This window comes from Passer domesticus, chromosome 9 (genome assembly GCF_036417665.1).
Source record: "Passer domesticus isolate bPasDom1 chromosome 9, bPasDom1.hap1, whole genome shotgun sequence".
In the NCBI taxonomy this organism is placed as follows: Eukaryota; Metazoa; Chordata; class Aves; order Passeriformes; family Passeridae; genus Passer; species Passer domesticus.
The window spans coordinates 37,211,353-37,424,055 of NC_087482.1; the positions used below are offsets into that span (position 1 = coordinate 37,211,353).

At 47.9% G+C, this 212,703-nt stretch overlaps 6 protein-coding genes and 2 long non-coding RNA genes across 31 annotated transcripts; 5 read left to right on the forward strand and 3 right to left on the reverse strand.

Annotated features, from left to right (window-relative positions):
* The first annotated feature begins 2,950 nt into the window (after window positions 1–2,950).
* Window positions 2,951–80,027, forward strand: PLXNB1 (plexin B1). Of its 4 annotated transcripts, XM_064432770.1 has the most exons (38): window positions 2,951–3,035; window positions 24,378–24,649; window positions 40,708–41,851; window positions 46,363–46,545; window positions 46,960–47,088; window positions 48,846–48,946; window positions 49,618–49,750; window positions 50,436–50,592; window positions 53,392–53,500; window positions 53,599–53,707; window positions 54,306–55,166; window positions 55,309–55,434; window positions 56,486–56,608; window positions 57,557–57,650; window positions 57,896–58,062; window positions 59,088–59,239; window positions 61,081–61,186; window positions 62,506–62,642; window positions 63,260–63,436; window positions 63,622–63,790; window positions 64,907–65,149; window positions 66,398–66,574; window positions 66,906–67,054; window positions 67,429–67,529; window positions 68,295–68,512; window positions 68,698–68,876; window positions 69,377–69,443; window positions 70,000–70,146; window positions 70,618–70,795; window positions 71,616–71,719; window positions 72,374–72,458; window positions 73,184–73,350; window positions 73,693–73,853; window positions 74,095–74,242; window positions 74,962–75,026; window positions 75,108–75,183; window positions 75,533–75,607; window positions 76,145–80,027. In XM_064432770.1, the coding sequence occupies exons 3-38, from the start codon at window positions 40,718–40,720 to the stop codon at window positions 76,247–76,249; spliced, it is 6,612 nt and encodes a 2,203-aa protein (XP_064288840.1). In that variant the 5' UTR covers window positions 2,951–3,035; window positions 24,378–24,649; window positions 40,708–40,717; the 3' UTR covers window positions 76,250–80,027. The 4 variants fall into 4 exon arrangements, with proteins under 4 accessions (XP_064288840.1, XP_064288841.1, XP_064288842.1 ...); XM_064432771.1 differs by lacking the exon at window positions 2,951–3,035 and having other exon boundaries at window positions 24,169–24,628; XM_064432772.1 differs by lacking the exon at window positions 2,951–3,035 and having other exon boundaries at window positions 24,169–24,439.
* LOC135308076 (uncharacterized) lies at window positions 77,834–93,228 on the reverse strand. 2 transcript variants are annotated; one of them, XR_010368613.1, is made up of 3 exons: window positions 90,323–93,228; window positions 80,968–87,096; window positions 77,834–80,420 (listed from the first exon to the last, which is right to left on the reverse strand). It is a non-coding gene; the product is annotated as an uncharacterized LOC135308076 (long non-coding RNA). The 2 variants fall into 2 exon arrangements; XR_010368612.1 differs by having other exon boundaries at window positions 80,968–88,288.
* On the forward strand, window positions 82,322–93,432 carry LOC135308068 (SRSF protein kinase 3-like). The gene is made up of 12 exons (XM_064432803.1): window positions 82,322–82,455; window positions 83,963–84,089; window positions 84,248–84,356; window positions 84,837–84,924; window positions 87,073–87,159; window positions 87,381–87,488; window positions 89,381–89,543; window positions 90,739–90,824; window positions 91,262–91,369; window positions 91,781–91,850; window positions 91,934–92,026; window positions 93,235–93,432. Exons 2-12 carry the CDS (start codon window positions 84,044–84,046, stop codon window positions 93,420–93,422), a joined length of 1,146 nt encoding a protein of 381 aa, XP_064288873.1. The 5' UTR covers window positions 82,322–82,455; window positions 83,963–84,043; the 3' UTR covers window positions 93,423–93,432.
* A 1,023-nt stretch (window positions 93,433–94,455) lies between these two features.
* On the forward strand, window positions 94,456–159,515 carry SETD5 (SET domain containing 5). Of its 6 annotated transcripts, none has more exons than XM_064432777.1 (24): window positions 94,456–94,611; window positions 120,313–120,487; window positions 124,197–124,302; window positions 125,184–125,395; window positions 125,554–125,774; window positions 126,179–126,366; window positions 127,405–127,443; window positions 128,968–129,210; window positions 134,188–134,336; window positions 134,655–134,772; window positions 135,204–135,313; window positions 135,599–135,845; window positions 136,040–136,120; window positions 138,534–138,833; window positions 139,659–139,976; window positions 140,433–140,675; window positions 144,024–144,153; window positions 145,307–145,560; window positions 146,934–146,990; window positions 148,362–148,829; window positions 150,468–150,760; window positions 153,455–153,588; window positions 156,982–157,055; window positions 157,234–159,515. In XM_064432777.1, the coding sequence occupies exons 5-24, from the start codon at window positions 125,720–125,722 to the stop codon at window positions 157,831–157,833; spliced, it is 4,101 nt and encodes a 1,366-aa protein (XP_064288847.1). In that variant the 5' UTR covers window positions 94,456–94,611; window positions 120,313–120,487; window positions 124,197–124,302; window positions 125,184–125,395; window positions 125,554–125,719; the 3' UTR covers window positions 157,834–159,515. The 6 variants fall into 6 exon arrangements, with proteins under 6 accessions (XP_064288847.1, XP_064288844.1, XP_064288848.1 ...); XM_064432774.1 differs by having other exon boundaries at window positions 94,461–94,611; window positions 125,716–125,774; XM_064432778.1 differs by lacking the exons at window positions 94,456–94,611; window positions 120,313–120,487 and adding an exon at window positions 120,892–120,910 and having other exon boundaries at window positions 125,716–125,774.
* LOC135308077 (uncharacterized) lies at window positions 134,685–148,366 on the reverse strand. Its single transcript, XR_010368614.1, has 2 exons — window positions 147,412–148,366; window positions 134,685–136,952 (listed from the first exon to the last, which is right to left on the reverse strand). It is a non-coding gene; the product is annotated as an uncharacterized LOC135308077 (long non-coding RNA).
* A 1,185-nt stretch (window positions 159,516–160,700) lies between the features above and the next one.
* On the reverse strand, window positions 160,701–172,518 carry LHFPL4 (LHFPL tetraspan subfamily member 4). The gene is made up of 4 exons (XM_064432804.1): window positions 172,113–172,518; window positions 162,985–163,221; window positions 162,786–162,802; window positions 160,701–162,450 (listed from the first exon to the last, which is right to left on the reverse strand). Exons 1-4 carry the CDS (start codon window positions 172,516–172,518, stop codon window positions 162,442–162,444), a joined length of 669 nt encoding a protein of 222 aa, XP_064288874.1. The 3' UTR covers window positions 160,701–162,441.
* Window positions 172,246–205,345, forward strand: MTMR14 (myotubularin related protein 14). Of its 9 annotated transcripts, none has more exons than XM_064432782.1 (19): window positions 172,246–173,235; window positions 174,350–174,495; window positions 178,801–178,909; window positions 179,946–180,021; window positions 180,724–180,784; window positions 181,298–181,420; window positions 181,946–182,019; window positions 184,767–184,837; window positions 185,428–185,502; window positions 187,789–187,855; window positions 188,852–188,940; window positions 189,165–189,241; window positions 189,484–189,520; window positions 190,989–191,059; window positions 191,683–191,732; window positions 191,938–192,076; window positions 194,791–194,967; window positions 201,633–201,788; window positions 204,986–205,345. In XM_064432782.1, exons 1-19 carry the CDS (start codon window positions 172,483–172,485, stop codon window positions 205,161–205,163), a joined length of 2,529 nt encoding a protein of 842 aa, XP_064288852.1. In that variant the 5' UTR covers window positions 172,246–172,482; the 3' UTR covers window positions 205,164–205,345. The 9 variants fall into 9 exon arrangements, 8 of the variants coding, with proteins under 8 accessions (XP_064288852.1, XP_064288854.1, XP_064288855.1 ...); XM_064432783.1 differs by having other exon boundaries at window positions 173,069–173,235; window positions 188,855–188,940; XM_064432787.1 differs by lacking the exon at window positions 172,246–173,235 and adding an exon at window positions 174,075–174,274.
* Window positions 205,346–205,454: 109 nt separating this feature from the next.
* Window positions 205,455–212,421, forward strand: CPNE9 (copine family member 9). Of its 7 annotated transcripts, XM_064432797.1 has the most exons (20): window positions 205,455–205,810; window positions 207,260–207,300; window positions 207,380–207,426; window positions 207,608–207,711; window positions 207,895–207,934; window positions 208,547–208,623; window positions 208,813–208,876; window positions 208,990–209,093; window positions 209,174–209,278; window positions 209,650–209,691; window positions 209,784–209,859; window positions 209,930–209,983; window positions 210,097–210,158; window positions 210,438–210,484; window positions 210,566–210,747; window positions 210,943–211,070; window positions 211,186–211,288; window positions 211,365–211,422; window positions 211,567–211,640; window positions 211,757–212,408. In XM_064432797.1, exons 1-20 carry the CDS (start codon window positions 205,734–205,736, stop codon window positions 211,907–211,909), a joined length of 1,638 nt encoding a protein of 545 aa, XP_064288867.1. In that variant the 5' UTR covers window positions 205,455–205,733; the 3' UTR covers window positions 211,910–212,408. The 7 variants fall into 7 exon arrangements, 6 of the variants coding, with proteins under 6 accessions (XP_064288867.1, XP_064288864.1, XP_064288866.1 ...); XM_064432794.1 differs by having other exon boundaries at window positions 210,566–211,070; window positions 211,757–212,413; XM_064432796.1 differs by having other exon boundaries at window positions 210,438–210,747; window positions 211,757–212,410.
* Window positions 212,422–212,703: the final 282 nt, after the last annotated feature.

A 212,703-nucleotide genomic window follows, 5' to 3' on the forward strand; every position in this document is an offset into this window, starting at 1 on the left:
ACTCAAAATCAGATCCTTAAACATCAACAGACTGCTGCCAGCAGATCTCTAGGTGCCCAAATGTCCATAACAAATACCTTAATGCTGTTTCTGAATATTCTGACAACTGAAAGCTTGAAAGGAATGGAGTCAGATATGAAGTAGGGCAGATGTAGTTAACCTTCAGCTGGTCCCTGAATTACTGCTCTAAATACACTTTATTCCCAGAAGCTATAGACAGTATTCACATATCCCTTGTGACTTTCTTAACTGGTCTCATCCCTGCTTGGAGGGGAGGAAGAGTAAGAAGGAAATCAAAAGGAGCATAAGCAGCTGCTTGCCTTGTGATTATCATAATAGTTACGTAAGAAACTTAGCTAACCTGCTTAGAACCAGACACTGACAAGGGTTTTTACAGAAAAGGATCCTTTAGGCATTTAAATATACTAAAAACAATACAACAAAACAAACCTTCTGAACAAATGGAAATCAAAAGTTGCTTTCATTTGTCCCTCAAAATGTTTGTTTTTTGTGTGACACCACTTTCAGTATAATGTTTGAAAATTAGCTTTTTCTCTAGGGCTTGATTGGTTTGTTTGGTTTTTTTTAAGAACTGCAAAATTGTTGTGCTGACTGATAAAAACTCTTCCCAGAAGGGGGAATGGTTAATCCCACAGTGGTTTTACAACACCCTTGTCACTGAGAAGGGCTGTAAGAGGGGTGGGAGGGGGCACTGTGACATCCCTAAAGTGCACAGAACTCTTCTTGCCCTGCTCCCAAGGCAGGCCCTACACCCAGTTCCCTGCACCAACCCTGCCATGTGCAGAAGGAAAAGCCTCTCCTTTCAAACGTGCTCTCATAGGGGTTTTTGCTGCTTTTTATGTGAATCTTGCAGATGTTTTTTACCAGACAGAAGGGGCTGCAGGTTGGGACTGGCTCTGGAGGAAAGGCACAAAGCGGATTAGTGTTTTGAGTCAGGAATGGGTTGGAGCAAAGAAAAGTGAGGGGATTTCTTTTTTTTAAATGCTCTTAGTCACCAAAACTGGATTTTGGCAGATGCAGTTTGAGTGCAGTTAAAATGTCTCTGATTAGTGAGGTGATAATTCAGTGAGCCCTAAGCTAAGGAGCGATTCAGCGAGTGGGGTGTGGTAACAGGATGGCTTTTTCTGTGTGGGGAGAAGGACAAGTAAGGGATCTTCTCCCCAGGGGAGCCCTCATGGGCTCTGCATCCAGCAGGCTCCAAGGACTCTTCAGCACAACGAAGGGCCAAGGAGCAAAGGTCCAGAGAGGCAGCCAGCAGTTGCCTCTGAAATAATCCTTCCTTTGGGAGACCATGGTCATACTGCCAGACCCTGGGGACTGTTCAGCATCTCTAAACTTCCAGACTTTTTTTTTTTTCCTTCATAAAACTTGGGGGCTGGGAATAAGAGAGACTGATGTATTGTAACGAAGACAGTAGATGTTTAATGACACTTCTGAACGTGGGATTTGTACCAACTATGTCCCTCTGAAATGCCAGAAATGAACGTGGGAGGAAAGCCCGATTCAGACTTGCAGAGCAGCATTATGCCTTCAGTGGAGATCTGTAGCTTAATCTGTAGCCAAAAAGGAGAAGTGATGGGCACCCCACTTCAGAGTAAGGCAAAATTCTGTACTTTGCATAACCCAGGCCAGTGCACTCTTCCTCAGTTTGCTTTTACCTACAGCTCCTGAATCACTTTTTTACATCCTCAGAGATGTTTTCTTTCCTCCACACAGAATTCGTGGCTGGGTGCTTAAGCCATAAGTCCATCTTTTGTCTGGGATTGCCAAACATCTGGCAGTCAGCTCAGCAGGCGAATGACCAGAACTTACAGTCAGTCACTGCATCTATAGCCAGTCAGTTGTTAGACTAACTGTATATTCACTGATCAACAACACAGCAGAGCACAGCACATCTGGGAAACACAGAAGTTACAGTGTGAGCGAGAAAAATGGCAGCATTAATCCTGCCCCTCCGTAGAACTGTCACTGACAGAACTCGCCCCTAATTCAGAGAGGATTTGATGCAGCCAGTTCTCAGTGGCAAGAAACGCCTTTGTCTCTCACAGAGAGCACCAGCCTCTGCTCTGCCCATAACTGGAGCTTCCAGCTTCACAGGAATAAAAATCACAAAACCAGGAGTTTACATTACACATATCACTCCAGGCGCTCCTGCTTTACGGTGCTTTTGTCTCCACCGACTTCCAGCTGGAATGGCACGTCCTTCCCTGTTCTGCAACCGCAGATAACCACGCTTTTGTCACATTCTCCAGTCTCGCTCGCGTGCCGGTTCCCACACAGGCTGCGCGCTGCCCTGGGCTGTGCCGGAGCCTGCCGGTGCCGCGTGTGCGGGGGGACGAAGCGGGTTTGTCTCAGCCCGGCTCTCCGGTGCCGCTCCCGGTGCGGCGGCAGCCTCCCGCCCGCGCACCGGCACCCCCGGGCTGCGAGCGCCGAGCACAAAGGCTTGCGAGCCCCGCTGCAAAGCTGCATTGCTACAGACGCAGAGCAGAGCGAAATGCCGCGATTTCTTCCAAAACACACGGCTTTATGCCCAGCTCTCATCAGCGGCGCCGCGGACCCCCCCGCGCGGCGCTGTGCACTCGGACCGGCCGGCAGCCGCCGCTGGTTTTGGCGGCAACATCCAGGAGGGTGTCGCTGGCCGGGGCTCGGCCGGTGGAGGCGGCGGCCGGCCGTGCGGAGCGGCGGAGCCGGGAGCGGCGGAGCCGGGCCCGCCAGCGCCGGCCCCGGGACGGGAGCCCCGCACGGCCCGAGGCGCGGAGGGGCCGCCGGCCACGCCCCCTCCCCGCGCCAGCCAATGGGATCTCGCCGCCGGCCGCGTGCCGGGAGGGGGCAGCCGGATCCTGTGGGGCGGGGCCGACTCGGGGGCGGGGCCTCGTGGGGAGCGGACGGCTGCTATTGGAGGAGCGCGGCCGGGGGGCGGGGCGGCCGGCGGGCAGCGGGGCGGGGCGGGCGCTCCGCGGCTCGGTGCGGGCAGCGCTCGGCGGCGGCGGCGGGAGCGGAGCGGCCCGAGGCAGGTGAGGGGCGGCGGGCACCGGGGCCGCGGGGAGCGGAGCGCGGGCTGCCGCCGCCGCCGCGCCCGGCCCGGGGCGGGGAGGCGCGGCCGGGGGTCAGCGGCCGGCGGCAGGTGCCGCCCGGGGGCCGCGCTTTGTCTCCGCGTGGGGGGATGGGCGCGGCCCCTCCGCAGCGGCGGCGCCTCCCGGGCGGGGCGAGGGGGCTCCGGTGGGCCGGGAGGGCCCCGCTCCGAGCTGCCCCCGCGGCTGGCTGTGCGGGAGGAGGGCGGGGGTCCCGCGGCTCCGCGCCCCGGAGGGGCGGCAGGAGCGGCGGCGGGGCTGGCGAGCCCCTCCGGCGGCGGGAGCGGCGGGACCGGGCGATTCCCCGCCGCCCGGGCACGGCTCGGGGGCGGTGGCACCCCGCCGGGGTCGGGAGGAGCTGCCCGGCCCCGGCCGCGCTGCTCGGGTGGTTCTGCCGGTCTGGGGTCTCGTTTCCCACCTTGAGCGCGCTCCTTTTGAAGGAGTTTGCGGCAAGTGTCCGGGCCCCCCCGAGCAGGTGTGTTTTGTGTTCCAGGAGCTGCAATTTGAGATCTTGATTTTCTTAAATCTAAACTTTCTGTGAGTGCTGCTTTATCTCAGGGCAGCAGTCTGGAGCAGGAGTACTCCTGGGAGAGTATCTGGAGTGCTGCTCTGGTTACAAAGAGGAAGGGGCTTACAGCCCTGAGTGTTGTAAAACAGCGGGGTCAGTATTTTACTTAAACAAGCGCTCTATTCTGTGTGAGGCTGAATGTGATCTGCTCATTGGTGAGCTCACTTTTTGAACGGGGATCACAGAAATGTTCTACCTTGTGTACGGATGCAGAAATCAATGACTTTATTAACGATGTGTCTGCGTGACGTCGGGGGCTGAGCCAGTGATGGAAGCGTTCACCCTGATTCAGGGGGAAGCTGATGCACTGAGCTGTTTTTCTACGTGGTTTTGCATTGTAATGGGGAAATTGGTGTTTCCCCTTGCTACAAATACGGCATGGAATTTCACAGGTTTTAACAGGGTCACTTTGAGAGGCCAGCAAAGCCCAGCAGAATCACAGGAGAAGGGAGCAAACAAGTTATGGATTGAGAAGAATTTGGCAGGGAAGGTTACTTGTAGGTAGTTTGGTGCTGAGCAGATTATTTCTATGCACATCCACACCTGTGTGCAGCTGAACCAGAATCTGCAAGCCAGGGACTTGCCCTGAACTGAGATTTGGCCAGAAAGCATTTACTATAGCGTGGTCACATATGGAATTTTCTCTTTAAATTTCTTCCTAACATGTGAAAAGAGTTAGGTTAGTAATACGATTAACAATATCTAATAAGATTAAAATCACCAGCATAACTCTTGAGAAAGGTGGGTGCAGACTGTCAGCAGCTGACACTTTTAATCTCTACTTTCTCCCATGTGAGTGCAGTAAAGAGTTCAGGCTCCGAGACTCTGCTTGCTTCTCAGAACAGAAAAATTCTGCCCTCGCCTGCTGACAGCTCAGGTATTGCCTTACCTTTCATGTCCACCAACAGCATCGTATTCCCAGCGGGGCCACGGGATGTTCCCATATAAGGGCAGAGGGAATAGCAGCCAGGGCTGCAGTGAGTGTGCAGAGCTGTTCCCTTCAGTGCCACTCTTTGTGTGGAGTGTTGCTGCTGCTGCTGGCACGCTTGGGCTTTCCTGGCACTGCCAGCACAGCCTGCAAGGACTGAACCAGTCTGAAAAGTATCTGCTGCTGCCCAAGGTGGCCCCGTGAGCCTGGAGGGAGGCTGCCTGCCAGATGAAGCAGTGCCAGTTGTGTGTTGGGTGTGCTCTGAAGGAAAAAGCACCCACCCAGGTTGCCTGTGTGGGGTGTGTGCTATCCAGCACTGTCCAACAGAAGACAAAAGTAATGGCATTTTCTGTCTGCCACTGTTGCTGTTTGCTTTATGGAGTGTTCCTTTAGGGAAGCATGATACCTTTTTCAGTGTAAATTTCAGTGTCAGCTGGAGAGGGAAGGCAACAGACGAGGACAACTTCAGAAGAAGATGAAGCAGCCACTCCCCGGAATGCTTGAGATTTTTTTTTCTGGTAAAAGCTTTACTGCTGAATTGGGTAGTTTGACGTTATTTCTCTTCTGTCATCTTCTTCTCTGTCTCAGTCTTTCCTGCTGCCTGTCAAAGCAAACTCACAAGGACATCAGTTTCTTCTCCTCACTGACAGCTTCTCCATCTGCTCTGGTTTTGTTTGTAACTGTTGTTTTTTTTTCTCCTGAAACTTCAAATTGTTTGTTGTAGCCAAGTTCTGAGCTGAGCCCTCCCAGTCTTGCATAAGGGCATCTTGGAGGAAGATGATAGGACTTTGATTCATCCCAGCTTGGAGGCTGTGCAGGGTGGTAGCAGTCAGAGGAGGCATGAGCCTGCCTGCTTCCTTGTAAGAATTAGCCCTCTAGATACAAGCTAGTTTCAGGAAGCAGGGCTTGGACTGGTGCCTTTTTTGCTCACCTGGATCTTCAGTGAAATGTCTTTGTGTTCTGCGTGCTGGGATCTGGTGCGTTCTACTGACTCTCCTTTGCATTCCCTATAATCTGTTAAAGCCCTGGATTTGATTTGCATTTATTTGTGGTTCTTGTGAGTATCTGATTGCAGGATTACTGTATCTGAAAGGATTCATCTTCTGCTGTTCATGGAAACCACAGGAGGGCTGCTTTTGCCTTTATGGGAATGTGCCAGCTGCTCTTTCATTGTGCTGGTATCATTTTTCCTGTCCTGTTACTGGAGGCGTCTTTGATGACCTGATGGTTGTGATGATGTCTTTGGAGAAGATTTATATTGATCATTATTTGAGCTTTGTCTGGTTTCGTCTCAGTGCTGGAAGACAGTTCCTATAAATTCTTGCATGTGTTTTTCAGAAACAAGTGACTGAGGCAGTGGGAGCACGTGCACAGTCTCGTGACACGATACTGCTGTTCTGGAAGGCAGAGTAGATGCTTAATTTGATTGGGAAACAGTAAACTCATGTGTTGCACTGTCTTTACTCCAGCACAGTGGTGAAAGCCAAAGGAACTTTCCTGGTGGCACACTGAATCTGGGAGACTCTCTGAACCAGCATGGAGGGGGTTTTGCTACCTGCATTTTTCTCTGGAGCCGTGAGGAATCAGCGTGCGTGCTGTGGTGTGCCGCAGTGATAACTGAGATGCTCCCCTGCTCAATAAACTGGCCGGGGCTGTAGCTGCTGGAGTTCAGACTTGCCAAAGGTGCAAAAACACGAAGGAGGATGTTCCAACCTGTACCAACACGCAGCCCTGACTAATGGGAGAACCACAGTGCTTTGGAATGAGCTCTCTAAGGCTCTGCCTCTTCTCCCCAACTGCTTAAGTAACAAATGCGGAGGACTTGTTTTCACTGCTAATAATTATTTTTCAGCCAAGTAGTAACTAAGACATCTGAGCTATTCTGAGGTTCCAGGAAACAATTTAGGTATTCTTTTTGTTAACTAGAAGTAAGTGCTGCCTCCCAATGCTTGTGAGGGAAAGAAAAAAGAAGAAACAAATGGTTTCAGTTTAGCTCAATTTTTTTGTTGTTAGTTTGTTTTGTTTTGGATTTTTTGCCCTCTTTTTTGTTTTTTAATTTTGTTTTGTTATGAATCAATTTTAAAATAGTTTCTAATATCTTGAATTTCATTTTAGACCTTCACTTTCAAGTCCTGCCTGCCAATCTCAAGAAAGAAAAAGAGGGGGAAAGGAAGTAGAAAAGAAATTTGTGGTAGCATGATCTGATTTTAGATGCTGATCAAAATGTGAAATGACTCTTCAAATTAAACAGATCCTAAGGAAATTTCCAGATGCCAGGCTTTAATTGAATGGGCACTTTAGTGATGTACTTGCAGTGTAAAAACTGCAAGTACTGTTAGAATCACTTCTGTGCCTGGTAAACGTGTGAGATTTTTGCTTTTGGCTCTGAAGTTTAACTGTGGAACAGCCTGGAACTGTTGAGTTTCCCCAGCCTCTGCTCTGCACCAGCACTGCTGCTCTCAAAATTCTTGCAACTTCATAGCTACTCCCTTTTAGAAAATGATAATTCATTTCCCTTCCTGAAGTATCTGAACGCTGTAATTTTATCTTGCTACTTGTATCTATTCCTGGTCTATCTCATGTGGGAAGTCTCTGGTCCCTGTGTCTCAGGCTGTAAGGAGATTGATCTTTGCTTCTGCTGGTGGCTTAGCTAGGCTGGCTCTGTACTGGGGACTGGAGTTTAGGAATTGTGTCACCACTTGCTCCAAATACCCACACAGAATCTGTGGTGAGCCATTGGGATGCACAGCTGTAAGGTATTGACTAAATGGTTTGCTGCTGCTTTGTATCTGCAGGTGCAGACAATTTCAAGTCATCACCATTCTCCCTCTCTTTGCACTTTTCCTTAATTCTGAAATTAAAGGCAGTGCTTCTGGGTTTCAGTGAAAAAAAACATGCGTGTCAGCTTATCTCAGCATAATGTGGTATTGAGTCTCAATGATGGGGTTCATCCTGCTGCTGAAGTTATTCCAAGGAGAATGCAGTGCTTGTGTCCTGCCCTTCCCTGCAGCTCTGCTGTGGCAGGAGGGTAGCTGTGCCTGGAACCGTGCAGGTGGAGGAAGCTGATTGTGTTCAGGCAGTTATGTTGATGGAACTTGTTTTCTGACTAAATTGCATGTCATTCTATAAATAGAATGGTTATGTTTGACATCTTACCCTGTTATAATAATTCTCAAAATTACTACATAGAAGTAGTGTTTTCAGCTGAGGGTTTCTGCCCATGTATGTAATTTCAAAATAATTTTTGTTTCAATCTCTGCTCTTTTAGATTTCCTGTACTGCACCATTTCACAATTTTGTTAAGTGGCTTCCCTGCTCTTTGTGTGGAGTTACATTAAGAATTGGATGCCACCTGTCTCCCCCACTCTGATCCTGAGTCCTGGAGGTTGTGTGCTCTTGAAATCTCTCTGTGCTTACCAGTGCCCATGCCCTCGTCCTCCTGTGTGAGACACTGCAGAATTTTTGGGTTCTCTAGTTTCCATAAAGAAATGCCAACCTCTGTGGACAGCTGGCCAAGCAAATGCTTGAGAAAATGCTCCTGGCATTGCCTGCTGAGTGTTCTGCTCAGCTGGAAGTCCTTCAGACAAAAAATATTTGAAGCAGAGGAGCCATGGCTTCAGAGATGGTCCTGCCAGACCAGGCTTTGTCAGAAATCATGTCCTCACTGAAGCTGTTGTAGGGTTTTGGACAGCTTGGAGTTAGTTAATGGTCCTGAAGCAACTCTCTCTTTAGTATTTTCAGCTTTGATCCCAGGATTTTTTTGCATTGAACCTTCTTAAAGTGCTGGAGAGAGCGATTGTGTTAGTGAATTACAAAATTATCATATGTGAGAGCATTAGTAACATGTGATGAGAATTTTGATCATCTGTTTGGTGTCTTCCACACACCAGAGTCATAAGCTCTTCTTACCTGTCTTCTACTGTCTCCTACTTCTAGTGTAGCCAGAAGTTGTGTGTGCTAGAGCTCTCAAGTGAAGAAGGAGTTCCTGGACTTCTGAATTACACTGACATCAATATTTTGATCTTTATTTGCTTTCTGCTTGACTTTTTGCATACAGATTGCAGTCTACTACTGAATGATTCTACCCCAGAGAATGGTAAAGCTGATCTGCAGCTGAATTAATTGCATGAGATCTGTGTGTGCCACTGTGGGAAATGGAGAAGTACTAACCAGGGGCTTGGTTTATTTGCCAGCTCTTTTCAGCATTTTGATAGAAATTGATGAAATGAGGCTGCAGAAAGGTTGAAATACCTGGGGAGACTACAGCATTTGTGAATTTATATTCTGATCCTTAGCTGAAACGTATTTTGAATTGCATTTCATGTCAACCTGAAACTTGAGAGAGATTTAAGACAAAGATTGCAAGGGCTTTTTGCTGTTGGTCCTGCGTGGCAGTGCAGTTTTCTCATGGCTGTGATGGAGAGGTGTGGTTCCCTTGTCTGACTGTGCCTTTTGAGGCACTGCTGTGGCTGTAACGGGTAACACTGACTCGTACTGTTTATTTCCTCCTTTGATCTAATTTTTTTCCTCCCTTTTGTGGATTTGTAACCAGAAACTGTTCTCCAGATGTGTGACAGCCAACAGAGGTGCATGTGCAATTTCAGAATGGCCCTGGGTGATTGCTACCAGCTTGTCCTCTTGGCAGCCCAGGCAGAGTTGGGGTTGGCAGGAAGGCAGAGCAGCCCCTGTGGCACTGCCATCCCCGAGTGACTCGATGTGCTGAGCTCCCTGGCCTCAGGAACAGGCAGCTGCAGCCCCAGAGCTGGAGTGTCTGCTTGTGCTTTGTGCCCAGCACGGCTGACATGATGCAGAGCTAAAGAAAAAGGAGTGGTGGGGTAGAGCAGCTGCCGTACAAATGCTGCTCTTGCTCTCTGTGCTGCCCAGAGGGCAGGTACCTGCAGGATGACCTCCCACAGCAGCACAGATGGGCAGTAGGGACTGTGCTGCTGGCAGCGTGGCCGTACAAGCAGCTGCACAGGACCAGATGAAAGAGCCATTTAGCCTGTTTTGCTTTCTCTGGGCTTGGGACAGTCAAGTCTCTGTCCTCACAGTGCCCAAGTCACCATGGCCCCTTCCTGCTGCACACTGAACTGGTCTGCAGGGGAGGTGAAAGCCTGTGTCAGTAGCCTCAGTAACAAGCTCAGCAGAGTGCCACAAATGTAAAGGCTTCTGACAATCACGCTTTCTTGCTAATTATATTTTTTAGTTATTCCTGTATGTTGTAGTGGCAGTACTGGTGTGGATACTTGAGCCTCTTAAATGCATTTTTAATTTTAAAATGCATTTTTAAATTTTAATTTTCTGGGCATAGAACACAGGCAGCCCCCAGCCATCGATGGTCTTGCAAGTAATTGTTCTGTTTCATTGTGGGTCTGATGCCTGTCTGTACAGGGTGGTGGCATCATGAAGCTTTCCTTGATGAACTATACTGATAATGGCCACTGTTCACAATGCTTAACTAGGCTTCACCACTGTGGAGAGCTGTCTCTGTTGAACTCTGTGAACAAGGATTGTGAAGAGTGGAAAGAGTAGGCAAGCTGATGGACACATCACATAACAGTGTTATTTGGGATCTGGCCATCCAAATGCATCTACAGCATCCCACCATCACAGGCCTGCTGTAGCAGAGCTCTTGCCATGGACCTGTGAATGCCAAACTCATTAGCTGCAGACAAATAACATCAGAATAGTGTTTACCCTCCAGTGGATGACAGGGATGGGTGTCCTGCTGGGAGGAACTTGTGTGCTGGTGCTGCTCACACAGTCCCAAGAACATTTCTGTTTAAGTACTTCTGCATTTCGGGTTTTCTTGCTGATCAAAGGTTTGTGTCTGTGCCTGGTGCAGTGTTTAGCATCCACATGCAAGTCCCAGGATGCTGCTGGGATGCTGCTGCACTGAGCAAAGCTGCTACAGGAGAATGACCTGCCCTCCCAGTTCTGTGGTTTCATCCTTTTCCTGACTGTTTGAAAGCCATTGGGCTGTGCATCTGTTTCCCTTCCTCCCAGTGCTGCCAGCACAGTGTGATCCTAACGGGTGCTGCAGTGACAATTACAGACACTGTGTGTTCTGCAGGCTGCCAGAGCCTGTTTGATCATCAGAACACAAATGACACCTGGCTGTTCAGCTCTAGGATTGTCATCCGCATCCCCAAGTGCACCATGTAGAAAGTACCAGAAGGCAGAGGGAACTTTGCCCAAAACACAATGTGTTTATTTTAAGCAGGTAGAAATTTTATGTATGCAGTGATTAACAAGGGAAATGGTCTCAACCAGTATAAACACATGGACCATCCTTGTTATTCCACTCAGTAATGAAAAATACATCTCAAAACCCTCTTTTCTGTATAGAGAAAAAATAAAACTTTTTGTGCTTGTAAAACTCTTATCTCTACTGGGAACTGTCCTCTGTGTTGCTGCTTCACAGACTGAAATAGAACTGTTAGCTGACAAAATAGTCCTGATGTCTTCACCACTTAGTGACCTATAGGAAGATTTGTGTTTGTCTTCAGGCTGCTTTTCTGTGTATGCTCTGAGAAGTCTTGTGCCTTTGGCCTGTTTTGGATAGAAAGGCGAAAAGCTCAAGTGGAGGAAGGAGAATTGATCTTTTGAGAGCTGCAAGAAAAAATAAAGTATTGCAGGACTTTCCCTCTCAGGGAGCAAAACACTCCCTTTTAAATGAAGACTGTTTACATCTGTTAATTCCCTTTGGTTTTTTGTGGGATGGAAAGGTCACTTTGTATCTATCTAAGCTATGAAAAAAATCAATTGTTTAATCAATTTCAAAGTAGATTTAGTGAAAATGACTACTGTGGTGTGGCTTGGGCTTTGATGTGTGGAGGTGTCCCAAAAAGCTGCTACAAAAGTCAATGCAGGGCATTGCTGGACATGAACTTAGAGAAATTGTAGGGGAATTTTCTGTCCCATTCAGTATGTCCACGGGGTGGTTTTTTTTCCTTGCCCAGTCCCAGCGTGGCTTCCTCCTGGTGTTCCTACTGAAAGAATGGATCTCTGCAAGCAGATCAACAGAAGCAGTCATGCAGTTCACTTGAGCGGTCATGCATAAATATGAGCAGATTTCTGCTGTTCAAACTGATGGGTAGCCTTCCCTGAAATCAGTTTTCCATAGGCTGCTTGTTCCTGCTGCTTGGAGCTGTCTTGGTGATCTTGTCCCTGACAGACAGCCAGGTATTGGTGTTCCCAGGTAGCTGGGCTGGGGGGGTTCACAATGGGAAATAAATTTCCTGCCTTGAAAATGCCAAGGTAAGGACTGGTAAAAGCCATATATTTCATTCTGCTATTGCCTTGGAATTATTTTCTTCCAAGTGGTGTAACAGGCAGAGCCCTTCCAGCCGTCACACTGACCCACAGCCAAAGCTGGCCCGTGCTCCTGCCTCTACACAGAGCATAAGCTCTCTGCCTTGTGCTCTTTGCAAACTTAGATGTGGGTTTATTGTATAACACCAAATGAGAAGTAACACAAAATGAGAAGTGCCACACTATGTGTTAGAAATGTGGTTAGAGGTGGAAGTTCAATGGGCCTGCTGCTAGAACAGAAGTAGAAGGCACCAGTCTTTGTGATATGGAGTGCCTGGTTAACATTTACAAGGGATTCATGCTTTTCATGCAGTCATCTTGAATAAGTCAGGTCTTTGGGGAGGTTTGAGTTATAATGTTGGTGTATACTTCAGAGGATATACACCTCTGAAGGGATGGATTGTGTTAATAGTGAGAAAGTGCTGCTGGAGAGAAACAGGGCAGCAGGTGACTGTTCATGTAATTGTTTCTTGGATGTTTGACTTGGAGTCATAGAATGGTATGAATAATTGATCTGTGCCAACACCAACAGCATACCTCATAATTATTTAATTAAAATAAAAGGCTGGTGCTTCTGAAATCATGGGTTACTGGGTACATTTCAGAAAGTGGTGTTCCTAGCAGGTGACTTCAGCAAGTGTCAGTAGTGTACTCTGCTGTTGAGTAGTTCATCAGTGTTCTGAAAATAAGTCTAAACCACTGCTAATGTTGATTCAGCAGAGAAGCAGGCCATGCTGAGGACAAATTCAAAACCATGGCTAGAAATGACAGGAATGTTGGGATTTTCTTGCTTGAATATTCTGAATAGTATGTAAGTCTTTGGCAGAATGGGGGAGGTGGTGAAGTTTACCTTAGAGGTTTTGGAGAAATGATTAAATGGTGATTAAGAAAGATACGAGCTCCTTACACTCAGTACAGTCAGATAATTGACTGTTAGTGAATTGATACAATCTTTGCAGCCTGATTTCTGTAGCTCCTCCCTTATGTAAAATGAGTCCAGTGAAGTTGCATCCATCTAATAAAGGCAGGTTTGGACTTCTGTGTGCCAGAGATGCTGATTTTTCACTGATTGTGCCTCACCAAAGCTGTGACCCTTTGTGAAGGGGGAAGAGCTTGGGGGAGGACAATCAAACTGATATTTAAAAACAAACAAACAACAAACAAAAAGTAAAAAGCTGTTCAAGGACTCAAGAAAAGATGTCTTGTACTGAGACACTGACAGGACCAATCTGTTGATTGCCAAAAAAGCTATTGAGAGGTGAGTTGGTTAAAACATGTGCATAATTGACTCTGAGGAGCTCCTCTTTAATCCAGCAGAGAAGGAATTAATGGCTCAAGGCAGAAGGCAAAGAAATAAGAAATTAGTCTGGCCTCACTGCCAGAAAGAATGATGGAGCCATTGTAGCAAACTACTAGCAGAGTAGTGAACTTAGGTTTTGACCTCCAAAGGCCTTTAGTCTGGATGCCATAAACCACTGCATTTCACAGAACCACTTAATGGGCTTTATGGAGGTGTGAGTGGATAAAATGGAACAGTGCCTGTGTGTTAGGCAGGAAATCAGAGCGGCTGTACCTTAAATTATGTGACTCTGACTAGTCCTGGTGTAATTGATTTCTGTTTTTCTGTGCTTTAGAAATAACCCCAAGACCAATTCAGTCATGTTCTTCATCTCTGTTTGTTCTTTTCCTTCCAAACTTTGTTTATGTCTAGATGTTTTATGCACCAGAAGTGGTACATCCTGGATGCAAAGAATATTGTTCATGACAGGAGTGTCAGCTTGAGGTTTGTACTTCAAATATCTCATGAAAATGAAATCTTCTTTATATTTTTTAGAAATATCAGTGTAATGGTGAAATAGTGTATCTCACCTGTCTTGCAGTATTTATTTTATTGATTAAACTTTCTAGGAGAGTAGAGTTTTATTAAGCAGTTAGTGTGTAAACCCATGTACTCTAAGGAATTATGTTAAATTCCAGTGGCATTTAAGTAAGTCAGTTTCATAATCTTCTCCTGCATTCAATGTGAAAATCCTATACAAGAAGTAAATCTGATGAAATTTAGCCTCTGATTGTTTTAGAATAACTTGTGATTGTTTACAGGCTGAAAATGAAAGAACTTTACAAGGCTGGGAAATCATTGAGCTCATTTAATTTGATGCTGTCTAAAGCAAGGCAGTGGCCTTTCTTGAATTTAAGCTAAACATTCAAGCTGAGACTGAATGTTAACAAAGAGAAGAGTTGCAAGTGATGGAGAGCTTGCCCTACTAAATACATTTCAAAATACCTTTGAGAAAAGAAGCTTGAAAAACAGACCTTGGTCTGCTCAGGCCAGAAATATGCAATTAGCAAATTATTAACCTTGTTGTGAATGGTTTAAGTAACGTGGTTCTTGTTCTGTTTCACTTCTGATTGACTATATAATAGCCACCATCAGCAGTCTCTGCTGTGTGCTGGATTGCAAAATCTGCTAATTAACACATTCGTTTCATATTGCTGCTGCCAATGTTTGCATTGAAGAACGTGGCTTTTTTTGGCCATATGGATGGGTGGGAATATCAAGATCGTGTTATGGCTCTGTGCTCATTCATGTGTGATGCTTTGTGCTCTGTTTTTCCCAAGACATCTAATCAGGCTTGGGGCTGAGCAGTGCCTTTTTGGAGAATCTTTAACTGAAAGGTCAAAATAAGCACAAGGCCCAGAGACAAGTCTTGCTGTCACTCTTCCCAGCTGCCCCCCCGCCCTCCTTTGTGTGTGTCTCTCCTCGTATACATATGTAGGAGTCCTTCACCCAGCACATTCAGCTGTTTTTTCTTTCCTGAGGCTCGGGGCTTTTGAGTGCCACTCTTCCCAAGCAGAGCACAGCTCTGGATCTCCCTCAGGCTGGGGGTGCACGATTCGTGGTGTGGGAGCTCCTGGCACTCACCTGCTGATGGGGCTGCTGGCTTTGCACCATTGCTGTGCCCTGTCAGCTGCCTGGCATCTCTGTGTCTCAATTAACCTCGTGTAGGTAGACCAGGGTTTACCCTAAAGGCAGTATTTGCCCATGGGCTGGTATCTGGTGCTTCTTCCAGGGAGTGGGAAGGAAAGTGTGCCTGCAGTGGTCTCAAAGTGGGGGCTCCAAATGATGCCGTGGAAGCTGAAGACTTGGATTTGCAGTCCAGATCAGGTCTGACATAAGTAAATTTGTTCACACTTACCCTCTGCTATCTCCCATCCGTGCACTGAAAGCGTTACCAGGAAACTCCCTGTGGGAGAGCATAACCATCAGGAGGGGGAGATGGTAAAATCTGGGTATTTATTCCAGCTCTCAGAGTGCATCTGAGGAAGATGTCTTTGTTTTATTGAATGAGAGATGTTTTATGGTATTGATGGGCTTGTGCCTGTTGTAAGAGCATTTGAGGCAGGCAGCTCTTTTGCTTTTGCAGTCACTATTTCAGCCCTGCTTGGTTTCTCCTTTCCCTTACTCGCCAAGTGCAACTGAAAATGAGGTACTGAGGCAGCCCATCTAGGTTTTTGTATACAATCTAGCAAATATTAGTGCTGGAAACTGGGCTCTTGCTGCTGTTTGTCTGGTAACATTACCCTCTGTTGTTTCCTTGTGCTGCTTTTGAAAAATGCTGGTTTGGTTTCTGTTTGAGAGGTGGTTGGCCCATAAATGTATTCCAACCCACCTAATAATTCTTCTCTCAAATCTTTCATCAGGTTTTTTCTGTTATGTAGTTTAAAAAGAAAAAAAGACCCAAATGCCTTTCCTTTACCCCTGGAAACAGGAGTAGTCTTGTTCTGCTGAGCTGAGTGCTGCTCATACTGATCACTGCTGTTCCCTTTGTCTTCGTTTATTTTAGAGTTAAGTTATAAGCTGTTTAAGACTGGGCTATTTTTGTTCCGTATTTTTGCAGGATCTTTTACATGGGTCTTCTAAACACTAAAATAAATGTTCTTAAAGGCAAAAGTACCATCTGTATCAGGGCAATATGGTCATTGCTCTAAAAAATGAAGTTTTGTGGGTTTATTCTGATAAACCATTTTGGCAAGCACATGCCTGCACAGAGAAATGCCTGTGTCAGGGCTGGGCTTGTGACCATCTTCTGTCTTTATGTTAGATTGCCCTTTGTCAGCCACATGCCTTATGATCCCACCTTCTGCCTGTCCCTCTTTTGACAGTAGCTGTGGTGCTCAGCAGGGGCTCCCAGGCTGTGTTTGCTTTAGCTGGAGAGGTGTTTGCCTTCACTGCAGAATTCCAGTTTCCAGCTGCCAGGAAACCTGGAGTGCTTTTGTTGATTTGTTAGGGCACAGTGCACCTCAGGAATGCCTTTGCTAAGGAGCTGGGAGTGATGGAGGGGATCCTGCCTGTTGCAGTGTGAAGCCTTGTTCCTCTCTACAGAAGCACCACGCAGGAATCCCCTAAAGCAAGGCTGGGAAGTGGCTCACTCAGCTGACTCCTTTGGAGGGTGTCAAAGTGAGACTCACTCAGGCTTCCCTGGCACAGAAGTAAGGCAGTGGATGATAGCTGCAATATTAAATGAGGTTTTGTCGGAGATGATACTGTGAATTGCCCTACCAGAGGGTTTGTATGCATTTGGTTGGTGTTAAGAGCTGGCATTCCTGAGTCACTGACTAGGGCTTTTTTCTGGAACTTGGCTTTGGGCCATCTAAATCTTTTGCACTTGGAAGAAGCAAGTTTCAACCACTTTGGATTTGCAAACTTCTAAACATTTTACAATACGGATGCAACAATGGATTTGGCTTTTAGGTTATCTTTGGAGACAGCAAAAGTCTTATGGACTACAAGTTTAAAAACCACTGATGTGAGCGTGTCTTCCTGTAGTGAGTTGAGCAGAAAACCTTCACCTCTCTCATGTGTGGCAGCCATCTGATGTGCACCCCCTTTCTTTGCTTGTATTGCATGCACACACAAATGCACATTTCTGGATTCTCATTTGAGATTTTGAAGGCTGTTGCCCCAGGTGATCTGAAAATGTTTGGTGTTTGTACAAGGTAGGGTGGTTGGTCAGCTGGTCACTTTGTTTTGATCAAGTATTTGGTAGCTGCAGAGTAGGTTGTGTTTATGGGGCATTGGTGCTGAGAAGGAATTTCCTTTCCTGGCTGAGGTAGAAAGGCTGTCCACGTACAGCTTTATTCCTTTGCTTTAGCATTCCTTGAGGTTGTTTCCCTATTTTACAAATGCATCTTTTGAGAACTGCCAGGAAAATGTCTCTCTCAAATGGAAATGGAAATTTCTGAGCTCACAGGAATGAAAACCTTTGGGTCTGTGCTCACTGAGTGAAAAGAGGATTACCAACCAGCCATTCTCCAGTGTGCAAAGCAGTGGAGCAAAGTCTGCAGAGACCTTCTGAAAGTTATTGGCTTTCCCAAGGAAGGGTGCTTGTGAATAGAATTGAATAGGGTTGCTTGCGTCCCTCTTGGCTTCCCTGCTGCAAGTACAGAAAGCAGTGAAACTTGGAACTCAGTATATGCCTGAATAAAATGGGAAATGGGTTTTTTTTTAAATAGATTCCTTGTGAACAGGTCTAGAGCCAGTGTTCCTGCATTACTGTAAGAGAATTAATGGCTTTGTGGCTGCATTTTGGCCTGAAAAAAAGCAGGGAGGCAATGCTGATTTTTCCAGAACTGCTTGAAGGGTTCAGAAATTAGAATGGTGTGCTGGAGCAGATGCAGATGGCTTATTTTCACTGGGGACTGTTAAACCTGCCAAAGTGTAAACTGCATCTTAACAGGAGAGATGTGAGACAAGGTCTGCACATCTCTCCCTCCTAATTACTACAGCTCAGCTGCTGCTGTCTCTTATGCTTACACATCTGAAAGGTGACAATGACAATGTCTTGAATGGCAAAGCAATAGCAAGAAGGGTATTTTTTTTCCTGTAGTCTGCAACAAAGAAGTTATTCAACCAATAGTCAAAAATATCCCTATGAAAAATCCTTCTCCCAGAAACTGCATTTATTATTTCAGAAGATATTCATGATTTCTGTAGATCTTGATGGCTTGTCTCCTGAGTGACTACAGGTAAAGCAGCAACCAACTTTCTCCTCTTTCCCACACTGACAGCTTCAGCAATGTTCATCACAGCAGTGGGACTTCCATTTTTGCTGTCCCTGCAGTTCTGCACTGGGTTGCCTCTGTACACATTATCTTTTCCAAGAAGTTGAAAAGCTCTTCTCACCTGTTCTGGCAAAAATCTCCTGACCTCCTCTTAGAGGAACAGGTCCTTCAGTGGGAAGGAGGGTACTGTGGTTGTGATGGCATTGCAGGGGTACAGCCAGAGTGGAGGCAGTGGCAGCTCCCAGCTGGGCTGCAAGTGATTGTTGGATTTGGTGTTTCTCCCTCAAAATCTGTTTTAGGTCAGGGTCTCTCCTGGCAGTCTTGCTGGTTAGCTACAAATGTGTTCAATCTTCCTCTGTTTCACTGTATCCCTGTAAATCTGGTTTAAGAAACAGCTTTGTGGAAGTTTGTCTTCCTGCCTCCCCAGCTGTTCTGTTTAGCTCAGGAGAACATGCTGCCAGGGCAGGATGGACTCTGGTCAGACACTGCATGGGCTGATGGGGATCCTCTTCACACAGCAGAAAAAAAGGCAAAGCAGTGCTAAAACCACAGATTTTTTTAGGGGAGAGGAGAACGTCCTTCTTCATAGCCAGTTCACAAATAGGGAATAAAAGTTGAAGCAAGGGGATGCCTGTCCATTTGTATTAGCCTGGGAAAAGCTGGATTTCTCTCTTGAGGCCTTTGCTTCAGGCATCTTGCCAAAAGGCATCTAGTCTATTCACTTCAAACACATACAGCTCCTAAGCCAAAAATGTGCAGAAAGCTCATGAACTGTGATCAGCTGAAGGCCAGAAAGCATGACCTGGTGCTTCATAAAAATCAATGAATTGAAGAGCTGTGACTTCTGGATGCTTTGGAAGTATGAGCAGCACCTGCTGTGCAATGTGAACCTAAAGAGCATCAAAGGGTAATCAGCTCAAACATGGATCTAACCCGTATTTATGGTAGGAAAGTATCCTGGAATCTGTGCTGAAAATTAGAATTTTCCTAAGTGAAGTGTTTTGGCAAACACATGCAATTACTTTCTTCGTGGATCCTGTGTATGGGATTTCTTTCTTCAGAGCACAAAGAATTCAAGACAAATTTTACTTTGGAGCTAAAAGGCATGTTTTTAGCAAAGGCAGTGCAAGCAGTGTTGGGACAGACTCCAGGTCTTTGGTGTTCCTGAAGAAACACAAACAACTGCAGAGGAGGGTATAGCTCAGATCCTTTTGCCAGCATGCTTAGCAGGCAGCCCTGTACCAGATCTGGTTCAGGCTTCGACAAGTGACCTCTGTCACTGAACAGGAACATAAAGAGCCTCAGTGAGCTTTGGCTGAACTAGGCTTTTGCCTGTCTGCTCTGGAGAGAGAGTAACCTCAGTGTTCCCTTCCCTCCCTCCCTCCGTGTGTCTGTGAAAATACTAACTTGATTTAGCTGCCAAAAAAAGACATTTGAAAAGTGTACATTGCTCTCCTGTGTCCCAACTTCTGTAAAATATGGGTTATGGTTGGTTCCTGTATATGGCACTCAGTAATTTTACAGAAGAGAAAACTGCACCACTGCAACTATCCACACAACACTTAATACAGTGAGGTCTTAGTCTGTGCTAGGACTCCAGAGTGCTATTCTGGGCATTATGAACCTGATTATATTACACAGAGAGCTCAGATGGCTCAGAGCCACACTCAGGATATTAACTGTTTCTATTAAGCTTTGCATTTAGAGATCCTTCTGTCAGAGGAGGGGGGCAATGCTGGACAAGTGGCGTTCCCACAGCAGAGCAGTGTGTGTGAGCATGGTTAGGGAGTATTTTGTGTTTCATTTGCACAGGGGGTAACCCAAGTTCCATAGCTTGCTAATTTATGGGTGCTCAGTGTAATAACCTTTTCAATGTACTCATTTTGTAGCTGCAGGTGTTGAGAAGGAGACACTTACTGCTGTAGATGTACAGGAGTGCAGGAGAAACCTTACAAAGTGCTATAAAAGTGTCGTAAGGGGAAATCCGTACATCGTGTGTCATCTGGCAGAGAATGTGATAAAGTGGCATTGACTGTGATTATTTGTGATTCTTGACAGCCTGTGCCCCTGAAAGAGTGTTTTAAAGACTTGTTTTAGTTTGTGATGAAGGTGGCTTTAGGAATAGTGAAGGTCCTTCCATTTCTCTTTAAAAAAAAAAGTTTATTTTCATGGTTTTGTTTTGCGCTGTTTCAGATTTTGTAAAAACAAACACCCCAAAAGCCCAAACAACAACAATAATAAAAGAAACCCTTTGTGGATCACCTCTGTGATCCAAACAAAGTTGATGAGTTTCTCACTGTTTGAATACACATTGTCTGGCAGGTGGGAGCTGTGCGGCTCTTCCTTCCCTCATCACCCTGCAAGTGCAGGAAGAGATAAGAGGAATTTATTTAATCCTGCCCTCACACTGGCTGAATTTGAAGCACACTACCAGACAGGTATGCTGAATTTGGAGCCTAAAAGGCTGCCTTGGGTAGGGAAGGAAGGCAGAGAGAATGGGTATGGATATGAGTAATATATCCTGTTAGGAATATGAGGCACTGGGATAGTGCTAGTGGGAGAAGAGGGATGCTGGACATGGTAGCACATGCTGTGGGGAAAGCAACCTCTCTTCTTGCCCTGCAGGTACTGAGAATTTGCTTTTGCAGGGCTTGGGGTTAAACCCTCTACCCAACAAAACTGCAGTTTGCAGCTCCTTTCTCTGTAGCGGGAGAGATGAGCTATTGAGCAGGGACTGGCTACTGTGCAGCCAAGTTATTCTTTGCAGGAGACAGAAACAAGTGGATGGAGGTATCCACGTGCCATGTGGATCCATGTGCCACTGTTCAGTTCATGCTTTGGCTGGTGGAGAGGGGCTGAGTTTGCATGTGTTTCACTGAAGAATATCCCCTTTCTCAGAAAGCAAACAGCTGACATCTTGACCTTGGAAAGGCTTGCACATCTTTACCTTTTGAAAGCATTGCTGTCCAAATGTGGGTCTATAGTGCAAGAAATGCATGTGATGACCTTGGTCTTCCTGTGCCTTCTTGGCTACACTTTTTGTCTGGGATGCCAGTGACCCTGAGATCTGGACATTTCCCTCTGCTGTTTTGTGTTAAAAATGAAGAACGAACTGTAATGTGTGTAAGCAGTTTGTGTGATGGAACCCATCAAAATAAACTTGAGGGGATGGTGGTGGTGGTTGAGAGAGCTTGGCTGAAACCTGGTAATTGGGCTGGGGATAGCGAGAAGGAAAAGGGCAGCCAGGAAGGGACTGAATGGAAATCAGTCCCCAAAATAAATATTGCATGAGTGGGGCATAAAGAGTCTCCTTCAAATCAGATTCTGTGCCTGAGCCTTCCTCCAGAATTTCCTGCAATTTAGACAAATGACCAACTTCAGATTTTTTAAGTGGTGTTTGTGCTGAACACTTGCAGCCGTGCGCTCCCATCCAGCTGCTGAGCAGAAATCCTCCTTCTTCAGCCTTGCTGGGAGCTGCTCTGCGCTTTTTTGTGGCAGCAGCTTTTTGCAATAGGAGCTCCCCCCCGGCCCAGGATGGCTTTTTCTGTGGAAGAAGGCAGCGCAGCCAGGCAGGCATTATCCCCTTGCCGGAAGGAGGGACCGGGGTCCCTGGGGAGGAGGGACGGGGAGCGAGTGATTCATTGCAGCTGGCTGCAGTTTGGCCTCCTCTCTCTCTTTGCCCTGGGTGCCAGGGAGTGACAGCTTGTGGGCAGCAGGCCAAGCTGTGAAAAGAGGAGTGTGTGAGGCCTTTAGCTTTCTCATGCTTTATCAAGCTGCAAAGAATAGCTCGATATTCAGCCAGCGTTGGTGCAGGTCAGGAGAATGGAAATGCGAACTTAACTCCTGACATGCTGGCTGATGGCTGACCGCAGGCTCCGCGCCCACGAGGGCGGCTTTGTACCGCGGCGTGTGGGCAAAAGGGAGGAAAAGTGCCTTGGTGACAGGGCAAAGATAACTTTTTGTTAAGTGGGGCAGCCTCCGGGACCTGCTGGGAGAGTGGAAACTTGAATAAAGGGCTTTCCTCTTGTGGCTTTGCTGGCTGCGTGCTGGTGGAGGATGGAAACACTGCAAAGCAGAGCTGCAGGAATGACGAGCGTCCTGGGAAAGTGAGAGGGACTGTGGTGGACGAGTGGCAGGTCTGTCCCTTCACTGCTGGCACAGCACTGGGGGCTGTGGGGCCAGTGCAGAGAGCAGGACGGGCCATTCCCGGCCTGTCCCCGTGTGCCGAGGGGCTGCCCGCCGGCGCGCAGGGAGTTAAGCTCCTCACCGCCCGGGGGTGAGCCTACATGGGGGTGTTGAGCTCCATTCCCACGGCTTTTCCTTTCTGAGGGCTGGGGGAGGGATCGCCTGGAACAAGTGAAATGCCTGGAGGCTGGAAAACAGCACCCCGGCCCCTCTGGCCTTGTGTTGGTCTGCGCTCCACGGCAGGCTGGGCAGGGGCTGCCAGCCAAGGCCGGGGTCTGTCGCTGCCGGGCAAGAGCCTGGGTTATTTCTCTCCTTTAGGCAAAGAGAGATGGCTTTGCAGGCAGCAGGGTGCCTGCCTAGGGACTGAAATAACAGAATTCTCAGCTGGAAGGACGTGAGGTAGAAATGAAGCCCGAGCAGTGCTATGGGCAGATCGCAGTGCAGGTTAACACACGGGTGTTGTGGCTGAGGGGGAGCAGCAGCGCTGGGTTCCCTGCTGCACATGCACGTTTCGCAAAGGCACAAGGCAGCAGAGTCCTTTCTTCCCGATGCTGACTCTGCCTTCTCCTCCTGCATCACTTTGAGCTGCTGAGTTGAGGTGTTTGAAGTCCTGAGGAGCAGGAAAGGGTCAGGTGAAAGTCTGAGGCTGGGTAAGGGAGTTAGGGAGTGCTCAGAGCTCAGCCTGAGGCTACCTGTGAGCTTAAATCCCACTCTTTCTCCATCAGCAGTGCAGGGGTGTGGGAGAGCAGGAGAGCTTTGCCACATCCCAGTTTGCTGTGGAGCTGTATCTGTGTGAGGTACGAATCCCGGCCAACACCTATCTCCCACCAGAGGGAGAAGGGAGTTTGTGTACCTGCTCAGCCCCTAGAAAGTCCCCGCTGAGGTCTAAGGTGTGCAGTCCCTATTCTCAACAGCTTTTGAATTCAAGGCAAGGTGAACTGATGTGAGCAAATGGGACCCAGTAGCAGCATAAAGCAGAGATGAGCTGTGGGCTCAGAGTGCAGTTACACAGTTTGATTCTGCTGGGCTGTGTTTGTGCTGTACAGACCGGGGTATGCCAAAAGCCCAGCAAAGGTGTGGTTAGAGACTGGATTTTTGCTTGTGCATTGGGTGTCTGGCTTTGCATCTGCCCCCGATCTTCTTTGCAAAGAGTGAAGTACTGTGATCCTCCCACTTGCTGTGCTGACTCCTGTGGCAGGAGGATCTGAAAGGGAGAGGGTTTGGGAAGCAGCATTGCCTGTGTGGGCAGAGGCTTTGTGTAGCTTGGGTTGGCAGCCAGATATACAGACCATAGTGATAAAACGACAGGGTGCAAATATTCTGCAAATACCAGACTCGTTGTGGATCCTGTTGGTTGTTAATGCCAAAATCCTAAGATTGGTAGGCAGGAGCCCTTGTTGTCTTTTCTGCAGCTAATAATGGTCGCCGAGCTGTGCTGTGAGTGTTCTGCAGCTCTTTGCTCTGTCCATTTATTCCCCCAGCACTGGGGAATGTGGCTGGAGTGGGAGCTGGGGTCCCAGGCGGATCTGAGCCCTGTGCAAGGCAGACCTGCAGCGGATGCACAAAGAGAAACTCTCGCTGGCTGCGAGGTAGCCTGGGACCCAGGTGCAGCGAAGGCACAGCGAGAGCTGGCTCCCTGCAGGGACCGGGGGTGTGTTCCCATTGTGCCTGTTCCGGTTTGCTCCTGTCTAGCCTCTTCTCATTATTCTCGCCTTGAGCTGTCTCAGGCCCAAAGGCAACGTGCTGCAGAAAGCTCTGTGGGCTTTCCCTTGAGAGATGTGGGGTCCTTGGAGAGTGGCTGTTCAAGGGAAGCGCTGCAGTGGGCTGAATTGAGGCTGTTTCAGGCTGCACAGTTCTGAGCTAATCTCCCAGAGGCAGAGACATTACTCACCAATCAGGAATGTGTCTGTATTTTTCCTAATGAGAACAAAACATTTTATCCCTGTTCATTAGCAGAGAGTTAGCGTGTGCAGTTGCTATGCCAACAGACTCTTCTCCTCCGCAGACGCACTGGGGGTGTCCTCCATGCCATGGTTAGAAGGGTGAACAGGAAGGCTGGTTCTGGCAAGAAAAAGATCCCATTGTTTTCCCAGGGCTGCCTGGACTTTGTGCAGCTGGGCAGACCATGCCTTCTCGGAGGAAGGGAACCACAGCGGGAGTCAAGTGCAACAGATTTAATTTATTGGAAAAATAGTCTTTGCATTTCATGCTCTGTTGTTTTTTCCAGCTTGAGGCACACTCCTCAATAAGAGAAATGAAGGTGTCTCAACGTTCCCAGGAGTCCAGATGGTAAGCAAAATGTGCCGGGAGCCAGCACTGGGATGCCCATGGACAGCTGCAGCCCGCTGGGCTCCTCCGTGCTCCTGATCATCTCCGTGTGTGCGGCCCCTGTCATGCTGGGCAGCCTCTGGATGCTGCTGCGTGACAAACCCACCTGACCAACTGCACCACCTGTGATCAGTTGGACGAGTTCTCCAGGCACGTGGTCTACTGGAAAGAGTGAGTGGCTGTCTGTGGCAGTGTTCACTTGTTCCCTTTGCAAAGAGAACGTTCTCTTTATGCAGGGAAATCCTGTGAAGGATAAAGAACATCTCTTCAACAGAAGCTCTGTTCTGTAGAGTTCTGCTGTAAGCACATGTATTTACTCCAGAGGCTGCCTATTTGCTTGTCATTTTTTCCTTTGTCACCCCAACTTTCTTGAGAGAGTGATTGGGAATTGTGGGTTGCAATGCTACCAAAGCCAGGCCACTGTACACCTTTTGCAAGTCTTCTTGGCACCTCTGGTGCTGCACTTGAAATATAAAAACTAACTTTTAAACTTTGAATTTTCTGTAGAAGGGAGTTAATTTAACCTACAGACAGAAACAAACCAAAAAAACCAAAACAAAACCGTGAGTTTCTGATGGTGATCTATAAGTAGAAATGGGCCAGTGAGTGTTGCCAAATCTGAAGACAGACTCCTGGAGCAGGAGTGATGTTCATCTCTGTCTGTCAATCACCATGCAGTGTGATGAGCTGGCTGAGCTTTGTGGTGTTGACAGCTATAGACCCTTGAAGAAATGTCTCCCTGAAACTGAATTCTTTCAGGCTGCTTCCTATTAAACAGGCTAGTTACAACTCTGCTGTCAGTTTGCCTGACGAAGCACTCTGTAGGTGAATACATGCAATTTGAATATGGGAATTTGAATATCAAATGTAGGGTGGTAGACCAGAGATCCCAGACTGAATGAATTGCTGGAGATCTGCAAATCTGCATGAACTTCTGTCTGGGAAGTGAAACCCTGGCACCTGGATATTAGGAGCTGATGTAGATGAGTCACTGACTTTTGCACTGGAGAGATGAGTATCACGTTAGAGCACTGGGAGTACGGGAGCCCTTCATCAGAAGGATGTCTGCCTGTTGGATTTGCTGCTCTAACATCAGGAGAAATGAAATCAGCAGAAATAAAAACAATGAACAGAATGAGACAGCAACCCTCAGCCCAGACCTCTCTGGGGTGCAACCTGAAAGTTTGGTAGTGGACCTGGATGGAACTCTTCGGTAATAAAGAGCAAGTTTTCAGAAAATCTATTTCAATCTGGGGCATCCAAGAATAAATCCTGAATACGTATAACAAATGTACAAACGTTGGAGAGTCTGGTTGCCTCAGCTTCGCATTGCTCTGGGTGTTTCCAGTAAAACCATTAAATCAAAGCAGTTTGAAATAGGGAGTGAGTAAGTACTTGAGATTACTTGAATTCAGGCCAGTCTCTTCTGGATCCATGCTTTCAGGGTACATAAAAAAAATACAAGATCGTAAGGAGGCCAGAGGTTTGTATGTTGTATTCTTTGAGATACTGAGGTGATTCTGTCCAGATCCTATTGAAAAAGTGCTCCAGCAGAAGTGCACTAGAGGACATGCTTTTTAGTACCTTGAAGTGTGAAAGATCATGTCTGAACAAACTAACTTCTGAAATGTGAGTTACGGTTATTATCTGAGTCGTGCTCCACTTCATTCCTGTGCAGCCGGAGTAGCGACTTGGTGTTACCTAGGAGAGTGTTATTTGTTCCCTCCTCTTCCCTCCCCTCCCTTTTAAGCAGTTCAGGGACTGATTTTCTGCCCTATTTTGTGTGTACCACTAGTTTTTAAGAGTAAAGATAAACGCACAACTGCTCTGCTGTGTGCAAGGCAAGAATTCTTCAGGAGAAACATTCACCTTTGCCTCTGAGAACATCTCAGGTGCTCATAGAACCCTAGGAGAAGGGTTCTTTGTTGATATCAGGATGAGTTATGGGCCATTTGTGGGGTGAGGTGTTCCTTCTAACCCTTAGAGTGTGGTTCAAAACTCTAAACTGTGGGGTAGGTTTATATTTTTAAGAAGCTGTTAGCACTGAGTATTGTAACTCTAGGTAATGTATTGTTCTGTTGGGTTTTAATGTCCTTCTTTATCTTTCTTAATTCCAGTTACACTTCTACATTTCTGCATCTTTAAAAAACACTTATTTGACTCTTAATAGTAAAACTGGCAAAGGACAGGGTAAAGCCAGGAAAGTTATTTCAGCCTGACAGGAAGGTTTAGGTTACTTAGTCAGCTAAGCATGTATTATTAACAAAGTTCTATATCTCATAAAGAATGTGGGAAGCAATTAGTGCATTTGTGAAAGAAATCACTCAGGATTTTTGGGAATCATGATACAAACAGTCTCCAAACCCAAATATTCTTATATGACTCTGCAGGAAAACAAGGTCTGGTAACAATATTGTTCTGTGTAGCATCAGGAAATCTATAAATACTCTGCCCATACTTGAGGAAAAACTGCTGGATTTAAATGTCCATGGAGAATGTATGACAGAGTAAAGCTCTCACATGATCTTGTGAGGGATCTACCCTTCATCAGGGCAGGCTGATTCACCCATAAGATAATTTGTAATTCAAAAGAACTAACAGGGAGATAAAGTTTTTTAAAAATGCACCCTGTTCTGGTAGAAGAAGGGTGCAGCTGAATGCTGTGGCTTGAAAGTAAACTTGCTTTGAACAAATTCAGTTTAAGGAGTTAGGCTGAATATTTTAAAAGTGAGCTACCAGCTGGGCAATTCACTGTAGAAGTGGGGAATCCCTGCTGTATTTGATAACCATCACAGTAGTTCCTCCAGTTCTTATGGAAGTTGAGTTTTCTACAGCTTTAGGTAAACCATTGCCATCTTGATAGAGGTATCTTCAGTTTTTAGAAATGGAACAGCAGCAGTAGTGAACAGAGGTAAGTGTTACCTTCCATACAAAGCACGACAGAATAAGTTTGGATTCTTCCACCTGAAAAACAATAAATGACAGTTATCTTCAGTTTCTGAATCAGCTGGAAAGTTTAGAGGGTGAGCAGCCTGTTTTTTTTTCCTTTTCCATTAGAAGTATGAACAGGTGTTGCATGGAGTAAGCTTAAAACCAAGGAACAACTTAGTCCTTGATGTGTGTAGTTAACCTGGGAAGCACAACCACAGGATGTTGTGAATGGCAAATATCTGAGTGTATGCGAGGCCATGGGGCAAGTCTGTAGAAGAAGGAGCTATTGAAGGTTACTAAATGCATAGAAACCACCTTTATCCCCAGAAGTCCCTGAGCTGCTCATTGTTGAAGCCTGGGAGAGTATTCAGAGAGGTGAAGTGCTACTGTGGGTTTGCTTCAGTCTGATGTTTCAGGCCAGAGCCAGACAAGTGCAGCCTGGTTTGTCAGCATGGGGTGGGAGGGGGATGCTAATAAAACCGGTAAAAAAAGAGACTGGCACAGCTTGTGTTCTAGGTTGGTTCTGTGCTGCTTGTGATGTACAGCATGCACCTCTTGCTTGCTGAAGGCACTGCCTTGGGCTGCTGGAGTCTGCAGGCTGTTGACTTGAATTTAGAGAGGTGGAGAGTGTATGTCTAGAAACTACACAGGCAGGAAAAGTGGTGTGAGGATAATATTGTAAGCTGAGAAGCTGACTTTCCCCTTTTCTCTGTGGCAAATGCTATTCCTGCTATTATGGAATAGTAGGTTTTAGTGAGATGCAGAGACTGCCTTACTGCTGATAGCCTACATCTTACTTCTGTTAATTTCCCTCCTTTGAAAGGGTGTTTCTTGCATCGTAATGGACTCCAACTTAATTTAAGCTAAAATGGTTGATAAGCTGATGCGTGAACAGTAAAACCTCTGTTCCAAAGCTTTTTCAAACTAAAAATGTCATGGCCTACGTGAGGTTCATACTCTTCAGAAGTACTCAAAACACTGGTCCTATTTTAGGTCCTGTCTAAACATTTAAAAATAACTCAGAAACAGGGCTCACTTCTAGATGCTTCACCCTTGAAAGCCAGCTCTTGCAGTTAGTTTTAGATGCTTACCCAAATGTGCAGAGGGCACAGTACAGAAAGCCCTAGTTGTTCCTTTGAACTTTTAATTTCAGAAGGAAAAGAACAACGTCAGGCTATCTGTTATTTTGTCTCTAGAGACATGGTCTCTGCTGTTTTGAGTTTTGGGGATGGGAGGTTTAAAACTTTTTGTTGACTATCTTTGCTGCTGTGATCCCTGGGGAGCAGCTATGCAGAGCTGAGCAGTAGCAGAACCACGGTGCTGTGTATTCTTGGAGGCAGGCTCTTAGGACTGAAAACTGAGTTGGTGTGTTTTGGGAAGCTGTAGCCTCTCTCCAAGGATACAGAAACAGTCTTGTGTGCATATCATGTTCTGGAGTGAGCATTACTCCATGGAGTGGCTGAGGAGTTGCATGCTCAGATTGCAGCTGTGGGGAATACAGACAGACCTGGGGCTGAGAGAGAATCCAGGTGCAGGGGACTGAAGTTCCTTTCCTGTTGATTGTTATCCCCCTTTATCTTGATTTAGTCAACTTTGATGCAGGAAGAAGTTTCTATCCCAAACACTGTCTCAGTCATGCAGAGTAGCAGTGTGCTCAGTTGTTACCCCATTTACAGAGTATCTTTCCTGATTTGTTCTCACATTCTCAATTATTGTTTTCATCAGGAGCTTGGCTAAAGCAGTGACTCTCAGCTTGCTCCTGTGTGTGCTGGACCTGTCTGCCATTCTCCAGATAGTCTGTCCAGATTAGTTTTAGTTTGAACCCATTTTTAGCCACTATGATCTTTTCTATTCCTAGCTGATCCATGATTTTAACTAGTTCATTTCCCACTAAGCCCTGAGAAGATTTAAACTAGAACTTTTTTTTGAGGCTGAATTTGTGTCAGCCCCACCATGGACTCCTGGGTTGACATTGGGTGGCTGATTGCTCAGTTTGGTCCATGTATAAGTCTGAAAAGTGCTGTCTGAGCCACACTTTTGTGGGGTTTTGATTAGTTATCTGTGCATGGCAGAGTAAACTGTTTCCTTTCCCAGAGGAAGGCACAGTCCCTGCCATGTCTGTGGAGTACACAGCTTAAAATGACAGAGGAGGACTGCCTGGAACTGGGACAGTCTGCAAACAGAACTGTGATGACCACAGGCTATGGTTTGTCCTTCTAGCACAGTGGGGCATACTTCTCCCTTGTTTCCTTACCAGTCTCTGTGGTCTGTCTAGCTGTCCCTTCTTGCAGAGGAGCAGCCACTCAGCTGTAGAACTCAGTGCTGTTCCTAACAAACTACTGTAAATCTGGTTTTCCTGTCTCCTGGGCACTTTTTTGCCCAGGGGTGACCCTGGCAGGCAGCATGGTCTTGAAATGCCAACAGTCAGCCAGTTATACTGGCTGAAATTCCTGCTCATAGCAGTTTGCATTTCAGATTGGCACAGCAGACCTGTTTAGTGCATCTCTGCAGCCCTAGGGTGAAGGTCTGGGCTTCTCTGAAAGGGGGAAGGATGAGCCAGTCAGTCCTGCTCAGCCAGTGACTGTCAGACTGTGCAGGTGGGAGGGTAGCAAACCAGATGAAGAACAGTCTCAACCAAAAAGTCTTTAAAATTCATAGCTCGCATGAGCAGGTAGCTGGTTCTGAACCTTTGTGCCTCTAGGACAGCACCAAAGAAGTTTTCTCAGCCCTGAACCAGGAGCTCAAATATTTTGCCAGAAAAAGTTAGGATCTCCTTAATCTGAGTGAACAGAAACACGTATTTGTAAAGCCACTTGAAGGTATAAAATTTCTTACTGGGAATTTTTTCTTGTTATACAATTCCTTGTTCTGGATAAGACATGACTAGATGTCTGCATGTTAACAAAATAACTGGAGAACTCTTTCTCCACACAGTTTATTTCTCCAAGTACAAAATTTTGCAGGGTCCCAGCTTCTTCTTCCTTTGCCACTTAATTTTACCATTGCTTATTTTCACTCCTCCAGGCTGTGGACCCACTGTGGTAGGAAGGGACAGCATTGCCTCGTGGCCTGTGCCCAGCAATAGTTCTCTCACCCCTCTCTATATACAGTCTGGTGCTCTAAATTTTATCCTCGAAACAAGAACTTCCAAGTGTGGGCAGTGTCTGGCATGATTGTGCAGGAGAAGAATAAGGCTGTATGGCTGCTGCCAGCCTGTGACACCTCAACCATGTGCACCTTGAGTGCCCTTCGTGGATGGTTCCTGGGCCACCATTCCTTGCTGGACTCCATCTGAAGGCACTGAATATCCAGCCTGCATGGAACAGTCTTTGTTCAGAGCTGTTGAGACTGGGGTGAAGTTGATCCTGGCTCTCAGGTCTGTACTCAGCCTGTTCAGGCTTCTGCACTAGTGTGGTGAGAGCTGTTCTTTCTTAGATGTGTTATGTAGGTGTGAAGCTTCCCAAGCTTGGGAAGGTCCCCAGGCTTTTTGAACAGAATGGTGTGTTGTTATCTGTTACTGGCTTTATGAAAGCCTTGGTGGAAGAAAATGTCTGGTCACCTCAGTTTGGATCATTATCTAACAGACCTGTGTAACCTAATTGCCAGACTATTTGAGCCTAGTAGTTCACAGCTGATGACTGAGAACCTTCCAGGCTGAGGCACTAATTCATGGCAGATAATTGATCAAAGCGTCATTTCTGATAATGCTTTAGCATAACTTGAGTAATACAAGGTAGAATATACCTCATCTTGGTTTGAAGGCAAACCACAAGCAGATTGTGGTAGTGATTTGGAGTTCTGTTTATTCTGCTGTCTCTTCTGGGTGGGAGGGGATAGGTACTACTCATGTGGCTGCATTGCATTAAATGAATTTGCATGTTACTGCCTGTATTCATGGCTGCAGCCAGAACTGCTGACACTCTTGGAGTGAGAGGGGAAGACTGTCAAATTGCTGTCAGGATGTATGGCTCTCCAGAAGATGAGAGGAGGGCAGAAAAGTGAGTTTTATTTGAAATTAAGGAAAACACCAAGAAGAATTCTTCCTGTCCACCCAGGGCACGTTAGTTCTTTATAGATCTATTGTGGTACTAAATCTGAGACTTAAGGGTGTCAAGAAAATATCTTTAACAGAACAGAGCACCCTGCACTGCTCAATGTCCGCAAAGCAAAATTATTTATTCAAGACAGGCTGCAGTGCTTAACATTTCTCATTTGCCCTTGACAACTGGATGGTGGAGCTCGGGATGTGGTCCTTGTGTGTCTGCCTGTGGTTTGTACCACTGCTGGCATGAACTCCTTCTGTGGTCAGCCTCTGTTCTCCCTTCCACTGTGCAAACCTGCAGGGCTGATGCTGGCATGGAGACCGTGGGGTTTCCTCTAGGAGTGAAAGTGTAGGACTGGTGCTGTTTCACAAGAGTTTCATAGGATGTTTGAAGCTTCTCTCCTCTCTTGCTGAGTTACTCCAAGGCCAGGCTGGATGCAAAAGAACTTGCCTTGGAGGTGTGGCCTTTGCCTCTGTGAGAGCTTGGTTAGGGGTCACAGTCCTGTCCTCTGGGAAGCATGTGCTGTTTGCAGAGATCTTCTCTCTCCTTTCTGCAGGGCATCCTGCCAAGGAAAATAGACTCTAAGGCAGAAGTGATTACATTGAGATCATGTGCTGTCCTGGCTGTTTCTGGATGAAGCAGCTGGGCATTTCTGTTTTATAAAAATTGGCACAAAACAGCTATGGCAGAGCAGGATTCTGGCTTTTGTAGCTGGTGGAGCCAAAGCTGAGAACAGGAGGATCCTGGCTGAGGCTGGGAGAGGTGCCCCTAATGACAGGGAGGGCAGTGTGGTTGGGAAGGTGTGCCTTGTTTGAGGTGGAGGCCGGTAAAATATGAATCACATCTGTTTGAAGTAGTGATGAAATCCCAGATGAAGGTTTTCTGTAATACCTGGCCAAACAGTCTGGTGTGCTCCAGCTTTCCTTTCTGCCTGGTTAGAACGGATGGTCCTGACCTACTTTTAGCACTCGTGGTTCTGCTGGGCGCTGCCCAAGGCTTGGCTGTTCCGACGGCACACACGGACCCGCTGTGTTCCCTCTGAGTGAGGAGTTTCCATCAAATGCTGGCAGAGAGGGAAGAGCTGTGCCTGAAAGAGGGACTGTGGGTGCACTTAACTCGGATTTGCCCCTTCTGTGCTCTGTGGCTCTGGCCCTGGGTTTGCTTTCCCATGGTGTGCATTAACTTTTGCGTTGCACTGTCAGGATTCAGTTAGATGGTATCTGAATGTTAACATGAGAGATAGTGCCTTCAGAAACAGCCAGGGAAGTTAGGCTTCCAGCCTTCTAAATATGTGATTAGGCAGGGCTGGAGTACATTCTTAATATTTAAAAATAAATAAAGTCTATAAATGTACCATAAAATAGAAGTTTAACTAGAATATCATCCTGGGGCAAATTGCAAAGCTCTGTGTAGCTCAGTGTCCTGCCTTTGACAAGATCCAGAAGGAGATGCTTAATGAGGATTGTAAGAAACAGGGCATGTATAACGTGGTTTGGTTTGTTTTAGGGTTTTTGGGGTTTTTTTCTATTCTCCCCCCCCCCCTCCATTTACCTCCCAGCTTATAACCATCATCAGTTTAGGGCCCTGCTTGGCATGAGGAGTTGTATCTCATCATGTGATCTTGACTGTATCTATTCTCCATTAATTTATATAATCCCTCTTCTCACTTGTTTATGTTTCTGGTCTCCATGACATCCTACAGCAGTGAGCTCTACAACTTAATTATGCATTTTAAGTGTTATTTGAAATATTCTACATCCAGTGACAATGTCCCTGAGCTGACTTAGGAAAGTTGTCTGTAACTTTGGTGAGTGCTCTCTTGTTTCTGCATTGTAAAATATGGTAGTGTGACTCCATCGATAATTCCATGTTTTTCATCTTGACACTGGCATGTTTCAGACCTCTTGACTTTTCCTTATCTACCCCGTGGTTGTTTCTTTGTCTGTCCAAAGTCCTGTTCTGCTCTCACTCCTTATATGGAAGCTGCTCCATGCTTTTGGTCATCTTTGTTGTCCCTTTTGTTATTGTCTCCTTTTTCAGATGTGGGAATCAGAACTGCCTTCAGCATTTGACAGCATAATGGGGATACGTGTTTTCTTTCCTAATTACCCCACAGGCTGTATTTGCCTTTTTGCTTGATATTCAATACTGAACTGTGAAGTTTTCAAAGTTTTTCTGACTGATAACAGCTAGTTTTGATCCTGTTGTGTTTATGTACTTAGAATATTTTTTGTTGGTTTTGGTATTTATTGACATTCTAAGATATTGTGTAGTTACTTTGCAGTGCATGAGTTCTCTTTTTACAGTCTTTTCTGAATTTGATTGTGATTACTATTTTTTAAATAATAAAATTTGCCAGTTATAGACAAATTCCTCTTCTCAGATCTTATGTGAACATACTGAACAGTGCAGATTGCAGAATAAGTTCTTGGCAGATCTCACTGATAACCCACATCTGACAGGAAAACACCTGTCTTTTAGCTACTTATTAAATCATGATAGGGGCTGTGACTTTAATTCTACAATAGCTTAACTATTTTTTTCAAAGCCTTAGCTGACAGTTCTTTTTAAATCAGTTTAGTTAATGTTAACCAGCTTAAAAATTGTCTCTTGGATCTCAATTAAGCAGAAATGGGAAATCTGTGCTTGGAATTTCCCGGGTGCTGAAGATGTTTCTCTGTGCTCCACGTATTCATCTGTATATTGGGCAACAATTGGCTTCTTGAACTCATGCAAGCAAATTTGTTTTTATGTAGAGTGATGGGCTTAGATTTATGTAGATTATCATAGAAACAGAGAATTTGCTCAGCAGAGCCAGTTGGATGGCTAACTTCAGTGAGCCCTGCTTTCCTAGCAGGGTTTTTATTACAGCTGTAAACCTGTCTAGGCTCTTTGGATATACTCTAAGAGACTGGGATATTTTTTCGTAACTAGGTTTTTTTTCCCTAATTGAAAGAACATTTAAGTCACTGATGCAAATGTAACTGTGGCAGCTGGAAGATCAAGGGATTCTTGTGGGTAAGTGGGGAACTGGTGGGTTCAGACTGGGTAAAATAACATTTGAGTGCAGTGTCAGCCAAAGGAGTGGCCTGTCCAGGTCAGGTCCTGTCAAAAGAGATGCTTATCCAGGTCAGGTGGCTAAAAAAGTAGGGTGTTGACAAATTGGGATGAGATCAGAGAGCTACTAGGAAAATTAAGTATTTCTGACTGAAGAAGCTCAGACCACTTAATGTATCCATCCAAAGGATTACACGTGGCTGCAATCTGTGATTTGGGAAAGCTCAAAGCTGGCACGATGTGTAAGGGAAGGATTGCAGTATGCTTGTCTGCCCTTCGTCTACTTCTTAGGCATCTATTATTGTCTGCTGCTGCAGCTAGGGTTTCTGTGTAGGTGGACCTCTATCAGACTTAGAATAGCTGTCTTTATCTTCTTGCCCAAGGAGGATTAAGAAGGAGGATTAGTTTCCAAACTGTTCATGCAAAAAGTGACTAGAAGCTTCTTGGAGTTGGAAGATTTTGTGACAAGCAAAGTTAGACAGTATGAGAAGGCATTTTTCTTGGGGTAGAGAACCCTCAGGCATCACTTTGCTGGATTAAGATGATAGTTTCTATAACTTAGGAGCCCTAAGAAAAAATCGTGGTATCATGAGGAGACTTTAGTCAGGAGCTCATGCTAGAAGGAATGTTTAGTGGTGTTCTGTGGTTTGATTACACAGAAAGTTGGAGCAGATCCTAAAGGACTTTAATCTTCAAATGTGTAACACTGGCAGAACGTTATCTTTTGGTTGTGTTAAGATGCTGTGAAACTAACAGCTGGCTTGATTTTCCCTTTTAAAAATGCACATGCAACACGGTCTTGAATTCACATTGAGTTAGTGTTTGAGAGGATGGTGAAGTGAAAAAGTCAACCCTTGATTTGCAACGATAGAGTATATATGAAGAAAGCTTCTTCAACAGTAAGCATCTTGTGGTTACTTTATAGTCCTTGTAAATGTTTGTGTAGTTGGTCTTGGTTTGTAAAAATTTCACATTGTATGTAACATTGTATTAATCATTAACACTTCATTAGCTAGTTGTACTGGAAGCTTAGTGTTTATAACACGTTTTCATCAGTGCAAGAATAAAGTTTGGTTGTGCTAGAACTGTTTAGAGGAAATACCTGTTCACTACCATCAGTTAATTCCAGTACGGCTGAAATTAATGTTTAAGTAGCCCCACGGATGTAGAAGCACTTACAGTTTTTCCAAAAATGCCATGAGCATTATTGAAGTATCACATAGTTGACAATATTTTGTGAAAGAGTCTTTCAGTAAAACTTTAATCACCATCCAGAAAGGTACCTTGTAATGTTCAGCAATAACTATCAAAGGTTTAGAAAACATAATTTTCCCAAGTATTTATCTAAGAATGCTGTTAATTCTGTAGTACAGAATTTCTGCACCTTGCCATTTCATATTTGATACTCTCTTTAAGGGTTTGGGGGTTTTTTATAAGTTATTTTGACCTCAGCTTTGGTGTTGTTCACATCTGGTATAACAGAGCTCTCTTGTCTGTGCCAGTCCTGCTCTGACAGGATTGCTTGAACTTAGGATTCTCCTTGGGGCCAATTTTACTTGGAAAACAGTGTTTTGTGTTCATCTTTGCCAAAGCTTTTTGGTGCAAGTCTTCTTAAACAACAGAGCAGGGAACTGGCCTGGTAGTAGTAAATAGGACTCAAAGGAGATGTATTTATTTAATGCGAATGCCATCTTTCACAGCAGAAAACAGCAAGTCTCTGTTGAGCATATGAAGCTTAGAAGGGGGCTATAATTCAGGGCTTTTGTGCAGAAAACAGAGCAGTGGTCGTCTTCCTGCTGCTGGCCCATTTGAATGTGCTGGAGCACAAGGGTCATCGTGCAGCTGGAAGAAGGGTGCTTTTAATTTTTAAATCTTTTAGTGCTCACACTGTGGGTTGGCTCTGCAAATGATAAGGTGGAAATTGCAGGTGCAGATTTCAGAGACCTATTTTTTTTCCAAGGCTAATTTTGCTGGGTTTGGTGGTGAGTATGAAATCCAGCTAGAAATTGGAACATTAACTGACCTCTCTGTGTTTGGAGGATAGAATGTGGTATTAGGGAAATAATCTGGGAGGATTGGAATAATCTCTATGTGTTGATACGCTGTTAAAATGTGCCCAGATGAGTTCTGGGTTTGTTTCTTTATTAAATAAGCAAAGTTTCTCAGAGGGATACGTGAGGTCAGGGAGGTAAAAATAGTGCTACAGAAAACACGGTCTTACTTCAAATTTTAAGTAACACAATAGTGCCATTGCTTTAATGTTACTGGTTGTTGTTACGTGGCTGTGATATAAATATTCTGTGGCAGAACTGACTAATCCTCCAGCCCTTCTGTTGTGATCCAGATTAAATAAATGAAACTCAGCAGTATTATTTGGATATTAATATTTTAGAGTGAGTTAGAGGCAATGTTCAGAGTATTGTCTGGAACATTTTCCTATTTAACGGGAATTCATCAAAAAAATGGAATGTTTAAAATGAATCTTTAAAGCTTGGCAATTGCACTCAGAATTAATTAAAGGCTACACACTTTTAGTGCAATCTGTCTGCAACAGCTGTGTTATACACTAGCAGTGAGCACAGGAAGCAGAACGGTTCAGTAAATCCATAAAGAGCTCTGTAGTGTAGCCTGTCATGAAACCATCAGATTTAAATGTAGGTTATCCTCCTCCTTCCTGTCCTCCCGGAGAGGTTGTCATGGGCTTAACTGAAAGGCAAGCATAAAAAAGGCAGTGATGCCTGTGCTTGAGAAACAACTTGGAAAATGGAATCAAAACACACTGCTGGCTTTTTTCCCCTCTCTATTCTCATGTATGGTGCAAATGCTTCTAGCTACTGATAGCTACACAATCATGCTCATTTCTAATGTATGTTTGCTCACCTAGCAATAAATACGAGTTCATTTGCTAATGGATCTGTAGCAAAGAGCAACAAAGAGCACTATATTCAGTGTTTATCCATTGTGCAGGGTGATTAGAACCAGCCTGCAGAACATGCTGTACTACCATTCTGTTTTGTTTTCTCTGTTCTCACAGAGTCATGAGGACTAGACAGTAGTTTCTTATCTGAATCACTTTTAAGGACTAGCTCCTCACAAAGTGACTTCAAGGGGGATATTAGTGACTGAAAGAAGAGTATCTATATGTTAGAGCCTTGACCACAGCAAGATCTGATTATGGTCTGCTGGAATGAAGGACTAATTGATTTTCCAACCTCTTTCCAGTAGAGTTGCTCCAATAGGTAAAATGCTTTCAGTGAAACATTTGGGGTAGGTTCAAATACAGATCAATGAGCTTGTAACAGGATCCATGTTGCTGGAGTAGTGTCATGTGAGTTGAAGTACTGGTTAGTTCTGCCCTGGTGGTTGCCAGTGGAGCTCTGTGGGACACAGAGCAGAGTTGTGCAGCTTGTAAGCATAACCTCTAGCCAGAAAGCCACTGTTTCAGAATCCATAAATCCTGGAGACACATGCCGATTTTACTTTGTAAGTGCTGGCAGAGGAAGGTTGCATTAGCTCAAAAGAAGATTACAGATTCCTCAGAGTGGTGTAGTTATAATGACGTCTTGTGATTCTCAGCTGCTTCCAGATCAAAGATTCTCTTCTCCATGTCATTGTTGCTGTTCACAACATAGTCAAGCTCCTGCTGTTGGATGGCCATCAGCCCATTGTTTTGTTTGCAGGCATTTTCAGCTTTGAAACTGAGGAGACTCCAGACAGTCGCACAACAAGCCATCATGACATCTGCGTGATGGCAGTGCAGAGGTACAGAGACAGTTGTGTGGTTAAGGGTTCCTTAAATCAAGTTCTCTCCAATAGAAATTATGAAAAAAGCATTAAAAATAACTGACATGTTGGAGTTGGAGCAAGATCTTTTCTGCTGATCTAAACCTGAGGGGATAGAGTCAAATTAGATCTCCTTCCTTCAGTCTGTATGTATCTCCTTGCTGGGTTTTCTCACATAACGTCTCCAAAACGATGAGGGTTTCTCAGGTGCCACAATGTACTCAGTTACCACTCTGGAAAAAGAGACTCCTAGGGTAGTTCAGGGCTGTTTGCCAGTCTGGGTGAAGCAGAGTGTGTTCATAGCTCTGAAGCAGAAAGCACTAAGTGTCCATTATCAGGGCAAACAAAAGCCCCAGTGTGCACGTAGCCTAAACACGGCGCTGGTGCGGTGTGAATCAGTGGCTGTGTGCTCTGGGGGAAAGCTGCCAGCCCAGAGCCAGCATTCCTGTGCCTGGGCATATCCTGACAGTGCTGCCTACTTACCTACAAGAACCGTGTGAAGTGGAACTTTTCCAGAGCTTCACAAAGCCTATATTTAATAAAGTGTTGTTTTTATAATACCTTCCATCCGCTGGATTTCACAAGTAAACTAATCCTCTCAACTGGTCTTTAGGTAGAGCAAAGATGCCAGTTTTACTGACAAAGGAGCCGGAAAGCAGACTTCTGTGGGGTTTTTTTGCCATAGCAGGGGAGCAGAAGATGGATCTAGAGTCTTACAGCTATTGTTCTCAGTATTGCTACTGTGTTTTCTGCACATTGTGTGCTGGGCATTGTATAGAATGAGTGTAAGACACAGTTTATGGGCTGAGAAGTTTGTGGCCTAAATGGGTTAAGTCCTGAAGTAAATGCTGGAGTAGTTTATTCTTTAAATGCTGCAGGTCTTTTTCTACCTCTATGCTTTAAGCACTTCTGAGCTAAAAGCACTTTGAGCTTACCAGGAAGACCCAAGGGGGCTGATGCCCTAGGAGGGAAGTGATGATAGTTTTCTTAACTTTAACTACAAAATTAATATCACCCCTGAGGAGCTGAGTTGCCAAAATGAGCAGAGCAGATTACAGGGCAGTTCTGGAGGAGATACTGTACTCATCAGCTCCACAGAGCCTCTGACCCAGCTTGGCAGCTGTGTAGCTCTGTGCAGCTTTGATACCCGGTCTGCAAGAGGGAGGGAGGGGTGGAAGGAAATAGATTCACAGCTGCATCACCATCTACTTCTCAATTTAAATGAGGTGGTACTCATAGTAAATTATTGAGTAGTTGCAGCTGTTTCCCTTTCTCCATGGGGAAAGTGTTAATCTAAATGTTGCAGGTACTTATTACCACATTTCCACCAGGCTGTGGGGTTCCCCATCTTGTCCAGAGCAGTTGTTGCCATCCATGGCATGGCTTGAGTGGATCTCAGTAGGTTTCAAAAGGAGCTGGTCTAAATATTCTCTGGAGAGGAGCTGAAAGGTCTGGTGGTTCCCTGGGTCTGCTCCAACATCCACCCTATGTGGACTTGCTTGCGCTTTGAGACATGGGAAGGAATGGAGCATTGTCCACACAACAGTCATGTTTGAATCACCTTTCACAGTACTGGGAGAAGTGCTGTGGAGAAATGAGTGCCAGTAAGAGACTTCTACCCCAGAGAGTGCAGTAACAGGTGAACAGGTAAAGGTGATCTCTCCCTCACCTGGTGTGCTGTGTAACTTCCCAAGAAGAGGGGGTCCCACAGGGTCTGGCTTGGCAGGACTGGGGGCAGACTGATAGCCCCAGAGAGGAGGCTAGGAGCTGATGTGACTGATATTCCAGAGGCTTAATCCTGGCACCCAGGTTCTGCTTGGGTGAGTGATGCTTAGTGGCAGAGATGACATGGGAAGGTTTCTTTTGAAGCACGAGTGGAACAGCTTTAGACCCACAAGAGACTGTTGATAGCCATAAGTGCTAACAAAGAGAGGGTTTAATTATGATATCTAGATCAAATACAGAGTGAAGGGCTTATAAGTTTGCTCCAGTTTGGATCTCAGCCACAGTTTATTTAAACAATGGTCCTGCAGGTTGTGTTTGTCTTAGACAGTGGTTTGTTTTACTGTGGTGTTGCTCATTAACACCATATGCAACATGCTGGCTCCTATGGAAATTTGGTGCTGTCCTGGAGAACTTCCAATACAGCATCGTAGCTCAGCTGTGCAGGAGTCAAGTTAAATGTGGATTTTTTTCTGATGTTACAAGAGTAGTGATCAGCTTCAGTGTTGCATTTACTTGCACTATTGCAGCTTCTCCTGAGGATGCTGTGCCTGTCATCTTGATGTGGAGCTGACTGAATTAAATCTCTGATTCTCCTGAAGGCCTCTTGCTGTGGGTGCTATTGAAGGATTTTTGAGTATAAATCTTTACTTCTGGCTCCAAGGAGTTATAACAGCCTTTCCTCTCTTGCAGAGTGTTTACCATGCCTCTGGGAACGTTCTTCCTTCCTGTTCTCTGTTTCTTGGGAGCATCAATTCCGTGGGGACTGCAGTATGTCACGTTCTCACACAATGCTACAAAATTCCTCCACCTGTCCATGGACTTGGAATCTGGGACCATTTACTTGGGGGCCACCAACTTTCTCTTTCAGCTGTCATCCGACCTGCTGCTGGAGAACATGGTTCAGACTGGGCCAGTTCTGGACAGTAAGGATTGCCTCCCACCGGTCTCAAAGCTGGAGTGCCCTCAGGCACACCACACTGACAATCACAACAAGCTGCTGCTGGTGAACACTGTGCAGAAGGAGCTCATCGTGTGTGGCAGTGTCCACCAGGGGATCTGTGAGAAGAGGAGCCTGGAGTCCATCGACCACGTCCTCTTCCGGCCGGAGAGCCCTGGTGACACTCAGTATGTGGCTGCCAACGATCCCAATATCACCACTGTGGGACTCATCGCCTACTCCAAGGATGAGGTGCCCTTGCTGTTTGTGGGACGAGGGTACACCAGCCGAGGAGTGGGAGGAGGAATTCCTCCCATCACAACCCGGAATCTCCGGGCCCACGGAGGGGATGTTCAAGCAACAGACTCTCACTCCATTTTCTCCTATGAAGAAACAGCAAAACTGGCTGTGGGCCGGCTGTCAGAGTACAACCACCATTTCATTAAATCCTTCACTTACCACTCCAGTGTCTATTTCCTCTTCTACCGGCGGGACCTCAAATCCCAGTCGCGTGAGTACAAGACCTACATCTCGCGCATCTGCCTGGATGACTCCCACTATTACTCGTACGTGGAGTTACCTCTGCTCTGCCAGAGCAAAGCCAACACATACAGCCTCCTGCAGGCAGCCTATGTCACCCGGCCGGGAAAGGAGCTGGCCCAGGGGCAGCTGGACACCGAGGGGGAAGTGCTGTTTGCAGCTTTCTCTGCCTGGCAGGCTTCCTCTGGGAAACTGAGCGAGGAGTCTGCGCTCTGTGTCTACACAATGGAGGAGGTGGATCGCCTGACCAACTGGACTAGGGATGTTTGCTACATGAGAGATGGGAAGTCAGAGGAAGGGACAGAAGTGGCATATATTGAATATGATGTCAGTTCCAACTGTGTCCAGCTGCCAGCGGTAAGTGGCTTTGTACTTTTGAGCAGTCTGCTGCGTGTTCTTGTGTTGCTCTGTGTTCCTGAAGTTGTCTTGCTTACACAGATGGATGTTGAAATCTGGGTTAAAAGCCTTTGGGCTCAGTCTGTTGTGCCCCACATGGGCAGGAGTCCTTGCAGAGGGAGAGGATCTGTATGTGGCAGTGGGAAGAGCATCTGGTGTGACCTGGCCCTGAGGCCTGTCTTGTGGCAATACCAGGCAAGAGCACTGAAGCTGCTGTTCAAGTCATTCTTTATCTGTGTCATCTCCTGGTCTGCACTGCAGGGAAGGAGAGGGGCATGTGTATGTGCTCCTGTGTGTTGGGAAGGGAATTTAAGGGGTGTGCTGGGTCCCTGTTGCTTATAGTGAAGTGCACCTCACAACAGATTCCTGCAAGAACACTCAGGAACAAAAAGGAACATTGTTAGCAAACCAAGTGTCAACAAAGAGATGTTGAAAACCCTCCTAGATGCACTCCTGTGTAACAGATTTTAAGTCACCCTGCTTTGGCAGAGGGGTTGGACTAGATGGTCTCCAGAGGTCCCTTCCAATCCTAATAATTCTGTGATTCTGTGAAAATCCCAGTTTCCTATAGGCTGCTTTAGTCGTGCAGACTTTGGGCACAAGAAAGACCTTCTCCTGAGCTGGCTTTTGTTCTCCAGAGCTGTAAGAGGTGATAGTCCTTTAAGTACAGTGACAAAAGCATGATGGGATGTTGCAGGATGAAAATGTGACCTAAAGTGGCTGTGACCCTGAATTCTCTCCATCTGGCAGCTACACTGGCTGCAAAATCAGGGACAGTGATTCAAACACAGGGCAGCAGTGCTCTCCTGGATGCAGTGTCCTAGCATGAGGCTCTGTGACTATGAGCAGCCTGTTTGCACCAGGGGTATTTCAGGTCCTTAGCAGAGCAGTAGGTTATCTTTTATCTTCTCTCTACAGAACAGAATGTCCAGAGAATTGCCTCTTCCCAGCCTGTTGCTACAAAGAGCAAAGTGTTACCACAGAGCTTTAGAAGTTTCTGGGGTTGGGTGTGTGGCTCAAAACCAGTCTTAAAATTATGGTTTTCCTTTCAGTAGTTAAAGCTGACTGTAGAGTACTTGTGGGACAAGGGAAGGGTAAAGAGCAGACTTGGAGCAGGATGAGTGTGAGGGTAGGAAGAGTTGGGAAGAAAGAGACTGCCCAGCTTGTTGTCTCGCTTTCACTGTATTTCTTAAGCATGTGCTGTGAGTCCTTTGAAAGGCCACATGGAATGACTTATTAGAAGTGATTTTTAGGGAAGCTTAAGGGAGTTAAATGTTGAACAGGTATGAGCAGATGAATTTTTCATTCAAAATTATGCAGAGTACCCTTACACCATTTGATCCAATGGAGAAGTGTATGCACAGGGTGGGAGGAAAAGGCAGTCTGTCTGTGATTCCTGGTGCGTGATCCCAGGGTCCCAGCTGGATGGTTTGGCTTGAGTGGGCTGACCAGAGTGTGATGTCTTATTAACAAGTGTGTCCAATGGTATGTAAATGTCCTAACGAACCTGGTCCTTCACCATTCAGCACACGGTAGCGGTTGTCGCTCAAATTGTATCTAACAGCATGTAAAGGTCTGTGCCAGCTCCAGCCTGCTCCACTCAGGGCTGCGTGGAAGTGGCTGTCAATAAACGTTTTATGCAGGAACAGTTTTAACTTGTTTTCAATGGTGGCAGCTTGTGCTGGATGTAAGGATAATGCTAATTAATTTCATATTTTTCTGCCTCCAAACCTACTAGTGCATAAGGTATGCCCTTTTCCTTAGTTAGTCCTGCCTCTGGATTTCAGCCTAAAAAGGGAGACTAAAATTGAGTTTTACAGTTCAATACAATCTCTTGAACTGGGGGAAAAAAAAAAACCCAGTTTGTTTTCATAAGAATTTCAGATCCAGTACATTTGTTCAGTTTGCTGGCGATTCATTGGTTACAAGATGCAGGAGGCTGCGTGGATGCTGTTTAGTGACTTGATAAATTGGAAGTGTGAAATGTTTCTACAAGGCTTGGGAAGGCTGCATGTCATCTGTGGGTGTAGTTTTCAAGGCATGTATCTTGTCCTTTTGTTTTTAGGCTCTTCATGCCTAGATATAGCTTGCCCTATTGTTTCCTACCTGTGCAGATAGGATACACACAGCAGAATTCACAGCAGCAGCTGCTGCATTTCATTAAGATACTGGATGATTCCTCAAGTGCATTTTCTGCAACGTTGCCAAGATGTTGTTCATTGCAAGCAATTCAAACAGCTTCCATGTAAATTTATATAAGTACTTTATACAGACAGCCCCTGTGAGGCCAGGGCTGGGCTGTGCCAGTGCTGGGAGAGCTTGCACAGGTCATGTTGGTTTATGGTAGATAAATGTTGTGTGTCAGGTGACTTGCCCTTGGCATCACATAAAGGCAACAGCAGTGCTGAGCACGACTGGCTTACAAATATTTCTGACTTGTATGTGGACATTTTTTAAGCAGTCTTTGAAAAATCAGCCAGTAGTAAGGCCATTAGTCTCCAGAATTTGTACAAAGGTTGCAAAAGATATTTAGAATCCCATTCAAAATAAGCACTTAATGCTTTGGAGCATGGAATTTTGGCGGTGGTCTGCTTCCTAATAAATCTTACAGGAATTGGATAGCTGGAGAAATAGGAATCTTTAAGTTGCAAGAACTCTATTGGAAGAAGCTTAAAAATCAAATGACAGGTGTTAAAAAAATGTATACCACTAAAAATGAATGATAGTTTAGAGGATGGTGAAAACTAGCAATCATTAAAAGCTATAACCTCCTCAGACTTTGTCAGAACCTTATACCAAGTGCGGAGAAAAATCATTGAATTAGTATTTGAAAGGAAAACAATAAGGCCCTGGAGTAAAGGCAGTGCTAGTCAAACTGGCATGGCTTGTTAATAGGACTGCTGTGTCAAGCCTTGCTTCCCTGCAAAGATAACAATGCATTTGAGAAGGGAACAGAGCTGAGCAAGTTAAATATATTTTCATGTGGGATTTCCACAGACCTTACCAAAAGCTGCCGATTGCTTCTGGTTTCTCCAGGAAGCAGTCAAGTATTTAAAAAACAAGCAAAGCCAACAACACAAACCACAAAAAAAGGAAGGAAAAAAAGGTAGAAATGGGAGGAGAGGGGAGAAATAGCCAGGTTTTCCCCGGGATCAGTGAGTGGAGATAAGCAGACAGCTCAGGAATGCCATGATGTGCTGTTATCATGGATCTCTGACGGGGGCAGCTCCGTTGCCTGGTGCCGGTTGGTACCGAGCAGCCTGAGCTGCCAAATGCAAAGCCACAGACATCAGACAGAAGGAATATGTAACTCTGCTCACAAGGAGTCTAAATTGAACCATGTTGCCTGAGGCAAGAGAGAGAGCTGGAGTCAGTATGGACTGCACAGTTAATGTGCTGCTCCACGCTCAGCTTTGTCAGAGTAATTAGTGAGGAGCTGGAGAGGAGAGTGAAAACGTTATCCATAAGGGATTTCGTGATGAAAATCTTGAATTTACACAAGCCACATTGTTTGAAGACAAGACACTGATCAATTAAAAAATGGTGGTTTAGATACTAATTGTTGGGTGAACAATCCTGCATTCAGTCTCCAAAAGGATACTGTAAAATTGAAATGGACATGGAACAAGGCACCAACAAAGATATAAAGCAACAGAGGAACTATCCTAGACAAGACTGAGTTTGTTACTTAGGAAAAAGATGAATCATAATGGGATATCTTTTCTCTGCACACAACAAATAGTAAATAAGTTTGCAGCTTTCGTTGTCCCTCTTTAGAATGCAGTAAGTGAAGGTTTGGTGGCACTGGGAGGGAATTAACTGGAACAGAAGAATGACTGTTTCTGCACAGAGCAGTGGAGTTAATGTTCAGAACTCTCACAAGACTTGGAAAGATTGAAGCTGTGTGCAATGATGTCTCTTGTATGTGCTCTCTGATTCCTAAGTGCAGTTAGTGAGCTCTTTGGAGCAGGTTGTGTCCCATCCTGTGTTTATGTGTGTCCTGATTCTACTTCAGTCTTAGAATTTAACTTGTAGGTGTTACAGCAAAACCGGGCAAATGGCTTGAGATGGAACTTGTCTCAAGGTGTCTTTGCACTGGAAACAGAAATTCTCTACTTTTTCCTTTGTTCAGAAAAACACAATCTTCCCCAAAGCAGTATCATGGCAGTGTGTAACAGAAATGGTTTTTTGAGAACTTGAGGGAGTTTCAATGCATTTCATTACTGATGCTGAATGAACTGGCTGAAATGTCTGCAGGATTCTGTGAGGGTGCAGACAGTCAACATACCTAAACTGATTATTAAAATATGGGTGGTTTTGCCCTCAATAAAAAAGCTTAGAGGGGTTAAAGCTGAATTCACTGCTGGAGAATTTGGGTAGAAGGGGGATGGTGGGAAGTGTTAAATGTCCTAACGTTATTTGTACCCATTTTTTTGTGCTGATTTCCCTGTTCTTTTCACTCCTCCAAAAAGGACACCCTGTATGCCTACCCCTGTGGCTCTGACCACACTCCCAGCCCTATGGCCAGCCGGGTGCCCCTGGAAGCAGCCCCTCTCCTGGAGAAAACTGATGCCCGTCTGACAGCTGTGGCAGTGAATGTGGAAGATGGCCACACCATTGCTTTTCTGGGGGACAGCAGAGGAAGGCTGCACAAGGTATGATCTGCACACAGCAAAAAGGATAAAACTAGCCAGGAATGCTCAGGTAGAAGAGGAAAAGGGCAGGTATTAATTTTCCTGGGAAAGTTGGGTTCCTACTAAAGATGGTTACTATCAGATGGTCTCTTCTCACCCTGTACTGTCTGTGAAAAATGTGAATGCCCCAAATGTGGTCACATTGTCTTTGGTTACATCTGCACTGAGCCAGCAGCAGGGCTGGTGCATCCTACGTGGTTTGCACAGGTATTTCTGGGCACGTGCTTCACATGGCTGAAGTCACTGCACAGAGTTCTGGTGGGAGGTTAAAACCCTTGCACACAGCAGCAGTTCCAGTTTGTTTCTGTTGTAGCACATGTGCCCCCAGCTCCTGTGGTGGTGCTTTGCCTGCTCATGACTGTGGCTCTCTTGCAGGTGTACTTGGGAGCCCAGGGAGAGGCACACACCTATGCTTCAGTATCTATCCAGGTGAACAGCAGGGTGAGTGGAGACCTGCTGTTCGACCAGTTTCAGGAGCACCTCTTTGTCATGACCCAGTCAATGGTAAGAGCAATACAATCCTTTCCACAGAGGAGCTGAAAACACTAGTTGTCCAGACAAACTGCTGACTGGAGCAGGGGAGGCAGGGAAACTGCACCTGGCTAAGCCTGTGCTGAGCAGCAGCTGCCTGCCAGTCTTCTTACAGGAATGGGGACTGACCTTTCCCAAAAGCTGGAGGAAGCATGCAGAAAGCTTTTTAGCCTAATCTGTGGCTTGTTTGTGTGTGCATTTTCTGAAGTCTGTCAGGCTGTATCAGCAGTGATGGAGGAATGTGAAATGCAATCTGTAAAAAGCTGCTCTGCTGGCATGAATACAAGGGACCACCAATTCCTGGATTCTGCTGTGTTGAGCAGGAGTTGTTTGGATTACAGTTTGCATCTCCATTTGAGCAGAAGAAAGCCTCTGGGTTCACATGTGACCCATCTTGGTTTTCAGGAGTTAAAAAAGAGAAAAGAGAGATTTTGTGTCATTAAAGTGTAGCTCTTCTGGTTTTAATCAGTTAAAAGATCAAGCTGTTCTTCTGTAACCTAGAAAAAGCAGAAATGTGTGGAAAATGTCTTCAGATAGCAGAGGTGTTCTCTGACCAGGGATATAATAATAGTCTTGCAGATGAAATCAGGCTGTAGAAGGACCCATGTAAAGCAACTTTCTCTTTACCCCTGATTTCTGTAATTCTCTTTGTGCCTAGAGGCAGGTGAAAGAGAAGAGGCATTGCAATGCCTCAGGCTTTTGGGATATTGGTGTCTGCTGAGTAGGAAATCCAGCTATGGATACTTTATTTGAGAGGATTTTTACCACCACTCATATCAGCTCCTTGAACTGGAAAAAAAAAGGATTCTCCTAGCAAAGGAAAAGCAGTCCTTGAGTTACTCTGAAGGAAAGAATAAACAAAAAATGAGAACCACTGCTTCCCTTTACTCCCCCAGTGCACTTTGAGATACTTGTAAAATTTGTAACACTTCAAAGCAGGAGTTGAAATCTGTGAGTGGAAGAAGATTAGGGAAATCTGAAATATATCCTTAACAGTAGTTGTTCTGCCAATTAAAATATGCAAATTACATCATGTACTTAGCAAAAGTAATAGGTCTGGGATTAGAAGTTGGTATTTCAAAGTAGCTGACAGTAGTAGCTGAAGTGTAGTAGCAGATTAAAGAGGGCAAGAGGCTGAAATCAGCAAGGATGGTAAGTTGAAGCAGAAGAATTTTGCAAGTAAAATTTACCCTGAGGTGGCAGAAAGTTTTTATTCCACACTGATCAAAGCTTCAAGGTCTATTTTCAGTCAAAATGATAGTTTTGCCAGGTAGAGCTGGGCAATAGTGCAGATGGAGTCAGAGGCCTCAGCTGTAGCTGCTGTCTCCAGCTTCAGTCACTTATGTGTCAGGACAGAGTCCAGAAAAGCAAAAGAGTGGATGATATTCAGTTGGCTATTCTATAATTCACTTTGTTAAAATGCAGTTTTATGACTAAATACAGTTTCCTGCTTGCAAAATGTGTTGCAGAATAACCAATGAATAGCAATACAGTTTGCTTTCCTCAGTGCTCCTCTACAGCTTGGTGTTTAGATGTCCTTCATCAATATGTGAAATTGCCATTCAAATGGGCTCTGGAAACTTGTTCCCATTTTGTTTGTCTTTAAGGGAGGATAAATTGAGGATCAAAAAGTTGTTTTGATGAGCATGAGGATGATGGGACTTGCTAATTAGCCAATGACCTGGGAGCTGTGTGCTGTGTTTTTCACTTTTCATTTTTTTCTCTGACAGGTAGTAAAGGTTCCCATAATGGAATGTTCCCTATACTTGGACTGTGAATCCTGTCTGGCACTGAAAGATCCCTACTGTGGCTGGTGTGTCCTTCAGGGAAGGTAAGATAGATCCCTCTTCACCTGTAAGGATTTTGGAGGGAGAGTGCCTAGGGATTGTCTCTGCTTACTCTCTTCCTTATATCTGTGTCTAGATTTTGTTTATTTTTAGTTCCTGTATGGGATATTTGCTCTAACTTGCCATTCCTCTCTCTGCTTCCCTCAAACACTGCCAGCAGCAATAGCAGTTGCACACGGGGGCATCTTTCCATTGCTTTTTGGGTCTTTGGCACCACTCACAATTCACATTGTTCATTAGATTCAGCCTGATTTTAGTCTGACTTCAGCTCAAACTACCACATTGCAAGTTTAGAGAAACTATCTTGTCTCTTCTTCTGGTGTCTTATTTAGCACTCTTTTACTACTTGTTCCCCTACTGATGTTGCTTAATGAGATGTGGTTTATTCCAGTGTCTGTGTCTGCCTGCTGGCTTTGCCTCCCTGTAGAAAGTCACAGGAATTAGTTCATGACCCTGAAGCCCAAGAAGTGCTTACCATCCATAATTTCACAACAGTTCATCCTGTTATTGAAGGTGGTGGGAGGCTGGGACTTCAGTGGCTTGTGCAGCAGCTTCCCCAAGACTCTAGCAAGGCTTGAGACAGCCAGTGTCTGCTTGGAAGCCAAACACAAACTGCTGCTCAGGTCTCACAGGGCTTCTTGCTGTTTCCCTGCAGGTGCAGCCGTCGCTCCGAGTGCTTGCGGTCCCGGCTGAGTGAGCAGTGGCTCTGGAGCTTTAACTCCACGCAGCAGTGTCTGTCTGTCCAGTCACTAACTCCAGCCAATATCAGCAGAGAGGAAAAGAGAAATGTGAGTGGGGGTGATCCTCTGATGGTGCTTAAGCTTATAGAAAGTCCTCTGCAAACTGAGGAGTCACAAGTCTTTCTGTTGCTTTCACTGGGGTGCTGAAACACTGAACCTTCAGGCACGTTGTCTGCCTCACATGAGGGACTTATCTCCTGGTACAGCCAAGCTGTTAATTCACTTGTTTGGTTGTTTCGTTGTTTTCTCTGAAACTAAATGTCCTTGCCTGCTAAATTCTGGAGTATGTGATGCCTGCTTGAATGGATATCCTCCTTGTTTTAGTATCTGTAAGGTGCCTGTGTCTGTGCTTTCAGTGTTTCTGTCACTTGCTGTCAGGAAGGCCTGAAAGGAGTGGCCCAAAATTACAGCTCCTGTCTGGCATGTGATAGCTGGCAGAAAAGCTAAGAAGGTGCTGGAGTGATTTGAAGTCTGTCATTGTGTCAGGAGGTGGCAAGAACCTGTCTTTTGCTAGAGGCTTGAGCAGTGGGGGAAGTTATCAGTTGCTGGAGGGATGCCAAGTTCAGTTCAGGAATGGCAAGAGATGATGAATGGAATAGTCAGTCCTAGGAGACATTATAGGAAAATGAGCATTTTTGTAGATAATTACTTTATGGGATTCTTGAAAAAAACAGAACCAACAAATTATATTAAATGAAAGCAAATTATTTACTGGCTATTATTGAACTGACAGATATTCTTGGCCATCTCGGACTTACCTTCTCTGCGTGAGGAAGAATTTTACTCATGTTATTTTGAAGATTACGAAAGCCCAGCGGTTCTGACAGAGTCAGGAATCATGTGCCCTTCTCCAGATCCCAGCCAAGCACCAGCTTTGCCAACAGGAACAGGTTAGTGAAATGCTTTAAATGGGCATAATAGCTCTGATAACATTGTTGGGAGAAAGTCTGTTGTAGGCCATCATATTGCCAGGATTAACAGCCATGAATGTATGTGGACTGTCAGCAGGTGTTCATTTCATTCCTCATAATATCTGTTTGCTTTCTACTTGTGTCACACACTTCCTGTGCTATTTTGGGCTGTTGCCAAATTCCAATGCCAAATTCTGATAGTTGGAAAAGAGATCCTGTTTGAAGGGGTGTATGCAAATCTGAATGTGATCTGAAATGCAGTCTAGAGAGATGGCTGGTTTGGCAGCTTTTTCCTAAATCTGGGGAGAAAACTCTCATAAATATTGCTTTATTGTTAAAACCAATCAAAATGCAACCTTCTCAAAATCCATGTAGTGGGAGAAGGAAATACATAAGGGAAGGCAAGAAGAGACCCATGGTCTTTAAAGAGATAAATAAATCTGCAATGCGGCATAACCTCAGGAAATACACAGTCAGCCTGTGAAGAGTAGCTGGCTGAGTACTGCTGATTGGCCACTCTAAAAACCTGGAAAGTTCTCAATTTGTTTTCTTTGCATTGGATTTTACCCAGCCTGTCAGTGTGAGCTTGGATGAGCTGATCTCTTGTTCATCTGAAGTAAAAGACAGGTGTCCACTGGGACACATTCCACACCATTCACCTAAATGGCTGAACAGATTTTTCTGTGCGAGTATGCAGCTGGCTAGTAGGTATGAAGCAATCTCCATGGACATAACATGACACCAGAACTCAGCTAACACACTCATTCAAACTCCTTCATTTTCAATATTATTTGCAATATTTTAATACCTGGCTTTCACGCTGCTTTAGTCTGGAGCAAACCCACCAGGTCTCCATTCAGGGTGGTCAGGCAGAGGGAAGAGGGCTTCATGCACTGCCACTGCAAGCAGAGTGGGCAGGATTTGCTTCTCTGTTTAGTTGTATGGGCCTGAATGTAAGCACAGTTGTGAAAAATCAGTGTAGATAAAGCCACAGTCTAGTTCTCATTATTCTAGGCTTCAGATATTCTTATCAGCTCCTTTGTAAGTCAGCCTTGCTTTTATTGCAAGATACCTTTCCTACATTGCTTTCATATTGTGTCTGAGACTTATCAAGTGGCTCCTGTTGTGTACCATAAGCTTGCTGGTGGATGGTTTCTGTCTGTTTGATCTATTTGTGTTGTCCTTTTGCTTCCGCGCTGCTTCTCCCACTCATTGAGCTATGGCCAGGCATTCCTAGCACAGAGATTTGCTGTTTAACTGTGCCAGCTTCTTCTTCATGTTCTCTTTTTTCTCAGACTTCCTCTCTCCTTCGCTGTATTGTTATTCCTTCTCTGCGTGGCTTCTGTACTCTGCTAAGATGAATTTGAAGCTGGTAACCAGATTCATACATTGTTTTCTAAATGAGATCTCATTAGGGCCTCAGATACCAATACTTTCCTATTCCTACTTATAATACTTTCCCCAGTTCACTAAAATATTTGCTGTTTTCCAGCTTTATTTTATAGGTTGCATACCAGCTCATCCATCATGTGTAGCTGTTGAGCTCCAAGTTAGTAGCACAAACTCTTGCTCTCAATCTGCAAGTGCTCGACCTCATCTTCTGTACTGTCAAACAGTATTATTGGCAGTCATGGGAAATAATGGCCTTTCTGGAGAAAGGAGTATTTATAAATATGGTGTCATAACCCTGAAATCCTGGGAGGTGTTAGCCCTTCCACCACTGCCAAATGCAATCACCTCAATGACAGTGATAGGAGTTGGCAGTATTGCAGTGACTCCAGCCTCCAGCTGCACAGGATATCCCTTATTTTCTGCACATCCTGGGTTTCAATACACCCTCCATCAATGCTTTGTTAGCATACTGCTTCCCTTGCCATCCTGTCAGGAACCCAGCTTAGATCTGACTGGTTCTTCACATGTTGATTGTTTTGCTGTGACTAGAGATTGCTTGCAAGAGGAGCTCTGAAATCTGATTCTGAGAGGAACAGTGCACAAGGTTCTTGTTACTTTTATTGCAAAGTGCCCTAGAGAAACAGCAGCTGCTGGGCTTGAGCAGAGAGTGCAGTATGCTCCCATTATTTGGAGAACTAATAACCAACTCTCAGGTTGAAGGCATTTGTCTGGGACAAGATTTATAAGCCGATTTAGTACTGTCTTATGCAAAATATCTCCTTCCAGCTGATGCTATCAGCTGCAGTAAGATTTGACCATCTCTGCAGCTGTTTGGTCTACAGAAAACAGTGACAGTCTCTTCTCAAAGAGAACAGGGCTATCCTGAGGGTTGTAATTGAAGTGAAACCTGGATTTTAAAGCAGATAAGCCTTCAGTTGTTGCAAATTAGATTACAAATCTTATAAACCTCTTCCCTGACACTTCTTAGTCTAGTCATAGAACAAAGCTCTCAAGGTAAAGGCAGCATGTGAAGGGCACATCAGTTCTAAGGTTTCATTTTCCTTTGGATGACAAAAGAAGGCAATCAGCTTTGAGCCTCAGTATTACTTCTTCCTGTAATACAGAGATGGCAGTGGAATTACAGAGATAAAGGTGGACAGATCTTCAGACTAGGCTTCTTTCCCATGGGCTGGCAAGAGCTGTCACAAACTACTCCTGATGAACTTGTCCAACCTGTTTTCAGTGTCCATAGGATAATCCAGTGAGGTGCTTAAAGCATGGAAGGGAATCTGCCTCAGTGTCTATCCTAAAGCATGCTGTGTCTCCTAACAGTATGGCAAACTTGTAGGGGCTCCATTTCTAAGAAATTTTTATTTTCATTTTCAGATCATGTCACCATAAAGCTTATAGTGCGTTTCCATGACATCTTCATTGCTTCTGTGGACTTCTCTTTCTATGACTGTGCTGCAGTGGCCCTGCTGTGGAAATCGGCACCGTGAGCACCTGCTTTTTCTCTTCTGTAGTTTTAGGGAGGGTGGCTGTCCCTTTCTGGGTTGTCCAGTCTTAGCAGCTGCTTTTCTGTCATTCCTCCAGGTGCCAGAAGTGTGTGAGCAGTCTCTGGGGATGTAACTGGTGTATCCAGCAGCACCTCTGCACCCACAAAGCAACCTGTGAGGAGGGAACCATTATCTACAATGAAAGGGTACGTCTCCTGCTCAGTCCTAGTCCTGTGTGCTCTCACAGCCTCAGTGAGACAGATCTCTTCTCAGGTAAAATAGCAGCTGTCAGTCACATCAAGCAAGGAGGTGAGCTGTTGGAGCAAAGAGGAGCTCTCCTTGGAGTGACACGAGGCTCTGCATCCCTGATAGATACTACAGCTTTCTGGGGAAGTGCAGTCAGATGAAGAAGGTCACTGTCCTGGGGGTATGCAGCCAGTGTTGTCACAGTGGAAGGAAAAGAGCAAACTGGCAGGGAGGTTGCAACGGGGAGGTGGAACACATGCCCAGTGTGTGGCTGCCACAGGTGGCCTTGCATTTTTGTGGAGGATGAAGACAACAGACCTCCCTCTGAGAGGAGACCAGTGCAGGCATCTGTGGGAAGAGGGAGTGTTGCTGGATCGTCTGCACTGTGAACATTCTCCAATCCCATCGCACAAGATGATACAAGATATGGCTCTCATTAAAATCCAGAGGGTGAAACAGCATCTTGTCTGTGGGAAGTCATACGGAGTGTTTTTCTGCTTGGCTTTTATTGTTTCATGTCTTTCCCTCTTCTCATCTCACCGTGTTCTTTCTTTCTAGGCTCAGATCCCAACTTTGAGCGTGTATCCCTCTTCAGCTGCTCCCCTCACCAAGTCCTCCACCCCAGCCGCCACCATGGCCACAAAGGCTGTCACCACCCCTGTGCACGTGGGCCCGAGCACTGTGCCCCACACGGAGCCCGTCTATGTCACCCCCTCCGCAGCCCCGGAGACCGCGACGGAGCCGGCGCGGAGCCCCGGCTACACCCAGCTGCCCCTCCCCACCGAAGCTGCCTCTCTGCAGGCTGCCACGGAGCCCCCGCTGCCACCGCCAGCAGACAAACCTGTCACCGTGCCAGAGACGACAACTCCTGCTGCATCTGTCCTCTCCAGCCCGTCTAAAAACATGGATCACATAGCCTTGCCCACTGAAGGGCCAGCCACAGCCCAGGAGGCCCGGCACACAGAGCCACCCACCACCCTCGGGGGTAGCCCTCTGCACACATCTGCACTGGCAGCTGTAACACCTTCCCCTCAAGTCACGAGTTTCAAGTGGCCTCCAAGTCCTTTTCCTACCACAGAGGCACTGACATCTGCCATCTCATCTCCCCAGACCCCCAGCCAGGTGCCAGGGAGCCCTGTTGTCTCTGATGATGCTCCTGGGTTGCCAGGAACTGAGCTCCCTGTTTCGGGGCTCCCAACATCAGCTCCCCCAGAGTGGCTGCTGGAGGAAGGCACAGAGCTCCAGGACACAGAGGACTGGATGGATTTGCTGCAGGCTGAGAATGACACATCTCTTTTCTCTGCTTCCACTCTTCTGTCGGGTGATGGCGATTCTTCAGAGAGGGATGTCCCTGACTTTCCCAGGATCCTTCACCCTGACCTCGATTATCAGTATGATGCCCCTGAGTTTTGGGAGGAGGTAAGTTACTGGCCTATTGTAATTCACAGTCTAAGTCTTTGAAGTAACTCTTCACAGCAGTGACTCTTTGAAGTTTTCTTACAGATTGCCAATCTAGTATTTCAGCACACAGGAGGGTTTGTGTCCTATGGTTTTTTTTCAGAGTGAAGAGCCCAGCTGGGGTCCAAATGCATGTCCCTGTGTGCAGGGAATCCAAGGATCTTCGTTGTTTCCAGTCAATGTGGCGAGGAAGATAACACTGCTGGGAAAGAACTTCCACCTCTACCAGGTAGTCAGCTCAATGCCATCACCATCAAGAAATTGCATTAATGCAGGGCACTGTTTGAACTGGCCGCTGGGCTGCTAAAAATATGTGTAAGATACAGGTGTGACTCTGCCTAGGTTTCTCCTAGAGGAATAACCTATTTCTGTACATGAAGAATTCCAGAGCTGGATGTATTCGTGTGTAGAAGGTCACCCAGAGAAAGGGAGAGTACAGGTGTACTTCTCTGCTGGAGAAGATCTGTATGTATTTGGATTAAATTGCACCTGTGCTGCACTGCAGGTGGTAGTTCTTGGAATAACTTTCTGCTGAATCCATCCTGTTTGTTTCTCCATAAGCTGAAGACAAGTCTTCTGTTCCCTTTCCTTTCTGGCATGCTCATGTTAATGTGGCTATTCCTGCCATACCTGAAACTTCAGCAGTGGGGAAAAGCATCCTTGACAGCTGTTTCTTGGGTGTGCCTCTGATAAAAATTCTCTTTGCTTCTCAAGACAGAAATGATTTAGTAACCTTTGACAAAAAAAAAAAATTTAGAACTGTGCAACCCACAGTCTAATTGTTGCTTTATACATTAAACCTGACATACTGCACTGCTCAGAGGAGCAGAGCTGGTTCCAGAGAGATGCATATCTAGCTTTTTTACAGGAAGTATCTAAGCAATTCAGTGGAAGGTTTACAGGAAAGAAACAGGGAGGAGAAATACACACTTACTGGTTTTGACATGCTCTGCCCTAATCTGTGTACTCTATTCTTCATCTCCAAGCTAGTGTTTCACAGGGATGTACTGACATAACTTCACAGTCCCACTGTTTGGGTTTTTTATTTCTCCCTCTGTGCTAGCTTCTCCACACAGTGACACACACACACTCCCTTCTAGGTGTTTTGTGTTGGTTTGCCCTTCCTACATGGAGGCAGTCACAGCACCCTTGAATATAGCATAGAGTTGGCATGGCTTGGTGGGCTGGGGAAAGGTGCTGAACTGGAGAGGCAGGATGACATCTGTGCAGCCCAAAGCTCTGTGTCACTGAGGAATGGTGCCATGTGTCTCCTCCTGCAGGACCAGCAGTGGGACTATGAGTGTGTCTTGAATTTGGAGGGGAGGACAGTGGTGATGGAAGCTTATGTGGAAGGAGAAGAAACAAACAAATCCCTCTGTTATATCACCTGCCAGATGAACCAGGTGAGTGCTGTGCCATTTCACAGTTCACACAGGTGCTGGTTTTCGTCAGCAAGAGAGTAGGACAGAAGGCAAGCTCTGGAGAAAAGAGCATATTTTTAAGTATTTGTAGAATATTTAGCACCCTGGGGCCCTCAGCTATGATGCTGCTGCCTGCCAGTACTGGTACCTTCAGCCTCAGGAAGATTGTGCAGCCTGAGCCACATGACCTCTTGCTGCACTAGGTGTAGCAGGGGGTGGTGCTGTCTCTGAACTGGCCAGCATGGTGCCACTCCTGCTTTAGCTTGAGGCACTGTTGTTTGCCATTCTCTGTATCATGGCTCCTATGATAATTGTTCTTTTGTGAGAAGAAAAATGCTGTTAGTACTGATTTTGTCCTTGGTGATAGAAGCAAGCCTGCGGATTGTAAAATTATCAGGGAAAACTAAAACAGACATGTACACTTATGGATGCTGTGTGAATTTTACTTAAGGCAAGATTTGCAAGCAGAGATGTAATTTTTAGTTTACAAACTCGTATAGTTAAGGGAGAAGAACAACACAGGCTCTTGTGCACGAGCCCTACAGACCAATTATGATCCTACATCGTTTGCTCTACTGAAATTACATAAATGCCAGCTTGAGCAGCTTTCTGAGCAGGTGGCTTGTAGAAAGGAATTGGCCACTTAGAAATGTAGTTAGGAAGTTAAACAAGTATTCTTGTGAGCACAGACTTGGTTTTCAGTGTTCATCTTAGTGAGCCAAAATCTGCTACTCTTTCTAGAGGAGAATTGTGATTGTGAACCATGAGGACAAGCCTGTGCTGCCACTGCCCCAACTAACACTGTCTACATGCATGGAAGTTCCTTGTTTGTGCTGTGCACTTTTCAGTATGGATGCTGGTGCTTCTTGCCTATTCAGCTGATTTGTTTTTGCCTCTGTTAAGTCCTCTTAATGATCTTTGTCTTTGCAGTACAGTTACACAGCACCTCAACTCGAGTTCAATGCTGTGGTGTTTGTACAGAGGCGACGACACCTTCGAGTGGACAGTGCTGCAGATCTTCATGGTAGGAGTGCAACACCTTCCCAGTAAAAACACAGCAGATGAGGTGGAAGGGAATTGAGAAATCCTCAAATGAGGCTTTTTATATTTGTGGTAGTCCTATCACAAAACTAAGGAAAACAGAGCTGCACTTCTGTCACTTGTCGCGGGGGCAGGAGGAGTGGGGTCTGTAAAAGACAGTAGGTTGCTGAGTTATGCTGTGCCCTGTGGGGATGTTTGCAGGTACCTCTGAATTTTTCTCCTTTGCAGTGACTTTTTACAACTGCTCTGTGGGACACTCTGACTGTAGCCGCTGCCAAACAGCTGACTCAAAGTACAACTGTGTGTGGTGTGGAGGTGACAACCCCAGCTGTATCTTCAGGGGCTCTTGCAAGGAAGAAATTGAAGACCTGTGTCCAGCACCTCTCATTCACTCTGTGAGTAATTTGCTCACTGGTGTACTGCACATAGGGCAAGGAGGGCTCCGTTCTGCAGTGGAAATCAAGGGCTGTGAACTCAGAGTGCAAACAGTGCAGCTCATTAATCTATTGACCTTCTGAAGAGCAAGTTCAATTGGAGTCCCTCAGTGTTGTGAGGATTCTAGACTGTTGTTGCTGGGCTTTCAGATTGCTAATAGAGAACAGTGGGGAATGATTCATTTGTATCTCAGCTGAAACTGGCACACCAGAATCATTCAGGAGCTGGGAAATGGTCCACAGGATGGATCCTCCAACTGTCCTGAGCCAGGCCCTGAAAGAGGTTGGCCCAACTAAGCCTGGGGCAGAGATGGGTAAAACCTAATGACAACAGCACAGCAATGATGGGAAAGGCACGACAGGTTACTGGAATTAATTATTTTTTGTCTGTTTATTTTAAATGTTTCCTGCTAACTGCCACATGACAAGTGTCTGTAGCCATGTGTCCCTTTGCTGTCAGCTTGTCCTCCCTTCAGTGGCACACAACATCCATGTGCTGCATCTTGTCTTAGTTTACCTTGGATGCTGCTCAGGGACAGAGCTTTGACATTTGTGCAGCATGCAATTCATTGTCGTCCTGATGCTGAGGGGGGAATGGTGCTTGCTGCTTCAATACTAGTAACATGTATTGGCTTGTGCATTCCCACTCTTCAGCAGAAATGCCCTGTGGAGTGGTCAGCATGTTGATGGGAAGGCAAAGTAGGGCAGTCTTTGCCTTCTAAATGGATTATCACCTCTGGGTGGGGACTGCTGGCATCAGCAAGGTACGGGAAAGAAGGCTCCAACTGTGATGTTCTTTATGGCCTTTCTTCTGATGAGGCTGCAACCTGGGACTAGTCCAAGCCAGTAAAAGGAGTCAACGGCAGTGACCTGAGGAGGCAGAGGTTGCACCAGGGCAGCTGAAGGGCCCTGTGCTGTAGATCAGTCACCAGACTGTGGAGGTCTGAGATACTGTGACATTTACACGTGCGCGGATGTCTTTGCAGGTGTACCCCCTGTCTGGACCAGTGGAAGGTGGCACTAGAATCACCATCACTGGCTCAAACCTCGGGCAGAAACATCAAGACATTGCAGAAACTGTCACTGTTGCAGGAATTCCCTGTGCCGTAGATGCTCAAGAGTATGAGATCTCTAGCAGGTAGAGTATCTGTGAAACCTCCTCCCAGAGGCAGGTGCTGGCTTTTCCCTTGGCTGCTGACCCAGCCTGAGATGTCTTTGCCTTTGCTGTAGAGGTGTTGAGCCCTGCCCATTCCCAGGAAGTGCCCTGAATAAGGTCACTGTGTGAGCACTTGCTCAGGCAGTGACCCTGGAGAGATAAGGGTGTGTACAAGGTGACAGCCAAACACTGATATTGTGTTCCTGCCACACTGCCCAGACAGCGTGGAGCTGTGGGCTCAGAACCCTGCAATTTCTGGGTGTCTCACTCAGCCACAGGAGATTTCAATAAAGCAAAAGACATGGCTTGTGCAAGTGTCAGTGATAGGGAAATAGCCTGACCGTGTTAACACAGGGTGAGGATGGAAACACATGTTTGAAGGCACACCCCTAGACTGTCAGTCTTCACTTGCTGGCAAAACTTTCCCCCAGGAACAAACTCAAAGAAAAGATCCTCTCTGTCAGGGACAGATGAGGAAGTCCTGGTGGGCCCAGTGCCACTGTTCTGGTGGCCAGGAATGCCTGACAGGTCACACAGTGCTTGTAAAAGTAGTGGCAAGGAGAAGGATGAGAAGCAGAAAGACCTATCCTCCTGAGTCTGGCTCGTATCAGTCATAGAGAATTGTGCAGCTGGTGTGTCTGGCCAGGGCAGAACAAAATAATAAAGCAGTAGTTCAGTGCTAAGAGGTATGAATGGGAGATAACCAGGAAGAAAAGAGAAAAGGACATTTGTGTAGTTGGCCTGTGGCAGGGCAGGTAGGTGGGAGCTTTGGACAAGGGAGGGAGAGTAGCCAACCAGCCAGCAGGAGAAGAGGAAGGCAATTGTGAGTAAACTCTTATCAGAGCTATCACAAACATGTTTTTCCATTCCATGGTAGCAGTAGTTGTAGCACCCTTCCCTCTAGGAGCCAGGTAAGATCCTGCTGGGAATGGCTTGCTGTGTTGAGCAGTGTTGTCCTGTCTGTGCAATTTGTTTGTCCTGGATCCATCTGCTTTCTGTTTTCATCCTAGAATTAGAGCTTAATCTTTCTGGGGTTAGCACTGTCTGTGTTCTGTATCTGTAAATCACCTGGCATCACAGGGTCTTGGTTTGGACTGCACTGCCTGAGTTCAAATTCCTCAGCCTCTTTAGTTGAGGGGATATAGCTGTGAACCTGGAACCCACTCCTGAGCAAGGCCCAGACAAAATTAATCTCCTGCTCTGCAGGGGGCTGGGAAGTCTCCCGCAGATTAGCTTTTCTGTTAGCAAATGAGTGCTGTAACATGGGACTCCTTGCTGCTCTGTGCTAAATACAGTTTGACTTTCCATCTTGTCAGCATCTCCCAAATTATGTCTGGAAGAAGGGCTGGGAGGAATGGCTAGTGCAGATCAGGGGATCTGGCTGGTTGCAGAGGCCGCTGGCTGAAGACCAGTGACAGCTAAACCCAGGTCTTGAATCTTCTCCTGATCAGACACAGCACTAATGTGTGGATTGACCACTGCTGGCCAGAGGTCCCTCCAGATGCAACTGATTTGGATCAACTCTGGAATATAGAAGAGTTCTTGGACTCTGTGTGTATCTGTGACACAGTGGGATTCATCCTGTCTCTCCCAGAAAGAATAATTTTAGATAGGATGGGCCTGTTTGGAACTGGTCCCTGCTTTTTTCTGCTGCACCTAACCCAGCTTTTTTAGAGGCATTTCTCTTTTGGTTGCATATTCTGAGCATCAGATAAGGCTGGAAGAAGAGAACTGTGGTTGCTAGATGTTTTTAGGACATGCTGCAGTGCTTGCAGCTCCCCTGCTCCCCCCGGGAGTGACTTTGATCTTGGATTGTCCTGCAGCATCGTGTGCGTCACCGGCGGCAGCTGGACTGAGAGGTTTGGGCATATCGTGGTGGAAGTGCCTGGAGGAGGTCGTGGGGTTTCTGGTCATGTTTTCACCTACCAGGTAACATAACTATAATATCTCCCCTGTTTTCCCAGTATCTCTGCTAAATGGCTGTTTATTGCATGAACTTACAGGACTCTACCAGGCACTTGCTGCTGGTATTTTTATCTGATTTTTCTGCTGCTTGTGTTGTGTGGTGTACTGGGATTTTTTGTTGTTTGGTTTGGTTTGTTTCTCCCTCACCCCCCTTTAGGTTATAAGAGCAGCTGTACTGGTGATGCTCAAGATCCTGTCGTCTAGTGATTTTATTTCTTTTGACAATGGTTAAATACTTGGAGATAGTCTGTATTTTTCCTCTGTTTCCAACTTGAAGATTTTTTTTTTACTGATGGCTTAACATCTTACAAAGACTTCTGACTTTTCTTTTGTTAATATGCAAATTGCTATTTGAACATGCTTTTGTCTTCTGACCTTCAGCAGCTGGTGGCAGTAAATCCAAAATTCCTGTGCATTGTGTGGAGAAATGTTTCCTATCATTTTAAACACATTTCTGATAACTTTTTGAGATCTTAAACCCAGCAACTATGAAATAATACATAGATAACTTTTAAATACAATTGCTTCTTTTTCTTGCTTTCTGTGCAATTTACAAGATTCTGACAGGTCTTAATTTCTTCCATTTTTGGCTTGATAAAACCATTTTATGTACTAGATTATGCTTGTTGCTCTTCTTTTGGTTATCACCTGGATGCTATTTAGAGACTAGCAATGGTGTACATGTTTGCTTTTTATCCTTTAGTCTTCTTCCTCCTTCTTACTTCGTGGATCTTGCTTTTTGTTTGTCAGCAGTGACTTATTTGTGCTACTCTGCCTGGTTTCTCTCAGTTTTGCTGCAGCTCCTCAGTGGTACTTTGGTTTTTTCTTGTTGCAGCACAGGTCTCAACAAAAATTCTTAGGGCTCCCTGCTGTTAATCTCCTCATCTGCTAGGCAAACAGGCAATTTATTTGCTACCTTGTTTTTCCTAACCTGAGTTATTAATCCAGTTACTGATCTGAGCAATCCCTTTGGACTGTAATCCTCGGGTTGTGTGTGAGGCTCACAGCTCTGCTGTTTGCAGCGTCCATATGCCTTTGGCACTGTGTGGAAAGGTCCCTGATTCGTGGTTCTTGCTGGTGTTATTGATCCTTCCTCTGCTCAGTAAAGTAGCTGCTGGAGTATAGCTGAGGCCTGCCTGTGGTTTGGATCTGTACTTTCTATTTTCAGAGCATTGTAGGCTACTGAACACATTCTGCTGTTTTCTTTCATTGTCTTGTCTTTTGAGGTCCTTGTCACTCACTTCCCTTTTCTTTTTTCTTTTTTTTTTCCTTCCCTCTTCTAGAATCCAGAGCTGAAATCCATTGTTCCAACTCAGGGTCCCAAAGCAGGAGGAACCTGCCTTACCCTTCTAGGCTCAAAGCTGCTGACTGGGCATCCTAATGAGATCAGTGTCCTGCTTGGAGACCTCCCTTGTCAAATGTAAGATCACAACTTGCCAGTATGCTAGCTGTGCAATGCCCTGAGTCCATCCTAGAGCCTCCCAGGGTGTGATGCTGCCTGGAGCAGCTGGAGCTCTGCTCTCCTCTGTATTTCAGGGGATCTTCCCTGTGAGGGTCATGGCAGCAACCTCAACCATCTTAGATTCTGGCCCACCTTCCCTGGATATGAGCAGGGCTGCACACTCTGTTCTGCTTGTCCCTTGACAGGACTGTAACCCCCCCCGACACTCTGCTTTTCCTGGTGGGGAGCTGCAGTTGGCTCCTGCAGCCTGATCCCAAGAGCTGCTTGTTTCCTTGCACCCTGGGACATGTAAACCAGCCTCACCTAGCTGCTGGTGAGAAGGTGCACATGCCTTGGTAGCATGTCCAGTCCCTTCAGTCTGAACTGTGACTGTACCTGCCTTTTGTCTGTGTGCTGCTCCCAACAGCTGCCCAGCAATTATTACATGCACAGATAAGACACAAGAGCTTTTAGCCTGAGATTTAGGAAAATAGCAGAAGAGGTTTGCATACTCTCTGCAAAGAGAAAGGCACAGTACTATAAAATCTGTCTCTGCAGTGGCTGTGTTAATCCCTTGTTTTTCTTGTCTCTCCAAGCCTCTCTGAGATGACAGAGGATCAGCTGGCATGCCAGACAAGTCCCAGCAATGTGTCCACAGAACTCCCAGTCACCATCAAATACGGGGAGCAGGAGCGGAGATTGGAAGGATCCCTCTTTAGATATACTCTGGATCCCAACATCACTTTTGCAGAACCACCAAAAAGCTTCCTCAGGTAAAAAGAATGAGTGTCCCTTCCCCTGGGCAGTGTGCTGGGGCTGCAGCACCAATGTCACCTCTCTTGAGTAGCACTTTGGGGTGAAGCCAGGCTTGTTAGAGCATAAACAGAACGATGGGAGCATGGACAAAATTGAGCTAATGAATAACAGGTGAGTCAGATCAGCTACTTTTGTCTTTCAGTGGAGGGAGAGTGCTCAGAGTTCATGGCTACAACTTGGATGTTGTACAGAAACCAAAGATCCGAGTCACGGTTTCTCCGTCTGAACGCCGGCGCCGAGGAGTGGCGCGATGGCGGAGGATCGTCCCAGACTCTGAGTGTCCTGAGGGCTCCCTGTGCAGCATCCAGCAGGTAGCACAGCACTCTGGGGGGGTGTGGGTGCACAAGGGTTGATGTTCCATCTCTGAAGAGGTGGACTTCCGTCCCTAGGGCTTTTTTCCTCCCACCACTTGCTGTTATCTGCTTGGATTGTACCAACAGTCTCGGCCCATGGAAGTGTTCTCTGCCAGGCTGAAAGGTTAAGCACTTCCACAAACATTTCCATGGGCTGGGTCTGCCTCTGCCTAGAGATGTGCAGGATTGTGATGTGGGACAGAAATAGCAATGCAGCAGTGTGGAGATAAAGGAATGTACATCTGAGCCAGAGAGCTTGTGTGGTTCAGTGTGTCTGTGCTTCAGATTCTTCCTTTTGCATATTTCAGTCTGTCCCTGTAGCTCCTGAGATGTCTTTCACTTGACATACAAAACCAGGCAGCAAAATTACCAGCACCACAATTATTTTCTGCTCTCCTGCTGCCAGTCTGCTAAGATGGGTCATTACAGAGGTATTGATGTTGTAACCAAGGTCACAGAGCACACAGCAGAATGTGCAGAGGAAGAGGGTGGTTTGGCAGCCAAAGTACAAGAACAATTTGCATTATTAGTGCAAGTGATGAAGGGCTTCCTGTACATAAAAGTGCTCCTGATGCACATGCATCAATAACAGCTGGTTTTATCAATGTTCTTAGGAAAGATTTGTGGCTGTAGGGCAGAAAAAAATAAAAACCCTAATACTTTGACCAAATGTATAAAACATATCCAACCGGGCATGGGAACACTTTCACAGAAGCATTCAGACTGGGAAAACAGCCTTGCATTGAAGATGTTTGGTCCTATTCTCTCAGAGCAGGGAAATCTAAAGCTGGTCTCTCTCCAGAATTTGCTGCCAGGGGAATGTCAGAGCTGATTCCCACTGCTGAGACCTTCCAACAAAACCAGTGCTATGAAAGCTTTTCTTTAGAGGAACATGGGGAATTCCTCAGATCTTGGATTTTTCCCCATTACAGTTAAGCAGGGTTCTTCTGGCATTTCTCCAGATTAGAAGAATGCAGACTGGCCCCAGATTGTTTGGGGTGGAAAGTGTTGCCAAGCTGCAGGAGAAGCATTGGTGTTCCATTACTGACACTTTTTTTTGCCTTTTCCACTTAGTTTGAAGAACCATGTCTCGTTAACTCTTCCTACCTGATCCTGTGCAAAACTCCAGCCATTAACCTGCTGTTGAGGAGTGCCCGTATCAAACTGGAATTTATTCTGGATAATCTGAGCTTTGATTTCAACTCACTGCATCCCATGCCTTTCTCTTATGAAGTCAACCCCATCCTAAAACCATTGAATGCTGAGGACCCTGCCAAACCATATCGTCACAAGCCAGGAAGTGTCATCTCTGTGGAGGTAAGACAAAAACCAGCTGGAATTAATGCTCCTTGTATGAAGTTTTAAGTTGGTGTCATGCAGCATCCAAGGTTTTTAAAGCATTTGACAAGTTACAATCTGTCACAGCACATCTGCTTTGACCTGTGAGAAACAGTACATAAGAGGAGGGAAAAGAGTGCATCAAAAAAGCCTCTTGAGTCCATAAATCATTGCTAGGACTTCATAGGGCTTATGGAAATTTCTGTGGCTTGTTTTTTGGATTTTATTTAATCCTAATAAACTGTTTGTATATGGGATGTTAGTACTACATTATCCCCACATCCTGTTCTCAGCTGCTGACCCTATCATAACTACTTCAGTTTCCTCTAGAAGTAACTTACGAGTAAAAGAATCCTGCCAGTGGGGAAGACCTGTTACTAAGTGAAGGCGGGAAAATCACTCATTAAAGATGATACAGTGACTCTAAAGAGCACAATGATTCTATTTTTACCATACATGAAAGAAAAAAAAAAAGTTGAGATATTTCATTTGTATGAAAAGGTACTTTTCAGTCCAGTACTCTTAAAGAAAGTAATGGCTGCAGCCGTAGGTGCAAATTCTCCACAAGCTCCCGTTCTGCATATGGGTAAAAAACTGTGTGGAGGTAAGAGCATAGAAATGCCTAGACCACTGCCATTGGAGTTGACTGCATCTTGGAGATGTAGGGCAGTTTGAGAAAACTGGAAGAGAACTTTAAAAGACAAAGGAGATTGATCTGTCAACCTGTTGGGATACCCTGACAGGGCTCTGGGCTTAGAAAGCATTAAAGCATAAAAATCTAATTAACATCAGTCAGCATGGTTTTATTAAAAAAAGAAAAAGTCTTAATCCTCCAAAATTAAAGCAAATAAGAGAAATAGCACAGATATGTTACACCTTTGAAAGGCATTGATTGACTTAGCTGAGTGTGCAGGTTAACTGACGTGAGATTACCTTTTTAAATACACAGAGTGAAGAGCTGAGCTTAGCTGGGTTTCACTGAAGAGCCTTAAGAGGACAGGCTATTTATAACTATACTTATGCAGCATGCTACAGGTCCTAAAGCTAAATCTGAATTTTTTAGCTTACAAACTTAACTCCTGTGGCCTATTCACATGTAAGCCTAATCCAAGAAGAAAAAAAGGCTGCTTTCATCTCATGGTATTGGTCTCCTCCATCTTCTCTGAAGCCATGGCAGTACATAGTTGTTTTTTCACTGATCTCATGTGCTGTCCAAATGTATTTCAGGGGGAAAATCTAGATCTGGCTATTTCCAAGGATGAAGTTATGGCTATGATTGGGGAAGGCATCTGTGTGGTGAAGACCCTGACAAGGAATCACCTCTACTGCGAGCCCCCGTCGGAGCAGCCGGCCCCGCGGCACCGCACCAAGCGGGAGGGCACAGACCTGCTGCCAGAGTTCACGGTAGGGAATCTGCAGCTCTGCCAGCAACCCTGCCTTTTCTTGAGGCATGTGCAAGAAGTGGGAGTGGGATGTGAAGATAGGAAAGGTACAAGCCCTGCTGAGGGACAGGGGAGGTAATAGGGTTGGCAGGGAACTGATCTTGTTGTCAAATTCTGCTCTTAAAGGCTAAAGTTGCCTGAAAGTAACCAGTGTGGCTGGGTTATGTGCTGTGGGACAGCTCTTCTGGGAGGCTGTGTGCCCCCTGTGCTCATTCTGGAGAAGCCTTGTGGCTTTCTATTTCATTCCTGCGCAGAGGAATGGAATCATCATGGCAAATGTTTTCTTCTTACAGGTTCAGATGGGAAACCTGAACTTCCTCCTGGGCCGAGTGCAGTATGACACGGAGAGCCAGCTCACCTTCCCGCTGGAGGCACAGATTGGTTTGGGTGTGGGTGCATCCTTTGTGGCACTGATTGTTCTGGTCATCGTCTTCATATACAGGTAACAACTTCTGGCATGGATGAGGCCTTTAAGTTCCTCTCAGTGTTTTTCATTGGGTGCCACCAAGTGTACATCTTGGGCCTCAACAAGGTTACAGTTTTCTTTATTTTGTGCCAAATTCTGAGCCCCTGGTGGTGTTGGCTGCAGGAGACACGTTGCTAATCACAGTCTGCACTGTGGTTCATTCAGAATCTAATGGATGCTTCAAGAGACACATCTAGTTTATGGAACACTGTGTGGTGTCCTGCAAAGATGATGCTCTGTAGAAATCGCCTCAGCACCAACTGCCCTCGAGTGTTTGGCAACAACACAGCAGTTGGCAAGGACAGTCCCTGAGCTAGTGCCACCAGGAACAATTTTGCTTCTTATTGCAGGAGGAAGAGCAAACAGGCTCTGAGGGACTACAAGAAAGTTCAAATCCAGCTGGAAAATCTGGAAACAAGTGTTCGGGACAGATGCAAAAAGGAATTCACAGGTCAGTCACTGAGCTCCTGGGTTTTTGTAGCTTCAGGGAAAATTGGAGAACCACTCTCAACCCTACCTCTCTTCCCATTCCTGTGTACTTGTCTGCATAGCTCAGAGCAGGCAATAATTTATCCTGTGCCAGTGCATAGAAACATAGACCCAAATTCTTCCTTTTTTAATTCTTTAATTCAGGGCACAGTGATTTATATAGACCTCTCTCATTCTCCACTTCATCTCCAGACTCAGGTGAAGAGCTAAAGTTGAGACAGCACACTTGGAGGGATTTTAAGGACAACCACTAGCCCAGTCTTTGTGTAGGGCAAGTTGAATTAGAGCCCATGTTCTAAGCTTACAAACTTTGTACTTCAGATCTTTACAACTGTGGGAGACCTGGGGCTCTGAAACTCTGCAGGTGACTGAGACTGTAGTCCCCAGTTAATGTGTGAAGGAGTGAGGAGTAGATCTCTAATACTCTGTCTTTGCTGTAGGTAATGCCTGTAACCACAGATGTGTGCTGAATAGTGGCTTCCTCTTAATAAAATTGGAAACCAGCTCCTGATTGGAACATTCCTCATGCTATTTCTCCTGCTGCCTAGTCTAGCTTTAAATGATCTAGCAATGAGATCCCAATATGCCTCTTCCTGAGAGGAAACATCCTTCCTCTTTCTCAGTCCCATGCTGCTGGCCCTGGTTCCTCCATTTACCTCATGCTCTGCACCACCAGTTGAGATCATGTCAGTTGTGTCATCCTCATGGGCATTTTCCTTTCCCTCAGACCTGATGACTGAGATGATGGACCTCACAAGTGACCTTGTGGGCACAGGGATCCCCTTCCTGGACTACAAGTCCTACGCAGAACGCATTTTCTTTCCGGGCCACCGAGAGTCCCCACTGCAAAGGGACCTTGACATCCCCGAGTGCCGACGGCAAACAGTGGAGCAGGGCTTGGTGCAGCTCTCCAACCTCCTCAACAGCAAACTCTTCCTCACAAAGGTAATGTCCCTCTCTCTGCTGGCAGCCTGCTGCAGGGTCAGAGCCACAGCACTGGCAGCAGGAGGTGGGCAGTGTCTGTTAAGGTTCATTCCTTAATAGTTCTCTGCACTTCTTCCAAGAGCCAGCAGCTGTGACTGCTTTTTTTCCAGCGGATTCACACACTGTTTTTTCTCTCTCCTCACCAGTTCATCCACACTCTGGAGATCCAGCGCACTTTCTCTCCGAGAGACCGGGCCTATGTGGCATCGCTGCTCACGGTGTCGCTGCATGGGAAGCTGGAGTACTTCACTGACATCCTCAAAACACTCCTGAATGACCTTGTGGAGCAGTATGTGGCCAAGAACCCCAAGCTGATGCTGCGGAGGTGAGTGAGCCATGGTCCCACTGGCAGCTACCTGAGGGTGGAGGGACAGAGCCTTTTTGCTTGGCTGGCCAGTGCTGAAAGGCTCTGCCAAGTGTTGTAATCCCACTTTGCTATTTAGAGGTCTCTGGGTTCACAGCCATGCCATGTTTGGAAGCTAAACTGAGATATATCCCCTGTTTAGATCCCCAGTAGTCTCTTATCTGGTGCATCCTTCTGATCTGAACACATTTCCCTTGTTTGAGACCTACCAGAGTCTTTCCACTGTTCCCTGCTTCTTGTCTCTCCAATTCTGTAATTTGGTGCCTCCTTCAGGCTGACAAGTGTTTCCAATAAGCAGTGTAAAAAGCATCAACTGCGCTGCTCTCAAAAGGCTTTTTTTTCCCCTCTCCATTCTGTATCATGACTTAGTGTGCCCTTCTTCCAAAGGGAATGATCTTTACCTCCAAATCTCCCCCGGTTCTGCACCACATTCCTGTGACCAACCTGATGCTCTCTTTCAGGACAGAAACAGTGGTAGAGAAGCTGTTGACCAACTGGATGTCCATCTGCCTGTATGCCTTTGTGAGGGTGAGCTCTTTGTCCTGTTGTAATGTAGAGGGGCCAAAGGAGGGGTGACAGGCACAGCTTTGCTTTGTGCCTCACTCATAGCTGAAATAGTGCCAGGGTCACCTTGTATTTCAGGGTGAGAAATAAGGGGTAGGCTGTTCACTGGGAACTGGGATTCTTAAATCAGTATCAATACCACTTGTTTCCAGGATGTGTCACTAGGTCGTGGAGGCCTCAGTGTAGCTCCTTTATCTTGAAATACACAGGACTCAGGCTGGTCTGTGCATGAGAGGACAGATGCTCTTCTAATTCCTTTTCTAGAGGGCTGGGGAGGTGGCAAGGATTCTCTCAGATTAGTGACACAGAGGCAGAACAAGGCCTTGGTGATGTGCATCTCTCTGGTAGCTCAGCAGTGCACTTTTCCTGTGCATGGAGCAGGAGCTGTTGTCACAAGCTCTGTCTTTGCCTACTCTGGCTCAGCTGGTGTATCCTCAGTCCTGCTTGATATCCTTGTTTCCATGCCTGGGGCTCTGCTGGGAGGAGCAAGCTGAATTTCTCTCCTTCCTTTCCGTGCCAGGATTCTGTTGGGGAGCCCCTTTACATGCTGTTTCGAGGAATCAAACACCAGGTGGACAAAGGGCCAGTTGACTGGGTGACAGGGAAAGCCAAATATACCCTGAATGACAACCGCCTTCTGAGAGAGGACCTGGAGTACCGCACTCTGGTAAGCACCAAATCTTCTGTCCTCTGTACAGCAGGGCTGAATGTCTCTGCTGCCATAACCAAAGCACAAGTGCAGCACAGCCTGCCCCTGTCTCCTGGGAGCCAGGTTTGTTCCAGCAGCACAAGTGCATAGATGGTGAAGAGCTCTGCTAAATCAGGCACTTTTGCCCCAGGCTGATGGGAGCCTGCACCACACTCATGTGATGTACATGCTGTGCTAAGTCTAGAAATAAAGGGGTGACGTTGCTGATGGCACATCGAAGCTCCTGCCCAATGCTCTTGAACTAGCTTCCAGCTCTTGACACAAGGCTAAGAACACAAGACTGAGGTGTTTAACATCAGTGATGTTTTCTTTTCTGAATCTCCCAGTGAAAGGACTAGCTGTTAACTTGCCTGAATGCCAGCCATCAAAGGTGTAAATGTGTCAGATGTAATCTTATCAGCTGAGTAGCTGTGACCTTTTCTTCCCCAGACCTTAAACGCTTTGACACAAGCAGGAGTTGGTGCAGGAGGGGCAGAAGAGTCTCAAGGGATTTCTGCAAAAGTGCTGGACTGTGACACCATAACGCAAGTGAAGGAGAAAATCCTAGATCAGATCTATAAAGGGACACCATACTGTCACCGGCCAGACCCAGACACCCTGGACCTCGGTGAGCAGACCTCTTTGGTGACAAAACCCAGTGAGGAAGTGAAGGAATGCTGGTTTGCTGTCTGTGCACAGCACCCTGCACGTGTGACATTTGTCATTCTGGGCTGAGTGTGCAGAATCACTGACCACTCTGACTGGACACAACAGGGTAACAGAGGCAGGGGTGGGAAAGAAGCAGTTGGGTTCACCTTCTTTCACTTCATGGTGTTCTTTGCCAGACTCAGACCACAGCAATGGCTTGGGCAAAGGGATATGGGAAAAGAGTATGGAAAATGTGTAGGAGGGGAGGAGGATTTGAGTGCAGTGCAAAGATGCTGTGGGCATAGACTGGCACTTCCTGCCAGTGAAGTCAATGGCAGCCTCTTAATAATATATGTTAGGGAGGATTTTGCCTATGGTAGTTAATGATTGGTAGAACTTACATTGGGAGAGAAAACACTCAGTTTTCCATCTTCTTAATGATGAATAATGGTGACATTTAGGGATGAGAAGGAAATAGTAGCTGATAAGAACTGTGGGTGCATGTTTGTGGTTTGAACTACCTGCTTGAAGAGTCACAATCTGACAGAATTTGTAGGAACATGACAGGTGGAACATGGGAGGCCATGATGCCTCCTGTCCCTGTGCTCAGAGGGGTCTGTCCTGTGACTGCAGGACTCAGCATCATGACAGGCACTTGCTCAGGTTATGTTGTCTGTGAAAGAGCACAGGTAAAAGCTGACGAGGACCAGAGGGTGTGTAATGAGGTCAGCCAGGTTGACGCAGATGATGCCTTGAGTGAGCAGTTAATCCTTTCCTTTTCTGTGTTTCAATGGCTGTAGAGTGGAGATCAGGGCTGGCAGGTCATCTGATACTGTCCGACGAGGATGTGACATCTGTTGTTCAAGGAACCTGGAAACGTCTGAACACTCTTCAGCATTACAAGGTCAGAACTCGGTCTGCCATTGCCTTATCTCCCCTCTCATCCTTCTACACACTGTCAGGCTCTCTTTGTAGCTCTGGCTCCTGGTGGACCACTGTCAAAAGGTTGGAGCTTTCTTGCAGCGCATATTCAAATCAAGTCAGTGCTGTGGCTGCAGCCTGACATCCTCAAACACAGCCCTGTCCTTATCCCACACCTGAGATGTGGGCGTGTGTAGGGCTTGGAAGGGTAGGCACAAGTTCATACTGCAGTGAAGGTGATGTGCTGGATCTGTTCCTGTTCCAGGCCAGATCAGTTAGGAGGTGATGACACACTGAGCTGCCAAGTACCTTCTAACAATGGAAAGAGGGATTTTTTTTAAATTACTTTGCACCAGTGTTGTATCTTGCAGTATGTTAGTACCTTGTTGCAACATGTTCTAGATCTGAATGACCTCAGTCCCTGAGTATTATCTTCGTTGTACTTTGAACATTTGTTCTTCAATTGGTACAGACAAGATTTTCTCACCCTCGGGAAAGACAGTGATGGTGCCTCCAAATCCTTGTTTCTGTCCCTATTTCTAGTGATGGTACAGCCTGTTATGTTCTACAAGCACTTGCCTATTATACTGATGAGAAACATGCCCTTTGCTTTGAATATTGTTTTGCTTCTGTGCAGGTGCCTGATGGAGCAACAGTAGCACTTGTCCCACGCCTGACCAAGCACATCCACAGGGAAAATCAGGATTACATCCCAGGAGAAAGTGAGTTTGATGTCTTGTTCTCATAAAACTACTTCAGAGCACTTGCCAGTTAGTGGGACAAGTCCCTTGCTGTAGCCCCAGCTTTATGCTGATATAGAAGGCTGACACATCCCTTGGACTCTCATAGGCTTGTCAGATATTTGAAAGCTTGGTCAGGTGAGGTCAGAGGAAGGCAAAAGTGTGAGAGCTGAGGAAGGCTGGGCTAGGTGTGAAAATGCAGAACAAGCACAGTTGTCTGACTCTCTAGGGCTGAACACAGTCTGCAACTTGCAGAAATCTTTATGTCTTCAGGTGCTGGGCATGGCCTGAGAGGGATGATGGGATGTCAGGCAGTGTCCTTACTGCCTGACAGAGTGTACAGCTCCATGGATACTCCTGTGGCATGAGGCATAATAGCTACAGGCTGCAGCTTAAGAGATTCAAATTGGATATGGAACAAAACTTCTTCAGCAAAAGGGTGGCTCAACCCTGAAACAGACCACTGGGGTCGTGGGGGATCTCTGTGTGGGTAGGTTTCCAAGACCTTGAAGGTTTTGGGTGAACAAAGGCAACCTTCTGTATAGTTGGCAATGGTAGTACTCTGCAGAAGGCTGGATAGAGGCCTCCAGAGATGCCTTCCCATTTGTGTTTCTGTTGTATTGGGAGATCTTGCTTTCTTGGCCTCACCTGGCCAAGGTCTACTGTGAGAGAGCCAACACTCATCTATAAACAATTGCTTGATTTAGAAACACCAATGCTGGAGGATGCAGATGAAGGTGGGATCAAGCTTTGGCACCTGGTAAAACCAACAGAAGAGCCAGAGCTTCCCAAGCATCGGCGTGGGAGCTTGAGAGATCGGGAGCGGGCCAAGGCAATCCCAGAGATCTATCTGACACGTCTGCTCTCCATGAAGGTGAGAGGAAGCACAGATTGTGTTGTGCTTGGGATCTTGCTTTCCTTCATATCCCCCAGCAGATTGCAGGGGTGTGTGTGAAGATGAAGCAGTACCTGCAGTGACTTTGAGTACATTTGAGTCTCCTCTACATTTTGCTTTGCTCACGAGGTTCTCCCTGGCCTCTGTTCCACACACCACCTTTCTCCTTTGTTGCTGCTCCCTTCAGTGGGGGTGGAGTACCCTTGGATGGGTGAGGGGCTGTCACTGAGAAGAAGAGTGTGACCTCTCATCTTCAGATGAGGCCCAGGGTCTCTACTCTCCTCTGTCTGTGCTGACCCTGTCCTGTTTGATTTTCCACAGGGCACTCTGCAGAAGTTTGTGGATGACTTGTTCCAGGTGATCCTCAGTACCAACCGCCCCGTTCCTCTGGCAGTCAAATACTTCTTTGACCTGTTAGATGAGCAGGCCATCCACTATGGGATCACAGACCCTGAGACCATCCATATCTGGAAGACAAACAGGTGGGGTGTTCCTGAGGGCCCTGGAGGAGGCACTGCTGGCTTGCTTAGAGCTTGCAAAGTGACAGCCACCTCTGCCTACTGAGGAGGAGCAAAATTCAAGTGCAGGGCAGCAGACTATAGGGTGAAGAGCTGGTTTTGCTGGGAGGGCAGAGCAGAGAGATGCAGTAACATATAGAATTTCTTTCAGCACTGTGGCTGCCACCTCTGCTGATGCCCTTTTGCCTTTCTGTCCTCTCTACAGCCTCCCCCTGAGGTTCTGGATCAACATCATCAAGAACCCTCAGTTTGTTTTTGATGTTCAGACGTCGGATAACGTGGACGCTGTGCTGCTGGTCATTGCACAGACCTTCATGGACTCCTGCACAATAGCTGACCATAAGTTAGGGCGGGTGAGTACAGAGGGAGAAGGGACCATGGCTGGCACAGGGAGTTGAGCAGTGCTGCCTTAGGGAGGCAAGAATGTTTACATAGCACCATGGGGACAGCAGGCTCGGCTCCCCCTGGTTTCCATGTGCAGCTGGAGAGGAATGGGGGCTCCTGGGAAGAGAGGAGAGAGGATTAGATTTTGTTTAGCAACAAGAAATTTTTGAGGAATGCTCTTTATTTAAAGCTTGCAGCTGTAAATAAAGCTACTTGGGGGACAGAGCTGAACTCCAGTTGACTGTGGCAGATAGTGGGAGTCACAGGATGCAACTTGGGACATTCTGGCCTCTAGAAAGGCTTTCCACCATCACTACTCACCCTGTGCTGAGGGTGGAACAGTCCTGCACAATTCACCAGAGATGGGGTGGGTGGATCTCTGGAGCACATCAGGCATCAGCTGTGCAAAGCCATAGCCAGTGTGATCTCATACTGGTGATCACCCAGCTCCAGGGGGAAGGCTGCACTAGGGATCCCAGGGTGCCTTCATCAGCACATCTCAGGGTGCCTCAGACTGCATTACTAGAAGAGAGCTTGCTGTTTGAAGTGCCTCTCCATGCAGAGGACAAAAAATTCCTGATCCCAAACAAATGGCAGATATTAGAGGTGATGGTGTTACCTGCTGAGGTTAGTCCACAGCACAATAAAAGGAGCTTTTCATAACCAATTCTGGTTTTGGATGTTCAAGGACTCTCCAATCAATAAGCTGCTTTATGCCCGGGACATTCCTCGCTACAAGCAGATGGTGGAAAGGTAAGTGATGGATGTGAGGAGCTGTGGTGTCAGCAGTGAGGAGGGGGGACCATGCACTAATTCCTGTGTGCCCCTGTCTAGGTACTACTCAGACATTCGTCAGACCATCTCTGCCAGTGACCAGGAGATGAACTCTGCCCTGGCTGAGCTGTCACGGGTAAATAAAAGTGTTTCAGAAGTCACCTGGCCCCTCACCTGTGTATCCAGGAGAGAGTTATTAATGCAAAGATGAGATATTCCAGCTGAGTGTGCAGTTCTGCTCAGACACACTGTGCCTAGTGGCTGCTCTGCACCACAGGGAGGGTGAGGGTCTGCCCAGCAAGCACTGGAGAGAAGAGGTGGTATCAAGGATTCAGGGCAAGAAATACATGTGATTTTTCCTTTGCTAGCAACTGTTGGTGAATTCTCTTTCCTGTTCTTTCTTAATGAGTTGTGAGGACACAGAATGTGACAGGACAATTGTTAGGTGTCTTACAGTTTTGTCCAATTTCTTCTCTTATAAACAGAATTACTCAGGTGACCTCAATTCCCTGGTGGCTCTACATGAATTGTACAAATACATCAATAAGTACTATGACCAGGTGAGTGTGTGTTTCCAGCAGCTATGAATATACCTTTCTTCTTCTACCACCCAAACAAAAAAACTACAAAAATTAACAATAAAGGGCCAGCCTATTCCAACACTGTGTATTTCATTGGCATGCATAACTCATGTCATGAGTTTGTTTTATTCTTATCAAAGAGCAAGGGAGGAGATGAGCAAAAAGAGCTTATCTCTAACTTGGAGGCTTTTGGCATTTCATGTGCACCTCTTCATTTTTACTCCAATATCCAAATACTCTACTTAAAGAAGAAATTAAGTTAGTTCAGATTAATGTACTAAAGACTTAATTTTGAGGTGAGAAGTTTAGCATTCTTTTTGCCCTGTGAAGTCTGTAAGTTACTACAATGAATCTAGAGTACTTCTTTTGTAGTTAATTTGAGATTAGTTACTACATACCCACTCTAGACTAGAGCATGCTGAATTCCAGCTTGATGTTCTCCATAATGCATGGAGTTCAGCTGGTTGGGTGTTGTGTGCTGGAGAAAGGCTGCCAGTGAGCTCTGTCTTGTTGCAGATCATTACTGCCTTGGAAGAAGACCCAACAGCACAGAAAATGCAGCTTGGATATAGACTGCAACAGATTGCAGCAGCTGTGGAGAATAAAGTCACAGATTTGTGACAGGCACAGACAGACTGCTCTCCCCTGGCTGAATGGGGACAGTGCTCATCCTCGTTGATAAACAGGGTGTCCTGCTGCCATTGGAACCAGACTCTCCAAGGAACCTGCGGGTGACGTGAGCAAGGGGATGGCCAAGGCAGTACAAAGTACAAGCGTCCTTGCATCTCAGAGAATATTTTTTTACAGGTTTTTTTTTCTTTTTAAAAGCAAAATGAAACAAACAAGAAAAAAGGACAAACTCTGTTTTTTCCCTGGTAGACTGCTGAGGGACCACAGAGGTCCTTCCTACAGATGTTATGTGAATGTGCCAAGTTTGCAAACCATGTTATTGAAGAGCCAGGTGACAACACTGAGCACGGTCTGTGGAGTCCTCAGCCTTGCACAGATGCCCTTTCCAGTGCTGGAACACTCCCTGCTGCAACCACTCACTTCCTTGGGATCAGGAAGCTTTTGATTGCTGTGCTGACCTCTGTTTCCAGCTAGCAAGCACTCCTGAGAAACTCCTTGCAGCAATGTCCCTGCTGGTCCCAGATGTTGGATGTGAAAAGGAGAGTGTCCAGTGGTGAAGGTCTCTTGCTCCCCAGTGCTCTGGTCTCTGACAGCTCGTGTGTGGCACCTGCTTGGCTGGAATGTGCTCACCAGCATGGGTGTTTGCCATGGGGCCCACTGTAAATGGACAGCACCCCCTCACCCTTTCCCTCAGGACAAATTCAGTGGGAGAGTCGCTGCCTGGCTCGCTTTGGTCTCCACTGACTCAGCTCGGATCTGTCTTCCTGGTTCCTTGTGGTCAGAGGTTGTCCTGCTCTTTGGAAAAGCACAAATGCCTTGTGCCACTCCCCCTTCCTCCAGTGTCCAGCTGTTCTGCTGCTCTGAACTGGACTTGTAAATACCCTCAAAGTTAATGTATTTAAATGCTAAAGGAGAATGTTTAACTTTGTGGCTTTGAGACAAAGCTTTTCTTGGAGAAGTATCTCTGTGCACTTCTACTGACAAACGTCTGTCAGCACTGGAGCAGTTTTCTCCACTGCTTTGTCTGCAGGGATAACTTGTAGGTGTCTCTGTCGTACCAGCAGCTCGCCTTTCCCCACAGCTCAGTCCCAGGCTCTCTCTGTGCTCTTCTCTTAGGCTTGCCTTACACCTAACTCTCAGCTCCACTGCTCAAACTCTGCTGTTGTGGCACATAGAAGGGTCACTTGGTGAGCTGTGAACTCCAAGGAGCTGTCAAGCACAACCACGATGTTCCCAAGGAGAGTCTGGTGTCCTGCAAAAAGGAATGATTTGTGCATGGAGGAGAGGCTGTGCAGCAGGCACAGGCACAGTTAGTTGGCAGCTGTCACTGGGCAGCTCCTCACTGCTCCCTCCTTAGTTCCTCTACCTTGTGAACAGCCCTCTGCCCCTCTAGGAGCTAATTTATAAGGGTGCTTTACTTGTTCTCTCTCCTGCTTGCCCCACCCCTGCCCCCCCAGCTGCTAATTCCACACTGGTGTCCTGTGTGCCTGGGGCAGGTAGACAGGTCTGACTCCTCTGCCACTACTCTGAGGTGGTGATTGTGTGGGCCAGGAGGGAGCAGAGCTAGACCAGGGCAGGATGACATCCCTACCTCTCTTTACATTGCAAATAGCAGTAATTCCAGGCCTGCTCCATCAGGCTTTGTGCAAGTGCTATGTAGGTGCAGAATTGTCCTTGCAGCAGGTTAATGCTGGCCTCTCTTCTCCTCTGTGACCCTCTCTCAGCAGTCTAGCAGTATTCCCAGGTACATGGTGTGCCCAGAGTATGAGCATCCCTGTGCAACCTTCTGCTCCTATCCTGCTGTACAGAGAGAGCAGCAGGGTGGCTGGCTGGCTGCTGCCAGGCAAAAATGGGGCTGCAGAGTTTGCCTCTTTCCCCACATGAGGACCAGTTAGGGTCTCACTCCTGCCTGACCACCCATTTCCACAAAACTTATGGGAACTCAGCATCTCTGAAACCTTTGTCTTGACTAAATCTGATTAAATTGGTCATCCCAAAAACCCGAGCAGAGTGCTGGATGGGAAAAAGCCAATACAATGCATGTTAGCAAAGCCCATTTCTTGAGAGACTGCAGGAGGAGATTCCTTGGTTTGAGGCAAGTGCAGGTGTAGTGGTGGAGTAGAATTGTCCCCTTGTGTGTTGGTGGATGGACTTTCTACCCTAGGAAACAAGGCCTGGTTTGTGGCCTCTCCAGCTTGCTCAGTGTCTGCCAGAAGCCACAGAAAATTCCCTGGATTTCTGGCTCTACAGACTGTCAGTGTCTACCCCTATTTTTGCAGAATTATCTCTGCACTTTCCCAGAACAGAGTGGCTTGAGGCTTAATTCTCATTCCACCTCCCACTGGTATCCACATTCTCCCTGCTTCTCAGTGCTGTTCCTGGATGTTGGAAATCGTCTGCTTTTTCCGAGTGTATCTGTGAAAGTCTGTTTTTGTTAGATTGATAATCAAGACTTAAAAATAGAGCTAAACAGAGGTTTATGACCTATTTAACATCTTCAGTTTGTCCTTGCTGGCTGCACAGGACACACTGCCCAGTGCAGGTGCAGTGAGGGTGGACAGCTGGTAGTGCCCATCTCCTCCCATCCATCTTCCTCGGTGTTCTGGATACCAGCATCCTCCTCCCTGTGGACACACACCGAGGCCCTCCTGGGATCAGCTTGGCTGTTTAGGCGTGGCCCCTCTTATCTCCGTCCGTGCCCCTCTCCTGTGGCAAAATCCGTTTCTGTGGCAGGCTTCTGTTGCATTTAAATTTGCACAAAACAGTTTTATTGTGAAATTCCCTTTTGCGGGGAAAACTTATTTATTTATTCCTCTTGATCCTTCCAAGTTTTTCCCAGTCTCTGCCTGATTCCACAACCAACCGGACATTCCTCGTCAAGGACAGAGAATCCTGTCTGCATGTTCCTGTTTGCTCACAGGTAGCAAGTTCAGTGGGCACCAGCAGAGAGAGCCCTGCTACCGCAGCCTGCTGTGGGACACGGGGATGTCACTGCTATGGTCAGAGGGAGGGACTTGCTTTCGCCGTGGTCTGGGTGAAAGGCTGAGGACTGATCAGTGTTAAGATAAATCTCCGTTAGTGTATTTGAATGTGTCTCCCTTTGGCACGATGAAGCACAGCTGGCACCCACGTGATGTAGATGTGAGAGCTCTTGCTTTCATCTGTCTGGTGGCAATTTTTTTTTGTTTTGGTAGAAATTATGGCTGGTTTTTTTTAATGAAAATAGAGAATAGAGGGTTCTTGGATGCTGCTGCCTTGGTGGAATGCCATCTTTTTCAGGGCGTGCCCTGGTTGCAGCAAGATGCTTTTTTTTGCTTTTTTTTTTCCTTTTTTTTTTTTTTTTTAATGTGTGCCTTTCTTGTGGGGATGGTTATTTTGGTTTCCAGAACACCCAGGGCATTTGCTCTTGTAGTCTTTTTCCTGGTCTGTGTCGTGGTGACTCTGCTCTCTCCCAGCCTTGTGACTTGGTGTCTGTCTGTCTGTTATGGTATGGCCTGACCTGCATTTATGCCCTGCCACACCTTAGGTTCTGCTCAGAGCACCCAAGGTACTGTCTTTCTCAAGTTTGAATTAATAATTAATATAAAAAGCTTGAAAAAAAAATCTGAATTTTGTTACATAGTGTAATAACTGTTTGTAGATACTGTTCTGAGATGTAGGAATCTATTGGTGATATAAGAGGTTTTGTCTGTAAATAATCAGTTTAGAGTCAAAATGATTTTAATAAAGAGAATTCTTACACAATAATTCAATAAATTTTAATATACAACCTCTGTGTCATGCTGGTATTGCATGATGATGCAATTACACAGAATGTATTTACTTCTTTTTCTTGCTAAGTGGAAAGTGTACTCCGAAGCACCAGGACCCCGAAGCTGTGTGAGGAGCGAGGCTTCTCCCTCCTCCCTAGGCTGTGTTTCTTCAAGATAACCTTGTGCCAGTTCCACCTGCATCCCTCTGCATTTCCAGAGCTCAAATACCATCCCTGCCCACGGGAGCAGGCAGCCTCCCTGCACAGACACTCGTCTTGGCTGGCACTGGGGCCCCGTGGTGCATGGCAGCTCTGGCTGTGGTCTCTCACTCTGGGTAAGGGTTGCTGAACCTTCACTCTTGTCATTGTTGGTCACTGTTGTCCAACAGCGTGAGGCAGAAACCAGTGCTCCTAATTTACCAAAACAATTCTTAAATGAATTTCACAGCTCTTCCCAGACAGCAATCTGGCTCCTGGCCCATCTGTCCTCTTTTCTTCCCTCCCCTTCCTTTACTAGCAGAGTTTTGTACAGTCTGCCTCTCCCCCTCTTTTAGTCCCTCCTCTCTGTACTCTGTGTGTTCTTGTTGCCCTTTAAGGGGTCACAAGCCACTTGTCCCCTGCACGCTGTCCTGCAGGGCTCAGCACCCGGCCTGGCGCAGCCTCTGCCCCCTCCCTTGGTATTTTTAGTGCAGGGAAGGCAGGTGAGAGCAGAGGGGCACAGGCAGGGGGAGAACCACTCTGGGAGGCCCTGGCCTGGGTTTGGCAGCCTGGAGCTGCAGCAGAGCTACTGCAGGCAGGGTTAACCCTTTGCTGCAGGGCTGGGGCCTGCTCTCTGCAGCCTCAGCCAGGAAACCCGAGCTGTGCGAGCCCAGGGCCCCAGCGAGGGGGAGGCCAGGCCATGCCCAGCTCCGGTGTGAGCCTGCAGCTCGTGGCAGTGGGGGGAAAATGTGATTCTTACTGTGTGTGGCCTTTTCCTCTCCTGTGTTGCGTGGTGCTGGGATGCTCGTGTCCCCCCAGGGCTGTGGGAGGATGCTGCTGTGCTTGCTCTCCAAGAGACAGGAACAGGGGCAGCATGGGCTCTGTGGCCACCAGCACCATGCTGTGGTGGTGTTGGACTGTGTGCAGGCGCTGCTGGAGAGGCTGGGGTTCCTCAGGTCTGGCAGTGTGGCACACGGGCTGGTCTGGGAACAGGGATGGCTCTGCCAGGCAGAAGATGGTGCCACAGGGCAGGTCCTGCTGACACTGCTGGGAGCAGGGGGAGAGTCAGGCAGCCCCACGGTTTCTGGGTCTGGAGAAGGCAGAGCAGAGGGGGAGGACTTCTCTGTTTCCATCACAGCAGAGCTGTGAATTTCCCGCTATAAATAGTTGCTGTGGAGACTGTGAATCTACTGCAGGCTGCCAGGCCTGCTGCCAGGGAGGCAGGGAGAGGCCAGCAGTAAAGTGAATCCACCGCAGCTGTCTGAGGTCTCCTGCTCTCCCAAAGCCAAGGTTGTTCCCAGAAGTGGTGCTGTGATCTGATACCCTGCCCTACTCCTCACCACGTCCATCCAGTGATGCAGAAGTTCGGTGGGCTCAAGGCCATCCCTCCTGGGACAGTGCAGACTAAAATCAGAGCAGGACCAGCTGGTATCTCACTTTGGGGAGCTCCAGAGCGAGCCAGATGACAGAGGGAATGGCCTGTCCTACCCGTGAGCTGCTGCATGGTGAGTCTGTGCTGGGCCCTGGGGCTCAGAGCCTCGCCGGGGCTGCTTGTCTGCTGTGTGCTGTGGCTTGCAGGGGTGCTGTGCTCAGCCTGGGCTTGTAGGTCTGTGGTGCAGGAGCTGAAAGTGTGTATTGGTCTGTTCTGCCACTCCAAAGGTCCAGGTGTCATAAGGCTCTGTACACTGTTCATGCAGGCTGGGTGGAGGACTCCAGGCCACATGTGAATCATCACTCCTCGTCCATGGCTCTCACAAACCAGGCAGGAGCAGTTCTTTGGCTGAAATTCTCTGAGCTAGTCCAGGCCTGCAGCAATTCAGTGGGTTCTGCACAAAATAGTTGGAATGACAAAAGAAAAATAAGTTGTATTTAATGTGAAAGTATCAAGAAATGAAGGATTTAAAGCACCAATTGTCCTTTATCACAAAGCTTAGAAAAGTGCATTTCACTTTCCTGTACCAAGTTGCATAGCAACACTCTTCATCTTTTGCCAGCGCTTCCATCCAGAGAGGGTGGATGGAGGTAAATCTTGCATGCCTAAGGATAGACTTGGCTTGCCTCTGCAGCAACAAGGCCACCAGGGCCTGAACTGCCCAAAAGCCCCATCCACCCTAGGGCTGAGTCTTACACTTTGGGTCTGCCTCTGGGTCCTATGTTCTCACTGAAGCCTCCTATCACCAGAACACCAAGGGAAGAAGCTGTTGAGCTCCCATCTCCACACACTGAGTTTTCCTTTGGCAGGTGAATGGTAAGCTGCATGACTAAAGCTTGCTTGCTCTCAGCTCAGGCCCTGCTGTCCTCATGATGTGGGTGAAGAAGGCTCAGGCAGATGCTGGTGGTGCAGGAGTGTGTGAGGGTACTGATAAGCTTAGTCTGTGCACAAATAAGGAAATTTTTTATTTCAGTTTTGTTTCATAGGTGGCATGTCAGGGTACATTTACTGTAAAGAGTGGCCATGCAGACATGCAGCATCCAGGGGGTTTATATCAAATAGACTGATTCTGAACAGCATAAATGCAAGGGTAAGAGGTGTAGAAATGTGTAGAGGGGGAGGCATTTTGAGCTCCTTTCAGACTTCTGTGCAGGCATGGGTGAACAGAGTAACATCATCTCTGGTACTTTGGGTTTTCCTTGACAGGGTGAAAGTCTTGAGTTCAGTCTGACCCTTGACTGGAACTGTGTTGGGAGCCTGCTGGGTGCCCAAAGGCAAGCTGTGCCTCTGGCTGCTGTGCTGGGAGAGGAACATCAGCGCATGGAAAGAAACTTCAATGTTTTGAGGAAGTCAAAACATTGAGTCAAAACAGGTTCTCTGTCTCAGCAGCTGGAAGATGTTACAGCTCCAGAACAACTCCCTGCCACCAGCACTGCCAGCCCTCTATAACTATTTCTGAAAATCTTCTGGTTCAGATGAGTTCTGAGCTTTAGTGACCTGATTTGGAGGATTTAAAGTTCAATATTTCTACCTGTGCTAATGCCCTTGGGCATTACTATCACCTGTCTCGAGCTCTGACAGTGTGTGTTAGCCTGAAGCTTCAGCTGTACTGCAAGTGACATTTGGAAATTATAAAAGGCTGGGTTGGGAGTGCCCCAGCTACTGTGGCTTCAATCTGTATTTCATTAGCAACAGGAGCTCTGGGCTGCTATTTCAGGTGACCAGTACTGAATCCAGTCCTACCTCAGTGCTGCAGCACTGGGGGACAGCAGTTGGATCAGTCTGTCTGGGCTGTCTTGGTGTTTATGCTTTGGACTGTCATAGTAACAAACCCCATGAGCAGCCCCTTGCCAGGATGTCCTGTGGCCTTGCTGGGATGTCACACGATTGTCAGTGACAAACCCGTGCTCCAGCCCCAGGGCTGGACTGTGGGAGAGGAGCAGCACTGTAGTGTTTAGAATGCAGGTTCTGTTTCACACCCCTCTGGAGCAGGAGCCTTCTCCTGCCAGCCAAAGCCCAAATTCCCTCCTCAGCCAGGATGGGGGTAGGGAGGAGGTGCTTCCCCTGGCTGTGGGAGGGGATCCCACAGACCCCGCTAAGCCCCTGAAAATACACACTAGGAAACCTGAGACTCCCACCTGGCCCTGGCCTGGGACCAGCCTGCCAGCTTTCCTCTTCTGAACTCTTAAAATAATCCCTGTCTCCCTGAAGTGCTAAAAGTGTAACAGCCTGACTCCAAGAGCTGCAGAAGGGAATGGGAAGGAAAGGGGTGAGGGTACAGCAGAGGCATGGCCACCCTGCAGCTCTCCATCTCTCTTGAAAGGAATGAAGTGCTGAAGCTCCCACAGCTCGGTGTCCCACTGCCTCCATCCCCTTGTGCCAGGATCTGCCATGCTCCGGGGCCATGGAGGAGCAGGTGCAGCAGGAGATGCCATCAGCCCAGCACACAGGTCAGTCCTTGGCCATGAGGCTCCAGAGATGAGATCATGCCAGGCTCTTCCCAGGCTAGAGGAGGCCACTGGGACCTGTCAGGCTGTCCTCAGCTGCTCGTTCAGTCTGAGAGCATTTAGAGATGTCATTAATATCTCTTGGTGATGGTTTTCCACAGGAGGCCACCAGCCCGTGCAGGAGGGAGAGGTGCTCAACACGCGATACCAGGTGCTGCACAAGCTGGGATGTGGCACCTTTGCCACTGTCTGGCTGTGCCAGGACATGAGGTGAGGGGCTGAGTGCCATTCAGGGAGGTGGGAAGGGGTGGCTGATGTCCTGGCAGGGCTGGCCCCTCTTGCAGGAACAGCAGAGCACAGTCTGGGAGCATGCCAGGCACCCCTGAACACAGGGAAAACCTGACAGCAAGATCAGTGGGGTGCAACGAGCAGAGCTGGTCCCCAGAAATCAAAGAATATAAATGAAGTGGGATCAGCCCTCGCTCTGCATTTTCTTTTCTTGTTTAGACCCTGCAGTATCCATGTTCTTTTTCTCTCCAGTCCCTTGCTGGTCCCTGGGGAAGTTGTGCTGCCAGATGCCAGCAGGAGGGATGCCCATGGGCCTGGTGTGCTGCAAACCAAGCCAAGGGTGCCTGCAGAAGGGCAGCACCTTCCCTGGGGAGCCCAGGGCTGGCTGACTGGGAGAAAGGGAAGTACTGCTGGTCAGGGCCACTGACGTGCACTGGCTGACAGCTGTGGCTCGTTTTCCAGGAGGAAGAAGCAGGTAGCTGTGAAGGTTCTGAAAAGCAGGGAAGGCTTTGCTGACACTGCCCAGGATGAGGTGGCTTTCCTCCGCTGTGTGAGTATATCCTGTGGGTCTGTGCTTTGCTCCAGCAGATGGCCACTGAGTTCAGGTTTGAGTATCAGCCTCATCATCCCCTCTGCCTGCTCTCAGTCCACGGAGCTAGGTGGGGAATAGGAAAAAAAAAAAACCAACCTGAAAGCTGGGGAATTCATAGAAATCAGCCTAGCTCAGGACTGGACTCTGAAACAGGCATTTTCTCCTTCCTGCATCACACTGAGACATGTCCCACTTTTCTTTAAGCTGAGACTGAAATCCAGTAAAAAGGAGGAATCTGCAGAATGATAAGGTGGATAATCAACAGAAGAAGGTGGTAATGCTCTTAAGCAGGAGATAGGAACATGTCTACTGTACCTGTATAATTTACAGAGGAACATCACTCAGGACATTGCTGTATCAGAACACTGATACTGAAGTAAAAGGAACTATCTGCAATAGAAAAATATATGACATACCCAAACACAATGAACATCTGAAGTCAGAAAGCTTCTTCTGGCCTCTGCTAATGGAGGTGATAATTAGGTGCCTGTATCTGGGTTGTAGCAAGTTGCCTTTGAAGTTGTCTGGAACTGCTAGTTCTAGAAAGCTTGTGGTTACAATTCTTCAAGTTTGTTCAAATACAAAGTTACATCAGCTTCAGATGAGTAAAAGCTATTAAATTCTGCATTTTAAATTACTCTGTGGCCTTTCTCCAACAGGTTTGAGAAAGGTTTAGTTAACACCTGTAAATCTGTAGGCCCTATCTAAAGGGAGATGAGCCAGATGCAGTGATGCAAGAGGAAGTACCAAGTGGCACTAATTTAATGTAATCAGAGGGCTGCTTTTCCACACATCAGCACAACCCTGTGCAGAGAGTGAGCCTTACCCCTGATTCATTATTAATTCTGAGAGACATGCCTGCCCATTCAGCAGCACACAGCTGTTTCCCAAGGCTTGTTCCCACCAGCACCGGGGCTTAGTGCCTGCAGAGCTGCCAGAAGAGATGATCTGGTCTCTGCTTTCAGGGCTGCTCTCTTGTGTTGTGCCAGAACAAACCTTCTGGCACTGGTGCAGGTGGATCTGGTATCTGCAAAATGAACCAAACCAAAACCCTAGCAGCTGTGGCCATGAAGAGAGAAAAAAACAGCATGAATTGCTGTACCAGAATAAGTGCTCTGGGAGAGCAAACCCCTGGTGCTCCTTGTCACACAGGTCTGTGGTGCTGGGGGTGCTGTAGCACCTGTGCCTGGACGTTCCCTCAGCACAGGACCCTGGGCCAACAGCACATGTCCAGGTGGGTGTAAGGACAAGCTGAGCACAGGGTGCTGCTCCCCCTGAATGCTCCCCTGGCCTGTTGCAGTTTCCAGCCGCAGATTTCTTGGGCCAAGGACGATGCCTGTGTGGGCATGAATTCTTAGTGGATTTATCTTGAACCCTTACAAGTCCCTGTGAGATTCAGTAACCACAGCCCCCTGTAACAGGAACAGTCCCCAGTCACACATGTGCTCTGTGAAGAACCATCTCTGGTGTTTTTGGACCTACTACACACTGTGTTTGAAGACCCCTGGCTCTAGCACAAAGGGTGTGTTCACCTCCTCCACCACCCCTCCGTATCCCATAGATCACTTGCCCACAGCCAACCCTTTTCCAGCACAAAGAAGCCCCCTTCACTGAGTTCTTCCAGATGTGGAAGCTGCTCTCTACCCTGATAAGACAAGTAGCATTTGAGTGGCCAAAGGCAGCCATAATGCCTCTGCCTCTCTGCAACCCCTTGAGTTAATTGCCAAAGGGCTGGTGTGAGGCAAAGGAAATGGACAGTCACTGATGCTGGGAGCAGGGAGCTGTCTTCTTGGGGAAATCCCCTTCCAGCACAAGCAGGAGCACTTTCTGGGTCTGCCTGGAGAGAAAAGCAGCAGGAAATGTGCTAGATACTATCAGCAGGATTGGTGTGAGTTGTTTTGACGCTGAGGGTGTGATGGTCCCACCTCGTCAAGAGCAAGACAAAACATATAGAAACTCACTGCTGGTATTCCTGATGTTGTTTTCATGGGATTTGTCACAAAGTGCCAGAAGAGAAAGTCTGTCAGACAGGATAAAACAGGTGCAAAGTGTCCTTGTGCACATATATGTCTCTGATTGCAGCTTTCTTGGAATCCTCCCCCTCAGGTAAGCTGCATGAAGAAGAAGGACCTGGCAGGAGAAAACATCGTCTCTTTGTTAGACGACTTCAGAATGATTGGAGAGAATGGTTTCCATATCCTTCAGAGGAGAGTGCTTTTCTGGGCCAGAAAGGATGGTGTAAACCTGAGTGCTGTGCTGCCATGAGGAGGATGAGCAGGGCTGCAGCTGGACCAGGGCACATGGGCATGGCTGGAGGGGAGAGGCTGAATCAGGAGGTATTTGGTTGCTCTGGTGAAAGGCAGAGGGTTGGTGGTAACACCTTTCCCTGTTAGTGAATCCCTAACTCCTTCCCACATTCTTGCCTGGTATTTGAGGTGCTGGGTCCTTCCATTCGATGTCTGATGGGAAACTACACAGCCCAGGGACTGCCCTTGCCTTTTGTGAAAAGGTCTTTACAGCAGGTGAGAACTTAGCTGCAATCAGGCAAGGGTGCCAAGGGGCATGTGGGACATGCCACAGTCTTCCTCCCAAGGGGAAGGACTTAGGTGTTACTGCCTAAGCCTGCAGCCTCCTCAGGTTTGGGAAGGAATCAGAGTCAAAAAGTGCCAAAAGCCTGCAGATGTACACCAGGGAGTCAGGGCTGGCACTTCTGTTCCCATCAGCTCAGTAATTACTGGGTTATCTGCTGCTCATACACCTAGCAGGGGACAAACAGCCTGCCATAGTTCTACTTCTTGTGGGCAAACCATCTCTGCCCTCCTGCTGCCCAGAGAAGTCCCCTCTGGCAGTAATGGCAGACTGCTGCCTTGGCATCCAGCTGTGGCATCCATTGTCAGCTCCAGCAGCTTTCTGCATGGTACCCCTGAAGGCTGATCAAGGTCTCCCTCCCATCTTCACATGAATTTCTAAATTGCTGATTTGGTCAGCTGGTTCTCTTTCCATGCTGAGGTTCCTCTGTGCAGAGCCAACTTTTCCTTCATCCACTGTAAGGATGTGTTATGCCTATTTAAAAGATGGTGAAAAATTTCTTCAGGGCTGGCTCTGCTTAAGGAATGAGAAACCTGAGTGAGGCCTCTGAATAGTTAAAATTACTTTTTGCCTCTCGTGCTGAGATTCATCAGAAGTCTGCACACTTGCCAAGATGAAGATTTGCTACCATGATTCCTGTGCCCTTCTAGGGATACTAAGAAAGAAAATTGCTCCTCCTTCATCCTGTTTTCTGTAGTAGTCTCTCCTTTCTGTAAAGAAGCTCCACCAACACCTGGGTTAAGTTACACAAAAATGTAGAGGCATTACCTCTGTGCTCTATTTGATACTCAGGCTTTTGCTGATACATTATCTGCTTTAATTGTAGAATCTCAGTTCTGTTTTCCCCCTTCAGAACAGCACTGGGGCAGTATTTACTTCTGATTCATTCCAGTTTAGTTATTTAAATCTTTCCCCACATTTCACAGTTACCATTTAAGGCTGATATTTCCCTGGGGCTGGTGTTCATCCCAGAATAGAATTTGATAATACAGAGAATATTTACCAATCCTTTATGACTGACCAGAGTGTTAAAAAACAAACCTAAATGTCCCCATAGCCTTTTCTCTGTTATTGATTTCTGATAGTGAGTGTTCATCTCTGGAAGGTGTTGTTTATTTCTCCCCTGTGACAGGCCAGGCTCTCCCTGCTGCATCACAAGCTTTTCTTTCCCTACATGGCTCTCCTGCAGGGCCCTGAAATCCTCTGTCTGCACTCACTCATGGTCTCTCCCCCTCCTGTCTGTGTTATCCTGTGTCTCCTTCTTTCCTTGTATGATGGGACACCCTCCCATGCGTGTCATTAACACCAGTCCCTTTACATGTCACTGTCATTCAAATGGAAGTTGGGGGCTGGTTATAATCAGTGGCAAGGCACAGAGGTCCCAGGACACAACAGCCATCCAAACAAGAATGTTTTTTCAGAAGAAAGTTCAGCTTTGTAATCATAATAGCCTCCTCATAGCGCCATCCTCCTCCCACCTCCCTGGGCTTGCCCATCTGTGCTGGTATCTGTGGATTGTCACACTGTGCTGATTGACACTTTTGCTGTGTGTCACCCCAAACACCCCTTTCCCCACTGGGCTGTCCAGGCCTCCCCTTGCTCCTGGGGCTCTGCTGTCAGGTGGGGTGATGAACCCCTTGTGCCTGCTCCCATAGGCCACCCCCCCAGCAAACCATTCATTGCCAGGGGTTACCACCAGTGCCTGACTGTGCCTGCCTTGCACTCCCGCTGTGCCTGCCTGCTCTGGCAGCTGCTGGGGCAGGAGAGGTGGTGGGGACCCTGCCAGGGCTGCTGTGACACTGTGACAGTGCTGCCTCATTGCCAGGTGCTGGCAGGGCTGCATTTCCTGCACGAGTGCTGCCGCATCATCCACGCAGACATCAAACCAGAGAACATCCTGCTCCATGGGCACAGCAAAGGCCTCCAAAGGCTTCTCACGGCTGCACTCGACTGCCACCAGGGAACTGAAGGGAGGCTAAAGGGAGCAGGTGAGCACTCCAGGGCTTTTTTAACAAAAAAATGGACTTAAGTGTTTATTGGCAGGAGAGAAATGAGAGGCAGCAGGTACAGATGCCTTAGGAAAGGTTCACATCTCCTACAACAGCCAGTACAAAACATGACAGCCAGTATAAAACATTATAGCCAGCTTATGCTGCTGAAAGGCCTCTCCTTTCTCTGCTTAGCACAAACACCAGGCTGGGCTCAAGGCACCTACAGAAGTGTGGTCCTGCAGGTGGGTTTGTGTGAAGGACAGCTACAGGTCACAGATATCTGTCAACAGCCCCACCACCACCTCGGAGCTCACTCTCAAGGCTTGAGGTCCAGGACAGTTCCATGTATCTGATGTTTTCAGCTGCTGAAAGGTTTACATACAAAAAGGCTTGATCAGAAAGCTGTATGACACTCCTGCTTCTTTATTTCCCTCATTTCTGAGGTTTGTGGGAGACTTGTATGTGCTGCTAATCTTCAAGGCCTTCTGAGACATAATTTATGTGCACAGAATGGTGTGAATATTGAATTGAATAAGATGTAGGGCTGCAGAGTTTCTCGAGAGATTATCTCATCTCCCAGCAATGAGGCCTTTCATATTATCCTTGCACTGTGTTCTCCTGTGAGCATTTCTCCCATGACAGTGTTGTTTTGTCTCTCAAACTCTGGGGCAATCAGGGAATGCTAAATTAGTGACCGAGTCTTTTGCTTGGAGCAGAAAAGCACAGTATTAAGCATAGACTGACAGCTCACTGTAAGGTACTAAACCAGGAATTACCTTTTCCTGGGATCACATGGAAGCATAAGGTCCATGTTGCTGGCCAAGCAGGCTGTATCCAAGGTCTGTGACAGCCAGGGTTGCTGAAGGCTGAGGGGGAATTACAGATGCTTGGGTTCTGACTGGTGCTCTCCTCTGGGCCCACAGTAATTTAACCTTGCAGCAGGACAGGAGCCTATGGTCACACTGTTCCACTCCAAGCTACTGTTCTCCCATTCTCTCATGTTTTACTGGATACCAGGTCTTGTTTTGTGTTCCTTAAAAAAAGAGGCGTGGCATTTGATTTATGATAAAAAGTATTTAGGAGCTTTTAGGCCAAGAAACTTTAAGGGAAGGCAGACATACCTCTCCTGTGGTAAGTGGTGTGTACCTGCTGGTTCAGAAAGACCTGATTTCTCTTTGTCCTTCCCATCTAGGAGGTGATCTTGGCAATCAGTTGGAAGAATCCGATTTAATGAGCATAGAGGTGAAAATTGCAGATCTAGGAAGTGCATGCTGGACAGTGAGTCTGCTCCAAGTCTCAATCCCGTGACAATGTGTGATGTTGTGTGCTCCTTTCCATCCCACACTGTGTCTGTCTGTCCCTTTACAGCTGAACAGCTATTTCAGAGATGCCAATATTGGGGGGTTTTATGTTTGCCACTCTCAGCTCCAAGATGCGCACGGTCTTCCTGAGCCACTGTCAGTTTTGGACATTTCTCCAGCTTGCAGTTAGTCCCTACGATGAGAAATTTAAAACTATGTTCAGTGTGAAATGGTGAGAGGTGGATTCCCACTGGTGTCAGTGGGGCAGGAATGTGCTGGCTGTGCCCTGCACAGAGCTGAGAACACACATCCATTTGTGTCCCCAATGTCCTGTCACCACACAAGAAGCTTGTGAACCACCAGTGCTGCTGTGGCTGTTTAAGGAGTTTTTAAAGGAGTTTGTTTCTGTTTTAGTACAAGCCCTTTTCCAAGGAGATACAGACGCAGCCGTACCGGGCCCTGGAAGTGCTCCTTGGATTAGACTACGGCACTCCTGCGGATATCTGGAGTACAGCGTGCCTGGTAGGGCTGGGGACAGCACTGGGGAGGGGACAGGCCTTAGCTGGCCGGGGCAGCATGTCCTGAGCATCCCTGTAAAGAAAGCTTCCTTTCAAGAAGGCAAAAGGGGCTGTTGGAACTCGTTCACTTTAGGGCAAAAGTCTGCTGCTGGTACGACCCAGTCCTAATTTAGTTTAAGCTCTAAGGCAATTCACACTCCATGTAGATTAGCTCAGAGGCTTGCCTGCATCAGGCACATGCTGCTTTTCATCCTGATGGAGATAAAGGTGTTGTTTCACTGCGGTACAGATCAAGCCAGTGTGAGTATTTCCACATTTTAGGACCAGTTTTGTGTGATAAAGAGGGCAGTATCAGTTAGCGGGCAAGGAAAACTCCAAGACAATCAGTGAATTAACAGTGCTACTCCATTTCTAGGCATTTGAAATGGCAACTGGAGAGCGTCTATTTGATCCTCAACCTGGGAAATATTTCTCCAGAGATGATGGTAGGACTCCATGAGTTTTATTCATTTCACTGACAGAAGTGTCACAGTCTGTATCTAAATTTGTCTTCCCTCCCTCTATCTAGATCATGTTGCTCGTATTATTGAACTCTTGGGAAGAATTCCTCCTCAAATTGTTTTCTCATGGAACAAGTCAACAAAATTTTTCAGCAGGCCAGGTAAGAACTGGCATAAGGAAGTTTATTTTAAAAATCACTGCAGATCTCTGACACACTCCTACTCAGCTCATGCTGAACTCCCCCAAAAGTTACTCACACAATGCAGGCTACAAGCAGGGATGGAACACAAATGGAAACTTCATAAAGAGCAGTAACACTCCCTGCCCTGCCTACTCTGCAATCCATGAGCATTCCAGGGATGAATGCACAATCCTGAAAAATGGTCATAGCAAACACCAAACAGGGAAAGCATTTCCATTCTTTCTCCTTTGGATTTGGAGAAAATGGAAATGCAGACAGGAAACAGTGCCATGCCAGGAAGGCTGAAGAGTGTGTAACAGGCTGCACTTCACCCAGTCACTGACAGAGAACAATGATGCCCAGGAATGGGACACTCATATCCTTCCAATGTGGCTGCTATATTTAGGCTTCTGACCCAACTGCAACATCTCTTCTGTTTTATTCTCCCCAGTTCCTCTCCCTTTGACTCATGAGTCTTGAAACCCTTCTTTGACCACAAGGCATCACATGACTCCACCCTTCTGCAATTTGGCCTACCATCCTTCTCTGCTTTCCTGCTCACCAGCCTACCCACAGTTCATGCAGTGCCTAGTACTGGTCCCATGCTGGAATTTAACCAGTACCTCCCTGCACATCCACATCCTTTGCTCACACTTATGTCTTCTATGGTTCTTGAAAGAAATTAGTCAAAACTAGTTCTACATTCACTGTCCCTGTGAACCACCCTGGCCTGACCACACATGCCTGACTTGAATCACTGTATTTACACCATGCACTCGCCAGGATGAGGGTTGCTACACTCTGCTGGGCCCCACAAATTCAACAAGAGTCTTGCGAGCTCTGACACTGAAATAGCATGATGCATCCGGGTGCCTGTGGGCAGGGAGCAAGCAGCAATGGCTCTGGCGTGGTTATTCCGGGAACACTTTGTGCACTCTTGGCACATTCTCACCTAAGAAAAGTACTCAGGAACAGAGAGACTCCAAACACCAGCTTGAAAAGGTGGTTCCTGAGAAGCACCCGAGAGCCAAACCTGCAAAGGGGCAGCTCAGGTGGAGCTTACAGAGATAATTCCAAGAAGAAGGCAAAGATCTTTCGGGATGCCTCGGGTTAATTCTGAGGCGAGGCGCGGCCGCCTCAGCCGCGCAGGTGTGACTGAGGCGCTGTGCCCACGCTGTTTCTGCCAGGCGCGCTCCTGCGGCTCTCCCGGCTCCTTCCCCGCAGCCTCCCCGGCATCCTGGCGGACCGGCACGGCTGGAGCCCGCGGGAGGCGGCCGCCTTCGCCGCCTTCCTGCTGCCCGCGCTGCACTACGCGCCCGAGCGCCGCGCCAGCGCCGCGCAGAGCCTGCGGCACGCCTGGATCGCCGCGCCGTGACCCGAGCCGGCTGTCCCCGCCTCACGGCACCGAGCTACCGCAGCGACCGCACCGCCCTCCCGCGGGCGGCGGGGCCGGGCCGGCCCTCACGGCGGGGGCGGCGGTCCGCCCGCAACCCCCGGTGCGCCCGGAGCGGGGCGGCGGCTGCGCAGCCCCGGCGCGAACCCGCGGCCCCTCCGCGCCCGGGCTCCGCTCCTTTCCTCCCGCAGCGCTGCGGACCGCACGCACCGCTCACTGCGGGCACCGGAACCGGGCGGAGCCCCTCGGCCGAGCACCGAGGGGCCCCTCCTGCCCGGCTCGGCCGCCCCTCCTACCGCGGAGGGGCCGTCCCTCCGCCTCACTGCCCCGCGGCCTTTGTTCGGGGCTCCAGGGACGGCGCCCGGCCAGCTGTGGGAGCGCGGGCCCCGCCGGCCCGAGGAGGGGCGGTCCCGGCCCCGGGCGGCCCCGCCGGGACCCCGTGAGGGCACCCCCGGCCCAGCCCCCTCCCGCTCCAGCCCGCGCGCGCGGACGTGCCGCGCGGCAGGCCCCGCGCGCGCGCCGCCGCGCAGGCGCCCTGCGCCCCCCTCCGCCCAGAGCTCCCGGCCGCCCCCCGCGCCGCCCCTCCGTTCTGCCACGTGTCCCGACGCGGGAGTCGCCCCGCGCCGAGCGATCGCGCCCCGCCGGCCCCGCCCCTCGGCACGTAGCGCGGCTCGCCCGCCGGGCGCTGCCGCAGCCCGCCCGCCCCGCATCGCGTCGGCGCCGCCGGCGGCCGCCCCCCCCCGGCTCCGCGCGCCGAGTGGCAGCGCCGCGCGCCAATGGGGCGCCGGGACCGTGGGGCGCGCGGCGGGGCGGACGCGTGCTGCCCAATGAAGCGGCAGCAAAGGCGGGGCCGCCAGGCGAGGCGGCCAATGGCGAAGGCGGGAGGGCGGGGCTGCGGCGGCGGCGGGCGCCCCGGCGGGGCGGGACGCGGCGGCGTGACAGCCAACAGGGAGTGGGGTGGGCGTGCCCGGGGCGCCCCTGGCGCCGGCGCCGGGGATCCCCGTGCACCCAGTGCCGTTTCCGCCCGGCCCGGGGAGAAGCCGCCGCTGCCGCCGGGGGAGGGGCCGCCGCTGCCGCGGCTGAGCGCTCGCTCTCGCCGGCTGCCCGGGACACGCCGTGGCGCCGAGCCGGGCCTGGTGCCGCGCAGGGGCCCGGGGAACGGGCCGGCCAGGTAGGCGCGGGCAGGCGGGAACCGGCCGTACCGGGCGGCGGGAGGGAACGCCGGGGCGGACGGCTGGGCGGACGGCCGCGGGGGTTCCTGCGCGGCCCGCGGTCTGACGCTCTGCTCTGCGCTGCCGTGGCAGCCCGGTCGGCAGCGCCCCGCCGTGCCCCCGGAGGCCCGGCCCGAGCTGACCCGGTCCGGCGCGGTTGCGGGCATCATGGCGGGCCCGGCGGTGCGCGGGCTCGGGACGCTGGCGGCCGGTGCGGCGCCGGGGCCGGAGCTGGGGCTGGAGCGGCCGCGGGGCTTTGTCGGTGAAGGCGAGCGCCGGGGAAGCCCCGCTGCAGCCCGGCCTTCTCCGCGCCCCCGTGTCCTCGCATTGTCCCGAGGGGCCGCGGGGGTCGTCGTCCGGCTCGGGGCAGCCTCCGGGCTGTGGCTGCCCGCCCCGAACCGCCGGCCCCTCCAGGCCTCGGTGGAGGCGGTGTTTGACCTGCATTTTCTGCTTTCTCATGGTGCCCGCGCGGCGCCTTCCTCCGTAACCCCCGCTCCCGGCGCCGGCGGCTGCAGCGCGGATCCTCCCGCATTTCCTCGCCCGTCACCGCGGCCGCCGCCGGCGCAGGGGGGGTTCCCCGCCGCGCTGCCCGCGCTCCGACCCCCGCCGGCACCGGCAAGGTCACTGCCGACCGGCGGCTGGTCCTTGCGTGCCGGTGACCGGAGTTCACCGCCGGGCCGGGCGGGGAAGCGGCGCCGGGCCGTGTCTCGCCGTCCCGGGGGAGGGAGAGAGGCGAGGCCGCGTGTGGCCCCGTGGAAGCGGGGCAGATGGGTGTAGCAGCGAGGGGGGTTCGCAGCCCCTTCCCGGCCGTGTCCTCGTGTTCCTCTGACACCAGCTGAGATCCTGGGCCCACTGTTGCGGGGGAAGAGCGTGTTCTGCGGGGCTGGAGAGGTCACGGGGTGCTGCAGGGCTCCTGTGGCTGCTGCGGGCTCGGGCCATGATGTAATGAGAGCGTTGGGGTACGGCGGGGGCGAATCTCTCTCCTTGGGTGAGGGAAGAACTTGATGTTGGTGTCTGATGGTGTGCTGGTACATTATGGATTTCAGGCAGTTGCCCCCACCCTGACTGGGTGTTGCTGCCAGAATCTAAATCCAAAAAAGGAATTTCTTTTTTTTTTAAATAATCAGAGATTCCTCTTTTCACTTGTATAGGAAATACTAGGATTTCTTTTTTTCTTCTTCTTGTGGTTGACCCAGGAAGTCATCTTGTTGCCGGCATTCAGGGTTTTTTTTTTTGCTGTAGAGGTGCAGGGAGGAGGGTGTTGCTGTGCTCTGGATCCTGTGGGTAAGCGTTGAAGGCAGTGACAGCAGCTGCTGTTGGCTCTGGAGCTCTGGTTGCTATGAGAAAAGCTTCACTAGACTTGGCTGCTATCTCCAGGGAAGGACAGCAGAGCAGCCTCCATTAGTGTGGTGGTAGAGGGATGGCTCACTCATGTTCAGCAAAGGACTTTACTTTTTGGGCTGTTTCCACAGGCCTAAAGCAGAAGCAGGGATATGTTTTGGGCCTGTGGGACAAAAATATCCAAGGTGGGTTTTATCACCGTTCTTGAGTTAATGGAATTGCATTAAAGTGTGGGCTGGAAGCCCCAGGTTACCCTTTCCACATATTTTGGTCTGTGTGAAAAGTAGGGCAGCAAGAATTGATATGATCTTCCTGTGAAGTGAAGGCTGCAGTTGTGTCTTTTTTGAACTCCAGTCTCCTTCCCAGCCAGTAACAGAGCCAGATGCTTTTCTTATTGTTTGTATGTCTCCTTCCTCCCCTCCCAGCGCCTGGGCCCCACTTGCCTTATTGACTGGAATTTCTGCTGTGTGCAGTGGGTGTGTGCAGCAGACACCAGCCTGCTAGTGCTGAGGAGGGATTTTCCATTCACAGACCAGGGAACTGTCAAAATAAAGTCCCGACTCAACTTTAGGACTGGAAGTAGAAAGTGGGGAGAGGAGTTTTCCTCTGCTGCAGAGTACAATTTATTCTCTGAGCTTCTTACATGCTTTTATGTCAGAATGTATAGGAAATGTTGCTCTGCTGTGGAATAGGGAGGTAAAACTCCTGGGGATAATGGGAAAGATTCCTGCCTTTCGGTTGACTCAAATGCTTGAAGGAACAGTTTGCAGGAGGCCATTTTTGACGTGACTCTGTATTGTGGAATCTGCCAGCTCCCATCCACACTCTGTCTGCCTGACTGCAATAGCTTCCTTTTTTTTTTTTTTAAAGGAAGAATGAGTGCCTTTCTTATCTGCTTAACTAACCATTTGGCACTGGCCCCTGTCTGTATGATATTGTGCTGTCGAGTTAGAGCTATCAGCATATTCCAGTGCGTTTGTTAGAGATGAAACTGTTAGTCGAGGTATGCAGCATGGGAATACATTAGCATTAGAAAACACTGCCATCTTTGTAAACTAACACCTAGCATGGGGAGCCCCTTGCCCTGGCCTGAGTTACCCAACTCAGAATTACTATGAGCTCGAAGCAAAAAATTCCAGGACCAGAATAATGTGAGAGAGATTAAGATATGCCCTTAAATCCGCTTGACTGGCAGCAATCATGTGCTAGATGCCAAACTCTGAGTAGCTTTTATATTTGAGGATCTGTAGCACACAAATTGCCTCACAAGGTGGGGTGAGCAACTTTTAACCCCCCTAAAACACATCAGTCTCTGGGGCTGGAGGTGTCATCTGCTGCCTAACCTGGAGTGACATGACACCAGTACTGAACTCTGAATTTTGTGAGTATGAAAACGGCTCCTTGTTTTAATGAAATACAGAAAGTGATCTTCATGGCCCTTTAGTCTTTGTTTACAGTCTCTCTGTAGGTTGTTTACAGTCTCTCTGTAGGTTATAATGGGGAATTGGTCCATTGCCTCACATTCTGTTGGATAACTGGCACTGCTTTGACAAGGCCCTGGCTCTTCATTTTACTGTCAAATCCCAAGTGACCTGAAAGTAATATTCCTTAGCTAATGTTGTCTGATATTTCCCTACTGCAAGGTGGGGTGATGAAATCCCATGTACATTTGAATCACTTTTTAAAAAGAGCCTCAGTTACTGCAAGATTTTATTTTAAAACTTAACAGGTCAAAGTTGAAAAAACACAGGAAAGGGATGGCATTGAACTGGAATCTCAGAACATGCAGAAGTTATGTTCTTTTTTTTCTGGAGGGGAAAAAACCCAACCAGCAATCATGGATTTAAATTTTCCAAATGTTCCTTAAAGTAAAAAAAAACCCAACATTTTTAATTCAAACTTCCAGGTGCAAAGTGTGCAAGGGAGAACTAAATGTGTGATGTCCCAGACGTGTAATTTATTAATCTGTCCAGTCTGTACTTTCTCCCATTTTGGATGATCAGACTTTTACAAACTTGTGTTGAATGATGTGATGAGATAAAAATGTTTCTATCTATTCTGGCAATATTAAAACAAACATAATGACTGTTTAGAGGTTTGAAAATTCAAAAATCATTGTTCTCATGACATTATTACTGTATTACAAAAGCACATTTGTGTTTTTACTCTGGTGCTGCTTGTGTGTGTAACTCTGAAATTTTGCCAATGAAATGCTGTGTTGTGTGCAGTGTATGAGAAAGATTGCAATAGGGAAACTGTTCTTTATGTGTACAAGATGTAGTAGCAGTGCTTGAGTTGAAATGTTAAATGTGCTTAAGTGTATAGCGTGTGAGCTGTTAAGTCTCAGTTGCCTCTATGAAACTTCAGCTGCTATTTGATTTTAAAATAAAATTGTGTTGTATTTTACATGTCTGTTTAGTTGGCTTTTTTTTTTCCCCTCTTGCAAATTAAAAGAAAAATAGCTATGGGTATTACAGCTGTTACAGATTCTACAGCCAGTCTTTGGCTCCCATGACCGACTTGTGGCAAGAGTTAGTGCACTGTAAGTTTGCACTTCCATTGTTAGGGGTGGGTTTGTATAAATCTGGCTTAACCTAAACCTTTTGCTTATTTTGATCATGGAAAAAGCCCCAGACCATAATGCAGCAAGAGTTCAGCATTTTGAAACTGTGGGAGCTGAGGTTTTTTTCCACTTTTTCCTTTTAATTCCTTATTGAAGTTGCTTGGGGGATCTTGGTTAGGGTTGGTTTTTTTTCCACAGGATTTGCTATTTTGGTGGCAATTTTCCAGTATTCCTGTAGCAAATCAGCCGAGCTGCAGCCCCTGTCCCTGCTGAGCAGGGAGAATGTGCAGTGCTCCAGGCCTCCCTGCTGAGCTCACACAGGGGTGGGACTTGCTAAGCTGCTGAAATCGCAGCTAATGCCCACTGAGCATGCTGAGAAACAGTTTTTCAACTGCTCCTAGTTTAAATTTTTTTTTCTATAATTAGCAAAGATGCTCTTTGTCTTGAAGGATGATCTATGGGACAAATCAGGAGGTTCTGGTTCATCGTCCCCCTTCCCCCCTCCCGAGCCAGTGGTGAAGTAGTATTTTCCTGTAACAAAAATAGCTGAAGAGATTTTTCCCTCACTTCAACCGATGAGTCTGAACTTGAAAAGCTGTAGCCCAAAAAAAGAAACCTTCAGCAAATAATAGTCTTAATGCTAGTTTCTGTTGCCACAAGTCCTATAGGACCATCAGTATAGTTTTTTAAATTGTAAATCTGCGTCATTCTGATCCTTAAATCTAATTTAAATGCTGAAACAAGTAGAACAAACTATATTTTAAATAATATATTTGAGAAATAAAGTATTTCTTGGTGAGTTTTATTTTCCTCCTGCCAGACATGCACAAACCCCAATTATTTTAATGAGCAATATGGGAAATATTCAGCAAAGTGTACTGATGTACTCAGACTTAAAGGTGGAAAAATGTGGGAGGATTTGTCAGCGGTTTGAGTGGCAAGCTTTTAGTGTGAGCGGGAAAAGTAATTTCTTTTGTGGTCAGGAATCTAATAGTCTCACATTCACCAAACACGAAGAAAAAAGGGGGGACTAAGAGAGAGGAACATAGCAGAGTGGCATTGAGAAATGGTCAGGAATTTGACTTTTAGAGTGAAGTTCAGAAATGATCTGTTGTTTATGCTAAAGTGTAATCCTTATAAACTTGATAACGTAGACAGGTCTTGCATTCCTCCCTGAGGGTCACAGAAGGGCTAAGTTTAGCAAAGGGGAGGTATCCCAAACACTCAGATCTATCTAGTTTTCAAGGCAGCAAACTTCTCTGTTTTCATCCTGTTCTAAACAAGCCTAGGGTTTGGGTTGGTTTTTTTTTTTTTTTTTCACTTACAGGCAGCCTTTTGAGGCAGAATGTGAGTTAGCTTTAAAACCAAAATGCCCTAAAATATTTCAAAGTAATTTCATGGTAGAAAGGTCAGGATGCTTTTGATGTGTTCATATTTAGAACATGATTACAATTGCAATCATACACATTGACAAGAAGATATTGTCTGGATTTGGTAGCTGCTCATTTAGTGACTCAGGCCTATTCCTGTTGTCCTCACAGAACTCATACCAGGGTTTTCTTCTGCAGCCTTGCTGATTTACAGGACAAAATGTTTTCAGTGACCGTGCCAGCAACCTGGAAAACAATTTGAAGTTCTTTCTGATACTTTCTTTCTTTCTTGACTTTAAAGCAAGCAGTTTGAAATGCAACTTGTTGATAGGGAAGGCGTGTGAGACCCTGCCACCGAACTTTTTAACAGAACATGCCTGCTGCTACTGATTCAGTAAAGGGAAAAAAAAAAAAGAGGATGCAGCCTGGAGTTTTAGTTCATTGGCATCAGATTATGTGGCCTCTTGGTTTTGCATGACTTTGAATCATGAAAATAAATGGCTGAGAATTTTTGAGGATTTTGTTGATGGTCATATTTGGATAAGGAAGCCCACATAAGACAGTATTGCTCACACTGTAGGACAGAAAGTCACTTCTTGCTTCTGGGAGCAGAATATGGGAGCTGCAGAGGTTGTAGCTGGTGGAAGGATGAGACCAGGAAGACTGAAACTTCCCATCACAGTTCCAGGTACTTCAGAGAATGGGAACAGAGGCATATTTTTCAGTGTGGTCATGTTTCCCAGAGCTGCCTCTGCCCAAATTACATCTTTCTGGGAATGTTTTAAGTCAGATTTTAGGACTGGAACCCCTGCAGTATGCTGGTGTGGAAACTACTGCCAAGGAGCAGTTCTCAACTGTTTTTATGGGAGAGAGTGAGGAGGTGAGAACGTATCCTTGCTTGTAGGCAGGAAGGAGTACACTGGGAAAAGTTTGAGAACCAGTGATTTGGGAAACTGAAGTGCCCTGGGGGTTCAACATGGAGCCCTTAAAATAGCATGCCTCAACCTGAGCTGCACTATCAATTTATAGATACTTGGAAGAGTGCACAAGCCTGTTGCATTTGTGTGGCCTTCAACTAAAGACACTAAAACATTATTTGCTGTGTTTCAGTGGCATTGAGTTGGAATAGCTTATAATGTTACAAGAATGTTTTCAGTAGTGTGGCTGTAGATTAACTTTTGCTACAGCTAAGATCTGGAAGCTTCCTGTATAAATACATCTGAAGTGAACCTTTGAAGAAAAGATGACTGCTTGTTTGAGTTAAGTAGGCTCTGTTTGACTGTAGGGGAGATTGGCTTGGTGGTTAAAATTCTCTTGCAGTTTTATGAACTTAAGGATGTTGGGGTTCAAGATGGCCTGGAAGTTAAGAGGGAACAAGGATACTTGCAGGGTGAAAGTCAGGTTCTGAGCTTGTCGCAAACTCTCTTTGTTGTGCAGTTCTTCTAATTTCTACCTCAGGCTTTGCTTGTAGATGGAAATTCATGTGTTAAACTGGAATGGGTGTTCGTGATGCACAGTATATTCATTGTACAGCTTTGTGCAGGTTTTTGGTGCACAAGTGTTCTGTGGCAGTTCAGGCTGACAGCCCTGTTCTTCCCAGTGTCACTTCTGCCTCTCTGCTGGCCCATGCCTGCCCCAGTGGTGAACTATTCAGGAAGACTACCATTCAGAAAACAAGTGCATTTCATTTTTGAAAGGAAGAGTTTTCTGCTGGCTTCTGCCTGAACTGCTTGACTGTGGGGTCAGGTTAGCACCAGTGCAGGGAGGGATGGGGAGGCTGCACTGAAGCTGTGCCAGCTGAAGTCAGCTTGAAACTATTGCAGAACTGCACCCTGCGAGCGAGGTTACTCCGGGTGAAGTTACATGAGACAGCTGAGCATATCCAACTGCTCTGCTGCTGAATGGGGGAAGTTTTGTTCCCCCTTGCTCTCTCACCCAACGGGGAGTTCTGCCTTTTTTGTCTGCCAGCTCTGGTTCCTGCTGGATTCCTTTTCTGAACTCCTCCAGCTTGCTAACCCAGCAGAACGCTGTGTTGGGGTTATTTTATGTTTTGGGTTTTGCTGGATTATTTTTTTGCCAAGATAGTGAACCGAACTGGCTCACTGAGAGACTTGTCAGGCATCCAGAGCCCTCACAAAATAAATAGGGGAGAGCATATGGGTGGAAGTGCAGAGGATGTGGTGGGGACCGGAGAAGGGGAACAGGGTCTCCGCCTTTCGGTGCCGCGCCCAGCGCGGCCAGCTCAGGCTGTCCCCTGTAACTTCACACTCCTCTGAAAGGAGAGTGAGCCACCATGCACTGCATGCTGACAGACCTCTGCCAGTCCGTGAGTTTGTGCCCTTGATCACTCTGTGTGGAGTGCTTTATTTAGACAAACCCTTAGTTCCCTGCTTGAAAATTGATGATGTAGTCTTGCCTTCATCTGTTCTTGTTTGTTTGAGAAGCTGGTCAGATGTGAGTTTTAATGTAGGCTTGATCTGTGATGGTGAAGTGTTACAGCCTAAGCTTGGTGCTTAACTGTTTCAAACCAGCAAAATATTCTGATATACTTTTGCAGAAAGTCAATACAGCTGAAAGCTGGAGTGATGGCTCATTTTGGAATATGGCAAAAAGTTAATTAGTATAAAAATATTACTAATAATCTGTGTAAGTAAATGCACCACACAATGTTTCTTTTTTTTTTTAACCTAGGAATTAGAAAGTCTTTGTTTTGTATTTACTTGCCCCTTGATACAGGTAATGAAATACCAAGGTGTGCAGAAAATTATAAATTACTGAAGATACACTGTCAAATGTATAAAAAAAGATCACGGTGTGAATTCCATATAACTTCTCTGAAAATACATAAGGTATGACTGGAACAACACAAAAATGTAATTCAGCCAAGGCCAGTTGCAGCAGAAACTTCAATCCTATTTCTTTAATATGGAAAACTTGGTTATAGCAAATTTGAAACAAAGCAACTGTGCACTGCAGATCCTGTTGTGTGCTGCTCTGTCTGCTCACTGCAAGCTGAGGCTTTGTCTCATACCTAGTGAGACTACTTGGTCTAACAGAACTTGAGGCAGCATTTTGGCTGTTTGTGTTTGAATAAAGGTATTTAAATGTTAGCATGTCATGACATCTCCAAACGCGTATTGCTGTGCAAAAAAAATTCATGATGGGTGTGAGCAGTATGTCTCATAAGCAAGAAATCTCATCTGTTGCAAGGGTAATCTTTTATTTAATGAAAACATTTGCAAATAGCCCCAAATCAATCACTTTGCCATAAGGGAACCCACCAGAGTGTATGTGCTGTCTTATCCTCACAGCCAACAGCAGCTGAGAGTTTTTGCAGCGTGGAGCTGAATGCCCAGGTGAGCACTGGGGTGATGTGCTCTGGGGACTCCATCTGGGTGCTTGTGTCTGCTCCCCACCCGTGCCCCAGGACAAGGACTCAGGGTTGGAACACATCATTCATCTGTGACAGAGGCTGGGCAAGAGGTGGAAAGTTATACTAGGACGTTGCCTTTTGGGGTATGCCATCCCAAATCTGTCTCTTTAGATATGTCCCTTATCAGTAGGAAGATCTGAGCTGAGGTTAAAGCTGTGACTTGTGAGATACACAGAGGAAATACCTTAACTCTGCCCTGCAGTGGCACTGCTTGGAGGGGCTGTTTCTTCCATGCTCTGCCTGAGGTGGGAGGCACTTGGATGCCCAAGTCCCAAGGCTGTTGGCATTCTTTCCACACCTATGGAAATCACCATTCCTGTTGCTGAGGGTGGTGCTTGTTACTTTTCCAGCTTAGCTCCTGAAACACTTGGAGCATGGTGTGGGTCACTCAAAGTCAAGAAGCTGAACACAGAAGTGTTTGCATCTGACAGCACAGGTTTGATCTCTGGTGAATTCTCTTTGGCCACTGCAGGTTCAAAGTATCTTTTATAAAATGTTCAGGTACAGAATTTGTAAGAAGATTAAAAACTTGCAAACTGGGGAAAGACTTTCCCCACAGTCAGCCATGGAACAACATGAGAGTTGAAATTGATGTGTCACAGTTCCTGTTTCCTGCTCCTGCTTTTCTAAGCCTTACATGTGCAGACAGCAGTAATAAATTAATAAAGAATAAAGCACTGGCATGTTCTGAAAGTGAGACTATGCATTAAAACCTGCAGTCATTAGTTAAGCCTCTCTTGGGTGCAGCTTGGGACTGTCAGCTTGAAACTGGTCAGCAGAAATTTGTTGAATCACATGTGGAGAGAGAATCCCAGGGAGAATGAAATGGGATGTCCAAATGTTCATGGAAGTTCTGTGGTTTTTGCAGAACTGTATGAACTGTCACCAGGATCCTCCCAGTGAAATCCTTTGCTTGAAAAAAAAAAAAAATTAACAGTTTTTAAACAGTGTCACACAGCAGAGATGTATGGGGAGCAGGCTGTTCTTGCAAGCAAAGTTTGTAGCTTTCTGTTGCTCTTCCAGTGTCAGAGTTTAGGCGTCATTCCTTTTTCTGAGTAATAGTGAAGCAGTCTGTTCCCATGAGAGTCACTGGGCTGAGGCAATACTTGAAAGGAATTCTAAAATTTTCAGTTTCACATGAAGAGAAGGTTGTGAAGGAGGAAAAAAGTAGCTTTGACACATATTTTAAAAATGTTGTGAACTTTTTGCTGAAGCTGTTGAGAGATGGTTGTTACTGAAATGGTACATGATTTTAAAATTTAAAAATTCATCTTAAACAATTGAACTTTCTATGAAATTCTGTTAGTACTGAAAAGGTATCATTTAGCTTAGGTTAAAATTTCTGCAGTTCTGCAGATTGATCAGCAATGAGTCTGCTGACTGGAGTCTTCTGCTTCCCTCCCAGGATGCATGTGTGGTCCTTAGTTTTTACTGACAAGGAATGAAATGTGTGAAATGGCCACTGACTGAAATTTTTTTCAGGTGCTTTTTGCCCCCTGGAAGTTCAAGATGAAATGCTGGCAAGATGATGTGTCCCCACTCCTGTTCTGCTTAGAGCTAGGTATAGCCCTGGCTTTCATGTCTTGAAACACTGTATGTGACATCTCAGAAGTAGATGTCACATTTATGTCACATCTTAATATTTTTACTGCTAAAAATATTAAGGCACAAAAAAGGAATTTACTTGCATAGGACATCTTATAGGCAGTGTGGAGGAACAACATATTTGGTTTGGGGGTGTTCTTGGCTTCTGGTCTAGTGGTGCAAGTTGCAGTTTTAGGTGGCTCTCTCACCCACACCAGTCATCACCTCTGCCTACATGTCCATGTTCTGTAGTGTTGTGTTCCTTCTCTATGTATCTTCAGTTTCTTTCAGTAAAGCTGTCAGTGGTTTTAATACTGCTGTTAGTAGGTGTGGTGGGGAGTGCATTTAGTAGTGGATACAGGTGAAAACATCTGTATGAGTTGATGATGGGGAAGCATGGTGTTATGAGCCAGGGTGTTTTCCCTGCCTGTTTTCACTAGCTTTGTAATGCTCCAAGGTAGTTTGGGTTATGAACAATGCTGCTACTGATTTGTAGCCACAGGACTGATAAGCTGTGTAAAGGGGCCTTCAGAGTACTTTGGCAATCTGTGTTTGTGCACACAAAATCTATCTGCATTACTCAGGAAGATAATTCCTGTCTGTGCTGTTTTCCTTCTGTGTTTAGATCATTCTCCTATCCAACTCTTACCCAGCTGAGGTCTCGGTAGTTCTCAGTTTTTCCATAATGACAAAATCAAATCAGCCCTATGAGTGGTGCATGTGAAATTCCTTTTGGTTAAAGCACATTGCCCTGAATGTTTCCAGGGTGTTTTTTTTTCTTGTGAGAATTCAACATCTTGTGTTTGAAAGAGAAAGGAGAAAAGATGCAGATGAGGAAATGCTGTTGTTTAAGGTACGGGGAGGAACAAGTAACTTGTTTCTAGAACATAATCTGTCCAGCTGTGACTTAGTCATCCTCAGTCTTATATAAAATGCATCCAGTCTAAATAGTTGAGCATCTCCCTCCTGAATGCAGCAAACCTTTTATGCTTATGTGGAGATGTGAAGCTGTAACAGGCAAAAGGCATCATCTTAGGAATACTTTCATACTTGGGAACCTGCAGCATCCATCATACTGTCAAGCCTCATTTACTCATGTGATGGGACTTTTTTTATTTTATTCTGTTCCACATTTTTTTCAAGCCTAAAGAGATTCCTTGCTCTTGGCAGAGAATACAGCACTAATAATTCCAGACAGGAGAGCAGAGAACGTAACGTGAGAACAAGGGTGACTCTTGAATCAGACTGAAGGTTTTGTTCATCTCTGACAGGGCCAAAAATTGATGTTTGAGGAAGAATGTAAGGTGAGGAGATCACAGGATCTTGGCTAATGTCTCTAATTTCAGTGTAGTAGTTCCTGCTGTTACATTACATGCAGCCCTCCTCTTAGTCACTTGGATTTCACATAGCTGTTCTTCAAGGAAAGGGGGATAACTTGACTATTATGAAATGCTTTTACATGGATAAATGTATTTCCACACAGGTCCTTTGTTTATATAATTATGGAGGTTTTGGAGGGGTGGGGGAGATTTTTCTTAATGACAAGCAGGAACTTGTAAGCTTTGTAGGAACTGGCATGTGTGAGTTGAAAGATATTCTGTACTGGTTAAGGGACGATGGACAGCCTTGTTTAGGTAGTCAAGAAAACTGATGCTGTACAACAACAACAACACTGCTGAGTGTGTTGTTAAATAAATGTATTGATAAAGAGAGGTGTTGATAAATCTTACGACTCTGGACATGGAAGCTGACATTTAAAATTCTGTCAATACATTTCCCATTAATACACATTTCATGAAACTGGGGAAGCTGGCCTCTTCAGTCACATATGTATGCAGGGAAGGTCTCCTTAGGAGGGGTACTTGGAGCTGTGCTTCACTTGGGTAGTTGGAAACATTCTTCAAAGGCTTCTGAGAAAATGTTTGATGTAGTTTTAGTTCTAAAAAAAGTTATACAGTTTTTTCGTAAGAACTACAAATACACTGTGCTCACTGTGAAGACTTAATGGCTTGGGTTGATGCTGCTTGCAGACCTCAAGGCTGCAATGCATTGCATGATTTTTGTGGTAAATCCATATATTTTTTTCAGGCTGTGTTTGACAAACATGGCCTAGCTCTCACTTAAGCTGCAATGCCAAGTGTAAAAATGACTAGGTGAGATTTTCCATTCTTTCTTAGGTGGAAATTCAGATCATCAGAAGGTTATTTTTTGACTTAAAATACATAGTTACGCAAAGACTTAGTGGCCCTGGAGAAGAGATGAGCAATGCCCTGAGCAACTGATCCAAGCTGACCCCTGCTTTGGGGGTAGGGAGACACTGTTTCAGCCAGTTCAACTTGCAGTGCTCCCTTCAAATCTGGATTATTCAGTGGTTGAGTACAAGACTGGGTGGAGGAGGTCTGGGGGGACCTGGCTGTTTTAGGTGGAGAGGGCAGAAGATAGGAGGAAGAAGGCTATACTCTGATACTGGAAATGTTTGTGCTGGAGAACTTGCATTAACAGTGGAGACCTGAAATATCTGAGAATTGAACTTGGCAAGGACACACCTAGCTTTATAGATGATTGTGAGATGAAATCAGATTTTAATTCACTGTTCTTTAGATAATTTTTATCTGGACAGCATAAAATATTTGATGATTCTTGATCACTAGAGAGGTGCTAGTGGGATAATGAAGTATATTTTAGGATCTCTGAATTGTTTTGCCACATTTCAACAAAAGATGTGAATCCATCCCATTGCAAGGTGATGCATTTGTTAGCAAAACTGCAGACCCACCTATAAATTGTGAAACAGCATTTTGGAAAGCAGTAGCTTGAAGGGCTTTGAGGTCTTTACAGCTTGTTGCCTCTACATTGTACTTGGGCCATTATTTTATTTGAAAGGGTTAATGTGATTCTTGGGCATATTGAAGAGGAGGGAAAAAAAGTGGGGGAAAAGAATGTGAAGCAAAATAAGTAATCTTATAAACACAGCAGTGTTGAGACTGATACTGGAATTGAATTTTGGTTTCCATGCTTCAAGAAGAATGCCAATGTGTTTGGAGAGAATTCAAAGGACAGCTGCAGAAATGATCCAGGGACTGGAAAATAAGCCTCATGATGTGAGGTTTAAAGAAGCTCAACTTACTCAGGTTATTGAAAAGACAATTGACAGAGGACTTGATCTTTCTGTAAAAGGACTTGTGAGATTTGCTGACAAAGACATAGCAATATCAGCTGAGGTTAGACAAATTCAAATTTGAAGTGCAGTTCCTCAGCAATGATAGTAATTAAACATCAGATTTGTTTACAGGCAAGGGGAAAGGAGCAGACATTCATCTTAGTCTTTTATGAAAGGCCCAACTTAGTTCTTTTTGGAGAAAATACATTGCAATTTATTTTTTAACATTATGATAATATGCCTTTCCTGACACTGGAGTTTAAGAATCTTTGAAGATTTTGTGCCATGATCAGTTGGTGCAAGTTCAGGTACATGAACTTGCAGTCACAGCCAAGATTATGAAATTAAGATGAATTTAGAGGAGAAATAGTTAAGCTGGTGCTAGAATACTGCCTTGCATAACACACATAAGATGTGAAGGGAACTCTGAAACTTAATGCTTTGTGGTGAGCATCAATGGAATGCAGCTCTTTCCCATACTGTGTTGCTTCAGATGTTTAAGATATGGTTAAGGCTTTCTGAAAGCCCCTACAGAGAAGCCCTGATGTAACTGTGTACACTCACTGTATTCAGATGAGCATTCCTGCATTCCGGTTGGCCACAGCAGAAGTCTGTAAATCTTTTTCATCCTTTTTTAGAAACAGTATGAAAAAAAACTGCACAATGGCAATATTATTATAATTCTTCTGAGAGTAAGCACTAACTCTCCTGGTAGGTTTCATTCTTAAATGTAGGATATTCTCTATCTCTCAAGCTAACTGGACTTGTTCAGAAAGTATATTTGTGTCTGAACAAATAATTGTAAGAAGTGGTGTTCTAATGGCACTTGTTTGCTGGTTTTCATGCTGTCCAAATGAGAGTACTTTAGCAATTCTACTTGTCCATCACTTTGTAAATTCACCTGGGGAATTGAGTGACTCAGTTTGGTAATGGCTCCAGATCATGCTTCTACTTTTTATTTGCAGTTGTGCATTCCACCACTCCCTTGACGGCTGCCAAGTTTCTGTATTTCCATAGATTACCTTGTTCCAGATGCCTTTGCAGACATGCAGAGCTTTTAAATTCCCTTCTGGTAGCTCTCAGAATCTGCTGCTTTGTGCAGGTGGAGCTCTCCCGGTTGGTTCTGCCTGGGTGCATGCTCGTCCTTGCCTGTGCAGAGGAGGACCTGGGCTGCTCTTTTCTCCTGTGTGGCTGCATTCCTGCCTCTCCTCTCTTCCTCCTCCAGCTCCAGTCAGGGAGGAGCCCCATTGCTGTCACCTCTGCAGCTGTGCAGTAAGAAAATGCTTCCATGTCCTATGGAAGAAAAGGCAGCTGAACATTTTCTGCACATTTTCTATCAATTTGTCACATAAATTGTGCTGTTTCTGAGGTGGGAAAGAAGTTGTCTGGCAGCTGGAAGTTTCCTTGCTTAGGGCTAGAGGAATAGCAAACTGCAGGAACGTGTTGGGGCACTACACAGCACAAAGCAAAGACCTCCAGCTTTGAGATCAAGTGCAGCAACCCCTGCTACTCACCTTGTCCAGACAGCCCTGTCTGCCTTAACCTGCAGGAGCAGCTCGCAGGAAAAAGTCACAGCTGCACGCAAAAGAGGTTGTGAGGGCTTAGTTTAGGAGTAGGGAAATATCCCTCTTCCTTGCCTTCCCTCTCAGATGTGTCATTGTCCTCCTCTCCAGAGCATCACGAGGCTGATGGAGAGGACCTGCTGGAGGAGGGCTGTCAGTCTCTTCAGCCTGAGCAACTTCTTGCATTTCAACCTCTTTGTTTCATCCTGTTGTTGTACATATATGTGCTTAGTTGCATTTATGATAATCATGAAAAATACCCTGAATGTATTACTCTGCTCGTAATTCAACATTCAAAAAAGATGGAGGTAGCAGATAGCATTACAAAGATGTGTTACAGAACCACTCACTCAGCATCGCTTTCTGTGAGCTCTGTGTGAGTGTGAGCACTCCTGGCCAACTGTTTGATGTCAGTGCTCCTGTGTTACCACCCACAAGTAGTTAGGGTGGTTGATGGTGTGCTGTGCTCTTCTCAAAGAAATTACTAATTTATGTGCAAGTCATCAGAAATAAATCAGGTTTACGTGATTTCTGTCTTTTCAGTCACTGGTTGCAGGTGTTTTACTGCTGATTTCTGGTCATCTGCATTTACTTTGAAAATGTGTTCAACTGGATTATCTACTTTTTATCTTGTTAGTAAAAAAATGAGCTATTCAAAAAAGTGATTGTGGCTCTCAGCACTGTCTCACCAAGCTTTGCATTTCTTGCCAGCAGTTAGGAAGTAGGTATTTGGGAGTTTCCTGAATAAGCATTACACCTTTTTCTTTGTGATTGTAAAAGCAAGTCTGTGATTATATTGTTTTACAAAAAAAAAGTTATATCAAAATAATGTTTAAAAATTTATATTCCTTAAATCTGGTTGGGTGAATTATTGCTGGCTGCTGTGTTATTCTGTAAATCTGATGACTGGGTGAACATCCTCTCTACATGGAGGATCCAACATGCAGAGCTGGGACATGCCGAGTCAGTAGTGCATATCTTACCAGTGCCAAAATACCATATAATGTGAGATGCAACTCATCCAGAAAAGTGAAATGCAATAAAGAACATCTCTTGGACATTGTTCAGCATCATTGAGTGGTTGGAAGCCCCAGAAGGGGAGCTAAGGGGTTTTGGCTGATGCTGCCTTTGAGTCTCATGAGTGCTCTCCACCACTGTCGTACTGACTCAGTCTGCTCTCTAACAGGTTTTGTGCTGGGAAAAGCACATCTGCCAGAAATGTGTGAATTTGCTGGGGGTTCCAGAACCATCTTACATGACCAAGAGTGCAAGTGGGCACCAGGTCCTGGGCAAGTGCTGCAGTTGGTGATGTCTCCTAAAAGATATCCCTGAGCAGGGGATGTGGTGGGACAGTGCAGTGGGCTGAGCCTTGAAATCTGTCGCAACACGGCGATATTGCCAAAATCCTGTAAAATTCACTGGATTTTAATGCTTAACAGTGATTGTGTAGCTCGGCAATGATCTGACTCTTGCCATGTGCAGCACGGGTTGCAGGTGTTTTTGTCACCTGATTTCTCACTCGAGGCCCATCGGACAGACCAGTGTTTGTGGAACGCGGCTCAAGAGCGTTACACAAGCCTGGAGTAACTTCCTTACAACGCGGAGAAAAAAGTATTTGCATGATCTCGAGCCCAGGTGCAAGGCTGCAGAACTTGCCAGTCACAAACCACAGAGGCCCGGTTGGAGCTGGAATGGCACTCGGAGATGGTTTGGGCAGGGGAGAAGGGTCAAAACGAGTCCTGTAATGGAAAGCAGGGCCGAACCTTCGCGTGGGAGCTGCGGCTCCATAATTGCCACACTGTGTGATGTTGCCATGGCTGCCCGGGCAGTCCCTGCGTGGTTTCCCGATGTGTGAGAGCAGGCCGAGGCTGCCGGCGAGCGCAGAGCTGCCCTACGTGTTTGGGGAGCTCAGGCGTGCGCTGGCAAGCCGCGGCGATGGGAGGATCCCTGTGTGCGAGATTGGAGCCTTTGAGCTCAGTCTCTTCCCCGTCTCTTCCCTCACAACACATCAGAGAACGAGCTGTGATTTTTGCAGGACTTTAAAACACTTTTTTTTTTGTTTTTTTTTTTTTACTTCTTTCTCTCCGTTGCAAAGTCCTTCATTCTGCCTTAAGCCGGGGTCGTGCTAGGAGCGGGGCTGCAGTGTGAAATGGAGAATCCTGAGGGCACGAAGGAAGGCCTGGGGGGGCTTGCCGGGCCTGGGGGACTCTGGCATGTTTTGATCCGAGAGCCTTTGGCTGCCTTGCCATCTGCATAGCCTGTGAATAGTTTTCTCTGGCACAGACCTTGTTCCTTAGTGTTGCATCATCTCTGGGAGAAAGGCCAGGTCCGGAGCCCCAGCACAAAGGCTTTCTGAAGCCGATGAAGCTTGTTCTGTGTGCGGAGCGTCTCTCTCCTTCCTGTCGTCCTTTCCATGAGATTCCTGAAGCGGCCTCCGTCCGAGAGCCCCCTCGTCAGCAGCTGCTTTTTCTCGGCCGCTTCCTGCACACCTGGCTGATGCAACGCCTGCCTGGGAAGGCTGCGGAGCCTCCTCTGAAGCCGGGTTGTTTGCCCCGGCGGGGAGTGGCCGGGCAGGCAGCCTTGTCACGTGGAGCCCTTAAATAGATGTATAAAGGACGTACAGCGGGACCTCGAGGCACAGGCACAGAGTATTTAGTGGGATTATGCAGAAATCTTTTTTCCGATACTGGGAGTGGAGGTTGCAGTCCTACTCCTGGCAACTTGTTAGTGGTTAGCCTTCCTCTGGTTGTGAGTTCGGGATACTGCTCTGTGCCAGTAAATCCTGCTGATTCCCCTTCTATATTCAGCGACTTCCCGTGACTCTGGACTGTCTGAATTCTCATGGGAACTGTAATTCTCTGGCTTTGGATTTGGTCCTAGTTATTGCCCTTTTTTGCTGAGTTTCCCTCTGACCTTGCATGTGGTACAGGCTTTTCTCTCTGAAATACCTTCAAAACGCAATTTCAAGGTCTAAAGGTTTTTGGTTTTTTTTTCTTTTTGTGGGGGGTTGTCTGGCAAGCTTTTAAATTTAAGGTTTGTCTACTTAGGAAAGTTTAATAGTTGCATGGATGAAACCATTCATCCACAAGCATCAAAATTTAGTACAAGGAAGCACTTTGGTGTGCTAAGATTGAACCAATGTTATTTACATTATTTAAATTAATCTTGAGTCTTACTTGAGCTGTAGCCATTTTCTGGTGTAGGCAGGTCTCTTAAAACCTGAAAACATAGGGATATATGGACACGGTGTGGTAGACTGAGCAATGGTGTTTCCAGTATTGCTGTTCCTAGTTACCAGCCTCCTTGCAGAAATTTATTTCCCCTAGAACAGTGTCTAAATGGGAATATGTATTTTACCTGTTTCTGCTTTTAGTCCAGTCTTCTTGGCATCAGCTGCAATTGATGAGACATGGCAGTGTTTCCTTCCTGCCACCTGTTTTGGCACAGACTTAGAGGAGATGGTCGCAGCAGTAACATCAGCTGCCACAGCTGGATTCACTGGAGGTTGGTTGTCAAACTCTTAATCTCAGAGTATCTGTTCTGAACCTTTTTGTTTGCATTTTTGTGACATACAGGCATTTGACTGTTCTCTTTCACCTCATGGGAAAAGAGAGCAGCAACCTCACAGTATAGGACCAGCATAGCAATTAGGATGTGCTCCTGCACTGCAGAATAGTTTTGCCCCATGATTGTTACAAAATCAAAAGTTTGTGGAACTGGAAGAGAAAAGGGATGTTTTTCCTCTCTCCTATTCCATGTAGTTTAGTAATTTTTGTGTCTTAAACTGTGGTGCCTCATGTGTAATCCTTTTTTTGTCTTGTATTACTATATATTTTCCAGAAAATAGTAGAGAACAGTATTTGAAAAAATAAAATGTAATAAATACAATAAAATATACTAAATTTAAGAATATAATTTTAAATCCTTCATTATTAGAAGAATTTGTCACCTTCACCAGCAACTTGGAATGCTGTGAGATAGAGCCACTGTAAAGCAATGTTTTTAGCATAGAAAGGGGTTCTTTTTGAGTCTGGGATTTTTCTGAATTTCTCCACTATTTCTGTTATTAATTTAATTTTATTTTGATTATTTCAAATTTTCATAGTGTTGTGATGTTTTCTTGGAAGATTTCCTCTGCTCATGACCCTTAAAATTATGTGGACTTTAATATGATGTTCTTGGTTGGGATAGTCCTTTTTGCATTGCATTGTTGTCATTCCTGTAAAACATCATTGGTGTCACCTGCTCAGCACACTGTGTGTGCAGACCATGCAAATGCTGCCAGGTCCCTTCTCCTCAGAGTGGGGTGCAGGCAGAGTTTCCTGGCATGTGCCTGCCACCTCTGTATGAACATACCTCAGAATAATTTGGTCTGCCATGGATCACTGCTACTCTGTAATTTGCTTCTGCTTTCTAATATGGCATTTTTATGGAATTATCTTTATGAATGACTCTTCAACCAATTTACAATCAGTAGATTACAATCAATAAACTTTCCAATAAGGTTCTGTGATGCAAATTGTATGTATTAAGAAAGTCTAGAAAAACCCTTGTCTGACATCTTTACCTCTGGAGCATATTGAACTGTCAAGGATGTGATTGAATTGTCCAGGAGAAGGTATTTCTGGAGGCAAAGTCTTACCTGGCCTTTTTTTTATCTCTTACTAAATTTTTCTTCTATTTTTTATCATAGTATCTGAAATCTTTAATGATTTCAAAAGAAAAACAGGATTTTGGTTTGGTTTGCATGTCTTGACTGCTGAAGCCGCAGCAAAGTTTTGAGGTTATTCTTTTTGCTTTTCAAAGTAATTTCTGCAGTCTTGGGTCAGTTGCTAAGAGTACTTGACTACACGTTTTGTAATTTCTCTGCTTGGTTTCGTTTCTATCAGTTGCTCTCTCTTCATTTGTAGTCCCTTAAGGTGTAGTTCACAGAGGAGTTTAACTAAAATTGATGTTTTCTTCATGAGATAAAATGATGGAATCATGTGGATGGATATTGTGAAAATTGCCTTAAAAAGGCTTAAACCTAGTTTAATTTTCTAAATTAAATTTACTTACTTTCCATCTGTTTCCAGATTTTTATCAAAATCAGTTTAACTTGCTTGTACCTCAATTTTAATAATGGCTTACATAGCCTTCACTGAACAGCTTTATCATGCTGATGTTAGCTAAGTAGGTGTATTCATAAACATGTGTTGAGGTAGTGTGTAGTGCTCTCATAGAGCACTTCAAAAATAATGGGAATTGTTAATATGATTTCATATCTTGTAGGGAACAACTTGACTGATGCATAGGCCCAGGGATACCAAAAGCGTTTTAAGTCACCCATGTTCTAAAAGCAGCAGTCTTGCTGTTCCCTGATCTCTGACTCCAGCTCTTGTGAGTGTGATGAGCAGGAACAGCTCTCACTGGCTTGTTCCTTTTGACATTTTATAATTTTAAAATGCTGTTATTCTTGTTCTAAGAGCTTGTCAGTGTTTTTTCAAGGTTCTCTAGATCCCAGAGAGCAAAATGAACTCTGAACTAACTATGTACATACAAGGATTTCTTGTTGCATACATATAAACCAGGGGACAGTGAGAAAGGCCTAAAGCAAATAAATCTTTAACCATTGCCTATACTTGTCAATAATTTGGTTATCATGGTATCATAGCTAGTAATGAATTCCAGTGTTGAGTGTTACTTTGATCATTTCTGTTGTAGACCAGGACTGAGTTCTCCCAGACCCCATGGGATAGAACTGCTGTCTTGCTTTGTCAGCCCACTAGCAGATGATGTATGGATCTAATGATAATAGTGAATACTTATATCAATATTTCATTCTTTAAAACTGGCACCGTTGTTTCCTTGCTGCTTAGTGAACCCAGCTTGTTTTCAGAGCAAAGCTAAGCTTTTGTATTGGTAGATTGAGGCACAATTCAAGTACTTTTAGCAATCTGTTTCACAGTCAGTTGGAGCTAAATGATTTAAGGATTTATCTGCTCTGCCCCTGTGTCTGTGTAGGTGTCCTTATAGAACAAATGTCTGAAATTCAGGGAATTTGATGCATTTTTTTGACCTAACTGTTAAATACAGAAAACCTTGATCTGGTTCTGTTTGCTCTAAAGGTGCTTTCGCTTCTGTTAAGGATCTGACCTTGACATGAGGTTTGTGCACGTACAGGGAGTGCTTGATTGGACTCAGGTGGACTGTGCACATATTTGAGTGGCACTGGCTGATGAGAGGACTTTTTCAGCCTGGTAATGGAAGCTGTTCTGTTTACATTAGATGTCCCGTAGATTTTGATTATTCTGAAATTTCCAGGGGAAAAGATGAATGATGAAGAAGATCTAAGATGCTAACACTTGTTACACTGCTCCACATGCCGTGTGATTTGCCACTGGTGCAGATGACAGTGTAAGTATGAACTCATCAGACCTGGCTGTTTCTGTCCCGAATGAGGCTGGCTGAGAGGATGCCAAAGAAGGCTGCATGGCAAAGCTGCTGTTACCAGTTTTCCACCAGCTCTGGACTGGCCTGTGGCAGTATGAGGTGCAGGAGTGAAAAGTGCTTTGAATTTGATATGACTGGTAATGGCGTGGGAGCTTAAAAATGTGCAGCTCATTATACACGGGGCTCATCCTTTATAGATGACTTAGAGGCCCATTGCTGAGCATAGAGAAGATGATGGTGGTTATTGTTCAGACACTTGTAATTCTGGGTTGTCAGAAGTCTGGAATCTGTTTCCAGTTTGGGACTTCAATAACTGGAGTTGTTGGAAAGTGTGGGGAGAGGTAAAGGAAGCACTTGTCTGTCCTTTACTGTCTGGGAACAAGAAGTGGCTGCCATCAGTCCACATAGAGGTGATTTCCTTGTTCTCCTTGCTCTGGCTCACTTGTTGAAGTTCTGCATAATCAGAAAAAGCTTTTGTCAGTTTGTCCATGATATGTTTGTACCAGTGTTACCTTTTTATCTTTCTTGGCCATGCATGAGACACTGGATGCACAATGGTAAAGTATTTCAGGCTCTCTGTGGACACAGACTCACAGAAGTGCACTGACCCTGCAGAGGAACAGGATGAATCTCTGTCCTCCCCTGCTTGGTAACTGCTTTGCACTTGAATCTGTGACTGTGGGAGGGTGCAAGGGACACGTTCTGTCCCCCCTGAGATTGTACAGCATCACCTGAGCAGCACCGAAGGGTGATAGAGTCTGAATTTAGGTAGCACATGCAGTCTGTGAGGCTGTGCCCGGAGTTTTTTGTCTGCAGGTGAATTTTTCATGACACAAATACTTTGTAGAGTCTGTCACAGGTGTTGCACACCATGAATGTCCAGAGGTATCTGTATGACTGGGACACAAGTGAAGACAGGTGCAACCACACATCTTGAAGGAGGAAGCTCTGCTGAGCTCTTTGACTTGCCATGCTTGATTGTCCCTGTTAGTACAGGCTTTTAACACCACAAGTAATAAAGTGAGTTTCCAGCAGTAAATCTTCTGCATCTGCTTTATTTGTACATGGATGGCACTGGCTGTGGAAGTGAGCCAGTGCAGCGCTGCAGCCATTGCATCCTAAACAAAGTTCCAAAAATTAAATTTACTGTTACAGCAGCAGGTGTTGCTTAACCTTCACTTGGCCAGCTAAGATTTATTACAGTCCTTTCTGTCAATACAGGATGTTACCTGAAATAACTGAATAGCTTATATTCACAGTGCAGCCAAGGCAGCCCCTCACAGTGGGTCAGTCCTTGGCTGAGTGAGAACTGGGGATCCCAGCTGGGGTGGCTGTGTGGGTGGATGCTCATCTGGGCTGTTCTGATGATGTTGGGGAAGACCAAGTATCTTTATACCGGTATGACTGGTTAAGGAGGCTGGTGTGTAGGTGCCAAATGTGGGGGGAAAATATCTTTAAATGCTACATTTTCAAAACCAGCTAAATATTATCTGCCTGTTAGGCCATCAAAATTTCCATTTTCATTTGATTTCAAGAAGAATTGTGTTGTAAGGGAGACAAATTTGTGCTGTGGTCTGAAGCTCATTAGATTTGAATTAAGACTTTGAATTTAGTAAAACTTCCAGTGGCAGCAGAGAGAACTGGGTGTGACTTCTGTTTTTTTCTCCTTCAGCTGTATATTTAGGGAAAGAGGTAGGAATGACCTTGGGAATTGAATATACAGGAAATTGGCCAGTTTGGTGGGTCAACATCTAGATCTCAACCCCAGCATTTTCTGTCAGGCTGATGTTTTGCATGTTAGCAGGCCAGGTGTCATGGAGTCCAGACTGTAATGTAACCTGAAGGTGATGTGGTCTTGGACATCACTTGAGTTGGTCTCAGCAGTTTTGAATTGTCACAGTTGAAAGTACACATAAAATAGCAGCACCTAACAGTAAAATCTGACCATGGGTGATACTTGGGCAAGTATTGCTGGGTCAACATAAAAGTGAACTGGAATTTGCCTTGTTTAACCTTTCAGTTTGCCATTTCATGTTTCTCTAGTAATCTCCTTCCCAAAAATGGGAGTTGAGACCATATCAGTGCAGCAGCATTTGTACTGTACTGATAGAAAGAGGGTTTCCTATGAGAAGTGGGTGAAAACTTGTCCCAGTTACTCCTGGACTGCCCAGGTATCCTGCAGCTCTGTAGTCCAGAAGCTGCACCTGAAATCCTCCAGTTGTGCTGAGTCACTGGCAGGCGGGAGGCTGGAATTCATCCTGCTGAACTGTCAGGCTGCTGCCAGCTGGGTACAGTCATTGGCAAAGGCATGTGATCAATAGAGGGAAAAACATCTAAACAAGTATTTAGAAAGATTACTGGGTGTGGGGAGAGGAAGAGTTTTCCATGTTCCTTAAAGGGAAGGATGCTTCAGACACTGAGAAACTTGTCTTATTTCTTTTAACCTTGTGCTAGAGTTCTACGTGACTCTGTTGAAGCACGGATTGATGTCTGTAGCTTTTAGCTGTATTTTAGGAGCAGTTTGTCTCATCTTGTGGCAGCGTAGAAATCACAACTCTTGTCACAAGCACAAGAAAGGGTAAATAAGACATTTCTGGAAGGTCCTTTTATTTTTTTTTTCTTCCAGAAAACACACTCAAGGACACTGGGCTATCTGGGGTTGGAACTGCTTGTGAGCTTAGTCCTGCCTGTTTCCTTTTTCATCTCCCACCTCCCTGTGAGACCATTGCTTTGGGGCATAACAGGGAATTGCCACAGACCACTTAGAAATCTTTATGTGCTACTTCTGTAATTCACTGTATGCCTGTCATACTCTCTGAAAGATTTTCCATAGGGATGTATGCTGAAGAAGGAAAGTATTTCCTTGTGCCAAGAGAAGTGGCCTGCCTTTTAAGACGGGAAAAGGCAACATAGCATGTAGCATTTAAACTTTCTGACTCTCACTCTTCATCTGCCCTTATAGTGAGTGTGTGTTTTTTGTCTTTCTGGGGGTTTTGTGTATTAAACAATGGCTGGACTGTGGTGTCCAAAGGCAGTTCCCTGTGAGAAATTCACTACCCACAGGAAAGCTTGGCTCCCGGCCTCTCTGCAGCCCAGGAGGGTTTGCTGGCAGAGCCCCGAGATGCCGGGGAGCATGTGACAGCAGCCTGGCTTGTCTGCGCTGCCGGAGCCAGCGAACGGCAGTGGAAAGTATTCAAGGCTGCCCTTAAAGTTTAACGTGCAGAGAGGGTGGTTGTCACCATTTTTCTTTGGGTTTGGAGCTACCTTTGCTGCGTGCAGAAATGCAGCTTCGCTCTGTGTTGTGGGGGCTTCTCTCGAGCTGTGTAGAATAATAGCTCCTTTATGCTCATGTGTGTTACTGAGGTTATTTACATAACGAGGTGCTGATCCCGTTTCACCTCCGGCCGCCATCCGACCCGAGGAAGTCCGCGTTTATCGGCGATTTCTGCCGTAGCGAAGCGCTGTGGTCAGCAGGGAAGGTGCAGCCCGGGCTTCCCCGGCGCGGCCCCGGTGCCGCCGTGACTCACCGGGCTCCCGCACTCAATGGTCCCGCCGCCTTCCCCGCGCCCAGACGTCTGACGTGGCTGTGCCCTGGGGAGGTGTCAGGGACACAGGCCCGCTGTGTCAGGGCTCGCTGAGCCCAGGATGGGCCTCGTGGCCCTGGGGAGCCGTCGGTGCCCTGGGAGCAGCTGCTCTGCCGCTCACTCTCACCTATGCTGCAGACCTAGAAAATGCGCGTACAGACTGATCTCCAGGGAGAGGGCTCAGCTCGGTCCACCCTGGCATTGTCTAGTTGTCCACAGAGATGGGATTTTGTCTGCAGTTTGTGTGGGGAAGGAGTTAGGAAATGCTGGTGGAGGGTTGTGGGTGATAGGTGACAGCTGCTGCTTATATGCAGAAGGAGCTAATAGATTACTTATCTGATAATTAGTCCTAAGTTTACTTGGGGGAGGAGGGAACTGTCATTATCAGCTTTAAGGCAAAGCAGCTCATTGCATGTCAGTCCAACACTGTAAAAAACCCCCAACCTCCCCACCAAACTACTGCCATCTACCTCTTCCCTGGCCCTACATACCAAAATGAAGTAAAAATGATGTGGCATGTCACTGATGGAAATCTGTTTCTGCTTTTCTTTGCTGTGAAAGCCTTTTTTAGAGGCATAGAGGGAGACCTCACCCCGTAACGGAGATGCAATGCTTTGTTTCTGCCCTGGTAGGTTTCCCCATGTCCGTGACGTGTTGGCCGAGGCTCTGCGGCTCCTCTCCGCCCTCGGAGCGGCCAGTCGCTGCCCTCTGGACTCCGTGATCCCCGACGGGCGTCATGAGCATTGCAATCCCTCTGGGAGTCACCACACCAGATACGTCCTACTCCGACATGGCTGCAGGATCGGAGTGAGTGTTACCCACGGATGAGGAGGAAGGAGAACGGGAGGGTGCCAGAGGGCTGACCTGGAGTTGGGCTGTAGGATTGGTGCCAGTGCTTTCTCCACTCGGGAGAAAGGGGTTGCTGGTCCACTGGCTGTATGAGAGATGAGTATTAACAAATGCACTGTTACAGAAATTGGTACGTTTAACAGAGGATATGGGGGAAAGTACATCTATACTCAAGTGTAGGCAGTTGTGCATTTGCTGTACCCAGGCTTGACACTGGCATGGTACAAACCAGCTCCTTTTCCAACAGCTGCAATGTGAGGGATCAGCGTGCTGAACCTTCCTCTCAGTAGAGCCTATTAGCTCAGACTTGGTACCAGTCTTGTGTGACTGATTTGTGGAGACCTTTGGAGTTTGACAGAGATGTGAGACAGCATCAGCCTGGTAGGCACCTTTATTTTGTTTCTGCCCCTGAACAGACTCCAAGGAGCACACCTCAGAGAGCATCCTCTGGAGTCCCCACCACAGGACCATGAGCAGGGCTCTCACTGCAGCCATATTTCTGAGGCCTGTTGGAGGGAACTTACATTTCCTTACAAACACTCTGCTTCTGCAGAGTCAGGAGCATTTCAAAATCAGGAAATACTGCATTGTGATCTCTTCTTAAAACCCTTAGAATGATGTCAGCTAGGATTAGAGTATGCTTTTGTCAGGGATGAGAGCGAGGGCTGAAGTTTATTTCTGTGTGCTTCTACCTCCTGCTTGCCTGCATCCTTCTTTGAAACACAGACTGTAGTATCTCTTTACAAAAATCTACAAATGATGTTTTGGAGATAGATTTCTCCCATGTGTTACTTAGAGGTATCTACTGTGCAAATACCTGCATGTCAGCTGTATCAGTGTAGAACAGAAATTACTCCAGATGCTATTGATTTTGATCTGTAAGAGCAGTGGGCTGAGGTTTGTTTTTCCCTTCCATCTCACCCTGATTTGACTGTGCTTAGAGTTTGACTACACCATCGTACTCTCTGCAAGACTGCTAATGCTCTTTTTTGTCTGTCTTGGCACTGGCCCCATTCTAGCCATTCTCTTTGTGATGCTTCATTCCATCCTAAAGCCCACATTTTTACATGTTGTTTTTAAACAGAGAATCAGAATCTAGTAAGTCACTCATCTGCACTGGTTACATGATCCTTCACTTTTCAAGATCTATCATTTAGTATTGCTTGTCACCCTGCTTCTCCCACAGCAGCACTTTGAAGACTCAACATGCAGGAATTTAAAACTGTTTATGGCAGGAGGAAGAGTGCTAAATAGTTTGCTCATGTGCTTTGCTTTCGAAGCTGAGCGTGGTAGGGAGAAGAGCCAGATGTGTCTGCGCATGTGTCCTTTGTAGCATTTAAGTATCAAAAAGACTGACTGTAAACCTTCTGCAAAGCATTTTCTTTCTCTTCTACAAAGAAATTTGTAGGTCTAACTTGAGGCTAGGCTTGGAGTGCTTTGAAAAAAGGTGTTTGAAGATTTCTGAATTGGTTTCTCTATCTGTTTTCTAAAAATTGGGAATGCCAGGACTTCATCTGCCAGGCTTTGCATCAATGCACTGTTAGCTGAAGTGTCCTTCATGGGTCTGTTCAAAGTTAAGGCTGTCTTTTACTTTGCCTTTTAAACTCTTTGGTTTGATACATAAAGTCTGGGGTACCTGAGCTTTGTACCTCTTAAAAGGAATTGATTCCAAGATGTGCATCACAAATACAGTGGGGAAGGTAAAAGGAAAACTAGCTGATCCTCTTCACAGGCTGAGCTTTAGCATCTTCCCCACCCTCTGATACAGAGAGGAGGTGAAAATGGTGTAGGGTGTTGCTGTTCATCTGAGGGTGACATGGAGGCTGCAGAGTAGTTTTGTTGTGTTAGTCTGACTGCATGTTGGAAGGTGTGGAAGCTTCTTGGCATGCTGCTGCTGAGGAAGCATGGGCCCCAGCGTTGTTGCCCCTGGACACCGTTGCACCAACAATTCTGAAGTTTTATTGCTAATGCTTGCGGCAGCAGTGCTGGTATTCCAGTCTGACTGTGGTTAGGAATGTGGGTGACTTGGACAGAGGACATATCTGCTGTTTAGGCTCTTTTCCTTCTAATACTGAAATATTTCTGAAAGGGCTATTAAACCTGAATGGATTTGACACTGTACCAATCTGAAAGTCCTAAAGGATTGTTGCAAAGGCTGGATTATGTGGCAAGCTCTACATGGTACCTTTTATTAAGAAGTACATCCTTTGAGAGAGATCATCTATATCTCCTTCTTCTGACAGTTTAGCTGGCTGTAGTCACATTGAAAACCAACTGAATTTATCATGTCATGCACCTAAATCTTGAGCTACAGAGGTGTTGTTTGCATAGGTATAATGTCTTCTACTTTCTGCAGTTCTTTGTACAATAAATTACTGCTCCTTTATGTTGTAAAGACAGATCCACCTTACTCCAGAATAAGCCAGAAGCTCAGAGGTTGGTGCCTTGGAGAATAGATGAGGTTGAGTGGCAGGGTGGGGCAAACTTCAGTGCAGCAGAGATTTCAAGAGCTAATAGGAAGTCCAAAGAGCAAGGGGTTACTTTTCCTGGGTGCCTAAGCACTGCCCCACGTGTGATTGCTGGCCATTGTTTGATGGTGCCTGATTCATGCTGACTATGTAGGTCCCACTGAGAGTCCTGTGAGATCTCACCAGAGCAGCAGAGGTCCGAGGTAAAGTTTTCCTTTTCTATATTTTTCTTCCCTGCTTGCTCAGTTCTCTGCTGTAATTTTTATGAAGATTCCATCTGCAGACACGGTTTGGTAATATTCTGCCATACTCTGATACAGGCCCTACTTCTGATCTGTGCAGAGGTTATCTGACTTGTATCTTCTACTTGTAACAGAAGACAGCATGTTTCCTTGCTGGTGTTCTGTCTGTAGCCTCATTATCTAATATCCCCTGCATTGAATTGCAGCTGTCCCTTCTCTGAGTAGGTTTTCTGCAGCTTTCTGCTGAGGATATACCTTTGATTTTTAGCTGTTTTTTTTCACCACCCTGTGGTGGAAGAGAGCATTGTACCTTAGCAGCAGATTTCCTGTTCTGCTCATTGCAGGCTGCTGTATAGAAAGCACAGGTTGAATCTGATCTGTCTGTGGCCACTGTCTGTCCAGGACATGCATTTTGTTGTCTCTTTGTAACAGGAATCTCCAGTTCCTGGTATTTGCTGTCAGGATAGCTGCAGTTTTCATGCAGGCTTTATCACAGGATGTTGGACTCAGTAACAATTGGTATCTGAGGGAGAGAGAAACAAGCGCAGGTGCAGGAAAGCTGCTTAGCTGCAGTTGAAATAAGCTGTTGCAGAGATAAAATGGCAGTACTGTTCAGTGGCTTTGAGATTAGGCTAGCTGGGTTCAGATGTGAATGCTGAACTAGACCCAATTTCCTCAACAATAAGGAAACTGAGCTTCTTACATGCTAATTACCTTTTTAACTTCCCAGACTGAGACCTAGTTTAATGAGCTATATAGGGTGGCCCTTACTCAGTTCCTTCCCTCTGAAAGCAGGTTCATCCTGTACAGCTTCTGCACACATGATGCTTGGTGAAACGCATGACACAACCTCAATTTCATGAAGTTTCTTCATTTTGAGCTCATGTGTTCAGTAGAAAACTGGCACTAAAAAAATGATGTTGTATTGATGGGTTTTACTTCTGGCCCTTTCTGCAGCCCAGAGTCTGTGGAAGCTAGTCCAGCTGTCAGTGAGAAGAATGTGTACTCCAGCCACGGCTATGGGGCCACCCAGAAACACAGCTATCGCGGGCTGCCTTACGCAGTGAGTACTCTCTCTGCAGTGAACCAGCTCTTTACTGTCTGCTTTTACTCTTTTCTCCTTGTTCCATAGTTCTCTGCCTATTAAGCCTTAGGAATTTTGACTTATTTCTTAGGAAACACTAGGTTAGAGCTGAGTTCTGCCATACATTTTTCATTTCTGTATTTGTTGTTTGTGAAGTCTTGCATACTTTACAGCAAACTTTATTAGTCTTCTAGGTGATAGATTTTTAACTGAATGAAATAAATGAATGAAGTGTGAATATATATGAATATATAGTATTTTCCTGGTGGTAATTTTATGCCTCATTTGGTTTATTGTGCACTATTTATACTTGTTTCAACTGTGCAGATTTTCACAGTGGTAACTTAAAACAACGAGAATCAAGGAGCAGTCAGGAGCATGGGAGTGGGAGCATGGCTTGAAGCTGTGGGATGAAGAGGGTGTCACAGAATCATTGAGGTTGGAAGGGGCCTCTTGAGATCACATAATCCAACCTCCCTGCTCAAGCTGACTCTGCCTGAGCAGGTTGCTCAAGACCATGTCCAGCTCAGTTTTGAATATCTCAACAGACAGAAACTCTACATCTCAGGGCAGCTGGTTCCACTGTTTAAACACTTATGTCATCTCAGATTATTAGCAGTACAACAGTTAATGTCGAAATAGCCTGGTTGTTTTCTTAGGTTTTGAGTTTAATTCATTGGTGCTGAAGGAAATAATTTACATGTTTCAGGGCTATTACTGTACCTTCTTGGTAGGTTGAGGAATTCAGGCTATTGTTTTACACCAGTTAAATATTAACTTGGGAACTGTGGATTTGGGACTTCAGTTTCTAGGCATCATATCTTCACATTAAAAGTAGTACTGCAAATACTCATTTTCAGGATCATAATTATGGAGCCCCTCCTCCTCCAACGCCGCCAGCCTCTCCTCCTGTCCAGACCATTATACCTCGTGCAGAACTGAATGGCCTGCACTCGCCTGATGAGGAGAACTCCGGGGATAGTGAGAGCTCCTCAGAAGGAGAATCAATTCCCACTTGGTGCCACTGCAGTGTCTCCCAAGATGGTTTCCTCCTCAAGTGTGAAAAGTGCAGGTAAGCTTTGGTGCAGTGCAGATCTGAGCTGCTTCTTGTCTTGACTGCTCATACTGAACCGTGTCACCTTTGGGCTGTGGGACAGACTTCCTTTTGCTAACTGGAGCGTTCTTTCCAGTGCTTTACCCAGTATTGACCCTCCTCCTTTGCGTTGTCAGCCTGACAAGTGTTGGTGGCACCAGGAGTGGAGATGAGGATGTTAAATCGATGTTCTTATCATCCTGGGCCCCACTGAGGGCACGCATCTTGTGACATCCTGTTGAATTTCAAGTGACTTTACTCCTACAAACCAGCTTCAATTGTGCATTCTCCTTTGGCAGAGGAATGAGCAGGGGGAAGGTGATCAGACTCCGCCACCGGAAGCAGGACAACGTGTCAGGTGAGTTTGAGGTTATAATTCTGATAACACTGACTTATTTTCTTTCTTCAAGACCTTTGTCTTTTGGATGTTGTAATCATCTAACTGTGATCAGTGCCAGCTAATGTTCTTTGCCTCCCAACCACTGGGATTTTCTCCTCTCCTTACGCTTCACCTCAGTTAGCTCTAGGGAAAATCAGATTATCTTGTGAACAGAAAAGGAGAATTTTCATCAGTGCCATTCTGTGACATATCAGAAGTTTGGAGCACCTGTTCCCAGTTTGGGTGGGAAAACAGAGGTGGTATAATTTTCTCAGGGAAGAGCTATGCAGGGGCAGCAAGTTGTCTTGCTGAAAATGGACATAAGGGTAAGCTGTGCTCTCAGGGATGAGAAGCTGTTGCTCATGTAGCACTTGTCTCTCTAGGCGGGGACAGCAGTGCCACTGAGAGCTGGGATGAAGAACTCTCTCCCTCCACAGTGCTGTACACGGCCACGCAGCACACGCCCACCAGCATCACGCTGACCGTCAACCGCGTCCGCAGGAGCAAACCCAAGAAGAGGAAGAGGAGCACGGAAAAGGCTCGCGCTGCTCCAAAGGCCAAAAAGATCAAGGTATGTGGAGAGAGACAAGGTGGCTGCAGTTCCTACCAAATGCTCTGCAGTGTTGTTAGGAGCAGGTTGACAAGCTGGCAGTAGACAAGAAATTTTTGTTCTGTCAAGAATTGCTCTTTCGGGTGTAATAATGGGATGCCTTGTATTTGTGACCTGCTCGAGTACGTGGCTGTTGGTTTAAAAATTACCTTGCTGAACTCCACCCTTATTTCCCAATGCTGTCCATTCATGCTCAGCGCCTGGACTCAATTACATATTTTTTCCTTTTGCTGTATTAGGATTTGGGGAAGTAGCTTTTGGAGTCTGGCTGTTTGTGGGAAAGGGTCAGTCTGTGAATAGATTGAAAAATGAAGGGAGAATGGTATTTTTTAGCAGGCTTTGTTGAGGAATTTGGGCTGCAGAGCTTCTTGGCACTGTTCTTCGGGGACAGAGATAGTGCCTGTGTGGAGAACTATGTAGGTAGTGATGAACATTTGTTGAGGGATGACTTTACTGTCTTGTTTATGAGGATCTGGGGACTGAAATAATTTTGAATTGCTTATATTGGAATGCAAGCGTGTGAGCAGCTGGTTCTTTCCCATCATCTGCCAGCTTTACCATGATTTTCCACAGGTTAGGTTTCCCTTGAAGTTCTTCTGGTAGGCACTGATTAAATAAAATGCTGGGGGCAGGAGCTATGTGCGGTCTGGAGGGGTTATTTTGTTGTTGTGAACCACCTTGATTCTGTTGCTAGACCGTTCTTGTATCAAAGCAAGTGAGGTTGGGGCAGTTTTGGTTTTGATCTTGACATTTTTACTAAGTGTGAGGCAGGCTTTTTTAGTTCAGAAATCCTGGCCATCAAGCTTTTCAGCAGTTTCCACTGGATTTGCATTGCAGAGTCTCTTTTTGTTCAGGTCCATTGTTTCTTGTGTAGGTTTTCCTGTAATTCTGCCATCTTTTATTAAGGATTGGAGTAAGATTTAGTCTGGTTCTGGGATTCTAATTCTTAGGAATTTTATAATACTTTGTTTTTTCTCTCTCTCCTTGTGTGGGGGACAGGCTTTTCGAGAGGGCTCGCGAAAGTCTCTGAGGATGAAGGTGAGTAGAAATGACAACCCTCTGTGTTGATGGTGGGGTTTTTTCCCCTTTATTTTGTCCCTCTTTTGGTTTGCCTGGGGAATTTCTGATTGTGGGGCCAGCCTTGCAATAAACTCAAACCTTACAGTGCACCACAAGGAGCCTATTCAAAAGGGTATCACAGGAATTGCCCCTTGAACCTTCCATTTGCTTCTGATAGCTTCCAGTCAGATAATGCAATCCAGTTCCGAGCGGTGATTGATTCATGGCACTTGGGAGTGGGGTGTTTGATGTAAGGGATGTAGAACTGGTTGTGGCTGCTCTTCTGTGAGGGCAGTTATTGTTTGATTGCATCAAAGCTATTTCAAGCTTGGACATCAAAGTAGTTCACAAGTTTAATATTGGGAGTCCCTAGTAGTGCTGCCTTGTTTCTCTCCACATCCTCTTACTAGGAATGGATGGGACAATATATTTATCTCTGACTTCCTGCAGTAGTGGTAGGTGTGGCCATTGAATAGGAAGGTTATTTGACAAAAAAGTAGACTTGAATTGAGAACTGCATTTGTTTCTAGACATACAAGAGGTGCCTTAATGTTTGCTTAGTTCCACCTGACCCCAGTCCTGCAGCTGGCAGTGGCTTTTAGCAGGTGGCTCAGAGGAAAAAGGACAGTACTGGGGTGTCCCTATGCACCATCTCCATAGTATGCAAGTGACTTGAGAGGGTAAAAATGCATGGCAACTCTTACTGGTTTTAATATATATTATTAAAATAATGATTGCTCTTCAGTTGTCCTTGTTACTAAGACCTCAGTGTCATATGTGTCTCAGTGCTTTATGAAGCCAATTGAGTTGCTGAGCTCTGGAGTATTTGTTGAACTACTTCAACTACTGCCAAGTAAAGAATGAAGCTTAAGTCTTTTTCTTTCTACCAGCTTCTGTTTTCCCCTCCTTTACAAGGCAGTCTAAACGGATTACCTGATTTTGCCCTCTCCTCTGCTTAGGACTTGCAGTTTTAACCCTGTGGTATTAGCTTATGCTCTACATTCAGTTTCTTGAAACTGGTGACCATTTAGCTGGAAGGTTCAGGACTATTTTTGGATCAGTCACTGCAAAGACTGAGATGCAGTCAACATCATTGAGCATTGTGTTAGCGTGAGTGGGTTGACTGTAGGACAAGCCTACATGAGATTTATTTGCCTTTGTGTGTTCGGTGCCTTTGCTTTTTTAATGTACTTAATTATTTTTCCAAAGTGGCTTAAATTTTTTTTCTGGCCATGTACTAGCCTAGTTTTATTTTATGTAGCAGTGCCAAGTACCAACTTTCAAGAGGTCTTAGTTCTGCACAGAAATCTCAGTAGATTTCTGAGTGACACTGTTGTACGGTGTTCTGGAGGGTGCAGATGCTGAAAAATGTGTCCTCATAACCAACACTTACATAGCTTGGCACTGATTTGCCTTCTTTTGTAGCTTATTCATGTGCTTGGAGCACTGTGGATAGATTTTCCTGCTGTGTACTATCCATTCATTCTTTGCTGTTTGGTGCAGAATTCCCCTTCTGAAGCACATGCCTTGGATGAAAACACAGCTGAAGGGTGGGAGAATCGGATCCGCCTCTGGACAGACCAGTACGAGGAAGCCTTCACCAACCAGTACAGTGCTGATGTGCAGAACCTGCTGGAGCGTCACCTGAACTCTAATAAAGACTATGTGGGCAAGACTGCTATGCTGGACACAATCAACAAGACAGAGCTGGCCTGCAATAACACTGTTATTGGGTCCCAGATGCAGGTAAGGACAAGCAGCACAGAGGTGGAGTAGGTCAGGGCATGGGTGAGCAGTATTGCAGCTCAGATACACAGTAGAGGAGAAATTATGCCAGAACAGAGAGAGATTAACAAATATTTGCATTAGACCAAATCAGAATTGCTAGGTTGGGGATATTTTGCATGTTTCTGTAATGTGGTTAACAGGTATTTTGCCATAAATACTTCGGTCACTGAAGACAGAACCAGATCTGTCACTTGCTGGAGATAGGAAATTTCCTGCTTTCCACCTGAGTTTTCCAGTCCCCTTTATTTATTTTTTATTTTATTTCTTGACTCATGTTGTTTGGAAGGCTGTTTTAAAGAGCCTTTCAGCATTATTTCAGTTTTTGGATTATTTGGACTCTTGTAACTTCCAAATACTGTACAACTCCAACTGGTTTTAGGAAGCTGGTCTCTCCCTAACTTTCCAGTGATGAGCAGTGGTTGGTGTCGTGCCATCTTTATGGAGTGCATGTAAACAAGCAGAAACAGGAAAACAATGTGTTTGTGTGGTATATGTCTTCCCCATTCATACTCTTGTTAGTTGTTTTTTCGTCTTGTCTGTGCTTTATTGAACAAAGCACAGCCTTCCTACCCATTTTAGGCTTTTCTGGGCCTTCCTTGTCCAGGAGAATGGAGATAGTTTCATCTGAAAGGGTGGGCTCCAAAAAAGAAGTGGAGCATTTGTTCTGTGTAAAGGGAGCAAAGTCAGAAACCTGAATATCAGGTATATGTTTGTGCTTGAATCATTCTTGTTTATATCAGCTGACTCACTCAGTGAAGTTCATGTGCTCCCTCCTACCTTTCCCTCTGCTTTCACGCGGGTGAAGCACTTCAGGCAGAGCACAGATATTGCCAGTAAGGGAGAGTGCAGAAAGAGGACTTTGGACCAAACTTTCTTCCATTCTTTCCTCTGGTTCTGCAATAAATAAGATTTCTTGGGGGGGTGGAGAAACATTTCTTGATAGCCTTTCTAAAGAAAGCAGGAAATGCAGATAAGAAAAAGTTCTACTTCTCTAGAAATCTTAATATTTTTTGAGACTAAATGTAACCAATTCTGTCTGCCTTGCATGGGTTTTAGGAAAAGTCCTGAAATAAGTAAAAAAAACACATGCTGTGTTTCTTGATATGTGTACAGCACAACACAAGACTGTAAAAGATACCATACATAAATGTGCTTGTTCTTGCTGTGCTCTTTCAGCCTCTCCCTTCCCAGTACAGACAGAGGTTTTCCCATAGGAAAATGTGGCTAGAATTCCAAATCAGAAGACTCCCAATGTGATACAAAGAAACAGAAAAGTTGAAACTTGCAAAACTTGTTAGTGAGCTGTAGTTACTGTAAACAAGCTCTTGGTAGATACTTGTCATTGCACATGCTGGGAAGGTGACGGGGATTTTGTAGTTTCTCTTGGACACTGAGAAAAAGCCAGGTGTCTGTCCTGGGTTGCTGCTTGTCAGCTCCTGAGTCCTGCTCCCTCTGCTCAGGAGGTGGCTGTGGATGTGGAGGAGGGCACCTGCACAGGTGTGGAGCACGTGCTCTCATGCACTGCGTTCTATTTTTGTTTCACCCATTTGTCTCACCTGTGGTAGGCAAACTGAGAAGGCTTCTTGGTTTGCATCAGTTGTCTATTAACTAGGTGTCTACTGAGCACAAAAATAGCTTTTCTGTGAGATAAGGGAAAATAGGTACTTTGAGCTAGAAAAAAATCAGGAGGCTGTGCAAATATACATTTGCCAGCTGTGTAGAAGTATTGTTGCTGCTCTTTTTGGCTATGAAGACTCTGGAGAGAGGAGAAAGAAATAAAAATAATGTTTTATTATGCGCTGCATACTCTTAATAGTTCAGAGAGTCATTTGACTTTGGTCAACAGTGATGCAAGTATATACTTAAAAGAGATTGAGATGTGACCTAAAAGCTTTCTCAAATCAGGAAGGGTAGGGAAAGATGGGTTATACATGGAGGATATGGGATTTTGTTCATTGGAATATTTTGAGTAAGACAAGAGGAAATGGTCTAAAGTTGCACCAGGGGAGGTTTACATTAGATATTGGAATTTACTTTTTTTTTTTTACCAGAAGGTTTGCCAGACTGGAATAGGCTCCCTGGGGAAGTGGTGGAGTCAGTATTCCTGGAGGTATTTAAAAGATATGGCATGTGGATGTGGCACTGCAGGATATGGGTTAGTAATGGACTGGACAGTGGTGGGTTAACAGTTGAACTCAATCTTAGAGGGCTTTTCTAACCTAAATGATTCTGTGATTTTATGATAAACCAGTTCTCAGCTGTCCTCAAGATGCAAAGGGAAAGTTTTGAAAATATGAAACTGTTTAGTGTTATGAATAAAATCATCTTAGTCCTGGCTACTGCCAGTTGCTCGACAAACTGAAAGCTGCGAATCACTTTCCTGACTGTTGTTGCCAAACCAAGCCCAGGGTTAGTATTTGCCCTTTGCTGCCTCTGATAATTGCTGACTTGAGCTCAAACCCTGACTGATTTCACATTCTGAAGTGAAGAGCAAAAGGGCTTTTATAAAATAAAGCCACTGAGTATTATGCAGATGTTGCTCTGCAAACATATCAGAACAGTTTTGGCTGATTAACAGTCAGCAGTCCCTAGCCTGTGACATGAATAAAATCATTTGTTCTTTTCACACATGAAAGCATGGCAGCTAATCTGCTTCATATTTCTAAATTCAGAGAATGAAAACAAGCTGATCTGTGTCTTACCAGAATGTGAGATCATTCCTGTTTCACCAAACTCAGATAAATAAGTCACACAGATGCAGAGTTTCTCTTTCCTGCATGGACTTTCTCCTCCTCTGACCACCCCACCTTAGCCCACCTGTATTCCCCAAGCTGTTTTCTGGCATGAGGTGAAGAGTAATACAAGTCAGTCATGGGGCAAAGGTGAAAGTAAAGGCTACCAGACATTAACTTCTGAAAGATATTATCTTGTTGTACTCTTAGGGTAGTAGAACAGTTTGGGTTGGGAAGAACCAGTGAAAGTCATCTGGTCCAACCCTCCTGTGTAGGTCCAGCTTAGGTGAGGAGGTATAAAAACAAATCAGTGATAGTATAGAAACAGAATTATTCAACTGGAGACACACTGGGTCCTAATTAATCTAATAATTTCACATACTTTCTTCTTATCTCCTGTCATACACTAGGAAATCCAGTCCCATTTATTTATTCCTTGTTGCTACAGTTGGACAGTACAAAATGCTGAAAGTAATTTAGCCACTACTCCGTGTAGTGCAAACAGTCTGATCCTACAGCTCACTCATATCGTGGGTTTGTTGGTCAGAAATCAGGTCCAACAGTGTGCTTCTTAGTCTGGAAATAACATGTTTCTGTGGACTTAGGGAATCCTCTGTGAGGTTCTGTCAGGACCCAAGACCTGAGGAGGTGAACGCCCTGCAAGGATCTTCAGAGTCTCCACTACATATATCCAGGTTTTCCCAATTGCTGGCAGATAGAGTGGTATAAGACAGCTAAACCCAGTAGGCATGACAAATGTGACACTGAATTGTATCTCAGGAGGAGCTCTGGACCGCTACTCCTATATGAATAGGTTTCAAATTAATATTTTTATAAAGCTATCTTTATCTTGAATCTGAGTGAGAAAAGTCAACAAATACACCTTACTTACTTAGAAGATCTGCAGTATAATGTCTTATAGAGACAACAAAAGTAATTTTCATGAGTGGCTTTTAAACAGAGGAGATAGAAGATCCCAATCAGAAAAAAAGGGTTTAGAAGACCTGTGGTTCAGTATCTTCATGTGCACAGTATGAGGGTTTTGCTGGGTTCCCAGTGCTCAGTGCTGCCTTAAGACATTAACTTTTATTTCCACAAGGTTAGAACGTCTTGTGTTCTGTCATTATTCAGGCTGAGCCCCTTAAACTAATTTTTATCCATTTCAGCAGAGTGCTCAGTAGCTGTTTCTAATGAGAGTTCTCTCAGGAAAAGTTGGGAACTTGCTTTCAGTAAAATTTTGTGGTTTGCTCCTAATTTAGATGCTTGATTGTCATTATTACCAAAGTCAGAACCTTTATGCTTCAATCCACTCTGGAAAAGTATCAAAACTGGGCCCTTATGAGCAGTGAATAGAATGCTTAGGAAGGAGCAGGCACAGCAGTGGTGGTGAGGCAGCCAGTCATCTTCACATAATCTTTACTTACAGAGAGGTTTCATCTGTTAAGTAAGAAAAGTATTTTGTTTTTATGGAATAAGTCTTTCTTATACCCTAGTGCTTATAACATCCCGTCCATCATTCCATAGAATATGTCATATATGGATGTCTGTACTTAAAGAATGTTGTGGTTTCATGCTGTCAAGACACATTGTGAAAATCAATTGTAATAGAGCTGTTGACTTTAACAAATGCTTTAACGAACTGTCACTACTTCATTAAAAATTTAGTTCCTCATGTTAAAAAAAATTACAATCAACAGTACTAGCTGAGCAGAGATATGTAGAGAAGTTTCTGGATGGAGATGGAAATTGCCAGCTTAAGTCTTTGGCCTGTTTGCTGGAATTTACCATCCTCTGCAGAAGGAAAAGCTTGCATTTTTTTCCTCTGAATATGTGACAACCCACAATTTAGGGAAGATCTGAATTATTCTAGCTGTGAAAGTGGCCATAATTGCAAAGCAATTCCCAGTTAGTAGCAAGTGACAGGTCTGGTTGTGCCTCCTAGCTGCAAGACTGAAATACTCGGTCTAATAGATTTGACAGACTATTGTTGAAGGAAAGGAATAAATACTGTTTGCTTTTGATAAATATTATCAAGGTTATTGGTAATTACTAAATTATGACGAAATAAACAACGTATTCACCTGGCAGAGTTTCTGTGTGTTGCTATTAGAATATTTTTTTCTTTTTATGTAGGTAATATATTCTTCATGAGTTAGAGGCCTTTGGTTCAAATTTTCCTCTTTTGCTCTGGTTTTTGTTACAGCTGCAGCTGGGAAGGGTGACTCGGGTTCAGAAGCACCGGAAGATCCTGAGGGCAGCAAGAGACTTGGCACTAGATACCCTCATAATTGAGTATCGAGGGAAAGTTATGTTACGACAGCAATTCGAGGTCAATGGGCATTTCTTCAAAAAGTAAGAGTACTATGAAATGATGGGTATGAGAGCATCGTGGCACAGAGAGACTGGTGTCTCTGTGGGATAGTGCTCACTTACAGGGTCCTGTCAGCTGTGCCTTCCATAGAAGTGGGAAATCAGATCTATCACCTCTGCTTGATGCTCTGCTTATGGACCAAACCCTCTGAAATAGATCTTTTAAATAGTTGGAATAATAACCCCCAGAGCAATAGTGCTGATGGAAGTTCTGCTTCCAGTGAAGTGAGGGATACTTGTTAACAACCGTGCTGTGGGAGTTGGGTATTTTGGGACTGAGATGTTCTGTTGCTTCTCCAGGCCATATCCCTTTGTGCTGTTCTACTCCAAGTTCAATGGCGTTGAGATGTGTGTTGATGCCCGCACCTTTGGTAATGATGCCAGGTTCATCAGGCGGTCCTGCACCCCAAACGCAGAGGTAAATTCTCTCTTCATCATCACTGTAATTGCAAATACATGTTTTACATAAGCTTAGTGCTTTCCCTAACTTAAAATGCACTAAATGCAGTAAATTCTCTGTGTCTCTTGCTTGTTTGATGGTTTATACTTGGAATATGAGACAGTTTGGGAACATGAGGGAGGTTTTTTTGGAAGAGAAAGATTTCTTTTATGTCTTTCCTTTGGCTGCATAATGGTACAATAGTACAGAGGGTAAGCAGGTGGTAGTAGTTGTGAGTGGAAAAGCACAGTATGAGACAAGAGCAGTGAAGCAGGCTTTTCCCTATGGAGAATTTGGGATAATTATTCCTAGAGTAGAATAAGAGCTACTTTGCAAAAGGAGACTTCCGTCTTGGAAGTGGGAAATGCAACCTGTGGAGACGTCAGCTTCTTTCTGCTTCGTTTAACAAGGTTCGCCATGTGATTGCTGATGGGATGATCCACCTGTGCATCTATGCTGTTGCCACCATTGCCAAGGACACAGAGGTTACCATCGCCTTTGACTATGAGTACAACATCTGGTGAGTCCTTCACCTCGCCCAGGAGCTCTCCACTGCCCTCCTGGACTGGACATCTTCCTCCAGCCCTTTCCTCGCATTCTACATATTGCTCCGTTTTCTACTGAATTGCATTTCCCGGCTATTCTGTCCAGTTCTGCTGGCATATTCTACAATAGAGGCCATAAGGTAGCCTGCTGTCCTTGCTTTGGCACGTGGTGAGATGTTTAGTAGGAGATGTATTGAATGTCTCTGTGCAGGGGTTGAGAAATGAAGAGTGACACGAATTATGTTTGTGTTTTGGAGCAGCAATTATAAAGTGGACTGTGCGTGTCACAAGGGGAACCGGAATTGCCCTGTGCAGAAACGTAGCCCAAATGCTGCAGAACACCTACCTCCACCTGTTTTAGGCACACTGATTGGGGCAGAAACTCGCCGGAGAAAGGCCCGGAGAAAGGAGCTAGAAATGGAGCAGCAGAGCATTGCGTCGGATGAGAACGGCAGTCAGCAAACTGAGGAAGTTCCTGAGGGACCTGCAGCAGTCAGTGACAATGAGGTAAAATCTTTGTCCCCTTGTTATATATGTTATCATTCAGTGCTGCAGGAGTCTGATCCAATAGCATTGGAATCTTCAGAACAGAAACTGCAGGAAACCTTTTTTTAAACCTTTATTTAGTGCCTTAAATTACCATAGAAATCTTGGTAACTTTGAAACAGTACGGGGTTATTTAATCTGGGTTTCTATCTCAGGTGCCAGAGAAGGAGGAGAAACAAGAAGGGGAGAAGGAGGAGCCTGTGGATGAACAGGGAGCCTTGGTCCACAGCAGACGGGCAAGTAGCTCTTTCTCTCTTGGTATCACCCTCTTTAGGACTTGCTTCATGCAGTGACCAACAGGTCCAGTTGGATATTTCACTTGTTTGAGCACAAATTCCATCTGTTAGTGATCTTCAGTAATTTGATTAGCAATGGCAAAAAAAAAAAAAAAGGGTTGGGAGTAAAAAACTACCCAGATTTGGTTGACTTCAAGTCGCAGGATTTATGTTAGGGTGCTGCAGATCAGGAGATAGATTGTAGAACTATAGATTTGTTTCCTCATGGAAAGATTTAATTGTTACTTTCAGGGCTGTTCTATAGTCTAAACCACACCTTTAGCAAAACCATCAGTACCAGTTTCCTAAAAGGTAATTGGATCTTTATGTTCCTGCTGCCCTTCCTTATTGCTAGTACAAGAATTTATGGCACTATATAGAACCATAGCATAGTTTGAGTTGGAAGGGACTATCAAAGGTCACCTAGTCCTACCCCCTCAGTGAGCAGAGATATCTTCAATTCAATCATACTATGAACCAGAACCTGATTTTTTTAAAACTTGATCATTTTTGCTGGGTTAGATTTGTAAACAGGTATCTGTTCAGTGTATGGTTTCATAAACATGTTGCCATGTGGGGAAGAGTGTGATCCAGTTGCAAAAGTCAGTAAGAAGGGGTAGACCACCAGGAAATCTCTGTATTTCCAAATTATTGTCATCTTCAGCAGTCTTGATCAAAATATATCTTAGTACTCTGGAATCCTTGATAATACAGTTCTTTTTTAGCCTTCATCTTTACTGACTGGAGCTGGTGGTTTTTTTCTTGTGTTGCTTATGGCTCCTGGGATTGCTGCCTGGATTAGAATGTTTTATGCATGTGAATGGAGCTGTTCTGGCTCTTAATTCATTAATTTAAATAAACAAGAGAAAAATCCAAACAAAAATGCAAATACACAAATAAAACAACCAACCAACCAACCAGAAACCCAAGGAAGAAAAACAGGAAAATTGCTCCTATCCTTTTACCAGACAACAAATGCATGGAAGCTAGGAATCCCCTGTTTTTCTTTGCTCATCAATATCATAATCACCTGCCTTCCTCTAATCAGGAATACGAATCTGCCAAGTGTAAATTTCCTGAGAAGTGTAAATTTCCTCCAGAAATTTCTGGAGAATTTCTCCAGGTTGCTGCACTATCTTAACATTTACATTTCCTTTAAATGTTAAGATAGTGCACCAACCTGGAGAGCCAAGGGCCATCCAGTGGAGAGATGCTTGGATTAACTGATGAATTTTTTTAGAACAGATGAGATAAAGCAGTCACTTTTCCACTGAAATTTGAATGAGAGCACTCATCCATCAGATTGGCCTTAAAGCTTTGGAGGGAAGATTTCATTTTAATGCAGGGAGGCTGATCTCTTTTTGGGACAGAATAGTTCAGTAAGCCTGAGTGAAGTGTTGGTTTCCTGTCAGCCTGTAAGCCCAGTTCCTATAGGTTGCACCAGTTAATCTGCTTTAATGGGATTCAGTTTTCTATACTTGGCATCAGGTAAATACCCATCTCTGTAGCTTCCCCAGTCTCTCTTTGTGTGTGTGTGTGTGTGTGTGTGTGTAGCATTTTTTAATAGAAAGCTGTAAAGGCCAGGCATGGGCTCCAAGATACTTTTTTCATTATAAATCTCAGAAGACACTTGACCCCACTTCTTAAAGCCCACTTGATTCTTGCCAGTCACTGCAACATTATTGTACTGGGCTTTTTATATGCATAGGTACCAATTATTCTTGACACAGCCAGGTGATAAGATTTCCTGTCCTTTGTGTTTACCTAATAAATTGACTTGTTTTGCCTCTCTATTCTCTCACGTTATATTTTTCTTAGCCACTATGTAAGCTGCTTAGACCAGAGCTTTTATTTTTGAGCTGGGTCATCTTCTGACATTCTTGCTGGGAAGAGAATGAATCTGGAACATTTTAATCAGTTTGTGTGGTGTATTACACTTGCTGCAAATTACTTAATCACGTACATCTATTGCCCCTGGCTTCTGTTTGGTTGGTCATTAGCAAATAGCTCTATTTGTTTCCAAGTCATCTCTCCACTCTACTTATGTTTTCTTAAGGTTTTTAATTCTTCAAAATTATGCATTTCCTTGTGGCTTTTTATTAATATAACTCAGTAGTATCTAAGTGGTCCTATTTAAGAACAAAGTCAAGTTCTTCTACTTGAGCTACAAACACATGATTATGTTGTTATTCTGGGAAATTTGCCATATTGAAAAATGCAAATAACCGATAAGAACTGCTTCTCTCTGTCCTCTGTCTGGCTTTTGTCATTGCTATTTGGCAGTTGTTCTCTTTGTGCTGCTTCCCATATCTGTTCTTGCCTTGTTTGTGTGCATAATTCACCATGCTTACTTCAATTTACCCTTGTGTTGTAGTCCCGGGAAGACAGGAAGGTAGAAGCCATCATGCACATGTTTGAGAACTTAGAAAAGAGGAAGAGGAGACGAGAGCAGCCATCAGACCGTAACAGCACTGATGCTGAAATCAGCGTCAATTCTGAAGCTCCTGAGCTGGAAGAAGTAAAAACAGAGACTCCTGAAACTGAAGATGGAAGTGCAGCACTGAGTGCTCCTGCTCCTCCTCCTCCTGCTCCTGCTCCTCCTCCTCCTCCTCCTGCTGTTTCTAACAGTACTGGCAGTACTGGGGTGAACACACGACGGTCCTCACAAGTAGCGGTAAGATGAAGATGGAATTGTTTGCTATCTTGTACAAAGCTCAGGTGCAGAATTTCTGATCATAAGATCACTCAGGTGGGAGAAGCTTTTTGGGCCTTTCTAGCCCATTCTGAGTTACGTAGGGACAGCTCTGAAGCTAGACCAGGCTGGCCAGTGTTTTATCCAGCCTTCTCCTGAAAACCTCCACTTTTGGAGATTGCATCTCTTCCAGTTCATGATTGTTAGGCTGAAAAAAATCTGCCATGTATCCAGTCTGAACCTCTCATTTCAGTGTATGTCCATTGATGCACCACTGCATCTTCTTAGTGGCTTCAGGCTGTTTGTAGGAAGACTGCTGTTACATCCCCCTCAGTCCTCTCTGGGCAGAACAAGCCCAGCTCCTTCTCCAAGTGAACCCCTTTTGAGCTTAAGTTGGATGTGTAAGTGCAGTGATGGAAAGTTATTTTCTTTTTGTTTGGATTTTTTTTTACCAGTCTGCTTTGGATGCATGTGTTCCCATTTTATGGCAGGGTTCAGACACTTTCCTGCAGTGCTCCTTGTCAGCTCAGGTCAGGAATAAGAGCAGTTATCTTGAGACAAGCAGCAAGTTTCCTAATGCTGCTTTCTTCCTAAAGACCCATGTTCTGTCCTTTAAGAATGCAGAAGACAAAACGATAATGTGCCAGTGTTGAAGGGTCCCCAAGGCCATCTTATGAACCAGCACAGAGTCCAACAAGATTTTGAGAGTCAGGTAGTGTCAATAAATAAATCTCAATTCTTGATCCTGTATGCAGAGAAAAGGAATACTCTTAGAGGTGCTCAGACTAATGACAGTTTATTTTGTAGGATGCTGTCCCTGAAAAAACAGTGACTAAGCCAGCTCCAGCAAAACCCTCCAGGCCCCGACCAAAAAGTCGCTTCTCTCGATACCGGACCAGTTCAGCACAGAGACTGAGAAGGCAGAAACAAGCCAGTTCCCAGCAAGCTGAACTCACACAGGCTGTCCCAGAGGAAGGAAACACTGCCAGCTTGGTAACCACAACAGATGTCAGCAATGTGGAAGGGCCAGGAGAAGGCAGACAGTTGACAGGATCTGACCCAACTGCTGTCCTGGCTACAGGATCCCAGTCTAAAGCTGCAGTCAAGTACCCCAAAACAAAAAAGGTAAATATGACCAAGTGCTCAAGGTTGGGATGGCAGGTATTCATTTAGGGTGCAGCAAAGAGGTTAACTTTCAGCTTAGAATTGAAGGCAAGAAAGAATGTGACTGCAACTGTCATGTACAAGCTAGGATAAAGTTGCAGAAGCTAATAGGCAGCTGCCACAAACTGGGCATAAATTAGCTGTTTGTGTCTAGAAACTAGTTTTGAACAGGGTGATCAGGTTTTTGGAGAATCATCTAATAAGATGAATGGAGCATAAAATCTAGCTACTTCTGTGACATTGGGTTGTGTTTCTAGCAGGTGAGAACTGGGTTTGTCACAGGAAGTCCTTCCTGTTCAGAAGGAGGGGAGTTTTAGCACGTGGGCTGAGCTGAGCATTGCTTCCCATACACCATTGTGCCATGTTGCCTTTCTTCTTCACCTGTGCTGGTTGCACTGACACTGTTTCCTCCCTCAGTACCTGGTTACCGAATGGCTGAACGACAAGGCAGAAAAGCAGGAGTGTCCAATTGAGTGTCCTCTGCGCATTACCACAGACCCAACAGTTTTGGCAACTACCCTGAATATGTTGCCAGGTCTCGTGCACTCCCCGCTGATCTGTACCACACCTAAACACTACATTCGCTTTGGTTCACCTTTCAACCCTGAGAGACGTCGAAGGCCCTTCCTGTTGGATGGCATTTACAGCTCCTGTAAGAAGGTATGTTTGCTTGTGTCTTACCTTTACACGATATGTGCTCATCTTACTGGCCTTCTTGTAAAGTTGTTGTGTCCTTTTGGAGATTATTTTCTGTATTCCCACTGAGCTAATATGTTGATGCACTGCCCAGGCCATGACTGATGACCTCCTTGCCAGAGTTCAGTTTTCATCCTTGCCTCTTGCCATGGTAGAACTGTTGTATGGCTGCCCTTTAAGAAATACGTACTTTCAGATCTGCAGTGGCTGTTTATTATCCAGCATACTCAATTCAAAGAGTGTTGATTGCTTCTGTTAGAAAGTTTTATGTTACTACTTTCACAGTCAGAGGATGGTTGGCATTGTGGGGATAGGACAGTGTTGCAGTGGGCCTCAAGAATCCAGTGCCTCAGTTATGATTCATTGTCTTTGGAAAGCCTTTGTGGTTTAAAAGCTTTGAGTTTGCCTGTTCACAAGAGCAAGTCCACAGCTCTTTGTTAGGCATCACAGACTGCCTATCTACAGCACATACTTGAGGCCATGCAGGAAGCCTGAGCCAGGCCCAGCTAAGGATTTAGTTCCTCCAGAGATGACCAGTAAATGCCAGTATTTACCCATCTGCAGGAAAGGCAGGGCAGTTCACTCAGTCAGATTTGTATTGGAATCCATCTTCCCTGTTGCCTGTTCATTTTGCTCAGAGACTTTCCAGTTCCTGTGTGATTACCTGAGAACAACTATACAGAAATATTTTCTGCTCTCCCTGTCTTGGTGGCTTTCAGGTACCATGTCCTGATTTCTTTGCCTTCCTTTGTTTGAGGGTATTTTTCCACAGAGAATCTTTGGACTTCACTGTTTTTCCACCTTCAGCCAATTTGTTGTCATGCCCTAACAATCTCTTCAGTATTTCCTTCATAGGTAAAGCTCTCCATGGTTCATATGTAGATGTATGACAACATCTTGTCTGTTTCTGTGTGCCTGGGCAACCTTCTCATGCCTCTTTAAGCTGAGAACTGCAAGGTTTGAGCTTCTTTTGAACCTTAACAGTGTCTTTGAGCCCCAGGGAAGAGAGAAACATCCAGAGCAAAGCTGGCAGAGTTATTTGGACTTCTGTGCTCGGTGCAGTTGCCTACAACTGGCCAGCAAGCTCAAAATTGAGGGAAAACTCATGGAACAATTCTTCCAATCTGTTCCTGCATTTGACTCTTTTCTAGTCAAATTATAATTCTCACTGCTGGACAGGGAGTGGACTAGTCTCACTATTGATGGCTTCTGTTTAGTCCACACCTTCTTTGAAGTTGTGTCCAAAACTGGGTGTTGTGTTGCAGCTGGGACATTTTCAAAGCAGAAAAGTTGCTTTGTGTCTTCTGACCTGTACCTATTTTGTGCATCCCAGTATGACTATTTTCTTTGACAAGTTGATTTAAACTCGTGTTCAGTTCATGATTTTGTATGTTTGTTAGAACTACCCATTCCTTTTGTAGCCTGTAATTGTAGAAGTGATTGCTCTAGAGTCTGCTAAGCTGTGTTGTGTTCTCCCCTGTCCATTTCCCAATTTAGTAGGGAAATTATTAATGGTGTCATCTGGCATTCTTGTTTCATAATCTGAAAACTTAAATACAGTACCTATTCTATTAAATAGTTAATAAAGTATTGAAAGTTGCTGTGTCCAGAACAGATGCAGCAGAAAAAATTTGTTCGATTTCTACTTTTTGAATGTAAATAATGGTTAGCTGTTCCAGTGAGAGGTTTCATCCATTTTGTAGGAGATCCCTGGCTTTTTCTTGGAAAATTATTTTTAGCATTTGGTGATTTTATGATTTAACAGCCTGGAGATAGAAATCTGCTTCTTATGTTCAGGAATGTTTAGAAAACTCACAGGGAACAACTTCTTTTCAGCCAGCTGAGGTCTAGAAATGGTCCAGAACTTGATGATACACTCTAAAGACCTGATCTGTGTCTTGTCTACTTTTGACTACTCAGCCAAGGAGGTTGATTTATAAAGGCTGTTGAAATAGATCACATATTTTCTTGGATTGTCAGCAGGCCTCATCCTTAAACTACTGAGAACTGTGCCAAAAAACTCAGCTGATGATGTCAGTTTGCATCCAAAGCATGGCAGTGTCTGAACCTCGCAAGGAAACTGAACTGTAACCTGCTCTCGCGTTAATCACACCCTGTGCAGTGACTTGGCTGTCAGATCAGATGCCACGTTTGAGGTAGAGGTGCTCCAGACTGGCTGCCACTTCTCCTTTTTGCTGGCAGCCACAGTGGAAACCCTTGAGTTATATTTGAACAGAGAAGAAGCATCTGCTGTACAGTAGTGAAGGCCATCAAAATAGATCCTGTCACCTGCTCTTCATCCTCGCATTGAAGTTTTCACTTTGAGGATTGTGGCCACTGAGCTTGTGATGTACTTTCACCATAGCTTTGAGGAATCATAAGACACACGTGTGTCTGTAATAGGATACACATTGCTGGCATGCAGATGAACTGTGGATTCCTGAAAGGTAAAAGTACAATTTTAAACCTCTCTAGGACAAGAGGAGTCTGGTACAGTGAGTCCCCTGGGTAAACTACACGAATGACAATTGCTTTTTGCTTTTTTTCTGCAGTTTGCTGTCATTTCACTGGATCACCTGAGTGTTTTCCCTTATGTTGTGGCAGTTACCTTTACAGTAGAATAAGCAAAGATTCCTGCCTGCCATCTGGAATCAGTCTGTATCAAGATACAGGGCTAGCACACACACTGCAGCAGCCTATTTGCTGAGGCTTCAGTTCATGTTCGCTTGTGTGAGATGTGAAACATTCTTAATTGTCCATGTTCAGAAGACTAGTGTGGCTTACCTTTTCTATTAGTAGCTGAAGAAAAGATTTGCTTTTATTATTCTTTTCTTGATTTACCCTCCTTGAAAACTGCTGCTTGCATTTAAATCAGATTTTTTTTTTCCCTCCAATTTGTTCTCCTTGGCAGGAAACAGCTTTTTTGCAAAAATCAGTGGTTGTACATAGTTCATTATATTGGTGTCCCTTTTTTTTTAAATGACTATTGTTTTAATAGTTTTAGCTGCCACCATCTTGCATTTTTATATTTATAATTTGCTCTGTAATTATCTCTGTTACTGCTGATGATTGCTGCTCCCAGAACCCGTGTCAGGAGGGGCACAGCCCCAACACAGTAGGCGGTGAGCTCAGTGCTGACAGCCGTGTTCTAACTGCTCTTAGAACACACCCGAGCACACGCCAGCGAGGTAACACCAGGCTTTGAGCAGCCTGCCCTGCCCCACACAAATGTAGGGGTTGGGGTGCATCCTGCAGGGTTGCAGAGGAAGTACCCGAGGAGTTTCACGTTTATGCAGTCTCGTTCTGTTTCAGCGCTGGATCAAACAAGCCCTGGAAGAGGGGATGACTCAGACCTCACCAGCTCCACCTGAGAACAGAACCCAGTGTCTATACCAAAGCAATGAGAACAGCAGCTCCTCCAGCATCTGCAAAGATGACACAGGTGAGTGCTCAGCACCAGCAGGGCAGCCTGGGCACTGGACTCCGACTGGGGAAGGTGCTGAATACCAGAGGCAGCTGTATTGTGACATCTTAATGTGTCCTGCTGCCTGATGGCACAGCTTAAGGGTAGGTGGGAGTGTTGCTTTGCTGTTCATTCAAATTTCTGCAGACCCATTCTAGCTTGAGCATCTGTAAAGTCAAAAGATAATCACTTAACATTGCATTATCAACCTCAGTGCTCTGGGATGTCTTGTACAGTGGAAGGGAGAGGCTAGAGGGAAGAGAGCCCAGGATCATCTCTTCTCAGCCAGGTGCTGGTAGAAGGTCAACTAAATACTTGCTGACTGTAGGAAGATGTAGCAAAGTCTTACAGGTATGTGTGCAATAAACAAATGGCTAAGTAAGTCTCAAGGATGGAGAAGCTAAAGTCTGTGAGTAAATCAGCAGAATGCTTAAATATTGTGTCTGAATTTGCAGAGAAAGAGAGTGCAGATCAGCCCAGTCAGGGATCAGTTTTCCAAGGATGACAGACAAGAAGCTAGACAATACACAAATAATACAAATTTGATTATTGAAAGGTGAGATGAACAGGAAATAAACAGATGCCAGAACCAATAAATGTAGCTCTCGAGCAAAACCTAACCTGTAGAACTTACTGGTGATTTGGTTTTGTTTTTTTTTTTAAACTAAGCATCAAAAAATATTATTATTTTGAAGAGAGGTAGGCCTGAGGGAAAGGATTTAATCCATGGTGGAGGTGGAAATATGCTTGGGCTGTATTGATGTAGCCTATAGGGAACTATTAGGTTCAGGTAATGATAACTGAGTTGTCTCTGATTTGTTTGCAAGAGTCATAATGACATGTCCTCTGACCTCTCTCCCCTTTTTAACCTTTCCTGTCTTCCATTCCCCTAGCTCCCTCTTGTGCTTGCTTCTAGTTGAAATATTTTCTTTCCTTGTTCACTGTATGTTCCTGATGATGTATTGTTCTGTTACCAGTAAGAAGTAACTCAGAGGTACTTCACTTTTAGGAGTTTGTTGTAGTTGCATTGAAGACTCCTGGGCTCCATTTGGGCTGGGAGTGGGTGGAAGAGGACAGCATGTGCTCAATGCTCAGTGGGTCAGCCGTGTCCTCAGCTCAGTTTGTGTTTCAGACTTGCTGAGTCCCCTGAAGAAATGGAAGTCTCGCTACCTGATGGAGCAGAACGTCAAGAAGCTGCTGCGGCCGCTGTCGCCGGTCACTCCCCCGCCTGCCGTCCCCTCGGTCCCCGGCGCTGCCAGCCCGCAGCTGGCCACGGCCTGCCCCTCGCTGCCCGCGGAGGAGGAGGCTCGCAATGGCTACGGCGTCATGTTCTCACCCATCCCCTCCCTGGCTGCCAGCCGCTGCAATACTCCACTACAGTTCGAGGTAAATCTGCGCGCTGTGCTAAAAACAAAACACAATATTTGCAGCACAGCTGGCACTAGGGCCTTCCTTTCTGAGTATGTGTTCCTGAGCAGCATCACAGTCTCAGCACTGCTGCCTTCCTCTTCTACTTCACTTCTGGACAGATCTCCTCCTCTGTGAAGTGTCAAACTTTGCTACAGCCCAGCCTCTTCTCACTTTGTAGCTACCAGTAACATTAGTCTTATCTTTTTTTTTTTCTATTTCTGCAGAGTAACTCCCAATTTCTCAGGTTTTTCAGTGACCTTTAATCATCTCCCCCACTTCAGATCTCTGTGCCAATGGGGTTTTCAATCCCTGCCACTTCTAAAGAGTACAAGTATTCCATTTCTCAGAGGCTGTAATGCATCCTTGGCTCCTCTTTCCCCAAACAGCTTTCAGTAACCCAGAGTATGGTAGTGCTACTTCACATTGTGTTCCACTCTGTTCTTTGGTTTTACACATTAAGGTTTTTCAGACTCAATTTTGTGATCTTTTTAGAGTGCATGCAATTTAGAGGATGCTTGGCCCCTCCATATTCGTAAGAGTGTCAGGAAGGGCACAGCCCCACTACAGCCAAAAGCATGCTGTTTCTGCTTTTTTTGTGGAGTTTGTCAGAACTTCTTGTTAAGAAATTTTTGAGATTCCTCCGTTTTCTGAGGTTTTCTACTTTACAGAAAACAGTGACTCCTGCTGTATTTCTCTGATAGCAGCATAGCTCTGGGCATCCTGCCTCTCTGATTCTATTTTAGGTCTGCTCAGTAGCATGGAAAGGGAAGTGCTTGGGAAGAGCCCTTTAATGGTGCTGTTACATGCACACACTGCCTTCACTGATATAGATGCTCAGATGATACAACACTTCATAAAGCTGGCTGCTCACACCTCTTCTCTTGACTTGAGCTGGAAAGGTGGTCCACAGTGGATTGAAAGAGACATGTTTGTTTTATAGTTTATGTCTATGAAAGGTCAACTTAGTCTTTGGGGGAATCTTAGTTTACTTTCTGGGCTAAACCAGGCTTTTCTTCTCTCCCATGCTCTCAGACTAAAAACCATAAGTGTCTTTCTCTATACTTCATGGTGCAAAATCTGTCTGACAGCATCAGAAATACAGAGGTAGCTGCTGCTTTTCTTAACATTCATGTGCTCTGTTTTGGGTACTAAGTTGCATCATGAGATGCAGTAACCCAGTTCTATCTGTGCTTCCAGGAGGCTTTAGAAACTACTTAACCAACCATGATGCTGTCCAGACTGGGGCCAGTTGTTTAGAATAACCATTGCTAACCTGTGTGCTTTTGTACATTGTAATTGCCTCTTGACTTTGAAGTAGATGAATAACTAGATGCTTTTCCCTCCTCTAGAACGTGTCCTCCCCCGAGAGCTCCCCTGCGCATAGGCCCGAGTCCATGTCACCTGAGGTAGTTATGGACGTGCTGGGAGGGGAGGGAGGAGTGTCAGGCTCTGGGATTAAGGGTGGAGCTTCAGTCACAGTAGGGCTGAGGAGAGTTTTCAGGGTTATCACAACAAAAATTGAAGACTGGAATTTGATTCATTTGTGGGAATCAGTGCAAAGACTCAGTATGTCTCAGCTACTGAGGTGCAGGCAAGACCCTGGAATTGCCATCACCAATTTCAGGCTCAGCCCAGCCCATGAGTGTCTGTGAAATTTACTGAGTAGTGGCCAAACGACTGCTGGGGAAGGGAGAGTATTCACCACTAGTTTTGTCTTACAAGCATACAGTGGTGCTCCTGACCTGCTCTCTTCAGCCTTGACTTACCACATACTCACTTGCAGACTGAAAATGTTGAGGAGATGGTAAAATGTAGTATTTTGCTTACCCTGACCTGTTGTAAAAGATGAGATGAACTACAGTCAGTGACTGTTTCATAGTAGAAAATATGTGCTCATCTCCAATGTGGTGGATTACTTGGAGCTGTAATACAGCAGGAGAAATGTTCTCAGCCACAGCAGGAGGGCAGAGCTGGTGCCTGGTGCTGCTGTGTTGTTCCCTCTGTGCTGTAGTCCTGCAAAGAGGATGAAATCTTGTCAGTTATACTCATTGTTTGAGATCCTGACATATTAATGTGGTGAAGGAGATGATTATTCTGCTGCCCTGGAGGGTTTTTGGCACTTTAAGTAGATAAATGAATATACTGTTGTATTATTGCCTAGTGCTTCACAAACTCTGACAGCACAAAGATGATGCCATTGTGGTTTTGTTGGAAACTGTGAAATGTAAAAATGCAGTAAAAATTAAATGAATGTACTATTGTTAGAGATTTCCAAAGTTCACAATAAGTGAAAACAAATGGCTTAGAGGTCCTGGGTATTTTATTGTTAGGAAGTTGGTAGTGGCTGACTTGGGACAGGCAAGAACTTGGCTAATAAAACAGCAGAAGGACAGCAGGTCTGTTCTGTTCTCTCCTGGCTACTTCTCTGTATGAGCAGTAAGCCTCTGATGTATGAGGCAATTGAAAATGCTGAGTTTAATTCATTAACTGCCTGGGGATAATGTTGAGCTTTATCCTCTTGCTGCAGAAAGACTGCTGAAGGGGAAGGGGCATCCTGTATTGGACAGCTGAACTGATCATTGTTTAGTCTCAGTCATTCCCCTGTGGAACGAGCAGAACAGTGCAGGAAAGAACCAAAGGGATAATCAGAAAGGAACGGGGGAAACGGGAAGCTGGCATTGTACAGAAGGTTTTCTGACTGAAATTTCTCTCCCTACCCTTGCTTGACCTTTTTTCTGACTACCCACCCCCTCCTGTATCCTTCTCGGATTTCCCAGGTCTGCCTCCGATCCGACCTGGATTTGAAGGGTGGCTACCTGGATTCCAGTGCAAACACCTGCCAGGAACGGCCGTCGCTGCTCAGCTTTGCATCCTCTGATGTGGCTCCACAATCCTCCATAAACTCTACTTCAGAGATGAACTTCCCAGGGAAAAGTGGGGAAGCACAGATGCTGCTACGAAGCTCTGATCAGGCTTTTCGGACAGAGTTTAATTTAATGTATGCCTTCTCCCCACTGAACGCTATGCCGCGTGTGGATGGGCTCCTGCGGGGCTCTCCTCCTCTGGCAGAGAGGAAGCCCATGAATTCAGAGGCAGCATGCTGCAGCTCTCCTGCCGAAGGGTATTTCAGCAGACACGAGTCAGGGCTGCTCAAAGAGACAGCACATGGGTCCATGTCCCCCTGCAGCGAGAGGGCTGCTGAAGGCACCAGAGCTGCTCCCCAGAATCCGCCACAAAGGAAGAAGGCAAGTACTCCTGTGAAAGAAATTCTTACACTGCTGTGAGGATTACTGTTCCCACTCAGGTTACTGCAAAGGGACAACAGAGAGAGTCTGGGCCAGTTAGCCAGGCATCCAGTGCCTGGGTGCAAACAGTTGTTACAAGAGAGAGAGAGAGCTACCCTTTAGGCAAGATTTTGATGTGAGAAGAGGAAAAAAAGACACCATGGTGCAAATACCTCTTCTGGGATCACAGAAGAAAGAGCAGGATGCTGGCAGCTTTCATTAACGATTGTCAAACTGAGACAAGACCCAAAGCAATAACACAGTGCAGCTGTACAGCTGGTGGAGGTGTTATTTATCAGGATGAAAAAGGTCCTTACTGGGAAAGAGGGTCCAATGTTTCAAAAGAAAACACGGGCTGTTTACTACAACATAGCAGAACATTTCCATAACATTGCAACAAAAATAAGATGAAGGTTATTTAAATTTTAGCTCTTTGAAATTAAAACACAGGAATATAGTTTAACAAAAGCAAATACTTACTGGTTTCTTACAGCAGGCCAGTGACCCTCATGGGACTAAAACTGAGGTAAAATGTTCAGTCAAGGTAGTGCTGTGATAAAAATGGGTACTCATGGGACAAATTATCAGTGCCTTTTCCTGTATTTGGAATTTTTTTTATGGCAAGTGTGGTAACTCAGATCACTTGTATAAGGGTCCAGGTGGATGGAATATCTTATTTCCATTCCATTTCTGGAGTCTCTTGATTTTTTTTCCTTTGGTTTTTTTTTTTCCTTTTAAAATTACATTTAACTTAAAACCTTCATATGTTGAGTTACTTTTGGAAAAAACCTGTTCAATATTTTAGCATCATAAAGCCTTCTGTATGGGCATTGAGTCATAGCTGATAAATTCTTCAGCAAAGCTGCCTTCTGTGAGTCCTTTATGGCTCCTTACCTTATAATAACTCTGAGGGAAGGCATGCTGAAAGGTAAGTGCCCAGCTGGAAATATTTGTTTCTTTTTGGTTCTGCTGACCTTGTGTTCCAACACTGCTGTATCTCTGGTTGGTGTCTTTGATAAATGTGAGACTGCTTTGCCCAAAACACTTTCTATCTTAGCTACAAGCAGTTTGTTTTGGTGGTAGGGCTGAAGTTTGCAATGCCTTCATAGCAGGAACCTGCTCTAAGCAAGTTAAAATTCTGTGCAAGGCTTTGCCAAGCTTTTAGGGTTAATGTGGCTGAACTAGTGCAGGTGAACTGGGCACTGAAGATACCGGTTTTGGCAAGAAGACTCCTTTTACTTGTTTTGGGGATGTACAAATACTGAAAAAAAGTTACATAATGTCACGAACCAGAGAGACTGTATGGAGTGTTTTGAGAGGAGGGAGGTTATAGAAGCTTATTGCTTGAATATGCATCTCCTGAAGTAATGTGAAAATCCAGGTGGTTAGAGAAGCAAACGAGCTGGATGTTTCTACTGATGTATTGGTCGTAAAAAGTAAAAGGAGGGTGATCATGGCAGTCTGAATTTGCAGATCCAGCAAGAGTCGATAATCCCAATATACCTTCTCACGTTTTACCTGCAGACCCAGATGTTTCTGGACAGTGTGTGGGCCTGTTCCTCTGTGTTCCCTGGCCCACGGCTGTGTTTGCTCCCCCAGGTGTCGCTGCTGGAGTACCGCAAGCGGAAGCAGGAGGCCAAGGAGGGCGGCGAGTCCGGGCGCGGCGCGGGGCCCCCGAGCCGGCAGGGCAGCGCCGGGGCTGACCCGGACGGGAACGGGAACGGGAACGGCCCGGCGGGCGGCACCGCCCGAACGCCCTCCTCCCCCCAGAGCGGCTTCTCCCCTTCCCATCCCTCCCTGCCTCACGTAGAGGACATCAGCCCACCAGACTCGAGGGGCTGCAGTTCCTCATCGTCGCTCAGTAAATCCCAGGAGAGCATCAGCAGTAGGTGGTGAGTGTTACCCTTCCAAGAGAGCCTGAGATTCCCCTCCAGGGAAGGACCGAGCTCCCCAGGGGGCATTTCCATAACAATATGTGCAGTGGGATGGATTCATTTGGGTCTCTTGGTATTGTTCTCTTTCATAATTGCTAAACAGCTGTGAAGGATACCAGCACTCTTCTCAGCCTGTCTTTTAGTTCTTGGTTTAGATATCAAAAATCTGTATTGAAAGGTACAAACTCAAGCAGTTGTTGCTCTTCCACAGATTCCATTTTGAGGTCTTGGGTTGTAAGGTCTTACCCAAGCAATGAAAGTCTAACACAGGTCTTTTTTAGCTGAACCTTCGCTCTTCTTGGACATGAGTGATACTGAGTCCATTCCTGTTCTGAAGGAAAGCTCACAGGCCTCTGTAGCTTTGCATTTGAGAAACAGGGACTGTGCAACAACTCCAGCTTTGCTAATTTACCAGACTCTGGTCAGTGGCGTGCCTAAGGCATGGACAAACCACCTTTCTCATGGTTACCCTGAGAAGGTTTGGTAAGGGGAACATCTGCAAAAAGTTCAAACCTGGTCCAAAACATGAAGGAGTGCACTGAATTGCCAATGATGGCATTATGGTGCCAGTGATGGCTGGGAGGTTCTGCTGACTGGATCTGTGCAGGGCCCTGGCTCTGCTGCCCTGGGGTCAGGTTCTGGTGGTGCACACCAGCAGCAGAAAGGCACACACAGACACACAGCCCCTTTTCTGATGCTGATCTCCACATACATGGTTGAGTCACTGCTGGGGTAGTGGCAGGGGGTGGCATGAGGAGAAATTCAAAGCAGTGCTGAGAGCAATGAGAAGTGTGAAGTTTGTGTTGAAAGCACTTTGGTGAATTTGGAGAAATAATAGATCTGTTTCCTTCCTTTTTCCATCACTTTTCAAGCAGAGTTTAATGGAAACAATTTGTCTTTTACCTCTCTGACAGTTTTTTGTCTACCAGAGGACCTTCTGCCAGATATTGGGACTGGCCACAGCTGAGGCAGTCTGCTAATGATTAGTTTATCATCATTATTTTATTTTCAAATATTCTATAAAAGTGGTAATAGCCCATGTTGTTCTCCTCCTTTGCTACTTCCTTCTGCCTGTGAAAGAGTAGGAAAAAGGCCAACCAGCTGAATGAACTAAAACTAGTTCAGGGTGAGGTGTCAGTGTGGTATCCTTGCTTTAGTACCATCTTTTGTGTTCTCTGAGCTTCATCTGCTGCTCCCTCAGCAGGTCCTGCTCTGGCTTCAGTTTCCCACATGGTTTCAGGAGTAAGTATTGTGTGGGTATAAAGATCCTATTGTTATGGGACACTGGATATAAAGTTGAAACCATGCTGATATGTTTTGAAGTGGGATTAAGCAGATTTGCTGCCTTTAAAATTCTTGGGTGTCTGAGTTTTAATGGGCACGGCTGACAAACGTAGATTCACTTTCTACTTTTAAAAAATATATTAGAACCTGTTACTGAGATAAAGTGACCCAGTTTCGTCTTTCACTCCGTGTGTTTATATATCAGATACATTTCCAGACATTCACAATAATATTAGGAACAGAAGAAATTGGTGGGAACTAAAATTCCATGCCTTAATGTGTAGAGTCTTCCAGATTTTTGCTGAATTCTGCAATAATTGAGAATAGCTTTCATTAAAAAAAAAAAAAGAAAACCACAATGGTTTGTCTATTTCAGTTGCCAGGATAAAGCCATCACAATGTAAACAGATGTGCTGCTGCCCAGTAAACCCACCCTTGCAGAAAATAAGTCTCCAAGCAAACAAAATATAAAAAAAACTGCTAATGGAAAGCACAGTTTTCAATATATCTTAACAAAAATTGAATACAGAAATCAGTTAATATGCATGCTTCCATCATATGCAATGCATTTAATATGATCTAAATATTTAAATTCAGGCATTTTTAAGGCACAGATTCATCAGTGTCCAGAGCAAAGGCATTGTAAGTCCCTGCTCATGGTGATGCTGTCTCTAGGTTAAAAGACATCTTTCCAAAGAGATTTGGATGGTTCTGTGTGTGGTAGATGGAATGTTGACTCAGAGGCCTGAGGTTTGTCTTGTAGCTCTTGTTTTTCTTCAATAGTTTGGCTTTAGGAAAGCCCTAAACTTCACCTCTTTGTCACCATTAGACAAGACACTTATAAAATGGAACAATATCTAGCATAATCTTGAGTGGAAAGTTTTCACACTACAAAATGAACATGACAAAGTGGCATTAGTGGGCAAAATGGCCCAGCTAGCTCTGCTCAGGAATATTGCAGTATCCAGCTGTATTGTCTTGGCACTGTATTATCATGAAGGTCTTGAGTTTGCTTCTGCTTAGTTTAATGAACGTAATTATGCAAAATAGCTGCAGTTCATCTTAAGCCAATACCAGGATTTTCAAAAAAAGATTTGACTCTCAAAATAATTTTTCTGTAACTAGGTGATTTACTGAACTGGATGCTATACCATGTTTTTGATTAAAGACTTGGTGTTCTGAGGGCAGTGGCATCATGGCAGCAGGGACCAGCAGGCTGAAATCCCACTGGACGTTTTTACATGGCAGAAGCATTACAGGAGTTTGTTCCTCATCCATCTAAAGAGCTGGTGGTCTCTGGTGGCATTGGTGGCATTGCTGTCAGCCGTGCCACAGCAGTGCTGAGCTGTGCCTGGGGTTTTGTTGCAGGATGGTGCCGACGTCGGTGGAGAGGCTGCGGGAGGGCCGGGGGATGCTGGAGAAGGTGCTGCGGAGCGGTGCCAAGGTGTCCCAGAGACACGAATCCTCCCCTCCCCAGGACTCTGCTCTTGACAGAGATGCAGGTAGGACTGAAACTTGGGGGTGTTTGCTTGTGGGAAACGATGTGCTTGCATAACTTTGCCAACTTGTCTGTGAAGTTGGTTAGTTGTACCTTCATCTTTAACATTATCAAAGCCTTCTGCAAACCAAACTTTACTGTTATTCAGATACTGCTTGAGCCTGTATCCCTCTCCTGTTAGACCTGGAAGACTTCTAGATTTTTTTCTAAGGATTGAATTCAAGACTGCCTGCACCTTGACTCTGACAGGGACAGCTTCTTTGTCCTTGGACAGATGGGTTAGCACCTCCTGTGCTCTGAAAGAGCTGTCATTTAATGGACAATGGGTGAACATGCAGACAAGTGTATTACCTTGTTTCTGAGCACTTCAGGGCAAGTATGTATTTCCTTCATTCCAAATCTGACTGCAGTAGGGTGTGTTTGAGACCAGATTTGAAAATTGACTTCTCATTTGGAGTTCTCCTGGTTTTGTACACCCAAGCACATTCTTTCAGTGCTTTTTCTTCATCTAGTCTTGAGAGGAAGTCCTCTTCCCTATCAAATATGTCACAGGTTCATGGGACCCCACTTGGAGTCTTTTCCCTGTCTTTCCCATACCATTGGAAGTGGTTTTCTTGGTTATTTTTTGGAGGGGTAGGCAAAATCCAGGCTCTTAGAACAGGTCTTTGCCCAGTGCAACTTGTACAGCTCTGGCTCTTCAGTGTCACCCAAGACTTAGGATGGAGTTTTCCTTTTTCACTTTCATCTGCAGTGATAAATTCTTTCTTGTTACATAAACCCCATCCCATTGTGAGTTGTGAAAACCTAATGCTGCAGCTGACAAAAGTCATCTTGTTTCCTTCATCCTAGCACAGCAAAGTACTTTTTTTCTTTTTTTTTTTTTTGCTTGCTCTGGCAATTTCTTCAGCAGCTTGTTTAGATTCTTGTTTAGATTCTTTGAGCCACCTCCCCTCCCCCATTTGCTGCTGTGCTTCTTAGTGAAACAAATGGGTGGCTGAGTCCCTGCTGTTCCTGGTAGCACCTGGAGGAGTTATGAAGATGCACATTTTCACTTGCTGCTGCTGGAACAGATAATATTAACAGGAACTAAAAAATCCCAAAGTTGGAGGGTTTGCTGATGAGGCATGTAGCAATGAAATGGAATTTGTGTGCATTGCACGCTTCTGAGAACTGCAGCTGCTCTCAGCAAAACCTGTCACTTCATATATGCTTTAGGTTGGCACAGGCCAGTACAGCCAAGAAAAGCAGTTATTCATGTCCTTCCCTTGTGCAGGTATTGAGAACGGGGGAGGAACATTTGGCTCTAGCTTTTAAGTTTACATAAAGCAAATTCAGAAAGGTCATAGTTTATTTACCATTTGTAATTTAGTCTTTCAGTAGTCTTTAACTTGTCAAGGTTTCTTTCTGGGAGCAGGCAGTGCCAGTAAATTGTGTAGCCCTACTGGTGTGCCCAGCCTTTTAAGAAACAGTTTCTTCCAGAAATCTTTATGTTTCATGTGATTCCCATACTTGACTTCTGTTAATCACAACAATCTCTGAATTGAACAGCTTTTCTGTGCATGACTTTTTAACAACACATGCCCTAAACTTCTGAATTTTGCCATCTTGCAGTACTTGTGATGCCTTGAGAAGGCTGACCTAGAACAGAGGCTAGACAGAGTTAAAGAATAAAGTAGGGATTTATTAAAAGGCCAGGCTACACCAAGATGAACCCAAAATGGTCACAAAATGAATGACCAGTCAAAAAGTCTCTCACTTTTATAAGTTTCAATCCATTTGCATATTGGAGTTAATTGTGCAATTATAGCTTTGGGTTAAGAAGTTCCATCCTCCTAGTTTTTCTCTTTTCAGTTCACTGTTGTTTATACTTTCTGGGCCTGAAGCTTGTGACAGTTGTCCTTGAATAAGCTGCAAAAGGATTGTTTTGTCTACCTACCCTGTGCAGAGAAGTTGCTAACATGTAATATGAAGCTCAGAGTTACACACTAAAGCAGTACAGAATCTGAAAAATATGAAAGCTAAAACTTAAGGCATCACTTGGAATGTCACCAAACAGCCCCTTGCTGCATCAATGACATTTCAGAAATGGAAGGTGGCACAGGACACATGCTGGAAGCTCCAGGCCCCGGTCTCTGTGCAGGCCTGTGCCCTGAGGGAATTTCTGAGCCTCAAGAACAGGCAAGGCTACATCCAGATCCGTGTTAGCTAAGCCAGCACTGTGGTGGAGCACAGAGAGGACAATGGCAGCAGAACCATGGGCACTACTGGCACTGATGCTTGTGTCAGTGCAGCTGGGGCAAAGCCAGACTTGTCTGGCAGAAGTACAGAGCAGACTGAGGCAGCGTGTCCTGTTTCATGACTGAGACACATCTGTCATTTAAATTTGATACTAATACCAACACTGTTTCACCAAGGCATTTCAAATGCGGCTGCTGAGAATCCCTGAGATGCTGCAGATAAACAGTTCTGTCTCATTAGTCTGCAGGAGAGCTCTGATGTGAAATCATCTAGTCCCAGCAGCTTCACCCCTCCTGCAGAAAGCAGCATCACCAGCCATGGTTACAGGGGTAGCAGCTGAAGCACACAGTTGGCACAGTGGCTGTGTCACTGCACTGAGTGCTTCTTGCCTACCCCAGGTCAAGTTCAGTGATATGGTAGGACAAGAAGCTCGCTCACCTTTGAAGTGCAAGAAAGGCTTACTCTGTCAGGAAACATTTTATTCCTCTTGGTTTCTTGCATATTTGAGGTGGATCAGAGTGTGCTGTATGCTGCCAGTGCCCCTCAAACCTCAAAGCATTTCCATCATCTTGGCCTGTTAGAAAAACAGGCATTTCTGAGTTCCAGGAGTATCTCTGTTCATAGCAGCTCAGTTGGCTTGTAAACCATAGTCCCCAAAATGGCAGCATGGGATGTCTGTCTTTGGAAGCGTTTGGATCTGCCTTTGAGGAAAACCCACCACAGATCCTGCTGACAGCCCTCTATAGGGGCAGTTTAGTCTCCTAAGATGTAACTGTATCCATGTGGATTCCTGTAACCAAGAGTGAGTGAGAAATTACAAATCCTTACAAACCATCTTCTGCCTCTCATATCCTACTGAAGAGCCAGAGCAGCCCTGGCTGTGTCTGTGCATTATCTCCAGGCGTGGTCATTCAGACAGGCTGGTCCAAGGCAGGTGGGCTTTGTGATAAACCAGAGCACACTGGTGTGAGGGGAGTGGCCACTCTTACACATGTGGCTGTTCCTACATGTTAAGGTTTCCCAGTTGTCTTTTGCTGGGTTTCTTTGGTTCTGAAATGGTGGTGGCTGGGGAGGCTGGACTGTGCAGTGTCATTTGAGAGGGAGCTGCTGTGGCCTCAGTTGGCGGGGTGAGGTTTAACATCTTGCCTGTACATTGCAGATGCAGCAGAAGGAGACACTCCAGAAGCCCACAAAGGACCAGCAGTTTACAGTCCTTCTCGATACAGCTACCAGGTAAATGCTTTCATACCTTATCTGCCCATTCTGAAATAAAGCTTTAATAAGGAGGGAAACAGTGCTTAGCTGCCATTGTTCACAGTGCTGCACTAAGCACCCCAGAATGAGAAGCGGGTAGGAAACGGGGAATTCAGCCTGACATGCGTTTTCCTTCTTTTCCACATGCCTTGTTCAGCTGCTGCAGTCTGACAGTCCCCAGGCAGAGTCACAGACCCTGCTCCAGCAGAACTCCTCCCCGTACCGAGGGCACCTGGCGCCGTCTCCTGGCTACAGCTACCGAGCAGCAGCACAGAGGACAGGACACAGCCTGTCCCATGGTTCCTCGGAAACATCCCTCTCCTCCACCTCATATTCCAGCCCTGCCCACTCGGTCTCCACAGACTCCTCTGCCCTGTTTGCAGGGAATTCGGGGTATTTCAGCAGCCAGCAGCACTCTGGCAGTGTCAGCAGCAGCCTCCTGAGGAAGAGCTGCCCTGCGGCTGCCAGCCCGGCACAGCAGACAGCTGTGGACTCTCTCTCCTCGGAGTCGGGCTCCCAGCCCTGCACAGGCGTGTCGGGCTCTTCCTCCGCTCCCCAAAGCGCTCGCTCACTACAGTCGGACTCGCGGACTATCAGCCTGCCGAGCTCGGGCCAGGCTGCTCTCTACCAGGGCTCCCGGGGCGCAGTGATTTCCAATGCACAACACTACCCGCACCGCGGGGGAAGCAGCGTCCATCAGTACAGACTGCAGCAGCTTCAAGGTTCTGGAGTAAAGACTCAAACAGGACTTTCCTAGGGCTGCCTGGACTTCAGGAGGACAAAACTGCCCATAGCTCCTTCCAGTCACCCCTGGAAGTGGCTCCTGGGCTGGTGTTGGAAGCTTGCACCTGATGCTGGGGTGCCAGGGGTCAGAGGCTGAGGTCGAACGTGCACGGGTGAGATTTGTGAGCAGTATTGGCCTCTGGCCTGGTAGGAGAACACAGATTTCTCTGAGGCAGAGACTGTAGCAAAGCAGTTCCCTGACATATGGGTACATTGCAAAAGCAAAAAGAAACAAACAGAAAAAAAAAAAGAAAAAAAGAAAAAAAAATGAAAATGGTTCAAGTGCAATGACTGTGGCACAGCCTCTGTCTCTGGTCCGTGCCCATGGCCACAGTCACACATGCAGCACGGACACAGTTCTGAATTCAAAAGCAGTTTAAAGGAAACGTTGGGGGAAGTTAACTCCAATCTCTTTATAGGTCAGGTTCTCAGTGCGTTCTGGGGAGGGCTTTAATCCGTTACGATCATTCCAGTCACAAGCAGACGAGCGCACACGGCTGCCTTTGGGCTTGGGTCGCCACTGCCGCCGTCGGAGCTTTTTCCAGGACAGGAGAGTCTCCGCAGATGCAAAGAGCACGGGAGGGGTTTGGAGCGTGTGCCTGTGGCTGCAGGGGATCCGGGGTGCGCTGTCGTGTGCTGCTTCACCGCAGTCTGTCGTGAACGAGTGGTTTTGAGGTCGCTTAAGGAATCTGTGAACAGGAGCACGGCTGGGGCCGCGCTGCCGCGCCGGGGGCTCTGTGGCTGCTGGTGTGCAACGCACAGGGGATGGCCAGGGCTCATCAGTCAAGGGATGCTGCGGCACACGGGGGTGCAAGGGGCAGTGGTGGGGTGGTGGGTGGGCACCCCGGTCTGTGCTGAGCCAGAGGCTCTCCAGGCAGCGCCGTGTGGGGTCTTTCCCAGCCACTGTCACCCGCCGAGCGTGGCAGGAGAGCCAGCCCAGACACAGTGCGCTGTGTGTTCAATTCCATACGATTGCCAGCTTCTTTCTCACTTGTTTACTGTAATATCGGGCGTGTTTTTATTTATCTAATTTTATATTCAGTTATAACCATAGTAGGTTAGCTAATATATGACAGGTGTCATCCCTGGTGCTGCAGTGGAACTTCTCCTTTCTCTTGGATAACATAATGCTGTGAGTCTGTCTCCCCTCTCCTTGCAGATGCACAGTCTTCTTCCTCTTTTTTTAGGACTGTTACAGATTTCTCTAATTCACAACTGAAATCAGGTGTTTGTTCAGCCTAGGGGAGACTTTTAAAATATTGAAACAAAGAGTAGCTTTCTCACACTGTCTGGCTGTGAGCGTGTTGGGATGGAACTTGTCACCCCGCAGTTGGGTGTCTGTATACTGTATAACATAGGTGTAAACTTCACTTGGCTTAGCCCTGGAGGTGCAGCCTCCCCTTTCGTGCTCTGAGCAGCACGGGGCAGACGGGCTCTGCCCTGCCAGGCAGCGGGAGGGGGCCAGGGGGGCCCTGCCCAGAGGTTCCAGCACCTTCGGGCGCAGTTAGGGGGGCAGGAGGGAGGGACCCTGGAAAGCTCTAGGAAAGGTGGGGGCTGTAGCTTCTTACTCTAGTGGAGTTTTTACACCATGCTGTAACATTTGAACTTTCACAAGAGATGTAATAATTTTGATAATAAAAATACTTAACTTGAAAACTCGTATTGCTGAATTTCTTACCACCTTGAGCACTGGTGCCCAGGACACAGGGTGAGAGGGTGAGGGCATGTAAGTCTCTCTTCCCTGTCTCCTGCAGGGGAAGCAAATCCTGGCAGGAGCAGCCTTGCAGACCTCCCTCCTGCCTTCTGCCAGGTGAAGCTAGGAGTTGCTGTTCCTTAGGAAATGCCCTGAGCTGGGGTTGTGAGATTTTTGGCTCTGCTGCTGCTGTTCTTCTTGCCCAAGCTCATTTGGGGAGGAGATGGATTTGGAGGATGTCTCCTGCACCACTGCACCTGCTTTAAAACCTGTTTTCTGGTGTGCCAGAACCTGGTATCCAGGGTTTTCATACTGCTTGCCTTTTCCTTAGGGAGCCTGACATGGGCTGAGCCTGGCGTGGCTCCTGCCAGGTGTGTCTGCAAGTGCTGGTTTGAGGTGCCCATGGCTTCTGGTCTTCGACTGCCCTCACTTGTGAGAACATTTCCCCTGACACTGTGGAACAGCGTCTGTCATGGTTCATTCTGTCCTTTTGTGTCCCCCGAAAGAGTGGCTCCATCTCCACTACTCCTCCCCTGAAAGCAACTGTGGGTAGCACCAGCCCTGCTCTTCTCAGCCTCTTCTGCCATCTGCAGGCCTCACCTGGGCTGTGAGCATGTCCCACACCAGGGGAGCCAGACCTGGCCAAAGCAAGTCCCCGAGCTCCCCATGTTGCCCTCACACAGCTTGGAATGCTCTCCCCACTCCTCTACCAGAGCATGTCATTAAACTGACTGGCCATGTATTGTTTTTCCATCAAGACACTGGAATTCGATTAATTTCAGGAGTTTTTTGATTAATTTCATGAATTTTCCTGTCAGTCTGTGTAAGTCAGTGAGCTGATAGAACACTCATCATGCACTGTGGACAAGCAGAAGGGACGGGTTCAAAGGCTCCCTGGGATGGATGGGATCCTGCTCCACCCCCTGCTTTGCCATGAAGTGGGACAGACCCTTTCTCTGGAGACTCCTCTGGCCAGCCCTCATTGTGTGCCAGCCCAAGGGGTGGAGGCTCAGCTCCACAGGCTGCAGGGTGGGCTCCCCACCACAGCTCAAGACACTCACAGGGGCTTCTCTGGCCTCCCACCTCCTTTGGGGGTGGCCAGGAAGAACCCATCCCAACCTTCCCCACAACACAGGGCTCCAAGCTCGTCTGGTTTGAATTATATTTTTCAATAAGGTTTTGTGAAACACTGTATCAAACTTTGTACTAAAATACAGATATATTACAGCTACTGTATTCCTTTCTCCACTGATTTTCTTGGTTTGTTTTTCCAATTCGGCTGGCAAGACCCGGGCGCTGCGAGTTCCTGTTGACCTCGTTCTGGGGGCAGCTGGCAGAGGGATGTGGGCACCGCTGGGCTCGTGGCTGGCGGAGGGCACTGGCAGAGTGCTGGCACGCACTCCATCCCGGGTGGTTTGGCTCCCAGATGGTGTTTGGGCACAGCTCCATCCCCCACCGCCACCCCGCAGGGCCTCAGGGCACCACTTACCTGCTCCAGCCCGCCGCTGGTGCCCGGCGGTGCTGGGTCCTGCGGAGCCCCTCACGCCATCCCCCGGCAGCCTGCACGCTCCGTGGCCCCATCCCAGCACCGTGGTCCCACTCTGCTCCCTGCTCCCGCTGCCCTGCTCCCTGGCCTTGCCCAGTGCCTGGGTCCAGCCCTGCCAGGGCTCCAACAAGCCCTGGGGGCCCTGCCCTGGGCCCTGCAAGGAGCCCCGGCTGCTCGCACTGAGACACGGCCAGTGCTGAGGACTTTATTGCATTGCGAGGGCTGCGGTGACCCAGGGCCCTGTGGCCAGGGGAAGCCAGCCCACACACGCGCTGGCGTGGCCAGCAGAGCCACAGCCAGGCCGCAGCCCCCGTGCCGGGGTGTCGGCTCTCGGGGCCGGTGTGTGGCCCGGGGCAGCAGCCACCGGCTCCCCGCCCGCCACCACCGCGGGCCAGCGAGGCACAGCCAGGGTCCGGGTGGGGACAGGAGTGCTCGGGTACACCCGGCCACGCCGTGCGGCAGGGAAAGCCTTGCTGTCACCAGTGGAGATAAAGCACCGTATGGGGATGGGGAGGGAAGGCGTTTGGCAACAGCCCGCGGCCGGCTCGGGGAGGGGTCTTGGCGGGGGTTCCTCCTGTGCCCGCCCGGGGGTTTTGCATGTTCAGCTGCTCCCACTTACCAGGGCTTACATTCAACGGCGGCGCGAGTCGGGTGTCCCAGGGCCGGCAGCAGCAAGGCCCCTGCGGTCCCCGTGCTGAGGGGAGCGAGCAGCAGCCTGCGGCCCCAGCCACGCACCAGGAAACACCGTGTCCTGGGCTGGACTCCCGGAGCAGGGGGAGAGGGGGCTCGAGTCACTTTACCCTGTTTAGAGAATATGAATTTACATGTAAAAGTAGGGGTTGGGCCCCATCCCGGCCACCGGGTCCCCTGGCTGTGGAGACAGGATCACGGAGCTGTACAAAATGGGAGTGGGGAGGGGTCCGGGACCCGGAGCGGCCGGCACGGGGCGTCACTGGGTGCGCGTTCGGGTGGGAGGCAGCAGGTCAGGAGTCCTGGGGATGTAGAAATCTGTTAAAAACTCCAAGACTGTTTTTTCCTTGAAACAAAACCGCAGCTGGATTCTGTTCTTGAACAAAGCGGGTTTGAGGCATCCTCCCCCGGCGGCGGCCCGCAGGCAGCGGTGGGTACGGAGCTGGCAGGGTGCGTGGGATGGCGGTGCCGGCGTGGACATGGAGGTGGCCATGGATGCGGCGGGCGGCTGGCGCATCCCTGGCGCGGGCACCGGGGCCCGCAGGGCGGCGCGGGACGCTGTGTGGCCGCTGGCAGCAAATGAAGGGCGGGACAGGGAGGGAGCGCCCAGGCTGCCGGCCATGGGAAGAGGGTCCTGCTGCGGATGGTCGGCCTTATATCCTCTGCAGGGAAAGCACAGCAGGTTGGGGATGGACTTGGGCTGGTCTTACTGCACCATCGTGCTACTTGCATGTGCCGGGCATATGCCTGTCCCCATCCCTGCCACCCTGTCCCTGCTGCCTCCCTTCTCCATTGCCCCCAGCCCTGCTGCCTGCACAGCCAGGGTCCCCCATTCCATCCCATCCCATCCCATCCCATCCCATCCCATCCCATCCCATCCCATCCCATCCCATCCCATCCCATCCCATCCCATCTATGTCACGCAGACACCAAGCACATCCACACCCAGAGACACCACAGAGGGACAAGGGACAGGACAGTGACACTCAAGGCTTACCGCAGTGCCAACAAAATCTGTGGAAACAGAAGAGAGAGAGGTCAGGCAGGGCAGAGGCTCAGCAGCCTCCTCCCACCCTGCCCAGCCTGGCTTGCCTCGTAGGTGCCAGTTAAGCCCATGGGACCCTTGCCAGGCTGCCAGAGGGGCCAAGCCCCCCAGGCTGCTCCCACCCAGGATCCCCCAGTAGCACGGTGCTGACCTTTGCTCTCTGTCTTGAGCTCCTCGTGCAGCAGGTCGTTCTGCCGGTTGCCGAGAACAAAGGCCAGGAAGGAAAGGATAAGGGCGTTGAGGATGCCGATGATGGCCAGGATATAAGCCCAGCGCACAGAGCAGTCACCCAGGGAGTACTTCCCTGTCTTCTCCCCGCACATGTCCCGTATGGTCTCTGCATCCCAGCCATCGGGAAAGATCATGCAGCCCAGCACCAGGCAGAGCGCTGCAAAGGGAGAGGAGGGGAAGCATCAGAGACAATGGAGTGGCAGCGCTGGTGCTGAGCCCCCCAGGCAGTACAGGAGTGCAGCCCGTGTGTGGCAGGGACCCCGCCTTGGCCCCACGACAGCCTGGCAACGTGGCAGGTGACAGCCACCACTGCCTCGGGAGCCCCAGGGACTGCGTTTTGGGCTGTCCCAAACCTGGCCCACGCACAAGTGGGGACTTCAGGCTCTTGGTTTCTACCAGCATCAGCCACAGGATCAGTGGCTGCCCACGGGCTTTCCTCATCACTACGAGCTCCCTGCATGTGGGCAGGAGCTACCGGTGCACTGCAGGCAGGGATGCTGCCTGTGGAATCCCCCACACCTGAGCACCCCACAGCCTGCAAGCACCACTCCCAGAGGGGTCACCTTCCCAGCAGGCCCCCACCCAGCACACTCTGTGCTGAGCAAGGAGACATCAGGGAACACAGGGATGGAAATGCCAAGACAAAGCCTGTGACTATCAAGGTAAGGAGGTGACTTTTTCTGACTACAGCAAGTACAAAAGCTCCTCACCCCATATCAGCTGGAAAAGCTAAAAATAGTAATGATGCCCTGCAGGTACTTTTGCCCTGAGTTATGGAAGAAGCAAGATGTTTGTGCCCACACCAGTAACAAGTTCTCTCCCCATCCCTTTCAGCAAACACCCTGCAGGCAGGCAGCTGGCGGTCTGGCATGAGCTTTCTGGGTGCTGGCATGTGTTTTGCACTGCTTTCCATAGGGAAGGGAAATCCCAGGAGGGAGGCAAGTGCCTGCAGGGCATCACACTGCACTCGGGAAAGGACAGGGACGCTGGCACATAATGTCATGCAGCAGCTGCTGCCTGGTCTCTTACTCCACACACACAACAAACCCCCTTGGTAAAGGTGTCTGTGGACAGTGGCAAGCCCTGCATGCTGATTTACTGCAATGCACAGCCCTGCTGCCACCCCAGCACCACAGGGCTGCACAGAGCCAAGCTGGTGTTCCCAGCACATCGTCACCAGGGACTCCCGGCCAAGCACAGCCTGTCTGGGACTGGGCCAACCCAAAACCATCCCTCTGCAAGAAACACAATCAGCACCAACGCCATGCACTGCATGGTAAATGGTGAGGAGCAGCCTGGCCTGATGCTGACCTGGGCACCTTGGAACAGGATGGCATTAATTCAGCTGAGGGCCTGAATTAAAGGGGATCAGGTGCAGCAGACCTGTGCCAGGGACTGTTCCTGTGAAAGCAGAGATGCTAAGAGGATTTTAGGATCCTCTGAGCTCCCAGTGCAGTGCAGCTGTGGAACAAGCTAAGGTGCTCAGTGACAATCCCCAGCAAGGGGTGGGTTTACCCCCACAGCACTGCTCAGGCTGGCACAACCCAGCCTGGAAATGGGCATGGTTGTAAGAGATCTGCTGAAATCATAGAGGAGGAAAGGACCACAGGTCCTCACACAGTGAGGCTGGGAGAAAGCACAAAAAGCAGCAGCTCCAGCTGTCTGGGTGGGCAGCAAGCCTCAGCAACAACCACTCTGGGCCCAAAGGAGAACAGGGGCTGTGCCCAAGATGGTAGGCAATTATGAGTTAAAAAATCAGGCACCAATTTTACCTACATCAGCAAGGGCTTGGGCAGGCTCCTAGCCTTGTGCACAGCCCTCAGCCAGTCCTTCACAGGAGCAGAACAGCAGCCCCTGGCTCTGTCCCTGGACTCTGCAGGCACTGTCATGTCCCCTGCATTCCTGAGCTATTATTGGGGTAAAGGTGGCTCCAGCTGCCCAGGTAAAGCAGAAGCCTGCCAAGAGCTCACTGCTCTGAAAACACCACAGGTGAGAGGCTCTCCCGGGACATCTGCAGGTCCCAAACATGGCAGGACAGGCAGCAATGCCACAGCACTCATGGAAGACAGGAGAGACAGGGTTTAAGGCAAAAGTAGGGTGGCTCAAAAAGGTGGGACACACTCGTGTGGTGGGTTGTCACAGCACAGTCACAGAGGACATGCAGTGATGGCCACTGCCAGGACACTGCCTGGCTCCAGCCTGTGTCTGCTTGTTCTGATCCCTCTCATCCCCTTGTGCCTGCTCTGTACTGCACCAGGGAGTCTGAGCCCTGTCCCACCGAGCAGCTGCAGGATCTCTGCCCATGCCCTCACAGCACATTTGACAGAATTAAACAACAAATTTACTACTGTACAGAGGTGGCTGCCCAAGTCACTACACATACCTAAATGCCTCTGCCTGAGGGTGACTGGCCTCTTCCCAAAAACCCCTCACTACAGCCCCACCCCTCACTACAGCTCCCTGGGAAGTGGCTGAGGTGGGGCTGAGCTACTGAAGGCAGGCACTCTCCTGGTGAAGAGCAGCTCAGTGCTCTGCCCTTCCCATCTGCCCTACGTGTTCCCAGCAGCAAGCTGAGTCCTCTGCTCTGTCACAAGCAATTCCCTTTTCTGCACTCCCCAGGCCACCCAATGTCCTGGAAACACCTTCCCGTGCCTGCAGCAAGGAGTGACTTTGAAAAGCAGAGCAAGAACAAGGAGGGGATCCTCACACGGTCCACAGGCTGTGTGCTGGCCTCTCCCACAGGCCTGAGGGATGCAGGGTCGGGGCTCTGCCTGCCCATCCCTCTGCCCACAGCACCATTCTGCAGGAAAACCTTGGGTTTTGTTTAAAGCAGCTAATTTCCATGCCTTGCAACCACAAGAAAAGCACCAGGTGATGACTCCTATGAAGAGCCACTATTAAAGAGGAAAAAATAACCCAACTGCTGTCCATTTTGCTTTTAATTCCTGTTACTCTGAGTGTGTGATGCCAGTCCTCACTGTCAGTGCCACCAAGAATGGCTGGCTGGTCTGTCATACCCCACAGCTGCCATCCTGCCCCTGGGGCCTGGGCTCCAACTCCCTATTCTAGAGTTTTTCCAATTGTAAAGACAGTTTTGAGAGCAGGCATTTCAGTGATCACTGGGACAGGGTGCATGCAGAGGGAGGATGATCCTGCTGGGGCTGGGGCTCTGACCCCATAAAGCTGGCATTTCTTGGCTTTACAGCTGGTTCATGGCTTCTCACTCCTCAGTGCTCCCTTGTCAAGGTCCATTAGAAACAACATGGGCATCTCAAGGGCTTTTGATATCCTCACAAAATAAATTAATCAAAGGGAATGCAATGTTATGACTCAGGCTGCAACACTGAAGCAAGATTTGAGCAGAAAGAGGAGGCTCCTCCTGGCACCACAACATCTCCTGGTACAAGGTGCATTTAGCTAATTTGGACTGTCTGAGTAACCCCCATGTTTGCTGAGTACCACTGCCCCTGTCCTGAGCAGCTGTGCCTGCAGGATTAAAACCTGATTTTTTAATTACTTTTTCTCTCTAGTTTAGTCTGCAGGTGTGAATGAAAACTGGCTTTTACTGCTTCTGCCTGCCATGGGTGGAAGGAGCTCAGGACATGACCTGCAGCTGAGATGTGACCTCCCCCAGAGCATCACGCCACCACAGAACACACAGACGGGAAGATGTGAGGTAATGGGGGGAAAACCAGCAATCACTGGGTCCAAAATGGGCTTTTTAAACCTGGCATGGGGACAGCACATCCAAAAACCTCAGGGAACAGGGGCTGGGCTGTACTGTTGGGGTCTAAAGTAGCTGCTTCTCACCAGAAAACCTCCTGAGAGCTGAGCACCAAAAGGAAAGGGGACAAACACAGTCCCCCCTCCTCTCCCTAAAAGCTGAAATCCCTCAAAAATAGACCAACATTAAGGGCAGCGTGCTCTGGACGGCGAGCACCGGCCATTTACACAGACACGAGCTCCCTTACGGCGTTTTGCTCCACAGGCTGTTTGTGTGCCAAAAAATCAGCAGGATTCAGAATAGAGTTATGAGTTTGTATGAATCAGAACTGACAGTTACTTTATCTGGAACAACAGTTCAGGGATGTAAGCTCCAGGACACGAGACGCCCGGCTCAGCCCCTCCCCGCGAGTACTCGGGCACACTGAGCGCTGCCGCGCAAACCCCGCGGCTGCTGCTGCTGCTGCGGAGTGCATGCTGCTGCACGGATGCAAGGGATGGGCTGCAGCCCTGCTCCTGTCCCCTCCGCAAGCCTTGAGGTAGGGGAAGAAGAGGGGAATCTTCAGGAAAGCTTTTTTTGGGGTCCAGAAAGCAGTAATTCAGCAATGCTGAGGGGTGTTGCGGTGCTGTTGTTCTTGCTGCAAGGTCAGCAGGTGGAAGTGGCTGGTATACAGGCAATATTGCTCCCTTTGACAGGGAAAGGGCTTGGGGATAAACTGCAGAGTCACAGGACAGTTAAGGCTGGAAGGGACCACTGGAGATCATTTAGTCCAACCCTCTTGCAAAGGGTCACCTAGAGCAGGTGATACAGGAACATGTCCAGATGGGTTTTGAAGGACTCCAGAGACCCCACAACCTCCCTGGGCAGTCTCATGCTCAGCAGATGTCCCAGTTACACTTCAAGCCAGTTTGCAGCAATAGCTGCCTCATATTTTTTCATCAAGAATTTCAATGAATGACTTTTATATCCATGAAAACAGTATTTTAAAACCTCAAAGTCTCTGAAAGGACTTGGGTCTCCACAGTCAGGAAGATGAGCCTGTCCTGATGTGGTTCAGCAGAGCCACTGCATTGCTGCCAGAACCAGGGAGGGTTTTGGGGCTGTAGGGCTCACCCAGGCCAGCTCCTGCCTTCCCTTGGGGCTGAGGCCACACCACCACAGAGCTCCACCATGCTCAGCCCAGCAGCTGGCAAAAATTCCCTCACTACTCCTCTCCATGGATGTGCCAAAGCCATGCCATGCAAGGGGTCCCCACTGAGACGGTGGCAAACACAGCTGAGGTGCAGAAGATGAAGCCCTCTGATCTCAGCCTTGGAAAGGCCCATCCAAGAGGTGAGTGTAGCTCTGAAGGGAGTCTCCCAAAGGAGAAAAGAGCTCAGATGGATTATGTATCACCACATTTTCCATCAGGCAAGGTGGCTGGACATGGCACAATCAATGCCAAAATGCCACTGATAAGGACAAAGCCCAGCTCTAAGGCCAAGAGCATGACCCCAGGTGGGAAGGCACCCCATGTGCCGTGTATCCCTAACAGAGGGAGTGTGAAGGTCTCACCACACTGACTGCTGGACCTGGAGCACAGGGAAACACCTTAAAATATGGCCAGTCAATTCTTCCATGCAAGCAGGATGGTGTGCTCAGCTGGCTGCCTATTTTGACCCTCAATAAACTGTAAGTACAAAACCAAAGGCCCTCTGGAAACAACCCTGGCTACCACTCAGGGTGATCATCCTGATGGGAGGCACATGGATGCAGTGTCACACAGAGCTGGCTGGGCTGTCTTGAGGGGCATCAGTGCTGGGCACCAGGACAACTTTGTTCAAAGCTTGGAGTAAACTCACAGGGTGACTGTGTCTCATGCTACAGCAGAGTACTGGGGAATCAGAGGAAATGCTCAGGCTCCTGGGTGGCCTGGTCGTGGTGTATTCCTATGCTCTGATTTCCTGCAGACAAAGCCCAAGGGGGATCACCCTCACAGCCCATTTCTCTTCAAGCATCATCCCATGGAACTTTCTGAAGGTGCTCCTCCACTAGTTTGGAGCTCTGGGGTGGCATCAGGTGCTGTCAGTCACACAGTTGTTGACGTGCTCATTTTAAGGACCCATCTCTGGTTTTATAACAGAAGGATTTAGCAAAATCTCCAGTTTTGCGTTACTGGGATTTTGAACAGGGCAGATGGCCACATTTCTATTTGCGATAAAGCAGAGTCTTTCCTCTTAATTAGATACAGTTTCCTCCTAGGGGGGCAGTGGCTTTTGAGCTGGAGCTTTCTGTCAAGCTTTAATTAAACCCTGCTTTTACTGTTGTCCACTAATTAGACATCGATGATTTAAAGTTGGTCGGGTTTTTTTGTTTTTTTGAAAGAGATCTGGAATTCCTCATCCTGCTCCCCCACATTCCTGCACTTGTTTTTCTCTCCTCTGAAGAGCCCATCCATGCTCACAATCAGCAGCCCTTTACTCTGCACTGGCCATGCCACAGGGATGGGTGGGGACACCTCTGCTCCATCTCTCTGCCCATCACCTGCCTCACCTGGCTTTCACCAGTGAGACCAAGAGACTTTGGGCCTCACAGTTGCTTCTGCCGTAGTAGTGCAAGTCCTTCTTCAGCTAAACCCTCACTGAGGCAGGAGGAATTTCCTGTCCTTTCTGCTCCTCCAAACTCTCGGCTCTGACAGAATTCTCCAACCTCCCAGCCAGGTGAATCTCTGAAGTTTGCCATAATGAGGTGCCAGAGCCTGCATCAGGCTGTGTTCCTGCCTTACCCATAAGATCTGGCCTATGGTACTCTCTCCATAGGTCATGGCAGCTCCTTCTCCATGCACAAGGTAACAATCCACCTGTGGCTGCCTCAGACATTCCCAGGGAAGTCTGGCTCTGCCTGACCCCTGCCAGACAAGACTCTCTTGCTGGGACACACCACACCACCACCTCTGCATCCAGGCCCTCCCTGAAGAGAACACCAGCCTGTCCTGTAGGACAGCAGCTCTCTCATGTTGTCCTGTCTCAGGGTAGGGTGGAGGGCCAGTCTCTATTAATGGTGCCTTGGACTTTCCCTGACAGAGAAGCCATGGAGCCACAGTGCTCTGGGAGAGCTCCTGGGCACCCTGGGCTGGCTGGGGCAAGAAGAGCACTCAGGGTTCCCACAAATGCAGTTTTCAGCAACACGTGTAATTACAAGGTGCAAAGTGTCACCAAGGACAAGCCCCAAGGCAAGGTGAAAGGCACCCAGGGGTGACAACAGCAAAGAGCTGTCATGGCCACCCAAACCTGAGCCAGGACAGACAGGAGGCACTGGGGAGAAGAGCCAGGGCTGCCTCCAGTGCAGTGCTGTCACACAGCTCCCTGTGCAGCAGCAGCAGCTGGGCACTCCACGCCACTTGATTAAGCTGCCGACAATCGGTAGGATTTGGGCTCTGAGCTTGCTTTAAACTGATAAATCTTCAGGACGGGGAAAATTAAAGATGAGGGAATTTCCTGATAAGCCAAGGCAGCTCCAGGTCTGGCTGTGGTCCTGATCTGGGTAAGGGGAGGTCAAGCTTTCCAGCCCAAGCCAGCTGCAAGGGATAGAGCAGGGCTAGCTGAAAGTCCTCATGGAGGGGCTGTGTCCTTCCACATCAAGGACTGGGGCCCTTCTCACAGAGGGGATGAATGGGGTCGTTCCATTAGGAACAAGGGGCACTGTAGATCCTTCCAGTGGAAGCTCCAGGTCTATCCACACTTACTGTGCAGTGGAGAGTGTTTGTCCACACCTGGTAAAACTGTGCAGAGAAGGAAGTGAAGGGTCTTGCTACCAATGGAAGCTCCACATCATTCCTCAGGATCTTTCTCCCAAAAGGACAGACCCTGTGTGAGGACACCTGGGAAGTCTGTGCATAAGGGGATACTTGGGATCCCTACCAATATAGGCATCAGGTCCCCTTGTGGGGAAAGGTCTGGGTTATTGTAGAGTGTCACTTTGAGGAGTGAGTCTGTGAAGGTCTTGGGGTACATCGACAGTGGGGTTTCATTTGTGGAGGGATCTAAGGAGGATCTATAGACAGGGTCACTTTTGGGGGGGGGTTAATTACTGGGCTTGAGTGGTCATGTCTGGGGAGACATCAAGGGAAATGTATGGTGTACCTCTGTGGGAAGCACTGGAGAGAGCTGGGGGAGGCCTCTATCCTCACAGCCCTTTCATGATGCAGGAGAGAGGGGGCCTGGTACAATTTGTCTTTAAGGAGGAACTGAAGGGTGCTTTTACAGGGATGGGGGATCCATGCATGGGCTTCTTCCAGTGGTGGGGTCCCTTTGGGGGCTGGGTGTTCCCCTAAAGTGGGAATCTCTCAGGGACAACCCCACATCCCTGGGGTTGACTGGGAGGCTAGTCCTTGATGTGGGGTGTGCTGGGGTGTCTGAATCCCCAGGGATTCAGGGGGCTGATCCAGTGTGTCCTAGGCCACGTTGTAGGGTGTCCCAATGCCGGTCCTTGAAGTGCCCCAAGGTGGGTTCCTAGCCCAGGATGTCCTGAGGGTCCAGACCATCCAGACTGTCCGGGTGTCCCAGGGTTGGTGCCTGTTCTGGGGTCACCTGAGGTGGGTCCCTGATCCAGCTCTCTGGCTGTGTCCCAGGGAGCCTCATGTTTCCCTGGGGTCAGACCTTGCCTGGGGAATCCCAGGCTCCAGTGTGCTGAGTAGGTGGGACCATTCCTGGAGCCAGTGCCCGGTCTGGATGTCCCAGGAAGCTCTGGAGTGTCCTGAGGACACTTCTTGGCTGAGAGGACCCATGGCCCTACAGTGCTTGTACCCATCCAGCTTCCTTGAGTGATCCCAATGTTCCCTGTGGCTAACCTCTGCCTGGGGAGACAGTGCCTAGAGCCAGCACCTGTTTGTGGTGCTCTGTCAGTGTCAGTGCCTGGCCTGCTTGTCCCAGGAAGGCCTGGGACATCCTAGGGCCAGCTCCTGGCTGGGATGCCCTATGGACACACAGTACCTGTGCCCAGCCCAGCTTTCTGGAGCAGCCCTTGTGTTCCTCGTGGCCAGGGCATACCAGGGAGCCCTCGGTGCCAGTGTCCCAAACGGGTGCCCATTCCCACTCATCTGTCAGCACCAGCACCTGGCCTGGGTGTCCCAAGAAACTCTGGGGCTGGATCCTGGATCCACGGCCCTGCAGTGTTTGGACCCAGCCCAGCTTCCCTGAGCAACCTCGCTGTTCCCTGCAGCCAGGGACCCCACTAGCCCTGCCGGGGATCCCAGGGTGCCGCACGCTCAGCGCTGCCCACATTCTCCCATCCGTCCCCCGCCGCCAGGCCCGGGGCAGGCCGGTGCTCCCGGTGCCGGTGCGTACCTGCCAGCAGCTGCATCCAGGCGCAGATCTTGTAGACGGTGGCGGTGTTGCAGAAGAAGAACAGGGCGAAGCAGGTGATGCAGCCCAGCGTCAGCACCATGGAGAGCAGCACGAAGAACGCGGCCGCCTGGAAGGCGCCCGAGGGGATGGTGCTGAAGTCGGTGAAGGAGCCGCGGCACGACAGCTCCCGGCCCGCCAGCCCGCTGCCCACGCAGTAGTGGAACAGCCCGAAGTACCCGGGCTTGGGCGTGTTAACGCTGTCGCCCACCCAGTAGGGCTGGATGAAGACCACCACGTTGATGATGGCGAAGCAGATGGTGAAGATGGCCCAGAGCACGCCGATGGCGCGCGAGTTCCGCACGTAGTTGTCATGGTACAGCTTGGAGGCTTCCTGCGAGGGCAGCATCCTGCCGGCCGCCGCTGCCGGAGGGCGGGAGGGGCCGGGGCGGCGGGGAGCCCGCCCGGGGTCGGCGGGGCGGGGGGGCCGCGGCCTAAGAGCGCCCGCGGGCTGCCGGGCCCTGCGACACCCGCGCCGCCATCTTGGCTGCCGCCTCTGCGCCCCGCGCGCTCCCGCCGCGCGCGCGCGGCCGCGCGCCCCCCCGCCACTGCGGAGCCGAGCCCGGCCCGGCCGGAGCCCCGCCGAGCCCGAGCCGAGCCGAGCCCCTCCGAGCCCGCCCCCCGGGGATCGGAGCGCTCCGCCGCCTCCTGCTGCGCCCGCCTCGGGCTCGGCCGAGCGACGGGCTCGTCTCGGCTCGGCTCGCATCCACTAGGTTTGGCTCGGGTCGGGCCGCTGGGCCCATTCCTCTCCCCCGGTCCCGCAGGACCGTTCCCCGGACCGACCCCGCCCGGGCATGGCTCCGATAAGTGCTGGAGGGTCCCCGCGTGGCTGCCTGTGGCCGGAGTGCGGGCGCAGGGAGAGCGCCCGTACTCCCGCGCCCCTCACGCGTCCCGGGGAGGCCCGCGGGTTGCCGGCGTAGCCCCGGGACGGGCGGCAGGCCTTCCCCGCCCTGCTGCCGGGGACGGAGCAAGGAAGTTGCCACCGCTGTGGCTGCGTCCGCTCCGGGGCAGCAGGAGTCGGCCCAAAATCTCTGACAGAGCGAGGCCAGGTGCACGGCTGTGCCAGGTCAGGTGTGGTGGCAGGGCTGGGGTGCGCCAGGCTGGGTGCCGTGGGTGATGGGCTGGGGTAAGCGGCTGTGCCGCTAGTGTCACACAGGCTGTGAGCACTCGTATGCCGGCAGGTGCCCCTGCGCAATCCTGCCACCGCCCCGACAGCCCCACAGCGGTCCCAAACCCAGCGGAGACCGAACCACGTCGGGTCTCAGGCAACGAGATGCACCGCGGTAGCTGCGGTTGAACTCGGCTGTCATTCAGTGTTTCTCAGCTGATTTGCAAATCAGACAAACGCAGAAGAAAACCACATTGTGTTCCCCTGCAAGAGCCAAGGCGCCGTGTGCCTCCGGCTGGGCGCGGGCAGTGCTGTCACCCTCGGCACGCACAGCCCGAGCTGGCTCCGTGACACTGCCCGGGCACACGAGCCAGTGCCGCCCGCAGCCGTGCTCCGGGCAGCGGCACCGCTCCCCCGGCAGCCCCTCCGCCACGGGCTCAGTGCGTGCGAGCACACTCTGGGAGGCGCCTCTTTAATTAAAACCCGCCTCGGGGTTCTTTCTTTAGGGCAGCGCCCTGGGCACGCCCGCCAGCGCTACGGTCAGACCCACTCGGCGAGGCCTGACAGCGTTTGCCGCGTCTCTCTGCGGGTGCCGGAGCGGAGCGCGGAGCCCCCGGAGCGGCACTCGGCAGCGGGGCGGAGCGCGGTGCCCCCGGCGCGGCTCTCGGCGGCCGGGCGGAGCGCGGAGCCCCCGGAGCGGCACTCCGTGGCCGGGGCGGAGCGCGGAGCCCCCGGAGCGGCACTCCGTGGCCGGGGCGGAGCGCGGCGCGGCGCGATGACGCCGGGAGCGGGCGGAAGGGGCGCGGCGCGGGCGGGCGGAAGCGGCGGGCGGGACGATGGGCCCGAGGCGGCGGTGAGCGGCGCGGGCATGGCGGCGGCGGCGGCCCGCGGCTGCCCCCCGGCGGGCTCCGGGGACCGCTCCCTGGCCGAGCTGCTGCTGGAGTTCTCCCGGGCGCAGTACCGCGCCAAGGACGGCGGCGGTGCCGCCGCTGCCAAGGTGAGGGCAGCGGCGCTCGGGGGGCGCGGGGAGCGCGGACCGGCGCGGCGGGCATTGAGCGGTGGCTGTGCGCAGGTGGAGCGGATCGAGCGGCGGTGCCTGGAGCTCTTCGGCCGCGATTATCGCTACAGCGTGATCCCCAACGTGCACGGCGAGGTCTGCGCCCACTATCCGCGGCACATCGTCCTCCTGGAGCGCGACGCCGGCGCCAGCCGTGACTCGTAAGGCCCCCGGTTCCCGTGTCCCGTCCCGTGCAGCGGAGTTGTTGTCCCTGGGAGCTTCCGCGCCCGGCGCTCCGAGGCTCCCGCCGGCCGGGGAAGCCCTGCGGGCTGCGCTGCGCTAATTATAGCCGGTGGTGTCAGCCGCTCTCGGGACTCCCCTCGCTGCCTGCCGGGGCTGCCGAGCTCCCGTGGGGCTCCTCCCAAGGCTCTTGGGCCGCCTTGGGGAAAGCTGCCAAGCCGAACCTGTTACTCGGGGTCTGTGAAGGAAACGGGGGTGCTCCGGGGTAGCGCCATCTCTGCTGCATGTAGCCCTGGAGCAAGCCTGAGCACACCTAGCTCCTGGTGATTGTTGTGTTGCGGCTTGCCCGAAGGCTCAAGGTTGTGAGCAAGCCTGTGTGGTGCTCTCTCTGCCTTGATGAAGCACCTGTGGTCTTGCAGCGAGGCTTCTGATGTAGGAAGTCTTAGTCTGCAAATCATCATGGGTCGGGGGGGTCTGATAGGGGCTAGGCAGACAAGACAGCCTAGAAAGATACTTCTGTCGTTTCAGACCAGGTTCCAGGTTATTTCATCTCTCCCCACCATGGTGAACAGGTCAGTGAGCACTGAGGTTCAGTGAGCTAATGGGAAACACTTGTTCAGTTTGGTGCACATCTGAGCCAACACATCTCTGGACTTTGACCCACAAGCTCAGGATCACGTTGGTCTCGCTTCTGACTGAGTATGAGCTGCTCCTTCCAGCTCCAACCACAGCCTCTCATTTTTACTTTTCCTTCAACAAAACATAATGCAGTTTTTCAGTCCTGCCTGTGTGTCCATGACAAGAGTGATGTGTTCAAAAGGAGGGTCAACAAGTCCTTCTCACATGTCCAGCTGCTTTGCCTGAGGAAGGAAAACCATCAGCTGCCGTGCTGACACGTGGGCTGGGTGCTGTAGGAGGGGGTCTTTGGAAACCAGCCACAACTTACTGCCAGGTGGGAGAGTTTCTGCCTAATAGTTGGATGAGATTAGAAAAGCTTAAACCCCTTGCTGCAAAAAAACAGGAAACGGAAGTTTGAAGCTGTTAAGTGTAACTAGGGGAAGCTTTAGGGAAGAGAAACTGAATGCTTCTGCTTTTCCTGCTCTTGCAAGAGGAAAGGATGCTTAATTTTTCTGACAAGTATTCAAAGCAAGAGTACTTACACTTGGTACCCCATTTTCTTCTGTGACCTTTGCCAGCTGGCAGTGACAATTGACTGTGATGAATTAACTGTATTTATGCTGATTTTTGGCAAGTTTTGATTTACTGTCTGAAAGAGAGTGACAAAAACAGACTACACTTCATCATCATTCTCCTGATTTCAGCATGATGATTTTTGTAAAAGCTGCCAAGTGATTTTTAGACAAATGCAGGTTTTAGTTTAATCATTTTACTCCTATGGAATAATTATGAAATAGAGACTCCTGCACATCTTGTGTTATGGAAGGAAAGAACCTCTTTCAGTGAGCAGGACGCTCCACCAGGACCGAGTCTCTTTGGCTGCCTCTTGTGGAACCATAGAATGGTTTGAGTTGGAAGGGATTTTAAAGATCATCCAGTTCCAGCCCCTACTGCCATGGGCAGGGATAACTTCCACTAGATCAGGTTGCTGAGGGCCCCATCCAACCTGGCCTTGAAGGCTTCTGGTTTTATTTCTGTAAGTCTTTTAATCAGCTGGTAAGATCTACTTGAGGCTTCTCAACTCTGAGAATACTGAGGTGCTTTGGAAGTAGTTTTCACATGTACAAACTCTTTGCTGTACCATCATTTCTGTCAGTACAACTGCTTCTGGAGCCATGTGGAGAAGCAGCAAAAAATTGATATTTTTTAACCCAAATCAGTTTGTTGTGGAGCTGGGCAGCCGGGGGCAGAGGAGGACTTTGCCTGATCAAAGTTTGCTAACAGTACTCTGAAATCCAGGCAGGTGCAGGAGAAATTCTGTGTGTTTTGAACCTTTTGCTTTAGATTTTACTCCTACTTATGCTGCATTTGATCACTAACTCCTGTGAAAGCATTACACCTGTTCTTCAGAGCAGCTTCCTCCTTGCTACTGGAGTCTTGATACAACTTTTTGTTTACCACGTTCATCTCTTGCATTGCTGAGGGTGGTTATTGAGATGAGAAGGTCTGAGAGCCTTATTTGTGGCCATGACTGATGGCAGAGCTGGTCTCTCCATGTGTGTGCAGGCTTCCCAAGGAACAGGCGTGGTGTGCCTGGAGAGGGGCTCATCCTTCCGTGTCCCCAGCAGGGTGCAGGGCTTCCCGCTCACTCCGTGTCCTGGCTCCTGCCAGGCTGCTCAGACTCATTTGCAGAAACCTCTCCAGGGAAGTGCAGTGAGTGAAACCTGTTGTCTCAGCTCCCAGAGAGGTGCTTCTCTTACAATTTCTGATCTTTAAGGTATTTTGCTTTTGCTAACTCTCATCTTATTGGAAGCAGTGCCGTGGAGCTGTTTTGGTAACACTGCATTTAAGTTCTTGTTTCCCTCTGTATTTGCTTTTGTAAAGGGAACTGCAGCAGAGTGTAGGATATATCTCTTAATTGCATGCATTCATTTAAAAACAGCCCCACAACCAAATCTATGCATAGAATCTTTTGAGTTTCAAAATAGTTTGGTGTTTGAAATTATACTCAGAGGCATCTCTTCTCACACTTGCTCCCATTTTCCTGCCTTTCCAATTAGCACCCTCATGTTCACACTGTTTAAAGAAGATTAGCTTGAGGTTTTGTTCTTTAAATTCTGGTATATGTCAAAGGTCTTTGGAGCTGGACAACAAAATAATTGTATATGCAGGAAAACATGAAAAAACTTAAACTGCCACTATGAATTCTGAGAACCAAATCCTTCTATTAATAAAAAAAGTATTTGGAAGTCTTGTTTTCTGTTTCCCTTGTTTCCCTGCTTCTACTGGCACCACCTTGTATAATATTTTCCATAAACAAATTGATATACATTTTAATAATAGGTTAATTTTTTAATCCCTCCCAGAATGGCAGCTGCTGGTACATTGCTCCACACTCTCAGTGATTCTGAAGTTTAGCAACTTTCATTAACTCCATAGTAAAGGTATTAATTTGTTCTTAGGCCACTGTTTTCTTCCTTCGTTTGAGTTCTCCTCCTGTGTTGTACTCTCCTTCACCCTGATGCACATATTGCTGTGCATCTGCTCATCATCTTCTGCCCTTTCCATCAGACCCTGGTGATTTCTCTTGCAGCAGAGACTCTCCCTTGGCCGTCCTACTCGTCTTCCTGTGCCTCTTCAGGCAGGGGTGGGTCACTAGAATCAGATCCTTTATCTCAGCTGAGAGCCTGTGCTCTGCACAGTCATGCTGGTACTTCTACATCTCTCTAGGGAATTTCCCATGATCTTATTTTTCCCCTTTTTCAGATTTTCCATGTTGATAATGTATTAACATCCAGAGATCAGGCAATTCATCTGCCTCTTCTACCGTGCTCCATAACTGAAAAGGGCTAACTGGAAATTCTTGTTAACTGTTTCCAGGTGCATAGCCATGCAGTTTTCTATGTCCAGACTTAACCTGGTTTCTCATATATCACTCTGGATGCTTCTCCAGCTCTAGTCCTTTCTGCATTGATAGTTCCTCTTTGAGGTCTCTGTAGTTCAGAAGTGAGTTTGGATTCCTGTCAAATGTGGGCTGATACTTAAACAAACTGGAGCAATTTTAACATTTCCAAAATGTCTCCCAGTATGGAACACAATTCTGACTTCAACAAGAAAGCAAAATCTAGTTCTGCAGATGCAGCTGACATTAATCTAAGTACCCTGCTCAACCCACTAGCCGATTTAGTTGTTTAATTACCCAGCAACACAAATGCTTGAGGATCATGGAGTGTTCAAGATTTTATTTTCTATTATATTTCTTTTTTTCTTGCAAAACTATCCCTCTGATAGTGAATTCACTGTGATGGCTGCTTTTGAATGGAAAGGTGATAGCAGGGAAAACAGAACATGTATTCTTGTAGACACTGACTGTCCTTCTCCAGCAATCCACATGTTAGTCTGTGGCAGACCCTACTGGTGGTGCTCATGTTTGCCAGTTCCTGATGGTGCTGACATGTACTGTGCATTGGTCTTTCAAAATCCAGAAAAGGAGCCAGAAAAGTGTCCAAATGTGTTGTACAGCAGCAGAAGCAATTCCCAACGTGTTTTCATGCTTACTAACTTTCTAGGGAAAGGGATGGGATTGCAGCCCAGGGTTTCTGTGGTGGCTTTGCTAAAAGACGTGTGAGAAGATGCTCTGTGTACTGACCCAAATCTCTGCCCACTAGGTATGAGAGCACTGTGCAGGTTGGCAAACTGCAGGACCTCATCAACCGGAGCAAGATGGCCAGGTGTAGAGGGCGCTTTGTTTGCCCAGTCATTCTGTACAAGGGAAAGGTGAGGTTTCATAGGTTACCTGTCTTTTACTGAGAAAATGACCTTTCTCTCTGCCATTTGAACTGTGCAGCCACGCCTTCCGTCACTTGTCACTTTTCCAAAGGGTGTAAAAATCTGTGCTTAGGTACAAGCAGGCAGCCTGTAGTAGCAGGTAGCATTTGCTGTCTAGGCTGCATAAGTTGTCTGTGGGCACTTCAGGCTGTTCTCCCCCACCAAATCATGAGCCTTGCACCAAAGAGCTAGCTTTTTTTTTTTTCCTCCTATGTATGTCCCTTCTGAAGTCCTTATGATATTTGGCATTTCAGAGGGGAAAGATAATTATTGTCCCCGTTTGTCCCTTACTCTTCCCAGCAACTCCCTTTGAGTAACTTTCCTCTCTCCAGAGAAGTTTCCTTTGTCTGCTCCCTTGGGAAGCAAGATTGCATAAATGGTCTTATGAATGTGTGGGCTTGTCTGCAAGGGGATCTGTAAGAAAGTGAAATTAGATTCATTTTTATGTGAATTACTTAAACTGTGTTGAAACCCTGTAGGAATAGTCTCATTTAGAATTTAAGTAGCTTAATTCAGTTTTCTTAGTTGAATTTAGAAACACTGTATGAATAGCAAAATCTCATACCTGTGACAATTTTAATCTAGCTTGACTGATGCCATTGTGGGCTGCATCATCTGACCTTTTTTGCAGGAGTGAACTGCCCGGAGTCATCTTGGGACCATCCATAATCTCATCTAGAGGAATGTGGAAATAAGGCTCTAGCAGGGTATTAACAGAGAATGTGTTGCTAACTTGGCAGGAACTGACTGTATTAATGCATTGGAGAATTGGAGATGAAAATATGATTTAAAAACCAGCTACAGATAAAGGCACTTGGGAGTTTGCTGTGTTTGGAGAACTCAATCTGGACCAGGGTTGTAGGGCAGACAGCTGAGAGGTGATAGCTGTAGATACCAACCCTTACTATGTAACCTGAGATCAAATAGGCATGATAAGGAAAGGACTCCTGGAGCCTGTGTGATTAATAAAAAAATCTTCCTCCAGCACATTTGCAGATCAGCAACACTGGCCGGCTGGGGAGAGCTCTATGGGCGCACTGGCTACAACTACATCTTCTCTGGTGAGTGAGGAGCCATTTGTCACTCTCTGCCTGGTAAGAGACCTACACATGAGGCCAAGCTCTTCCCAAAACCAGTGGGAGCTCTAGCAGGGGCTGCTTGTATCAGGCTTAGCACAACAGAGCAGAGACTGAAACCTCATGTCCCTCTCCAAGCACTGTATACAAAACAGTGCCAAAGCTCCTAAGAACCTCTGACAAAAGAACTTGAGGCTGAAGAGTGAGTTACAGGAAATATATAGGCAAATAAAGGCATCCCAAAGGATTCAGAGTAGCAATTGCCAAACATTGGGGATGGGAATAATGGAGGAAAGAGGATTAGAACTTGCTGTTGCTTGACTAATCATTGGGAATCAGTGCTGCTAAAGGTGAGATATACTGGACTCCAGGGAAAGCTCTTCAGGGGAGTGGTGGGTGTCTGTAGTGTGTGAGCTGAAGCTTGGCTTAAAAAAGCACTGCATACCATTTTTGAGGTGTCCTCTGGCTGTCAGTCATGGGTTTGACCTGCCCAGGTACTTTGCAATGACAAGGAAAGTGTGGGCTACATTAGAAAACAAGATTTTCAGGAAGAGGAAATGTGGGGAACCACACTTAGGTGTGAAGAGAAGGCACCAAACCATGACCTTTTTGTTTGTATACATATCTTGTTGGATTGGGGATCAGGTGGGTTCACAAAAGCTTCACTTCTTAATGCCTTTTTTGCAGGAGGTTCTGATGATGCTTGGGCAGACGCAGAAGACATTTCCGAGGAAGACTCTGCACTTAGGTTTGTATGCATGATTGGGGTGAGGAAAAGGGAGTTTGCTGACTGGCTCAGCCATTCAGTTCTGCTCTTTTCTAGTTTGGGTTTTGGGCACAGGCTTGAGACCCATTACCAGGCTCAAGGTCTTACTTTCCTTGCTTTTGAGAAAGGAGTCTTGCGTATTAATGGCTGGCTGAAGCTTGCTAATCTATTTTCAGAGGAAAGGGCTGGAGACAGGAATATGTAGAGCCATTAAAAATTTTTTTGAAGGGCATGGCTGTGTTGACTTCATCAAAAAATACATCTCCAGGCTGTAGAAACGGTGTTGTATCTTAAGTGTTTGTTGCAGAACAGAGTGAGATGTGGGAAGGGACCATGAGCACAAAGCTTGCGGTGTCAATTTGCAGAGTCTGACTTGGCTGGTGCTATGCTGCTTAAGGCTAGGAGTGCTTCAGGGAAGAACTGTGGCTCAGCTGGGAAGAATCAGACTCAGCTTGGTCAGTCTTCCATGCTCACCTTGCTTGTTCTATCTTGCAGAAATGCAGACTCCCAGCTGTTTGACAAGGTCAGAGGGCATGACATCAAGCTGCTTCGATACCTGTCTGTCCGATACATCTGTGACCTGATGGTGGAAAACAAGAAGGTGAAATTTGGCTTGAAGTGAGTCTGGGTTCCTTTGTTTTGTGCAGGCTTTAGTTTGCAGCCAGTGTAGCCCTTACATGTGAATTGCTGTGAGGTGTGTACTCAGCAATCTGGGAGCAGTTTCTGGAAGAATGCTACAGCAGGGTAGGTTAGTTGATGCTGTAAAGAAAACCCCATGGTTTTAGGCCACAGAAAACTGTATCAATAGGCAATATAGTTGCTTTCATCTGTCTTCTGCAGTCTGAGTAGCTTTTTTCCTGTAGAGCTTATAGTAATGAGATAGGCACCCCTTCGTAAGGGAGACAGCAATGGAGCCCTCTGTGCACAGGAACAGAGGGAGCTGTTTCTCTGACTTATCTTAGAGAAAAGCCTTAGTGATTTTGGGTTGTGCTTGTTTATGTGGATGTGTTGAGTAAGTTCTGCCCCTGCTCACAGCTGAGTCAAGTCATAGTCCAGGGAGATGCAACAGGTAGATTTTTGGGTGCTGGTGTCTGTGCAAAAACACTCTGTAAATATCTGCTGTTCTCCTCTTGTCCTGTGCAGTGTGACGTCTTCTGAGAAGGTGGACAAAGCTCAACGTTATGCTGATTTCACACTTCTCTCCATCCCATATCCAGGTACAGGAATGATGTCCAGAGGGATTCACAAGGGACAGGTGACAATCTGTTTCTGGGGACTGGGAAATAACTCTGTGTGTGTGTGTGTGTATATGTAAATGACTGTGACTTGCTGAATGTTTCCAATGTTCCTTCTGGAGAAAAACCTTTAAACTGAGAACAATGCAGTGAAGCTGGATGCTCTGGCAGTGAGTCAGCATTAGGCACTCTTTGAGATGGCATAATAATTTCTCAGCAGTCCTTATTAATTCAAGCATGGAGGAAAAGTCCCAGAGGTGGAGCTGGTTAAGATGGCCTTTGACATCTCTGCAACTCTAAACTACTACTTGATGCAAAATATATATCTTGTTCTTTGTTATGTAAAGACCCAATTCTTAAGGGTAATTTCTAGTCTAGTGTTCCAGAGCTCCACTGTAAGAAATCCTCAGTGCTTGCAGAGCAGTTCACCTGAGCCTGCAGTGTACAACAGAGGCAGCCCTTTGCAGCCTGTCTCCCTGGCTATATCCATCCCTGTGCCTAGCAACCGCTGCTGGGTCACTCACATCCTACAGATGAACTGAATATTCCTGCTGCCTGCTGATGTCAGGCTTGGCGACAGGATCAGATCAGGCTGCTGTGCCTGAGGTCTGTCTGCAGGCTCTTCTTTCTCCCTAGTGCACAAAGAAAGGGAGAGGAGAAAAAACCAAAACCAGCAAAACTCTGGTGGATGATCCAGACCCAGACTTTTCCTTGATTGCTAGTTGTTGCTCTTATAGATTTTTTTAAAGGTATATTTCCTTTTATATAGAAATTATTGACAATTTAGGGAAAATGCATGAAAATCTCTATCGAGTTTGACGTGCAGGTTGCCAGAGTGTACAGAAATAAGGGTATTACTGGTTCCTGTAGTACATAGCACAGGTACATGTTGCTGCTGCACAGATCACCAGACTTGGAACACGAGAAGGACTGTGTACACAGGTCTTCTGTAGGGCTGTAAGGTATGAAGAAGTGAATCTATAGAGTTAAGTTACAGAGTTGTTCCTGTATGGGGATCTGTATATGGTAAGCAATATTATTCAGTGATGGTCCTTCCTCTTCTGCCCTCTGGGACAGCTGCTTTCTTTTAGCAGCTCTTCATTGCCACAATAGAGATAAACCTTAAAAAACTGCAAATACTCCCTGCAGATGTTGCCTGATTTCAGCAGTGCTGGTCCATGGGGGAATGTTGTCACTCTGTAAAATCTAAGGCATACACATCTAAGGATCAGCAACCCCTCTAGTGACTGGCCAAATGCTGTGATACATTTTTATTGATGTTTCCAGGGTTGCGCTGAAAGAATCTGTTTTGTAAGTTGTTTCTGAAGTTATTCTGAGATCCTATTGCCTTAGGTGAGCAAGACAGTGTCCAAACAGAGTCATAGAATTGTTGTGGTTGGAAAAGAGCTTTAAGATCATTGAGTCCAATCGTTAACTCAATGCTGCCTAGTCTCCCACTAAACTATATCCCTGAGTGCCACATCTACCTCTTAAATTCTTCCAAGGCTGGTGGCTCCACTCCTTGCAGAGGGGCACTTGATCCCTCATCCAGATCATCAGTAAAGATGTTAAACAGGTCCCAGTACTGAACTCTGGGGAACACCACAAAACCTAGGGTCAGATACCAACTGGATTTAACCCCATTCACCACCACTCTTTGGGCTCAGCCATCCAGAGAGATTTTACCAAGTGAAGAGTAAAAACTGTCTGGAGTGAAAGACTTGAGTTAAAATGGGGTATCTGTTGAAGCTTTTGGTAGTTGTGGATGCCAACACTTATGCCATAATCCCCCATTCTTTGCATGAAGTAATTGTTTAATTGGAGTTAAATCTCAACTGACAGACTGTGTCCTGACTGCATATTTGAGGATTAGTCCTATCCTTGCACAGATTATTTTCATGGGTTTTTTTTTTTTCCATTGAAATTACTTGTGACTTGAGGGGTGGGAATCTCTCTCCATGTTTTGTGTTTGGCAGAGGGCTGTCTGGGTGGGGTGGGCACTGTGGCACTGCTGAGGTGTGCACAGCACACTGGCAGAGGTGTTTTCTGTAGCCTGCAGGCAGCTGCAGTGCTAATGGTGCTGCTCAGCTGTGACTAAGTGACTGCGGCTTGCAGCAGAGACTTCAAATAGTTGTTTGAGAAGAGCTGAGCCAAAGGACACACTTCAGGAGGGGAGGGCTTGGGGGACAGCTTGAAAGTGGTTATGTACCCCCTTCCTTCAGATGGGGTAAATCCCATGTTTGAAAGAGAAGACTTAAATCAAGCCACCTCTGAGAGAGCCCTTTCTTGTTCCCTGTAGCAGATGCCCTGTGAATGTTGGCTTTCCCCGGGGCTCTGCCAACACCTTCTTTTGGTGGCTCCTTCTCACTCAGCATGTCAAGCTGATGCCTTAGATCTGTGCAAAAGTCCAAGGCCCTGCAAAACATAACTCCTTGCTGAAACCTTTTGTTCAGGAAAAGATTAAATCAGTCCCTCAAGCTCCCTATTTGCTGTGTTTGGAGTTTGCCCTTTGCTGTGTGTCTGTACTGCTCAGTGCCCTGGGCTGTTGTTGCTGGAGGCCGTGCTGCACAGTGTACTGAGGCTTCCTGCTCTTCTCTTCCCACAGGCAGCAGTTTTGATTGGTTTGGATTTCTGGAGCCTGGGGCTGCCAGCACTCCTAGCCCCACAGGCACTTCGCTTGTTAGATACCAGTTAGCTGAATCGTTGTTCATTATCTCCTTTTCTTGCAGGCTGTGAATTTTTTAAGGACTACAAAGACCGGGATTATACAGCTGAAGGTCTCATATTTAACTGGAAACAGGTACGTGGATGTTATGAAATGGAGAGCTGTGTTTTACTGGGTTTAAGTCTTGCCTCCCAGTTCCTCAGTGATGGTCTGTATGTCATGTGCCTATTTCTAATCACAGGGAGGAAATCAACAGGACAAACAAAACAGATATGGAATGTACTAAATTATTGACTGTAAAATTCATATGTAAAATAAATGAATCATTATCCTGAAGTCTAGGATGCTTGACCTCTCATGGAAGGTATGGGTTGCTCCCAGTTTTGAATTCTGACCTTATTGATAGCCTTGGTTCTCAGTTTTTTCTTCATATTTTGTCTTCTGCTTAGGGGATGGTTGAGTGGGGCAGTCTTATAGAAATTCAGAGACTAATATGCCCAGCTTTCACTGTTGGGAGCACATAAAAGCTCCTCTGGTCCATTAGTCCTTCCAAGAGTCTGAGTTTATTCTTACATCTTCCGGATTTTGCATCCAAAGATGCTTTGCTGAGATGTTTTCTTCTCATGCACCATTTGGCATTTGTTGTCTTGTTGGGTTTTTTTTTGCAACTCAGTCCCTTCGAGTCATGACTTTTCTCTGATGAACTGTGTTTGGGTTTTTTACAGGACTATGTAGATGCTCCATTAAGTATCCCAGTCTCTCTGACCCAATCTCTGAATATTGATTGGAGCGAGTACCAGGTGAGCAAAGTGGATGTCTCTGTGGGAGGTCAGGGAGGTATTCAGGAAGGATCAGGAGAGGTTTGAAATCTGACTTGCTCCTATTGCTCTAATCTGGCTCACTTCATAGCATCCCAGTGGGGGCAAGGCTGCTTGACAGTTCAGAACAGCAGTGGAAATCTGTACCCAAAAGCTCTGTGGCTTGCTGTGCCCCGAGGCAGCTGACTGTAAAGGCAAACCTTTTTCTGTAGCTTTCAGAAATTTGCAATCCATTAGGGAGATAGGTTGCTAACAAAGGTAAGGAACAAAACAGGAAACAGAAAGCAGTATTACCTGTTCTCATTCTCAGCTCGACATGGGCCTGCCCTGGGCAGACTGTCTGGGCTGTGGGAAGTCATGAGAGAGGTCAAACTTCCCCTTTGTGGGCAGAGCCAAGGGACTGGGCACCTTCATGGGTATGCAAGGTGCCTTCCTATGGGAGAGGAGCAGATAATCATAACTGACCATGGCAAATCTCCACTCCTTACTATGGACAGCGTGGCAAACAGTAATTGAACTCCTCTGTTTGCTCAAGCTTCAAAGTCTACCTTTGTTCACAACAGGGAGTATCACCTTATACTACTGATTAGTATGCTCAATTTCACACCTCAGTGGATCTACCAGGTTTTGTGGGGATTGACTGTGCTGGAGCATGTCACATTATTGTGCCCTGTGGCTGGAAGCACCACAGAACCAGCAGAGCTCCCTGTGCTGGGCCACTGTTTGTTGTCAGTGATGTAAATACTGTTTAAGTGCCAGCATAAGCAGAATCACAGAAAAGTTGAAGCAGAACTAATAGAACTAGAGCTTGTGTATGGCTAGAAACTTGTTCACCAGAATACTGAGCAGCCGGTATTTTAAAAAGGATATTAAAAATTGAAGAGGGTGTAATAAATAGATGCAGAAATTATTTGAGGCCTAGAGAACATGCTTCACTCAAAACTGAAGTTCTCAGTCTGTTTAGCTAATCACTAAGGTGATTAATGTATAAGTACATTTTTAGGGAGAATATAGTAATTCTAAAGCACTCTTCAATCTGGGGAAGAAGAGCTGCACAGGAAGCAGTATCTTCATCTGAAATCAAGGCTTCAGATAAGGAAAGTCTTGCATATTACTTTTGAGAATAATCTGCTGGAACATGCTGCCAGTAGTGAGCTGTCACCCCTATTTGAGATGCTTCTCTGGGCAAAGATGTTGCCAAGTGCAAGCCTCAGGCTTTACGTGGGGCAACTGAAGAAAACTTTCTCATTCGTGATATAGAGATCAGACTGGATAATTGGATGATGCCTTCTAAAATAAGCAGAAGATGGATTGAATTGGGCAGATAAAAGATTCTGTAATTATGTGTTTTTCTGCTGCAGGCTGACTGTGTTCCCCGTGTCCCTAATGTTTGTGGCTCTGCAGGCTTCATGGCTGACAATATGCTCTTTGTCTGACACTAGTTTCAGTGGAAACATGGATGTGCACACATGCAGGCACATGGCAAGGGTTCTGTTGCTTGTGGTCACATGTCACTTGCACCACTAACACTTCTGCCATGAAATGTGTCCCACTCTGCTTTTTCCTTGCCAGTGCTATCTCATTTCCCTTGAGCTAGTCCTGATTCTGATCAAACCACTGAAATTCCCTGCATCTGCTCATGACATGGTGGTCAAGTGACAAGATTGGCTTGTTCTGATGTTCTTCACCTGTATGTCCTGTAGTACTGGAGTTCTCTTGAGTTCAGAGCCCTTCTGTTGTTCTGCTGCTACTTGGGGGTTACTGAAGAAGTCCAGTGCCTGTCTGGAGGGTGGGTGAGGGTCAGCAGCCAGCTGGGGACATTTTCAAGGACCACAGAGTTTTGAGCAAAGTGCTTGGGCTGTGGGAGCAGGCTGCTGGCCTTGGCCTGCACATCCCATCGTGCTGCTGGCTTTGCACACCTGGCTGGAATGTGGCTCAGCCACTTGGAAAAGTGCACGTGTGCAGAACTGGGTCAGTGCTCTGCAGGTGTTTGCTGCCTCTCTGAGCATGGGCTGCTTGCAGCTCCTCTGCCAGCTGGGAAGACAGTAGAGATGGCCTTTTATTGTTTTATTTGCCTACCTGTTATCTTGTCCCAGAGTGCCTTTTGCAGAGGATGGGGGGATTGATACAAAGGGGAAGTCTGTCACTTTGAGGAATGGCCATGTGGTTATTTCTGCTTTGCTGCTGTTCTGGATAGAGCAGATCTGACCTGCAGAGCAGCCTTTGGCTGTGGGCAGACCCTTACCATCAACATTCCTCTTTCTGCAGAGCTGGGACCTCGTACAGCAGACACAGAACTACCTGAAGCTGCTGATCTCCATTATCAATAGTGATGGTAAGGCAAACTCCTTGCTCCCAGCAGTGTAACTGGAGCAGTCACTGTCCCTGGAAGAACAGCTGATGGTATTAGTGCCACTGTGGAGCCACTCCCAGTAGAGAAGTCACTTTTAATTCTCTCCCTTCAAAACAGGGTGATGGTCCTGCCATCTCAGAACTCCAGCTCCCCTCTTAGAGAGGCACTTGCTGATTCCTTGAAAACCCTTTCTTCCCAAATATGAAGGGGATATCTGAAAACTTAGCCTATTGTTTTACTACTTTAAACCTGAAGAAAAGGAACATTGTGTCTTTGCTTTTTGACTCTTGCTCTTGTTTTGCTGGTTACCTGTGTTTTGTCTTGTCAACACAGCATTTCATTTGGTGCCTGTTTAAGAGCCCCTTCCACCCCTTTTCACCATGGACACTCCAACTCTTTGAAGGGTGTCTCTTGCCCTGTGTGGCTTCCCATTCCCTCTGGGCACTGTGACCTAGCACTGATGGATGGAGCCATGGCTGGCTCTGAGAGCATGGCCAGCTTTATTCTCCTGCAGTAGCTGTGTTGGGACACACTGCAGGTTTTCTGTAGGGTGTAGGACTTGTGCCTTGTGTGTGCCTCTGATCAGTGTGCAGGTTACTGTGCTCAGTAGGAAGGTTAGTGGGACTGAAAAAAATGTTCAGTTGAAGCTGTTTTCTCACCAGTGTAGGAATAGATTGTGATAGTGGGTTTACAGCTAGGTAGGTGTATGTTCAGGGTAGTAATGTTCATACCTAATGACTCTGTGTCCTGAGAAGCTGTCAGGATCAGGAGAGCACATCAGCTGGTGCTGCTGACAGCCCAGGACACTCTGAGCAATCGGGTGTCTGCTGTATTTAAGACATAATGTTCTGGCTGAGCTCTGCTCTTGAGCCTGGTCTGTGGGTACAGAGAGTAGCCTGTCTCTGCAGATTTTCCATAAAGAAATCATTACTTTCATTGTAACATCCATTTTTTTCCTTCTCCTTCCTGCCCCTGGAGCAGATGACAGCGGGCTCCTGGTGCACTGTATATCCGGCTGGGATCGAACGCCTCTCTTCATCTCCTTACTGCGCCTCTCCTTGTGGGCTGTGAGTACCTGGCTGACTCCTGTTTCTGGGGCTGATTGCTTGGAGGGTGAGTGACTGTCACCAGGCAGTGGTGGTGGAGCTGTTAATGTTCCTTTGGACATGCTGTCACAGGCAGGTGGAGGAAGATGGGCACCCTGGATCACCGTGACAGTTTTCGGCAGATCATGAAATTCCCAAGTTCTAGTCCCCAGGGCTGCTGCCTGAAGGCTTTGTTTGCTTTGCAGGATGGGCTGATCCACACGTCCTTGGAGCCATCTGAGATTCTCTACCTGACAGTGGCCTATGACTGGTTTCTCTTTGGGTAGGCATGATAAGTTTTACTCACATGTGCATCCCTGTGCAACAGGGGAGAAGTCTTGAGGGGTCATTTTGATGTTTGTTAACAGCCAAAGGTTGATTTTTGAGCAGGTCCCAATGAGCTAGGACAAGAAGGGCTGATGCATTTTTTTTTTATCTGAGGGCTCAGGCACCTGGCTGTTCTTGACAGCTTGTGCTGTTCTGCTGATTCTGGCATGTGATGAGCTTCCCTTGCTCTCTTTCCAGGCACATGTTAGTCGATCGACTCAGTAAAGGAGAAGAGGTGAGTGTTGGTCTGGGGCAGTGGCTGAGCACTGCTTTGTGTTCTCAGGATATCTGTTTATGGTAGCAGCATTCACTGCCTGCTCCTGGTTGTATCAGTGGTGTGGCTGGGCTCTAAAAAGATTGTTCAGGTGCTGGAAATATGAGGTAAGAGCCTTGCCCTGTCACTTTGTGATGCATAATTTGTGGGATTACTTCTCTCTCAGGCTACGGTTTTTGTGGGGGGATGTCACTTCTGCCAGTTTCTCTCCTGTGCCATTAGTATTCAGGCCCCATATCAGAGGGTGCTAGGACTTGCTGTTCAGCTCAGCAGTGAGAAGGATGCTTAAGGTGTGTGACTCCTTGAAAATAAAGCTGGATAGTCTTGTGAGCTTGTCCTCAGTGCCAGCCCTCCTGCCTGGGTGCTGCAGCTGCATGTGGCTTGCATGTCATCACAGGCTCATGGAGCAGCTTGTGCTGGTTCCAGTGTGTGTTTGGTGGGATGTGTCTGTGGGTGCACATATGGGTCTGGGGGACATTTAAAATTAGTGGAAGTAATTCTCTTCAAAATCTTTCACTGTTGAACAAGAAAAGAAGATTGCTCTGACTATAGTTGCAGTATAATGCACTATCATTTCTGAGTAGAAAAGAGGTGGGTTCTGTGTCTAACCCCGTTGCTATTCCCTTGCTCCTCGAACTCTCACCTTACTTAGGAATCTTCTGCCTTCAAACAGCAGACACACAACCCTGGCCTATTTTCCATCTTTCAGGGGTGCAGAATCCCCTGAAAGATTAAATATCATTCCTGCTATTCATTCCTTTCCTGGAGTTCTACTGGCTCAAGCCTGAGAGCTCTGCTCTGGTGCCTGCTTGGTCATGGGTGGAGCCAGTAGCTGCAGCAGGAGAGGGGGTGCCTGGCTGCCTCTGGCACTGCCTGCTCCCCACTTCTCCCAGGAGAAGGGCACAGCTCTGCACGGGTGGGTGAGGTGGCAGAGGCACAGTGGGGTGAGTGATGCAGAGCAGACTGTGGTGTGGCAGGGCAGGAGTTTGGGGCCACAAATGCTGTGGGTACCTCATGCTTCCAGGTGTGGTACTGGTCTGCTGCTGAGGTGGAGCATGTGGCTCTAACCATGCAAGTCCTGCTGGATTTGCTGCTTACCTGGGTGTATAAGCAGCTGCTGCCATCTCTGTTCCATTCTGCACTGATGGCATAAGTACCTGCTGTGGGCTTGCAGCATGTGTGCAAGGCATTGATAAGGAGACTTCTTGTTCCCCTTCCTTTCTGGTCCTCCCCGTGGCAGGGAGCAGAGGGGCAGTTTACATGGAAGAGAAGGCCCAGGATGTGATGGTGGCAGCCTGTGGCACACTGGAGGCTGGTAGCTGCAGATTTTTTGCTATCTCCTTCCTGCCAGCACCTCCTCATCAAGATAAGAGGCTGCATGGAGCCTCGGGTTCATTCCTGAACCGCTCTTCTCTTTCCCTTTGCTCAGATTTTCTTTTTCTGCTTCAATTTTCTGAAGCACATCACCTCTGAGGAGTTCTCTGCTCTGAAGTCACAGAGGTAAGGAGCCTGTGCTTGCTGCTGCATGGGCTACAGAGCCAGGGAGCTTGTTAGTGCTGCTTCTTTGGGGAGATGGAAGCCCTGGTGTCCTGGCCCAGTTTTCTTTAATTTATTCTGCACTCTGAAGGCTGCAAAACGGGGCCGAGGCTTGTGAGATGCCACGTTGTGCTCTGAAAAACTGTCCATGCTGAAATGTGCTCTCTGCTTAATGACTGTCCGTGGCTGCTTTAGCACGGATGAGCCCAGAGATGAGTGCTCTGGCTCAAGCAGGCTGCACAGCAAGCTCCATCAGGCACTGGTGGGCACAGAGGGGTGGCTGCTTTGTAATGGACAAACAGCATAAAACCTTCTTATTTCAGGAGGGACAGAAAGAAGAAAAGCCCACCCTGGATGCTCTGAATAAGCACATCATGTGCAGTGTTGCCTGTTGCCACCTTCTCAAAGCACAGGGAGTTTGGGTTGGGACTGTTACGAGTCAGACAGTGCACACTGGCCCATCCTCTCCCCTCTGCCCCTGCACAGCTAATTCCCCACTACTCTGATCTGCTGTGTGTGACAGAGACCTGGCTATGGCCAGCCTGCCCTGAAGTCTGCCTGAGGTAACTTTGTCTTTCCTTTCCCAGGAGGAAGAGTTTGCCACCTGGCTTCACCCTGGAAGAGATCTGCATGCTCAGTGAGTGTCAAGCATCAGTGGCCCTGGTGCTGCTAATGGTTCATTGCTTGTGGCCTTGGGTTCCCAGCTTCAGGATGACCCCAAATGGGTGTGCTGCCTGTGGAGCCTTGCAAGAACACAGGGCACAGGGAAGTGTATTGCTTAAAGGAGAGATAGTGTGTGAAACCAAGCTGGGCTTCAGGTAGCTCTGTTTTCTTCTCTCTAGAGCAGAAAGACCGAGGCAGCACCACAAGCCTGAGCAGTGACTTCTCCCTGGGGATGGAAAGTTCCCCTGGAGCAGCTGGGAGCTTTACCTATGAAGCAGTGGAGCTGATGCCAGCAGGAGCACAGGCTCAAGCAGCATGGTGAGGAGAAAACCACTTGGTGAGCTGAACAAAAGGGGCTGGCTCTGGGCCTGATGGAAAAAAATATTTCTGAAGTGTCTTGCCCTCCAGGTTTGCTCTCTGTAGCATGGATTCCTTACAGTGGGGGGAGAAATTTGGCTGTCAGAAGCTTTGCTGTAATTTGTACTCCAGAGCTGCATCAAAAGTTGGAGGCCACCCCACATTAAAAGGCTGTCAGAGTTCTGCAGGGATGCTCCAAAGTTAGTACATAGATGAGAGTAAAGCACATTTGTTTCATTTTCACCAGTTTCACTGTTAAACTTCATCCACAAAGGATTTCATTACTTTTAAAAGATTGTTCCAAACTACCAGAAAAATTACATTTCACAGCAGCCTCCCCAGGGAAAAGTGGAGATGGTTTAGCTGCCCTAAAATGAAGCTTAATCAGAGTTTAGGAAAGACATTATACACAGGGAGTGTCTGCAGTTAATGGGAGCTGGGCTGGGTGGCCAGGAATTCCCTACCTAAATTTTAGCCCCTCTACCAGCATGAGGCGTGTGAGCTGAAAGCAGGTTCCTGTCTGCAGCACTGCTTAGAGACTGCTTTTTTCCAGGGGAGAATTCAGTACTGCCTCTTGATAGAGGATCACATAGGACTTGCCTTGGGATGCAGGTGGCTGTCTGGAAGAGGGGAAGGTGTCTGGCAGCTCTGCTGCCCTGGGACAGGTTTTGGACTTGATTGTGGAGTTTCTGGTGCTGTTTGGGGATTTCAGAGCCTTGCTGTAGGGTTGCCCCTCTCAGTTTAATTTTTCTCTCCTCTCCCTCAGCACATGTGAAGATGCTATTTTATATTGCAATTATTTTAAATTAAATCTGGGTTGTGCTGGAGGCATTGAAGTCCTCTGGGACTGAGCTTGCAGCCATGCTAGTGGCAGCAGCCTTTCTAAAGCACATTGTATATTCAGTCTAAAGTGCTGAGAAGGGAAAGGAGAATATCCCTGCAGAATCACAAAATGGAGATGGAGCGTCCCAAACTCTTTGCCAAGTGAGCAACACGGAGTCCTCTTAACACACAGACCCTACCTATCCACATCAAAGTGACTGCATCAAGTAGGGAACAGCTTTCCACTTGCAGGGCTGCAGGGCAGTGAACTGGAAGCATTTGTGTTGCTCTGAGTGCTCAGGACATACAGACTTGATTCTGCTGCACAGAACCTGTGTGTGCTTTTTGCAAGATGTGAAGTGACCAGAGCATGCTGGAGGAGATAGCTGCACATGTGTGGATCAGGACTCGATTTTGAAATGTGCTTCCTAACTCTCGTTGCTTTTATTTCTGTGGGTGACCTCAGGCTGTGCTGGGGCCAGCAGCTGCTCTGCAGGGATGGTTTGGGCCATGCTGGGAGGCATGAGCTTGGGAAAGGGGAAGGTTGTGAGCCTTGCCATAAGTGCTCAATGAGAAGACTGGTCATGGCTGTTTTACTGCAGGCTGTTGTGGCTCTGTAGTCTGGAGAATGCATAGGGCTTGCTACAAGCTGGATGAGCTGTGCTCTGCATAGCATGAGGGGATGTACTTTGTTGTGTTGCCCTGAAAACAGGTGGCCTCACAGTCTCTGTGCAGGGAGAGGCATTTGATTTTTAGCTGTTCAGACCTGTTTGTGCAGGCTGTACTTGGAGATGTTGGCAGCTATGATAACATGAGATGAATAAAGCTTAAGAGAGGCTGTGGTGTGATGTTTGAGGGTGGACACCCTTCAAGAAATGAAGGGAGGATATCGCACTTTCCACTGTACAATGAGCCTGTCTTTAGCTGCACTTGCTGACGGTGCTTGAGATCTCAAAGCTGAGATGCCCTTCCATGTTTTAGGAAGAGTAACATCTTTTCCCTTAGTTTGTTTGCTTTAGAATTTTTCTTTTTTACTTTTGTACATAGGGAATCTTTGTCCAATTCAGCATGGTCTTGGAAGGGGAGAAGTTCTTGGGACTCTTCCAGGGAAATCACAAAACCAAACAACTGACATAAGAAGGAAAATCTTCTGAACGTGGAGCAGCAGTGATATGAATTAATCCCAGATGTGTATTTGTTTGGCGTGTAGTTGGATGGTACTGTGAGCTAAGGCCTGATGCAGCAATGGACAGTGAATCATGAATCTGAAAGTGCTGGCTAGGAAAGAAGCCAGAGCAGTTTGGGCTGTCAGCATAGACTGAGAGAGAACTGAAGTGTACCTCCATCTGGAGTGACTGTCAGCTGTGAGCACATGGTCAGACGTGTGGTCAGTGGTGCCCAAAGGGAATTGCTAAAAGGGAAATTAACACTGGTGGTGTGTCCCTGTCACCCTCGGTGCACACGAACGCCCACCTGGGCTGATAGGCGCTGTGGAGCTCAAGCAGATTGAAATGGTCTTTCCCCGCTGGGAGGCCCCTTGCTCAAGGCATTTTTGCTGCTAGACTAAACAAAGCAATCGCTGTGTGTGTGTGGGCTGGTGCATTCTCCCGTCTCTGATTTCCAGGTCACGTGGATGGTGATCTATAAAAGAATGGGCTAAGATGGGTTGAGCTCAGTGTACCCCCTCCCTGAGCTTTTACCGTGACTCATGGCTCCTTGGGAGGGAGGAAGGCGGGTTCATTGGAAACAAGAGCTTGTAGCTGCTGGGCTAAACTCCAGCCTGTGGTGGAAAGGCTTCCTAGTTGGAGTACATAGAAAAGTCAGCGTTCTCACCCACGTCCTCTGTCCCTCAGGAGGAAGAGCTGTGCATCGTCACCGCAAGCCGTGCTCTGGAGCAGAGCACAGCAGTCTGAAGACAGGCTGCCTTCCACAGGGATGGTTGAAGTCAAGTCCTCCAGCTCCTCCTCATCAACCCATTCTGATAACTTCCTGAGGATTGGAAGCAGCCCACTAGAAGTGCCCAGATCCAGGTGAGATGGGACGGAGCAGGGCATTTCTCAGCAAAATGAGTGTCTGGTAATGGAACTGCAGGGCTGCACTTGTGTGGCTCTGGAAACACTGGAGCACCTGTGTTTGTTAAGAACAAACCTCAGGAGGCCTGTTTCTCTCTAGTCTGACCTTGTCTGGCCATTAAACACAGACACTCCTGCCTGAGCCCCTAGAGGAGCAAGGAACTGTGCTGATAACAGCCAGCTGTCTATGCCTGTCCTCAGCGCATGCCTCAACTCTGAGCTCTGGCATCTCTGCATCCTGCATGCTTGCAGCTCATAGCTCTTTCTCTGTCTAACACATCCACCAGGGTTTGAAATGGCTGTGGTGTTTGGGGAAGGAAGCTTTTCAAACCAAGCAGACCTCACTCTGCATCTGTCCTCTCCCCCTTTTCTCCTGCTGACCCTCCTGATAACGCAGGTTGGAAAAAACTGGGTGCTGGTGGCAAGCAGAGGTAGGAATCTGCTGGGAGCAAGCTGCAAGCACTGTGCCAGCACAAAGGATTCTGCCCTGAAGGCAGAGTGTTCCTGCTGGGGAATGGGGACCCTGGACCTGAGCCTAATCTCACACCATAACCACAGCACCCTTCTGGAGTCTGACACTGCGATAGGGCAGCGTCGAGCCATGAGCTGGCCCAGGGAAGAAAGAACAGAGCCTGTGGAGCAAGCACTGTGTGTTTAGGCCAACATGGAATAAAGAGACTCTGAGATAAGAGGTTGCTGTTAACAGCATCAAATGCTTGTGTAGCCTCTGCAGGTTTTCTGATGAGTCTTTTTGTAGTGATTCTGAATCAGCCACCAGCCAAATCAGAGTACTCTCTCATTATGTGGAAAATAAAATGATAAACAAGCATGGAAAATTTATAAGACTTTCTTAACAAGTGTCTCACGATTCCAGAGAAAAACCCCAGTGTCTGACAGTTTTCATTAATGAGGGTAACTGTTCTCCCCAGGGAAAGATATCAATAGGAGGGGTTTGAATTGTTGCTGGTGCCCACCTCTGCATTTTCTGTAAGATGGAAAGAATCTCCTGGGAAGAGAAGAAAATATTGGAAAGAAAACAGCTTGTCTTGGGAGCTGCCTTGTTCACAATGGTAGTGCCACAATTCCTGTGTGTGGTCCCATGCCATTCTCAAGGTCTGACAAACTGTTCAGTGCTTGCTGGTAGTGCTCAGGAAGAAGCAGTTTGTAATGCTTCAGCCAGACTGCTCTGCAAGAGCAAAGAGGGGAAACAGGAGTAGGTGGAAGAGCACCATGGTGAGGGTTAGGGTTGCCTTATCAGACACCGTCATGGGTTGCAGTTTCTGGGTTCTAAGCATGGTGTGTTTTCTCCTGAAAGAGGTTCTGTCATTCCACTTGGCCTTTGGTCTCCCTGCTTCAGCTGTGGTAGTCTGAATTGGTCTGGTAGATAACACAGTACATTCAGCCACCATTTTCTACCCTGAAGGAAACAGTGAGTCCCATTTTGCGTGGAGGACTGTGATGGAAGGAAGAGGTAAATTCTGTCTCTTCATTTCCTGAAAAATTGTGGTACTAAGATGGAAAAGCAGGAGCACAGAGACTGACCAGGATGCCAAAAATACCTTTATTCCTGCAGTGCTGCTGGCAGGTCAACACCCAAGGCTCTTGAGATGAAGAAACCACTATACTTGACTTCCTAATCCTCTGCGTGGCCATAGCAACAAAACACTTTCCTCAACTTCTGCTGCAGTGGTTAAAATGGTTGCTTGTAAAATGCCAGCAGGTATCCTTCAGGTAGTTCAGGTCAACAGCCCAGTCCAGGTGCTGGCAGGCAGGGGAGCTCTGGAGGGAACAAAAAGGCAAATCAGCAGGAGACATGAGCAGGGCTGGGAGGGGGGAGCTGGACTGCCCTAAAAGAAGGGGTCACAAATGCCCAATCAGGCATTAGGAGCCAAGCCCCTCTCCTGGCCAGGCAATGTCAACAGGCTGCTGCTGTCACATTACCAGCCCATCTTGTGAATCTTGCTCTGATCCAGAGGTCCTGGGTAAATTCCAGGATGGTTCTTGTTAGACAAAGCAGTACAAAGGCAATTCTTCTCAGTCTTTCTAGCTTATTTCAACATGATGGTAAGATCACATCTGCAGAAGACAAACACAGAGGAACATATTGCATAGACTATTTGCAGAGCAGGACAAGGTGCTGCTTGTTCTACAGACAGCTGAGCTGAGTATGGCAGTCAGTGTGCCTCAGATTGAACCCCCTGCATGCAGTGGGGTTGCAGTTTGCAAACCTTTCCCTGTATTTGCATTTGACACCAGCAGTCTAAGCATCCCATGACACTGCAAAAAAATTCTGTATCTGTGTCAGGGATTTAGCATGTATCTACATAGCACTAATGTGGATTAGCAGCTGGATAATCTTTGGTTGAATGTGCTTTTGCTAAGTCAATTAAACAAAACCCAAAGTACTATGATCTAAAGAGTCGAGATCTGGAGGAGTTAAATTGCAGAGGATCTGCTTTGACCAGCAGTCACAGAGAATTCCCTTACTTAAGGGCTGCAGATGGCTGAGCTGTGGGTCTGGAGGGAGCAGAGTGGGACAGAGAAGCTGCTGCCCCTTGGCTTTGGGTGTTTTGTTGGTAGTGAGAAGACTGTGTGTGCACTGTGTGTCTTGCTCCTTACAGCCACCTCACTCAGAAGGTGTGTATGCAATGTGACAGCTTGGGGCAGTGACCACAGCAGGAGAGGAATTGTTTACAGGAATGTTTTCTGGAATTACTGCGTGACCATGCCACAAAATGGGCTTGCTGGCTGGCACATGACTGTGTGCTGCAATCAGAAATGGTGCTCACAGAGAACAGGCTGCTCGGGCACTATCCCAGCCTGTAGATAACTGTCTGGGATTCAGCCAGGATTTGCAGTGCTTGGCAGGGTGCCATACTCCTTGCCAATATTTCCCACGCAAAGGTGGGAAGGGTTGCCCTTTACTGCAGGTTGCCACAGTCTGCCTGTACATGCAGAACCTACTTAATGCTTCAGTTTGAGGCAAGAGCATATGCTGGCAAATGAGCTGCTTCCCAAGTAGTCCTAGGTGTGTGGAAATACGTCAGGTGAGCAGGAGCAGCACAGGGCAGGATGGAGCCTAGCTGTTGGCACTTGGCACTCATCTCAGTTACGTATTAGGAAAGGGAAGGATCCCTGACTGTTGCTCTGCCTCCAGTATTGACTCTTCTCTGGCAGGCAAGTGAGAGTCCATGTGCTCTGAAATACTGTCTTGTGCAGCATGTTGCATGGAAAGCACTGACCTAATTAAAAGGAACCATTCCAGGTTAGGAGCTGCCAGTTTATGGCCTGCGAGAGGTCCCTCCTTGTGTGAAGGAACAGCTTGCAGCTCATCTCTGTTTTGCTAATCTAATTTAGTTAATCTTGCACTTTTGAGGGAGTTTCTTCCCACTCGTGGACCTGAAGAGGTGGGTGTGTGAAGCTCACTTTGATTCTTTTTCTGTCTGCCATTAGATGTCTGTGGCAGAGACAGCAACTTGGAGACTGGCTCTATCTCATCTCCTCTAACCATGTCAGCTCTGCTGTTGTTGTCCGGCTGCTTCCTGAGACTCTGTGCTGCCCTCACTCCTAGCCAGCCTCTGGCATGGCTGTCATGTATTGCAGGCATGCTGTTCTTAAAGACTTGGGAACTGGTTCTGGTGACCTGGCAGTTCCAGCTTGTTCCAAGGGCCTCACTGAAGCTCTTTTAGGGCTCTGCAGTAAGATTTTACAAGAAATATTCAGGGTAGAAATTACAGGAACACTTTCACCTCTAGCACTGACTGGATTGCATTGGGGTGCAGTCACCCCAGACATCTAGTCTTGGTCTCAAGCCAAGCTCAACTTTTAAGAAGCTCTGCTGCCATTGCAGTGGGAACACAAAATTTCCCATGCTGTGTCTTCCCAGGCTTAGTCCCTGCTGTCTCTTGAGGTTGTTCAAGATGCTTATTGATTGTGACATTTCCCAGGAGCCTCCCTTGAGAAGGCTTTGGGGATGGAGGGGAAGGTCTGCCCCAATATCTTACCTCTGCTGGTCAGGCTCAGATCTCTGAGCCAGGAAAGAAATTACTTAGACTCATTGCAGAGTCAATCAGTTTATTCAATGAATCGACAAGTGTTTGTTCTGCTGTCTGGAGGCAAGACACAGAATTGACTGCCTTGAACTCTTAGACCCCAGTGTTGTTGCTTTATACGAAACCTTACTAAGTTTGCACAGCTGCTTGACAGGATTGGGGACCCCAGGAAGGGCTGGAGGACTAGAGAGTCACCAAGTCAGTCTTGCAGGAGATACACTGTGCTTTTATCAGCCTGTCCATTCCAGAATTCAAAAGATTACTTGATCCACCTCTAAGAGGTGGTGTAAAACCAGTTTAAGCTTAGCTGACAACCATGGAAGGTGACCAACAGCTGGAAGCTGGGGCCACACACCCAAAGCAAAAAACAATTTTCTGTTCACTTTCTTTATCTGACTGGTGTGGTTGATGATATTGGGCAGAGGGATATTTTTGCTGTCCCTGGTGTCCTGGATCATGGCTTGCCATGTGGGCAGAGTTTCCTGAGGGGGTTCCAGATACTACTGTCCTTTTTCAAGAGCTGGAGAACTCTGTTCTCTCTGGAGATCCTGCGGTAGTCCAGGCCCTCCTCTGCCGTTCATGCTTGCCCTCTCCAAAGCCTTTGTTTCTATCTGGCCACAAACCTGTCCTCTGTTCAGCAGCTCATTACTTTTTCTGGCAGAATCCTGTCTCTGCCTAGTTTCAGCCCAAGCCTATTGCCTACAGATCTCTTTACTCCTTAAGCTCAATTTTGTGTCACCATGTGTGACACTCCTGTTTTTCCTGTCTGGCTGTGCTCTCAAGGAGGTGACATCTTCCTCTTCACTCTGCACTGAAGCAGCATTTCTCCATGCTTCTCACTGGCATCCTGCACTGTTCCCACTGTGATTCCATCATGGCACAGTGCTGTGGGCCCAAACACTCTGCCAGCTCTCCTTCACACTGACTTCTTCCACTTTATCTTTCAAAGGCATAGAGAAAAGTAGATGTCATTGAACAGCAGCTCCCCTTCCCTTACAAATTTCTTGCTTTCCAGGAAAGGTTATCCCTGTCTGATTCTCCTGAAGGTGTTTCTAGCAGTATATGCTTTGCTTTTGCTTTCAGTGAAGTGCCCTCATTCTACCTTGGGCATTATGTACCCCAGAAAAAGCACCATTTTGCAATATCTCCCAATACTCTGACCCTCACTCCTCAGTTCATTGAGCAGCCAGAGAACAAGATCTGTGTGAGACAGGTGAAGCTCTGCTCTCCCTGATTTCTGCTGTCCTGTCCTTTCAGAGCTGAGCTGCCAGACAGGGCTATTACCCCCAAACTTGCAGCCATGATGGGAAGCTGATATGCAGGGAATTTTGCAGTTCTTTTTCTGTGCTTGTACAGCCAGCTCAGGACATCTCACACTGCTCAAACTTAGCTTTATTGATCAGACTAATTAAATGGCAGGCCTGGAATTAGATCGAGATTGCAAATAGGTTTCCTGCTGTGCATCTCTTCCCACTCTTGCTTTCCAGTCTAGCTCAGGTCCTTCTTGCTGTGGGAGAGCCTGTCTTTGTGGCTGTTCTCTTGGTCCCTTGGGGAGCAGCTGCAGTGCGCCACTGCTATTCTTAGCCGTGAAGACAGCGTGCAAGTACCTGGCCCAGCAGAGCTGGAGCACTGCTCTCTGCCCAGCAGAACTCAGATAAATTATCCAGAAGATCTTGGTAGTGTGTAATTGAGCAGCTCTGCCACAGGCTGTGCTTCCAGCTATGTACACTCTGCTGTGCAGCAAGGCTTAATAATTGCTTGCTCCCTTGGAAGCCAAGAGCTCTGGGTTTTTCTCAAGTGATTGTGCCCTCTTCTCTGAGATTTTGGAGGGACTCCTCAGATTCACTTGCCCTGTTTCATGCTTCTTTCTTTCCTGGTGGGAGATTGCCTGCATCAAATAATTATCCTTCCTTGGCTATTTAGCCTATCCTGAAGATGTTTTGTCACCTGCTTTCTGGCACAGCCCTTTGTTTAATACAGAAGTGAAGAGATGTTCTGGTGCTGGGGGTGGTAGGTGTCCTGGGTACACTTTGAGCCCTGGCTCTGTTCAGATCTGGTGGTAATGGCTCAGGAGTGATCTGCTTTCTAACTGCTGCCAGGACAACGATCTGTAAGTCTTTCCCAACACTAACCAAGTCAAAACCTTGATTTGCCCTGCTGCCCTAGGATATGCTAACAGCTACAACAAGCAACAGGGGAATGTCCCTTGTACAGCACAGCTTTCACATCTGTGAAGGACTCAGGGCAGGATGTGCTGTTCCATCTCACTAATGGGTTTCTCAGTTCTGCATGGCCATCTGCTTCATGCTGGCTCTCTCCTGTCCAGCTCCTGGTGTGCTCCTGCTGCTTTGTTGGCCCCAGCCAGCTTGGCTCTCCCTTCACTTTCAAAGGAAAGGCTTGGTCTGGGGCCCAGCTCGAGCTGCATGTTGTGCCCTGGTCCCTGCGTGTCAGCAGTGCTGGCACAGGCGCCGCTGGCCGCCCGCCCGCAGCTCCCTGGCAGCAGCAGCAGAGTGAAAACTTGTGGCTGGATGATCTGACTGATCGCGCCGTCTCCCTCTCTCTCTGCCCCAGATCGGCCGACCATTCCCTGCCCGGATCTTCCGTTTCCACAGACTTTGGCAGCTGGCAGATGGTGACAGGGTGTGGCAGTATTCGGGAGCAGGCAATCCTGAACGCGGACGCCTCTCTCCCTTGCAGCTTCCCGGATGAGTTCTCTAACACTTGCCTGTAAGTGTCTTGAATGCAGGATCTCTCCTTGGGTCTCTTGGCTGCCTGTGAGCACTGCAACTTTATCACTCTGGCACTTTCGGAGAAGCCTGGGAGCCCATAACAAACTGTTCCACCGTCTCTGCCTCGATGTTTTCTATCCACAAACTCAGTCCCTGAGCACTCTTTGCTTATGCTGAACACGGAAAGAAAACGGCACTTTCTCTGCCTAATGATGGGGGAGCTCTTTGCTTTCTGTAGGAAGAAGAGGTTTTTCTCTCTTCCTCAAAGATGCTGAATTTGGGCATAATTGAGTGCAGTTGAGGATTCATGTTTGTCAGGACAGGACAGGTAACCCAGATTTCTTGCTTTTCGATTTTGCTCACCTACATCTCCCCACTGGGGTCAGATCCTTGCTGGAGTAAGAGAAGGACTTTCCTTCTGTAACCCAAATTTTGTCTGGGCTTGTGCAGCATCATTTGCTGCACAGTGGCTGGCTGTGCCTGGCCAGTGCAGAGCCACAGAGACCGTGTGTCCTGCCACATCCTGCCATGTGAAATGGCTGGGAGGCAAATGTTCCTCCCCAAATAGAAATCCACCTCTGGAAGCTTGAAAGACTGGAGATGCACTTTAATTGCTGTTAGAGGAGAGCTTTGGTTTGTGCCTTCAGGCTGCAAACTCTTCATCAAGAAACTGAAATGGCAGATCAGGGGCTGCTGCTAGCAAGCAATGCTAGAGCTGTGCTGCCAGATGCTCACTCCCTTACTGAGATCTGAGTACGTGCTTTGGAGGCAGAGGGCAAGCAACATGAAAACCCATGTGTCCTGTGAGACAGGCTGCCTGCCCTGGCTCTGTGTCTCGTGTGGCTGCGTGCTGTGCTGCTGAACAGAGCAGAGCAGCTGCCTTCAAATTACAATGAAGCTACAAGATCCATGAATTGACAGATTAAAACATTGCAAGAGGTGTTGGACATGGCCTGGCCAGGATTTGTTCTTCTCCTTTCCCGAGGACACGCTGAGCTGCTCCTGCAGTAGTTTGGAGATGGGCAAGGGAAGAAGGGACTGAAGGATGGGCATCTGAATAGTGACTGCTTTACTGTGTCCTGAGCCTGGCTGTGCTTGGTCACTGCTGATCACCAGCAAGTTGTTGCTGCCCTTGGAGCTGGATCTAATGTCAGAATAGGGAATTCAGTAGAGAAACATGAATCAAAGTTGATAGGCCTTAGGCTTAAGCAGTTTGGAGAGTGACTGCTTGGGGCAGTGGATTCAAAAGGAGGAGAACAGTGGTGGTGCTTCTACTGTGGGTGCTCTGCCCTGTTCAGCTATTCACTAAAGCTGTGGGTTGCTTGAGGGCTGGGGACTGCTCAACTGAAGGTGCTGGGATCAGGCACTGCCTTGAAAGGATGCAGAGTTCCCAGCGGTGTTGTGTTGAGCTTAACCCAGAGCCTCTACCCTCTCTCTGTTCTCCATCAGCCTTGTTTGTTCAGGACTCCATTGTGGTTTTATCCCAGTTTTTGCAGCCCGACACAGTATGATTTTTTTTTCTTTTAATTCCATTTAAGTTCCCACTTTGCATCTTCACTGGCAGCAGCTCGATGAAGGTATGCTTTTCACAGCCTACTTCTTGTGCTTGTGTGGGGCTTGTCAGGGCTTACTTGGAGCTGGGGCTTTGACAGCCTCCTCTCATCCCGCACCCCAAGCTGCAGGCGAGCGGGCAGGCTGTAGGAAGTGTAGCGGGGCAGAGTGCCCTGGATTTGGCAAGGAAGCACGACCTGCCTCCGCGGTGAGCAGTTCAGGGTGAAATGCTGCAGCCAGTCTGCAGGGCTTGGTGTGGAGCAGTGGCTGGCTGCTTGACCCTGTGCCTTGGAGTGTCTCACTCCACGAAACAAACCGAAAAACCCAAATACAAAATCTGCCTTGTAAAGAGGTGTGAGAGCCACAAGACACGGGACCCAACTGCTGCACGCCCTCGCTTACCTCTGCGCGTGACATCTGAGCTCGCTGTACTCGGGTGCAAGTAAGTCCTGCCTTCACGGAGTTAATTTTAAATGCTAGCAGGTTTGTGAGTTCCACGTCCTAATTAGGTTGCCAAAAAGCATCGCTAATGTGTTTAGATATGTTGTTGCCTTTTTTTGCCCTCTGGCTTCTCTTTATTATCAGACACAGTAAACAGCGGCCTGGTTGGCTGCCTCGGCATCGCTTGCTGTTTATAGGCCTCCCACCATATCCTCTTGCTGCTGTTTCCGGACCGAAGCTGTTGGCTGTGGGTGGTTAACACTTCCATTCAAATGAGCTGTGCCAATTTATAGCCAGCCCAGGCGCTGGAAGATTAAAGAGAATTTTTTATGGGGAAGGTTCGCACTGTGCCCTTGGAGTGACCTTTGAGGAGTGTCTTAATCTCTCTGGGAACCACTGGCATGTCGCAGAGGCACCACAGCAAGGATCGTTTGAGGCTGGAGAGCTTGGAACAGCTGCCTCTGGGCCCCAGTCTTGCTTTCCCCTGCTCCCTCAGCTAGTCTTGCCTTCCTTCTGCTGTTTTCCCCCTGCCCCTAACCAGGTGTGTGGATCAGCAGGAGAGGAGAGCAGGTCCCGTGGGAAGTCATGCCCTACTCTGCTCCTGTTTGCCGAGAGCAGCCATGCTGGGGAGCAGAAGTAAAGCGCTGCTCAGCTCTCCTCTTCCTATGGCTGGAGTGTTCCTTGGGGCTTTTGTCACCTTGTCTGCTCCTTCTCATCCCCCCTTCCACAGAGCTGTCTGTGCTGGCACAGGCACGCGAGGCTGGGGCTGGTGGAGGTGAGGGATGGTTGCAAATAGGTTGGAAGCAATGGCCTGGGCACAGCACATGTGGACAGGCTTCATCTGTGTGAGGAGGGGAGGGAGCTGGCGTAGGGACTGATGTCAGCAGCCACTTCGCCAAAGCACCACTTTGTTTATGAACTGCAGCCTTATGAACACTATAGTGGTGGGAGAAATGGGGGACAGTGGGGTGTGTGAAGGAGGAAACCCTGTGGGGAGCAGGAGACTGAAGCTGCAGCTGATTCTGTGGGTTGGATGAGGAGGCAGTGGCACCAGCTGCCACCAGCTCTGTGGACAGAGCCTTTTCAGGCTTGCACTGTCTTAGCCACGGCAGCCCGCTGAGCACCACAGCCCTGTGTCAGGAGTGAGAGCTGGGATGTGGAGAGCGATGGCTGCAGTCACTGACCTCCCCTTCTCTCTCCTAGCCTGGTGTCAGCGAGTGACCGTGAGTCTCGTCTGGAGGAAGTGCGTTCTGCCTTTCTGGCAAGCTACAGCCGGACCATCGGCCTAAAGGCCGTGCCCCCCAGCCCCTCGGGGGCCATCGGTGGCCTCCTCGAGCAGTTTGCACGGGGCGTGGGACTGAGAGGCAGCAGCACCCTCTGAACACGGCGTTCCCAGACCACTGCCTGGAAAACTGGGGCTGGCACGTCCCCCAGCAGAGTCCTGGGACCCTCTCCTCGGTGCGGGCACCTGCTGCACCCAGCGCCCGCCACCAGCCCCCCCTGCCTGGGGCTGGGGGGTGCGGGGTCTTCGGCGAGTCTCTGCAGTAAATGACCCGAGCTGTGCCCTCTCCTGCCTCCTCTCTGGGCTGCGGGCGGGGGCTGCGGGGGCGGCGCGGGGGAGCCGCTCACTATAAATAGCCCGGCCCACTCTTCGCGAGCGTCGGCACCGAAATAACACCGAGCCGAGCCCGGGAGGAAGCCCCCGGCGGGGCGGGATTCGGGCTGAGCCCCCTGTGCCCCTGACTGGGAATTGCGGGCGGGACGTTCCGGTGGAGCCGAGCGCCAGGAGCCGAACCCCCTGGTGCCCGGGTTGGTGCCACCGCTGCTGGCAGGGAAGGGCCGTCGTGCTCGAGCTGTGCCGAGCCGTGCCCGTGCCGTGCCCGCCCCCGGGCGCGCCTCCTCGGCGGCGCGGGAGGAGGCGGCGCGGAGCATCGGCGGCGCCCGGGCGGGGATGGCGGCTCCGGGAGCGCTGGAGCCGGCGGCCGGCCCCGTGCCGGGCACCAAGGTGGAGCTCACCGTGTCCTGCCGGTGAGCCGGGAGAGGGAGCGGGAGGGCGGCGGCTTGTCCGTGGACACGGGTGGGTGCGAAACGCACCGGGATGCGCTGCGGGCTGCTCGCTGCGTCCCGGTGCCCGCCGCTCAGCCCCTGGCTCGAGGCGCTGTGAGCTGCGCGTCCTCCTCTCTCCCCGGGCAGCTCTCGGTGCCAGGGCGTATGCCCAGCGTCCCTCTGCCCTGCTGCTACCCGTCCCGTCCCTTTCCTGGGGTCCCGTGGGATGCTGTCACCGGGCACGGCTGCGAGAAGCGACCCGCTGCCCTCACCCGCGGCTGGGGCGCGGGACGGCCCCTCGCGGGGCGATGCTTGTGGGTGATGCTGGCGGGACGCGGGTGCCGGCGCTGGCTGCGAGCTCGGTGCAAGGCAACGGGACCGGGAACGTGGCAGCGGGATGTGGGCTGCGGGAGAGGGGCTGCTCTGTGCCCCAGCTTCTGGCCAGGGTCCGCCGATCAAGCGGTGGCAGCTGAGCCGGTCTGCCGGCGGCTAAATATAGCCCGTCGGAGGCACCGCTGCCGGCGGCCGGGGGTCCCGCCCGCAGGGACAGGCACAGCGTCCTGCCGGGGGGTAGCGTCCCCGTGCCGTGGGTCCTGTGGCACGGAGCGCCCCGACCAGGGTGGGCACCTCCAGCACATCCCCCAGCTATGCAAACTCTGGGCCGGGCCGGGGGCTGCTGTGCCCTCCCCGCGGCTGAGCCCTGGCCACGCTGCCAGCTTCCCTCACAGAGGGACTGTGGGTTCCCGGGACCGGGCAGCTCCAGGCAGGGTCCGGGGGTCACACATGGAGACAACCCAGAGCAGCCTTTGGCTTCGCAGCCCGAGGACCCAGCCTAGACCAGGGCGGGGTCTCTCCCCTGCGTGCTGGGGCCAGGGGAGCTGGCTTAGCCCCGCAGCCCCCGGCCGTGCCCCAGCCCACCCTGTGCTGCCACCCCGGGGGAGCGGGAAGTATCCCAGCAGAGCCGGTAGCATCCCCCGGCACTTCCCGGTGTCACACCGCGCACAGGACGACGATCAATCGCTCTGCCGGTAGGTGTGTCGGGGGATGCCCACTGGCTGCTGAGCCCCTGCTCCAAGTGTCTCCTTTCTTCTCACTTCTGCACCCTGCCATTAGCCAAGCTCCTGCTGCCGGGGCGCGGCGGGCACTCAGCCGGCGCCGGCGGCACCGGGGAAGGTTTCATCCTGTAAGTGGGTTCCCTGTCATGTTCAATCATCATCAGCGCTGGAGACGCTGCTCGCCGCTCTGCTGCCCCACCGAACCTTGCAGAGGGAGCCACTGTGTCTCCTTGGGAGTGCCGATGCTCTTATCCATGGGTGCCAGCACGGCCTTCTGGCGTGGTGCTGACCTGTGGTCAGGGGGATGGACATGGGGACCCGTTGCTGGGCCAGGTGGATGGCGCTCAGGTTGGCTCACGCCTGGCTCTTCCCCCAGGAACCTGCTGGACATGGACACCTTCTCCAAGTCCGACCCAGGTGGGTGGCGGAGCCGGGCAGGGGGCATGGCATGGCACAGACACGGCATGGCAGCCTGGCTCTGCTCCTCTCTCCGCAGTGGTGGTCCTCTTTGTGCAGGTCTCGGGGAGCAGCGAGTGGAAGGAGGTGAGCGTGGCCCCCTCTCCTGGCTAATCCCCGGCTGGGTTAAACGGGCCCATATGGCCGCCCGTGTCCACGCTAATGATCCGGCCCCGCCAGCAGCGCTAATCCCCCACCGGGATTAGCGCCGAGGCAGCTGCGATGGGGACGGGTCCTGGGGGGGCCACCCTCACCCCTCTCCCTGCAGTTCGGACGCACCGAGGTGATCGACAACACCCTGAACCCCGACTTTGTCCGCAAGTTCGTCCTCGACTACTACTTCGAGGAGAAGCAAAACCTCCGCTTCGATGTGTGAGTAGGGTGGCCAGGGAAGGGCTCGGCCCCGCTGGGGGCAGAACAAAGCACCGAGTCGGTAATAAATAAGAATAATAAATAAGAATACAGTGTCGAATAGCACACGTGGGTGGGGAAGCCGGGTTGTGTGCTGGAGCATCCCTGCAGGCACCAGCTCAGGGCTCTGCTCTCCCACACCAGCTACAACGTGGACTCCAAGAGCTGCTCCGCTTTAAAGCAGGTGAGCACAGCCTGTGCCAGGGGGACACATAGTGATGCCATGGTGGGACACCCCGAGGCTGTGCCCTGTGTGGGTGCTGTCGGGGGGGACAAGTGCCCCTCGGCAGGCTCTAACCTGCTCTCCATCTCTCCATGCCCCACGGGGACTGGCAGAAGGTAGGTGCCTGCCACACACCAGCCCTGCTCTGCCCTGGGAACCCTGAACCTGGGAGTGTCTGGTGGGGCAGGATGGGGTCAGGACACTCCATAGGGTTGGCTTTTGAGAGGTAAGATGGGTCTAGAGTGGTCCAAGGGATCCAGGACAGGTCAGGGCATGGAGGGCAGTTTGGGGGGACACAGGATGGGTCCAGGGATGTGGGCTGGCCCTGGAGGCACAGAATGAGTGTAAGGCACATGGAGCAGGCACCTGGGGTAGTCCTGGGGATGCACAATGGGTCCTGGGCTGCAAGGTGGCTCTTGGGTGACAGTGTCACTTCAGGAAACTTGGGGTAGCCCAGAGTCAAGTTGGTGGCAGGTCCCATGGGTGCATTGTGAGAGAAAGTGGTGGGTGTGGGTGGTAGGGGACTGGGGCAACTGCCCTCCATAGTCTCATAGTGCTTTGTTTGGGGCACAGGACTTCCTGGGGCAGGCATTTGTGGCACTGGGAGAGGTGATTGGGTCCCAGCGGGGACGCCTGGAGAGACCTTTAACGTGAGTCACACCGTGGTGAGGTGGGAGAGTCCCACACTGTGTCTCCATCACCTGCTCCACTGGACCTCTCCCTGCATGTCCTGTGCTGGGGATTCTGGTCACACTGCCAAGCACCCCAACCCTGACCTCTCCTCTTGTCCCTGAACTGTCCTCTTTGTCACCAAGCTGACTGTGTGCCTCTGGCTCCAGGGGGGTCCCAGGGAAGCGGTGTGGGACTATCTTGCTGCTGGCCGAGGAACTGAGCAACTGCCGGGTGAGTACCCGTGTACCAGCTGCAGTGTGGAGAGGGCTGCATGGCCCCTCAGTACAGAAACTGCTGGTGCCAGGGGTGAGGAGGTGGCTGGCAGTGACAGTCCCTGTCCCCAGGACATTGTCACAATGCAGCTGTGTGCCAACAAGCTGGATAAGAAGGACTTCTTTGGAAAATCCGATCCTTTCCTCGTCTTCTATCGTAGCAATGAGGATGGCACGTGAGCACAGGGACCCGGTGGGGCAGACAGGGTGCCAACGTCACCTGGCGGCGTGGCCCAACCCTGCCCTGTCCCCCCAGATTTACTATCTGCCATAAGACAGAGGTGGTGAAGAACACCCTGAACCCGGTGTGGCAGCCCTTCACCATCCCCGTGCGCGCCCTCTGCAACGGCGACTACGACCGGTACAGGAATGGGGATGGGACAGGGACACGGGCAGCCCTGGGGCCAGAGCTGGGTATGAGCAGCTCTTTGTGGGCTTGGCCCCGCAGTGGCAGTCAAACCAGAATTGGGTCTCGATTGGATTTTTTTCTCTTTTGCAACCCGAATTATATAAAGGCATCCCCCTCCTTTCCAGAGCCCCCACCATGACCCAAATTTCCCGCTCGCTCCTGGCAGAGCCGCAGGCTGGGCAGGCAGGGCGGCTCTGCTGGAAGTTGGTGGGCAGGGTGCTCGCTGTGGGTTGGGCTGTGGGCCTGGGTGTCCCCAAACCAGGGGCTGGAGGGGCTGTGCCAGCCTGGCAGGTGGCTCACCCACTGTGTGCCTTTACTTTCAGGACGGTGAAGATAGATGTGTACGACTGGGACCGGGATGGGAGGTGAGGGAAGGCGCACCTGGGTGCTGCTGAAGCTCCCCAGGGCACCTCTCTGCCAGGTGCCTGGCCATACTGACCCTGAGTTCCTCCTGCAGCCACGACTTCATTGGGGAATTTGCCACCAGCTACCGGGAGCTCTCTCGAGCACAGAGTCAGTTCACAGTGTATGAGGTAGGGTGGCGGGACAGGGTGAGGGCAGGGTGCACTTCATGCTGGGACTCACTCACCCCTGTGCCTGCAGGTGCTGAATCCCAGGAAGAAATGCAAGAAGAAGAAATATGTGAATTCTGGCACTGTGAGTGGGGCTGGGGAGCTCCTGGGCCTCCTGCCTTCCAGGGGCTGGTGTGGCTCCATCTGCTGTGTGTGCCAGGTTCAGGGGGCTCCACATCTGATCCCCTGTGCTCACAGGTGACACTGCTCTCCTTCTCCGTTGAGTCTGAGTTCACCTTCGTTGACTACATACGGGGCGGGTGAGTGGGGGGCCGGGGGCCCCCCGGCTCCTCGAGAACCCCCATGGCTGAGAGTCTCGGGGCAAGGACAGTGGTGACAGTGAAGGTTCAGCCTGGGGGTCACAAGGGGCAGTGGGGCTGGGAAGTAGATGCAGAATGGTGGCAAGGGGCTGTGGGGTGCTGGCTGGGGAAGGGGGGCCGGGGCAGTGGGTCTGGGCAGGGAAACTCTGGCACTGTGGGGCTGGAAGGTGGCATCCCTGTGCCGTGGGGCCGGCAGCCTCCCTTGCTCTCCCCCTTAAGGACGCAGCTGAATTTCACTGTTGCCATTGACTTCACGGCCTCCAATGGTGAGTGCACTTGGTGTCTGGGGGGGTCCCCATCACCGTGGGGCTGGCCGTGGGGCGGGTGCAATGGGCACTGTGCTGCAGGGTTGCCATCACAGCCCACCTCGCTGCACTACGCGAGCCCCTACCAGCTGAGCGCCTATGCCCTGGCACTGAAGGCAGTGGGGGAAATCATCCAGGACTACGACAGTGACAAGCTCTTCCCTGCCTACGGCTTTGGTGCCAAAGTCCCACCTGACGGCAAGATCTCCCACCAGTTTCCTCTGGTGCGCCCTCCCCGTGGGACAGGGCTGAGAGTGAACCCAGACCCCTGGCTGTGGGGCAGAGCTGGCCTTGGGAGTGCCCACAGCAGCTTGGCAGGGAGGGGAAGCACCCTGGCAACATTCTGCCCCAGTGTCCCACAGCCTGGGGGACAGCAGGAGCTGTGGTCCCCCACCAAGTGCCCCATCTCTATCCCCCAGAACAACAATGTGGAGAACCCCAGCTGTGCTGGCATTGAAGGCGTGCTGGAGTCCTACCTCCAGAGCCTGCGCACCGTCCAGCTCTATGGTCCTACCAACTTTGCTCCCGTCATCAACCAGGTGGCTGGGTGAGCACTGGGGCGCTGTCCCCTTTGCCATCTCCAAATGCCATCTGTCCCACAGCAGGGTCAACTGCCCCACACCAGTGGGGTGCTTGAGGGGCCCCATCCCTTTTCCCCATAGGATAGCTGCCCAGGTGACCGATGGCTCACAATATCACGTCCTGCTCATCATCACCGACGGTGTCATCTCTGACATGCTGCAGACCAAGGAAGCCATTGTCACTGTGAGTGCACCCTTGTTGCTCTGAGTTCACCTCATGTGGACACAATCCTGGCTAACACCCTGCCTCTGCTCCACAGGCTTCCTCCCTGCCCATGTCCATCATCATTGTGGGAGTAGGCCCAGCTGAGTTTGAGGGTGAGTTGGGACTTGGGGACACTGGGGAAGAGAGATAGAAACATTGTCCCTTCCTCTGGGATGCCAAAAACATCCAAAGGGCTGGTGTTTCCATCCCCGGTGTTCATCCCACCGAGGCTTGGTGACACCAGCTGTCACCCCCAGCCATGGAGGAGCTGGACGGTGACGAGGTACGGTTGTCTTCCCGGGGACGGTATGCTGAGAGGGACATTGTACAGGTAACTCTGGCATTGAATCCAGACCTGCCATGGGTGGGAGATGCTCAGTCCCCCTTGCTGAACCCCACAGCAATAGAGTTGTTTCCAACCTGACTGCAAACTTTTTGCCCTCAAAGTTTGTGCCATTTCGGGATTACGTGGACGACTCGGGCAACCAGGTGCTGAGCATGGCCCGCCTGGCCAAGGACGTGCTGGCTGAGATCCCTGAGCAGCTGCTCTCTTACATGAAGACCCGTGACATCAAGCCTCGCCGGGCAGATCCCGAGTAGCTCTTCCATGAGCCATGGGACTGACTGGTGGGGCGAGGATATGTCACCCTTTTTCTGCCGGTGGCCAGGGCTTAACCGTGGAGATGTGACCTCATTAGGGAGATAATCAGCTGCTATGGTTGGTCAAAACAGGGCTGCAACCCGCTTCTGGCAGTGAGACCACAGGGCTGGACATCCTCGGCTGCCCCTTTCTCCGGCCCGATGTCCAGCAGCAGGGCGGGACTGTCCCTCGCCCGTGGCAGTGCGGGGGAGCACGGTGTGTGCGTGTCCCTGGAGAGCAGCCTGGCGTCTGCCGGGGGAGGCTGACCCTGAGTGCCTGCCGGGGTCTCAGCCCCGCTGCTCCCTGGGGCAGCGGCCTCGCCCTGCTCCTGCCTGCGCCCCATTCCTGCCTGCACCCGCTCCCGCCTGCGCGCTCTCCTCCGGCTCCGCTAGCCCGCCTGCCCCGGCCCTGCCCGCGGCCGGGGTGCCGGGGCGGAGGGCAGGCGGGTCTCTACCGCGTTACCGACTGTAAATAAACTGCTCAACCGGGTCTGCTGCCGTGCTGGGGCAGGGGGAGCGGGGAGAGCAAGGGGCGCGGGAGGGCCGGTGGGGCGGGGAGCCCAGGGGGCCGAAGGTACCGCGGGCCGTGTAGCCGGGCCGGGAGAACCGGGAGGACCTTGGCAATTGGGGTGACCTGGGGGACGGAGAGGTCCGGAGGGAGCGGGAGGACCGAAAGGGTGCGGGGGGCGAGGGGCCCGGGCTGGGGCGGGGCCGGGCGGCGGCAGCGGGCTCTGTGATTCGAGGCGGCAGATTCG

Coding starts and splice junctions, on each gene's coding strand:
- CPNE9 (XM_064432792.1), top strand. CDS start 205,734: ATGGCGGCTCCGGGAGCGCTGGAGCCGGCGGCCGGCCCCGTGCCGGGC. Junction 209,692..209,783: donor GACTGGGACCGGGATGGGAG/GTGAGGGAAGGC, acceptor TTCCTCCTGCAG/CCACGACTTCATTGGGGAAT. Junction 211,423..211,566: donor AGGCCCAGCTGAGTTTGAGG/GTGAGTTGGGAC, acceptor TGTCACCCCCAG/CCATGGAGGAGCTGGACGGT.
- LOC135308068 (XM_064432803.1), top strand. CDS start 84,044: ATGGAGGAGCAGGTGCAGCAGGAGATGCCATCAGCCCAGCACACAG. Junction 84,925..87,072: donor AGGTGGCTTTCCTCCGCTGT/GTGAGTATATCC, acceptor CCTCCCCCTCAG/GTAAGCTGCATGAAGAAGAA. Junction 89,544..90,738: donor AGGGAGGCTAAAGGGAGCAG/GTGAGCACTCCA, acceptor CTTCCCATCTAG/GAGGTGATCTTGGCAATCAG.
- PLXNB1 (XM_064432770.1), top strand. CDS start 40,718: ATGCCTCTGGGAACGTTCTTCCTTCCTGTTCTCTGTTTCTTGGGAGCA. Junction 50,593..53,391: donor AGCTTTGCCAACAGGAACAG/GTTAGTGAAATG, acceptor TTTCATTTTCAG/ATCATGTCACCATAAAGCTT. Junction 70,147..70,617: donor ACCTGGAGTACCGCACTCTG/GTAAGCACCAAA, acceptor TTTCTTCCCCAG/ACCTTAAACGCTTTGACACA.
- LHFPL4 (XM_064432804.1), bottom strand. CDS start 172,518: ATGCTGCCCTCGCAGGAAGCCTCCAAGCTGTACCATGACAACTACGTG. Junction 163,222..172,112: donor CTGGATGCAGCTGCTGGCAG/GTACGCACCGGC, acceptor CTCCCTTTGCAG/CGCTCTGCCTGGTGCTGGGC.
- SETD5 (XM_064432773.1), top strand. CDS start 122,634: ATGGATTTGACACTGTACCAATCTGAAAGTCCTAAAGGATTGTTGCAA. Junction 139,977..140,432: donor AGTACCCCAAAACAAAAAAG/GTAAATATGACC, acceptor TTCCTCCCTCAG/TACCTGGTTACCGAATGGCT. Junction 145,561..146,933: donor ATACTCCACTACAGTTCGAG/GTAAATCTGCGC, acceptor TCCCTCCTCTAG/AACGTGTCCTCCCCCGAGAG.
- MTMR14 (XM_064432782.1), top strand. CDS start 172,483: ATGGTACAGCTTGGAGGCTTCCTGCGAGGGCAGCATCCTGCCGGCCGC. Junction 180,022..180,723: donor CTACAACTACATCTTCTCTG/GTGAGTGAGGAG, acceptor CCTTTTTTGCAG/GAGGTTCTGATGATGCTTGG. Junction 181,421..181,945: donor AAGGTGAAATTTGGCTTGAA/GTGAGTCTGGGT, acceptor TGTCCTGTGCAG/TGTGACGTCTTCTGAGAAGG.